This window comes from Doryrhamphus excisus, linkage group LG8, assembly GCF_037039965.1.
Source record: "Doryrhamphus excisus strain RoL-2023G ecotype Guam linkage group LG8, RoL_Dexc_Guam_v1.1, whole genome shotgun sequence".
Taxonomy (NCBI): domain Eukaryota; kingdom Metazoa; phylum Chordata; class Actinopteri; order Syngnathiformes; family Syngnathidae; genus Doryrhamphus; species Doryrhamphus excisus.
In genome coordinates this window covers 18,665,274-18,953,631 of record NC_136364.1, presented here as the reverse complement: position 1 = coordinate 18,953,631, position 288,358 = coordinate 18,665,274, and the positions used below count along the sequence as shown (strand labels likewise).

The 288,358-nt window shown below is 38.9% G+C and overlaps 1 protein-coding gene and 2 non-coding genes across 5 annotated transcripts; 2 read left to right on the top strand and 1 right to left on the bottom strand.

The window, feature by feature from the left end:
* The first annotated feature begins 39,752 nt into the window (after positions 1-39,752).
* On the top strand, positions 39,753-39,826 carry trnai-aau (transfer RNA isoleucine (anticodon AAU)). Its single transcript has one exon. It is a non-coding gene; the product is annotated as a tRNA-Ile (tRNA).
* A 230-nt stretch (positions 39,827-40,056) lies between these two features.
* On the top strand, positions 40,057-40,130 carry trnav-aac (transfer RNA valine (anticodon AAC)). Its single transcript has one exon. It is a non-coding gene; the product is annotated as a tRNA-Ile (tRNA).
* Positions 40,131-69,018: 28,888 nt separating this feature from the next.
* LOC131134281 (leucine-rich repeat and fibronectin type III domain-containing protein 1-like protein) lies at positions 69,019-213,050 on the bottom strand. 3 transcript variants are annotated; one of them, XM_058079380.2, is made up of 12 exons: positions 212,035-213,050; positions 143,679-143,784; positions 127,639-127,855; positions 124,870-125,021; positions 123,905-124,158; positions 123,564-123,807; positions 123,316-123,473; positions 122,819-123,205; positions 86,671-87,308; positions 81,481-81,564; positions 77,308-78,206; positions 69,019-70,107 (listed from the first exon to the last, which is right to left on the bottom strand). In XM_058079380.2, the coding sequence occupies exons 3-10, from the start codon at positions 127,829-127,831 to the stop codon at positions 81,515-81,517; spliced, it is 2,076 nt and encodes a 691-aa protein (XP_057935363.2). In that variant the 5' UTR covers positions 127,832-127,855; positions 143,679-143,784; positions 212,035-213,050; the 3' UTR covers positions 69,019-70,107; positions 77,308-78,206; positions 81,481-81,514. The 3 variants fall into 3 exon arrangements, with proteins under 3 accessions (XP_057935363.2, XP_078649082.1, XP_057935364.2); XM_078792956.1 differs by having other exon boundaries at positions 81,481-81,561; positions 212,035-213,049; XM_058079381.2 differs by lacking the exon at positions 81,481-81,564 and having other exon boundaries at positions 212,035-213,049.
* Between the last annotated feature and the right edge of the window lie 75,308 nt (positions 213,051-288,358).

The following is a 288,358-nucleotide window of genomic DNA, read 5'->3' as shown; positions in this document are numbered from 1 at the left end:
AGATCAGTGCTTCTGACAGTTAAATGTGTATACTGTTATTATTTTCTTATTATTTTCATGCTTTTAATCTGTATTATTGCTCTGTTTTTACATGCTGCAAAGGTTGCACCATAATTTCCCAATAAAGTTTTATTTTAAATGTATTTTTTAGTCACCAATGTTCATACATGAACAAAAATATGGCATTCTAAGCATGTTGCAATGCAATCATGCCCATGTGTCCATGTACACTACTTCTGTTATTGCTACCAGCATTGTTATCTCACCAAGAATAGGAGGATGATCATTGTTGTAGGAGGAACACAAATATGTGAAGGTTAATGGGACGCATTCTACTGTAAAATGGAACTGGAAATTGTCGTAAAATAAAGTTTTGGAAAACAATGACTCACTGTTATGTCACAACAATAGTTACAGTGGTACAATAGGATATTATCAGACTGGAAAATAATATCACCATATTTTATGTCTTACCAACCTAAGGTGACAATGACTCACTCACATCAACACAGAAAACAAAATGTGGGCCAGTGAGTAATGATGCATCTGGAATTGTGACTTCACTTGTGGCTATGTTGACTAAATGGAAACTGTACACCTACAAGGCAATGCACATTCTTTATACAGTAGGTACATTGTATATTACACTATAGCACACTTGTGATTTGGTGCTTGTAACCTTGGTTAACATTATTAATTTGTTCTAGAAGTTTGGATTTTAACCAAAACAGATGCTAATTGATTTAATTTTAATATTTACAATAATGTAAATGCAAATCTGTTTGAGAAAGCCAAATATGTTAACACAAAACATGTTTCTATAGTTTTACAATTCTAGTTTCACATGCAGGGAACAATTCCAAATCAATATATAGTAAATACATATAAATAGTGAATGAAAGAGATAAATGAACATTTAAGGTGTCCCCAAAGACCAACACCACCTTCCGGTTTTGACATGAGTTGTTTCTTGAATTCAGCACTGGTGTGTGTGTGGTTTCGCACTGCTACATCGTGTCTTTGGGAATAATAGTCTTCAATTAAGGAAAAAGCTTATTAAATAAAATTTTGGCTGTTAACTAAAAATCATGCTAACTAGGACGGACACCAACCCAGGTTCCACTGTACATATGTTCTTGTATGATAATGATAATATTTGGGTATTATTAATAAATTATATGTACTTTTCAGAAATAAAAACATTTTTTTTTCTGTTTCATTATGTTTTAAAAATTAAATTAAATTAAAGTAAAGAACCAAAAAAATGCTTTTATTTTCAAAAAGTACATATAATGGCATTATATGTACTCTTCGGAAATAAAAACAATTATTTATTATAAATCTACATATTGCCTGAATGAGTTTTGTAGTCGTTGCATTATATGCCACACACATTGGCTCCAAGTCCTGCCACTGCCGGCGCGCACACACACACACACATACACACACTCAATCTCATTGTCACTTTCATACATACAAAACAACTTCATTTGTAGGTTAAATAAAAGGCAAATTAAGTAAAGAAACAAAAAGTGTTTTTATTTTCGAAAAATGCCATTTTTCAAAGTACATATAATGGCATTATATGTACTTTTCGGAAATAAACATTTTTTTTTGGTTCTTTACTTTATTTGCCTTTTTTTAACCTACAAATGTCATTCATATCATTTTGTCTGACACTGTATAAAGTAACATGCGGCCATATGTGTCAATTTATTTTGTTCTGTATTTTTAATTTACTAGCAATTTTCAACATCTACAGTACTTGGTTTAAAAAAAGTTTAGAACAACTATCGGCCCCTATTGCACCTTTAATACATACTATGAAGATAAATAAAATGTGCATGCAATTACCACCACTGTTTATCATATGTACTATAATGCTGAGAAGTTAGTACCCAGCCCACTTCCCCACTTTTAGTTGTTTTTACCTTAACAATAGGCAAATATTTTTTGTCATCCATCATCAGTTCAAAAAAGGGACCAAAACACATACTTGTACTTAAAGCATAACAAAAATGTTACATTTTCAATAAGTAAGTCATTGGTTGGAGGGTTGTCACTTCATGTATGTAATACATGAGAGGCGCAGGGTGGTTTCGAAGAAGGTGTAGCCGCTGTGACATTTTCTTATTGAAACAACAAGGTTATCCAATCAGGTCTTATTTCAGTTTGAAGGCAGTATGAAAGTAAAAAGACAAAAAAAAAAAACAAAAAACAACAACACAACACTGCAGCGAAGTAATCACACTTTTTTTTCCCACCACCGCAGTCTATTTCCCTCTCCTGTTGTGATGAGAGTGTGTGTCCTGTGTGTGCAGTGTCAAACCGCGGTGACTCACACTCACATGATGAGGAAAGGTACCATCAAAGAGCTCGCTAACGTGACTCACAACCACAGGCTCTTGATTTGAAGACACACAAGACTCATTATAGTTAGAATGCTCAGTGTTTTATGGAGGGACAGCATATTACATCTGCTACCGCTCCGTCTCTGCAAACCAGTGACATGCGATGAGGTTCATGGCTGGAGAAGCACTGCCTCCTTTGGAGTGTTTGAAATGTTTATACAGGTTGCTCATTAGGAAGATAATCACAAAAAAGAAGAGACTAATTCAGATAAAAAAAACAAAAAAACATTTCAGATTAGTTTTTGTCCATGCATCTTTTTCTGTGCTGCTTATCCTCACTAGGTTCACCACTGTTCCATGATTTTGCTATTTGTGTATTATGGCTCTCACTGTGGTTTGCTGGAGTCCCAAAGCTTTAAGAATTGCTCTATAACATTTTTTTGACTGGTAGATCTCATTGAGTTTCATTTGTTACTGAATTCTTTAAATCTCGGCGTCATGCCTCGCTTTTGGGGATGCTTGCGTCGACTTTACTTTGTCAGGCAGGTCTTATTTAAGTGATTTCTTCATTGACAACAGGTGTCAGCAATCAGGTCTGGGTGTGGCTAAATCAATTGAACTCAGGTGTGATAAACCACAGTTATGTTTTAACAGAGGGTGGGGCGAACATTATTTCATACAGGGCATGGTCATGTACTTTTGATTTTTCTTTTCCCCAAAACAAATAAATCACTTTTTCACACTACTGTATGTGTGTGAATTATTTTTTTATACACACACACACATGGTCGAGACCAGGGATCTTGGACTCAACAAGGTTGGTGACCCCCCACTCAAATATACCTATTGAAACACACTGTATCATCATGATATCTTGTTTTTATTGTGAAATTACATTTTGACCACCAAGTCGCTGGTAAGGCATGTCCGCAAAATAGCGGTGATAACCGTTTGTGTTTGAAAAGGTCCCCCAACATTAAAGTTAAAGATTAGTATACAATTTATTCAAGTTTATTAAAGTTAAAGTTTCCATCCATCCACTTTCTATGCCGCTTATCCTCACTAGGGTCACAGGCATGCTGGAGCCTATCCCAGCTGTCTTTGGACAAGGTAAGAAAGTAAAAAGTCGTCATTTGTAGTTTCTTGCAGTGACATCACATGACTCCATATGACTGGAAAGATGGAAAAGCTGACAAGACAACATTTACGACTTTATGAGCCCAGAAGGTCTTGCTGTAGATAAAACAAGACAATGCACACTCATGACTGTGTGTGATCAGGTTTAAAGAAACGACTTGGGCAGTAGAACAGTTTTTCCACAATGGAAACAATGACACATAAAGATTGCGTAATCTTAAAATGCGATTTTGAGATTTTTTCCTAGTACTACAGACATGCCTTTGATAGTCTATTAAGCCCAATAGATTGTTCTTTGATGTTCCAGCCTTTTATGTTATTAACATCAAGATGCCAACACAATAAGTTGACTTTATAGGCCTATTGCCGGAAAACTGCTGTTTCTGGACAAAAATATTTCAGTGTAATGCCAAACAATGGACCAACATTGGTGAGTTTTAGCCCTAAGGGAATAATACTTACCATTCAGAGTTAAGTTATCCAGGGATCCAGGGATTTTTTTCAGTTTTTTTCAACTTGCTTCTAATGCATTCTTCGGGTAAAAAAAAACAGGGGAAACCTCACACACACACAACAGGGGCCCCAGGAGCACCCAAAAATGGCATAAAATGCCAAAATTTTAGGGCATCAATTTTTGACAAAAAACGTAACATGTCGTTTTTTCATTTTTTTCAGTTTTTTTCAACTTGCTTCAAATGCACTTTTCGGGTAAAAAAAAACAGGGGAAACCTCCCACACACACAAAAGGGGCCCCAGGAGCACCCAAAAATGGCATAAAATGCCAAAATTTTAGGGCGTCAATTTTTGACAAAAAACATAACATGTCGTTTTTTCATTTTTTTCAGTTTTTTTCAACTTGCTTCAAATGCACTTTTCGGGTAAAAAAAAAACAGGGGAAACCTCACACACACTCAACAGGGGCCCCAGGAGCACCCAAAAATGGCATAAAATGCCAAAATTTTAGGGCGTCAATTTTTGACAAAAAACGTAACATGTCGTTTTTTCATTTTTTTCAGTTTTTTTCAACTTGCTTCAAATGCACTTTTCGGGTAAAAAAAAAACAGGGGAAATCTCACACACACACAAAAGGGGCCCCAGGAGCACCCAAAAATGGCATAAAATGCCAAAATTTTAGGGCATCAATTTTTGACAAAAAACAAAGTATGTCGTTTTTTTCAGTTTTTTTCAGTTTTTTTTCAGTTTTTTTCAGTTTTTTTCAACTTGCTTCAAATGCACTTTTCGGGTAAAAAAAACAGGGGAAACCTCACACACACTCAACAGGGGCCCCAGGAGCACCCCAAATGGCATAAAATGCCAAAATTTTAGGGCGTCAATTTTTGACAAAAAACGTAAGGGGTTAGTATGTTGTTTTTTTTTTTTTTTTCAACTTGCTTCAAATGCACTTTTCGGGTAAAAAAAACAGGGGAAACCTCACACACACTCAACAGGGACCCCAGGAGCACCCCAAATGGCATAAAATGCCAAAATTTTAGGGCGTCAATTTTTGACAAAAAACATAAGGGGGTTAGTATGTCGTTTTTTTCAGTTTTTTTCAACTTGCTTCAAATGCACTTTTCAGGTAAAAAAGAAACAGGGGAAACCTCACACACACTCAACAGGGGCCCCAGGAGCACCCAAAAATGGCATAAAATGCCAAAATTTTAGGGGGTCAATTTTTGACAAAAACGTTAGGGTTAGGGTTTGGGGTTAGGGTTCACACTCCCTCCGCCGAGAACGGTAACAAAGTGAACTTGCTTGACAAAGATTTAATATACCATCGATCGTGAGCACAGAAATCGATCGATTTGTGCGCTAACAATGTATCCATCTCGGGCGCAGCGCTATCAATCGATCGCGCAGATCCATTGTTAACGTGTAACATAAACAAAGATTGTCAAAAAGTCACTCGAATGCAACCAAAACATGAAGGATCAGACAGTCTGGCATCGATAGGCTTTGACTGTAAGTTGTCGTAAAGTGACTCCACATGTTACAGACTAGTTTACTTTCTCATGTTAATAAGGGACATATCATTTTGTTGTAGGGAGGCCTGTTATCTAAGCTAGATTTTTTCTTAATTTGGTTTTAATAGACTTTTAGCTGACACCTACGTTGATGTATAAAAGTGACATATAAATTATTATTATTACAATAATATAGTCAGATCCTTGTTTAACTAGTATTTCAAGATCAAGAAGTTAAAGCAGAGCCCACAAAACATCCATCCATCCATTTTCTTTACTTGTTCTCACCGGGGTCCCGAGTATGCTGGCGTCTATCCCAGCTGATTTTGAGCAAGAGGCGGGACACACCCTAGGCTGGTCCCCAGCCAATCACAGGGCACATATAGACAACTATTCACACTCATAGACAACTTAGAGTGTCCAATTAGTCTAACATGGAAATTTGTGGAAGTGTGAGGTAGCCGGAGTACCCGGAGAGAACCCATACACGCATGGAGAGAACATGCAAACTCTCCACATAGATGTTCCAACAGAGATACAAATCCGAATCTGTGGCCAAAATGTACTCTTAGTACTCTTCTTAAAAAAAAAAAACTTCTGCATTTCAAAAAGACATTTCTGTCAAGGTCAATGACCTTATGATAAAGTCACACTTTGCTTTTATTTCTGGGTACTTACGTAGTCATGTGGTCACACACTGGTTGGTGTGTGCTTTATTATGTCAGCTGATTCACTTTTTAAGGTTGGATTACTGCACTATGGTGTGTGTGTGTGTGTGTAGTCTTTGTAGATGTAAGCCAGTATAATATTTGTCTCAGAGTCTATATGTGAGCGGTGACGTTCATAAGGGTAAATTTTACTGCTTTATTGTTGCACTACAATTGTAGGCTTCAGAATTCAAAGTGAACATAAAAAACACAAGGCAGTTCACACAACACTGAATAGAATTTAAAAAAACATTTTTAAAAATCACTGTTGTAAAATCAGAAGTATATGTACATAACACAACTCAATAACACAATTCATTTATGCATGCATGAAAGTCGTTGCATTTCAGAAAATCAATATCGTACCAACAGTCAAATATGGTGGTGGTAGTGGGATGGTCTGCAACTGTTTTACTGCTTCAGGACCTGGGAGACTTGCTGTTATAAATAAAACCATTAATTCTGATGTCTACCAAAGGTGAAGGAGAATGGTCGGCTCGTTTGTGACATCCAAGCTGAAACCAACTTGGCTTCTGCAGCAGAACAATGATCCAAAACACGCCAGCAAGTCCACCTCTGAATGGCTGAAGAAAAACAAAATGAGGTCTTGCTTGAAAACCCTCCAATGTTGCTGAATTACAACAATTCTGCAAAGATGAGTGGTGCCAACCCCCCCCCCCCCCCCAAAATCAACGCTTGATCTCAGTTGTTGCTGCTAAGGGTGGCCCTACAAGTTTATTAGTTTTAGAGGCCATTCTCTTTTTCACACAGGTTTGGATTTGCAAAAAATGAAGAAATAAGGAAGGGTTTCACACCACTGTACATGGACATTTATTTGTTCAATCTGTTCTTTTAAACCACGTCTGGCAACATCTGCAGCACCGTTAACAGTGTTGAAACTTGAACTTAAGGCTAAATTAATTTACTCTGTTACAGTCATACGTGTAGCGAGAATAGGGGGCTCGGCACATTGGTCCAAATATCATTTGAGGAGTTTCACTATGAATTGTCTTAAACTATTCCTTTACTCTTCGGGTTCCATCACACAAAGGCTACTTCGAGAATTTTTTGTATTAGCATCAGTAGAGTATTTAGTTTAAATTGAGTGGTAGTTTATGACAAGATGTTAGAAATCTGTGCTGTCCATAGGTCATCAAGTCAGAAGGATTCTTAAGACTATCTACCGTAGTACACAATGTTTGCAGCTTGTACCTGTTGATGACAGTGATGTGAGGTACTGTCTGTTTTTATTGTTATTAGAAGCTCATGACTAAAAGGATAAGAAAAAAGAGAATAATTGGCTTTTGTGACAACAATAAATGTTTATTAATTTGTGTTTTCAACACAACTGAAAAACAATTGTGAACTTGAAGAGCATTCACGTCCAAGATAGAGAATGCAAATCTTCTTATGTCTCCTCTCAGGTTGTTCATCTTGTAGTACCGACCCTTTTTGCATAGAGTAGGTACTGCAAAAATTTTATATATTTTTTTATATTTCAAAAACCAAAGAAAAGGCAATACAAAACAGTGTCTATCATTTGAGGCTCACCTGACTGAGGTCTGTTGAGGTACGGTTTAGCTGATGTCCTCCAGGATGCTGGTCCTTCTTTTGGAATAAGTGTTTTGAATTTTACAAATCTGTGTTTAAGAAGCCAACAAATGGTAAAAAAAAAAAAATGAAGCATAACAGTGGTCATTTTTTATTTTTATTATTTTAAACATGTGATTTATATAAGCTCAAGTGACACGATGGACTGGACGTCATGTTCCAAAATGGCATTTAAAGTGATTTGAATAGCATTTTGTTCACCCACTGGAACTTTCCTCTACTGCACACCAAGGGGCCTCACTTCCTTTTTTTGAAAGCCTTTCCATTTCCTGTCTGTCTGACTTCTGCTTGAGCAAGAGCCAGACTCAACACATATTTCACACACTAAAAGTGTGAACGCCTCTTATCAGGTGACTATTGATCTTCAACCTACACTCCATGGAGCCTTTGTCTGCTCTCTTGCGAGGAAATGCGTATCAGTGTCTGATGGCTACAAAAGATAGAAGCCACTGACCTTTCAGAAGGTGAAGGCGGCCCTGCTAATCACAGGACGAGGAGTTTAAGATAACATAAACCGACGTTTGCAGGAGTATGTACATTTAATTATAATACAAGTTTAACTGCATGCATGTTTGACATGTAATTGTCAAACACAATAGACTTAATAACTATGTGGGATTATGACAAGTTTTTATAGACATGGAAAGAAATACATGGCAAAGGTCATCTTGATTCATTCATGCATGCATCCATTTTCTACCGCTTATCTTCATGAGGTCGGGACTGGTCGCCAGCCAATCACAGGGCACATATAGGCAAACAACCATTCACACTCACATTCATACCTATGGACAATTTGATTCAAGTTGTCAAAATAGTCATTTACTTTGTAAGGAAATATGAATCCACATTGGTAAAGCCATGGATACAGAAAATATTGTGTTAATCAATGTCCCCACTCACAAACTGATGGACTGCAGCTCTGCCATCTAATGAAATATGCTGCTGCCCCCTGTGGCTCAAAGGTAGTAGAACAGATTCAAGACAAAATTCAAGAAACATCCCTCGCTCATCAAAATCCCATTAGGAAATGGTATTCTACCTGAGGTATACTGGATAAAAATCCATTTGCATTTCATTCACTGCACGAAGCATCTATTTATATGCAGAATGCAGAACTGGAGAATAAAATTACACAGTGCTAACTTATAGATTCTATGCCTTCAAGTCATGCCTTTACTTTTGCTTTTACCAACTTAGGTTATATATATGATATTTAAATGTACACTTATTTAATTGGTTGTTATATTGTTTGACTACGATGTGCGGGACTTCTGCGTTCCGACCTTCTTAGAGGAACTGAAATCACTCACTGTTTGTGTGCGTCTGTGGGTGTGCACTCTACCCACTCTCTTGGCCTCCATAGTGTTTCTCCAAGACTTTGATTGTTTGTGGTGTGTGTTGATACGCCACGGGGCATGGAACGGTATCTGAAATCCCAACGTTTTTTTTTTTTCCAGAGAACTACCCTATCCTAAACTAACACAAACACACTCACGCAGATCTGAGGATGCATGAATCAGACGTGACAGATGTACTTGCATAACATCCACACCACACGTCGACGTTTGAACCATTACACAATTTCTCAAGTGTCTTCTGTAAAGGTTCCTGCTAAATTCCCCTCTGCTGTTTGGTGTTCAGTATATCATGAGGGGTGGCAAGAAGGAATGAGTGGAGTTGACGGTTTTATGTCGTTTAACCACAGTGAGTGTATTTTTGATTCCAGCAGCCACAAGTCATATTTACTATACACAGTTACATAAGAATGATTGCATACAATTTCTTTGAATTTTAAGTAGGGCAAAGACATTTACAGTACTAGAAACACTATTTTGTGTTTTGTTGATGGAAGCAAAACATAAGAGTGCTGTGTGACTCATTTGAAGTATGACTATCACGAGTTCAAGGAATAAAACAAGCATGTTTAAGAGATGGACAGTTTAAAAGTGTGGGAAATAAACACGAGTGTTTAAGACCAGTATAACCCAGGAAGACCAACTAAGAAACAGGATGTGGGGAAGAAAGAGAAGGTGACACGCGGGTAGGCTAAAAAAGAGGTCACCCCACCCTTAATACTGTTATATAAATATTTAAAGACAAATCTTTGTGTTTAATACCAGCATTTTCTAGTTAGATTATAACTTTTTGTCTTTTTGCCCAACTTTTGCTGGATTTTTGGTTTATTTTATTTCTGCAGCACATTCCACAGATGGCCTATGGGCCCCACTGCCACAAAGCCATGCATGTTGTGTCAGTGCTTAGGGGTTGGGTTGCAATGTGGAGGGGTTGATGCAGTTTTCCGATAGGTATTGAACGGTGATACTAACACTATCAAAGGTGGAGATCAACTCCCGCTTGCCTGCGCGGCAGATACTTTTTTCATTCATTTTCTACCGCTTTTCCTCATGAGGGTCGCGGGGGGTGCTGGAGCCTATCCCAGCTGTCTTCGGGCGAGATTCGGGGTACACCGTGCCCACTCGACCGCCGTGCCGCCCAGATACTTTTTTAATAATAAAAATAATAATAATAATAAATGCTTGTTGCAAGAACCACTTCCCGTCTTTCACTTTTAATGCACACTCCTACACACCAAATTAATTTAAGGCGTGTTATAAAATTAGTTATGGTTACTTATGCAGCAAGACGCCCGCTTTATTGCCCCTTTATTGTCTAATACATCGTCACTGATACTACTACTCACTTCAATTTGTATTGCTTGTAAAGGTGGCGCTCAGCCAAATGTACCGAGTGTAATAGAACCACTCAACAGTTAAGGGTGCAGATAAGTGCGAACATCTACAGTACAACATCAGAATCAATATCTAATAACATGACAAAACCATAAAACTTTAAAATAAAATACATCAACTCAACAGTCAGCCCATGGGTTGCCATTGAGGGCCTAATTTAGCCTGTTGAACTGTTGCTCTGACCAACCAATCAGAGCATGGAAAAGTGCTGACATGAGTGTGGGACAGCAAGCTGATCGAGAGAGGCGAATGTGAAGTCTGACTGCCTAAAAAAAAAAAAGAAAAAATTATAATAATTGGTAATAATCTGTATGTGACATGGGCCATCACTCCTGATCTTGAAGGCCCTGGACATATTACATAAAACACATAAAAAAACAAACATACACATACACTACTGAAAGCAGTGCAGCCAAGAAACACCCTGCTAAATGACTACAATAGACTGTTGAGAATAAATTAATACAATTTAAATTGTAAATGTATGTCAGTGCTTCTGGTAGCAGAGAAGGCTTTCTAAATGGATTAGTTTGTGTAAGTAACATTCTCGTTTGAGTTTGCCAAATGAATGTGCCATACAGGATAGTATTGTGTAAACTAAGTACAGTAAGTATTTCATGTTCGGTGTGTGATCCCGGATGGCTGAATACACAAGCAATGCTAGTCCGCCTTTTCATTAATGCCAGTGAAAGGATATAATTCGATTTGTTATGTTCCATATTGTACAATAACAGAGAGTGTAAGAGAACAGAGGGAATTTTTGGTGAACATCATTAAAAACTGTCTGCACAGCAGACCAGTGGTTAGCACGCAGGCCTCACCGAAGTTCGAATCCACCCTCTGCCATCTCTGTGTGGAGTTTGCATGTTCTCCCCGTGCATGCATGGGTTTTCCCCAGGTATTCCGGTTTCCTCCCACATTCCAAAAACATGCTAGGTTAATTGGCGACTCCAAATTGTCCATAGGTATGAATGTAAGTGTGAATGGTTGTTTGTCTATATGTGCCCTGTGATTGGCTGGCCACCAGTCCAGGCTCCAGCACTCCCGTGACCCTTGTGAGGCAAAGCGGTAGAAAATGAATGAATGAATCATTAAAAACTCGAATCAGCCTAGGATTTATTTGTATTTAGAAACACTTTCAGGTCATTGCAGAGGTGGCACTGAACACGGCAGAAGACCGCTTAATTGCTCCAGTGAGCCATTTCACGTGCAACCCCACTCATTCTTAGAACTCTCCACAGGATCAGGATGTTGTTTTGTCCTATATGGCTCAGTTAGCATGTGGGTCACGGCTGCATGAAGGGAAACAGGAAGAAAAATACATAGAGTCATTTATTCTGAGATATGAATCGGGACTCTTTCATATGTCGATAAATGTTCAAATTGGAAAGCTGAGAATGTGACTGCAGCTTAAACAGACAGCTTTGTCGTTGTGAGACAGGATACAGGATACAGTATCTGCTACTAATCTGAAGGGGAAACCAGTCCATGGCGCTTTGCACAAAAAAAAAGAAGCAGAATGACTCAAAATAAGCGAGGTTGCAGTAAGAACACATGGTGTAACTAAATGATGGTAAACACAAATCAGACTGTTTCTTTATTTCAAGAGATGCTAGTTCTGTTAAAACAAGAATTGCAATTGAATGGTAGACACAATTTTACCTAAAAAATGATCAGCAGACTCCATGATTGGACGGTATATCGGACAGGAAGGCAATCATAACAGAGACCCCGATACCTTCACTATGGTGCTGTGTCATTTTCATCTTCGCTTTTTTTTCCAAATATAAAAAAATGCATCATAAGTAAATGAGACTTAAGACTTAATCCTTCCAATCAAAATATGATAAACCAACAGCACCCAATATTTTTTTATGCTCCATAATGATAACATCAGTGCCCCATATTTAATTCCCATTGCTTCAGTCAATGAGCCATTTCCATTTATACTGTTATATAATCATTTTGGATCTCACTCTTATTTCATCTTAAGCATGGTGGTGTATTGTGCTGCCAGTTTCATACAGAGCAATATAGTATTTTTTAATTAATAAATCATAATTATAGATGATAAATAATGAGCTTTCATATTATAATCCAAAAATTTATCCAAAATAAATCGAAAGACAGCTCAGGATTACCAATTACTCCAATACTTTTAGTTGAACCAGTGCAAATTAAAATATATTTAAAATATATATAAAAAAATAACAATAAATAAAAATAAGACTCCTGGTGTGCTTGGCCATCTTAATTGTTTCTAATCTGACATCATGACCCAGCAATGGTTTGTGCATGACTGACAAGCCAGCCATCCAATGACTGCATGACATCTGGTCACCTTAACTTATTTGAGCATGGATCCTTCATAAAACGCCACATAGCGAAAGTTGTGATACACTTGTGAAGTCACTAGAATACTTCTGCCATGTTGGCATGGGTTTTCCTATGCAGATGTATCCTCCGCCGCTCAGCAGGGCTCTTTTTCAGCCTCGCCCAAAACCCATGCCAACACTGCTGCCTGTCCTTTCATGAATCTACCCAGATTCCTCCATGGTTGCTGTGTCCTACATGCATCTCCTTTGGCTCCCCATGGCTACTGATACGACTTTAAAATCCCCACTCCTGGCACACGTGGCTGTGAAGCTGCAGCTGTGTACCTCCAGGCCACAACTAAGCCAAGAACAGCATCCAAACTTCACATTTTCAATTCAATTTATTCATATTGCGCATTTTGTCACGATTTAGAGGCTGGATTCAATTGCTCTCCACCAAGCTCGCCGTCACCACACCATGCATCCTGGAGTGGAATCATCTGCCTCACCCAGGGTAGACTTTTCTACCCTGCACAGAACATCAACCTTTTGCTGAATATATTGAAGCAGATTTTGTGCTTGATGCATGTCAGGTTCCATTACAATGCACATGAACCAGGTCTTGTTAGAGGTTTGACAACATAGTTTTAGAATCAAATCTGGATTATAGATTCTGGCACCCTAAAAATGAAAACAAATTTAACTTGAACAGCTGAAGAGCTTATTTATCAGATTCAATGTGCTCAAATGATTAGTTTCATTTTGAGGTAGTCACCTCCTGTCATCCACGTTTGACAAAATAGCTGTAGGAGTTCACTTTGAATACACCATTGTTAAATAGTAAATGTTGAATAATAACATTTACTATTGTATAATAATGAATGAGGCTATTAAGTGATATATTCCACAAATGGACTGTACGGCAGCCGTGTGGATAGCGTGTGGACTTCACAGCCTCATCTCTGTGTGGAGTTTGCATGTTCTCCCCGTGCATGCGTGGGTACTTCGGTTTCCTCCCACATTCCAAAAACATGCTAGGTTAATTGGCGACTCCAAATTGTCCATAGGTATGAATATGAGTGTGAATGGTTGTTTGTCTATATGTGCCCTGTGATTGGCTGACAAGCAGTCCAGGGTGTACCCCGGATAAGTGGTAGAAAATGAATGAATGAATAATAATGAATGAATAGCATTTACTATTGTATAATATGGAAGGAATAACATTTACTATTGATTAATAGTAAATGTTAAATCGCAAATGGACTCTAGTCCGTTCCTAACAGAACCATGCACCCTTAATTGGAAAAGCATAATCCCAATTTAGGACCAGGGGGTGGACAAGCACTTGATGATGTCCCTACTAACTTGTCATTTCAGTATTTTTTTTACAGTTAAGACATTTTGTTGACATTAAAGTTTCCTTTCCTTCATTTTTTCTGAGATCTTAATTCAAACTCAAAACAATAAAATTCTTCCAAATATAAACTGACAATGGTTAGATTGTATAATGGACCCACAGGCTAGTTTTCATCCCAGCTTTGTGAAGCAGATGTCTGTTTCCGCATTACTACTTCAAAAAACTTGCCAAATGTCATTTGCATTTGGTTTCCCATTAACATCTGTACACGTGTTTGGAATTCATAGTCACATAAAAGTCTCTCTCTAAATCTTAAATGTACCTGTTTACAACATTTTATTTCATTTCTAACTGTTGGAACTGTGTTCATTAAAGCTGCTACGAGCGAGTGTTTGTGATGACAGTCTGTCTCCACCCTGAAGTAATAGCCAATTACTTGCACATTGAATAGAATTTATTAAAGGAGGATCTTATTCAATCTTACTGCCTCAGCATGTCACAGCAATACATAAACTAATTTGTACATTTGTTCACTCCCTGTGTTCAATATGCAAGAGTTACAAAGTCACAAAAAGCAAAGGGTGGCTGGTGAAACCCTAAGATTACGCAAAAGGTGTAGTTGTTAGCGTTCTGGACTTCAGAGCACACGCCCCGGGTTTGAATCTCCATTAGTAAGCATCATTGGTATTCGTCAGGAAAGGCATCCGTAATATAAAGTGCTCAAGCCAAAATCAGTATGCGGCTCAAAAAAAAAAAGGTCCGCTGTGGCGACTCCATAATCAGGAAAAGGCTAAAAGAAAAGAAGCATCATAAACTGTTGTAATGTTTTACTGTAGCAGATGGTTCATTCATTCATTTTCTACCACTTTATCCTCATGAGGGTCGCGGGGGTGCTGGAGCCTATCCCAGCTGTCTTCAGGCGAGAGTTGGAGTACACCCTGGACTGGTCGCCAGCCAATCACAAGGCACATATAGACAAACAACCATTCACACTCACATTCATACCTATGGACAATTTGGAGTCGCTAATTAACCTAGCATGTTTTTGGAATGTGGGAGGAAACCGAAGTTCCCGCATGCACGGGGAGAACATGCAAACTCCACACAGAGATGCCCGAGGGTGGAATTGAACTCGGGTCACCTTGCTGTGAGGCCCGCACGCTAACCACTGTGCAGCCCAGATAGTTCTGATATGTACAATAATTTTTACGGTATTGTATGTGAAGGGGTACAATCAGACGGCAAGGCATATTCCACAATGAGGCCTTTTTTATTCACACTTCAGGAAACGGCGACCCTACGGCTCAGCAACCTTGACGCACCATATCCGGCCCACAATACAGTCATGCCTATAGAAGCGTGCCAGTAAAGGAACACCTCTACACTACCCTTAAGTAATATGAAAATTTATTATTTACAATTTGAGACAAGTGTATTTCATTATATGGCTTAAGCTTTGTAGTTTTTGTTATACAAGACTCTGCTGAGTTTAAAATTGTATATCGTCTTATATTGTCATATTGTGATACATCCTAAAAATATAATGATGTATGCTTTAGGTCCCTGGGGGGTTGCATGAAAGAAAATAATTGAGAAGCACTTCAAGTTTATGAATTTCACAAGCGTAATTTGTGATTTCTTTCTTTCATTAGCTGTATAAGCTTACCTGTTGAAAGGGATGTTCACCCTGAGACGAGAATACACTTGGAGATTTGCGACATAATTAAACATTGTGGATGAGGCTGCCAGAGGAAGCCTTCACGTCCGGGCAGTCTCATTTATATGTATCCACTTTTCATGGCTGTTGTGCACACTTAGTATATACAACCTGAGAATAACTTTTAAGAAAACACACACACAAACCATAGTTTCATGTTGGAATAACTAGAAATTTACATTATTAGCATCTCTACACTTGCTAAAAATAGAAGAGAGGAGAATAATGTGTGATCACATCAGTCTGTAGTTCATACTTGAAACACTAGGTGACAGTCATACAATTCAGAGCAGTGAAAAGGGAGGAAAATTCATTGAGATTTAACAGAGATCCTAATCCTAACATGTAGTATATAGTATGTACATTATCATAAAAAAGATTAGACTCTTTAAATGCAGAAGTTAACTTCAATTTTATACACTTTTTTCTGATTTTTCTCTGTCTTTTGCTACTTTTTCCAAGCTTTCACGCTCCCACCAGACATTCAATGTCATCTTTTCATATAAAATGCCTCCCTATTTCACAACTTCTAGGACTTCACTGTTGCTTGCCATTAAAACACAGCCACCAAGGGCTATAAAAGGAAATACATGTATGGGGTACTGCATGCTGTAAAGTTCAGTCTTTCTATACCACATTGCCTGTCAACAAATGACCCAAAGCTGTAAAGTTTCACCTGGACGCTGGAATGGGACTTAACACAATGTGACAATGCAGACATTTTTTTGTCCAGTTCTAGCGTGTTGGGCCTTGTGGCTGCACTGAACAGCTGCAGCTGCATTTTGTCATGTGAAGGATGTAGTAAGTACCTGAATCACATTGACATTGTTTCAACTGTCTTGTTCCTCTTTGCTGAAAGTGGAGTTGATAAAGGAGCCATACAAAGGACAGCTCATATTGCTTAAAATCCATATTAATATAAACAATACATAGGCCACACAGTCAGGAGGTCGGGAAGACATGGGTTACATTCTCCGCTTGGTATCTCTGTGTGGAGTTTACATGTTCTCCCCGTGTGTGGGTGGGTTTTGTCCGGGTACTCCCATTTCCTCCCACATTCCAAAAACATGCTAGGTTAATTGGCGACTCCAAATTGTCCATAGGTATGAATGTGAGTGTGAATGGTTGTTTGTCTATATGTGCCCTGTGATTGGCTGGCGACCAGTCCAGGGTGTACCCTGGATAAACGATAGAAAATTAATGAATGAATAATAATGAATGAATAGCATTTACTATTGTATAATATGGAAGGAAATAACATTTACTATTGATTAATAGTAAATGTTAAATAGCAAATGGACTCTAGTCCGTTCTAACAGAACCATGCACCCTTAATTGGAAAAGCGTAATCCCAATTTAGGACCGGAGGTGGACAAGTCACTACTAACCTCTGTGATTATATGTGCCCTGTGATTGGCTGGTGACCAGTCCAGTGTGTACCCCGCCTCTCACCCAAAAACAGCTGGGATAGGCTCCAGCATAACTCTGCGACCCTAGTGAGGTAAAAAAAAAAAACAGTAAAAAATGGATGGATGGAATTGTATTAATATAATTAATTCAAAACAGGTTACGTAGATCCTAAAGAAAGCCAAAATTTTGTTTGTTACTTTAATGACACAAAATTGCTGGTATTCAACAAATATTATATAGTTTTGTGATGGTAAAACAATTTGGTCATGTTACAGTTCTTTGGCAGCTCAAATTGTTACCCCACGCACGCTGAGTATAATATCCTGCTGACAGATTAAATCCGAACCAAACCCAAATGATGGATGGTGCACCAATATTTCTCAAAAAATCCTCCTGTTCGCTTTCGGACATTTTTTACTTACTACAGTAACAACCTGGGGCCTAAACTAGATTAGAGGATAATGGATATCTTGGTTATCCTGGCACAACTTATCCACAAAAGTGGCATAGCGAAGAGTGGAATATGTCGTGACATAAATTACCATGGAGATTTATTCTGTCGAGTTAGCCAACTCCAGACCAGGCTAAGTTCAAGGATCTATTTCATCTCATCTCTTATCAATCAATAATCACCATGAATGAAACCAATAATTAACCCACTGCTCGCTACACATTGTTATTATATTTAATTACATCCACTGTCATTATTTCAATAATTGTCATTCATTTCAACCATTATACATACATGTTTTGAGATAATTTATTCAATAATTTACACTTTGTACTATGTATAATATACACATCTCATTGTAATACAAACTCACATATACAACATAAGAGTTATACAGTTTCACCAACGGGTGTGTAATCACTGTGTTCAGAGATGTTAATTGTGTTGGTTGCAGATGTATATACTACATTATCCAGAAGCTGGGAAACTGGAAGTTTACATGCTGCTGACGCTAGGAGCAAGTAATGGTGATATACAGTACTAATAAAGCAAAGACTTCGTAGCTATTAGTGTACACCGCCGCCCTTGCAACAAACATGAACAATTTGTATTGTAATTATGATGGTTTCAGCGGAGCCATTTGTGCACCACTTAGACACAAAGTATTGCACATCATCCCTGCAATACTTTGCCACACTTTCTCTCTTTTTTTTATGACTGTGTTGGTGTTGTCTTATCTTTTTATTTGCTCTCTATGAGGATTTTTGCTTCCGTCAGGGGTAAGTACGCCGCTCTTGTTGCCACATACGCAGGCTGATCCGGATTGAGATTTTAAAAAAACAATGCAATTCAAACAGCAAAGTTGCCAAGTTGCCAGTTTGCCAATCAAATTTGGATACTAGTCAACATTTACATCTGAAAATAAGGGAATTTTTTTCCGTAAAATAATGGCTCACTTAATAATGGCTGTGTCATTATTGCCACCCGGGGTTTGGAAGCTGTATTTTAACTGAACCTCTCGTAGATAAGTTATACTGTATCTCTAATGTGCAAAACTGAGTTTTTTCCTCACTGCCTACAAAGAATGCACCACATAGTTTAGCACAAAGAGGTTTGGAAAATGTCATTCCGATGTGACTTGCAATGAGAAGCTAAGCCCATCATAGTAGCCATATAGTGTAAAAGCAGGACTGCTAGTGATGGTTGGCAAAAATACATGTTTACATCCATGAAAGTCTTCTCTACATCTTCACTCAACAATGCGGGAGTGGGAGGTTGCGGCCCACAGTTATGTGCGAGTGCAGTCTTACCTACTTTGGAGTGCGACAAATTACGTTTATGGGATTTATTTTAAATCCCTCAACAAATGATACCTCGCCTACGTATTGAAATATGTCACAGTATGGGAACTAACGATGCTGCAAATGCTACTTCCCTTTGAAGTTTCAAGTAGCCTTTATTTAATTTCCTAAGACTTTAAAAGGGGTCTAAAATTATGCAATTTTCCCATTTTTTTTAAAAGACATTCATTATTAAATGGTGAAACAATTTCAATGACAAAAAGACTTCAAAACCACAGTACAGAGACCAAAATAGTAAAGCAAAAATGCATAATATTTAAGAAAAATACATTTACCTGTAGCGCAAAGTGCAAGCACAGCATGAACATTATGTTTTTGCCGGTGTTTATTTGTTTGGTTGTGTTCAAAATAACTTGAAAAGTTCTGCACGGATTTGGATGAAATTTTCAGGAATTTGCAGAAATGGGAAATTGAAGAACTGATTAAATTTTGGGAGTGATCCAGATTACCGTCTGGCTCCAGGAATTTTTTCCATAGCGAGATAGGACCATTTTCAGCATTTGTGCATATAACTGCACAAAAAAATGGTCAGAGCACTTGGAAAAAAATACAAAAAACGATCCAAAAAATGTATGGTCTATTATTTTGGTGTGCACCAAGTGCTTCTCTAGTTTAAAACATTCTTGGCTATCAAGGCCTTTCAAATTTTCATCAAAAAAGGTCAAAATGTCTTGGATGATTTTCACCTTGTGACATCCCAGTTGCAGGGGGTTGAAAAGTAACCAACAATTTACAGCCACAGTGCCATCTGGTGGATTTCTTTAGCTTTGCATACCGCTACCAAGATCTAGAGATGGCTAAAGCAGTTGGAGCTCAGTTTGGCACCGCTTTCATTGAAATATAATAATTCAAAATGTGCTAACCCATTTGGTTGACCAAGCTGCTAAGAGTCCACTGGGCCAATGAAATTTGCTGTGGCGCCTAGTATTGCCAAGAAGGTGCAAAGTGGCGTGCAGTGGCTCAAACTGGCTCGTGGTGGCCTGTAACGGTGGCAAAAAAAAATATTTTTTTTAAGTGCAACCAAATGTCACAAATAATCCGCCTATTGGAATCCACTGGAATGTAATGGCACAAGCCAAGTTGTGCCAATTGGCACGTATTGGCTTGCTGTGGCGCCGAATAATGGCAACATGCCGAGCGAACATTATTTCGGCGCCACAGCAAACCACTACACGGCAATCACATAACCTTTGCCGCCAAGTGGTGCCAGCCCAGTGGACTCCTAGCATCATTGGTTTGCAATGGTATTAACCCTTTAAGCGCCAAAGCAACATTTCTGAATTTAATAAGCCTCGTGTGGTTAATACTTCGCATCTGGAGATGGCGGACATGTGTAACTTCAATCTGAGCAACATTTGTGGGCATTTCTATGCAAAATGTATAAGTTTATATCCTTTGAAGCCCTGTGTGTGTGTATGTCAGTGAGTCTGCTCGCCATGACAGACCACATGCAGCATACTTGAATTAAAAAATAAATACAAGTTTGTCCTTAATTTTATTCAAAAGTGAACTTCAACTTTTTAAATGTGAGCATGGGATATCTTGATCTCCCCTTCAGATTTTGTTATCTTATCTTCAAAAGACTCCAGTTTGAGATCAACTGAGGGAAGCTATCTGGTGTTTAGCTTAAAAAGTGAAAACGTTTTGCCTCCTTCAATCAAATCTCATTGAGATGCTGCTGATTAGTTCAAATTTGCCCGCATTCATGTCACATTTGACAAGTCCTTCATGGTTCAGAAAGAACTGTTGCCAGTGATGCTCCCCAAGGAAACTGACACTCTGGAGTGTGGATATTTATACAAAAAAAAAAAAGTATGAGCAAATGCCTGAATGGATCTTTTGAGGTCAATGTCATGTTTCCAGAGAACTTACTTGGTTTGGAACACAGTCCATCTCAGTCATACTTGCTGCCAGGATTGTTCACACCGGTAAAACGCGTGAAAGATCGCTCCAAAATGAAATGAGTCTTGAGTCATAAATGTAGTTAAAATGTAATATTCTCGTGTTAAACGATGCCAACGTTTCAGATAATGAGACAATACATTTGATCAAACAGTAGCAAGACCTGATTGGCTGGCACAGAAGTTGGAGGGTGTGCTCGAAACATCTCCTCCATCACCTCATCTTGTAAAATATGTACCAGTGGTGAATCTAAATGGTAAATATAATAGACGAAAAAAAAGTATCTAATTCTAAAGTCGAAAATATGCACATAAACCACGCCCCTCAGTCCACACCATCTTCTTCTACTGCTGCTTCATTGTGACCCATAAGCCTCGCCGTTGCCCCCTGCAGTGCAGAGGAAGTACTACATAGACTGAATGATTTACATTATATGGGTGATATGTGGTAGTCCAAATGAAGCTTCGGTGGGCTGGATGTGTGCTACAAACCATACTAGAACCTTCTCTGTGGAGCTAATTAAAATCATGCCCTCCACAAACATCAACACATGAAATCCATGGCCTCTTTTCATGAATTCTGTAATGTATTTCTCAGTTTCTTTTTCGAGCCTTTACATTCTAAGCTAAATCATTTGCAGCAAAACCAAATCCATAAACCCGACCACAACTCCAACAAACTTCTCTTTTGGCAACCTTGATACAATTGAGGTCAATCTTATTAGCCCCATTCATTAAAGGAAATAATCAAATTATTTTCAATTAAATGGGTCATCATAACCCAAAGTGTTTACACTTTCAAACATGAACAACTTCTGCAAAGACCAAACTAAATACTAATAATATTAGTATTGAAAGAAGAAATCTTTATTAAATACATCTTGAAAAATAATTTCATTTCAAATTAAAATCGTTAATAAGTACACCAACATGAGGCCACATTATTGATGAATTGTTGACAATAAAAAATATTATGAATATCACAAACATTGGGCAGAAAGGCTCAAAGGGGGCTAATAATTTGATATCAACTGTATGTTAAAAGATGCATTGGAAAGGCTTGAATATGTTATGACCTTTGTGTTGTGGAGAATTATGATCTTTAGAGAAATGTATTTAATTTGCAATATATTGACATAATGTCGGTGTGTATTTTGTGGCTCAATTTGAGGAGGAGGACTCAAACGCAGAGCTGGCAAGCACTTCTCAAGGTAAGGTAAGGCTTCTCAAGGGGTCGGCATCCTAGGTATCCTTAGGTATCTTAAACCAGGCACAGAAAAAACTAGTACTGCTAGGACTTGACATTGTAGTACAACAAACAGGAGGAACCAGAGGGTATAAATACGGAACAGGTACTCGGAGGTGAGGAGGAACACCTGTGCAGAATCAGACAGGATGCGGGAGCATCAAGATGATGGATGGACAACAGGTGTGACATTTTAGTATGCTCTGCAGAATGCACACAAGATTGGGAATTTACATTTTCTGTTACTGCTCATAAATAAAAATAAGATCAATAGTGATGTTGTAGCCAACTATGTAAATATCTATATGTAACTTTGAAACATTGCTCTTCTGAGCGCCAGCATCATGACCGGAGGAGTTGCAATTAGTCAAGCAAAATGTTAAATTGGGTCCCTAATGCCGGGTTCAGTGATACAAGGACAGCTATGTCACCATGTGTCTGTTGTCCGGTAGAGTGGCTGCGTCTATCAACATCAATTATTTAAGAATGCATATATTACTTGTCTTTTATTTCTCGCCTGCCTTGAGCTGACTTGGTGCTGTAAAATGTGGCCCCCCATGGACTCATCTTTTCAAGAGCTACACAATTTAAACCCCTATACTTTTGAACGTGAGCGTCAGCGGTTCTATGTATGTTCTCTGTTCTGTGATTGACTGGTAACCGGGCCAGAGTATACCCCACACCACCCCACCCCTCACCCACAGTCTGCCAGGATAGCTCACTTATGACTCTGAAAAGGGTTAGAGTTGGAAAATTAATGAATTAATGGTCTCACAAGGTTCTTACTGGCCAACAATATTCAACACTTCTACTGTTGCCAAGTCATTAGTGAACCCTATGACTTTGGGCAGTAGTGGGGCAGGAGACTGGGGGGCAGAAACAGCTCTATTACCCCATCTAGATAAGAATTTTTTGTTCGTTTTCATGAGTTATGTACTTTTTTTTTTTTTTTACATATTTTTACACATAACATATTGTTTTTGGTTGTCCTTTATGGCCATGCATTGCCAGAGATGTCAATCAAACATTCAGAGAAAATACCTTGCAAATTTTTTGTGTTTTGACAATGATGAAGCTGTTTTTTTCATATTAATAAGCCAAGTGCTGACAACATTCAAAGATAAATAATGTTTGACAATGTAATGACTGACATTCATTCATTCATTTTCTACCGCTTATCCTCGCGGGCGGCCTATCCCAGCTGTCTTCAGGCGAGAGCCGGGGTACACCCTGGACTGGTGGCCAGCCAATCACAGGGCACATATAGACAAACAACCATTCACACTCACATTCATACCTATGGACAATTTGGAGTCGCCAATTAACCTAGCATGTATTTGGAATGTGGGAGGAAACCGGAGTACCCGGAGAAAACCCACGCATGCACGGGAAGAACATGCAAACTCCACACAGAGATGGCCGAGGGTGGAATTGAACCCAAGTCTCTTAGCTGTGAGGTCTGTGCGCTAACCACTTGACCACCGTGCAGCTGTAATGACTGACAATAAAAGTATATTTTCACTCAACAGAGTTTATTTGATGAATACAAACAACATACTTTTTGCTCTGACATAAAAACCGTGACAATATGTATGACCGACAATGATTGATTTTACAAAAACCTGGTTCACCAGAGAGGTAAGTTATGTGTTTTTTATATTTTTATGACATTTACATCAAATTGTGGTCAGAGTCTTCATGCTAATTTGCATGTTTTTAATTTCCAGGTCAGCTGCCAACTTTATGATGCTGCAGTTCCTGCACATGCAAGCTCTCATCAAGGCCTTATCTTTTTCCCCAAGTATGTCTTTTTTTTACTATACATAGAGTTCACTTGTCAAGAAATTGGAACATTGTATGCTGATTTTTTTAGTCTTGAGCTCTGATTCGGCAATTGGCCACAAGCAAGCTTTAATCTCAGCGCATTGATGATAGGGTGACGATAATTACTAAAAAGTAAAATAGCGCCGGGGGTGGTTGATGTGGCAGCAGTAGCAGAACAGCGAAGGCTAAAGCAGAAGAAAAGCATCAAACCGTGCAATGGATATAAGCTGTGGTGAGGATGTGCCAGTCACTAAAATCGACTGACACACAGGCTTTACTGTGATAAAAATGCAATTTAAAAAGACTGATAGTGTTAATTTACCCATCTGAATACATTTGAAATACACATTCAGTTTTTGAATTGTCTTTTTCACCGTTTGCATCCAACATTCTCTGGAGGTGGTTGGCACCCGAGAAACAATGCAGGGGAAATGGTTCTGCATAACAACATAGATGAGTAAGCTGCTTTGATGAAAATCTTTGTGTAGACGATATGTCGTGTTTCTGATAGATAGGAACTGAATGGATGTGTGGCGGGATAAAAGCCATGCTGAGGGGCAGAGAAAGCCAACCAAGAGACCCATTTAGAGGAGAAATGGCTTGTTCTGGGAGAAAGTCCAAGTCAGAATGAAAGAGGAGATGAAGTACTTGTGGATAAGAGGCAATCTGATATACAGCATTAAGGGCTGAGTCAGGATACAAAAAACATTGTTTGTTTGTGTGGGAGCAGCTTTTCAACATGTGTCAGTTTGTTTAGAGAATGTCAATATTTTCCCCATAGCATGTGCCTGCATGGCTGCATTTGTGGGGATGTGATATGGGTGTGTGTGTGTTTTCTTTGTGGAGTCATACTGAATGTTCTCTCGCTCAAGGACAGTGACAGAAGGAGAACGCAAGGATGAAAGACAGGCAGTAGTGAGCTGAACTTGTCTACTCATTTCAATGGGAAAAGCCTCTCTTGTGTTTGTTTTTTCTTGCTAAGATCGAACAGAATACACAGTGATATTTCGTCCCTTCCCGTAATCCTAATCCAAGGGTTGGGAACCCGTGGCTTTTCAGCCTTTTTCTTTTATCTAGATATCCCACTGTATGTATAGACCATGAATGCAACCTGGCTATGTTCTGACTGGTGATTGGATGAGCGCAAGGAAGGGAGGGGGAGACAATGTGTGCCTTTGTGACTTCCTTGAGACATGACAGAGACGTCTTTTCCCTTCACGGGAGGCTTACCATGAAAATATTCAAAAAAAAGAAGAAAATAGTTTCATTCTGCATGGACAAATTCATTTGTCTTCTCTTTCAATGACGTTGGCTTATTTGTATGCTTGATATCCAGCCATCCATTTTCTATACTGCTTATCCTCATGAGGGTCTCATGCTGTAGCCTATCCCAGCTGTCTTCGGCTGTATATACCCTGGGCTGGTCGCCAGCCAATCACAGGGCACATATAGACAAACAACCATTCACACTCACATTCATACCTATGGACAATTTGGAGTTGCCAATTAACCTAGCAACCTAGCAAACAGAGATGCCCAAGCGGAAAATCGAAGAAGGCGAACACAGAGTTACTAAGACTGGGACGCAGGTCCGGGCGAGTTATGCCAGCGGATGCTTGGGCTAAGATATCTGCTTTAACCGTGGTCGCCATCATTGCTGAACAGCCAACTGACAATGAGATTGACTCCGACAATGACGAAAGGGAACCCGCCATGTTTGATGGCAAAATTGCCCAGCGTTTCAGTTCAGATACAGGAGATGAGGACTTAAAGAAGATTAATTAAAAACACGGTGAGTGTATTGTTAAATAGTAGAATAAAGTTCAACTAAACTCACTGTTTTTCTTCCGTTGCTTTTTGTAGACCGTGTGGGTTCCTCCATAATTCACCCCAGAATTATTAAAGAAACCAGGAAGAACCATTTTATTGCGTTTTTAGGGGTTCCCCTTTCCCTTCAGTTCCGAATGTGAGTTCATGTTGAACAAGAATGTGCCTCAGACTCATGTTCTTCACTTCAACTGTATATTTTAGGATGCACTTTTATAACATGGTGCACCTTACAATGTATACGGTATATACATTATTTCAATCAATTGCATAAGGAAGGTCTCTTTTACAATATTCCACTTTGTGGTATTTGGATTCAGAAAATGACACATTGAACTAAATACATGAATATTTTGTCTCCTTTAAGATTGTTCTCTCAGGACAAAAAAAAAAAGACAAAATTAATATTTTTTTCAATCATATATCAATAAATGACAGCTGTTAAATTGCATTTAAAATGACAGTATATTTATTAGCGGTTTACAATTGTTAAAAAAAATAATAACATCACAGCTCTCTGTTGATGGCTAACTTGCTCAACCTTTGAGACACTGCATCTCTTCAGGTCACTACTGTGAGTGAGAGACCGGCAGAAAAGCTCTGACTCGCTTGAGTACAAGGCATTTGACACTATTTATTGGTTTGCATGTCTAAATCTCTACGCACTGAATCAAGTCAAATCACCAAATAAGCATTTCCTTTGTTTTTTGAATTATTTGATGCAATTCGTAATGTAAAATATATGAATTATAACAGTAACCAAAGACAATGTTCCTCTCTCTCCCTAATAATTCATTTTTTAATGTATAGTTCTCCTTTCCATCTTTTCACTGATGGCTGCTCCCACTGCCAACTCCCATCATGCACTTCATTCTCCTGCTGACCTTGGACATGCTGCACAATCCACTGACTTACAACACTCTTGTGTTTTGAGGCTGCACCTCATTCACTTTGCTTTATTGCTTTTCTATTTTGACCCTATTTTAGCATGTTTCAAGTGATTCTTGCTTTCTAGAAACACATTTATTTAAAAACAATCAACCTCTCCTCACATTATCCCTGACTCGATTTCCACACCACTCAACAAATGCACATCTTGTGCTCTTGTGCACATGCTCACTTCTCAATTATTCATGTGCACATCAATAAATCTGTAGACACAATTAAGTTGCCTCAGCTCCATAATTTATGGGCCGCTGTTGGAGGGTTTTCACCTGTCATTCTAATTTGCCAAAGAAAAACCTTCATAGCGGCATCACGGGTCACTCTGGCATGCATGAAAAAAAGAGGCATTACAACAAAGAAAGTGAAAGACTCCTGCGGTGTGCTGCTTTACGACCCCTGCTGAGTGTACAGACCCGCCATAGGCCTATTAATGGAAGAGACACTAAACAGTTCTTTCAAATAAACATACCAACAATCAATACAACAACATCTTCATGTCCAAGTGTATTCAGGTAATCGAAAGTTATGCCATTTGAGGGGATTTTAGGTGGATAAATCCCAAAACAGAAAATCAGTGTAACCTTGGTTAGTGTAGTCCATGTTTAGTGTATTTGTCGGTTTATGTCAAAGACATAATATGACACTTTGTCGTGTTATTAAAACACAGTCCAAACGTGTTCAGAATTTATTTTCATAACAAAATGTCAAAGTTAACAGCCTATTAACCTTAAATTCAAAAAGTCAGTGACTTGTATTGAATGGCTGGGATTCATTGCGAAACGGCAAATGACAAACATTACCTTCACATATTGCACACAATTTTTTGTATGTCGCCCGTTTCTACTTTATCATGACAGCTGATAACAGTAGAAGAAGATGTCTCTTGTAAAAAGAGTTATCTCTAACTTAATAGAGATGGAAATCCTGCAACCCCAAGGTGGTCCTGTTGCTTAAAGAGAAGACGTCGTGTTTGGAACCACTGGAAGGAAATTCACTGTAAGGTTTATGTGTTTGTAATTAATGCATAACTAGACAGAATAAATTTAAATTCACAAAAGGTTACATATTAAAAGCTAATGTTCGACTATGAGATTTCAGTGTCAGAATTATGATACTCTGCTATTTTGCAATGCTTTTTGTATGAAATGTTCCACAATCTGTGAAACATGGATGAATGGGAATGTATTATCATAGCTCGTGGAGTCATAATATTTATTCACACAATAGCATTCCAAAAGTTTTATGAATTCTGTGAAGCGGACAGACGTTTTAAACCTTGTTTATTTGTTAGGATGCGTCAGTTTCAGCCCAAGTCCATCTCATAGTCATAAATATTCATGTTGCTTCAAGTAGACAGACGAGACCCTGAATAGAACCCACCAGAATAGCATAGCAGTATAAAAAAAAAAAAGAAAAGTTGGTGGCAATTCTAGTCGATGTGTCAAACTCAGGCCCGGGGGCCAAATTTGGTCTGTGCTGCAATTTCATCTGGCCCGTGTAACTGTTTAGAAAATAGCATTGAATTGACCCCCCCTTGCTGACCTGAAGTGCTTACAGCAATCTGTGTAATTAAGTGATTGCTCTGGTATGAACTCCTTCTCTGGAATTGTAATTTTAAAAGTGAAAAATTGACAACCATTCTTAATAAGTGTGCCAGGTTCAGACCTAAAAGTCAAAATAATTGACATAAAAAAAAAATATGTATAATATAACACCTTAAAGAGGCACTTTGAACTACAGCAAAGCATGCTGGGGAAAGCATAATCAGCTCCAAACCCTTCCGGGTTACACATCTCATGGATTGTGATGTTTTTGTGTGAGGTGGTCGATCACCAATCACTTGATTGAAACAAACAACCACGCCAAAACAACCATAGTTGTATATCCACAGACGGAAAGTAGAATGTGAAAATATCAAGCAGAAAATTTCCCCCACTCCGCTGTAAAAAAAAAAAAAAAAAAAGATGACATGCAAACTCCACACAAAGATGCCCGAGGGGGGTTTAAAACCACTCGTGCAGCCCAAATGTTGAACATTTCAGGAAAAGTAATAAGAAAGATACAAAGTTGGAGGGCCCACAACCTAAATTAAGCTATGAGTTTTAGCCCCCAGTGAAATTGAGTTTGACACCCGTGCAGTAGATTGTTCAAGCACCAGTCTATCATGTCAGGCACTGCAACTTTCTATTGTCTATGAAGTTTTTTTAGCTGGGTTAAATAAAAAAAAAAATCTATATACTGAATGTGAATGTAATAAACACACAGTTGACAACTACATCCTTTCAGTGGCAAGTGCTCTTGTACATCCCTACATAAGAGAATACAATTGAATTATTAATAACATTTCACTTTTGCTGGACATAAAGTGGACAAAAAGGAAAAAAAAAAAACGTTTGGTTTGTTTAATTCAAGTAAAAATGAATATTCAATCAGTGTACTGTTGTGCTAACAGTCTGTAGTTGTGTCCAACTGCATTGTATGATGCTGAATGGCTGCATGAGAAAGCATAATATTCAAAAGCAACCCCAATATTCAATACAAGTACAAACCTTTATGGCAGTTATGGCTTATTGTGCTATTGTTGTGCTCTTGGTCGCCCAAAGTCAGCTGGGATAGGCTCCAACATACCCCTGCGACTCTAATGAGGCTTAAGCAGCATAGAAATGGGATGGATTGCAACTGGTGAACTATGGGATTATCTCAATAAGGTAAATGAATACCTCCATGAAGGGGGGTGGGGGTTATTCATGCTTGAACAATGCTGGTGCCAGAAACTCATACAGTGGTTTGTACAGAAAAATAAATTAACATTGCAGGTTCTCATTAGTAGAGTAATCCCTTCACGCAAGTCACTTCACGCTTCAAATTTCGCAGCTTCATTCTATAATGGTTTTTGAAAACTTTATTAAGAAATCACACTGTTCCATGGTTGCATACAGCTTATTATTAATCAAAACAAATGCATATCTAAGCAAATGCTACATATGTTTTGCAAAATTAAGTAACATAAGGCATTCAGAAGATGCATTCAAAGACATTGTGATAATGTGTAGTATTCTACACTGGTTATTAGATGTCAGTAATGTTACTGTAATGTTCATTGAAAATACTTTTTTTTAGCTGTTCTCTAGGGGTAGGAAAGACAAAACATTATTGAGAACAACTGCTCTAGGATGGCGTCAATCAAAAGTGACAATGAATATTTTTTGCAAAGGCAAAATTCACATGTAGTGCAATCACTAACCCCGGTTCTTTTTGTAGAATGTACAACTTATGCAGTCTATTATCAGACATTTTAACACACCATGGAAGCCAGAGGTGATTGATCTTCATCTTTACTGATTTATGAAATCAGATTTTGTTTTGTTCTATCTTTACATATTCCAAACATGATTAATGAGCTTCCACTCATTTGCATGTCAACTTGCAGACCAGATGCACAAAGCTTGGAAATTCATTTGTTTGTTTTGCTTGTTGATAAACACATTTTGGAGTCTTTCAAACAATCTATTTTTCATGTTTAATATAATTATGATCCACCCTCGCCCATCTCTGTGTGGAGTTTGTTCTCCCCGTGCATGCGTGGGTTTTCTCCGGGTACTCCGGTTTCCTCCCACATTCCAAAAACATGCTAGGTTAATTGGCTACTCCAAATTGTCCATAGGTATGAATGTGAGTGTGAATGGTTGTTTGTCTATATGTGCCCTGTGATTGGCTGGTGACCAGTCCAGGGTGTACCCCGCCTCTCGCCTGAAGACAGCTGGGATAGGCTCCAGCACCCCCGCGACCCTCGTGAGGATAAGCGGTAGAAAATGAATGAATGAATGAATAATTATTAATAAATAACAAGAGGAACGGTGGCATCAAGTACACGATACATTTGGGTTGGGTACCCATGCATGTTCAAATATACACATCCAAACCCACCTTCTCTCTCTAAACAATGAACTACACTAAAATGTTACTTCAGTCGCTAAAAATTGTATAATGATTTTGAAAACTAAAAATATCAAAGTCCAACAACCTCCTGGAAGGGAGTAGACCATATCGTTTTTAAAGTTTGGATTTGCTCAGAGGGCTTTGCGCTATAACAATACACGGAAACACACAACATTTTTATCCATAGCACCATGTGTGCACCACTCATGTGGGAGACAAACTTCTCACCTCTGGATTAATAACCGTCCTGTTTGAGCAGCTCAGCACACACGAGTACGTGCTGAGTAACACAGGTATAAAGCCTGGAAACTAAATGCACATTGGCATATAATCCAGACAACACATACTGATGGTGCACAACATATGGAAGCTGATTCCTGGTGGGAAAATAGAGCCATCACTGATTAAAGAATCTACAGGCTTAATTGACCAGATGTTCTCCCACAATTCCAAGCTTGGCAAATATTGACTGTTCTTAGCCAGTGTAAATATGGTGACCGGTCAGGCTCACAAATATGGTAATAACCAAAAACAAATATTTATTTTGTGTTGCATTTTACTGGTCTGCCATCAAGGGCATTACTTCAAGTTGTTGTTCTGCTAGATTCAGTCAGCGACAGAGGTTTGTTTGGAACCAGATGGCAGCTGAGTTGCTTCATCATATGTTTTATAGAGAAAGATTAACACACTCTTTGTTATAAAACTTTTATATACAGCCAGACAATAGAAACTTTGAGATACAAATGTATGCATTTCTACTGCAGGAAGGTTGTATTTATAATACCTTGTGGATTTATTGTTGACTTTGTGCTTGGATAGTTGTCATGAGAGGAGAAATATGATCTCTGGGAAGAACTAAATTTGAAACACTTTTATGCTAGGACTTTGTTAAAAAGCCATAGCCTTTCCGTATGTGGAATCAAACTATGGAATAGATTGAGTAAGGAACTCAAACAATGCACAACGATGAGCCAATTCAAGAAACAATACAAGCAGTTGATGTGCTATATATATCACTATATTGATACTTACTATGGTACCCATTATGTCATTGGATGCTCATATCACCTCGTACTTCGGTACGTGACAAAAAATTAAAAAATTCAAAATTCCAAAAAAATAAAACAAAATACAAAAATAATTATTATGGAGCTTATTAAATTAGGATTTAATATGCTTTGCTTCTTCCGACTCCTTTTGGATATGTGGAACTATGAACTGATTATGTGATGCATTCAATTGTAATCTGATTCATCATTTTGACACATATGAGCATCTCCCTTGAACTGGTTATTTCTGCAGATGTTTGAGGCTTTTCCAGCAGAACAGAAAGTCATAGGTGCTAAAGACGATTGTGTGTAATTCCGGCTGCCTTCAGCATAATTAACTGTCTTTACTCATTTTTCTGGGCAACCCTGTGGATGTGCAGAGTGATGTTTCATGTTTCAAATTAATTCCATTCCATTATTTTCCGCTTATCTGGGTCCGGGTCACAGGGGCAGCAGTCTTAGTAGAGAGGCCCAGACTTCCCGGTCCCCGGACACCTTTTCCAGCTCCACCAGGAGGACACCAAGGCATTCCCAGGCTAGCTGTGAAGCATAATCCCTCCAGCATGTCCGAGGTCGCCTTCCCCTGGCTGGCCACACCCGGAACACCTCACCAGGGAGCCATAATATACTGTAAACATACTACATGTTTCTGCACTTTTTATTGTATTTTATTATGTAAGTTTTGGCTGAATTTTCGGTAGTAGTCCAGAAGTACTCCGCAGCATTTGGGAGTGTGACCAATTGCAAGGGAGACGGCGAGACTACAGGTTTAAATTAAAGCAGACATTATTGGAAATCTAAGGAAATACAGCTGGGATAGGTGCAGGTTTTGGAAGCTCTAGAAAGCTTTCTGTTTGGGTTATTGTGTGTAGCTGCTCTATGGGTGTCCACAACTCAATACAAAGGGCCAATTAGTACATTAGGTCCCTTTAAATAGAAAACTAGTCTTTTGGTGCATCGCCGGTTATGGTTAGTATTAGAGGTGTCACAAATGGCAGTAATGACATCCAATGCAACATTCAGTCACTAATTTTCTATAGTTTATCCTGCTGTTGGTCTGATGTATTTTATTTTTATTTATGTATCTAAAATACTACTTTTTTATTCACTTGTAAGATAAATGTTGATCTCTGGTTGAAGTAATCTGTAATTTTTCCAGTTAAAAGTACACAGGCGTAAAAATACTGAAATGTCAAAGTTGGCTGTTTTTTGCTGCACGCCATCATGCATAAAATATGAGGGGTGCAAGTCAGCACTTTAATTAAACATTTTATTATTGCCAAGGCCAAATACGCCTTGGAGAGCAAAGGAAGCTTTAAATCGAAAGTGTTTGTTCATTGATGGAGTTTTTCACTGGTGTCGTTCTATTAAAAGTGGTTCTGGCACCACGTTACATTTCCCATCTCCTGATGCATTAATATTTAAGCCCATTCCCCCAGCGAGCTAGGCACACAAACAGACAAAAGAAGACAGCCTAGACCTATATGCCTAGATAAAGTCTTCCCTAACAGTGATGCACAACATGCCAGACCAATCTGTTAGAGGATATGTTTATTCATTTGCACCAAGAAATGCTCAGCGCATCTTTGCATTAACTGTTTTTTTCTCATTTTTGTGTATGTGAAAAAGGCTGGATAAGAAATCAATTGTGATAAATTGAACAGTGGCAGGATAATCAATTTATGACAACAACCTGCAGTTTGAGCATGTGTAATTGCTCTGCCTTGGAGAAAATCCCCCCAGATCCCCTTCCACTACATTACTCCTTACCACTTCTCAGTTTAGATCTCCATTAGTAACAACCATGGTCAACATAAACGCTTATCAATTAGTTTGTGGATAAAAGACCGTCTCTCCAGTTAAGTCATAATCAGTCCTTTTGGGCAATCTCCTCATTTAACCATAGGTCAAAGCAAACATGCCACAAATGCAACAGTGCATGTCTTCCTTATTACCAAGTTAATATATTGATTAATACTTTGTTTGGGTTTTGATGTTGGTGTTCAAAGAATTAAGTGATGGATGACCGGGGGCAGAGGAAGTGCTTGTGAAATGGAATCTTATTAGCATCTGCATCCTTCTCACATTTGCCATTATTTTTTTTTGCAATGCTTAGCTGTGCACGTTTTATCTCATCAACATTATTAGCTTGTTCACTCCAAATGAGCTCAATGTGCTGCCCTGGCACAATGCTGATATTTATATTATTCACCAAACATATTCATTAAGGCTGCATTAATCAAAGGGAAGAACCTCAGTATTAACTGTGAGGTTTACCTTTCAGCTCACCTATTTACTGTTTGTTTGACTGACTTTTTTTTTATGCTATTTTAATGCCCGTTTTCTCCTGCTCACACCAGGATTGTAGTATAAAAAGAAAAACTGCAAAACCAAAGCTCTGTCAAAAGGACACAGATGGGCCTCACAATGTTTCACAATAGTACCCCTCATTTGCCTCATTATTGGTGGTGGAGTTGCCATGAAAGGCACTTTTCTGCCCACAGGGAGCAGCTCGGAGTTCACTACTGATTGCTCCAACCAGTAGTAATATCATATCATTGTAAAATATATGCACATTGTAGGCCAGCGTTATGTTTTTTATAGTCCTACAGGAATTGAAATTTTACTTTGTCCTCCTTCTGCAGCTATGTTAGCTTCCATTGTTTGGACTTATTCAGGATTTTGGAGTCTTCATGTGGGATTTTTCCTCATTCATCCAGGAGAACATTTGTGAGGCTGAAAATGTATAGTCCCTATAACTACATATAATGGCACGCTGCCATTGCTGCTGAGGTTGGATGCAGTCATTGAAAATTTTGGCAAAGATCCTGAGAATGACGGCACAAAACAGTCAAGTGGTAGTCCCAAAAAATTACACCTGCACTGAGCCGGAGGATCCGATTGGCTGTCTGTCAAGACACAGGGTGGTACTCAACCCAAATGAAGGCCCTTACTGATGCCAACTGAGGCATCAGATGGCTTCATTCATTCATTCATTTTCTACCGCTCGCGGGGGGTGCTGGAGCCTATCCCAGCTGTCTTCGGGCGAGAGGCGGGGTACACCCTGGACTGGTCGCCAGCCAATCACAGGGCACATATAGACAAACAACCATTCACACTCACATTCATACCTATGGACAATTTGGAGTTGCCAATTAACCTAACATGTTTTTGGAATGTGGGAGGAAACTGGAGTACACGGAGAAAACCCACGCATGCACGGGGAGAACATGCAAACTCCACACAGAGATGACCGAGGGTGGAATTGAACCCGGGTCTCCTAACTGTGAGGTCTGCGCGCTAACCATTTGTCCGCCATGCAGCCCCATCAGATGGCTTCTGATGGCACCGTCTGAGTGAAATGATCTTAATCATCTTCTTTCTGTGCTCTTCTCCTAAGCTTTTTTTTTTTGCCTGCAGTGACTTTCTGTCTGTCCTCCGGAAAGTGTGCCAACATGGCAGCAGAAATTAATATGGCTCTCTTGCTCTTGTTCTTCCTCTGTGTGTGTCATCTTTCCTCCCTTATGGCTTTTTTTCCAGGCAGGAAGGTGCTTCTGGCCTTTGTTGTCTTTAAGTGACGCCAACTTTTTTCTTCCTACACATGCTCTTGATGATCAATTCTCCACGTCCACTCTTGGTGTTCCTCTCAGTCATTGGACCATAATCTCTGCATGTCTGCATCAGGTACATCTACCATCCCTTTTCTTCACTCTCTGAAATATATGGATACCATGAGTGTAGCTACTGTACATTTGAATTTGACAAATGTTTCTAAAAAAAAATATATAGCTAAACATCACAGCAAAATGTGACATTTGATTTGACATAAATAGACATTATGGAGGAACAGAATCAATGTTTTGTTTGTTGCCCAATCACTGTGACAATGACAGCCAGTTTTGTACCGAAGAAAAACAAAGACATAAAAAAAAAATATTTCGGAACTGCAGGGTTCCTCATTTCTGTAGCCTGTATGTCAGCTCTGTTGCTATGAGACCTTTACATGAGATGTGAGTGACATGTACGTACTGTACTTCAATGGCAGGCCTGCTTGCCCCACATCTATCTTCATGGCAGATGCTTAAAATTAGGAGTCAAACTGTGTAGGTTTTTCGAGCAGAGATAAAGGAAAGGTCACTGAATGTGGAAACATTCTGAATGTAATCTTTTAATCTGATGTCTATCTACAGTGAAACTGAATTTACACCATTAAATAGCAAAGTCAAAAAATAATGCAGATAATAATACACATTCCATTATGTACTTTTACAGGTAACTAAACTGGTTAACCAGATAATGCTTTGGTAACTCCACATGGACCTAAACATAATAATAATAACACATTAACAGTATTAGATTTTTCAGATTATTTTCTCACAAATATGGACAACACAATTTGTACTGTATTATTTTTGTCTGCTCTGACATTTAGTAAACAATCACATCTTTTCTAGCTGTGTGAGTGTGACTCACTTGACATTTACCCCCCAAAAACTAAAATAACAAGTGACATCTTCTGCTTATTTCTTGCTGTAAACTGTTCAAGACTAAGATTTATCACATTGTCTACATTCAACCCCACTGTACTTGATTTTTTTTGCCATTGGCCTTTCTTTCCTAAATTCACACTTTGAATTTAGAAAGAAAATGTTGCCTAAAATAATGTCTTCTGCGTCTAACATTTTAAAATTGAACTATAATAAATTGTACTAATGCTGCCACTGTGGGCTCTTTTTTCTTTTCAGTGTGGAAAAGCGTGGCACACCCTGTGCAGTGGTAATTTTGTGCAGCAGACCACTATGTGCCGCCAATTTGGTAATCTGGTGGACTGGACTGGAATATATAGTGACAAAACAGTGTGCCAAAGGTACACTGAAAGCTTGCCAGATCCGACCTGGTCTATTCTAGGTGCAGGTGAAGCGCACCCTGTGCAATCTTAAATTGGCTGACAGGCGCATGGCGCACACACATCAGGTTTATCAGAGTGTCAGGCACATTTCAATGCAATAAACAATCACGGCAAACACTATATAATATAACCGTCCCGATTGTCCCATGACATCTGAAGTCAGATCAAAGACATCACACACAATAGGAGCTGGTCAAGCTAGTCTGGTTCTCTCCTTCATGCCTTCTGGTCTGGGAAAGGTGCCTGACTATTATTTGTGTGATCTGGGGGGGCTGGATTCAACACTGGCCTCAACTCAAGCTGATATGTCCGCCAAGTGTAGTGTTTTCCAGGCACAATATTAATAGCAACAGTGATAATTACTGTAGTCGGACACTTTGCAAACCCCTTGTGTCATCAATTTCTCTCTCTAACACAAGCGGGTGACAACTTGAGGAAGTTCAGTGGAAGTTTATTTCAGATGTAATTTGTGATGGTCTTTGTTTCAGCAAATTTTTGCCAGATTGAAGCTAAATTATTCAAGTCTTCCTCTGCCTTTTCAACCCCTCCCCCCACCACTGCCTTTTGTTCCTTCCACTGTTTGTTTGTTTTTTTAGGGGGGTTGCTAAGAAAGAAAATAAGACAAACAAAAAAAAACCCTGCTCAGTCAAGGAAAGGCTCACAAAGATTTAATTAATGAATGAACCAATGAAATGCCAATATCAAGCACTGCAGCAGAAAAAAGGGAATGGGGACAGCTTAGTCTTGAGAGTTCTGCATTATATTACAATTATTTGTTGGCACATTGTTTATGTTGCTGCTTTGGTATCTCTAAGCTGGAATGCAGCTCTCTGTCGACAAAAGGGGAATATGTCCTCTCATTTGATGAATAGAGAGTTGAGATATGCAAAAAATGCTCCGATTGATCTACCCCTGATCAATATTGGATGATTTCGGTAAAAAAAACAAAAACACATGATCGATATATGCTGATAAACACCTTTCAAAGCCGATCACAAATTCGGACCAACATAAACCAGCACATACTGTCGGTATAGCAACATTCCAAATGTCAAGTCTTGGCTTTGGCATTATGTCTGCAATCCCAGGATGCAAGAGATGAGACTTGATTGCACGTAAAAAGTATATTTATTAACAATGTGCAGCGGCAAGCTACCAACACAAGCATCCCTCTGACAATGCTCTAACAAGGGGACGAGTGCGCACCTGAGTTAAATACCCAAAGGCAAATTAGAGGCAGGTGCATGTAGATAGGAATGTAAAGGCTGGAACAAACTGAATGGAAGAACACAGGAAGTGACTACAAAATAAGGACATGGAAACAGGAACTAAGGCACAGAAGAGAACATTCGGTTCTTGGATTTGGGGAAACATGGCAATTACCATAAAGTACCGTAAAGTTGGCGCTTTACCAAATGTGATGACCATAAATAGAACAAAGGTTTTGACAACTACAACATCATCTGAAGTCGCTCACAATCAATATTTACCTAATAAATATTCTATTATAATATTCCATCCAATAAATAATGGGTGTATTAGAAGGCCTGACTGCACACCACTGCAAAGTGATATTAGATATGATATTATAAAAATATAAATGTACAATATAGAGTACATTATTGAAATAACACACTCAAGTAGTTTTTAAATATTTAAAACTAGCTCTGTAAAATTTCCCTTTCAAGTACAGATAATGCATGATATGGATATTATTATGTATATGACGTAAGCGTATGATGCTAATATGAAGCAGTTTTTGCAGCAATTCATCCATGTAATTTAGCAATGTAGTCTATATCTTTCTCTAGAATGTGTTGTTGTTTTTTTCATCCAATTATCTTTCATCTCCTTCTTTTATCTCATTCTCGTCCACTGGTGCTTTCCAGCTATTTTCAGCTCCAATAGTGAAACTCAAATGCCTGCATTCATTTGCATGACCTAATTTTGCATGTATCTATGTACTTGTATGTGCATGTTTGAGGTGTGCCGACTCACATTCAGACTTTGACCTTGTGCAGTCACCCATATCGGAGTTTCTCTTCAGTTTCCCACAGGAGCATGCACATATGTGTGTGGAAAAATGTGAACTAGGAACTGCAAGTGTCTGTGCATTCATGCGGATCAATGTTGTAACATTTTGTGTGTGCAGTTGCATGGTTTCATGTGTGCCTCTGCCCACAGGGTACCTGTAGGTGCAGTCTATTCAATTTTGCAGGTTTGGGAGAAGAGCAAGTCACTGGTAATGCAGCGTTTCATCGGCACAGACATAAATGGCAAAGAAATACACAATATTCCAAATATAAAACACACACATTATAATAATATGTCAGTAAAAATAATCAACAACAAAGTGAATAAATAAAAAAATATATATATTAACTGATTTTTTAAAAAGAGGTTTCTTTAGCAGTTTACTCTTTGAAATTGTTGAATCTAAAAAAACACTTGTAGTGCACTACAAGAAAATAATAATTTTAAAATGATTTTTAGCTATAAACATATTTTTATATCTAAAACCTGACCCTGGGACTGATTCATTTAAATGATTTTGATTCCTACAGACAAACAATAAGTCATGTGAAATAGCCTGTGAGCAAATCAGTGATAACCTGGGGACATGTTCTGGTTGACATTAGAAGTTTTATTTTGTGCCCTTGCTTGTCGGCTTAGGTTCAGATGATTTGTTTACTTTTTTTATGGGCATAATGAACAAATCCTTTTATGTTTCTTTTTGCCATTCACTGGGACTACATCTGATGCTCTGACACATGAACATGACACAGCTGCATTTGAATCTGTTATTGACCTTGCCTTTGCCTCTTTTGCTTGCTCATGCAGAGAACATCCATAACTCCATAACTCAAGGATTCTAATGCAAAAAATAAAAATAAAACATAAAATGCAGGGATGCATGTCACACAGGAAAAAGGTGAGGATCCTGGAAGTGATGGAATGTGTTTTCCATTGTGTCCTGTGGCCGGTTAGCTCAGTTGGTCAGAGCGTGGTGCTAATAACGCCAAGGTCACGGGTTCAACCCCTGTACTGGCCACTGTTCTTTATTTGCTTTGATATAGCAAGATCAGAATGAGTTAGTCGAATTGAGCTGAAAACACTTGATTCTGTTGTTTCCTGTGGGTAGTTTGCTCAGTTGGTCAGAGTGTGGTGCTAATAACGCCAAGGTCACGGGTTCAGCCACTGTACTTTATTTGCTTTCATATAACCGGGTCAGGATGAATTACTCGATTTGAGCTGAAAACACCTGATTCCATGGTGTACTGTGGCCGGTTAGCTCAGTTGGTCAGAGCGTGGTGCTAATAACGCCAAGGTTGCGGGTTCAACCCCCGTACTGGCCACTGTTCCTTTACCGTCAAATACCTGAATACATTCTGAAAGTGATAGCACTGTTGTGAGACTGAGATGTCACCAGGGTGTGAAAGAAAAACATCACGATAAGTTTGTCGATTTGAGCTGGAAACATTGATCAGGATGAGTTAATTGGTTTGAACTGGAAACATTTGATGCCCTGGTGTCCTGTGGCCAGTTAGCCCAGTAGGTCGGAGGGTGGTGCTGTCCACTTTTCAGGATTTCAGGACTTTGGATATATGAAGATCAGGATGAGTTTCTCGATGTCACAGCTCAAACTGGCAACATGTGAGATGTTTTGAGATTGAAATGTAACCACAATGTTACATAAAATCCTGACCGGTTGATTGGTTGTATACTAAGTCGAAGGAAAGAGGAATCTTTACAGAAAAAACACAATTTGAAGTTAATCACGATCACTGCATCTTTTCAAACTGATCTGAGGATCAGGATCGCTGGGTCAATTCAACATGTGAAAAACTGTTGCCATGGGATCGAACTTCAGCGGGATCATGGTCGCGACTCCCAAATCAAGACTAGGAACTCAGCTTCAACGGATGGAAAAATAAATCTGCATTCACCACCACTACTGTATTTGTTCATCTCTTCGAACCTGAATGGGTAGAACATAATTTTAAGCGCTAAATTGTATACATTTGAAGGACTTGTTACCCATTAGCTAAGTTGATCAGAGCATGCTGCTTAATATGCGTCTTAACAATCAGCATCACTCAATCAATGCCACATCAGAAGTTGAAAACATTGTTAGGGGATCAGTGTTTGACCAAAAATGGCAAATGGATGTAAATTTCCAAACTCAGAACATCAAAGTTTACTACCGTCACTGCATTTGTTCAAAATGTAATTGATGAGAACAAAGTGTAATCAGTAAATTTTCATTTCTTGTGGCGTGTTACCTCAGTTGATTGGAGTGTTGTGCTAACAACACCAATGTCACAGGCTCAACCCCCATATGCCTCAGGGAAAAGCTTAATGATTATTTAATTTTCACAACCATTTCCAGCAGCACTGATATCCATAAGTGTTCGCTAATGACCAATTAGCCTTTTAACATCAGTGGATCTGAGCGCCACTCCACCAACAGGTTGGACATACTTCACAAGAATGACTATAGTGGCTATGTTCTCTCTGTCTGTCAGTTCAGCTCATGCTGAATTTCCTTCCTTTTGAATTTATGTTGAATGTTTTTTTCTCTCTCTCAGCATTGATCTTTATCTGTCTGAAGTAATCAACCCTTCAGATAAAAGTAAGTTTCAAAAGAAAGCCTGATGGTCTTATCATTGACCCAAGGCATTACAAAAAAAAGCAACACTTTTTATAGTTTAAAATCTCAAATTGATATAAATCCTCAAGTATGCTTCTGAAATGAAGCATCCTGGACAGTATGAGGCGTCGACCCCTAAAATGGATGTGATTACAGTATTTGTATTTGTTTCAAATTGCACCTTTATTTGGTTATATTGCTGAAAGAACTACCCTAGTATATGGAGTGTCAACACTTTTGAGGCGTTTATCATCTTAACATAACCAGAAATTAATATTACAAAAATATATAATAAATATTATTGTATACTATATATTCCATCAGTCCTTTTTCAACGCTGCTTTCCTCACTTGGGTCATGGCGGTATGCTGGAGCCTATCCCAGCTGACTTTGGGCAAGAGGCGGGGTACACCCAAGACTGGCTGCCAGCCAATAGCAGGGCACGTATAAACAAAAATAATTCAATTTAGAGGCACCAATTATCCCAACATGCATATTTTTGGAAAGTGGGGGAAACCGGAGTATACTGTATATTGTATAATACAATTTTAGATATTTATATTCTACTATAATATACTGTGCTGCTCACGAGTCAGTCACGAGTCGCAAGCTCATTCTTTGGCAGGAGCCAATCACAAGCTATCAGTGTTCTCACAATGAGCATGTCAACCCATTGCAAGTCAGTCGAGTGCTGCAATGACATCAGCTTCCCTCTTTGGTCTGCGGGTCCTCTGGCTTTTTTTTTTAAACAATATGCATTATGTTGTTTTTTTCCCATATGGAACTTGTATTGATGGATGTTTCTCATTTTCTTTGTAGGTATTGTAGTGTAGTGCAGTGTAGGTTCAATTCCTGGCCAGGGCCTCAACACCAAGCCCGGATAAAAGCATAGATAAATGAGAGGATTGCATCAGTAAGGGCTTCCAGTGTAAAATAAAACTATGTCAAATCAAAACATACTGCGTGACTTACATATTTTATTTTGCTCTCTTCACTGCTGACCCACTTCCCCCTTTTGTACACTATATGAACTGACCTGGTGCTGATGTAACAACCCTGAAAGCACGTTTCAACTTTCTACATACTTTTCTGATGTAAATATTATTGGCTGTTATTTCAGCATGCATATTTCCATCAATCTTTGTGATCTCCACATGGATGTTAATGATGCAATTTGTAAGTTAAGAAATACATCTTTTCTTGAGAGAAAAATATATTTTATCCTTGAAAAATAAATATGTGCTCACCCTGGGCTGCTAAACTGTTTCTGTCACTTTTTTGAACAGAGGCAGCTCAGAAGTAAAGGGTGGATTTTTCTTAACAGCTTTACTGGATCTTCTGCTTGAAGATGGTTGCAGAGATGTGAAGGTCAAAGATCATTGAGCACAGAAATAAGTGAAGACAAAAAGCCCAATCTCTCTCAATGCACAATGAGTCAGTGAGTCATGTGAAAAGACAGAATAGGCACATCAATTTTATTATTTTTCCTTTCACAACTAACCCTAGATCGTGAACATTGCCTCCTGAAAAAAACTTCTTATAAATGTGACACTGCTTAAAATGGTAGCATTGCAGGTGGAATGATTTTGTGCTGGTGTAGTAAGACATTGTGATTACATGAATTCACAGCAGAAATACGCTGTAAGGAACAGTATCATTTCTACCAGGCTTTTTTTTCTTTCATAAGCTTCTTCAACCGCCTCCTCCCATGGGACTCAACGATGAAGACCTGCTGGCAAGATTTTGACCAGAGGACTAGGTCTGGGTGCAGATTAGTCACGATTTCAGGAGGGAAGATAGGCTGGTGACTGAGATTAACCCGCAATTTAGAGTCCTGGGCTGCATCCAGTGGGCTTGATCCTGATGTTGTTGGTTTGGTCCGCTGCTTCTCTTCTTCCTGAAAGAATGATGTTTGTTGGTGTGTCATGTGGGTTTTGGGGGGCAAGGCGTTGCCCTCTTCTGCTGCTAAGCATTTTTGCATTTGATTTTGATGGCAGGTGTATCTACCCTTGACCAGAGGCTGGGGGTTCAGATCAGGGATGTCATCTATTCTCTATTATCTGCTGTATCTACTGCTGCCTGCTTGTTAAGCCCTTTGAGCCTCAGTAAGGGCTATACAAATCAATTGACTTAACTTGACTTGACTTGACTTGACTTGACTTGATTTGATTTGATTTGATTTGATTTGATTTGATTTTGACTTGACTTGACTTGACTTGACTTGACTTGACTTGACTTGACTTGACTTGATTTGATTTGATTTTGACTTGATTTGATTTTGAATTGACTTGACTTCATTTGATTTGATTTGATTTGATTTGATTTTGACTTGACTTGACTTGACTTGACTTGACTTGACTTGACTTGACTTGACTTGACTTGGTTTGATTTTGATTTGATTTGATTTTGACTTGACTTGACTTCATTTGACTTGACTTGACTTCATTTGACTTGACTTCATATGACTTGACTTCATTTGACTTGACTTCATTTGACTTTACTTCATTTGACTTTACTTGACTTGACTTGGTTGGAGATGGTAGCGTGTCATATGTGGCTCTGATGACAAAACTGATCCTGTTGGACTTCAGGTGATGCTCCAGGTCTTCCCCAATGAACTTGCTTGACTTGAGACACTGCAGTGGCATATCTGCTAGCTTTTTCCAGACACTGCACCTCCTCCAACACCAGATGCTGCCGTTCAATTGCAGTAGCCCTCTGTTGGTGTTGTTTTTTCCAAGCCAAGACCTCCTCTGTCTTGTTGGAAATGCCCTACTATGTCCCGATGTTTAATGGCGGGCTTTGCCTGTTCTACAGCTGTGTCTTGTCTCCATTTCTTTCCTGTTGCTTGAATGAGATCGACACCTCGAATGATATATTGGGGAAATGTACAGCAAAGGCAACGAGGAGTGTAAATATTTACTTAAAACCAACCTCAGCTCTTATGCAATACTTTGTAAATACATTTCCTACTGTTGGAGCATAAAAGTGAATAATCAGTAGGTATCTGCCTCCTCTATCTGGCCTCTGAATGAGAAAATAACAGTATAATGTCATGCTGTTCCTCCTCCAGCCTTGCTGCTGATGTCGCCCCCCAAACCCTCCCTTCCTCTTTCTTTTCTCTTCCTATACTCCCACCATCGATTTATTAAACCTCCATCCCATTCCATCCCTCCTGCATCCCACCAGCCGTCCCTCCTCACTCCTCACTATGCCTGCACCAACCTCCATGTCTTCTCCTTTTTGAGCCGTTTTGCAACACTGCAACACTGTTTTGCTTTTTATTTAAATACCATTGGATATAATTGGAACATTTATACACAATAACGCAAACATTAAGTAGATGTTAAAACAAACAGTTGTTAGTTTGTTAATGTTTGGGTAGTTCTTTGGCAATGTTGAGGTTGTATGCTTATTATTTACTATTTTATAGGTTTGGGTTATTATACAAAGTATCACAGTAGCTGATATGATATGAATAAATGAGAACAGCAGTTTGCAGCTAAATGTGTACACCTGTCTGCTTTCCTTCTGCTTTCATTCTAAATCTATGCATTTTGAGAAACATAAAAAAAGCTACTGTTTGTGCAGGGATGGCACTTCATGCTTCAGATACACACTGCCATCCCATATATGGCATATCACAGAGCACTGAGTGGTTCTTGTTTGACCATTGGGCATGCAGGTGCACGCTTGCAGAGTGCTGTGAGGATTTCTTAGAGCTGATTTTGAACAAAATACACATGTCATTTGCTAGTGTTTTATCACAAATTGGTTTGGTCTGCGGTTGTTTTCACAGACTAGCGTTTTCCGACAGAAAGTTAGCTCTTGATGTACGTATATTCACAATTTCAACTTGTACAATACTGTCAATAAGCAAACAAATCAGAAGGATGTCAGTATACGGACTGAAGAGTAACTATACTAATGGTAATGCTTCTTGCTGCTAGACAATAATTAATACTATACTTGTGCCAAAACTTTTGCCGTCAGACCGTTAAATGGGTCATAAGACTTTCCGCCATTTGAATATTAATCTCTTTGTTACTCAGACAATATGATTATAAAACAATATGACAGGTTATAAAGGTTATCTTGCGTGTGAATGGACTCTCTTGTCATATCCCTCCCTGTGGTGAACTTATTGCACCAAAGTTAGGATGGAGTCATTACTTTGTGAGACTTGAGCTAAATGTCATGTCTCAATGAGTCATGTTTGGCTTTTTTTAATGTGCACGTGTATGAGTATGAAAAAGTCCATTAACAGCACATCCAAATGGATTATTAAGTCGAGGAAATGTGCTCTGATCTTGACATCATTAAATGTGAATGGAGCCAAAGTAATAAAATTAAATGTATTTGCTTTACTTTATATGAAGTGCTTTTGACCTCATGTGCTACACATTTAGTTTAAAATTAGCTTATATTTAACTTGCATCCTGATAAATGTTCACACTGTCACGTTCTAATGCTTTTTTGTCTATTTTTGTTGTACTGACCTCTACTGTTTTGTTCTGATTGTTTCAACCTCTTTAGTTCCATGTCTTGAGGTCTGACTATCTGACTTAAAGTCTGAATACGCCAGAAACCCAAAATGTGTGTACGGACAAAAATATTCAGCCCTGGTGGCATACACACACATTCAAGCAATTTGTACTTAATAGATTCCACCTTGAGGTAAAGTGTGCGTATGCAACGCCACCTCATACATAAAGAGCCTTGATTGCATTGTTGCGATGGCCGAAAATGCAAGTGGAAATACTTGCGAAAAGTAACATATTTGGAAGACACAACAGTGGCATCAAAAATAGTATCAAAAATTTTTAGAAAAAACTTCAATTTTTTGTCAGCATGTTACTATATTTTACTGTTACCAAATTTTTGTTTAATATAAACTTAGCAAATTCTATTTAGTAAAAAATAAAAAAAGAAAAAGAAAAAATAATGTAATAATGACATGCACATATGAAAATATTGGTTGTATTTTAATTATTTTATGAGGAACTAATCTTGTGTATTAGTCCAATGTACACCTCCTCCTCCCATCATTTGTGGAAAGAGAAACTAATCAGATTAAGTAGCAGGGTATTTTTAATACCCCATATTTTCCCATATTTGTTTATAAAAAAAATGGAAATTGTTATTTGAGTGAAGATGGCCGACCTCCCAAACACATGAGCAATTTTTTCTCCAAATCCACCTTCGTTTTTAGTACCAAATATCTGCAGGCTCATTTGGATGATAGGCCAAATCGTGCAAAAATAACTTTCTTTGATGAGATACCCTCTTACGTGGAGACAGGCCCTCAGTTTCTGCACACCACCCAGCTACACAAATAAAGGCCTCGGCAAGACTAATAAATGTAGCTAACGATGACATATTTGACAAATGCAATCATAAAAACTGCCTTACTTTTTATGACGTGTCCAAAGAAAAAAGGAACGCATCACTGAGGACATATTTGCTCTGTGTCTTGTAAACGTATACCCTGTAGAGTTATTTCATTTATCACTCTCTGTGTGACGTGTTTGGTGTGACAAGTGTTTTCCTGAGTTTCCATCCTTTTAGCATCTGTTTTTTGGTAGTTCTATTTCCTGCAGTGTGTCTTATAGTGAGCACCTTTACCTTCTGGATCGCACCTGGTGCTGATAAGTTATTGTGGACTATTTAGTTAAGTTGGGGCATTGTGATTTGTCTCTGTTCGGTTCATGTTTGCTGTATGCCGATTACCTTCTTTTGCATTCTGTTTCTGTGTACCGTTTTTCTGCATCCTGGGGTTGTTGCCACAGCAACACCATGCCTTGCCTGGACATAATTGATGGTAATGGTAATGGTAATGGTTTTATTTCATTTGAACATGCATCAGATTACAATTGAGTGCATCCCATAATCAGTTCACAGTTCCACATGTCCAAAAGGAGTAGGAAGAAGCAAAGCTTATTAAATCCTACCCCTCCATCTGGTACTTTTATAATCAGTAACTGTTACATTAGTTCACTTCCTGCTTTCCAGAATACAGTTTAAGGTTTTTTGTTTTTGTTTTTTTTTTAAATAATGTACCTCGTACCGAATACAATGACATAATGTGTACCGTAGTAAGTGTCAATATAGTGATATATATAGCACATCAGGACTGGTTCAAGACTCTTCATCCTTGTATTTAGCAAACATCAACTGCTTGTATTGTTTCTTGAATTGGCTCATTGTTGTGCATTGTTTGAGGTCCTTACTCAACAATGACAATTGTTTCTTATATTTAATATTAATCAAACACAATATTTTCATGATAAAATAAAAAATAGCAACAGACAAATGCACAAATGTTTTTGTAAGTCTATGATATGTTCATGCAATGATGGATAAACCTTCATTGGCTTCCATTGCATATGGATTATGCTTATATGCTTATTTGTAACATATGATTTCACTTCACCATGTCTCCAAAAAGTGCCTGCACCAGCTGCAAAGGTGGCGTTATGGTGCACACATTCTCAGATCAGGTTGTTTTTTTTATAGATCCTGTGCTTTGCGTGGAAAATGGTGCACGTAAATTTTTGGTCCTGTTTTGTGCATATACAGGCTTTATATGGGAGATCTCTGAGAAGACCCACAGTTTTTGGGCTCAGCCTTTGTGGCCTTGTAATACAGTTTGGACTCATGCATTAAATAATAATAATAATACATTTTATTTGTATAGCGCTTTTCAAGATACTCAAAGACACTTTACAAAAGAATGAAGTTGAATAAAACAAGTAAACAGAATAAAAGACACACCAAAATACAACATTCATTGGTTAATACATGAGTAAAAACATGAGTATAGTTAAAACATGAGTAAAAGCGGGGTAAATGGTTGTGTACATCCTTCTACCTGTATACTTTAATTGTGTTTTGGCTTGTGTGGCTTTGCTGAGGCCCTGTGTGTCCTCATTTGTTTCCCTACTGGCCTTTGACCTTCTGGTGCCCAGTTGAGCTCTTTTTGTCAGCAAAATAAAATATTACTATCTCACTGATCTGTTCGCTTAAAGCTGCTTCATTGGAGCAAAGTTAAATGACTTCCTCAAGGACGCCTTGGAACACAGGAGCTAAATAACATATAAACCGAGAAAAAGGTACCGCTGAGAGCAAAAGTCAAACTTTCATCCACAACAAGAAGTGATAGAAGAAATGAGATTGAGGTTAAAGTGTCTGTAAAGCTTTGTGCTGCATTTTTTTGTGTCAGGCACAAATGGGCTTGCCACAACTGTTCATGTTTTTCTGATCAACAGTTTATTCAGTGACATGTAGTCCGGGGAGGCAGCTGAGGCAGAGCATCACACAAAAAAAACTATAATGACAACAAAGAGTAAATATCTGAGACTGGTTGGTGACCAGCATACCCCCGCAACCCTCATGAGGATGGATGGATTTGATAAAGTAAATATTAATATTTGACCATTGCATTGTATTATTCATTTATTTACCACAGTAAACATCAGTGTATGCACATTTCATGATCAACCTACAATCCAGCTGCGGCGAGTCTCCCCTCTCGGCTTAGTGTGGAAGTCCAGTCTACCGTCTGAGCTCGAACATGGTACATGCCAGTTTGTCAGCATGTCACTGTGACATCTATGCAGCCTGTGTAATGTGTATGTATCTTTATTTTTGATAATCTGACAATAAAATACACCAAAATATCATATGAGGAGACCCTGCAGCACTCAGCTGCAAAGTGCCCATCTCTGACGTCCATCCAGAAAGCATGAATGTCAAATGCATTACCGATATTTTTGTGCTCTGCTGAATGGATTAATTAATGTGATTGTCAAGATGGAGGTTTATATATCCAAGCTCACCAGAAGGTGCTCAGACTTTTATCTTGTACTACAAATGTGACTATAGGAGTGCTACTATAGAGAGCTCTAATAATGTAAAAATAATGTTTTGTAATGTGAAGTAAGAATGCCAAGGAATATCTTGTTGCATGATCAGATAATATTTAAGAAGGACAGAAGAAGAAGAAATACATTTAGAAGGAAAACGGTAAATTGCATTATTAACACACACTATTCCTAGGGTTTCACAGGCCTCATAAAATGATGTGGCGGGCCACATCTGGTCCCGGCGCCTCGAGTTTGACACATGTGTTTTAGGTGCTATTAGGCACTGCGTCTGTGTTCATTATGAGCTCCTGTAAACAGCGAAAGATTTTTCTTCTTCTATTTCATACATTGCAAGATGTAAGCCGCCCAAGACACAACAAAGGACAGCGTTTTTTTGTGGAGAATATGAAATGAAGGTGATCGAGTGGTAAATGGTCGTGGTAATGTGCAAGTCCCTAGCTGCGGTACCATGAGAAGTAAAAATCATGTGTTTGAGTGATGGGAGTAGCACTCAGGTGGAGTTGAAAGATATGACCCAGCTAAAACCTCCACATCAGTGCCTCGGGGGAACTTCAGAGACTGGCACAACTTCAGTAATGATGGGTGAAATGATTCATCTTTTCTTCACATCCTACACGGCAAACACTGTCTCTCCGTATCCGTCTTATCACTTTTCCTAAATCCTCCCCCTGTCCCCTTGTGCTCTCTGCTGCCACATTTTCCCTCTCATATCCTATCCTCCCTCTTGTAGTGCCCCCTTATGCCTGTTGTGCTCTTCCATGCTGTCAGGTTTCATGCTGAGGCTATATTGGTACAAGCTTAATGACCCAGAGCTGCAGGTAGAAAAGAATGATATATTGGATCTATTGTTATATGACACAAAAAGTGGAGGAGGGAATCATGTACCTAAGTCTGTGCTTTGTATGCATAGATAGACATCACTGACTGATGTATAGCTGAGAAACATAAACACTGAGACCTTCACCAGACTGAAACATTTGTCATCTGCAAAACCGATGAGTCTAAACTGAAAAGGACACACATATATATACAACTCCTCTATGACAAGAACACATAGTCATCGTAATGGTAATGGTTTTATTTCATTTGAACATGCATCAGATTACAATTGAATGCATCACATAATCATTCACAGTTCCACATGTCCAAAAGGAGTAGGAAGAAGCATAGCTTATTAAATCCTACCCCTCCACCTGGTACTTTTACAAACAGTAACTGTTACATTTGTTCACTTCCTGCTTTCCTAATATAGTTTCAGGTTTTCTATTTATTTATTTTTAAATTTTTTTTCACATACCGAAGTACGAAGTGATGACCATCCAATGCCATAATGGGTACCATAGTAAGTGTCAATATAGTGATATATATAGCACATCATGACTGGTTCAAGACTCTTCATCCTTGTATTTAGCAAACATCAACTGCTTGTATTGTTTCTTGAATTGGCTCATCGTTGTGCATTGTTTGAGTTCCTTACTCAATCCATTCCATAGTTTGATTCCACATACTGAAATGCTATGGCTTTTTAACATAGTCCTAGCATATACGTAAGTGTTTCAAATGTAGTTCTTCCCTGAGATCATATTTCTCCTCTCTTGTAGAGAAGTATTGGATGACATTTTTAGGTAATTGGTTATTTTTAGCCTTATGCATTATTTTAGCTGTTTGAAGATGAACTATATCAGCAAGTTGAAGTATTTGTGATTTTAGAAATAAGAAGTTAGTATGTTGTCTGTAGGCGGCATTATGAATTATCCTTACTGACTTTTTTGCAGTACATTTAGCGAGTGAAGATTGCTTTTATAGTTATTACCCCATATTTCCACACAATAAGTAAGTTATGGTAGAACCAGAGAGCAATAAAGAGTGTGGAGTGATTTCTGATTGAGAACAAATTTTGCTTTGTTCAATATTGAAATATTTCTGGCCACCTTATGTTGTACATTTGTAATCACTTGTTATATTAAAAGTACAATAGTCCATACATGTGCAGTAAATGTTTAGTTTGGATGACTAGAACAGTTTGAGAACAAGTCACCTGGCGACAGGGGAAGGAGGAGGAGTTGTGGAAAAAGTTTGGCATGGTTGATGGATCCTATTCGTCGTTCTCTAATGCGATATAAGTAATATTTCTTCTGTGTCAGTGCTAAAACACAACACCACCAGACCTGATTTATTGCCTGTTAGGTCATGCAGAAGTCATTCTGTATCCTTTGCCATATCTATGCATTAGTCACACCTTTCAGGGATTCAGAACAATCTGTCTCAGATTATTTATTGATGATATGTTGATTATGTATGATATATTAATGAAATCTCAGGGTCTATGATTAATAACTCGGTATGGTACTTATGTCAATACAATTGATCTTTGAACATTATGAATTCAAATGATCAAATATTCAATAGTGGGCTTTGCGGGTGCCAATCTTGCTGAGTATAAAAGATGAATTATAAAGATAAAATGCAAACGTTAAGTACAACCAACCTTCGTTTGAAGTTGAAATTTGGGCCACATTTACAGTACTGTAAATTCTTTTTTCTAATCCATCATTGTGACTGTTCACATTGGAAAGATAATAAATGCCATATTTCATAGAAGTCTTACATAAAGTAGGACACAGATCTAAGTATATTATCATCTGTCCCATAATGCATCGTGACGTGCGACATATATAGAAACCTTCAAGGGTGTGATATTTCATTACATATAACTGCATTTACAACTTCATCTGTTATATTAAATTTTATTCATTTGTCTTCATTTAGTGGCACCGTCTCTTGGCGGCACGGATTTTTTTTGTCCAATAAAATCTCAGCTTCTATGTGTTGGCATGTTAATGTAATCTGCCAACGACCTTCGGAGTTTGAAGTGTTGGACCGATGTCCCTTTCAGCAATTGGCTTTTTCATGAGCCAAATATGGATTTCAGCATTTTTCTTTCCTCGAAACTTGTTGATGTCTGAAAGCCTATGCATAGCCATTCAGTGTGACATAATGTGCTTGAACGCCTCTTCACATGAAAAGCGCAGGGCTTAATTGATCCTATTCAGACACAAAGAAAAGAGAGAGACACTGTTATGTATTGTTCTGTGTGCTTTATATGAACAAGTAAGATAAATATTACATAACATTTGATTCTGAGCTGCTCCAAGTGGTGTTGTAGCATAGACAATAAAAGACAAACGATTAACTGAGTTTCTTGTTTTCATAAATGGCAGTTTAATAGGTAGCTTCAAATCGATCTGTGGCGGTCATCATTAATTAGTGGCAAACTGCCACAAATAAAGGAATGCATGCCTTTGGCCTAAAATTAACATGGCCAATGTTGCATTCTTGTCAAAATAAATGTGTTTGTACAGTAAAAACTGTTGGTGAATAAGGCCCCGAGTATTGACTCATATGCACACACACACATACACACACATACACACACACACTCCCACAAGGAGAATCTGCTTCAGTGCTATTATGGTAATGTGACATACATTTTCACAGTAAGTGCATGATACATATTGAGTGTTGTTTAAACGATGATGTTGACATAATGATTCACAGTGTTGAGTGACCAAGCTGTTTTGTTAGATGAATGCGTGACAATTATATCCTGTATACTCGTGAGCGTGTCTGTTGGGATGCTGAATAGGCTTCACACTCACACACTCAATTCCTTCCTTCCTCTCCCTTGACCAAGTCACCCGTAAACACGACACGCACCTTGTGGCATGAGGTGTGTTCATGGACATCGGGTCCTTACCTGACTGTTTGTGGCAAAGACACCACGACCCGGCTCTGTGTGTGTGTGTCTCTTAGGGCTGTCAATCGATTAAAATATTTGATTGTGATTAATCACATTTTGTCAACAGTTAACTAACAATTAATCACATTTAATTGCAGAGAGAAATATGTTTTTATCTATAATCAGTAGGGAAAATCTCTTTGTGGCCAACGATTTAATGTACAACTACAACGATAATTATATCAAATTTTATGTAAAAGGAAATTTGTAAACTATTGACCATTATTTAAAACAATACAGTCAGCAAGCATATTTTTGTGTTTTTTTGTATTTATTATTAGCATATCAGTTCCTAAACTCGGCCACAATCATTCAGCAAATACAAAATGTGAGCGAGTGAGACCTCTCACACTGACATTAACATTTTTTGTCAGCCCTAAATAAGATTTATTTATTTATGATACTGGGTTTAAATTCTAAATGTTTGTGAGTGTAAAAAATCCTATTTAGGAACTTTCTGAAAAGATTATTATTTAAGATTTGCCCCAATGTACCTTTCCTTCATGAAATGTACAAATGAAAATACCTAAAACACAGGGAAATAGTCAGAAAACATTTAATAAAAAATGCAAACTCAATGTATTTTTTAATTTATCTTTGAAAACACATTACAATACATCAATACAATACAATACAGTAAATATTATTTTATTACAATGCTGTAACTATTAATGAGAAATCCCGCAGTTTTTTGAATGTTTAATGCAAGCTGCGATTTGTCCTACTTTTTTTAAACGGTCATTTAATGGCAGCCCTAATATATATGTACACATACACAGGTAGGGCAAATGTATGGTTACAATTACTTATCTGTTTCACCTTAATCACAATGTCCATCCATCCATTTTCTAATTTTGTATGTCACTTATCCTCATTAGGGTCACTGACACTTTAGATAAAAATTATAGAAAATAATACTGAACCTTTTATGTAAAAAGGTGTAAAATGTGTTAAATGTAACCCTATTTCTTTTATACATACAATATTGTATGCAGTCTACAGAAATTGTAAGTGGAAAGAAATAAGACAGACGGGAGAAACAATATTGTTCCTGAAGGGGAACCTGTTTTGATTGTCCCAGTGGATGAGATGATATGCCCCGACCCGTCCCTGCTGTTTCCTGTTTGTCAAGAAGATGGTAATCCTTCGACAGATGGCAGGGTAAACGTTGTGGCAGTGGAAGATCTTTGAATCTCTTCAGTCCCTGAAAATATTGTGGTGTCCCAGTATGAAGTCTATGAAGTGCAATCGTGCAGTCCCAAGTTGACTGAATTAAACCTTGAGCCTGTTTGTCCTCAAGGAAAAAACTGCATATAGTAGTTCACACGATATCTAGGAGCGCCACACTTTTCCAAAGTCAAAATTGCCTCATAAATGAATCATGTTTGTTCAGTCACTATACTGGAGTTGTCTTATTATGTCAGGGTTAGCAGTGGCTCAGGAGTTGAAGGTTTTGGTAGAAGTAAGTACTGACAAGCGTTTGGGGTATCTTTTAAAGCACTATATAAATCCAATCCATTATTTTGTAAATGCAAATTATCCCTGGAGCTCACAAGTTTGTTCAAGAGAAAAAAATATGAGGGAACTGGAACTTGGGTAAAAAGTGGACTAAAACCTGGACTGCTTTCCTTTGTTTTAAACAGTTGAACCTCCATATTCAATGGTGTAAATTTTGAATTCAACCAAAATTCTCTGAAAGATACAGTTGCACGAAAACCAAACGATCATCACACTAGATTTCAGTCTAGTGAGCAAAAAGTTCGTTTATGTTTCAGTTGTTCTACTGTAAATTTAAGGTATGTATTTACTTATTCCTTTGTAAATCTACATGCCCTTTACCTTTTGACAGTTTTCTAATTTGGGGCGCTGTTATCTCATATATAATTTCATGCATGCAGTACCTTAACCCTTAGATGCATAAGTGGGTCAAAAATGACATGGTCAGGTTATTTTCATGAAATATCTTTGTCATGAATTTTTTAAAATCATTTCATATTCCAGGTATTCCTCAAAAAACATATTTTTGATATCATGCCATTCACATTTTTAACTTACCTTTTATACATTTTAAGAATTTTTTGTTTTTGTGTTACCACCCCAACCTTCCATAAGTGGGTCAAAAATGACCCGGTCAGGTTGTTTTCTTGAAATGTCTTTGTAATGAATTTTTTAAAATCATTTCATATTGCAGGTATTCCTCAAAAAACATGTTTTTGATATCATGCCAGTCACATTTTTTTATTTACCTTTTATACATTTTAAGAATTTTTTGTTTTTGTGTTACTACCCCAACCTTCCATAAGTAGTTCAAAAATGACCCGCATGGATTTTCTATGGAATCGAATAGGAACCTTTGATTCTTATCAACCTATCAACTCCTAAATATAATACTAAATATCATACATGTCATTATTCCTATCCAAAATGGCAAAATTGGCATAAAAATGCATTGATTCTAGTATGGGTCATTTTTGACCCACTTATGGAAGAGTGTAGGGTCCAATCACTCATGCATCTAAGAGTTAAATGTGTTTAATATAACATACCAACTTAGGTCCTGTACATTGTGCCTGGGAAAATTTCAAGAGAAAAAGCTAAGAATTATCTAAGGACAGGCATATCAGACATATCCAACATTTGCTGTGCTTCTCTCCAGTACCAGCATGGAATATGTCAAACGTATAGGTCAAGCCCTACAGGGATCATCTGTCAGCATTGAGACAGCAAAATGTGCAATTTATATGATTTTCATTGCTTTGTTCATGTGCATATCACAGTTAGAAAATGTACTGAAACAACACGTCTCCCAGAAGCAGCAAATCAGAGAGAGGCCAGGCCTAGATAAGATATAGTTCACCTAGTTGGCAGCGAGAGGAGGCAATACATCACTTTCTACAATTCCTACAGGGACATTTCACTGCCTTTTTTTTTCTTGTCTTATACAAACACGCTGACAGGATTTGACAGCAAGCTCAGCTTCTTCGTCTCTTTTTTCCCTAGGTTATGTTTTTCAGAAAAAAAAGAAAATCCTTCTTAAACTGTAGAACATAAAGGTTACAGTTATAGAATTAATCCCATCAGTGAAACTAAACTAGTACTGCGTCCCACATGAACAGAAACGGTCCAGTTCTGACCATCTAATCCAGAGTTAGCACAGTAAGTGCCAAGTACAAATAGGCATTTTCCAATCATTTCAGATCATCATTTGCAGTAATAGTGACTGTTTTTATTACATATTTACACATATAGTTATTACCAATTTAAGTTAAATGAGATTTTTACGAGAAAAAAAAATCTTCAACTAAAATCTGCAAATCTCAGAGCCGTGAATGCTGAATCACAAATACATGAGGTTCTATTGTATTCTTTTTACAGTTGCTTGAATATCTCTGGGGAAAATGGTGCAGTTGTCCATGTAACTATGATAATGGTCCATTAAACAAAAATAATCAAATTGACAGCAATTAATCATGTATGGATCAGCAAACAAAAACATTAAGCGTCCATTTATTGCTGTACCAAAAATGTTTGTCTTTGTGTCTTTGAATGGAAGTAGACTAATGCAATTACTCAGATAAGGTGAAGAACACACGACTTTAAAAGCTTTATGGAACACATTGTATAAACACAATTTCTTAAAGGGGCCCTTTCCGGTTCATTTCAGGGACTTTTAAAATTATATTTTATCCCAGTGAGGCACTTAATAGAGTTTCTTTAGATGATTCCATAAATCTAAAGGTTGTGGACAAGATAAATCTGCATTTTAGTGCTTTTTGAGACAAAATAAAAAAGATCCATTGATGGGATACTCCGATTTCAACACAATTCATACCTCATGATTCTGTTTTTTATACTTTGCTCAGTAGGGGTGTCACAAAACACCCATACTTTGTAATGGTAATGGTAATGGTAGTGGTTTTATTTCATTTGAACATGCATCAGATTACAATTGAGTGCACCCCACATGTCCAAAAGGAGTAGGAAGAAGCAAAGCTTAGTAAATCCTACCCCTCCATCTGGTACTTTTACAATCAGTAACTGTTACATTTGTTCACTTCCTGCTTTCCTAATATGGTTTAACTTTTTTTTTTGTTTGTTTTTGTTTTTTTAATTTTATTTTTGTCACGTACCGAAGTAGGAGGTGATATGACCATCCAATGATATAATGGGTACCATAGTAAGTGTCAATATCTCATGATCTCAAGCCAAGCCGTTGATGTGGTTCTTAATTGCAAAAACAGACCCTCGAATTATGAGGCATAATTTTTCCAGAAAATTTAGGACAAACTCAAAATTGTATGTCTTTATGTGTAATCAATCAAGTAAGTAAGTAATCAAGTAAGGTCATAACAGTGAGTGATAGGCGCTCTAAGGGTAGCTATTGTAATGACAGATGGCAACTATTCTCCTTCATCTTTTAATCATTGCTACCTGCCTGAATTTTCATTTGTTTTTATTTTTATTGTTCTTCCCTTCTGTTTTTTTTTTTTTTGGAACCTCTTACCTGCACCTTAAAATGTAAGCTGAATGAACACAGCACATGTATTCCTCTCTGCATCTCTTACTCCCATCCCCTCTCTCTCCATGGGGCGTCTTTTATTATTTATTTCCACCTTTTCGTCCAGCTGCTCCCTGTTGTTGCATATGTTCACGTGCAATGAGATGAGAAAAATATGGATTTATCCGGAGTTGTCGGTCTTCATACTTTATTTTAGTCAAAGGGAGTCGATTGAGCGTAAAACAACAATTAAAGAACTAACCTAAAGTGCAATTAATTACACAGAAAGAGAAATTGTACATAACACTGGCTAGTTTTTTTTTTTATTTTTGATTGGTCTAAAATTAAAAGAATTTGAGTTCCTTGTCTTGATAGATCTGAGGCGAGGCCGTCTCAGAGTAACATGTTTTATTTTTATTCTGTGTTTCAGAGAGCTTGTCGTGTACAACAAAAGAACAACAAAAATTTGACTCCTCACATTTAACACATCTTTGTGTTTGTTTTCTGTGTTTCTGCCACATCTTCCCATGAGAATGCAATTAAATTACATTTGATAATTAAGGGTTCTGACTCATTCCACCTTTACTGTATATCGAGTATTGAACAATGGGTAAAACGTTCATTCAAATTACAATGGGTGATTATGGCCTACTGAATTATTGTATTTATTCCCTCGGTTAATTTCTGATCTGTGATGGAATAACTTGAAACAGGGTGCTTTTGTAATCAGGAGGAAAATATTGCTTAATTGTGTTTTCACAATGAGCCCAACCACAAAGTTGTCATTGTCACGGTGACTGCAGCTTGGCACAAAAACATTTGGAGTAGACTTTTTAGTCCATCAAAGTCATAATGACTCACTCCTGATAATTTTATGTATGCACATCTGGGCTTGCTCTATAGCAGACGCACACACACACACACACATCGGAATGAGTGATTTGAATGCCAAATATTCTTCTTTCTGCTGTGCAATCTTGTGGGCTGCAGCATGTCTTATGAGCACCAACAGTGTCAGCCTACAATTCTTCAAAATCAACAAAAAGAATCAAATCTGTCAACTAATCAAATTTTTCAGCAATGTTTTGCCAATGACATGCCTTGTCAATTAGTGACTGACATTGAGTGATTAGATGCAGTTCAGATGCAGTTCAGTTCATGAAATGGTAAGGGTTTTTTAAATTCTGATGTCTCACACATTGGTGGAATACACCCTGGACTGGTGGCCAGCCAATCACAGGGCACATATAGACAAACAACCATTCACACTCACATTCATACCTATGGACAATTTGGAGTCGCCAATTAACCTAGCATGTTTTTGGAATGTGTGAGGAAACCGGAGTACCCGGAGAAAACCCACGCATGCACAAGGACAACATGCAAACTCCACACAGAGATGGCCGAGGGTGGGATTGAACACGGGTCTCCTACCACTCGGCGCCGTGCCGCCCTAAGAGGGAATAATGTAAATAAAAAAGTAGCTTTGTCAAACTAAGCCATTCGTGCATTGACACATGCTTGGTTCACTTATCCAGATGACAGAAGTGTTCCTCATTTTCCGCTGGATAAACGTGATGCTATGGCAGAGTAGCTCTAAAATATCTGTAATGTACCGTACCAAATGAATGGAACTATGGAGGAAGATGTGTACATCCTGTTTTCAACAACCTACATATTACTGGCGACAGGCAGATCCGTGCAGCGTCTGCAGTAATGCAGTCGCTGTACTGGATCGTCGCGGTTAGGAGAGCTGAGACGGAATTTAAAGCTCTCAATTTACTTGTTGATCGATGCTCACCAATGCTCACCTATGAGCTTTGGATCGTGACCGAAAAGAACAAGATGGCGGATACCGGTGTCTGGATAACCCTTAAGAGATTCATCCGGGTGTGACTCAAGAGTAGCAGAGTAGAGCCGCTGCTCCTTCAGATCGAGATGAGCCAGTAGAGGTGGCTCGGGCATCTAGTCCAGATGCGTCCCGGACGTCGCTCTGGTGAGGTGTTCTGAGCATGCCCAGCCGGGTGAAGGCCACAGTGTAGACCGATGGCATGCCAGAGGGATTTTGTCTCACAGCTGGCCTGGGATGCCTTGGTGTCCTTTCGGTGGAACTGGAAGAGGTGGCTGGCGACCGGATGATTAATTTATTACTGAGTTAATCTGTGAACAGAATCAGGATGAAGCATTAAGCCAGCACCTGTCAAAAAAAACCCTGTAACATATGTAATTTGTCACATTGGTCCGTTTCTAAATTTGCCAAAAATAGTAACTTCGCATTAAGACATTCACAGTATCACCAAAAATCTGCTACATTTTTTAAACCCCCCCGCCCCCCCAACATGACCACATGTTAGATTGCCCTTTTCCTTTGTCTCCATCTGTTCTGAGTCATCACTGCACTGTTCAGGGGCCACTCGGAAGCAAACAGACAGCTGGGTGACAAACAGCAGTCAGCTCGGAAAGCATCCTTGAGCCACAGAATCCATGTTCAATCTTGGCCGACAGCCACCATCCGTCCTATTCAAGTGTCCTTCAGTAGAGAAAGAATTCAGTTACATGATTGATTTAGAAATATCACACATGCTGGAAAATTGTAACACTCAACTCTGTTGTGTTCTGATTGTTCTCTCTCTGTGTGGTTTTAGGTTAGAACCGAAAGGGTAATAAACAATGTAGCAGTAACTGTAACTTTATATACAGTGTATTTAAAATATATATATATATATAAATGTTTTAGCATCAAATATTATGGGCCCAAAGATTTATGCTCATTGCTGTGCTTTTTATTTTTTATTTTATTATATATATATATTTTTTAGAAAATTCCAGCCTGGCATCCATATTCTTCTGAGTGTTTGCAACTTTTGGTGTAGCCCAGACAATTATTAGAATTTTTTTGGCCCACCTTCCCACCCCCGTTTTAAATACTAAAGAAACTGATAATACTTGTTCATTTATCTGTACTGTACAGACTGAACTTAAAAAATGAAACCAGGAAAACACAACAAAATGGAGAGCATAACCTCATATTCAAGATACTATAAATTTGTACATGTTGGTAGGTCTGCATTGAACAGTAGATACCTTCACTCCTGCCCTTGGTGGGTTGTTTGGTGAACCGTGATTTCTTTTATATCTGTCACAATGTTTCTGTCACCACCTGCTGATGCTTTCCTTGGTCTACCTGTTCAATGTCTGTCATTTAGTACAGCAGTGCTTTATTTTTTCTTCAGGACCAGTGCAAGAATGGAGATTCAAAGTGCCCAAATATGCTTTTACCTACTGTGATTTGCGTTTTACTGGTTTGTGTCCACCCTTCTGAGTGTAGTGGAGCCACATAGTGCACTTTCTGACTTGGAGGGTGTATTACACAATATAAAATATAAATAATATACTCTCTTTTATGAGCTGCTGCATGCAGGCGCACATAAACTATGTAGCGAAAGTTAAGGTTTGGTTACATTTTCAAACAGGCACACAGACTCACACACTTCAAAAAGGGGAACAGACCCGAGGCTCAAAAAACAACATTTAACGTGTCGTATCTGCTTATGCGTATAAACTTTAGATTAAACACAAGTCAACCATGACTTGATCCTTTGCCTCACATATCACATCCACATATGAAAGGGGGAGAAACATACAATAATAAAAACACCATCTTGCTTATCAGGCATTATCATTTACATCATTTGTGTCCATTGATGAACTTTGATTAATTGTTAGCTACATTACGGTTCAAACATGAATTGGTTGCTGTTTCATGGTTAACTATGGCTTAGTAGTTTGTGTGGAAGTGGTAAGATTTTGCTTATTTTGTCCTCCCTCCAGTTTCAAACCCAGTTTCTTACATTTATAAATTGGAGGCCTCGTCTTCCCACTCCTGTATTCTATTTTAACTTGTATGCATGTTCAAATAAAATTGACCCATTACCATTTTAAAGCATATTGAATCGTATGGAGGATTAAACCATTTTTGTCAAGTTCCACTGGCTCCTAATTCAACAAAGAATCCATTTCAAAATGTTATCTTTTTGACTAACAATCCCTGGCCTCATCCTACCTGCCTGAGTTCCTTCATTGGCACACATTGATAATCTGTGTGTAGGTATTAATTTTAATATTTATTTGTGACAGTTTTACTTGTGTTAATGTTGTAATAACTTTTAATAGCAACCAGTCTAGAATGTACCGCGCCTTATGCTCTAAGACAGCTGGGATAGGCTCCAGCATACTCACGACCCTAGTGAGGATATCAGCATAGAAAACGAATGGATGGATAAGTTTTAATAGAATAAGTAAATTTAACAGTGTGATGATAACACATAAAATACTCCATTGAAGTGATAAAATGCAAGCGAAAAGCTCAAATGTATAAGGAATTTAAGGCATAGCTAATCTGCATTTTTGATATTACTATCTCTGGAATCCTAATGAATGTGATTATAGGATGAGCCTATCTGTGTTGTTAACACCCCGTGGAGAATATCAGGAACAACTCAGCTAGAGAGAATGAAGAACTGCATTGCAAACAGCCAACACTCGAGATATATTTGACCTTAAACCATAACAGTGTGTATACATGTATGTATATATGTGTATATATTTATCCAGTCAATCTTATCTGGTTCAAGGTCACAGGTAAGATGGAAAATATCTCAGTTATTTAGGGCAAGAGGCAGGTTGTTTGGAGGTAACAAAATGAAGGCACAAAACAGGAAACACAAGAAAAATATAAAGTAACTATAACAACCCTGAGTCATAACTTTTTGTATTTTTCGTGGTGCAGGTGTGTTTGTTTTTTTTGGAGTTCCTTGGCTTCCTGGATTGGCTGCATCAGGGGAACCACCTCCTATAAGAGTCCATGGAAGCCACCAGGAAGAGGAAGAGACCATGTCATCTCTCTCTCCTCCCAACCTGAACGGTGTTTGAACTCTGAAATTGTGGACACTTTATGTTCTTTCTTTCCTTCTTTTTGTAAATGCATTCATTGTACAGCAACAAAGGTTGGATCTAGTGGTATTTGGGACTTGAGGGAGTTGGGACCTTATGTTAAGCCATGGTGCTCCCCAGCCAGGACGTAACAGTGACTTAAATTTATCAATGTCAAGTCCAGATCATTGATGCGGTTCTTGAGTTTGACGCAGAATGTTGTTATGTGATACTGGAATCAAATGTACAGTAAGTAATGAATAACTACAGTAAAAGCAGTTTCTAAAAATGCTAATAACAGTTGAAAAATTGCAATTTTGCCCAACATTTTGCAATTTTGTTGGATATTATGGAGGTTAATGCAAAAAAAGGTTTATCATAGCTGAACCACCTCCCCAAATACAAATAAAATGTTCAAAAAATGAGTAGGTGCTCCATTGTTAATCACTTCAAAAATGGGTTTGGGCATGCTTGATGTTTCTCCGGGTGGTCATGATGGCTTCAAGGAGGGCATCCACTGTCTGCAAACTTTGCATCCATCCCTAAATATTCTCCATTGATTTACGTAGATCAGCATAAAAAAACAGGATGGTCCAAAGGAGTGAGCACATTCCTCTGGAAGAAGTCCTTCCAGGTGGATATTTTGAACTGCAATGTTGTCCTATTAAACAATCCAGTCATTACCACACACATAAGGGCCTTCAGTCATTAGGGATGTCAACCTCAATATGGGATCTCCTTGTCGTGCCAGTAACACTGTAAACCCTGATGGTTTTACAGACCCATCCATTCATTTCCTATGCTGCTTAGGAAACCCACGCACACACGGAGAACATCCAAACTCCATACAGAGATGCCCAAGTGGACAATCAAACCAAGTCATCAGAGAATAAAACTTTCTTCCACCTTTCAATGTCCTGTTTGGTACTTGAGAACAAATTCCAAACCGGCAATTTTGTGACCTTGAATGAGACAAGGCCTTTAAAGACATCTTTTGTAATTAAAAGCCTTCTCTCACAGATGCTGTCTGATGGTTATTGGTCTGCATTCAGCACCAGTCCCAACCTTCACTTGGGCCGAGGATTATCCTGTGTCTGGACGGACGGCTAATCAGATCCTCCGGCTCAGTGCTGGTGACATTATTTTGAGTCTATCACTTGACTTTTTAGTTCCGTAGACCTCAAGTTATTTTAAGAAGTTTTTGTCTTACTGCGTTCAACCTCAGTAGCAAAGGCAGACTGCGAGAGGCCTTGTTTTTGCAGCTCAACAGTCAATGGCGTTGAATCAGAGAAAGCTTTTTTTGCCTTTGCCATCAAGAGTTTATGACAGAAACGGAGAGAAAATGACACTGAATCCAAATTGAAACAATTTGACTTTTTAAAGCTGTGGTCTTTAAGATGAAAAACAGCTTGGATTGGAGAAAGCATATTATTAAAATTCAATAATATTTTTGTTTTACAAATATTTTTACTTGTATTTTCTTGTAAATTGTTCTTGTAATATTATGAGTCTATTCTCGTGATATTATGATAATTCCCAGCTTAACGTACCAAAAATCTCTGCTTTTTATTGTTTTGTTTCTCATATTATGGCTTTTTCCTTTATTATTTCAAATTTATACTATTATTCCTCTTAATATTATGAGTTTCTTAATATTTCATTTTTATTGTAAAATTACTTCTTTTTTTACCCATTTGTGTTGATTTTTTTTTAATGTGGCTGTTTTTAGAAAATGGATGTATAAATGAATTGTATTTTTAGAATGAAAAAAACAGCTGTGGGCTGTAAATAGCCCCCATGTCATACTTTGAACACCACTAACTTACATAAAATCCAACTGTACAAAATGTAAATTCTTGCAATTTTGTCAACTGATCTTAACATTTTGATCAGGCGTGCACTGCAAAGGTTTAACAGGTTTCTAAATCTGCAGCCCCGAGCTATTTTCTCCAAAGAGTGGACAGCCACTAATTGCTTTGAGGTAAATTAGATTTCATACTGTACATTCATTGTTAGAGATTAATTTTTTCCCCCTGTTTCTCTTTCAAAGCAGCTTACTCATCTGGGAGACCAGACGGAGAGGATTGCAACTTTGGGTATAATTAGTTGAACTAGAGTTGATGAGCTCTTGTGGTGTGCATCCAACCTTAGCTAAAAACCAGGGCAGAGAGCAGTTTTTCTGCTTATTTCTCACCGCGAGCCTCCTCATTATAACGCGTTCGATACTTGTCTAGCTGAGATTTAAAAGTGTAAACCATAATCAAGATGCCCCTCCAAATCCTGAGATCTGCTAATTGCTCGCAATTACACTTGTTGCCCTGCTCCCCTGGCAAATCACGTGTCCCTCCAAAATAATTTTTAAAAAGTTGCACGTGTGAGTGAGTGCATCAAACAGACTAGCTTATATGAATATCAAATGTAATAAAACCCTGCACACCTCCCTGTTGTTTCATTATTTAATTAATTCATTCATTTTTTACCACTTATCCTCACAAGGTTTTGCGGGGGTCCTGGAGCCTATCCCAGCAGTCTTCAGGCGGGACTGGACTGGACTGTATTTGGGTTCATTAGCAGACTAGTTCCTGGTTCAACGAAGATGGCAAACATATTGTTGATGTCATTATGATGGTGGAAAGTTCCTTTAGTGATCTTGTGATAACTGGCCAAAATAAATCCCAGTATCTGCGCCTATAACAAAATATTGTTATAATTGTTTATTTTTCGAGTAATACTGATAACTGTATTACTATGTATTGCTTTACTGTGCCACAATATCAAGAGTTTCCTTGAAATCAGCTGTCATTGACGGCAACTAGGTCACACAAATAGGTTTGATTCCAAGAATGGCAAATATTTTGGGTAGAATGATACTTTTACCCCCCTTCAAAACATGTGCTGCACTTAAAAATCCAAGAACTAATAAGTCCATACGCCAAGTTGGACTTCTGAGTAGAGAAGATGGCTCTCAACGGCATAACATGCCCAGTGAGGCACTGGAGTTGCAAATTAGTTTAAGTTTGATTTCCTGCATTGATGTCTATTTTAGGCTATTGGCCACATATTCATTTACAGTCTAAGTCTGTGTGTCAGAATAATAGGTGTGACCGTTGCTTATCTGGTTTCAGATCATCATATGTGTGGTGTTATAAACCGAGATGATTCCAAATGAAATAAACATTGCTATGCATACATGTCATTGGTATTATTAATTAGATTTATGCTTTGAAAAAGTCCTCTGATCAACAAGAAGCAGAAATACATTCAATGCAAAAGTATGTTTTGGTTTGATTACACATTGTACTGTAGGCCTACATCACAATGTCGCATACTGCCAGTGTATTTGGCATATGTGCCCCGAAAATTGAGGCGAGTCTCTGAATGCTTTATAACTTAAACCCCAGGTGTCATATGATTTGTTCTCTCCACCACTTATTAACAATAACCAAATGGATGCATTGTGAAGTGGAGATGAATGCAGCTTAGATTGCATTTGGGTAATTCTTATTAAATAATAATATACTTTGTGTCACAACTCAAATACAGTTTTTCTTTGCTTTCTCTGCAGTTTTAATTTGTATTCCCATGTAGAACACAATATTGGCACCTTGGGGAAGTATAAGTTATCATAGTTTCCTTTACGTTACATTTATTTTCATGCACAGGGCATTGTTTGCGCATGTATTGTGCTGATTGTTAATTTGTTTGTCCTGGCATTGTTTATTATGCATGTTGTGTGTTAATCAAGCAGCTCCATACCTGCTTTGTGTCTTATCAATCTGTATTTCTATAGTTCCTTGCTTTCTGTTGTTATTAGTCCATTGTTGTTGATGTGCTTTCTCTTGTTTTTTTTTTTTTTTTTAATTTTGCTACTGTTCCATCGCCATTTGCCTCCACACATCTCAGTGCTGTCATTTAAAAATGCCCAAAAGAAACATTGCCTGTGACTTTTCCTAAAATTAGTACTTCTGAATCTTTGGGTTGGCTTCTTCTTCTTGTGTATGTCTTCAGATCCTCGGATTTTTTGCAGCAAGTCATTCCAGCATCTCGCCATCCAGGTTCATTAGGCCCAGATCGGCATTTGTTGGCCCGTATTTGGGGCAGCTGGTCAAGACGGGTAGTTGCAGAAAGGGTAGTTGCAAAGTTGAATGCTCGATATGCAGTGAAACCGATGTCTTCAACACATCTATGGACCCCAGTGCTTTGGGTTGGCTGGCATTGACATTGGGATCTGTTTGTATTTGTTCCAGCACAAAAATTAGTGTAAATGCTGAGAATAAAATTATTCAACTATTGCAAGTGAAGAACATTATTATGCAAGGCAAAAGGTTGTGCCTTCTTTCTGTGGGGGATGTCTTTACACAGACCAGTAAATAATTTGAATCACTATATCACACAAAACATGTTTTTCTTTGTCTGCTGAATATTCAATATCTAACTGACTTCACCTCACTTTGTCAACATATGTACTGCTGGAGTCACAGGAGTGGTTTAAAAGTAAATTGGACCTAATGATTCTAGGCAGTGCCAAGAGTAAAAAAAAAACAAAAACCCAAAAAAGATCTTAAGTATAAAAAATAGAAGAGGCTAAAAATCAAGTTGAGCGCAAAGGCAATTAAAGGAGGCAAAGAGGAGGAGCGATGATTTAGTGTTGGCACGCTCCCACCAACTTAGGAACACTGAACTGAGGAATGGAGCAGAATGCAGTTGTGCACTGTAGCACAGACTGGGTATTAAAGTCTTGAGGAAATGGGAATGAGTGAAGGAGATGAGGGAGCTGGTGGATTGGAGGAACAATGAGAAAGAAACACAGGAGGGGTTGAGGGGAATTGATGAGAGGAGGAAATGTGAGAGGAGAGGATAATAGGAGCGGAGGGAAGGGAGCCAGCAGACAGATTCAGGTTATGTTCACAGTAGTCATTAACACCTGTGAGGAAGATAATGAGGAACACACATGACTCTACATGTTGTTGGCATCATGTTCTATAAAGGGGAAGTACAGTGGAACTTCGGTGAGCATCTACCCTGGTTAGGGTGTTTTTTGGTTAACGTTGACAATTTACAACGTAATTTTGCCTTGTTCCCAAAGTAGGGTAAACATACCCACCAATTGCCATAGGGGGTATGTGAAAAAAATGAAAAAAATGCATAAACATTGCATAACACTCACATTCAGGAGTGCACCTGAACGGCTCATGGCACAAGGAGAGCAGACCAGATGGAGATAGAGCACGAAGCTGTTCATTGCACCGTGTAAGTCATTTTGTTCATTATTCGTGCATTAAAGAGGAGCTATTACGCTTGTTTTTTGGCCTTTTGTATTGAGTTGTGGACTCATATAGAGCAGCTACACACAATAACACACAACGCTTTAGCGTTCTTCCAGAATCTGCACCTATTCAGTTGTATTTCAGGCACACCCACTCCACTGTGGTATAGGAGATGATAATAAACTGCAAAGTATCTTCTAAAAATGTCGCTTTTACAGTGTATGTGTTGGATTCCAAATCCGATCAGGAAGTAGAGACTGGGCGATACAAAGTTTCTCAAGAAAGGTTACTTCAAGATGTCTCTTTCTGTGACACACAGGGACGGTTTTACCGAGTCTTTTGGAACTAAGCCATCCCAAACTGGAGCTCACTTCCAAATGCGCAAACCTTATCTGAAACTCTGGCATTGTTTAACAAAATAATTCATTCTAACTACATTTATAGGTCAGAAAAGTGGAAAAAGCACAATAGGTCCCCTTTAAGAGTGTTTAATCTTAAAAATCTTGCCAATCAGACAATAATAAATTTTTTTATAATTATATACCTAAGTTCACCAGGAAATGATCAGACTTTAACAACAAAGTATCAAACCCACAAACATTTCTCAGGTATTATAAAAGAATGCTCTCAAAAATTGTGACTAAGAAGTATTTTTAACCGAAATGATCGTTATATCGATATTGTCGGGAGTCGGAAAAAATATCGATATAACCGGACTGTCGATATATCCGATCCTGCGCCGAACTGCATTAAAAGTGGGCAATAATGCACTCGACATTGTTCTATACTATAGAAGTATAAAGTATAGTATAAAAGACTAGAAATTTGCCGGGAAATGAAAATAGTATCGTAATAAGCAGTAATTCGTTATAACCGATATTGATATAACGAGACTTTACTGTATTATTGTTATCCTCTAAATGACCAAACTATATTAACAAACTTAACACAAGTCCCTGATCAATACACATGGCAACCTTACCTGACTCGATCAGGATGTTACCTCAACGTCTTGCTGTGCAATCCAGGATATTGCAAACTGACTGTTACTATCAAACTTTGCAAAAAATTGAAATACTATTGTGTGATGAACTGCATTTCCAGAATCTGGCATCAGTTGTTGTTTCAACCTGATTCATGTAAAAGTTACACATTTTCATATTAATGACTCGAAAACACACATTAAAGCAGCTATACCAATGGAAAGTCCACAATCTGTTTTTTTTATTAAAAAATATCCACACACCATAAAAATTACATGTACAAAACTATACGATTTTAAATTGTTTTATATACACATACAAAAGATAAAGACTGAAGTGGGGGCAAATAACACAGAGGGGAATTTCATCATAAAGAATATGGTCTTTTTGGGCAAATCTCTTCCACGAGAGGTTAAAATAAAAGGGGGTGTAACTCTCGGGTGTTGTAGTTATTCTTCCCAAACAGTCTGCAGAGATCTGTAATGATGGTGATGGCTAATATGATTATGATATCAATGGAAACACACATGTAGGGCTGCACGATTCTGCAAAGAGTCATGATTTCACACACATACACCATGTTCAGGGATCATGTACTTACATTTTAAAGAAATCACAATTATCATTATCAATATCCTGTTCTGCTTTACCCTGGCTGGCGAGGCTCACCGGGGGTTGGAGAGAGTGAGCAGTAAGTGCCGGCTGTCATGCAGCACAATTAAAATTAAATATAGTAATATAAAATACCCCTCCGAAAATAAATAAATTAAATAAATGAATTATACGGCATGTTAATGTGAGTCAGGATCACATATTTTCCTATTTTTTTTTGTTCAGTCCGAGGTGGCACACATCAAAGATGGTACTTAGTAATTATAAATCCCACCTTTGTGACACTTGAACCACAGCATGATAATGATATAAGAGATGACAGTATGAAACATGCAGCATTTTCTTTTCAACAAACAGTATAAATGGACATCTCGAACAGAGAAATCAAATGAAACGCTCCTGAAACACAAAATGAGATGTGAGGTAATTCATGCTGGGCACACACTCCAATGCATCGTAAGAATAATGATGTGATTAAGGTGTAAATTGAGCCGAGATCACTGCAAACAATGCTGTAAACAATGTGTGGCCATATTCTCTTATACCGCATTTGTTGTTCACGTTAGAATATTCAGCAACAGCAGTCATAATTATGATGGGCGGCTACGGGTTAAAAAAAGGTTGATAAGGTGCAACATAAATTGATGTCCTGCTTTTGTCTTTTCTTCGCTGATCTGTTTTATCACGCATGGCTGATTTCTGCGCCTGCAAGAGATAAAGACAAAAACAATAGACATTAATCGACATGCATTTTTTTGTGTGTGGTTCATTTTGGTTATGGTTTTGGTCATTTTTATCAAACAGATACTAGAATAAGGTTATCGCACACCAGTCACAATAATAACAATATAATCACCATAACAACAATAATAATAACACGTCATAATAATAACATGGGCTACTACTAAGACTGTAACCCATAACAAAACTCAAATCAAAGTCACTTCTTGTCCTCCACACATCCCGAATTCATTTCTTGCGACACACACAGCCACAAATTTTTATGTCTTAAATGGCTTATTTTCTTTGATTATATCAAGTATATTGGGCAATAGGAGTCTAAAGATGACTTTATGGGTGTTATTTAATGTCTTGAGGTCTCTAATAATGTTAAAAACATATTAAGAAGATTGTAAACAGTTTTTCTATGCTGTAACTATGAAAATATTCATTCATTTTCTACTGCTTATCCTCATGAGGGGTGCTGGAGCCTATCCCAGCTGTCTTTGGGTGAGAGGCGGGGTATACCCTAGACTGGTCGCCACCCAATCACAGGGCACATACGTATAGACAAACAACCATTCACACTCACATTCATACTTATGCACAATTTGGAGTCGCCAATTAACCTAGCATGTTTTTGAAATGTGGGAGGAAACCGGAGTTCCCGGAGAAAACCCACGGGGAGAACATGCAAACTCCACACAGAGATGGCCGAGGGTGGAATTGAACTTGGGTCACCTAGCTGTGAGGCCTCCGTGCTAACCACTTTTAAATGTTGCGGAGCGGTTGTCTGATGGAGGCTATCAAATGGAGTGCAATCAGACGGTTAAATGAAGAGACGGGATGCAGCCAAGAAATCGAACACTGACCTGTGTATCTAGAACAAGGGTGCCCAAATATTTTCTGATATTGAAAATTCATAGAATGCAAGCTTGTCACCCCAGTGGAAATGGCAGGAGGTCATTACTCAATATAACTGAGTAATGACTGATGGTGTCATCTGATAAGGAAGGCTAAAATCATCACACACCAACTTAAAACATAAAGGCTAAATAAGAAATATACAAGGCAAGTTATGCACTATAACTCTCTTGTCTTGTAGGTGTTTATTTGTATGTATCTGCAGTATAGCATGTGGGAAAGTGTTAATTATATAATGAATCGGGTGTTTCAAACTCGTGCCATGGAGGACCAAGACACTTATTTGATTTATAAAAACTACTTTGTGGAAATTCACTTATGGGGTCAGTTCTGGAACCAATTACCGTGATAAACGAGGGTTTACTGTAGTTCTCTGTGATCTTGATTGATCTTAATTTACATTCTCACCACGGCCAACTATTTTTCAAATTCAGCTTTTCATTACAGCCTTGACTTTGACGGAAGTTGCTTCATTGGCCACAATCTCTTCAATCACGTCATCGAGTTTGTATGCGCACATGCTATGGAGCACTTACTGCGAGCTCAGGCCATCTTAACTGCTTTTTTTTCCTTTACAGTATTTCATTTTGTCCCAGTAATGCTAGAATCTGTATGGCCTTTCATTACTCATCAACATTAGGAGTCCACACATTGTCTTCTTTTGTTAGATGTTCACAGTTTCAGTCTCATCCGAGGTTCACACACAATTGCCTCTGCAATCGATTTTTGTCAGGGTCTACATTTTCTTGTCTTTTTTAATCGTCAGCCTCTACTGGCCTTTCCTGTTTCTGCACCTTTCCCTCATCATACTTGACACTAATTTATTTCTTCGAGCCCTAACTTCGTCTGGGATCGAGTCTGCAACAAAAGGAAAGATGAACAACAACATGTACGGTAAACCTACTTTTCACAGCCCCAATTCAGCATGGCCCATTTAAATAACACCCAAAACGGCATTCAGCAGTATTATTTGCAATGTTGTAAATATGCTTAGAGAGCACTGACACGCCAATATTCAATGACTGCACACTGCCTCCCAGTCTCATGTTTTCCTCCATGAAGACATAAACAGCATCACCATTTGAATCAATATTTTAAATGTAAAGCATCCAACCACAGATCATCACAGGAATCAGCACTAAGCTATTGTCTACCACCCACACAAGACAACCCCAAAACAGACGACTTCATGGAGAAATGTTTAGTGAGAGAGGTCAATGGAGAGTGATCATGTTTTAGTAGGTGTACACAGATGTCCCTCTCCACTTTGCGTTTCAAATTTTGTGGCTTCACAAAAAAACAGTTTTTCCTACAAAACATTTTTGCCGGTGAATGTGGCCTATTATTACAGAAAAATATGGATAAGTATTTTTTGCCTAAAATAAAAAACTAAAACACAAATATAAGGCATTCAGAATATGCATTCAAAGATGCTACAAATGATGTGTAGTACTCTCTACTGGCCACAAGGTGTCAGTAATGGTACAGTAATATTTGGTTTGAGACATACACACCACTCTTGATGATGATCTCACAACAGGCACACTAATAATTATAATCATTATCATAGTAAAAAAAGGATACTGCCATGGCCTTAATCACTACACGATGAAACTCAACTCTGAAACTCCAACATCACTTCCTGTCCTCCACATGTTCGGAACACATTTCTTGTAGCACACACCAACATTAGTCCAATTTATGTCCGGGATGTCTTATTTTCTTTGATAATGTCTACTATATTAGACAATATGAATGTAAAGGCCGAGGTATAGGAGTGTTTTGGGGGTTTAGAGGTCTTCAATAATTTAAAAAAAACATATTTAGAAGGTCACTCTGGCTTCCTTCCACATTCCAAAAACATGCTAGGTTAATTTGTGACTCCAAATTGTCCATAGGTATGAATGTGAGTGTGAATGTTTGTCTATATGTGCCCTGTGATTGGCTGGCTATCCCAGTTGGGATAGGTTCCAGCACCCTGCGCGGCCCTTGTGAGGATAAGCAGTAGAAAATGGATGAATATTAAGAAGGTCGTAAATAGGTTTTCTATGCTCTAACTACAAAAATATTCAATTTGTAAATAAGGAATCACACTTTGCAGTAATTCATGCATCAGGGTCGGGGCTGGAACCAACAGTACTTTTAACTTTTTAAACTTTTATTTTTCAATACTGGTAGAAAATTAGCATTTCTATCAAGGTTGCTTTAGCGTAAGTTTGAATATATATATTATATATACGTATATATAGTATAATTTTATATTTATTCAATGTATTAAGTCCATGTTTTTGGGACGCATAATTGAACAAAACACCTTTCCTAATCTTCATCTCATCTGACCACTATCCTCCTTGTATCCTCTATTTTTCTTTCTTGCAGCCTTATCTTATTCTCTTTCTTTACTCTTTGCTTTATATTTCCTGTCCTCCACCCCCTTTTGCTAATCCTTCCTGTCCTCCTTTCCCACGATTTCCATTTAAATAAAGCTGCTTATCATGCAACAGCTTTTCACCCATATTCCACTTTTCAGCATGACAGTTCAGTTCATAAAGCCATACTTCATGATAACATATTACACCGAGGGACCATATTGACCTGTTGTGGTACTGCATGTGTACGTAATCTGTAAATGGTATCCCCTCAAAACATCTTTTTTAATTTCATTATTGTGCTGCTGTGCCCTGCTGTTTCCCTTTCATGCAGTAAACTAGCTGCAAATCCGGGAGGGATACATTTACCAATGACATTATTATTTGCCCTTAGCAGAGGTCTGTTCTCTGAATACTCTGTTTTTGTTTGTTTGTGTTGCATATTTGTTAATTACCCAGCAATTTTATCCTGGTGAAAGGCATGTAAACATTTTTTTTTATTTCCCCTTTCTCTCTGGCATTTTTCTTCCCATCTTACCTCAGGCGTTGCTCATGTTATAACGCTCAAGTATGACACCCATCTGACATCCCCTCAGGTTAGATGGCTGTGGGTGAGCACATGCACGAAAAATGGTGTGTAACTCCTGTGGGTCACAGAGCCGAAGGTCATTTGTAGGTTTGTACAACAAGTTTGTACAAGTGCGCATGTGTGTGACTAAAGCACCCGCCAGGGTACAAACTCAGTATATGTATGCATGGCCACATCAGAGGCATCTCTGCCACAGGATGTGTCCTGTTGTGTCATGCAGCCCATATACACAAACACATGGTGCATTTCCTCTATATTGAGATTGCAATGATAATTTACATATCCATAGTCACTATCCAATTTAGGCCAAAGACTTATGGGAGTTTTAAATGTTGCGGAGCGGTTGTCTGATGGAGGCTATCAAATGGAGTGCAATCAGACGGTTAAATGAAGAGACGGGATGCAGCCAAGAAATCGCACACTGACCTGTGTATCTAGAACAAGGGTGCCCGAATATTTTCTGGTATTGAAAAATCATAGAATGCGAGCTTGTCAACCCAGTGGAAATGGCAGGAGCAATATAACTGAGTAATGACTAACGGTGTCATCTGATAAAGAAGGCTAAAATCATCACACACCAACTTAAAACCTAAAGGCGAAATAAGAAATATACAAGGCAAGTTATGCACTATAACTGCATAACTCTCCTGTCTTGTAGGTGTGTATTTGTATGTATATGCGGTATATCATGTGGGAAAGTAAATTATATAATGAATCAGGTGTTTCAAACTTGTGCCATGGAGGACCAAGACACAGCAGGTTTTCTTTCCAGCTGGTCACTAAAGCAGGTAATTTTAATGATCAATACCTCCAATTTGAGAGAAAGAGATCATCTGCTGGAGAAAGGATGAAGATGCAAGATCATTTAAAATCATTTATCTACAATGACTGAAATGAAATAATGACAGTGGGTGTAGTTGAATGTGATAACAATGTGTAGTGGGCAGTGGATTCATTATTGACTAAGTCTACAGAAATCCCACTAATCCCACTAATCGTGCAACACGATCATGAATAGACTGAGTCAGGATAGCCAAGATATTCCAGCTTAATCCCTTATTCTAGTTTTGAGCAATGGGTCCCTGTTTTCCAAATTGTGTGTAAACAGTTCTCATAAAACACAAAATGGCTATTGAGGAACTTAATAGTAAGGTCTAAAATAATAAATGCTAAAATGTATCATGAGAATCGAATTTAACCTTCAGAATTTGTCTTATGACTGCTGCCCAGGGTGGAAAGGAGGAAGATTGAAACAGACAAGAGGAGGGGGAAAGTGACATAGGTGCCCGGTCAGTGAGGTGGGAACAACTTGCATTAGTCATTCACCATCATCGTCAGAGTGACGCGCGACACTTCAGTGCCTCTTCAGGATTAAAGAAAAGCTTGATTTATTACTGGACAGTACATACTTTCCTTGTTGTCATAAATTGTTTGAATAATAACAGAATAATGCTGGTTTTAAATGACAAACGAGTTAAAAAAAAGGTCAATACATCGTCTTGTAATGTTTTCCATCACTTGGGTTTACATGATAGTAAGTGGCTGCAGGGTAAAATCAAGCAAAGTTATCTTTTTCGCCCTAATTCCAAAAGATGTTTTCATGCAATCATACAATTGTAAGAATACAAGGCAAAATCAATATTTCATGCGAGGATCACTTGTTATCTAGCACTGCCTTAATCCTATTGGGCATGGAATTCACCATATCTGCACAGGTTGTTACTTGAATCCTCTTCCACTCCTCCATGATAATATCACAGAGCTGGTGGATGTTAGACACCTTGCGCTAATCCACCTTCTGCTTGAGGATGATCCATGGGTGCCCAATTGGGTTCAGGTCTGGAGACATATTTGGCCACTCCATCACCTTCACCTTCTTCAGTAAGACACCTGTCATATTGCAGGTGTGTTTGGCCTTCTTATCATGTTGGAAAAATGCCATGCGTCTCTCACAGGAGAAGATTATGCTCTGCTTCAGAATGTCACAGTACATGTTGTTATTCATATTTCCCTCAATGAACGCCATCTTGCCAGCAGCACTCCAGACTATGCGCTAACCAGTGGATGACTGTTGTAGTCAAGACATACGTATCATTTTTATGCTTGCAAATGCTTAATCTAAGATGAAAAAATTTAACATTTGCATATAAATGCAAATTCTTTTTACTATTAGTAGGCTGTATTCAACTAACATTATTCATTCATTCATTCATTTTCTACTGCTTATCCTCACGAGGGTCGCGAGGGGTGCTGAAGCCTATCCCAGCTGTCTTTGGGTGAGAGGCGGGGTACACCCTGGACTGGTCGCCAGCCAATCACAGGGCACATATAGACAAACAACCATTCACACTCACATTCATACCTATGGACAATTTGGAGTCGCCAATTAACCTAGCATGTTTTTGGAATGTGGGAGGAAACCGGAGTACCCGGAGAAAATGCACGGGGAGAACATGCAAACTCCACACAGAGATGGCTGAGGGTGAAATTGAACCCTGGTCCCCTGGGTCTCTGCGCGCTAACCACTCGTCCGCCGTGCCACCCTCAACCAACATTATTTACAACATTATTTATTTATTTTTATTTTTTAAACTGTGTTCAAGTGAAGCCGTGGATTTTGAATCACAAAGTGTCGTACCAAACATTCTGCTTATCCTCACTAGGGTCGCGGGGTGACTTCGGACGAGAGGCGGAGTCCACCCTGGACTGGTCGCCAGCCAATCACAGGGCACATATAGACAAACAACCATTCACACTCACATTCATACCTATGGACAATTTGGAGTCGCTAATTAACCTAGCATGTTTTTGGAATGTGGGAGGAAACCGGAGTACCCGGAGAAAACCCACGCGTGCAAAGGGAGAATCGAACGCAGGTCTTCCTGATCTCCTGACTGTGTGGCCAACATGCCACCCTTTCTTCTTTTTTCTCTGAAATTAGATGTGAGTCAAACACCAAAAGAGCCAAAACAAAGGTGTGATGCTTTACTTGTTGCCTGTTGAGATACTGTCACTGAAGTATGTAGAATAAAACACTTTGTTTAGCGAGAGTGACTCTCTAATTGTGTAGTTGGCAGCAATTAAATGGCATTTAAGCAGCAGCCATCCGATCACTCTAGGAGGACACAAAGGCAAATGTTGGTGTGCTCCGGAGCGGGAGACCCAGTTGGTGGAAGGCCAGGGTGACTGTCAGTGGGTGACCGTATGAAACACTAATTAAGATGCCTGGGTCTTTGGGTGACACAGCTTCTCGGTTGGCTGCCTGACTGTTTGGGTTATTAGGCTAATTTTAATATTACTCACCTGGTTCAGAGGCGATGGTGTGAGAGGGTGATTGAGGTCTGTCAGGTCCTCACTGGTCCAATCCAGTCGGAATCAGCAGACTGGTCCAAAACATGGTAGACCCATCACGTGTTGTCCAGTGTTCAGTGTCAAATGACTAACACATCTTGAATCCATCTCCCTCGTCCGGTCCCGGATCCTCTTTCTCCAAGAGTCAAGTCATGTCTCTTTAGGTATGAATTTTGCAGAACAAACCACTGGATACGAGGATCGGGTCAAAGTTCATATCCATTGGGGAGAAGCTCATCTGCCAATGTTGCATTTTACCACGTGATTAAATATAGATTGGTGATGACTTTGCAACCATCAGAACCCGTCATGTTTAGTTGCAGTTAGACAGTTAATGCAGTATGCAAACATCGGTGCTGAGCATTTGTAGATCCAAGTTGAGGGCGATCCTAAAGGCAGCCAGTCTTTTGTCAGCATCCTCTCCTTATTTTTGCAGTAAACAATGAGATCATTTATATATTGTATCCCTTTTATGTCAAGACATATCAATGTGCTTTTCACTGTTTTGGAAATAATCCATTATAGCCTGCGGAATAGACGGTGGCATGTATTTGCTAAAGAAGCAAAATGCAGCATTTAATGAGTGTTAGATGGGTTCCAGCTTAAGTGATTAAGATGATCCATCAGCGGGATCCTGCAGAAACTGGCCAATCACCATCGCCAAGCACTGACACGGTAATCCAATCCAGAAATGAGAACCGTGATAAGTAGTTCAATGTAAACCAGATGGAAACAAAATGATGGGTAGAGAAAACACGAACAAACAGTAGAGCGGCATCTTCTTCTTGTGGGTTTTCACGCCATGCCTGCGCTGTTGATGTCCACTCTCCTTTTCAAGAAACTTCATGGTTCTACAAAACACAGAAGAAAATCTAATTTGAACACGGAAAAGAAATGACTTCATTAAGACTACGAGGAATTGCAAAGGAAAAAGGGAATCGACTGGAAAAAATGCAGAGCTAGGGGATTCAAAAAGACGAAACGTCAGGGATCTTGACAAATTTGGACAAACAGAAATACAATAGAGAGCAAAATGTTTGGACCACAGGAGCAGAGGAATGGTTGGCTAAATGTCAGCATATGCGATATTCGTGATGAGGGAATTCTGCACATTTTTATAGATTGTGTCTCTTACATTAAATCCTATACTGTACATGTCTTGGTGGAATGCTAAGTCATTAAGTGTCTTAAAAAGGGGTCAGAATTTCTTCCAAACAGCAAAAAGTAAATTCTTCCTTCCATGATCCGACATAGAGAACGGAAGGAAGTGTAATATCTTTGAGATGGATGGAGCTGTCCTTTTCTCTGGCAGGTTATTGCGACATATGTTATTTGTAATGTGCACATTTGTCAGGAGAACATTCTTAACTGCGTTTGTCAGGAGGGAAATTTCCTAAAAGCGTTAATGTAGTGTTTGTGTTTTTAGTGTCAGTTAAAGAATGAAGCACGGTAATTGCAATACCACTGACTGTATTCATTCATCACAACCTCTGCTGACATGAGCGCCATCACCCCCCCACCCCAGTGGAACCCACGCTCCTTACCTTCATCACTCTCAAAATGCAGTGGATGAAGTGATGGCTACGCTAACGGTACATGGAGCACATATAGCAATACCAGCTGCATGGTAATAATGGAAGACAAGGGAAGAAGTCATATAGAATAGCTTGAAATAAAAATAAGCCACAATACAGCACACTGAAAAAGAGGGGGACAAGAAAGATAAGGTAAAATGAACTGTAAGTGAAAACAAACAAAAGTAGGCAAGAGGTGTGGAACAGGTGGATCAATTAAATTAATGCTGGAAGATATAGAAAGAGTTTCCGGAAGAGAAAAACACAAATGGGGCATTAACAGCCAAAAAGGGGGTAAGGTGAGCATTACAGGATTCACCAATGTTATCAAGACCCTCTTCTTTTATCTTGTTGTGTTTAATTTGTTCAGGCATTGAGATTTTTGTCCTCCAAAGAAGATTGCTTATCATCTGAAAAACAATATTTAATATTTAATATTTAATATTTAATATTTAATATTTAACAATATATTATATTCCTCAAGACTTTTTCTTTCAATATTATTTGTTGAACAAAAAAGCCTTAGTTGCACCTTTAATGGATTACAACTGTGCGTTATTTCTGATAGTGGCCTCTTATACAGCCATGTAAATTCGGACACAGAAAAGCTAAAATCATGATGTCACCAAGCAGTACTGTTCAGCTAAGTACATATCTTTGAGTTTCTATGTGCTGGGGTCGGCAACCTGCGACTCCAAAGGCTCATGTGGCTCTTCAGCCTCGTTGTTGTGGGTCCCTTTGCATAGGTTTTTAAACCCAGAGTGGGGAAATGCAAGTTTTTGAAAATAATCTACTTTTTGGAAGTCCATGAATGCATCCTGGCTGTGTTCTGACTATTGACTGGATGAGCAAGGAGGGGGAAACTGTGTTTTGGGTTTTTGTGGTCATCATTGTATGATTGATATATAGTGAGAAATGAGCAAACAACAACAAAAAAATTGAACGCCATTTCCAAAACAAGCGCTCGACATTTTCTGAAATGTAGCAATTTATTTCAAAGTAAACCTACATGTGGAATAGCTAGTTCAGTCGAGCAGTGTTAGCCAGTGAGCTAAAAGAAAGGCTGTTGTGTACACTCACTGTTGTGTACACTTCATCAGGCATCGGCTAGTGATGTTCAATGTTGGGCCTTGTTGATTCCTTGCTTCCATTTTAGGTCGAGTGGTTACTGCACAGACCACATAGCTAGGAGACCAGGGTTCAATTCCACCCTCGGCCATCTCTGTGTGGAGTTTGCACGTCCTCCCCGTGCATGCGTGGGTTTTCTCCGGGTACTCCGGTTTCCTCCCACATTCCAAAAACATGCTAGGTTAATTTTGCGACTCCAAATTGTCCATAGGTATGAATGTGAGTGTGAATGGTTGTTTGTCTATATGTGCCCTGTGATTGGCTGGCGACCAGTCCAGGGTGTACCCCGCCTCTCGTAGGAAGACAGCTGGGATAGGCTCCAGCACCCTCGTGAGGTTGAGCGGTAGAAAATGAATAAATGAATGAATGAATTTTAGTTCCAAACAATTCTTGCTCGTGATGCCTTTAACAGGCAGGGTCATAATTGTGTGCATGGTTTAAATGAGGAAGCTAAAATGTCTGGTTATCACCCTAATTTGAACCAACGTTTAATGATTTATTAACTTTACTATGAATTTTTTACAGGGCTATTTTCAACCAGTATTTAAATATCAAGAAATCTATATAATACCATTGCGAGGGTTTCATTTTAATACAAACCTGCCAACATGTACAGATTTATAGTACTCCACATGCAATTTGACTCTTGAATATGCTTGTATTCAGACTACAACTGAAACCAGCTTGTATGCTCTCCATTTAGTGTGTACAGTACAGATAAATGAATAGATATTATATTAAGTATGAAAACATGTCTGTCCCTTGGGGGGGTCAGAACAGAAATAATTGAGAATCGCAGGCTTAGAGGAAGTCCGATGTAGGGCGTCAAAGATGGAGTAGTGTGTATTTTGTACGCCATAAATGTGTGAACATTAATCATGTTGATGGCGCACCCTCCTTTGCATGATATCATTGTCTTGCAAATGTTCAAGCACTCCTTTTGAATTTTTTTTTTATAAAGTTAAGCCAAACTTTTTAGCTGCTTCTTCCTCGTTGCTGTTCATGTCTTTTTCTTCCATGTTGGTGTCCTAAAAATACAATGAATGATAACATTTGCAAAGTTGTGACGAATAACTGATCCATATCTTTGGGCATCTTTTGTCAGAATGCTTTTCTTGTTTACTTTTTTTTTGCATGGAATTAAATAATAGTCTATATACTGTGTACTACTGTTATGTCCCACTATTTACGTCACTTTCACACCCTAGATCAGGGTTTACAAAATGTGGCAAGATGAAGTGAACTGTACTGCTTGGTCAATTCATGTGACACCTCAAAACCTGATCACATCATACACAATTATGTGTGAAAACGAAAAATAATGCCAATTTGCAAGATGAAAAGTTTTGGGTCGGAGGGAGATAATATTTTATAATGACTGAAGGAAATCAGGGGATCCAATCAAAAACATTTCAAGCATTACTCATTGGTTTAATCTCATTGTGGCCAAAAGGTGGTCAGATCTTAAAATCTCTCCACTCAACAATACGAGGGCGTCCATCATCTGCTGGTGGAAGCAGCGGAGAGACATGGAGAAAGAGAAGAAATCAGAGCTGGGAACAGCAGCAGAGACAACAAACAAGTAGAAAACAGTGAATAATCCAGACAGTGGGCGAAATGGGAAATCAACAGTAAGCGACAGCAGTAGAGTGAAAAAGACAGGGAGAGGCGCAAAGTTGGTGATGCATTCAGAGACATAGATGAGAGTGAAGAATGTAGCCGGGCATGGGGGTTGACACAAAAAGGAATACACAGAAACATGGGCAACAGGGTCATAGACGGGCCATGAGAATAAGAATCATTTTCTCTTCACCCAGACCCAAACACACCCTTGTGTTAAAATGAACTATTATCCTATCTTAGCTAACCTCGTGGGAGTGAGCACTGTTTCCCTTGCTTAAGGCGGCTAAATCTCACGCATTACATCTTTCAAATGCATTCACAGACCTGCAGGGTTTTTGGTGCCTGACCTGGAGTTTTTGTACACACACAGATTTCCACTCCACTTATGGGAACATTACATTGACTTCCCAGGGGGAACGTTTAACCTGTTACCCAAGGGATTGCCATAGAGCAATCTGTTTGTTTGTCCCCAGTTGGGAATTGTGTGCAAAGATTGCTTTCCTAGTAGTCACAGTATTTTTTTTAATTCATTTCCCCTTTTAGTTGGCTGGTATTCCATGTAAAACTATTAGCCCAACTTTATGCATTTGTTTTGATCATATAATTTTGATTAAGTGGTCTTTTACGATGAGCCAATTCAAGAAACAATACAAGCAGTGGATGTTTGCTAAATACAAGGATGAAGAGTCTTGAACCAGTCATGATGTGCTATATATATCACTATATTGACACTTACTATGGTACACATTATGTCATTGTATGGTCATATCGCCTCATAATTCGGTACGTGACAAAAATAAAATTAAATAAAAAAACTTAAACTATATTAGGAAAGCAGGAAGTGAACAAATGTAACAGTTACTGATTGTAAAAGTACCAGATGGAGGGGTAGGATTTAATAAGCTTTGCTTCTTCCTACTCCTTTTGGACATGTGGAACTGTGAACTGATTATGGGATGCACTCAATTGTAATCTGATGCATGTTCAAATGAAATAAAACCATTACCATACTTACTGCTACCTGTGATGAATATTTTTATGAAAATAAAAGTAATTAAGAAAGAGCCAGTGTTGGCAGAAAAGGTGGTGGTCCTTCAAAATGTATTTTTCTAGAGACCTTCATTCAATAATTGTTAAAAACACTTGTGGTTAATAATCGCAAAACTCTAACAAAAGAAGTGCTTTACATTCTTAACGATCTTTGAACATATCGTTTATCTCATTAACTACTGTTAATTTTTTTAAATGTTTGACAATTTTGGTGTAGATGTACCAAAACAGTGAAAATTACACATGTTATAACATCGTTAGTGTTCTCATTGTAATGTAACCAATGTAACCAATCATATGTAAAGCATTGCACAAATGAATATTTTAAAGTTTGAGTGCTACTTGAAGAGGTCTATTTCACAACAAATGTATCTTTTTTGGGGTGGAGGCTATGCCTTCGCAAAAGCAATAATGTTCTACGAACACCAAAACAAGCGCAAAGAAAAAAAATTCCATGCACATTAAGCCCATTCTCTCATGTTGGGTCACATGTCTGACAAGCGAAGGCCTTTAATGGGGGTCTTTCTTTGTATCGTTCAGCTGTCACATACAAAGAGAGCGCCTGAAGATCACATGATGTGAGTCACTGTATTTCTCCCTGATCAGATCAATATTTCCTGTCTCTGCAATGCAGCAGCCAGTGAAATGCATCACAGTTACAGCCTACAACCTCAGAAACCCTAACTGTCTCTCTTCAGACACACAGGAGCGTTACTCCTAAATATGGTTAGCCCGAGAAGTGCCAGCAAATGAGTAAGCAAAGCGATGCAAGGAACACAAAGGACATCTGTCACTGTTTTGTGCGGGGTGAAGTATCAAAATAATTGCTGTGTTTGTCTGTAGCTTTGCAAACAGAGCTTTGGGTGTTACTTTGACTTGACACTCTTCAATCAGTTTGTGCAAAAAGCAGGATATGGCAATTAATCAAGACTGTTGGGGAAATAGTGCTTTTACGCTTACTGTATATGGCGGCACCACAACGCTCAGTAGCAAATTCCTTGTCATGTTTTCTGTCAACGCCTAGTCTGTTGTAGTTGTAATGAACACCCCAAAGCCCTTTTCCTTTAGGGGGCCAATTTGCCTGCCAACTTCTCAAAACACACACTGAATTACATCTGCAGACATCCTTGCATATGACGAGAACAATTGGATCGCAACCCCTTTTAATTAGCCATCCAATTCATCTCCAAAAGTGTTAGAAAAAAATCCTCTTATGATATAAACCCAGACTGTGATGTAAGGGGGTTTAGGTCAAATTAAATGTTATAACGCTCACATTCATCCCGCAGGGTTCAAGAAGGTGAAAACTTTCCCTGAACTCGATGACTAAGCGGCGGCATTATCTCCCCTCTTCACCGTTATCATCATAAGGCTCAATGACACCTTATTTCAACCATCTCACAGAGGCCAATTGAATGACACACCAGAAACTGAGAAAGTTATTCAACTTCAGCTACTTGAGCCAGCCCTGTAAAATGGTGTCCGTCAATTAGTTGTTGTCATTTTCTAAGTGGATTGCGTTGCAGTTACAGGGTGCATGCACTGGAGTGGGTTTAGCAAGGTTTTCAGGGAAACTTCTGCTTTTGTGGATTTCCATAATTATGGCACCGCTTGCAATTTAAGTGGTCTTTCTATGCATGAGCGTGAAGCTCTTAACACACATTTTATTAGTCTGAGAATAGAATTTGCTTATACTGACTGAGTTGCTTAAAATTATGTTTTTATTAGTTCTGCATGTGACTATACTTTTAGTGATAATGTAGTGTATTTTGCAGTGAATCTACTTCAATCTACTTTAAGTTTGCACAAAACTAGCGTAATGGTACAATTCTTTTTATGGTCGATTAAAGGGACCATATGCAACTTGATCCAAATTACATTTACAATTACCACCAGTATTTGTCACCAATAGTGGTTTACAAGAACAGAAGAATGTCTTGTTTTCACAATTACAGGTTAAACTCCATAAAAAATGGTGAATTCCTGTTCGGGTCGAATAAAATAACGTTCATGGCGGTCAGTTCCACATCTGACAATTTGGAGTCATTCTGTGGTGATGATAAGGTCCACATTCAGTGATAGCTAATTTTCAAAGTTATATCTTGCCATGCTGTGAATTAGCTGGCAACACACATAACTCGTATAAACTTTATGTATGAAATATTTCGATCAAATTGCCAACCCTAGTCTGGAGTCTGTAAAGGCTCAGGTCCCGGTTTTGACTTATATTTTCTTAGGGATCCTCTGATCAGAGTTTTATGCGATGATTCCGATCATCCATGAGTGAAATCGGCTGATACCAATCACATGTAAACTGTAAATTTTCATACATTTTCAATGTATTTATAATTTTTTTCATGGGAACCCAAATTCCTTGCTGCGCCCCTGCTATTGGCTATATGATATGGAAAAAGGACCCATAAAATCCCCTTAATTTAGACATAAACAAATTTGACTTGTCCAAGAGAGCATATATCACTTGGAAACTTACAGAGGATGCGGCAACTTCTTGTATTGTAGCTACTTTTTGAGCTGGTGAATATACTTTATTCAAGCTTACATAAGAGATCTACGAGGAGACAAGCGTTCAAAAAGACTGAATGGAAGCCTCAAGCTCAAAAGATGTGATACGTCTGAAGCTGGAAGTTAACCAATTTTGCTGCAGCAAATTGGTTCATGACTATGCTGAACATTAGCCGTTAGTCATTTCTACTCCCTGGAACGGCCTCAGAATTTTTTTGGGATATGTGCTAAGATATAATTTGATTTTGATTCACGTTAGTGATGGTTGTTTGCACCACAAATGTTCAAACTTCCTTTTAATGTGGCCCACAATCACCATGTTACCCCTTTCTGCCCCTCTATAGTAAGCACACATGTTAGTTTACATTATTATTACATATTTCTCAGTAAAAACCGTCTTGTTATCTAGATTCTCACAGCCTTCTAAGCTGTAATTTCTCTAAATGCTACATTTCCAAGTCGTTGGTGTGGAGTATCACATTATGGCGATATATTTGTTGCATTATACTCTGGTTACCCAGAGTATTTGATACCTACAGCGTCAAAGGCAAACACACTAAATTAAGTAGCTCAATCAGTCAAGAGTTGGTCTTGGCACTGTTGTTTTCCCCTGAACTTTAATTGTTTAACATCCGACTGCATCCATCTCTATGGGAACAGTTAAGGCCTTTTGGTTCCTACATGACTACGCTCCAGTGCACAACACAAGGCCCATAAAGGCATGCCTGGGTGACTTTTGTGTGGAAGACCTTGGCCAAAATGCTGACCTCATGCCCATCAAACACCTTCAGAGATTGTGAGCCTGCGGGTCTTTTCAGTGACCTCAGTTAAAAATACACTTCGGGATGAAAGAAAAAAAAAAAGTGGATATTGTTATTACTCATATTGTAACTCTTAACGTGTAAGTGCAATTTGCTGCATTTAAGTATGCTCAGAAATCTGCCCAAATCCTCATTTATCTTTCTTTCGATAAAATACAGAACAAGTAGGCATAGTTCAGACATAGCTGCAAATGGTGATTAATCATAAATAATTATTTGATACTGTGATTAATCTTATTTAAAATGTTACTCATCAAAATTTTTAATCAGCCCCAAAATAAATGAAATTTCAAAACTCTATATGTAATGTATACATTTAGACCATGAAAAAAAAATCATGAATCAACCACCTGGAGACTTTATAGAATAGAATATCTATGAAGAGACCCTTTTTAAAAAATGTACCAGTGTTACTAGTGTTCCAATGCACATGGATGGAATACTTCTTATTCAATTTCTGCTGTCTGAAATACCTTTCCCCTCCCTTCCATCTCGTTAGGTTAAACTCCTCCCCGTTTATTTGTATCTGTTCTCAAGCCTTTCTTTCACCCTCAGCTGCCTGCCTCCACTGTCTACCCCCCTCGTCTGTTCACTACCTGCCAGTTCCTTGGGGGAGATGGGCTCTTTGGCAACAGATGGCGGTCTGCTTTTCATCTCAATGGCAACCCTGGAGCTGTAGTGAGACTTGGTGGGTGAGAGTAACTCCTCATTGGCTGACGAGTCAGTCCGTGCCATTATGTTACGCCCACTTGCCTCCTCCACAACCAATGCGACAGTGTCTCTCAGGGTGTTGCTAGGTGACACGGCCCTAGAGGGTCCCACTGCTTCGTCATCCATTTTTGAAGCAGAGCGAGGCAGTACTTGGGCCTGTCCACCGCCCCCCTGTCCATTGCTCTGCTGCCTTGGCACAGTTGTAGAAATGGCAGCTTTTCCGTGGACTGTCCCTTGGTGACTGTACACCTTGTATCTTATCATCAGGATAATAATAAAAACCAGAACAGACGCCACAATGATTCCACCGATGATGATGATCATAGTTCCGCCCAGGAAGTGACTGTGTAATGCCTGACACTGCGTGAACTCTGTGTCTGTGGTGAATGACAAGCAACCCAGAGGACGAGTTGCAGTCAGAGAGGTGACAACATCGTCGAATACGGCAAGGACGCAGAGGTCATAGTTTCTCCCGGCGGCGAGATCACGAACTAGAAAGTCGTTGGTGCTGGAAGGAATCATTCTAGAAAGGGAGAGACAAAACAATACGGTTAAATTTCTTTCTTAATAAAGCAGGCAGATTTCAATAAATAGCTGATCGTCTGGCCATCATTTACTACCTGGCCATCCATAAAACATCCATCCATTCATTTTCTATATGCTTATCATCACGGCCTATACCAACTGAATTTGCCCAAGAGGTGGGGTACACCCTGGAATCTTTGCTAGTCAATCACAAGGAACATACTAGAATAGACAAAATTATGGAACACATTGTTGTCAGAGCAGAGACCTGAGATGATGTTGCATAATTATTTTAAAGTTATTTTTACTTAATTTGAAGTACAGTATTCTTTTCATTTAATTAGCTACCTGAATGTCAGATTCAAACTCCTGTGAAACTTGTAAAAACACTTAAGAAATACAGAAGAGACAGACAACAATATTCAAAGTTACTCGCAGCAACATGCTGCTCCACTCTGAGTATGCAGTTCACACTCCTCTCTTTTTATTCTCTTTTCGGGGGTCCATACTACACGGTCGTGCAACTCTAAGGGGGGGGGGGGAGTCATTTGCACAAGCTGTATTTGTTTGTCTATGTGTGTGTGTGTATGTCAGAGTAATTACTTTTATTGTTTTATGAGTTCTTATCTTGACACATTCTTGCAGGATTTAACAGAAACATCTGCGGGTTCGCTGTTGGCGCATCCAGGCACCTCCAGGACCGGGGGGGTCACTGATCAGGGTCACAGGAACATTTCTTCTTCAGCACATTCAAACACTTTCTATTGTCTAAGCAAATGGATATAAGGGTGATAACTAATGCTATATTCATTCTATCTACATTTTATTCTTACACTGAATTCACAATTATTATTGTGTGTCCGTTCAAAATAGTTGGTTATCGACTGGCAGAATGCTGAAAAACATGCCCACAAAAGCCCTCGCTTAATGTGCCAGTCATGTAAACAAGCATGCTGAGTTTCAGTTAACTTATACTTGAATTGCTTGCTTACAGTCTATACATTTGCAGCAAGGACGTTCTCTAATGAATATGTGAGTCATGGTTATCATCTCACGTCATCACATTGTTTTGTCACTGCCTTAAGCATCTAATGCATACATTAACAGCCCCCCCCCATTCAACAGGGCTCCAGTAAGCAAGGCAATGCCATTTTTATGAGTTATATGAAAGAAAAGAGCTTTTTAAACGAATCATATTTTTGTCTGCTTGTAGCTCCCAGAAACAACATAACCAGACTATTGCTGATATTTTTCAAAGTGCTACATGGCAATGACTGAGTGCTCACACGGCAGTCATCATGTGATGTACAGTAATTTACACACATGCCCTGCAGCATTTGACCGTATGCCAAAATTGTATATATACACAAGAGTTGGGCATCTACTTTCAGCTGCAAAGTCATGTCTATTTGACCCGTTCAGCACTCCAACACGTCTCCTTAGGCAGACCCAAGTCAAGCCCATCTTATGTTCACATAAAAAGGCTGCTGTGTGTCATAGAGCCAGCACAAAAATGCCTTCTGTATTTGTCTGCTGCATTGCAAAGCTGTTATAATGTACAACCTCGTCTTTTCTTTTGGTTTTTGTGGCACACGCTGTCTTGCTTCGCCTAAATGTACTCTTACAGGCCAATACTTTCCAGGGGGAAATTAAAAAAAAAACAAAACAAAACAACAATTTCATCAAAAACAAACCTGTTCTGTCCTTTATTTCCCCCATGTTTCTGTTTGTCTTGTTTTCTCTTGATGTATAACAAGATGTCATATACACAAATTCACAACTGAATGATTCCCCCCTTCTGTATTTTTCATTTTGAAAGATGAAAGTCTCTGAGACCATTTCTCCCCTAAAGCGTATTTCACCATATTAATGTAAATAGTTTAAGCAAAATGACTAACAGCTTCCTTTTTTGAACTTCTGAAAATTACAGACAGGCAGATAGTTATTGTGTATGGGGCTCCTCTCATCTTTGCAGCGAGACAAACAAAATTATAGTTTATTGGGGAGGATGCATCAGGGAAATCAGGAAGGGACTTGTGTTGGTCATGTTAGTGAAATCGATAAAGTGCACGTGGGCTTGCGGATCAAAACACAAACTTGAGCATGCAGTGGCTGAAGTGTATTTTAAAAGCAGGATAACTGCTTAATAATCAGGAATGTTTAATGGGAAAATTGCAAGAGAATACATCCATCCATCCAAGGTTCAGGGTCACAGGGAACTGGTGCATACATATATTCCGATCTAACTTTAGCCTGGACAGGACGTCCGTCAATCACAGGCCACATGCACCACAAACCATGCACACTCACATTAATATCGTCACTGAGTAATGGCGGAACTGCTGCAGGAAAATCAGCAACTAGAGGATCAGTGGCGATATTGATTATATGATCCAGGGGTTACCGATTCATCAATCGCAATTGATCTTTGGGACTGTGCCAAAAGTCTCTCTAGGGTATAAGTCTAAGGACCACTCAAACCAAGAAAAAAACTTATAGTCCACTTATAGTCCATAAAATACGGTTTATACTATATATAGTGTGTGTGTAATTATATACAATACTCGTGTGAGGAGGATTAATTCAACATTTCCATTATTATTCCATAATTATTTACTACGACTCTGAATCTTACAAAAGTGTGTCATGACTTCAGAGAATACAATGACTGCTGGGCCAACCAGAAATACCCTACTGAGCCCATTTAACACTGCAATCATACTGGATGGTTATTGAGTTAATGAGTTCATCTTTGACACACTCATCTCCACACAAATGCACACACAATCAATTTATTTCTGATTGTAATTCACAGACTGGATACTGAGCTCAACTGCTAAATGATTATTGTGATACTTCTAAAATGCTTCATAAACAGTGAGCGGTATTTCGTCGCTCCTTGGATCATACACCCACGCGTCCATACAGCATGTTCAAACACACACACAAAGCATTGTGAGTCCATGCAGTTAAAAAATATAACTCAATTGAATATGGATGAATTAAAAGAAAATTAATCAGGTTTTGTAATGTTGTGATTGGATTGGTACTTTTGCATCTCCCGATGATGTTTTTTTTAGAAATATATTAATAAATCAAGCTGTTTAGTTGTGGAATACGGCTTATTATTAGTCCGAAATTATTGAACGGATTAAATATTGAAGTAGATTGTATGTATTGCTTGCATAAATTAAGGATTTTCAAGCATAAATATGGCTAAATGAAATAAAATACATTATTAATTCAGAAAACACATTCAAAGATGCTGTGAATGATATGTAGTATTGTACACTGGACACAAGGCGTCAGTGATGTTAATGAAATATTTTGTGAGACATGCCAAACTTTACTGTTTTTTTTCAGCTTTGAATAATCTGACAACAGGTTTAATAATCCTGAATAAAAATACATCATAAAAACCCAGGTTATGGTTGCTGCAGTAACCCACGCCAAGCTAAACCTGAACCCCCAACGTCACTTCCTGTCCGCCACGCACTCATCTCCCCTAGGAAACACATTTATAACAACACACAAGTCTTATTCATGTCTTAAATGGCTTATTTACTTACGTAACTATTTACTTATTATGTCTACTATATTGGGTATAAAGGTGACTATAGGGATGTTATTTCATGTTTGTAGGCCTCTAATAATGTAAAAAACACACATTTAGAATAATGTAAACAGGTTTTCCACGCTCTACCTATGAAAAGATTCAGTTTACAAATAGACAGTAGAATACTGTGTTAGTGTAAAAGTAAATTTTGAAATTTTTGAATAGACGAATAGATGCATAGATAGGTAGACACAAATTAAGCTCTACAGCGACTTGCCTCATTCAACTTTTGTGCCTGGGGCTTTTTCAATTTATGTTATTCTAAGTATATGCAGCCTCATAAAAATTCTACCATTGCTGTCATTGTCTGGTGTAACCAACCGTATAGCTTTGAAAAATGCAGCACGATAAGTGATGTGCGTGTCAAACACTGTATGTATACTACACAAGGCAGACATTAGCTTAAACACAACACGGAATATATTATATTTAAAATGTATGTTACGTTTTGTGCAACATAATTGAGCGGAATACTGGAGGGAAATAATGTATATGTACACAAAGATGGTATTCATGTGTGGTCAAAAAGTACAAGGGAAAATCCCCACGCGAGAACTTTACTTTACTATAATGTGTGCCATACATTATTGTATTCATACGCATATAGTAGAATGCATCCACACTGAAAGAACTGATTGACTATTTGCAGACAATCTGAACAAACACAACCCCGCAGATTACACAACAGCTTTTTCAAATAAAAATGTAAATTAAATTAATTAAATTATAAGGTAGGAATGTATATACAGTTTGTGTACTGTGTATGTGCTTAAGTGATCCTTGAGACTTTATTCGTTAATTTCTTTAATGATCGGTGTGAAGTTAGTGATTCATGCAAACAGGGAAACAATCTGTCAGCCTTGTTGACTGTATTTTTCTCTAAAGCACCACGTTCAGTACTACAAGAAATTTTCTAACCGACTTTATATCACCAGCCAAACCAGCCAAAGCAAGCAGATGAAAAAAAAACAACAAAAAACACAGTCAGTGACTGATGCACAATCGTGCCTGATGTTTTGTGAAATGCACCGTGTACATGAGGAAACAAGTTTAAGATTGTAAGGTGCATACTGCAATGTATTGAGAGGGGTGTAATATTTTAGCACACTTATTTCACCCACAAATGCAGAATGCTTGATGCCGCTTTGTGCTACTGTGCAAGTGCACCTCATGCTGTGACCAGTTAATGCAGGTTACTGTGTGTGACTGGCCAATCACAGAGCGTGGAGCGTGAATACATAATGAGCATTTTCTTTAAACATGAATATGGATAATGGCGAGATGTACTCGTTTCATACTCATATCCGGGCAAAAATGCATTATCCGTAACGGACACTCTTTTATAACGAGTATCATCCTCATTAAATAGACTATTCTTTTTCCTATTTCATAATTCCAATATATTTCATCACTTCTGATGTCAATTCATGAGAATTATCACTGCTTCCATTCGTCTCAATTACCACCACCCTCCAGGCTTTTTTCCTGAGAGACAATTTTTGTGTAGCAAATGAGGAATATCATTTGTCAATGTCCTCTCTTTTCATCATCTCACAAACGGTTTTACCTAATAAGCTTTAAATTAATAAATCATCAATGTTTCTTTTCTACTTGGGTACGCCAAAAAAAGAAGAATGAGTGTAACGAGTGCTGTCTAACAGGAAGACCAGCTACAGAAGTCCTGGCTGCCCGAGACACATCGTTAGTAGGAGATTTAAAAAAATACTCAACATCCAGTTGCTACTGATGGTGTTTCACATGCAGTGCTGTTCCACTTGAGGAGATTAACTTTATGTTTTCCTTTTTATAACCTTGATTTTAATTACTTCACTACCACAGTGAAATGCCTACAGACAAATACTGAAAGCTATGCAACATTCATTCCCTGGACTGGTGGCCAGCCAATCACAGGGCACATATAGACAAACAACCATTCACACTCACATTCATACCTATGGACAATTTGGAGTCGGCAATTAACCTAGCATGTTTTTGGAATGTGGGAGGAAACCGGAGCACCCAGAGAAAACCCACACAGAGATGCTAAGCAGATAATTGAACCCAGGTCAACATGCTAACCACTCGTCCACCGTGCGGCCTCACATACTCTGTGTGGGCAGCATAAGTGCGGTCAGTTTCAGCCTAAGTGTGTCTGTGGTCACAAATGACATTAACATAAACTAATCTGTTATCAGTGTTTCACTTTCAGTGCGCTTGTCTCGCAAGCAGAGCGACAGGTTCGTTAGAGCACTTGTTACAACAGCGCATGTTGTGCACAGTCATGCCAAATCTAGCGTGTGCAAGCGGACAAGTGGCTGACATTTCTTTCCTTTCTGCATGTTAATGCACGTGCACAGCTCAGTGTGCATGAGCCTGACCTTTTCAGGCGATGTGCATTCAGATAGGTTGGCTGATGGGAGGAAGCCTTGTTTGTAAATACTGTCCATCAATCAGCTATTGGGCACTCAGAATTCAGACACACACACACACCAGCTGTCATTCTGCTACATTTAGAGCCCTGGGTTGTGACTGTTGATCTAAGCAGAACGTCAAGTGAATATTTATGTTAATATACTCTGGCTGTTTTTTTTTTTTTTTAATATTAATGTGCCAATTATTCAGTCCAGTACAGGACAGTGAAGGGCAAAGGTGCGGCAGCAAAGTCGCTGCAGCACACAAAGTTTGGCCACACATGATACTCAAATGGGTGGTTTAATTGCTGCAGTAACAGCACGCATAACATCTTCAAACAAGATGTCACCAACCTAAAGAATGTGACACTTAATCATCTAAATAATGAATTATTACTTTAAAAAATGTAGTTCACTCATGTCAGTGTCAATTTTGCGGAATCCACAGGGAAAGCATATTTTTTTAATGTTTTATATTTATGCAAGCTTTAATTCTGAAAATATTAACCCTGTAATTAATAATTCCGTGTGCTTGACTTGATTAGCGAGAATGTTTGTTCCTTTTGGACTCGACCCAAAGTCTTGTAAGGAAAGTTTCAAAACATGGAAATCATGAGGGGGATATCTTTGGAAAGTTTATTTTAGGCCTTAACAAGCACAACAACCTTTTTGGTGGTTGGCAGTACATAAAACTGCACAGAAAAACGATCAAAATGCATTTTATTCCTTGGTTGGGCATATTTGTTTACCAGAATCAACGTGAAACGTGAAAAAAGTAAATATAGCAACGTTACAAAAGTAAAACAATACTTATCATATAGCTGCAGTTTAATTTCGAAAAGGTTAAAGGTATGGCTGACATCTTGGTTTTATCACCTCTCCAGCACTTCATTACCGATACGAATATAGGCATCAAAATGTGGTGAAGTCACACCTCATGTAATGAATACACGTGTTATGTTTCTTTTACTGTGATGGCGCTGGATGCATTTCACAAATCGAATTATCAGACATCCGTATGCTAATCTGACTGACCTGTAATACATTACAAATAATACATACTTTACATACACTTTTTTTCCTAATTTCCACTTTCCTAGATCAATTTGTGAACTAAAAAATCAGCCTCTGTCAAGCATACTCCTCTTTAGGCATGTAAGACATGTCTGCATATGTCAATCATACTGTGGTGGCCGTTTAGTGGGTGACTCATGCCCTCCCGTTGCCCACCAAAATGATCTCTTACAGGATGATATCACCGTCAAACTCTACCTTGTTTTGTTTTGTTTTTCCAAAAAGAGGTATGGAATGCAGTGTTGGCCACTAAAACACACCGGAATGGATTAGTGGCATTGTTTTGTATGTTGTTTGAGATAGATGCATGATATTGATTCTTGATATATGGAGCGCATAGCACATGTTATCACAACACAACAACAATCTATCCATCCATCCATCTATCAATCCATTTTCTATGCCGCTTGTCCTCACAAGGGTCATGGGGGTCTACTGGCGCAGAGTCCATCTAGCCTGTTTATAAACAAAACATCCAATATGAGCTATTACTTTACAGTTTATCCTATCACATTGTTTTGCAGTGGGCCTGCTACCTCTCCATAATGGCATTAGACCCGGTGTTACTACGGCAAAAAAATAGTTCCTCATGCTTCAAGCTGCTACGATAACAATATTACTGTAACTTGGTTTGTTTAAGGGTCAGTTGTGTAAATGGGCCATTGTTGGTGTGTTTTTTTAAGGGCTATTATACTATTCGAAATAGGTGTGTCCTGTTACATACAATATTAGCTCACACGTGCTAGGTGTTTTTCTCGTGAATGTGCAAACAAATTGAAAGGTCATGTTTCACAGAAGGACTCCGTTTTAAGCATTTTGCTGCTTTGCATTTCAGAAATCCAGATAAGGTACCCAGTATGAAAAGGAAATCAAATTGAATGTATACCACAGCAGGCCCAAGAAATGCTTCAGAGGCACTCTGGGCGATGCTACCATCTGGCATGGGTAAATTGGAACCCCTACAAATGTGGCAGTTAGCATAGATAAAGATGCACACACTGTGGTGCAATGCTTCTAATCTTTTTTGAGTGTTCTGAGTATGCAAAGAGGCTGTTATCTTAAATAAGTGGCAGGTCACCTATTCAACATGTCTACATTGGTTACCCATGCTCATGCATGGTCGCATTTTTTCACCATGTTTCCGTAGGGTGGGAAAACTCTGTATACTGTACTCTAGTTCACGACCACAATCTAAACATGTTCAAGTGAGGTCAATTGGAGATTCACAATGTAATTGTAAATGGCCTTTCACTTGTATAGTGCTTTTTGCACCTCAAAGGCACTCAATGTGCTTTGACACTGTTGCCCATGGATACTTCGACATAATCACAGCAGAAGGAAGGATCAAACCCACAACCTTTCAGGTTGGGGGATGACCACTGTGCTTCCCTATGGAACAAAAACGAGCTCTGAACAGACCGCATTGCCACCAGTGACAGCGAGACAAAACATGTAAACAAAGATGCAACAAACAGGCTTAATAAGGGATCAATCAGTTTGGCGTCGGTTGGCGTAGCCTATGTCAAACTGTCAAACTGAAGCCATTGAGGTTTTACAGGCTAGTATTGATTCTTGTGGCAGAACGGAACAAAGTGTGTGGTGTTGACAACTCTGAGTGACATAGCACACATGTGGGGCTTGCTGCCACAAATCGATGATCGGCTTTGAAATGCATTTATCAACATATGTCATTTTTTTTTTTTTGCAGACTTCATCCGATACTAATCAGTACCCAATTGTTTGGATAGAAGGAATATTTCCGTCCTTAGAGCACAGAAACCAGATTTTCTCAATACAGGTTTTTAACATTATTAGAGCCCTGTCCATATGAAATAGCACCCCTATAGTCACCTTTACACCTATGATTTGTGGAGTGGGGAAGCAGGAGGAACTTCCACACAGAATGAGAGGATAACTTTTTTCACTTGATGTCGGACATGCCATGGCTGGCAACATGTCAATGTAACATTACTGACGCATAGTGACCAGAATACTACGGTACATGTAACTTGTATTTCAATATTTTTTTTACTAATAATAGGCCATAGTCAGCCATAAAACAATCATAGTTTATTAATTGATAAATTTTTTAAACAGGGCTGCACGGCGATCGAGTGGTTAGTGTGCAGACCTCACAGCTAGGAGACCAGGGTTCAAGTCCACCCTCGGCCATCTCTGTGTGGAGTTTGCATGTTCTCCCCGTGCATGCGTGGGTTTTCTCCGGGTACTCCGGTTTCCTCCCACATTCCAAAAACATGGTAGATTGGCTGGCGACCAGTCCAGGGTGTACCCCGCCTCTTGCCCAAAGACAGCTGGGATAGGCTCCAGCACTCCCACAACCCTTGTGAGGATAAGCGGTAGAAAATTATGAATGAATCTTTGGAACAGCAAAAGCGGGAGTGATGTTGAAACTATTATGTAGTGAGGGTCGACTGTATATAAGGATATATAACTATGGTTGTTTATGATATGTTTGTATGTTTATGATATATGGTTGTTTTGATGTGGTTGTTCATTTCAATAACGAAATTGTTCATCGTCCACCTTCTCGTCATCCTCTCAACATCTGCATTAAAGCTACAGTACGGTATTTTATATCAACACAAAAACACCCCACTGTGTAAGATGTGTAACCCAGATGAGTTAGCAACTGTGAAACAGGAACTCTTTCATGCCTCTTTAAGGCGTTATGTTGTACACAGAGTGTGCCATTTTTAGTCATGTACATTTAAATTATTGTTACTGCATCTGGCACCTTACTAATAATAGTCGTGCAGTTGGTACTCATGGTTCGTGATGCAGGCTAACTCGGTGCTATTTTACAAACAGCTCCTTGGCTCGGATTCAATTGTCCATAGATACTGTACAGATGTGATATATGTTCCCCGTGATTGACTGGTGACACGGCTGGAATAGAAATAGAAATAGAAAATTGCACCTCAACTAACAGATTTAGATGAAAGCAGAAAAGCAAATCTCTCTGTGAGGCAGTTGAATGTGGCTAGAGGTGTGATGTCCCTAAAGACCCTCTGTGATAGACGGCGGTTGGGCATGGCTTTCTGCTGTTAAATATTCAAGACGTGTCAAAATAGAGGAGGGAGTGACTGGACTGTGGTAGTCAGACATCACACTGCCAAGAACCGCTTTGCACATCCCAGTATTGTTATGCATAATTACGTTAAATATAGCAGAGCTGCACACCTTGAATTAAGTAAATGTAAATCTTTAAAATCTGCCAGTGACGAATTTGCAGGGCCAGTAAACACTACACTTACGGGAAAGCATGTCATAGTGGGTGTGACTTAAATACAGTGTTTCAATAACTCTGTTGCCTCTGATTGCAAAAATGATTTATTGAAGTGCAACATTTAAGTCCCTCCCAATTTTTTGCCGTGATTGTGTAGTAGCTTAACTATAAGCAACATACATGCAAAGATAAGATAAAAATAAATACTGTTTTCTGGTTGGAGCCAAATGCAGTACTTCCACACTCACTCAGTACTGAGGACAAGGGATGGCTTCTATTAACTCACTAGAGTTAATAGTAATAATTATAGTCTTTACTAACAAGCCTTAAAGCTTAATATTCATTCATTCATTTTCTACTGCTTATCCTCACGGGGCGTGCTGAAGCTTATCCCAGCTGTCTTCGGGCAAGAGGCGGGGTCTACCCTGGACTGGTCGCCAGCCAATCACAGGGCACATATAGACAAACAACCATTCACACTCACATTCATACCTATGGACAATTTGGAGTCGCCAATTAACCTAGCATGTTTTTGGAATGTGTTAGTGTTCTTACAAAGAACACTAAACTCATCACACACCAACTTAACACTGAAGAGGTATAATTATGAAACCAGCTCAACCAAATCATTCATTTATTCATTCATTTTCTACCGCTTATCCTCACGAGGGTTGCGGTGGTGCTGGAGCCTAACGCAGCTGTCTTCGGGCTAGAGGCGGGGTACACCCTGGACTGGTTGTCAGCCAATCACAGGGCACATATAGACAAACAACCATTCACACTCACATTCATACCTATGGACAATTTGGAGTCGCCAATTAACCTGGCATGTTTTTGGAATGTGGGAGGAAACCGGAGTACCCGGAGAAAACCCACACGCACGGGGAGAACTCCACACAGAGATGGCCGTGGGTGGAATTTAACTCTGGTCTCTGAGCTGTGAGGCCTGCACGCTAACCAGTTGTGCAGCATAAAGCCCAACACTGAGACATAAATGTAGAAGTAAAGGTAATTGGTGTCATGAAGGATTTGCCAATTGCGTATTAATCTGGGTTAAAATTATCATAGAGACAGTACTGTTATGAAGACTTTACTACTGTTTCAAATCTCATCAAAGCTTTGACAAATAAAGATGTTTTGACTGGAAAATACACACCATGCTTCTGTCTGTCATCTCTCCTGCTAGCTTTCTAACATCGTCACTCCTCCCCCCTTCCAGCGCTCATGTTTGGTATCCCGCTTTGTGCCATCGGCATGTGGTCACTACCATGGACGCCGGACTGTTCCCTACCAAAGCATCCAGGGTCTTCTCATGTTTTATTTACTTCTGGTATCCTTTGTGTTTTGAGTTCCTGTACTTTTCTATCTTGTACCTTGGAGTGAATATTTTGTGTTTCGGTCTCTGAACCTCTGCCCAGTACATTTTTTACTGGTGCATGAGTTTTGATGTCATTCCCTCCTTTGCTGTCGCATTGCTTTTCCATGTCTTAGTTCTTACTTTGTTTGTTTCCTTTTGTTTTGTTTGTTTTTTCATTACGACCTTTGTGTCGCCATCATTATAGTGATTTTTTCACCCTTGTGTGCTTCTTTTGTAAAATAAATAGTTCACTTCGTATTGAGACATTTATTTCAATCCTGGCTGTAAGATACCCATTCACCTACTGAAAATTGGAATTCAAAATTTTGCAAGGTAGTTTTATTGTACTTGCTGTAAAAGCATATTCTTTCAAAGGAAAAGTGAGGAAATTGTATTTATAGAGGACATCTCTCTTTTAGGGTGAAAGCGTATGATTGTATCAAATTGTATTGTATGAAATGAATCAAAATGACAAACCACAAATGACTAGAAATGAAGAAAAAAAACTGTCCTGCACAAATTGTAATGCATTTTTCAAGATAATATTGCTGTCACCATTTTCTTTGCACGATGTCCATGTTTTACTAAACAATAAGAGTAAAACGGTATATGATGTAAGACAAATAAATACCCAATATGGTAGACGTGTGTTGCTTTGAATGTGTTCTATAGGGTAGCCGAGTGGCGAGCGGACAGGAAGTGATGTCAACGGTTTAGAGATTAGGTTTTCCTATGCATAGGTTAATGCAGTAGCAGCAGCAGTTGCCTGCATTTTACCTATTGTTCGAAAATAGAAATTGAAATAAAAGCTTGTTCCAGCAATTAATCTGGAATTTGAGTTTCTCACCGACATTACAGTAACATTACTGACACCTAGTGACCAGTGTAGAATACTACATATCAGTCTTTGAATGTTTTTTTCTGAATGCCTTATATTTGTATTTTAGTTCATTTAACATTTTTATGCTTGAATATGCTTAATTTAGGCAATAAATATATAACATTTGCGTCAGTGTGCATATTAAACCACAAAATAGCATGGTTTATTAATTTAAATATTTTCATAATAGCGTGAATAGGAGTGAAGCCTTGAATTGGAAGCGCAAAGTGGCGAGAAATGACTGTTCATATATTATGTAGCAAATTACAAAAAAAAAGAGGAGTCTCTAACTCAGTGCAGCCGCATATTTTTTTCATATTTTTTATTATAGAACGGCTGGTCTGCTACAAGACAATGCTGCCAGTCTTCATCAATGTTGATCCCACTCTCACCACAGTTATAAAATGTGTCTATGGGGAAATAAATAAACCTCATGCCTGGAATTGCTCTCCCTTTGTATTACCTCCCTTTCCTTCCTCCAGCTAACAGGAACAGATAATCTATCTGGAGATTATTGTGAGATTAGATGGGTCTGCGGTAGGTTCTTGTGTGTACTATCATGTTGGGAGAGCCAGACTGAGATGAATGGGAGTCTGGGGGGTGTTGCACTGACTATAGGAAGATAAATGAACAGGTGGCCATGGCCACAGACTAACATAGAGAAATAAACTGAGCGACGACACAATCAAAGACAGAAAGACCAAAAAAAAAAAAATAGTGGACAAGGATGAGAGACTGTCCTGCTGTCTGGCTTCTATGTATTTACTGTATATATAAGCAGCCGGATTGGCTCCTAATAAAGCATTCTATAGCCTCAAGAGAGCCCTATATGTATGCCAGTGGCATCCCCATTTATCTTTCATTTCCTCTATGGATTCTGAAAAGAGCATACCGGATAGCAAATATAGACTTAAATATCGATTAGAACCATTTACATGTATGCATTTTTCATATCCAGCAAATACTTTGACCGTTTAACATGTTTGTACACTTTGCTGCTCTCCAAGCATTTAAAAAAGGTCGTCTTCAAGGTGTGATAGTGTCTTTTTATATTGAGTAATAGACACACTTGACTCAACTATGCATTCATGTTAATAACTGACAGGCAGGAAAAGATCTGAAGTGATGGTACCATAAATGTGTTTACTCAAGAAGGTGTGTGTGTGTGTTTACTTCACTGTCAATCTCATGTAGTTTGAAAAGGCAGGCACCATGGCCCGGAGTGATTCAAAAGACGTGAAAGCAATACATCAGCTGCTGACGTGTAATGAAATAAAAATGATGTAGGAGCTGTAAGGGGTGCGTTGATAGACAGCAAGACAATGATTGATGAACGGAAACAGAAGGTGTATTTTTAGACTAAATGCATATTTTATTGAAAATGTGCCAGAGATGCTTGTCAGGAGCTTTGTTCTGTCTTCCTAAAATGTGCATTTGTTGCTTGCATCAACTTGGAATCCCTATTGTGAGTTGAAAAGTTCATTTACTGGCCAAAATTAACCGTTCTGGCAAGTACAAGCAAAAGGAGCCACCGACTGATTCAAAGCCTTTGCGAGTTACATCACAGTGAGTCACATCTGGCACAGTCAGTCCACTATCTGCTCTAATTTCTCTGCTGCTGAGTTCCTCTATAGCTAAAAAAAGATTTCACTTCATTCTTCCATCTATTAAACATTTGGTTTGTTTCAACCTCATTTCTTGCACCAGCAGGTGACCAGCAATCACACAGCAGGTACGTTAGTTAGCGCATATTGAGGATTCAGGTACCGATGTTGCATTTATCGCAAGGTCAAAAAAAGAATACCGAGATAATAATCATGTTTCTCTGCCTCGAGTGCTTGTGTAAACATGCATCTGTTCCCTGTAAAATATGCCCAATTAGCTTAAAATCTAAAAGTGACTGATAAATCTGTTAACGCTGTAATTGGTCACAGGGATTTGGGGGATTTGTGTTTTGCAAGTATTTCTTACAATTTCCATTTTTAAACCATAATGAAAGAATCCACATAAAATAGCATATTTGCCCAGGCAGCGTGATTTTATTACTTAAAAAAGCTAACCATAATTATACAGCATAATAAAAATGGCTAGAAAAAGACTGAAGGTCAGACTTTACTCTTCTTTCATATGGCTCTAAGTAAATAATGGGCATGGACACACATACACACACACACATATGCAGTCACACACATTGTCACAGACATAACCACATGGGGGGAAATGACAGTTTCTGTCAAGCAGACAGAGTCTGACAGAATCAATTAGCAAGCCGGGATAATGGAGAATGCTAGATTCAATTAAAGTGACAGTTTTCCCTATAGGCACACTGCTCACTGGGACATTAAACAACCAAACTGTGTGTGTGTGTGTGTGTGTGTATTTGATTGTGTTTGTTATTCTGTGAGTGTGTATGTGAGTGTTCCAGAATCTTAACATTCTGAATGACTGTATGGATTTCTCCGCATGTGTGGGTTAGAGCTTCAGATGGCACTACTACGATGATTTAATTCATAACGTAACTTTGTGTAAATGCGGTTGTTTTAAAGTTTCAAGCAGTTGTTTAAAAGTGTTGTATATCTTCTATTAAATTAAATATGCACAACCAGCATTCATATGTTGCCAATAGCGATTTAAAAGAACATTAATTTTCTACTGAGGGGCGGCACGGTGGTCTAGTGGTTAGCGCACAGACCTCACAGCTAGGAGACTAGGGTTCAATTCCCACCCTCGGCCATCTCTGTGTGGAGTTTGCATGTTCTCCCCATGCACGCGTGGGTTTTCTCCGGGTACTCCGGTTTCCTCCCACATTCCAAAAACATGCTAGGTTAATTGGCGACTCCAAATTGTCCATAGGTATGAATGTGAGTGTGAATGGTTGTTTGTCTATATGTGCCCTGTGATTGGCTGGCGACCAGTCCAGGGTGTACCCCGCCTCTTGCCCGAAGACAGCTGGGATAGGCCCCAGCACCCCCCGCGACCCTCGTGAGGAAAAAGCGGTAGAAAATGAATGAATGAATGAATAATTTTCTACTGCTTTTCCTCACGGGGGGTGCTGGGGCCTATCCCAGCTGTCTTTGGGCGAGACAAAGGGTGCACCCTGGATTGGTCGCCAGCCAATCACAGGGCACATTTTGACAAACAACCATTCACACTCACATTCATACCTATGGACAATTTGGAGTCGCCAATTAACCTAGCATATTTTGGGAATGTTGCAGGAAACCGGAAAAAACTCACGCATGCACGGGGAGAACATGCAAACTCCACACAGAGATGCCCGAGGGTGGAATCAAACTCGGGTCTCCTAGCTGTGTGGCCTGCGTGCTAACCACTCACCGCCATGCAGCCTTAAAATAACATATTTGTCACAATTCTAAGTTACATTTTGAATGAAGATGGACAGCATAAACAGGATTTGTTTCTGGTTTGTTTCTGTAACAAACCAGCAATGTAAGGGCCCACCACATTCTGCCTCCTGTTTGGTATCCACAGGCTCGAATCCCCTGACAGATTTGACAAAGGCCTAGTTAATATACCCCAAGTTAGAAAGAGCCTTCCCAAGTGTGTCTGTTCCTTTTGTCTTTTATTGTCAGTGGTGGGAATATTCTATGCTCTGTACTGGATGATTCGGAAAACTCCTAGCTTGCATTGTAGTGTGAGTTTAAACATGTGTGAATATACGGAACAACATGAAGATTATTGGCAACTAACCAATTAACATTAATTTTAACAGATCAGCACTGGACTGTGGAGTGTGTCGTATTTTATTATAAATTCTCCTTGTATTGAATGCAGAACAAATCTGCCTGCCTCTTATTCCATCCATCTTTTCATGTAATGTTGAGTGGCAGGAGGCGTTATACAGGATGAGGAAGAATGGAAATCAAACAACTGTAGCGGTAGCTGTAGCAGCGGTATGAATCAGAGAGAATCCTATTTCAGAAATGAAATGTGAATGCGAATAAAATAATACATTTTATTTACAATACTCCAGACTTATGTTGGCATTAGCAGTCAGACCATATCTCCTCAAATATTTGAAATCAATTGTGGATTCATAAACAATGGAACATTGCACAGCTTGAATACATATTAGGCAGAAGTGGGCTAATATCAAACGCCACACACATTCTCTCAATAGTATATTTGATATCTAAACGTCAGAATTCTGTGTTTTAACATGTTTTAATTTATTTCTTTTGTAATACTTCTCCCACAGAGCTCCTTGGCCCCCACCTTTAGGTTGACTGAGCAACATTTTAAGCCTAACCAAAGGCCATTTCATCCAACCACAACCTGAATAAAGTCATATAAACAGAAAAGGACAATTAAAAAACATGGTGACCTTTATAAAATTAATAATATGTGTCAACTTAGTGGTTAGCATGTTGTCACTTCGGAATCTCTGTGTGGAGTTTGCATGTTCTCCTCATGTGTATGTGTTTTCTCCCACATTCCAAAAACCTATGAGCCCTGCAAATGGCTGCCGACCAGTCCAGGGTGTACCCCGCCTCTCGCCCAAAGTTAGCTGGGATAGGCTCCGGTATACCCCTGCGGTTCATCTGCTTATGAGTCTTTAAATTTCACATAACAGAAAAAGGGTTATTTTTTAATTTAACTTTATTTATCCAGGTAAGGCAATTGAGAACAGGTTTTTCTGCATTTGCAATGCCAACCTGGCCAAGAGGCAGCATCCAATATGAGAGACAAGGGTACAATAAAACAGATGTTGCATAAGCACTCGGATGCCATAACTGCAACTTATATGCAATGTCTCTACCTGTGACTCAAAATGTTAGTGCTTCTATGTCTTCCTTAGCATGTCCACTTCACTTTGTGAGTTCTTATTCTGCAGCCTGCTTTAGGCAACAGGAGGACGTGTTGCTATTTCTGTGACCTTGAAACGCCAGACGGCACAACAAAATGGGAGTTGCTTGTAAAATAGCAGCACAAAGAATAATAATAATAATCCCGTTGTATGTTGTCTTGTGATTCCAGGTCTTTCTCCCATGCATGAAAAGCAGCAGTTTAAAAATGAATAAAGAATAATAAAATAGCCAATCTCCAGAGTGATCAGAAGGTAATGGTATTTACAGAAGCTTGGGCCTCGTTACATCATTTGTAAATTGAATCATAGCACCCCTAAAATACCACTGGGGATAGCAGTTTTTATAATAGACTGTATTAGTATTTCCCGAAACGTTGCCTTGAGAAGAAAATGTAATGGACTTTTGTCTCTAAAATGATATTGTCTTATGCGCCAACTGGCCAGTGAGCATCCATATAACACACACACATTGCTGATACTACAAGTTGTAGAATATCACTATCAGCAATAGCGAGCTGGTGTAATATTAGCTTACGTAGCCATTCCCGGAGGTCCCTATGCACCTGAGTACAGTGGCTTGTGAGGGTTTTTGTGCAGTGTTTTGTGTGTTGGAGAAGTTGAATCTGCAGTGGGTTGTCAGTCATAATTAGCATTTAAACATTGGCATTGTTAGTGAATAGTGAATAATATGAAGAGGTTGTGGCTGCACGGCGGTTAAGTGGTTAGCGTGCAGACCTCACAGCTAGGAGACTAGGGTTCAATTCCACCCTCGGTCATCTCTGTGTGGAGTTTGCATTTGCAAGCGTGGGTTTTCTCCGGGTACTCCGGTTTCCTCCCACATTCCAAAAACATGCTAGGTTAATTGGCGACTCCAAATTGTCCATAGGTATGAATGTGAGTGTGAATGGTTGTTTGTCTATATGTGCCCTGTGATTGGCTGGCGACCAGTCCAGGGTATACCCCGCCTCTCGCCCGAAGACAGCTGGGATATGCTCCAGCACCCCCCGCGACCCTCGTGAGGATAAGCGGTAGAAAATGAATGAATGAATGAAGAAGTTGCCTACAGCCACATTTGTTAATGTCAGTTATTTGACCCAATGGAAATTAGAAATACCAGCGATTGTTACAAATGGACACCCACAGTTAAGTAGAAGCAGGACTTGGACTATTTCCAATGTGTGTGATTAATCATTTTTAATTATTGTTTGATACTATAATAGATGGATCTAACAAATGGGGTTGATTTTCTAAGAAATACTGACACATGTATCTCATAAGACTGATCTTAGGCAAGGTGAAAAAGTTTAAATGTTCTGTATTCATTTTCTTTAAAGAGCATTTTGGTATTTTATTAATTTGCTAATTAATATACTAATTTTAGACCTGCTAAAATCCAGACTGTATTGACTGTACATAGCCAAACAGGATAGTCTTCCTCTCCAAACTGCCATATAATCTGTGTCTGTCGATATGTCATTTTGAGTGGACACTTCGGCCATTTTCTTCTAAACCAGCCTTAATAGGTTATATTACAGTCTCTGAGAGATTTACTCCCACTTATCCACACAATTGATCCACAAACTGGCCATGGCCTATCAACCAGAGAGAATAGGCAAGATAGTAGCGACATAGAGAGGCACAACAGGGATTTTTAAAATGAGGCCTGGAAATGTGTTTAATATCGTACAATTCATCATCATCATAGATGAAGTAGAGAAGTAATGAATGGGAGTCTTGATATGGAGCTTTGGAATAATAAAAAGACAGGAAATGAATGCAGAAGGATAACATTTTGTGGAATGAGCAGTGTTGACACTGGGGAGAATGTATTTAGTTCAACTGGCAGATTAAAGCCTAATTTTACATCAATCTAAGTGGGCCATAGGGGGAGAGAGTGAGGCTGAGCCTGATGCTTGTTAATGGCTTAAAAGTCTTGTAAAGGCTGCGATAGACCTTTGAGTTCAATGACAAGCTGTACTCGATGCACAGTGGAAGTTTTAGGAGCATGTGTTCCGTTCAATAGCATAGATTACCCTGGCCTGTTTAATCTCTCTGGTTTGAATGTATTAGTGGTGGTAAACTTGATTCTTTTTACTGGCTGGAGCAGTGCTTCCCAAACTCTTCATCTTCAAGGAGACCTATTATGCTTTTTCCTCTTTTCTGATCTATAAATGTAGTTAGAATGTTGTATTCTCATGTTAAACAATGCCGAAGTTTCAGATAATGAAGTTTACGCATTTGAAAGTGAGCCCTGGGTGACTCAAAACGCTCAGTTTCAGAGGGTGTTGCAAAACTGTTCCTTTGTGATGTCACAGAGGGCATGGCAATGCTTCTCTGTGCTAGCAATGGCTCATAAAAAGTGTTTCTTTGGGTACAAGGGAAAGCCACATTTGTTTACAATACCTAAAGATGCCACCTTCAGGCAGAAGTGGTTGGAGTTCTTGATTCCCGACTAGCAAAAGAAATACATTTTAAACTGTCAACGGCATTTCACACTGGACTATTTCGTGAACATGGGCCATTATGCAGCTGGACTAGCCGACAAACTAGCATTACATGGTTATCAAATATTTATAAGACCAGGCAGGAAGTTTTTCTAAGTCATGGAACAAAATGGCTTGTCTGTGTAGCATTATAGAGTGTGCATACAGGGAGTAGGGTTGCTAATAGCCATTTCCCACCACGATTAGTAGCTCTACACAAGTTTTAAACAATGGTTCTCGTGCAAAAAACGTGTAATGACCACTGTAGATGTCACCGATAGGTTTTCTACACCAACGTTAAAATGCTAAAATTACTACTCATTGAGAGATGTCTTGAACTAACCTCTTTTCCTGAAAAACATTGGACTGACAGTCGCAGTTTAGTCACAGTGACTGTTACCGTGACAGTAAAAAAAACTCAATAATCAACCATCTTTAAAATGTACTGTAAAATGTACTGTTAATCCTAAAACCTTTTTCTTTTTAACTCAGGTTTTGTTTTCTTGCTTTAATTGGAATGCCATCAGGATATGCACTCCACATTCCCAACCTATTTCGATCGGTGCAACTACAATTGCTGTTGAAATTGCCCTCATTGAGCTGCTGTCACATTCTCCCAAAGTGAGCAGTCTTTTTGAGTCTTGTCGCTTCTCCAAGTTGAAACAGCTACCCCAACTGAATTGAGCTGTTAGATTAATGTCAGAAGTGAAGGTGATATGTCTCAGTGTCTTAATCTCATGGGGGGGTAGTCGTCTGTCACATTCGTAGAAGCTCCATGCCAGTGCTTGGTTGGTCACAAATGTAAAAAAAATCCCAACTGTTTTAAAGTGGGATTATTTGGCTTGGTTGCACGGCGGTCTAGTGGTTAGCGTGCAGACCTCACAGCTAGGAGACCCGAGTTAAATTCCACCCTCGGCTATCTCTGTGTGGAGTTTGCATGTTCTTCCCGTGCATGCGTGGGTTTTTTTCCGGGTACTCCGGTTTCGTCCCACATTCCAAAAACATGCTAGGTTAATTGGCGACTCCAAATTGTCCATAGGTATGAATGTGAGTGTGAATGGTTGTTTGTCTATATGTGCCCTGTGATTGGCTGGCCACCAGTCCAGGGTGTACCCCGCCTCTTGCCCGAAGACAGCTGGGATAGGCTCCAGCACCCCCATGACCCTCGTGAGGATGAGTGATAGAAAATGAATGAATGAATGAATGATATTTTATGTAATATGTGACTGTGATTTTATGTAACTCTTGTTCTTTATTACGATTATACTACTTTATTTTACATCCCTGCAGTTCTGATTATTTAAAAACAAAATACATCCCAGTCTAAAAGAGCATTTGTGTTATATTTATGTTTTTGTAATGTGGGTCAAACACGGATTCATTTGTGTCTCAATATGGCCTCACAGTAAAGTTGAGGAAGTACTTTAGATGGACGCAACCGGGATTAGAAAGTGGCTAATCTTCCATTTGTTACCAGTAGAGCTACGGCCTGGAATTCCACATGCATATTTTGAAGTTATTGGGACAGAGTGACTGTCAGTAAGTTGTATTAGCTGATTTGCACTTACTTTATATAGTAAATGTGCTACATTTCAAAGCTTTCCACATAGTTTCATGCTGAGAAAATTTGAAATTCATTTGAAAAGTTACAGATCCCTTGTCCAGCTCTGATTGTAGACGGATGCATTAAAATTGGATTCATTTAAATACATTACATATTGTATGGATGCAGAAGAGCAATATAAACACACTGAATAGCACAAGAATTTAATAAAAATATATATTGGGGTTTTGTAAAGATCTTATACAGAAAATACAGAATATTTTCAGATAAAAACAGATACTGATACTGTAAAATGTCCTGTATATGATCTGAATTAGAACATATTTGGCAAACTAAAAGTATTATAATATTAAAAGTTGCATTTAGTGGGGCAAGAACAGGTTTTCTATGCTCAAACTACAAAAATATTTGATTTGAAGTTAGTGTACATTTATCTGCATTTTATACTATACGAGATTCAACCGTGCCAGAAATGGAAAATCATGACAACCTCAGCATCAAATGTGTGGGTGTGTTGCTTTTTACAAGATCAGCAGGGCACGTCCAGAATGATGTGTAGGTAGTCGTTATCATGTACAGTATTTTGACTTGTATCTAATATAAGGCGTGCTTAAGTACATTTAAATATACTACAAGCCTACAACTGCACGGCGGTGGAGTGGTTAGCACGCAGGCCTCACAGCTGAATTCACTTTCTTTTCTTTTTAGATGTTGCTAAATTAGCAAGGCATGGTGTTTGCTGTCTAGAGAGGTTGGTGCTTCATGTATGTCTGAAAGCCCCAGGACTCCTGACAGCAGCTTCTCTCCATGGAGAGGGTCCTCCCTCCTAATTAGGCATTGTTCCATCCCTTCACTCTTCACTTCTACTCCTTTGCTCCTGCATTTAATGTGTCTCCCTCTATTTTTATTCAACTGGCTTTTCCCCTTGCCCTTTGCCCGCCAACCTCACCTATTCTTTGATCTTGCCTTTTGCCTTTCCACACCACTTCACTCTTTCCCAACTCGTCACTGCTACTCTTATGCTCCCCTGTTTCCCATAGCCCTGCATGTTAATAATACATCACACACAAAAAAAACAGTTAGTGTACTGCGCCTCTTTGAAGTAATTGTAAGTAATAGAGACAAGGGCAATGGCCGAGTGCTTAAGAAATGTTTTTGGTAAACAAAAAAATGAATAAACACTTCACTGAAGGCGAAAATGAAAAACAGCTGGAACCAAAAAGGAGAAAGAATTATATAAAAAAAAATACATATTTATCAGACAGCAGACTTGAAGTTAGCAGCAAGCATATTTATTATCTGCTTAGGTTGTTGGAGTAAATATAATATTGGAGTTCATTGCTTCACTGACACTGTATTTGCATAAATGGTGTGCCATGTATATGATAAACAGAATTAGAAAAAAAACAAATAACAAACGCATTCTGAAATAATGGCAAGTGAAACAAACAGTCTTTATTCAAATGTTATCCATAATTGGTGGGCGGAGCCACTGATGCTCACTTGAATGCAATCAGTGCTGTACATGTTGTTTTTTTTAAGTACTTGCACATCACTTACTTGCATTCTAGTGTCACGATACACTCAGAACAGAGGGGGTCATGAGAATGAGACGTGATAACATCTTAACATTAGTTTTAATAAAACTACAAAAATATATAGGAATGGATTTGCTTTTGGGGTCATCGCTAATCGTAGGGCAGTGACCAGTGTCCCGTTTTGCAATCAAGAAATCCACTCAAGGATACATTTACAGTATTTGCTCTCTTCCTGCTCTTTGCATCAGAGCCGACTTTGATTCCTACCCAAACACGGTTGTTACGAGGCACCAGGGTGAAATGGTTTAAGAATAATAGGCAGCAATGGATTTAGACTGAAATTACTATTAATAATTAAATAGAAGAAACATAGCGGGTCAAATGGTTTGTTGCCGCTCGGGCAATGTATTGATTTTTTTAGTGTTTAAGATAATTCTTGTGCATGAGCTCAGAAGTACATTCCACTGAGCTGGTTTGTTCTGACCCGGCACAGTGGCCTAGTGGTCAGTAGTGATGTGCGGATTGATAACAGATCTTTGTGCTGTAAAATCAATTCTCAAATCAAAACATTGCTACTTTGATAGTTCGAAACAATTCGAAATTAGTCAGTCTGCTGAAAGATTTGGGTTTTCTCCAGGTACTACGGCTTCCTGTAGTTCATTGGCGTAAGTGTGAATGATTGTTTGTCTGTGTGCCTGCAGTAATCTGGCAACCAGTCCAGGGTGTTCTCTGCCCCTCACGGACTTCAGCGAGGATAGACTCCAGTTTACGGTAGTCTATAACCATGAATAGGTCCCCAAAAAAGATAAATCTCAGAAGAAAATAGAGTTTAATTATGAGTAGATGTATTCCTTTTAATGCAAACAACAACAAAAATATATCATGTTGAAAGACATTTTCAGAACAAGCACTCAGCTTCTTCTGAAAAGTACGTAAATACAGATGGTCATAAAGGAGCAATTTTGCAACTACTACAAAAGCTTGAGCAAGACAAAATACTTTCAAGAAGTGGATGAACGCTCCAAACTCCACTACAGTGGCTGGTGTTGTGTAGCGGGGGATGCTGCTCACAGATGGAGCATTCATGAAAGAATTGTTCATAAAAATATCAAAACATCTATTGTCCAAAGTAAAAAAAAAATACAAAAAAAAAACAAACAGGAAATTACTCAGATAATGAAAGAAATGCCTCTCGCTGCAAAGACCGTCAAGGGCAAGACCAATTGAATGGCGACAAACATCACCCGTGGGCAATTTGATTACATTAATTCAGTGCAAGCATCTTAAATTGCCTGTGATGAGTCAAGTGATGTAAACCATATTGAGCAGACAGCACTGATATACAGATATGTGAAGTGTGATTGACTTTCTTATGTTAAAAAAATGTCATCCTCTGGAGTGCTGGAGTGCTGGAGCCTATCCCAGCTGTCTTCGGGCAAGAGGCGGGGTACACCCTGGACTGGTGGCCAGCCAATCACAGGGCACATATAGTAGACAAACAACCATTCACACTCACATTCATACCTATGGACAATTTGGAGTCGCCAATTAACCTAGCATGTTTTTGGAATGTGGGAGGAAACCGGAGTACCCGGAGAAAACCCACGCATGCACGGGGAGAACATGCAAACTCCACACAGAGATGGCCGAGGGTGGGATTGAACTCAGGTCTCCTAGCTGTGAGGTGTGTGCGCTAACCACTAGTCCACCGTGCAGCCTAAATTTCATTTTAATTAACACAAAGATGGAAAAATGGCCTACGTAGTTCAGTGTTGCAATTATTAGGAAGAAAGCCTTTACATTCACTATGCACTTCAAGGTAACTAGTTTATGAGATGTGTAATGTTGTGTGACTGCAGACTTATTTTTTGCTTACTGGAAGAGGAGACAAAATGGCTCTTTTGATGTTAATGGTTGCAGACTTTCGTTAATATGCAGTATTTTGAAGTATTATAGTGTCTTTGATAACACGTTCAACTTGTGTCATTGTTGTGACTATATGGCTTCATAGACTCAAGTCTTCACACTTCAGCATGGGCGGTACAATTAAAATGATTAAAAACTATATTAAAAGACTATAGATGCATTACTCTGGGACATGGGCTGCTAACAATATCACACATCAGCACTGACTGAAAAACCATAATAGTTTCAGAAAGGAAAGACAACCATGACAAGACCATTCTAGATTATGTATGGAGGCATATGTTTATTTTTAGACACAATCTTGGATTTGTTATTCAAAAGGCTATGAAAGACATGAACTAATGGAAAAGAAGCACACAACAGTATGCATAATAACACAATTAAGCACAAGAACTGACAACGAGTCAAAAGACAGAAGCATAGAGAGAGCAGTGTGACTAGTGTTACGTTTCAGGTCCATATGAAGGGCAAAAAATAGATCTTTCCATGATATCAAACCCATTCCACAGAGCATATTATCAATATCGCTGCAGGAATCTACTTTCCTGTGAACTAAAACAGCTTTGGTCCGAAAGGACCTTCTATTAAACGAACAAACAAGACACATACAAAATTACTGTAGACTATAATATGGGGCAAAGTTTTAATCTGGCTGGTCCTCCAACATCAAGTTAAAATACTGTTTTATTGTATTTTATACTATTGTAATTTATAAAGGAGCAGAAGCATGAGGACCAATAATTAAAATGCGTTTGTTGAAGACCTATAGACAATTTCAGCTTATTTATTGTTAAAAAATATATAAACACACGCACAGTGCAATTCTTGAGCTCATAAAAGCACAACAAAAGGTTTAGAATGTATTGTTATATTGCTTACATTTTATTAAGAGTTGAAAGAGCTAAGAGAGATCAAATATTATCCCTATTTACAAGCCAAATCCGCTTTAAATCCTGTATCCCTGCCGAGTTTGTCATCTTCTCCTCCCCTTGTAGATATGACTTCTTCCCTAACATGCATCATATTTCCTTTCATCCTCTTCACCTCTTTTTATTCCTTCACTCCTCTCCTCCATCCTTGCTCCCTCACCCTGTCTCCTGATTTTGGTTAATTACTCTTCCCTCCATGCTTGAGGTTCAGAGGGTTGGGTGGGAGTTAAGACTGTTAGTGGACAGATGAGTAGGGAACAGTTAGGTTAGTGGGGGGGGTGGGCATGTTGCTGGATAATTAAACATCGATTTGAGACGATGATGAAAATAGCAGCAAGACACCAAACAAGGGGATTATGGGTTGGACAGCTGCCGGCGATCTGCTGAGTTCAGCATACATCCAAGAGCAGAGAGGAAACGAGAAGCAGAACAAGGAAGGAATGGACGGAGGAGATGAGATGCCAAAGAGACGAGCGCCGATAGAATAAGGCAACTAAAAAAATGACAGGAGAACACACACAGAGAAGGAGATCAGTGAGGCAGGAAAACCGAGAGCAAACATGCCATCTTCTAAGCAGGACATGGACGACATGATGACAGCTAAAATGTGAAAACTAAAGCGTAAGAGGGGGGGTGGACTAAAAAAGACATTAAAGAAAAATTGAAAGTAAAAGCCCACGGACACATAAGAGAGAAAAAGGTATGACAGGAATAAAGATCAGGGTTTTTAGTGACTGTGAAGTACTGACTCATTACTTCTACATTTAGTTGTCACAACTACAACTGGTGCCATGCTGTATGTCTGCGTCGTATGTGTGTGTTTCTTATGTGGCCTTTAGCTCGTAGGTGTGAAGGTTGTGAGTCATTCAATTCAAACAAGGTCAAAAAATTGGAGAAACTGAACGGAAAACATTTTGTGTTAGCCTCTTTCACAAAGACATTCTGCAAAAATCAGAAAAGATCAGAAAACCATCTCTGGTACAATAGTCCACATAGCCATGCAATGAAAAATCTTTCCATGACGTTTGAATCAAAAACGTGATGTCCGTATATACAATGCAAGCAGAAATGTATTTCCAACTTGTAAACACCGCAGCAACTGTAAACACAACACTTGTTTTTGCTCCAATCTTTGCTCAAACCGTCTTATTTCTCGATAACATGGTTTTAACCTGTTTAAATTTGTGTCAGTGAGCGGATTGCCAAGCCAATCCTTGCAAAATGATGCTTGTTAGTAGACACCATGATTATTGCACAGGTGTGCCACAAGCTGGTCACAATAAAAGGCAACGAGAAACACTGGCATTGGCACAGTACCTTGGAGTTTTGATATTTTGTCATCATTAAAAAGTCAATGTTGTATATAAAACTGATTAAAAGGGACATATTTATATAGTACTTCATAGCAAAGCTTATAGCTTTCCTTTCCTTACATCATTCTTGTTAAAGGCAGGCTGGATGTTTTTGAAAGCAATCTCACTGAATGTTAAAGGGGACCTGTTATGCTTTTTCCACTTTTCTGACCTACAAATGTAGTTAGAAAAGTTTCAGATAATGAGGTTTGCGCTTTTGGAAGTGAGCCCTGAAAGAAGTTTGGGATGGCGCAAATTGAAAAGGCGTGGTAAAACCGTTCCTTTGTGACATCACAGAGGGGCGGACGTCCTTATATGGGTCATAGTTAGGAAGCACTTTGGGCGTGTGACCAATCACAATGGAGTGGGTATGCCCGAATCAATTAAAACAGACTGTTTCGGCAGGAAGCAGAAATCCAAGGAAATACAGTTGGAATAGGTGCTGATTCTGGAAGATCTAAAAAGTTTGCTGTGCGGGTTATTGTGTGTAGCTGCTCTATAGGAGACCACAACTCAATACAAAGGGTCTAAAATGAGCACAATAGGTCCCCTTTAAAACATTTTGCTACTGTAACCAGGAAGTCATTCTCAAGGCCAACAGTTTTGGCCCCTCCCACGTCAAATAACAAATCAATGTTTTCAGTGAGTTTTTGTGTTTGATTCCAGGAGATACAACAATTACGATCTGAAGTAGCATCGGTGACAGCAATGTTGACCTCAATATGACCCCTCAGTCAGTACCCCTTTTTGTACAGAAGGTGTCGTCTTATTAGACGTGTGAGTGCCTCTTCAAACAGGCTGGGCCTTCACGACACGTCTTGGTTGCCTCTATCAGTACCTTAGTTACACCATTTCTGCATGTTAAAGACATACACTACAGTACTTCTGCACCCACCTGCTGTGCACTGACAGAACAGCCCCCCCCCCCCCCCTCACCCCCCCACTCCCCAACACACACCGACTTGCATACTTCATCTTTCTTTACTTCATCAGCTGTTCCACCGCTAATCCTTCTGAGAAGCGGTTATCACCTACCAACACACACATACAGATGTCACTGGTTTTAATTAGTGTGATCACACTGGGCAATGAAAGGCGGGTGGATTTCATGGAAGACTGCACTCGGCAGCGACTGTACTGTGCGCAAGCCATAACTCTGAAGTCATGCAAGCAACCCGGATAAACCCCCTGTGGTGTTGTCTGTACAAAGTGGTGACCGTGTTTGCAAAACAGATGAGGGAAATACCTTGATGATCATTTTGCATGCCGTGCTTGGACAGTTAAAGTAGGTCATTAAGCGTTGGCCATTAGTACATGAGAAGGCATGTTGTTCTTCTATAAACTTTTCGTTTTGTTTTCCTTTTTTACAGCAGTAAGCTCTAGCTAACAGAAGATATGTTTATGGTCTGCTAAAATAATGGCTTTGACTGCCAAGATAAAGGATTATATACCCAAGCTCACCAGGAGGTGATCAGACTTTTACAACAAAGTAAACAAACTTGAAAGATGGCACTGTACTTCATGTACAGACACACATTTGGCCCATATATCATATGTAAAAGTTTGGAATGTTTAAGAAAATGTTGAAAACAAGAAAAAGTTGTTTTATTTTGGCCTACATTGGGTTGGGCTCAGCGTGTTTAATACACAAAGTGGCTGCATATTATTATTATTTTGTATGTGACCCTCAGTTTATTGTAAAATAAACAGTAATCCTTCATGTATTGCAGTTAATTGTGGCAGATTGTGAATTTGTGCAAAATAGAAAATAAAATAAAATGGCACAATAGTATAACATATTGTTAATATTTGGTCCCACTTTTATAACTAAACAATGTAAGAAGTGGAATTCTTAAGTATGCCCATCACTCTGCTTCCAATATTCACTACTGTCACCTGAATGTCAACCTAAATGATAATCATCACAACATAATTTTGGCCCATATCAAGATCTTATGCACTGTCACACAAACTTTGAGCATGATCCAAATAAAACTGTGGTTAGTGTTCTATCATAACACCTCTATGATGGTGTCAGACAGCCAATCCCTGGGTTTGGCCCCCGGTGGGAGACACTGAGCTGTGACATGCATCTTGCATTATGATGGAAATCTTGCAATACTGCAAAGTACTATATTTACATTGAAGTCCACACTTTCCATCAAACTCTATTTGTATTGCTGATAAACAAACTTACTTCAAGTGGTAAATCTCTCACATAATTTTGTTAATAAACACACACTCACAGGGTATTGTTAAGTAAGATATGTATCAGCGTTATTTCTGTCAGCTGCCCTTTGTCCTCACATTAAATTTGTGTTTTTCCATGACAAGGCTTCTAGTAATACAGATAATAAAAATAAAATAAAAATGCATTAACGTGCCAGTGCGAATTGCCCTAATATTACTCAGATATGTTCCATGATTATGACTGATAGCTGTTGTATCAAAGACTGAAGAAATGACTGTCATCAAAGATAGGCAGCGCTGACAAATATATTGCAAATAGAAAGACAAATAATTCCAATATATACATATCAGCCCCTAATAATTCATCCACCTAGGCTGACTTCAGCTTGCACATCCAATTGAACAAACAAGTGCAATTGATTTGACAGTAAAGGGAGTTTAGTCAAGGAAAAAACAGGTTAAGTTAAGGCCAAACCTATTTGCCTGGATAATGTGCTAAACCCCGGTGAAGCCTCAGTGGAATCTAAGCTATTGATTCGGTGTGAGGTGGATGGGTTTGTTATGACAAACATTCAAAAAACTTACACAAACTCAACAGACGTGCATGCACAAATAACCCATCAGATTATACACAAATCCCGGGTCTTCATTAGTCTAGGCAATTTCATCTAATTCATAGTCTCTTGTTTTTTTCCTGTTACAGCATCGACCTATTTTTATGGGACTGAGATCAGGGCTTTGTGATGGCCACTCCACAACATTGATGTTGTTGTCCTCAAGCCACTTTTGTGACTATTTTGGTGGTATGCTTTGGGTCATCGTCCATTTGGAAGACCCATTTGCGGCCAAGCTTCAAACTTCCCGGCTGATGGCTTGAGATGTTGCTTCAATGGTTCCACACAATGTTCTTTCTTGCCAATGTCATCTATTTTATCAAGTCCACCAGTTCTTCCTGCAGCAAAACAGGTCCAAAAAGTGATGCTGCCATCGCTATACTTTTCAGTTGGGGTAGTGTTCTCAGGTATACAAGCGTGCTGCATTTTTTCCAAATGTAGCATTGATCATAGTGACCAAACAGTTCCACTTTAGTTTCATCAGAACACAGGACATGTCTGCAAAAATTAGGGTCTTTTTGTATGTACTGTATGTACATTTTCAAACTGTAATCTGGCTTTTTATGTTGCTTTTGGATTAATCTTTTATCACATATCATATTGGATTTATCCTTTGTCCCATTTTGTGTATGCTTATATGAGAAAATGCAATGTACAGCAATCCCTTGTTTATTACGGTATTGGTTCCAGACCTAGCCGTACAAAGTGAATTTTCGGAAAATACAATACAATATTAGAGCAGTTACAGCATTGAAACATGTGTGTATATGACTTTCTAAACACATTTTTTAGCCTTTTGAAACCCCTCTAGGCACCCCATAGTCACCTTTACACTCATATTACCCAATATAGTAGATATAATGGGAGAAAATAAGCCATTTAATACATGAATAAGTCATGTGTGTTTCAATAAATGCCTTCCCAGATGTCTGGGATTCAGAGTTCAGTTTTAGCTGCAGTCCGTCAGAAAATCAGTGAAAAAGTCTAGCCTATTTTATTAGTCTCAGTCCACCCTCACTGAGATGTTTGAGTAAAAAGAAAAAGCACCGCCATACATGCTCATACATACCACTGCCTACCCAGCAAATAGTAAGAAATCCGCAGGGCCACTCTACCTACTGGCTGCCACCAACATACTGTAAATGGGCTTGTCGATGGTTGCTACGCAAGGGAACTGTTGCCATATTTAGAAAATAAAAGTAGGTTGTTTCCCAGGAGAGCTGATCTGAAGAAATAACTTTGGGGATACCCCATTACCATTTAGGTCTTTCCAGAAACAACATGTGTTTATCACTACTGTTATATGGCAATATGCATTTTAAATATGAAAAATATAAAATGGCGTGTAGATTGTCAGCTTTAAAGTTTCACCAAAATGCAATTACACCCCAATTTAGGGGCATTTAATACTTTAATACTAAAAACCTTTGCTGTCAATGGGCCTTAAATACATTTTTCTATGAAAATGAATGGGATGAATGAAATTGTTCCCAACTCCTTGCTAGTATAGGCAGCACCTACTGTTTCCTACATAGAAAATGACTCTTGTGTATACAAACACACTAACTAAAGTTGGTGAAGGTTGTGAAAATTTAAAAGAGAAATAAAATGTAAGTGAAGCGTAAGGCTGAAATCAATAGATGTTGAAATCAGTGGCGGCGGCGGGCCTGTGGGTGCAGTTTGCAGTGCCTTTCAAGGGCCGCGGGGGCGTGCCGACTGACCATTGTTATCACAGCTGGACCAGCGAGTACAATCCCTGAATGCTGCATGCACATATGCGTGAGCGAAATAATTACATGTTGCTCTTTCTTTAATCATGCAGCTACAGACCAGCTACTGGAACCATAAAGCACATATTGTTGCAGTTATATTTATATTCAAACCAAAAAGCTGTTTTACTTGTCCGTACACAAATGCTAAAACCATATTTTCTGAAGATATCCACTCTGGCTGGAGTTTGCCTTTTGAAGGACAAAAACCTCCATTTGCATGTGGATGTGGAGACAAAAAAATATGCATTTTAAAAATATCTGCATTTATGTGGACATAGCCTTAGGTGAAAATTCACAGTTAACGTTTTAACAAAAAAATTTCTTTAACGGTTTTTTTAATGCTCAATTCATGCCCATGTCCTGTTTGACCTTTGGCCAACACCACAGTTTGAGGAAGGACAGCAGTGTGGGGGAGCCACAAGCGGTAAGAGATATCGAGCAGAAATGGACAAAGAAAAAAGGTTATTTTGAATGATTAGTTTATCGTCAAAGCCCTGACAGATGGCTCTCGTAACAACACTAAAGTTATTTGTATCTACTGTCACAGTGAGATGAGTTGTCACAGACTACGTCAATGACCGGAGAGAAGTGAGAACGTGGAGCACTGCTGGTATTTTTTAAATTGTTAATCATACAGAGCAACCTTGGCAGATGAACATCTCAGCTAATGAGTATTTTTTTAGAAGTTTTTGAATTTTTTGCGATGAACTGTGAGCTAAAATTTGGGTTATGAGCTGCTATTTACCGGCAGGCATAGCCGAGGACAGCTATTCGGGGGCTTGTGGTAATGTGACTGAAGAGGAGAATGGATTTAAATTGCATTAGCAGCATGCTAGCGTACTTAGCAAAACATAAGTACATTATTGCAGTTTATTTTATGTTATTTATTATGTATTGTGTAAAACTATGACAGGGACAACATCAAATTGCAAAAAGCAATCTTCACTTAACTATAAAAGCAATCTTCACTCGCTAAATGTGCTGCAAAAAAGGTCAGTAAGGGTAATTCATAATGCCGCCTACAGAGAACATACTAACTCCTTATTTCTAAAATCACAACTACTTAAACTTACTGATATCTTCAAACAGCTAAAATAATGCATAAGGCTAAAAATAACCAATGAGCTAAAAATGTCATCCAATACTTCTCTACAAGAGAGGAGAAATATGATCTCAGGGAAGAACTACATTTGAAACACGTCTATGCTAGGACTACGTTAAAAAGCCATAGCATTTCAGTATGTGGAATCAAACTATGGAATGGATTGAGTAAGGAACTCAAACAATGCACAACGATGAGCCAATTCAAGAAACAATACAAGCAGTTGATGTTTGCTAAATACAAGGATGAAGAGTCTTGAACCAGTCATGTATATCACTATATTGACACTTACTATGGTACCCATTATGTCATTGGATGCTCATATCACCTTGTACTTCAGTACGGGACAAAAAATTAAAAAAGTAAAAAAACAATAAAAAAAATCTTAAACTATATTAGGAAAGCAGGAAGTGAACAAATGTAACAGTTACTGATTGTAAAAGTACCAGATGGAGGAGTAGGATTTAATAAGCTTTGCTTCTTCCTACTCCTTTTGGACATGTGGAACTGTGAACTGATTATGTGACGCACTCAATTGTGCATGTTCAAATGAAATAAAACCATTACAATTACCATTCCCATTCCCATTCCCATTCCCATTACAAAATTAAAGGAACTAAATCAATACAGACAGGAGTTTGTTTTTCAGAGGGGTGCACATCACAAATATGCACATAGCATTCAATAACAACATCAAATCTTGCCTTTATGAATTCCCACATAGTATCAGCAAGTGGGATCACCTATGAGGTGAAAGAAAAAGCATTTAAATATTTTAATGGGTTGACTGAAAATGTAACTACCAATGTGAAATCTGCATAGATCGATCAGATCTAGAGGCAGACAGTGTGAAACACTCATGAGTATAACCATTTCGATTTGGTACACACACGTGTTCAGTGGTCTTTTTATGTCGATGTGCAATTAGAAGTTTAAAACAGTAGAGCGTGAAAGAGAAATTGTATCACTGAAGCTAAATTAGGTAAAAACCACCAAATTAAATGCTCTGCTGGATTCAAAACAAATGACACTTGACTGTCAATTAGTGTAAAATCTGGCAAAAAATGAGAGACAACCAATTAAGTAAAAAATCTCAAATGCATGATTTAATTATCACATCAATTATTCGCAAGCCATAATACCAACAATCAGTACATCAGTACAGTCATTTGGTGATGAAGCTTGACAGACAACAGACGTGTTCAACAGCCACCGCTCAAATTTGGCTTGCTCGGATTCAACACACTTGTCAGTAGTGCTGTTCCACTGCCGAGCTCTTCATCTTTTCAGTTGATTAGACTTTTACGACTGCTTGACTGGCTAATCTCCACTTGTATCATCTATCATCTGCCCCCATCCGCATCGCAGTGGAAGAAACTTGCTTATTATCAAACCGGCAAATGTAAGAGGGACTGTGGTTGTCAACTCCCTGAAAAATAAATAAGGTACACCTTGTCTTGTTGACCCCAATGTCTTCACTCGTACCGATGTGGTGATTTATTTTTGTCTTCTTTACTTGTGAAAAACTATTTTTACGGTATTTGACTCAAACCTGAATTTAAAAAATAAAATTTTTTTTTTTGCAGTAATATAAACACATAGGAAACAAATTGTTCAACAATCTATGCTGTTTAGCTTAACAGTTAAAAATAGTTTTACATTTTTTAACTTTTTTAAATTAATTAATCACGACTAATCGCCATTTGCAATGATAATTCAGACATGACCAGTTTTACTGTATTTTAACAACAGAAGATTAACTGACAGGACACTGTTATACATATTTGAATGTCATCTAAAAGAATCACACTTTCTTTACCTGTGTTATTACGGACAGTAGGGAGTTGCGTTCAAAGACACCACATAATTTAATTTGAATTCACTTTGAATTCAAATTAAATTAAAATTAATTACAATTATGAAGTACGAGGTGAGTGATGAGAATAGCCACTTGTTGTTTAGTCTTATTGTCATTATACCTCAGATACAGTATGTATGTCTTAAAATACTGACATCCATTACACTGTCCCATATTAAAGTTAACCAGAGGGTTTAAATAATCATTATTATGTTTTTATATACCATTCCTGCCTCTGGCATTGCCTGGTAGACAACAAACTGGTCAAGGGTTCCTCTGGTTTTGTCGTTCCTCACATTATTATTATATGTCCACCGCATGCAGTTTCATGTCAAACAGAACTACAGAAAAAAGTTGCTTGAGTGTGATTGGTGGAGAATGAGCAAGTGAATGTGAGTGTGTGGAGGAAGGAGAGACGTTTGCAAGTTGAAGATAGATACGGTGTTGGAAACCAAGCACTGCTGTTGACGTATTAAGGTCAGAATAAAGTTAAAGCCGTGCCTCTGTTGGGATGCTACAGTTATATGAAGCGTCATAGCGTTCAGTCATTTCATTGGCATTTTAAAGACTGTTTTCGATTCTCTCTCTCCCTTTTCAGCTAAATATGAAACACATACTAAACACGAGTGATTCTATTTCTCAAGGCGACTCTAACGGGCACGCTACCAAACATACATCCACCCTAAGGCATTATATTAACGTGCCAAAAAACATAATGTACACAGACACACAGAAGATATACGAAGTGAAAATGTAGACACACCAACCTGTATACCAGTGTGTCATCCCCTGAGCTGTTGTACTGGACTTGGAACATCCTGACTCCTGACACGGGCGTCTGACTGCTCCATCTAATGAGGGCAGAGTTTCCTGTCAGCTCCACCAAGGAAACCCGCCGATCTCCTGCTCGTGTCTCATTGTTAGGCATCAACACTTTAGATGAGGTTAGGATGTCAGAAGGAGCAGGTTCTCTGGTCTCTGATGGGTCTCGGCTGCGGCTTGTGCTGTTTGCCAGGTGCGGCATTGGTGTTACAAATAGTTCCACCCTTCCTGTAGATTCACCTGCAGCGTTGGAAGCAATGCAGGTGAAGTTCCCTGCATCCTTTACGGAGGTGACATTGATTTCAAGGCTTCCATTCGGGAAAACCAAAGTTCTAAGAATAAAAAAAATAAAAAATTTGTAAATTAATTGTGATTATGCGAGACTGTTGGGGTGCAATTGCCACTAAAGACAACAGTTACACCACACAGCTCATTTAAATACCTTGTGCCATTAGATATAAGTCGCCCTTCAGGACTGATCCAGTGTACTTCTGGTTCTGGATCCCCATTTGCTTTACATTTGAGGCTGGCAGGTTGGCCTTCCATGGCCACAGTCTGCGGTGACTTGCGTGTCAACACTGGTGGATCACAAATAAATTCCTAAAGGGCAAAATACATTATAATTAATTTTCTATTTGTATTATTGTAATTTTTGTTTCAGTGGTCCCAAATCACACATGAACGTCTTACCTCTTCAGGTATTGTCCAGAAGTACTTAGCACTGAGGTCAGGGGGTGAAGCACATGTCTCCAAGTCATCCTCTCTCGTCAGTCTCCGCAACCACAGAAGTTCACAATTACAATGAAGAGGGTTTCCACCAAAACTCAAAACCAGGGAGGATAGAGGACTGCCTTTGGATTTAGCATAAACTGGTATTCTCAGGAAAAGTGGGTCAGGGGGAATTTTTTTCAGTTTGTTGGATGTCATATCCAGCCTGTTAAAAGAAACCAGGAACATATTTTGCAGTGGAAGAGAAAGTGGAGTAAACATTTTTAAAGCATCTCATTATCTCAAGGTACTGATTTCCTTACCTGGCAAGTTTGTGTAGGTTAGTGAATACTCCTTGGGGAACATTTTCTATGAGATTATGATCCATATTTAAGGTATTGACATTTGTTAGATGCCCAATTGTGTCCCAGGGAACTTGTGCAAGGTTATTGTAGCTTAAGTCTAAATCCTCTAGTGTGGACAGGAAGTCATCAAAAGCATGGGGAGATATGGAGTGAAGCTGGTTGTTGGCCAGAATTAGATGGCGGAGGTTTGTAAGGCCTTTGAAATGGTCATCCTGAATAAAAGCAAAAACATACAACAATGATATGATGTCCAACACACATTAAAAAGAATTAACCCTACTTGGTGCTGATTTCATTTCAGTATTAAACTGTATCTGCCCAGTGAGCCTGAATGGGGCTCCACCATTAAAATCGATGCTTGCAGCATTTTATTGAGTAAACAATTTACAATCTTTTCTCTCTTCTGTGCGTTCTAAAGCAAGAAAACAAGTTAAAATGAGCTTGCTAACAATGGATGCCATGGGAAATATATATTTTGACACAAAACGCCAACAGTGTTCCGTTTACATAATGGACTTCCATATTAACCTCGCTACAGCAATATTGTTATTGTGGCAGCTAACACGAAAAACTAAGATAAGGTAATGATAGGATAAGATATGCCTTTATTAGTCACACAAGTGGATAAACAATGCATTGCTAGCCGTTCGGGTCAGCGATGGAAAAGTTGATACCTAGCTCTTGATTTTGTTACAAAGACTCAACAAGATGATCGTGCTGGAAGACACAGCCATCCCAAGGAGAGCAGATATTGTAAGTGTTGTTGTTTTTAGGTTTTTATTACAGGGATTTGCAGTCAAAATAGGTGTGTCCCAATGAAGTGGATTGTTAGCTAGCTCATATTAACTGGCGTTATAATGCACAGAAAAGGGAAATAAATATGTGTTCATGTAACAATCATTGCACAGTCGAATGAGTTTTACCTTGATTACAGTTAATCTATTTGAGTCTAAATGGAGCGCTCTGAGTCGCCGCAGGTCATTGAACGCTGAAGGAAGGATCTGACTGATGGTGTTTCTGGACAGCGTCAGATGCAACAGGCTGGTCATGTTGGCAAAATCCTTCCTACGAACAGCTGTGAATAAATGAACACACACACAATTACACACACAATACTGCATCGACTGTGGATGTTTGCCTTTGTGATCAGTAGAGTTGGATATTGAAGTTCAACAATTCCTGTTTTCGATTCCGGTTCAGGGTCATAAAAGTTTGCATGATTCAAATGATGGTGCTAACCAGAGTTATTTTTAGATTAAATGTCTGTTTTTAACTTTAATATGAATTTTTTACACAGCTATTTTCAATCAGCATATAAATATTTCAAAAATGATCTTAAATTTAAATGGTATATATTTTTTACAAAAGTATACTTTTACAAAATGTTTGAAAAGCACTCAAAATATGTGAGTGCTTATGCATTGACAAGTGCTGCTTGGGCTTGGGCAGGCTGTTGTGCACACTCAGAAAGGCTTCATGGCAGGTGGGGAAGCATAGAGGAGGAGCCCAAAGCTGCCCGGGAATGGTGCCGGGAGGCCAGACAGAGCGATGAAGTGTTCTCTCTGGATCAGACCCAGCGAGGCTCTGTAGAAGGTGCGGTTTAGCGAAGGAAAGGGATACAAGAAGCCCAGAAATGGTGTGTGGAGCCCGGCCATAATGGCGTAATGGAAAAGTGTTCCACCAGGCGCGTGCCCAGAGATGCTCCGGGGAAGGAAGCCCGGAAATTGTACCTGGAGGCTGTCGGGCTGTGCATCGATACAAGGAGTCAAAAAATCGGAATGTTAGCCACGTTTCCCATCAATGCTAAATACTTGATGCCCAACCATAGTAGTGATCATTGAGTCTCTGCATACAACATTATGCTCGAAACTGAAGTCAGTCTATGTTAAACCTTTGGAACATTTTTTAAATACAAATATGAGCCTCCACCACTTAGATCTTGAAGGTTTTCAATTCAGTTTTTGAGTCATCAGGTCAGTTCCAAATGAATGCACATTTTGGCCTTCGGTTTATAATACAAAATATCCCAGATTCCAGCATTATTGGCTATGTTTCCATGCAGTCAAATAACCCTATCATGACTGGAATATTAGCAACAACCCAGTTGCAGACGGCCATGTGAACACCAATAATTATTTTGAAAAAACCTGTATATTACCCCTGGGTTACTCCTTTTCCAACCTGAATAACGGGTCATGTATACACCTATCAGGATATTCCCATCAAAAGGAATATTGATTTGTGTTCTGCGCATGTTCCAGTCGAAAGGAATCTTGGTTCTTTGACAGGAAGTATTGAATTTGAAAACACGGCAGTACGGAAAACTGCAAATTTTTGGAGTGAGAAGGAAACTAACCATCTCATTAATGAGGTTAAATATCCCAGGATATCCCGATTGTTTCCGATGACTGTACCATGTATACAGGAATAACCCTGTTTGATCGGGCATGTAAACAGGTTATTCCGAATGTTTAAGAAACCGAAATATTCACCTTAACCAAAATATTGACTGCATGTAAACGTAATGATTGGTAGGATTAATTAAGTAACATATAAAGTAAAGTTCCATAGAAACGGTCAAAGTACAACCAGACGTGACTTCTACTGTATGACCTAAATGACTACAGTTGTGTGACAAGGTTAATGGTGCATCAAATCCTCTTTCTGGACACCGCTATAGCTGTATGTTTTCATTTCTCAGTGGGGTACTAAATAATGAAGATGTGGCATGGTTAGGGTCTACAGAATATACTGCAGGACACTGCAGAGAACAAAAATTATTCTTGCACATCTCCAATGCAACTGAAGGATACGGAGAGATGTTTACTGGTATGTACAAAGAAACACAGCATTCTGGGATTTTGGGGGAGATGAAATGCATTAAAAATTCACGCCCAACGTAGATGTAGGGCTGTCCTTGAACCATTTGGACAAGAAGCATGGATTTGGCCCTTTTAAAAGCAATTCTAAGGTTGGGATCAGGTGTTTCAAAGGTGTTCCATTGGAGACCCTTGGTCACAACAGACCCTAATTTTCACTAAGTCTGTGCAAACAATACTTTTGACAATGTAGCTTGCTTTCAAGACCATTTGGCCATGATTGTTTGGAAATAAAGACACAAAAAAGTCCACATTTTCCTTTTCTTCAATATACAGGACTTATTTCCTTTTATGACCAAAGCCGACCCATCAAACAACATTGTTTTTTCATATCGGTGTGGCCGATATACATTTACTGGTTCATTGCCAACTTAACAGGACTAATTTGTCTGACTATAATATGCATTTGGATACTGTCAGGCTTTGAAGGTGAGTTTGCCTCATGTCTGTTTGCAACTAGTCAGTAGACGCTTGTATTCACTGAGCCTCCAGTTATAATTGTATCCAGTAATGGTGAATATCAGTCAAATCTCGAAATATTAAGCTTTCCAATGACTTTCCAAGCATGCCTTGGTATGCAAATAGGGGGCATTGTAAAAACCTTGGTTTCATCATAAAACTAGTAGCTGGCCTCCTGGCTGAAGGGTAAGCAGTTGAAGAAAAGATATGCATTGAATTGAAAAACAAGCTTCCAAACACTACTGTCATTATCAAGACATGCAGCATCAGCGGTACCATTTTCAATAGTGTTGCATATAACGTACATTTTCTACACTTTGTGTCACAATGTGTGATTAAGTACGAGCTGGTTACCTGTGATGAAGTTCTCTTGAAGCCGAAGCTCCACGGTGCGGCGGTCTATGGCAACAGGAACAAATAGCAAGCCTGTCTTAGAGCAGAGAATGGCGAGCGATGGCGAAAGGCTCTGGCACATACAGCGTTTTGGACAGGGCTGTCCCCTGCATGTTGCTGTCAGCAACAGCAAGGACAACCACAGTCGTTCCATGATATTCAACCGGAAACAAGGTGACTGGAAGAGAGAATGAAAGGAAGAAGTCATTACAGAGGGTAGAGTCACTTTGGGGTCATTATAGTTAGTACTGGATCACATTGTTGCCGTTAATGGCAGTGTTACTTTAGATTTACTTTAGATAGTACAGAAAGGTGTGTGTGTGCTGCCAAGTAAAACCCCTAACTATGCCATAGGTTAAATACATATACAGTGGAACCTCAGTTAGCGTACACCCCTTGTACAAAAAAGGTTTGCCTTGGTTTGCGTACGTTACGCGTGTCTTATCATGTTATTAACTCATATAATATCAATACCAATGTTGTATTTATATAATTCATTTATTTAGATATTTGAGCTGTCGCCAAAGCAAAAAAAAATGTGTGTCAAAGTGAAAGTTATGCTTGAAATACATCTTTTTCCCCAAAAATACGTTTTTCTAGCTGTTTTAGTCAGGAACTGATATTTTCCTGAAACTTAGCTATGCTCTACTGCGGATTACTAAAGAATGGAAAAATGTAGAAACAAACTTTTTTCTTCTGATGAAATATTGGCATCTAATCTTTCTTTTGATAGGTTCCATGTTTTTATAGCCATAGAACACAATATTCTGTCTGCCTTGAAAATCAGTCAAAATCAGTCCAAAAAATGTCCGGTACTTGGGGGGATTGAATGAGTTAATACACTGTGTGAGTCCAACTGTGGTCGTGTATTTTTACTACAAAACATCCTTGTTAGCAGCCTAATAGCTTTCTAATACATGTCACCCATCTATAATGCAATCAGCCGTTGACTCTGTACTTCTTTGCTAATTAGCGCAATTACGCCACAAGTCTCTGCTTTTCTTTTGATCACAGCAGCAAACTAACCCACAATGGAGACAGAGACATTTGCAATTGCCAACATTATGATGAAGGTAAGGAACACTTGAATCCAAGAAATAACTCATGGCAAAAAAAAAGGGTGGTGCCCAAGTGGATCTTGCTGCTGCATCGCTGTTTTTGTCAACAACCACATTTAAATGTTCATTTATCCTTGTCATCCCAACTGTATATACATTTCAAAGTGTTTCTGCATATATTGTACAGCTAAAACTGTAAAACTATAAAAATGTGTTTTTTCATGGAATTAAATTATTACAAATTAATTCAGTATATTTTTCTATTTTCTTTAGCATTTTAAAATTGTTTGAATAATAGTAGCATTGCAGCCACACAGTGGGTGGTTATCCTATCGGCCTCACAGTCAGAAGACTAAGAATTCAAGTCTCTATTTGGGCATTTCTATGTGTAGATTGCATGTTCTCCCCATGTGGGTTTTCTCCCACATTCCAAGAACATGCAAGTTTTGGTACATATGAGACTCAAAATTGTCCATATGTGTGAATGTTAGCGAGCTTTGCAACAATTTATTCCCCACCAATGTAAAAGCTGGAAGGACAAAAGAGGGACTTCTTCAAGTGGCAAATGTTTGTGATTATGTTGCTGCAAAAACACGCAGTGCTGGCAGTCTTTTTTTTTAATAATTTGACAGATTGCGCTCTGCTTTCTGAATCAATCAGCTGCACCCTGGAAAACATTTTTTTAAGTGTTTCATGTAAATATTGTAGCAGATGACAATATCACATTACTGTATGATTAAAATGCTGTTAATGGAGCATATTTACAGTATAAGAACAGACTGCGGAAAGACAACCTCGGATATTGCTTAAGGTCAACCTGCCGTAAGACTGTTTTATTCGTGTTATCAATGGTTTAAGACTAGATGGAAAAATAAATAGGATCTTTGTAATTTTTCTTAGTGTACGTGTTCTGTGTTGGAAAACATGTTCCTATGTTTCTCATGACAAGTCGGACAGTCTTTCTTTTCCTTAGTTTGCACATCCATCCATATATGCATTTTCTATGCCGCTTATCCTCACTAGGGTCACGGGCATTTTTGCACATTGCATTTTTATTTGTTTTTTTGTTTCCTGTTTTGGGATTATGTGCAGTAGCATTGCTTCTGCCGGTAAGGGCTGGCAGAATTACCTGTTGGTAATTGTTAATCAGGTTACTATTTAGTTGGGTTGGGACTTTCTGCTGCTAGTCGCCTCATTATTGTAAGCTTTATTTAATATTTAGCTGGGCTCTCTCGTCAGCCATTGTTTTTGTTTTTTTTTTTGCATTTTGTGGACTTCGGCTGCTTGTGAATGCCCCTATTATTCCCTGAATTAAAACACTTTATCGATCGCACCTACTAACGACCTTGAATCCTGGATGGCAGTCCATGCTACATTAGCAGAACATGACACACGTGTGTGTGTGACTCTGTCTGATGGTCTTATGTATAACACGCTTCCCTAGAGTACTTAGTATCCCACAATGGAGATAGATTACACTGTCAGACTCAACTGCTGAAAACCACAGTAATGTCCTGTATGTGACTCAACCATGAAAATACTCATACATTTGCATGCGCTTATTGAGCTCTGCCTCTTTTATACGTGCATATTATGTGCTGCATATATTGCACAACCAATACTATATATCATTCTTGTATATTATTTTAGAGTTTATATATATATATATATATATACGTAGTTCATAATGTGCCCCACATTTCATCCTCTAGTTCAGAGATTCTCAACTGGTGGGCTGATGCTGACAGATTGTCATAATTTGTTTTCAAATTACGTGAAGTGGTATACATGTTTTGTGTCTGAATATGGACTATTATTAATCAATAAATATGCATATCGAAACATATTTTATATATTCTTTACCTAAATGAAACATTTTCAAGCATAACCATGGCAAAATCAACTAAAATTCATATAAAAGGCATTCAAAGACGGCGTGACTGATATAACGTGTTTTACACTGCATACCAAATGTCAGTAATGTTCGCTGAGACACACAAATGGTAGACTTGATGGCCAGAACAACAGGCTTTTATTGCAGGTTTGAATGATTTCACAACAGGCTGTAGTAATAACCCAGGGCAAACTAAAACTCAACTCTGAAGCCCTGATGTCACTTCCTGTTGGTCCACCACTCGCACAAGTCTTATTTATGTCTTAAATGGCTTATTTACTATTTCTGCTACACTGTGTAATACAAGTGTAAAGGTGGCTGTAGGGGTGTTATTTTATGTGTAGAGGGCTCTAAAAGTAACTACAACTACAAAAATAATAATATAAATAAGGAATCCGACTCAGCAAAAATTCAAAATCACTGTTGGGTCTCTAACCAGTTATCCACGATGAATGAGGGATTTCTGCCAGAATACCAAAACGTTTGACAGCAGGGGATCTACTCAGGACATGCCATTGTAATAAAATGGCACATTTTTTTGTAATTAAAAATATATATTCAGTGTTGTTAGATACAGTGGATGTTTTTTTTCTTAATCCCACTGATTGATAAAAAAATTACTAAGATAAGATAAGATATGCCTTTATTAGTCCCACAAGGGGACAAATCATGTGCAAACATATTAATAACATATTAATTATTAAGGCCGCAAATATTAACATAATGGCCATAATGTTTTCTGGATGAACATGGCACAGAAAACTCACATAACACGATAAAAACCTGTTGCAGATAATAAACAGATAATAGATTCACTTTTAGTACATACATGTATTGACAAACGTCATTCATAATTTTGGAACTCTTAATAATACGAGGAGATTGTGACATCTCTCTAGTGCTCTTTAGTACCATTTTCTTATGGAATTGACCGCTAAAGGATGCTAATTCACCAAATATAAATTCACTTAAAATGATTATGCGCTTGTGTTTTGTGTGCGTGCAAGTCCTGTCTATTTCGGGAGGTCACTCTTTCAAGAGCAACCTCAAAAAGAAACCACATGCATCTACTCCATACGCAAACGATCATGCTGTGCACACGCTTGAACTCACCAGTGTTTAATTTATGAGTATCTGAGTGCAAGCCTGTGAAACTGTGCACTGTAAATGCAAAGCTTGTTTTAGTTTAAGCTGGACACGATGCTGTAAAGATTGATGGAATAACAAAGCATTTGCACCAACATCCCAACTTCTCTGAGAACATTCTTCTTTCCGTCAACAATTGCTCTGTATTGCTCTGTAAAGCTTTAAAAGGCAAGATCGGAAAGCACATGTTGTGCCAACTATGGTATGTACCAGTTATAATAATAGCAAAATAATAGCAAAAAGAAAAAAAAAACATGCAAGTGCTCATGAGCAATGGTATCTTTGTCAAAACCATTTGTAAAAGACCAAAAAAAAAAACTTGGTAGAGGCCTGTAACTTAGCAACACCCGATGACACATGGATGGTAACAGTGAGGAGGTGGGAAGAGTATGTGTTATGGTTGTGGGGGTGTAGTGAGTGTGTGCGTATGGGGGCTGCGAGAAAGCACAAGATTGGTCTGGAGATCTCACAAGTCATGAGTCTGTGTTGTCGTCACAGGGTGAAAGGTGGAGTGAACAGATTCCACATCGCAGACACTGCAAGCATACTTAGTCTCGTGCAGGGAGCGTTTTTATGCGATATGCATCCTCAGTTTATTTTTAGTCCAAGACACACGTGATTTGGTCTATCCTATTGCAACACAATTTGTCCATGTACTGCATCATTGTATATTAAAAATGGGCATTTATTGACAAGGGCAATCATTAACCATGCTGGTAGAAGCATTTTCTTCATAAAAGCTAATTATATAGCCATGGGAAGACTATTCAAACTGCTTGCTTGAAAACTGTCATTTTTGAGGGGGTGTCAGACCTACATTTTCAAGTAAATGTAATAGTGAATATTATATCAGCATGTGTCAGACATTGGCCAGACAAACACACATACATAGTAACTCGTAGTAGCAGCATTGGTCATAATTTAAAATGTAAATAATCACAATTAAAGCATGATGTAACAACAGGCATTACCCCAGCTTCATTAATTCCTCTATTTGCAAAGATTACAAGATGAACTCCAGAGAGGAGGGTCATGTAATGAAGAAAGGTAAGGCTAGTGTTCTTGCAGCTGCAGGTAGAGAATGTGCATCTTGAAAAAAAAGAAGGCATGCACAGTGTGGGAGAGGGAGTTTTTGACTAGAAGACATCGCTTTGGGCATTCTGATTTGTAATAAACAGAAAATCATAATGAAGATCATAGGGGCTCCGGAAATGATATGAGGAATCCCCCTGACTTGCTCAAGGGGTGGTGGAAAATGTCACCATTCGTGTGTATGAGACGAGCAGAGGCCTGCACACTGCATTTTTTTTTTTTGCACATAGTTTGTGGTGCGTTCGCGGTGTGTTCACGTTGCATTCACAACTAGTTCCCGAAAATCGTTTGCCACAAATGTTGAATGAAGTTTTCTTAGTGCACTTGTGTTCTAAGTGCACACCTGGTAATGACCAATTCACTCATTTGCATATCATATTACATACCACTGCAGGGTCAAAGTGCGAGCAAGTGTAAACGGGGCTTTCGTACATTCATTCATTCATTCATTTTCTACCGCTTATCCTCACGAGGGTCGCGGGGGTCGCTGGAGCCTATCCCAGCTGTCTTCGGGCGAGAGGCGGGGTACACCCTGGACTGGTGGCCAGCCAATCACAGGGCACATATAGACAAACAACCATTCACACTCACATTCATACCTATGGACAATTTGGAGTCGCCAATTAACCTAGCATGTTTTTGGAATGTGGGAGGAAACCGGAGTACCTGGAGAAAACCCACGCATGCACGGGGAGACTTTCGTACATATATAAGATAAGTACTTTGGTACTCACTTGTGTTGCCAGATATGTAAAAAAAATGGCTCGACGATCAATCGAATGGTTGCTGTAATCCCAAGTAGGCACCTTTGTGAGCTACAGACAGGCATAATAAGTCATACAAATGTGAGGAAGGCTTTATTATATCCTTTTTGGATATTACAGTGTTCACTTTTCTCTGTACAGTATATGACTTGATTTTAGTCAAGTTCGATCTACTCTGGATGAACTGTCTTTTCAGTCTTCAGTCTTTTCATGTGCATTTGGCACAGAGAAGTCCAAGATCAGGCTGGTTAAGACATTCGACTTCAGAGTACAAAGGCTGAGGGTTTGGAGTATTTAAGGTAAGTACGTTTGCAGTTTAGGTTGGGCTGCACGGTGTAGAGTGGTTAGCACACAGGCCACACAGCTAGGAGACCCGGGTTCGATGGTTGTGTGGAGTTTGCATGTTCATGTTTCCGGTTTCTTTCCACAGTCCAAAAACATGCTAGGTTAATTGGTGACTACAAATTGTCCATAGGTATGAATGTGAGTGTGAATGGTTGTTTGTCTATAGACTGGTATACGTAGAAAATAAATGAATAAATACTTGTACTGTTATTCTTGCTGAACTGTTAGGGGAGAAGCTCAAACGTAGAAGCCAGTTTTAGGTTTAAATCACCCCCCCCCCTTTTTTTTTTAATTGTGTGAGTACAAGCTTGTTAAAAAATAATTTTGAGGCTCATCATAGCTGGTATCTTTCTAATCGCACGGTTTCCTTGAAGCCATGTTTGAATGAAAACCATTAAAAAACCATTGACATTGACCACAACATTGTCTATTGCATTTTGGATATTCACTAATTATTCACTAAAGAGTCTAGCATTAGATAAATGAATAAAACAAGTAGTTCATCTAGTCGGTAACACACCGCACACAACAGCACTATAGTATTTCAGAATTAATTCAATGGTTGTTGGCACATTCGGCTTTGTTTGTTCATAGTTTTGGCACGTGGAATTATTATGTTGAGTAAGGGGTCATAGTGTTGGCACATTTCCCTTGCCATTCAAATCCCAAACCAGCTGGGTGACCAAGCTGGCAGCCCTGCAGATACACACACAATGACAAAAACAAATTCCCACATAGAGGTTTGTTCACACAAACCTTCACTTTGCCTTTTGTAAAAGACACACAACTCGGATTCCAAGCCACACAGGTCATATGTATTCAGATATATTTTGTTTCATGACTTCATCTCTCGTCTTTTTTTGCCTCACACTCTGTACCTTTTAGTGTCCTGTAGTCACTTTTGTGCCATTTCTACCCACCACGTAAATAGCCCTCTCTCTCTTCCAGTACATAATGAGGTGATCACACTAGCACAGTGCATCAATGCTGGTTACTCTGTGTGATATTGCAACACACAAGCAAACCTTCTGGGTTATAGTAACACCGCACCTAACCACACCTGCACACACACACACACACACACAAGTCATTGCACCCCCATCTCTACTGCAACACACAAATGTGCTGTCAGTCACCACTGTCCATCTAATGCAGTGCGTCTCAAATAGTGGTTGCAAATAGTGTTGCAGTTTTAAGTTCAGTCTATACAGTACAGATAAATAAATTAATATGATCAGTTTCTCAATCGTATTTCAAATCGGGGGAATGTGAAATCATTTCTGTCCCCCAGTGGGGACCTGACATAGTAATTGACAACCACTGATCTAATGGGAGCCATTCGCTGTGCATGCTCATGTCATCAAATTCCCAGTGAAATTTGCTACCTGTTGCTAACCATTTACATACAAATAGATTGGAGATCACAATAGAGCATTAGAGCATAGAAAACCTGTTTTCGACCTTCTAAATGTGTTTTTTTAATATTATTAGAGCCATGTAGATATTAACTAACACCCCTATAGTCAGCTTTATACTCATATAAACCAATATAGTAGGCATAATAAGAATAAATAAGCCACCTAAGACTAAGACTCAGGCTTATATGTATTTGTTGCTGTAAATGTGTTTGTGGACAGGAAGTGATGCTGGGGGTTCAGAGTTGATTTTCAACTTGGCATGGGTTATAGGAGCTGTGTTTTTATTCAGCATTTTGATTACGATTACACAGTTTTTGTTGTTTTGGTCGCACGGTGATTGGGTGGTTAGCCTGTTGGCCACATAGAAAAACCTGGTTTTGTAATATATGTCACCTGTCTTTTGTTTTTACAGTTGTTAAAATCCTAGGCAATAGTAAAATGCAATAAAATAGTAGGAAATGATGGCTGATAAAGGAATTCAAGAAAATCACACAAAATATATGGTTGGACTTTTGTTTTGTTTTTTCCTTATCACTTGCATGATTTCCTGTTTTGTAACATTTGCATGTGTTTCTCTACGTTTGCTTGCTGTTGCTTCCCTGTAATTTTTGAATTTTTGGAGGACAAAGCATACAAGGGAAAGATAAAAACCCACAAGAGAGCTACAGATGAATAGATGACACTTTCATTCTTTTGGTCTTGTCCTTGACTGTCTTTGCAGAGAGAAGCATTTCTTTCATTTTCTGAATAAATTCCTGTGTTTTTTTTTCAATTCGGAGAAATTATGCTCTGATATTTTTATAAACGGTTCTTTCATGTATTGTCCATTTGTGAACGAATTTGTGAAGCTCTCCAGTGCAGAAAACACACGAGAGGGTAAACCAGTGGAATTAGCAGTGAAGGCAAAGGAATATTTCAATTGGAAATTAATCTTTATAGACTGTATTTACGCTCATCCAATCAGCAGTCAGAACACAGTGTTGATGCATTCACAGATTTGCGGTGAGTTGGAACTCTTTGAATGAACATTTCCTTCACTCCAGTGCTCGGCATGGGAGTCGGAAAAAGGACGCTGGCCCCAGAGTCACGGGTTGCCGACCATCTAGAGTTGTTTTGATTATCAACTGTGGAAATTTAATTTTTAAATGGTGTGTACATGAAAACATTCAACTGGCTTATACAAATTCAATCTCAGGGTCAAATACAGTTAGTTGCTTGCCACTATTGGTCTTTCATGTGCGAGCTTTTAAATGTTTTTAAACATTGTCCTTGAGGTTTAGGGGGGAAAAAAGGCATAAAACATATTGGCCTTTCTGACTGTGTTTTTTTTTGTGCTCCACCTTTCAAGGACTGTTTTCTTCCTTTTTTCTATATCCTTACACAGTCTAAAAAATTACTGTGAAGTCTACCACCAAGCTATGTTTTGATTACCACTTAATGGTTTGTTTGTTTTACAAGTTGATTAGTTTGAAGGATTAGGTAGACACTACATTATTGTCAGCCAAGAAAGAACACATTAAAGTTATTTGCAGATTAGATAAACGGATGCTTATTTTTTGCTTTTATTCACCCTCTGTTGCTTGTAATCTTACAAAATGTATTAAAGGTTCAGGTGTGACTAATGTGTTTAATCTTGCAGGAGGCAACAGCAAGCACGTCAGTGATTATGTCGATTAGGGAATAATGATATTAGCTAAAACTGAAAACGGCATGTAGTAGATATAAAAGCAGAAACAGAGTATGGAGAAAAAACAGAATCTCAGACATGGAAACATAAAAAAAAGAAACAAAAGCAAGTTAGGGAACTCTATGTGCCATTTGGTAGTCAGCCGAGTGAAGATGCTACATTCAGGGACTCAGTTTGCAGCTCATATTCCATCAAACAAACAGCCCCTCACACACAAATATGAAATAATTGGCTGGCAACCAGTCAGGGTGTACCCCGCCTCTCGCCCGAAGACAGCTGGGATAGGCTCCAGCACCGCCCGCGACCCTCGTGAGGATAAGCAGTAGAAAATGAATGAATGAAAGTACTTTGAAATGGTCAATACTAGTGCAAAAGCACACAGTGAGAGCTGACTCATGAGAAGTCTATGGTCTTCATACCGACGCATTTATTGCTATGGAAAAATATGAATTTGAAGCCTTTCAAAAGCAGCTTAAAGAATTAAACGGCTGCCATGGTTCAAGAACATTTGAATTTCTCTTTTCATCTAGGCCCCCTGGGTTGGGATTTTTTTTTCTTACAATATTTAGCTTTACAATAATATGCAATGACATGTTTACACAAACCTGTGAGCATACACAGAGGGAAGCTGCAAGACAGAAAAAGAAATATGGACAGTGACTATCTAGTAGAAATTGCTTAGTATGGTAGTTCCTAAACTTTGGCAGTCGTTTACTGCTTCAGGCATTTGCACCTGCAGCCACATAGCCCTTACTTGACCAGGGTTCAATTCCACCCTCTGCCATCTCTGTGTGGAGTTTGCATGTTCTCCGCATGCATGCGTGGGTTTTCTCCGGGTACTCCGGTTTCCTCCCACATTCCAAAAACATGCTAGGTTAATTGGCGACTCCAAATTGTCCATAGGTATGAATGTAAGTGGGAATGGTTTTTTGTCTATATGTGCCCTGTGATTGGCTGGCGACCAGTCCACGGTGTACCCCGCCTCTTGCCCGAAGACAGCTGGGATAGGCTCCAGCACCCCCGTGACCCTTGTGAGGAAAAGCGGTAGAAAATGAATGAATGAATGAATGAATGACAATTGAACATATGTGGCCGATATCTGTCGGTGTAAACGATACAATTACGATTTTTCAAACGAGACCTGGGTTCAAATGCAGGTTTAGATTGCGCACATTCGACCTATATTTAATCAAAAGGCATGCTTTGCATTCCAAGAGCTAGGGAAAGGTAATCACACATGCAGGTAAAAGTTCTAAAAAGTCAAAAGTAAAAGTTCTTCTTGTCATCTGAAAATTATTTTAAAAATCTGTCTTTGAAGCAGCTCACGTCAATGTCTCGCCACTTCTAGCTCTGCTCCTCACCCACACACTACTCGGTACAGACGTCAGAGCAAGTTCCCCACAATGCCATAGCCAAAATTCTTGCCACATTTGTCCTTAATCTTCAATGAATATGTTGACTCGGGTTGCAAAAAAAAAAAATCATTGAAATTGCAAAAACAGCAGGACTGAGAACACAAGGTACCGCGTGTGTTGTTTTGTGTGTACTTTTTTTTCGGTCAGAATTGACTCCGGTTTCCTCACACATTCCAAAAACATGCTAGGTTAATTAGCGACTCCAAATTGTCCATAGGTATGAATGTGAGTGTGAATGGTTGTTTGTCTATATGTGCCCTGTGATTGGCTGGCGACCAGTCCAGGGTGTACCCCGCCTCTCGCCCGAAGACAGCTGGGATAGGCTCCAGCAGTAGAAAATGAATGAATGAATGTACTTTGAAATGGTCTATACTAGTGCAAAAGCACACAGAGAGAGCTGACTCATGAGAAGTCTATGGTCTTCATACCAACACATTTATTGCTATGAAAAAATATGAACCCCACGCGACCACCGTGAGGATACGCGGTAGAAAATGAATGAATGAATGAATGAATGAAAAATCAGAATTGGACATCATACCCTGCAGTGTAATGTTTGAAAATTTCCAAATGCTCGGTTTTTGAGGACAAAAAACAATGGAAGAGAAGCCACAACTCAAAAATTGACTTCCTGAAAAGCTGCACTAGTGTTCCAATTCCTCCACCCTTCTGGTCAGCTATCTCTCTGCAAATTTCACCTTTAACTACATTCTTGATGTCCCTTCATTCACACCATTCACCCAGCCTCAAAGCTTGAAGAATAGAACAGCTTTGCTCCAAGTAAACAATGAAGCACAGTCCTATTGAAAAGATACATGTCGGCAGCAGCAAACGTATCTCTGCTTGTACAAACACAATAAATATATAAAAAAAATCTTTGTACATTCTCTAACAGATTTATGTCCAGCCTTCTGAAAAGAAATACAGATGTATTCCTGGTCAATGGAAAATGAGCTGCATTAAGAAATCACAAACAACACGCAGGCTGTCAGAATGTTTATGCAACATGTCTATTGAGAGCCTGATCAAGGACTTAAGTTATGTGCTCAGATCGGTACAGGATAAGGCTTGGTGAATAATGAGAGGAGACAAACAATGTCCTTGAAATGGGAGGAAAAGCAATATAGAGAGTCTGTTTTTATTTTTACACAAATGGGGATTTACTATAGATGAGCAGGAGACTCCTTATAAACGAATATGGATAATGCAAATTTGTCATTATCTGCATCCGTATTTAAAGACCATGCTCATTATGTATTCACTTTTCACACAATGCCTCCTTCAAGGTACACGGTGCAATTGGTCACCTTGCCATTCACAATGCCTCCAGCGGATGGTCGATGTGTTACAACAGTAACGAAGCGTCGAAGAGTTCTATTTGTGTCAAATTTTGAGTCATTTTAATATACAGTAATTACTATTGTGTGTGCAGGCACATCGTTGTGCACTCTCACTCTATCTCTCTGAAGCTCTGCACACTCGCCGCTCAATTTTTGTTGCTGCTGCGGCGAGGCGAACCGGTGTTAATACTCTCGTGGTTGACCGTCAAAGTCCCAACGATCGGCTGGTGCATCGTGATAAAAGGGATGGCGAACCATGCTCTATATTGTGCATATGAATGATTGTTTGTCGATATGTGTCCTTTGATTGACTGGCGACAAATCCATAGTCGACCTCCCTCTCGTAAAGTCCGATGGGATTGGCACCATCTCATACCTGTGAACATCCACGCCAGTAAGAACAAGTGGTATAAAAAATGGATGGATGGAAGTTCAGGTTTTAATGATGGTTGCATGTCCATCTCGTCTGTGGAAGCTGAGCAAGGCAGTCTTTTTGGACCTTTTTGTGCTCACTTTAGAGAGTATATTCATGTTTTAATTGCGATGTGAGATTATCCCGCTTATATCACATCTGAACCACCTTTGCTGACTTGCACACAAGTCAGTGTTTCGTTTCTATGCTATATTGTTTATTAAACATGTTGAAAATTACTAACTGGAAAAAACCCAATACAATTTTGTCAAATCAAAAATGCCTCATACTCATACATGCCTCATATGATTTACTAAATGTATATTGGTATGCAGTATATAATTAACCTATTCTAATTTAAATGACATTTGATTGTGCTGGTGCTACATTAGAAGCTGCGTGGAGTTTGCATGTTCTCCCCGTGCATGTGTGGGTTTTCTCCGGGTACTCCGGTTTCTTCTCACATTCTTTTTTTTTCCTCCTACATTTCCATCCCCAAAACATGCTATGTTAATTGGCGACTCCAATTGTTTGTCTATATGTGCCCTGTGATTGGCTGGCCACCAGTCCAGGGTGTACCCCGCCTCTCACTTTAAGACAGCTGGGATAGGCCCCAGCACCTCCGTGACCCTTGTGAGGATACGCGGTAGAAAATGAATGAATGGTGCTACATACATTAAAGATTAAAAAAAGAAATATCATGTAATTTAGCCCTGTCATCAGTATAGGCACAGCGAAACAGAAGTGTGCAGTTTGCTGACTCGAGAAAAATGAGAAAGATGCAAAGGATCGATTTGAAAACAAGTACCAGCATTTTGTAAAAGGTCATCATAAAGATCATAAAATTGGATCATCTTTTTTTATGGCAGACATCCGAGACACATATTTCTACTGGATATACACAATGGAAATACATTGCTTCTATAGATAAGACATGGAATAAGATATCAACTATATATATATAATGAAAATTAAAGATGATTACAAATTTGATAGATACACAATAATCCCTTGTTTATTGCAGTTAAGTACAAATTAACCATCACTTTGGTGCGTTGTTGATTTTGTGTGTTCATTTACTTATTTTTCTACAACTGCAGTGTTGGATTTTGTTTGGAAAATTCCAGTGCACTCAATAGTCCGGAAATGACTGTAAGTAATTAGTAAGCAGGCATTTAATTTACTTTTATATCATCCAATAAAATCTCTTTATACATTAAATAAATGGATTTGGAGATTTGGGTCTGAGTGCCTTTTGTCCGGGGTACCAGGAAACCTTCGAAACATTTAAAAAATGCAGTTTCAACTCAAACAGCAGGTATGGCAATGAATTTATTTATTATTTATTATGACTGTATTTCGAGTTCAACAGTTGTCTCTTTTTCATTCATCTGTCTTATTATCATTTATCAGATGTAATAATTAATGCTTTTCTTGGCTGCTGTTTGTGAAAAAGGGCTGAGTCCCAAACACTGATTTTTTTAATTTTTTTTTTACCCAGGATAACCAAAATAAAAACCAAGAGCATCCAGAGGGCACATACCTCTGCCAAGAGTGACTCAACTGATATTATTATACTGTTCTTGTACATGCATACATTTACTTAGAAAGTCCATACATCCATTTTCTACAATGCTTATCCGTTGACGGTCACAGAAGGTCAATTACAGTGGTTCCAAAAATAGACTTTTAATACAGAAGACTTATCGTTTTCCATGCAGAAAACCATTGGTAATACATACAAATGGTGAATGAAAGGGATAAATAAAGGTTTAATGTCACTTTCACCTTGAAAGACAAAGCAACGAGGCAGGGAAGGAGGAGGCAGCCATACAAATGACCCCTTCATACTTTGCTAAGAATACATTTCTTGAATATTTACAACTTTATTTATCAAAATGATGGCACTTGCAATTTTGATGGTGGATTATTTTACAGCTGTGTTCAATTAAAAAAGCAGACCCGCTGCAGAGTGGTCACACCTGGAAGGTGCATCCCAGGTGTTCCGGATTAGTAATCAGGTGGAGCAACAAGCAATGCCATGTCTCCAAACAATGCTGTGTGTGCAGCCATTTTGGATTTATAGTTTCTGTAAATCGCCTAGTGTGGCTTATATAGTTTTTACTGACAGGTATACTCACTTGATTTTTTGGTGATTGTATTCTTAGCCATGTTTGCGTCACGAGCGATTTTAGGTCCTGGTTTTGAGTATTTTGTTTGCGTTTCGTCTTCAGTTTTTGTGGGGATTGTTTTTTTGTTATTCTGGGATTAAATACTTTATTTTCTTTAACCTACCAGTGTGCTACCTCGCTTTCCTCTGTATTTTCTTTGTACACTTTTGTTACGCCCCGTTTTACCCTTGACACTTATGACATATAACAGCAGCATTTCTAATAAAGACACATTAATGAACACAGTTGGACTCGCATAATACCGTATATTAATAACATGGAAAGACTGAGTCACTAATGTGTGGGATTCTCTGTTTGACACGCATGTCTGCGGATTTTCTGTCATTTGAGTTTGCCAATTAAATGAGCCTTTGTATTGTCTCCACTAAAAGTATTGTAAGATTTGCCATTGGGTTTGTGATCTAAGATGGCTGACTAGGTAAACAATACAGGAAGTAATCCATCCAAATCTTGATTAATACCACAATATCCACTGTGTCAAAGAGTAAATGTGCAGTATCATGGGATAATTGAGACAATGTACGGCAATCCAGGCAAAATTTTGAACATAATTTTATTCAAGGGCTGCACGGCGGTAGAGTGGTTAGTGCACAGGACTCACAGCTAGGAGACCAGGGTTCAATTCCACCCTCGGCCATCTCTGTGAGGAGTTTGCATGTTCTCCCCATGCATGCATGGGTTTTTTCCGGTTTCCTCCCACATTCCAAAAACATGCTAGGTTAATTGGCGACTCCAAATTGTCCATAGGTATGAATGTGAGTGTGAATGGTTGTTTGTCTATATGTGCCCTGTGATTGGCTGGCAACCAGTCCAGGGTGTACCCCGCCTCTAGCCCAAAGACAGCTGGGATAGGCTCCAGCACCCCCCACGACCCTCGTGAGGAAAACGGTAGAAAATAAATGAATGGATGAATTTTATTCAAAAACTGTGCATTCGATAACAGAGGTTCCACTGTGAATTATTCTATAGTAGTTGTTCAGTTACTGTTGTTTATTTGTTTGATTGTGAATTGGGTATACAATAGTAATTGATTAAAGTCCAATATGTCAAACATTTTATCCAGATCTTCAAAGTCAGATCATGAGATATTATTTGCAAGTGCAGCTACAATTCAAAGAACATGTAGCTTAACACAAGCAAACACATTTCAAATAGAACATAATTTGCACCCTTACAAACATAGATTTCTCACTCAGTGGTAAAAATAAAAAAGAACCTCTATGCAAAGGTGGGCCTACCTCTATCAAGCGTGCTGTGCTTTAATTGGACTCAACATGAAGAACATCTGCAGTGACTGGCAGATGGACAGGTGAGGATGCACTGCCTGGAGGAAGGGGGGCCAACCTGGGGAAAAGAACAAAGAAACCAAAAAGAGGTTATTGGTAACCAGATTGCATACAGCACATTCGTGACGGGATCCTCTGTCACATTACCTCTGGCATTTGTGTTGTGCCACACAGGTGCTTCATTTCAATCCTCCTAGTGCCTTACCTAATGGTTCACCCTCGGGTTAGATGGCTTCACTATTAATGATGCCACTTCTGTCACCAGAGTAGTGCCCTTAATATGTTGACTGGGTTCTGCTCTGTTACATGTGCACTTTATTTTGTCATGCTTCCAAGAAAATTAAATCTATGTCATATGTAGACATTATGACCTACTTATTCAACTTTGTTTACACAAAAAAAAACTAATGGGGAGGCAAAGTGCCCTCAGGCATATTCTTTAAATAAGCTAAGTAGAAAATAACTAGAGACAAAAAAAAACAAGCCTAATTCTCGATTAATTCATGCATATCAAATGTGCGTCTTTCAGGCAGCAGGTTGTGAGGAAAATCATATTAACATCACATGACCAAATGCGTCTGTGACAATACAGTTTTCCAGGATGCTCTATTTATTTCTTCCCTTTTTTTATTTAGTATTGGCTTTTCTGGAACTGACATGTTGGAAGATTGAAAGCCCGTTCCTTCCATGCACAATGTTCACTAATACAAAGATAAGCAAATCACATTTGAAATGCTGTAGTCTTTTGAATTGTATTTAAAGGTTATCATAACATGTATTTCAGTCTATTTAGGATTTAAAATCAATCCGCGGTCACACTCATCACATCCACATTGGATGATCTTGAATGTCATTGGACTTCTGCTCGGTTCTTTTCTATATTTAGCATCACTTCCCCCTACTCAGCAGTGTTACTGTGGTAAAATGACCCACCAGTGAGCCTGGTGTGGATGTGTGTGCATGTGTGTGTGTTAAAAGAGAGTGGAGATTGTACAGCACATATAGCAAAAATAAAGAATCTGCACAGCATATGTGAACTAGTAGTAGTAGGTCGTCAGGGGCTAAAAGATTAAATGAAATGGATAAATATGCAGAGTTCCTCAAATTAAAAGCAGGTAGCTCCAGTTGAGGGCATGAAACTGGATTTTTTTTTTTTTTTATGAAACACAGCAGTGGACTCCCATTAGCCTCTTTCACATTACTTCCCCTACACCTGCAGTGTGGCCACTTTTATGAATCATGTCTTGCTTTTGTTATTATATTTTTACCTCCTCCTGTATTTCCATTTAAAAGTAGGACTGCTCATTAGGATCAGCTGTGAGTGGATAAAAAATAATACATGTACGTGTACAACTAGTCGTTTTTTCAAATGTTGCATCCAAAATGTGATGAAATGTGATGTGTTGAATGGGAAAGTTGTACAAATGTATTCTGGCTGTTCAGTGGGTATTAGAGTCAACAATAATAATAATGAAACTGCCTGATGTTGAAAGGAGCAGTCATGGAAAAAAAATGCTCAGCTGAGCCTTTAACTGCTAAAGGGTCACAAACTTGGGTTAGGAATTCGATTACACCATTATATCATTCAAAGTTAATTCCAAGACCTAAACTTGACAGCACATAATGCTTTTAACATCAGTATACTGTATGTGGGCTATGCTACCATGCTTGCAACAGGACAGGTCAGCATGAAAAATAAAACACCCTGGACTGGTCGCTAGCCAATCATAGAGCAAATATAGACAAACAACCATTCACACTCACATTCATACCTATGGACAGTTTGGAGTCCTAGCATGTTTTTGGAATGTGGGAGGAAACCGGAGTACCTGGAGAAAGCCCACGTATGCACAGGGAGAACAAGCAAACTCCACACAGAATGGAATTGAACTCAGGTCTGCTAGCTGTGAGGCCTGCGTGGTAACCACTCCTCCACCGTGCAGCTACTTGGAGTCCATCTTCTTGAAAAATGTAATTAATGCTCTCATTTTATTCACTCTTTGGATCCTACTACTGCTCCCGTCTCTACACCCTCTGCTCCCCCGTCTAATGCAGTGTAATTATGTGGTCATTTTTAGAATACGCACATGCTATCATTTATAATCTCAGTAGCTTTGTTCTGTTTTCCAGTGCAACAATCACTGATACCAGATCAGTTGCACATGTATTGTATTACATTGATGCAGTCTTTCTTTCGTGACATTGTCTTATCGTAAATACAATTTCAATAGCTGAATTCATTTGTATTATTCTGTATTATTTTTCTCTTTGGTGATGAATGTTGATTTGACCTTGTGCAAAGATGTATCTGATTAGAATATCTCAAACGGGTATGAAGATACAGTGAGTGGGGGAATCATTGGCTGATTAGAAATGTAGGTTACTCAAGGTCAATCACCGTGAACTTAATCAGTAATGACTGCCAAACTAGATCAAGAAGCGTATCAAGACTGAAAACAGGCGTCGATTGAGTTCACTACTTAGGTTTGCCTGTCAAGGTCTTCACTTTGAGGAAAGGCTGTATGGAGGATTAAAAAAAAAAATTGTGAGACAAGTTTTCCTTGAGGACAAAATTACCACAGTTATCATTGGTCTGTTTGCTTTGATAAAGCAGACAGTCTCCTGGAAAGTGAATGTCAACTCTTTGACCTTGCGTCCAACTCCCTGCGACTTTTAAATTAAGTGGACTTTAACGAGTCGGCATGAGCTCATTAAAATGTTATTTTGAATATGTACCTGGGTACAGTGGGGGGGGGGGCACAACACAGCATAGCATTGAATATGTGTACTATATGGTCCCAGTGAATACAAAAACGATTGGATAAATGTCCTCCAATTCTATGGACCAACACTTCAGCTTCAGACCTTACTTTTACCAAGTGACACTTCATTATATTACATCATTAAACACAGAAGGTCTATTCATCTATTAAGTTTTATTATCCTTGATCTTTTCAAACTAAATTAGTACTATTAGGCAGACTTAACTTAATTAAGGACATAACAGTTATTTTGTACACGGAAAGCTATTTGTAAGATATCTGTTGCATAATTTTTACATTCAGTTTACTTTGTCTTTGCATAAAACTGTATATTTGCTGTACAAAAAACACGGAAAGTAATTCAATTTTATTAATGGGTTTTTTTTTTAGCAATACGTTGAATTATTCATAATAGAGCACAGAAAATGTAATGCATTGCTTTGTGAGGAAGATGGGCAAATTTAAGAAACAGATGGTAAGTTGTGGGATAAGACAAAAAAGCAGTTAAGAACATTCGAGATTACTTTAGTGTCCAAACAACAATAAATGTGTCTTCCCAGTAGACAGGAGTCATGCACATATGCACATTAACTATGCAAAAGAAATGATCAAACAAACAAAAACTCATCACAACTCAATATCCGGCGGCCACATAGGATTTATAGGATATATGTTTACTTTCCCAAACACATTTTTCACCACCAAACTCTATCATTTTATTTATTTTGACTTTCCATTGAATGTACAGCAACTGCTTAGATGCATTTATGTGTTTGCTTGTTGAACATATTGTTTATGGATGAGACTGTGTGCAATATCATACATTTACATCCATCCATTCCTACTAGTGACAAAACCGAGAGTTGTAACATAAAGTCTCTAAGAAATCATTGTGTGTGTATACGTATGTATATGTGTATATACAGTATATATGTATGGATGTTATTATTATCATTATTATATTAATGTTATGCATTACAGTATTATTCAAAGGATCCTCCCCAATGAGCAGTCCCTATAGCCTCAGCGGGTGCCTGACTTGACTGAACCAACTGATAATCAACATTAAGGCACTGTGACTCTACTTTAATAATAATAAAAAAAACTCTTCTATCTCAGGGGCTGAGGCCAACCATCCAAAGAAGGAAATTAATTTCAGCTGCTTTTATCAATGATCTCATTCATTTGGTCATTGCACAGCTCGAGAGCATAGCTGTGCTGAAAGTGATTTGAGTGGCTTTGCCTTCTTGCACAACTTCTTGCTCATTATACTGTAGCACCTGTGTAGCACCCTCATTACAACAGACGTCGCACCGATCCATTTGTCTAAGTATTAAATTACTGTGGTTCTATAAGGGGCGCATAAGTACTGCATGTTCCGTTTTGTGGATGCACAGGTTGAACTTTTACAACACTAAAGTCACCTATGATTAGTAATATGAGACGCTCAGTTATCTATGTACTGTATATAGCATTTAGTTCTATTTCTTCATGACCACCAGAGGCAGTGCATCATCACCGGATGACTAAATCAACAAGGCCACAAAGTTCCAAGAGGGAAATTACAATACCATATACGTATCTCTGGAGGAAGAAATGGAAGCATGTGTGGAGGACTACCTCCGGAGGGTGGAGCTTGGCAACATTAGTGATATTACAAAATCTTTCATTCATTTTCTACCACTTTTCCTCACGAGGGTCGCGGGTGCTGGAGCCTATCCCAGCTGTCTTCGGGCGAGAGGCAGGGTACACCCTGGACTGGTCGCCGGCCAATCACAGGGCACATATAGACAAACAACCATTCACACTCACATTCATAGCTATGGACAATTTGGAGTCACCAATTAACCTAGGAAACCGGAGTACCCGGAGAAAACCCACGCATGCACGGGGAGAACATGCAAACTCCACACAGAGATAGCCAAAGGTGGAATGTGTGAGGTCTGCACGCTAACCACTCGACCACCGTGCCGCCCATTACAAAATCAGTGAATGTGATAAAGGACTTGAAGGCAGTGCACATATGTTGATGTCTCTCAGAAAGGCACGCCACATGGCTAAAACACACGTGTAGGGACAATGTAGCCACAACGGTCGATGGCACAGATGGCCTGATGGGCCAGGCACTATCACAACTGATGTAGTGGCTCCAATGTAGACCATTACAGTCCAAAAAATGGGTACACATGGCCAAATAACCTCCCCTCTATATCTAGTGCAATGCAGAACTGAGGGAGCTTGTGTAGAAACACAAATGTTAGACGATCTGGGAGGGTTCATGAGCTTTAATCGGGGAACCACTAGTGGGTTTTATTCAGCTCTGCTTTTGGTATTTATTGAGCTTTATAACTTGGATTATACATGAAAGATCAAGCTGTTGTGGCCATATGTTGTACTTGTGAAAACTCAGCTGAAACATCTTTAATTAACATCTCCATGACATGACAAAAAAAAGAACAGGGCATCTGATTTTCCAAACATTTGTCCTTCCCTCTGATTGCCTCAATGTCTCAATTGAAAATCTGGTGCAAGAACGAAGTACGGTCAGACATAGTCTATTTTTGTCAAAACATCTCTTTAATAGTATCAGTTCACTTGTGGCTTTTTTATTAGCTGTTGCATGCTTTCTCCAGAACAAAACGCAGTAGTATCATCTGCAAATAATATTAGTTTTAGGTCTTTTTGTGACTGCAGATGTCATTTAATATATAGATTGAACAGTTTAGATGCCAGTATTGGGGGTACACCGCACAATACAGTATAGTCACCCTGCTTCATGTGTTGCTTCCCATTTGCTAAGTAGTTTTTTACCCAGTTCACCCAGTTTACCACGTACCCTCGCAGTGTCCTCTGTGGGGGGGTGCTCCGGGAGTATAAGATTGGCGGCGCGCTACTAAGTTCCATTCAGTCCTTGTACAACTAGAGCAGGAGATTGGTTCGTATTGTCAACAGTAAGTTGAGCCTGTTTCCAGTGAACTTTGACCTCTGCCAAGGCTGCGCTTTGTCACAGATTCTGTTCATGATTTTCATCGACAGAATTTCTAGATACAGTTAAGACGTCAAGGGGGTCCAGTTCGGGGGGCCTTCGCATCCCGCATCTGCTATTTGCAGATACCTTGAATAAAATGTATTCAAGGTTGGTCTGCTGTGGGATGAATAAAACAAGGTCATGAGGCGAGCTATGAGAGAGAACAAAGAGGGGACAGATGGATGAAAGCAGCGCTCAGGGGAAGAAGCGACTAGTGACGGACAGTAAAGTCAACCCACTTTAATGCGGTATGAGGGACAAGAGAAGGAAAATAAGTGTACAACTAAATGTTAAAAAGTCTGTATGCAAAAATATATATACTGTATTTGCAGGAAATATTTCAGTAATCAAAAAATACTGCATTTTATCATATGTAATGTAATATAATAACAGTTTACATAAATCTCATTTTCAGTTCGTATTGTCTGATGGACAGGTTTTGAGTGTGTAGGTCGAGCTGTAATGATGACATCAATATGGCATGTCTGCTGGTGGGCGACGATTAAGGCAGGTTGATGGAACAAACAAACCACAGATTTTGACAACATGATTGTCACTATTGCTGCAAGGAGTAAAGACTGTGTTTATGCTGAGTTTGAACCACAATATAACTTAGCAGCTGGAGACTGCTTTAAGTTTAACTTAAATTGCTATGGCAATGATGACATCCAATGTAGGTCCAAATAACAGTTGTACCTTTTAACATTTGAGGAGGTTCTGCAAGCAGGGCTACAATTGTTTTTTTTTTTTGTTTTTTGTTTTTTTTTTTGATGTCACAGTTCGAATATCCTAACTTACTTGAATGTCAGTGAGTTTTTTGTTGTTTTTTTAGCAGAATAATAGGAAATGGCTGAGGTAGATAAGAGCACTGCTCTAGGGAAGAAGCTGCATTTAATAGAAAGGAAAGTCACCTTAATGGGCTAAGATGGAGATGAAAATAACATCAATTCCATACCAAGAACAAAATGTATTTTTTGTTAGAGTTCAGGACCAGCATCATTCATAAGTATAATTTCATAATAGTTCTGACTCATGTGAGGAGTACCAAAGTATATGATGGCTGAAATTAGTTAATCAGATATTAAGAACTCACTTGTATTTGGCAGTCCCATTGTGCTGTATTGCTAAATGTATTTTCATTTTGGGTTCAACTGGTTGTCTGTTTACTTTAACATAATCTATTTATCCGTCAATGAACGGTATGTGCATACCCCTTAAAAGACAATTCTGTTTTTACATTTTTCTATTTATTGGAATAGTTTTTGGTGCAAAATTGAGTTTGTGGCACAAATGAGGAAACACACATCCTGCAAAATGTTTAATTACCAGTTTTGCTTTTTGTTTATGTTTTAATTAGATTTTTCTCTGTTCTTTTGAGTGTTCTCGTTTGTATAATCTTTTCTCAGGGTACCCTCTTCATGAAGATGGATTGTTCGAGTGGTCTCTTGGATAACAAGGGCTAATGTTTTTTTTAATGATTTGTTAGTGTGTTTTGCTAATTAAGTTGATAAGTGAGAGTGCAGAGGCACTAAAATAAGTGGAACTATATTTATTGTCACGTTCGCCCATGCTTTTTGTGTCATTATTTCCTGTTGAGTGTTCTTATTTTGCACAGTATTTTCAAGCTCATGTTTGGCACGGTAGGCATTTTGTGAAGCTATGAGCTCTGATTGGTAATCGGTGTCACTATTTCATTCAGCCAGGAAGATCTGCTCGTTGCCAGTTCCTTGTTTGGTGTGTACTATCTTACGTCTTTGGGGGGGGGTTACGCCTTCCCGGAATTGCGTGCTACACCTCTGCTCGTATGGTTTTGAGTGGTGTTGCTCCTTTTGCGAGCTTCTCTCTTTGCCATAATGAAAGAGTCTTTTTGACTGCACCTGTCAACATGTCCTCGAATCCTGGGTTGGCGCTATATGCTTGCAGAGCAAAACGTGATATTTATGTCATACATTTTTTGTTTGTTGCTCGGGAAAGCCTGGGGAAGTCTGTCCCAGTAGATTGCAGGGGAAAAGTGCACTACAAACCGGTTGCAATCACATATAGACACAGAGGCACTTTCACTGAGCGGGAACTGAACCCACATAACTTGCACGGAAGTGAGGCGAGTCAACCACTAGATTGTCAGTGACCTGCAGCGACTGTTACTATTCTGCAGTGTGTGGCAGATTAGAGGTCTGTATTTCTCCTCCTTTAGGGCTCTAAAGCACTGATAGTCACTGGTAACAGTGGCCACCAGGAATCCTACCTCTATTTCAAACAATATAAGCGGCAATAAATAAGCGCTTATTCCAAGTAGTTCCATCATGATTAGTGTGCTATGACTGCCCAACAAGATCTTAGAGATACCCCCCCATTCTGAGGGTTTGAAAGGGTTAATGGTTTTGTAACCCTGGTAAGTACTAAGCCTGAAAAAAAACACTTTGCTGTTCAACAACTGTAAATGAGATTAGAGCTGCAAACAACACATAAAGGAGGCTTGGGGGGACAAGTGATGACAATTGTGCAGCTCCAGTAATAACTACTGTATGCTGCAGCAACACAATATTGTGTGCAATATTGTCTTCAAAAAAACATATCACCTAACTACCGATTCCAAGTATGATAAACCACAGTCGACAGCATAAAAGTCAAAGGCTGCAAATTCAATCAGGTGCTTTGTTTGTGGTTATCCTTGAAAGCAACAAAAAGCAAAGAAGGTAATGTTTAATGAAATTCAAGGTGCCCTCATTAGGCAGTCATTATATGATTGTTCTATTTTCAGATTATTTTGACAATTAGCCACGTTTACATGAGGAGTTTTTCTCTTTCCGAATGACCTTTCCGAAAGCAATGGTATACATGGAAAGGAATATTCCAATCGCGTGTCTACATGCGCCGCTATAATCAACCAGAATAGTCAATGGGGCATGCCCAGTAAAATGTAAACACCAACATCACGTGATACCGACTTCCTCAAGTTTTTCTTTCACTTGTTGGAATAACTCCGTGTTGCCAGTTTTTCGTTCGTCCAGTCTTGAAATTTAGTTTGAATCAAAAACAAACTTTCCGCAGCAGTCCAGTGCCGATTACTCACCTCCATTTTTTTAAATTGAAGAACGTCTCGAGCTCCGTGTTACATCATATCTCAGCATTCGCTGAAAGAACGCACCCGGGAACAGGAAAAGATAAAGTTAAATCTTGTTTTATATAGATATATATTTTATTTTTTAATAAAACTGGACCTGTGAATGGCGTATAGAAGAGTTTAGATTCTGTTCCACAGATGGCGCTAATGCACACGAAAGCTGCTTGCCAACCGCCAATAAACAACAGAAGAAGAAAAACACCACGAGGAACGCAGTCTGATAACGTTCCGATTGAGCGAGTACAAGATACCTCAATCGGATTGGGAAAAGAAATATTCCACCCCTGTGAATCCGATTATATATTCATTCGGATTGGCACTTTTCTTTTGGAATGAGGTGTATACAAATGTTACATTCTTTCCCTTTGAGCAAATAACCCGAAAGGAATTGGAATATTTGAGTCCATGTAAACGTGGCTAATGTATTCAAACATGCACGGCAAAGTAGCGTTTCCAATCAAGTCATGGCCAAAAAAAAAAAAAAAATTAAACACCAGACTCACTCGTGTACAATTTTGTAAGAAATGTTTTAGTCAATACAGTTCTCTGTTTGTGGATGCTGCAGATGATGACCATAAATAAGAGGATTAATGGCGTGAGCTGGGTAGCATATGTGTCACTGTTTGCTTATAGCATGCATCATTTAAGCTCATATCTCATGTATACGTCTCTTTATCTAGCTGTCCCTGCAGCCTCTCTTTTTTCCTCCATTCACAGAGTGGTGTGATAAGATTCATTTACCAACAGTGAGATGCTATATTGCATTGGAGAGCAAATGGATGCCCCCCAGCATCCATTTATGTGTACTTGCACATATGTTTTGTCTCAAGGCTACACTTTAAACACTGCTCTAACGAGTGGAACATAAAGTCAGGGGAATATTGGTAGCTTCGACAATGCTCCACAAGTGTTGATGCACACTCTCCCACACACACACGACTGTGCGTGGACAATACGTAAACGCTGACGCAGGGCATCAATAATAACTGTGTCACTGAAACAATCGCATTTAGGACAGTTAAACAAAGAAAACACAAACAACAGAATGAGCAAAACGCACAGTTAGGAACTCTAAAACATGTAATATCAATTTTGTGCAAATTTGTAATCATTTGATTTGCAATGATCAATGATGTGCTATGATGTGCATTGATCATAATCAATGATGTGCTATATATTTATAAGTTATCACATGGTCTTATTATCACATACTATTTAATCATGAGCTTATTATCACGTACTATTTAATCAAAACACCATTTTGTTTCCAGAAAATTCTCAATTTATTACATGTATTATATCTAAACAGTGTAAACAAAATAATTGAAAAAATATTTCAACAATAATATTTTATCAACAGTCTTATCTTATCAATGTCTGACAATTAAAGTTCCATTAATCAAGTTTGGCTTTTTTGGTGACAGCTACGCTGTTCTCTGATTGGTTGTTTCACGGGCACGATACCAGAGTAGCGTGCTCTGAGTGGACAGCTACGGGGGCTGATACTGGACATGGTTAAACTCTATATTTTATCAGTATCACTGCCCTGGGCTTTGACACAGTATAATTTCGTCCTTTTCTCGTATCATTCATGGGCGGTTTCTAGGGTACAGGGGCAATTAATACTATAGTATGTGATAAATCACTATATTGACAGTTACTATGGTACCCATTATGCCATTGTAGGGTCACATCACCTCGTACTTCGGTACGAGGTACATTATTAAAAAAAAAAAAAACTTAAACTGTATTATGGAAAGCAGGAAGTGAACAAATGTAACAGTTACTGATTGTAAAAGTACCAGATGGAGGGGTAGGATTTAATAAGCTTTGCTTCTTCCTACTCCTTTTGGACATGTGGAACTGTGAACTGATTATGGGATGCACTCAATTGTAATCTGATGCATGTTCAAATGTAATAAAACCATTACCATTACCATTTGTTTTCTCTGATTTTGCAGTTTAAAACAATATTAAAAAAAGATGAACACTCTATCATTTGAAAAGCTTTTCTGAATTGGACCATTGGGCTCCTTGGGTAATGAAGAGTGAATAATCGTGCAAAAAAATACAAACTACAGACAACTATCTTTATCTGGGTAGGATGTTGTCCAGTTATCTCTGAGCAAGGAACAAGCAGAGATACAACATACATCTTACATGTAGAAATAAACACACACACACGCACAGAGTTAAATTACAGCCTTGTCTTTCCGTGAACCAAAGGAAGTGGCTCCTGCTGCATGCTGAGTAGGGTAGTAAGAGGGTGTGCGTACAAATGTAAGAAGTGAGTGAGTGCTGGTGGTGATGTAGTGCTGTGAACCCTTAGAGAGCTGCTGTCAGTGTGGGAGCAGAATGTTTGATCTTGGATCAGATGATCGTTTTGAGGTATTTTTTGATTCATAACTGCTTACGGTCTAAGGTTTCCGCTTCTTCCCGAATCTTCAAAAACGACAATGAAACACTTGGGATGAAATCCGGCGGTCTCAGCTGTTTCAGAAGCACTTGATGATACAGTTAATTTTAATAGTTTTAATCTACAAAAAGAAGAAACATGAATGAATAATAATGCGTATGTTCTTTATAGTGTTTGTCAATTGTTGTGGCACCCGTGAAGCACTGGGACTACACAGGATTTGCCCTTGGTTCTTGGGAAGCACATACTAATTTATTAATTTAATCATTGAGATTGCTGATCGCTGATTATTCATTATGTCTTGAAGGACATGGCGCTAATTTGTGTTCCGAGGAAGAACAATGTGATGGGGGAAGTTGCATCCACACCGACTTCCACTTCCACTCTTGCACATATTAACTTGTTAACATATCAGAAGAAAGACACTCTCGACTCTCGCACATTTAACTGATTTCTAATTTCGTTCCAAAAATGTATGTTGGATGAGTGGTTAGCATCTTGGCCATACAGTTAAGTGGGGTTCATGTCGCTGTTTGAGCATCTCGGTGTGGATTTTTCATGATCTGCGTTAATGTTTCCTAAAATTCCAAAAAATTTGAATTCCAAAAAAGTGACCGTGAATGGTTGTTTCTTTATATGTGCCACACCACGCCTCTCGCCAGTCAGCTGGGATACCCCCGCAACCCTAGTAAAGAAAATGTTCATCCCTATTAATGTGGCAATCCTCCAACTATTGTCCACTACCTACACATCTGGCTTAAGCAAGCCATAACCAAGATCAAATTAGGGATGCTATGATTTCCGTGGAAACGCACAAGTACTTCAATATTTTCAATATTTTGTCAAATGTTGCTTGTACTATTGAAGAGTAGTGTCCTGCTCTAATGTTTTGGATCGTGCCGCAAACCAAAATATGTCTATGGAACTTACTGTATCTGCCATTTGTGAAGTGTAGGATGGTTGTAAAGTTAAAGTTTTCAAAGGCTCACGGTGCTGCATCAGTCAACTTTGACCCACATGTTTGTCAGAAAACTGTAAAAAGTAAATAACCCCAAAACTTGAAAATTTAACTAATCAGACTAGATGGACAACCTTTCTTAACGACGGAAGACACCAGTTTTTGCCGACTGCTCGGAGTCCCACTATCTGCGACGTGGAAGGAAACAGATGGAGCTCAGATCGAGTTTTTTACCGACATCTATCTAAATATTCATGGGTGTGCATGTTAGATAAGCATGTGTTTATATGTGGCTCACTAACACTGATTGACACTTTTTAAAGTTTATCAAGTATTATTTATTTATGCATATTTTTTAGCATTGTTTCTTTATCACTGGTTTTTATCGTGCTGGCAGCCTTTCTTCTGCAAATTGTTTGATTGTTTGTATCTGTTGACTGTATGTGTTTTATGTCGTATTGTTTGGTACATGAACTGCACACGCTTTGATGCTCTGCACAAATGAAGTTCCTAACGGATAAATAAAGTTCTTAAGTAAGTAAGTAAGTAGCGCTGCCAGATGTCCGCCAGATAATGTACGCTCATATGGAAAGTCTCCAAGAAGGCGTCTCGTCCGATAAGTTTCACAAGTTATTTACTGCTATAAACTATATACTACACACGGTCTGTGGTGATTTTTAATGGTCGCAGATTGTGAGCATTCATTGTGTATGATCATTTTCCTCGAAATAATCATTTTAAGATTCTGGTACAATAATTCATTATTGTGCTCAATTGTCCTCATCAGCACTCGAATTGGTACATTTTATGTTTTGAACTGAATTTTCTCCTTCGTGGTGCATTTTTCTAAAACAGAAACCCGGTTGTCTTTTGGGAAGTACTGCATTTGTTCAGGCATATCTGCAGCACCCAGTGTGAAAATACATGTGACAAATATAAGACATTTGCAAAGCGTCTGTTGGGCTGCACATCACAAGACGATTGTAAGGCAATGTAGCATGAAGGAGCTGTGGTCCAGCCAAGGCACCACACAGAGGGAACTCAATGAAGCACCATGCATGCGTGATCACATTCTTTCAGAGAATGCCAAAAGCTTGTGACCATAAAGGATGACTGGAATGTAAATCACCTGTTAAATTAACCTTCTGGCTCACCCTACGTCTCTCTTAGAATAGAAGTGGCTATCTTTTGTTTTGTGCGACCGCAGAGAGAGATACAGTGTATGGTCACTGCATGCGTAGCATTTTATATTTCAACACACAAACATCATTGGCAAGAATCTTAATGTTTAGAGTCTAGATTATAACCCTATCTGTCGCTACTATTTACATTCTTTGATGCATCTTGTTATGGTCGTCATATCGCCATTGCTAATGTACTCTTGCATTCAGCTGCATGTATCTGTCAGCATAACGGTACAATTATTTTATACGTCTCTGCAATGCAATGCATCAGCTTGTGGACTACGACTAGAGACCTTGCAGCAGAGTTGTTGGTGAGAAAAACTGTCACAAAGTTGTTTTTTTTTATTTTTTTACTTTACTTTTAAAGTATTTGTTTATTGTGCCCAGGCAGCTTTGCATATTTTACTCACAGTAGGGGTGATACTAAGTAAAAGCTAAGGTATGGCTGGCAGGCAGGATTGCAGCTGTCGCTTTATGATATGACTGAGAAAGCATATGTTTTAGGTCAATATTTAATATTAAATTCTTATTTTCATCAAGCCACTATTTATAACATCCATGATTGGATGAGTTTGGAATGGAAGAACTTGAGGTCAACGTGAAAAAAATATTTTGTCAACCAAGATTTCGACGCACGCCAAATCTTATAGAAACTCTCCATTGAAATTAAGTAAGGAACTCAAACAATGCACAACGATGAGCCAGTCATGATGTGCTATATATATCACTATATTGACACTTACTATGGTACCCATTATGTCATTGTATGAACATATCACCTCGTACTTCGGTACGTGACAAAAAAAATGAAAACATAAAAAAAAAAAACTTCAACTATATTAGGAAAGCAGGAAGTGAACAAATGTAACAGCTACTGATTGTAAAAGTATCAGATAGAGGGGTAGGATTTAATAAGCTTTGCTTCTTCCTACTCCTTTTGGACATGTGGAACTGTGAACTGATTATGGGATACACTCAATTGTAATCTGATGCATGTTGAAATGAAATAAAACCATTGTGATTACCATTACATATTTTCTCCCATTTTTTAAAATTCCTGTTGCTGTCATGACCAGCAGAACAGATACTGTAGGTCCATAGTGTAGTTTTGATAACCGCAGCAAATCACTGAAAATTGAAGATACGGGACCAGACACGTTAAAATTGTTCACAGAAATCGGGCAGCAATTGAGCAGTCCATGACAGTTCATGTGCGAGAGGAAAAAGATTCAGCAGCATTTGCAGAAAGATGCCTTTTTACTCTTTGCTGCATTAACATCTGGTAGAGCTCACTTTGTTGTCACACTGTGCAACTTGAAGGATCTTAATTATTAATTTAATCCCTGAATGAATTCTTCAAACAACCATGCACCAGAGGCCGTGCATAGACAAATTACTCATATTACATGCATGGTCAACTGTGTGCATCGTTGCGTTTTGTTTTCTCTTTTTTTTTTTTTTGATCTGTCTGGCGGGTGTGGCTGTACCGTGACTACCCTAATGTATCATAGAAAGATGATATATTATTTAAGTGGTGCTGAGGTGGTATATGTTTTATGCAGTGACATGCGGTGCGGTTCACGGATGCTGGAGCACTGACTCGATTTGAATTTTCTCTTTATGTTAATACAATTTGGTGATGAAGAGAATGACAACAGAAGTTTAAAAAGGAAAATTAAATATTCATTCATTTTCTACCTCTTATTCTCTATCATATACATTTGTGAGAGATAAGAATGTCCACTCGCCGGTTTTCTTTGTCTTTTTGTTTATTTAGACCACACATACATGCATAAAAAACATTGTTGTGATTTTTGGACTGTCCTTGAATGCATCTGTCATTTACTGACAAAGAGGATGTGCCATTCAAAGGAGGACTTGAGACGTTTTTGTGAGGCAGGGTACACCCTGGACTGGTCGCCAGCCAATCACAGGGTACTTATAGACAAACAACCATTCACACTCACATTCATACCTATGGACAATTTGGAGTTGCCAATTAACCTAGCATGTTTTTGGAATGTGGGAGGAAACCGGAGTACCTGGAGAAAACCCACGCATGCACAGGGAGAACATGCAAACTCCACACAGAGATGGTCGAGGGTGGAATTGAACTCGGATCTCCCAGCTGTGAGGTCTGCGTGCTAACCACTTGACGGCCGTGCATTCATTCATTTTCTACCTCTTATCCTCACAAGGGTCTTGGGCGTGCTGGGGCCTATCCCAGCTGGTTTTGGGCAAGAGGCGGGGTACAACCAGGACTGGTCGCCAGCCAATCACAGGGCACATATAGACAAACAACCATTCACACTCACATTCATACCTATGGACAATTTGGAGTTGCCAATTAACCTAGCATGTTTTTGGAATGTGGGAGGAAACCGGAGTACCCGGAGAAAACCCACGCATGCACAGGGAGAACATGCAAACTCCACACAGAGATGGTCGAGGGTGGAATTGAACTTGGGTCTCCTAGCTGTGAGGCCTGCCCTCAAAACCACTCGGTCACAGTGCAGCCGAAAATTTTATATTTTGTTTTCAAATATGATCACATTTATCATGTTTTTATGAACTGAAAAAACACACATGTATATAAAATCAAATGATGTCACACTTACAATAAATACATCCTATGTAATGTAGAAAGTCATGGTGTAGAGAAATAGAAATTGCTGTCCAACTCCATCACTCGGAGAAGAGACTGGCCACAGCCTCGTTTCACATTTCTGGGCTGTATTTGAACAAGAAATTTGCAAACTCAGCTGTTTTTACTTAAGAACATGTTAAAAATGATGAGAATCGTACATAAATCATTTATTCACACACACACACACACACGTACAAACACTGCAGTACTGCGAGATCTCAGCTTGAGTGAGCTTTTCTGCCTGCCCTTTCTCACAATCATACTTAACCTAATCTATTTAGTCCTTGCCCTTTAAATAAGATTGAGTCTGACATTGTGCTGCTGCACATCTTGTTCACTTGTGGTTGATCTCGTTTATCCTCTGATATTTTACTGTTGTTTCAATCAGTGCGGCACTTTGCTTTGTTGTTTTTAAGTGAATGTAGAAATGACCTTAACTTGACTATTTATATGTTGTACAGTAGTCAAGGTGATCCTTTTTTGTCGCTTTCTGTTTGCCTTAAAAATCTGACCACATGCAAATATCTGCACTGTATTTTATTTGATAATTGTAATGTATAGCATTATAGTATAGAGCACAAAAAAAGATTTAAAAATTAAAAAGTAACAAAAAAATCAGTAAAAACACAAACATGTACAAACAATTGATGAAACAGTAAAATCACAAAAGCCAAATCATAAGCATCCTTTTCATCTCAATAAGACCACTACACTACACGTTTTATTTTGTCTTGGAATATGTTGACCTTGTTACTGAACATTAACTTGTGTACAGGCAATATATTATTTCATTGTAATTTAACTAGAAAGTATATTAAAATTCAGATGGTAAGCTTTCTGGCCCATCACTCAAATAACACAACAGTTTAATTTAAACCTGCACAAAAGCGCTTTATACGCAAATGAATGAATGCTTGTGTATTATTTATTGCTACTATGACTGCTATGGCAAATCTTGCTCTAATCTCAAAAGGTACCAAAGGACTTATTTGTAAAGCGCCACCTGTTGCGTGTCATTTTACAATCCCGCTGACATTTAACAAGGAACTTAAATGCTTTTGCAAATTCCCAGGATAAAGGTTTGATTTTGTTTTGAGACACATTTCAAAGACTCGAGACAAAGGCTATTGTTTAACTAATATCAAAACAAGAACTGATACACAAATAGGTATTGTGTAATATATTTAGTTTTTTCTTTTTAATTTTTGCTAGGGAAATTACAAACAATGTTTTATAAATCTAATCAGTTTCCCCTCTTTGGTTGAAATAATAATTTTCCCCAGTGTACATATTCAGATTAGTTAGAGGGTTGGAAAGATCACTTCATTAGGACAGCTTGCTGCACCACAGGCCAGCTGGCATCCAGTAAACACACACACACACACACACACACACACCAAATGCTCATATACTGTACAGAGACACTTTTTCCTTTTCTCGCATCCTCCTACTTCTGAGGCTTCCAACACCAGGGAGCCACTAGTTGTGTTATTGAATTGCGATTTGCCAATGATAGAGCTGTGAGTAACAAAAGAGCAAGAGAAAAGATAAATACAGCGAATCAGGGAATAGGAAGTGGAAGCTGAAAAAAGAATTAGCGATATCGGATGATCAAAACAGAGTTGGAAAGGAGACAACATTATGAAGCAAGTAAACCTCATAAAGGTCGTATAATTTGTCTGTGTGAGACTTCTAATCATGGTGAGAGGAAAATATAAAAGCATCAAAATCCTGTGTTCCACTCCACGCTTCTCAGTGCATTTTTGTCTTCCTTTTCATCAGCAATAAAGTTGACCCCTGCCCCCACTTATTCCGTCAGCTATAGAGATTGACTGGAGCCGCACCATATATTGTAGTAGGCCTGCTATCGTTTGCTGCAATATGACAGACTAGTTAAATTTCCATCCACCCACCACTTTACTCTCAGCCACTTGCACTTGAACTGCTATAAGTGGTCACTCGACCGTCTGTGGCTCTGTACTTGTTGCGTTGGCTCAGAGCACAAGCATTTTTCCAATTGTTAATGGGCAAGCTGGGAAATGAGAGGTCAACCATCAGGCAACAATTGGAACTTTATAATCACAGTTTGGAGGTATTATAATGATATTATTAAGATTATTACCTGGTGACAACCTTGAATAAGGGCATGTGTGTGGTAATGTGGATTTTTTTGGGATTTATTGAATTAATTTAGGCTGCACGGTAGTCGAGTGGTTAGCGCACAGACCTCACAGCTAGGAGACCAGGGTTCAATTCCACCCTCGGCCATCTCTGTGTGGAGTTTGTATGTTCTCCCCGTGCATGTGTGGGTTATGAATGTGAGTGTGAATGGTTGTTTGTCTATATGTGCCCTGTGATTGGCTGGCAACCAGTCCAGGGTGTACCCCGCCTCTCGCCCGAAGACAGCTGGGATAGGCTCCAGCATAGCCACGACCCTCGTGAGGATAAGTGATAAAAAATGAATGAATAATTTACTTTCTTATTAGCCTTTGCTCTTTGTCCGGGATAAATGTTTAGTCTGTGTAGGGTAGAAGGAAAACCTGAGGTCCATTTTGACAACAATATCAAGCCAGGCTCAAGCTTGATACGATTGATTTACAACACATGCAATATTAATCCAGTAGTACTCAAAGGGGACCTACTATGCTTTTACCACTATTCTGACCTTTAAGGGGTGTTAGAATGTAGTATTCTCGTGTTAAACAGTGTCGCAAATGTGAGCCCTGAAAGACGTTTGGGATGTCTCTGAACGCTCGGTTTTAGAGTTTTTTTCTAACACCGGCGACCCTGTGACATCACAGTAAGCAAGGCTTCCTTATATGGGCGTGCCTGGGTACATGCTGAGTGTGTTCAATCACAGTGAGTGAGTGTGCCAGGAGGCATATTAGATTAATAAAACAGACAGTTTTGGAAATAAAATCAAATCCAGCTGGAATAGGTGCAGATTCTGGAAGATCCAAACTTATCTTATTTGTGCTCTATAACAGTCCACAACGGAATAATAAGGACTGAAAATTAACATAATAGGTCCTGTTTAATTAACCATAAATTGATCACTCTTTCAAATAAATAAATCTAAACACAGCAGACCTAAACCTACATGGCACATTGTGGACATCATATAGCAGACTAGTGCTGCAATGATAGACACAAATTTAAAAATGACTCAATTGTGTGTGTATCAAATTACAGTATGTTATGTTTTCAAAATAATCATTTTACAACCATACTGTATGTAATCCAAGGGTCAAGTTCCTTCGATGACAATCAATTTAAATTGTGTTACCCAAGCTGATAATATTGTCATCCCTTTATGTATCAGATTTATCTGAGAAACTCAGGAGAATATTTCCACCAACACAACATTCCTGAACACTTCCAACACCTTAAGGCAAAGACCGGACACTCTGTAAATCTGGTGTTTGCTGTCCAGTGCAGAGGAATGCACTGATTTCTATATTGGGGGAAATCAGGCAGCCAGTGATGAAGCGCATGTTACAACAGACGGGCTCCTCTAGTCAGCAGAACAAAAATGTTCATATTCTGGACGGAGAAAACAGATGGTTTGAAAGAGGAGTGATGGAAGCAAACTATGTCAAGGTTGAGACATTTCAGTGTCCTTTCAGTGTTTTTGGCAGCCATTTTATTTTAACTCTTAGTCTTTTGGACGAAAATGCTTTTCAGTCAGTTCTGCATGGGATAGTTTTAGTCCAGCTTTAGTCTTACTTAAACTGATTTAGCCCAGTGTTGGTCGATGAAAACTAACAATGTTTTAGTCTAGTTTTTGTCAGTATTATATAATCTCTGTATACAAAGTACACCTCCAGTAGGTGTGAATACAAAACCCAATGTAGGTATGTGTTGGTCAGCAAACTATCCAAAACAAAACCAATTTGTTTCATTTAGTTAATGCATTTTCTGAAATGTTTATGTTAATATTAAATATTAATGATAATTTTATGTTTTTAAAAGGACATTATTGTGAACTGTATATGAAAAAATCAGCAGTTTTAGTGCAAGTCACATTTAACCTAATTGGAAGAGACTCCACTATTTAACGCAATACCGTTCTTGAGAATTTAGATATTTTGCAAGTTACTACTAGTTGTGTGTCTCTGTTTGCATTGGCTTTTTCTGTAGTGTCAAACCCGGCTTGGTTTGATAAAGGGCTCGAGGCAGGACAGTTTGTCTTTGCCGGGAATCGTGTGAGTAAACGCTCAGATTAATTAAAAAGCTAATAACTTTTTAGTGGATATTGATTACGATGCCCTGTCAAAATGCTGTCGTCTGGCCATGTTTTTGAATCTATCATGTTCTCAGTGAATGATAGCCTTCTTTTTTTTTAGCAGCAGCAGTCCTACTGATGCTCAACTTTTGCGATCCCACTAAAGATACTGTGACATTTTAATTTTAATCTCTAAATGTTAAAAGTCAAACTCCATTGTTATCTCATAACATCCTCCCGATTTACTGTAAAAAGAGTTTTTTTTTTTCCAACACAAATTATGGAAACAGTGAAAGTAACAAACCTACCAAGAAAGGAGTTGCTTATCCTTTCATTATTGTTTTAAATCGGCTTCTTAATGAGCGTAAACAGGTTTTTTTAATGCCTGTTCTAATGGCTATACATGTGGCGTCACGTTGATGATGAATGTTCGCCATCGATGCTGCCACCTACAGTAAACATTCATTCATTTTCTACCGCTTTTCCTCACGAGGGTCGCGGGGGGTGCTGGAGCCTATCCCAGCTGTCTTCGGGCGTACACCCTCGCCAGCCAATCACAGGGCACATATAGACAAACAACCATTCACACTCACATTCATACCTATGGACAATATGGAGTCGACAATTAATTTAGCATGTTTTTGGAATGTGGGAGGAAACCGGAGTACCCGGAGAAAACCCACGCATGCACGGGGAGAACATGCAAACTCCACACAGGAATTGAACCCTGGTCTCCTAACTGTGAGGTCTGCGCGCTAGCCACTAGACCGCCGTGCCGCCCTACAGTAAACATATTGCTGTCAAAAGATGTATAATGCTCATCCAACTTTGATCTAGTTTTTTGTTGTCTTTTTTTATGTGTACCCATGAAATAGCACCCTCCTTCAAAATGTGTTTATATCAAGCTAAATTCTCCTTGTAAAGGTGTTCTTTTGAATCAGTCATCAGTGAAATCATCATCGCAAAGGACAGAACTCGGTGTATGCATCCATCTGCCTCTTATTTTCTGCCCTTGCTTTGTCCATTGTTGTCTTAAACCTTAAAAAAAACTTACAGCATCACTCGGACACTATGAACATCCAGCAGCAACACAACATTTTGACATGGCATTTTACTAAGAAATATGCTGCAAGCTGCAAGAGCTGGTGTCATTAACTAGAAATGTAATTTCTGAATATATACTGTTTTGCTTTCAAAAATTTAACAGTGTAGAACAGTGGTGGGCAAACTGTGACCACAAAGCGTTTGAATCCGGTCCGTCAGTTGCTTTCTAAATATTTCTACTTTTAACACAGCTGGCAACATGACTTGCATGTCGGATGTCTTATTCTTATTTTTCTTGTTTTGTAATTTAATTGTTGAGATTGGGCCATATTTATTTCTCCAGCCACCAATCCCCCCTCACTGTCCCTGCACGCAAACATGTACCAGCATCAGGTGGACGAACAGATGAACAGATGAGTTCTGACCAATGCTCAGTGGAGGAGCTTAATGGGCAACATATGGGAAGGAGGAGGGGAGGAGCTTCAGGAGAAATTCAGAACAGGGAATGGAAAAAGGGAGACAGAAACCTGCCAAGAATGGATATATGGCGACAATAAAATTAATGAGAAATGAATTTACTTATTGTAAAACAGTTATTTAGATGGCAATGAAGTGAGTAAGTAACAGTGGAGGGCTGGATGAAGTTTGAAGGAGGGAAATAGAGTATAAGAGTGACAGAAGGAGGGGGGGCAAACAGATGGAGATGACCGGACCAAATGGCATTTTTCGAATTGAAAAACAAAGGCAAAATGGAGGAAAGGACAGTTTGGGGGATCGGCTGTAGCAAAGGTCAAACTGCTTTGCATTGAAACTGTTTATGGAAGCTACACAGTATAACCCTGACACATGGATATCATGGAATAAAGGGAGGAAGTGGTATAATTGTGTGATATTAACATACAGCAATTCAGTACCAAAGTACCAAAAGTAAAATGAAAAGTACCATAGTCTTTTGGTTACAGTATTTAACTATTTAACTATTTAACCTCTGTTCAGAACCGGAGTATGTTAAGTCCAATTAAAACTTTGTCTCGGTGAACGGAGCAAAGTCCATAAAGCCATGCTTGGGTGTTTGTTGTCACAAATTTCGTATGAATGGACAAACAAAAAAGAATCATTTATCTGCATACTTGAATTTCTTTTATTTTTCGCTCCCTGTAGGTCTAACACAATAACATAATGTTACTGTACTTCATTATTCATTATGCAACATTAAGCCTTTAAATGAGACAAATCTTGCACAGCTTGACATGCAATGAACCAGAAAGACGAGGGTAAGCACGCAGTGTGTGTAGAGCCCTAAGGTGAAAGACAGCAGGTGGAAGGAGTAAAGGTTGTGCAGAGCTGGTGGAAAAAAAAATGTAAAGTTGCTTTTAAGAAGTGAGTATATTTGTGAGATAGTATCGGGACAATTACTAGAAGTAGTTCTCGCCCCACACGCAAATGACTGGCATACTCAATTTGATGTATTTTTTGTGTTAATGTTGAATTATACTGATTTAATTTAAATAAAGGTTCACAACCTGGTGGAGGAGAATATTTATAGTATATAATGTGCATTCTTTTTCTACCGCTTATCCTCACGAGGGTCGCTGGAGCCTACCCCAGCTGTCTTTGGGCGAGAGGCGGGATACACCGCTGGTCGCCAGCCAATCATTCATTCATTGATTAATTTTCTACCGCTTTTTCCTCATGAGGGTCGCGGAGGTGCTGGAACCTATCCCAGCTGTCTTTGGGCGAGAGGCGGGATACACCGCTGGTCGCCAGCCAATCACATATAGACAGGGCACATATAGACAAACAACCATTCACACTCACATTCATACCTATAGACAATTTGGAGTCGCCAATTAACCTAGCATGTTTTTGGGAGGAAACCGGAGTACCCGGATAAAAACCCATGCAGAGATCCGAGGGTGGAATTGAACCCTGGTCTCCTTGCTGTGAGGTCTGTGCACTAACCACTAGGCCACCGTGCAGTCATATAATGTACACTGAACATGAAATGACTGATGATTGGATAGGATACAGCAGCAGGTTGAGAGACTGTCCAACTGTTGTTGAGCAGAAGCATTGGGAAGCGGCCTATCACAAGACCGATCACAACCTACACACTCAGCACACAATGTTACGGACCGGCTAAATAGAGACAAATTTAGATACTCGAAGCAGCTGAGAGATGAAGACACAAAGTGAAGGAAACAATTTTCGATGAGAGGAGCTGTTGCAATATTATACTGTATTTCAAGTATTGTTGTGTGTGGGCGCATGTACCAATGTGTCTGTGTGACCTATGACCTTCCAAAACTGCCCCAAGGAAAGGGCATACTGGAAAGCGTGCAGCCAAACAGTGCAGTTAACAAACTAGTCAGTTTACCTGCAAATTATTCCGCAGAATGGACTGCCAAAACAAAGCGTCCACGCGCTGGTGACTCAGTCTGTGTGAAGAATGGATTGTGGTTCTTTTTTAGAGTTGGGACACTTTTGACAGATTCAGGCCAGGGAATCCCTTAATCATCTTTTTTATGTGTGTGTGTGTGTGTTTGGAAGGGTGGATTATTCAATCATAGAGAATACAGAATGATGAACAATTATTGGTGTCCTTTTTTCCGCCTAATAAGCATTGTGGATCCTGCCTTAATGAGTCATTCAAACGCACTGTGTATTTTTGAGTGTTGGACAAATAGGCCTTCATTCAGTTTGTGCTTTTTAATTGAAACTGCCTGCAAAATAACCCACAAGTATTAGAACTTTGATAATGGTAAGAAACACTACTGAGTTCAAGAACGAACTCATACCAAAGTACAACGATAGCGTCGGTTTCAATGGAATTGTAAAGGTTTGTCGTTAACAATGGTAGCAGAGGGAGCCGGGAGCCGAACCAGTGTGTGTAATAATTTTGTCAGGAACACATTTCCCCAAAGGCTCTGCAAGCACTCATCTATGAGTAGAAAAAAAAAAAAACCTATCAAGCTTCAACATATCAAATCTTATCAGCCACCTGAAACGTCAGCATCACTAAGACACCCGGGGCTTGTTCCTATAGCTGCGAGGTTGAAAAAGTGTTGAAAAAACCTTTGCCAGACGCAACCTAAGGAATAATGATGATGCTGAATATCCAGCCTTTTAGTAAAGCCTTTGGCGTTTGTACTTCTGAGATTCCTTTATTGTTTTTTTTAAAGATTTGGAAAAAATTGTAACATCATTATATTTGGTAAGGACAAATTCATAGGTACAGTTTGTCAAATCCACCTTTTGTTTTAGTCTTTCTTACCTACAGGTAACATTCAGTTTACACTCATGGTTAAAAAAGGTTTTCAGAATGTTAACACAGCTAAAATGTTGTTGCGCTAAAAGGCTAAAAGGTGAATAGTTTGAAATCTAAAAGAGCAAATTCTAGTACCACGGTATGTGCAAAAAAACAAAGCTACATTTTGAACACTTATAATAAATATACTCAATTACATGACAGACATTTAAATGACAGCAATAATATTTACATATACATTAATGTCAATTTTATTTTTCAATGTTACCATTGCGCTTGGTCCACCTCGGAAGTTGTCACGTCTGCTGAAGTGTCTCTCTGTCATCTCACAGTCCCTGAGCAGGCTGGCTTGTATTACTAAACTGCGTGATACGGTATTTCCCAAAGAGCTTTGCCAGCTGTTCAACATCGACATCATATTGTTTACATTTTTTGCAAGTAGTGTTCATAGCGTTATGTGATTTTGTTCATTAGTGATGGTGTTTTTTTTTGTTGAATTTTGGTGACCTGAGTGTCACAAAATTGACTGACTTTGAACATATGCACAGTTTAAGGATAGCAAAATGCTTGTGATGTATTTATGACACTCTTATGATTGGATAAGAACACAATTTGCACTTTTTGTGGTTCCTGGAAGTTGTAACTTATTGAAATGTTAGACATGATACAATGTGCTTGTTGCATGTACTTTGTGATATTATACTGTATTAGGTGTGCAGGGATGTTGTAGGACTGGTGTCACTGCCCTTTGAAGTAAACCCCCCCTGCAGTCTAACACACTTTTGCAGCCTTCTCTGCCACGCCTTCATTCACTCTTCTTCCAGCTCCATCATCACTGACATCTTTATGCCGTTCACGTCTTCAGAACGGGTCCCCTTGGTGAACCCCTTGAGCAAGGAAGAGATGAAAAAAGTCCAGCTCCAACACAGCAATGTTCTCTGTTGGATGCTCAGGGTATGTCGTCAAGGTGAAACAGCCTCGCTCTTGCTGAATGACGCAAGCGCCGACCAATATTTGTTTGTAGACATGCTGGTTGATCATCTGGCCCTGTTGCATGAACTTGTGGATTAAGGCCCTAAAATCGAAGAATGCGATCAACATGAACAGTCCTGGAACTTTTCTGACAAAGCTATATCAGGTCAAGTCAGGTCAAATCAGGTCAAATCAGGTCAAGTCAAATTGTACACCTCAAAGTACAAAAAAATAAAATACCCACCGTATACAGGAACAAAAACGGTATAAAAAAAAGATCCAATCCCATCACAGACATTGTGTTCAACCGATACAACTAACATTAACGTTACCGCTAATATTGCATCTGTAGTGCCAAGACCAGATCCACTGATAAGAGTGTGCATTGCTATCAGCACAGATCTCAGCTTTGTTTACAGCTTTTCTATCCCCGTGTCCCTGCCAGCAAAGGGTGGAAAGAGACACAGAAGGTACCTCAATGCTAGTTCCACACCAGGTAATTAACTTCCATAAAAAAGCCCGCTGCAAAACTGTCAGCTTACCTTATAAATGGTGCAACTCCGTCCCCCTCGCTTCCACCAACAGCTCATCCAACCAACCTCTTCCGTATTTTCCACACCATAAGGTGCACCGCATTTTTAAGGTGCAGTCTCAATTACGGGGACTGTTTCTGTACTTAACATATACATAAGGTAGAGCGTATTATAAGGTACATAAAAAGGCAATGGAAGTAAAACAGTGAGTTTAGTTGAACTTTATTCTATTTAACAATACACTCTCGCTATTTTTTTAAGTAATCTTCTCCCACAAATCCACGGAATGAAGACATTTTACTGGCTTGGTCTCACAATTTAAGACTTTTCTTCTGCCTTGAAAACTGAAACTTGTATTTAAGACTACTTAAGAAACCATGAGGACTGTGTATATGCAAGTGTTTTAAAAAATATAAATTCATGGACGTCTACATAACGTCTTGTTAAGGAGGCCTTATTCCGGAAAAAAAAAAGATGTTAAAATTTTAGTCCACCAAAAAAGAGAAAAATTGTTTTAGTACAGCCTTCCTTGTCTCTAGTAGTAGTTTGTAGTAGTAGTTTGTTTTATTTGATTTTTATTGGTGTTTTTTCCCTACAAAGTGTAAACTCTGAAAATCTCTTAGGGCATAATTTAAAGTTATTGTATTCTACAGCAGTGGTTATTTTTATATGCTTATTAACACCTCCTTTGAGTAGCCGACTATTCTTGAAAATGCATTTTTATTGGTTAGATCAAACTACAGCTTAACTGAGAGTTGTTTCGAGACTCAAACAGGTAGAGTTGGGGGAAAAAAAATAAAAGATAAAAGGATAGAAATAGACAGACGTGGTGATGTGACAGGCAGCTGTCAACCATCATCAACCATGAGAAAGTATCGGCTTAAAGGCAGCTATTATACCACCACACACAGACACACACATACACAATACCCTGTTAATTCCAAGCAAACATTCATTCATTCATTCATTCATTTTCTACCGCTTATCCTCATGAGGGTCGCAAAGGTGCTGGAGCCTATCCCAGCTGGCAAGAGGCGGGGTACACCCTAGACTGGTGGCCAGCCAATCACAGGACACATATAGACAAACAACCATTCACACTCACATTCATACCTATGGACAATTTTTGGAATGTGGGAGGAAACCGGAGTAGCGCAGAAAACCCACGCATGCACGGGGAGAGCATGAAAACTCCACACAAAGATGGCAGAGGGTGGAATTGAACGCGGGTCTCCCAGCTGTGAGGCCTGCGCGCTAACCACTTAAAACTACCGTGCAGCCTCCAAACAAACAATAAATCCCAATTACAATTGGAAACCCAAAATAACAAACACCTATATATAGTATATATAAATCTTTCTTTTCTTATGCTACCAACCAACAAAAGTGAAGTTCTTTGGAGATGCTGACAAAATGAGAAGTAACATGTTTGAAAAAGTTTCTCAAACGTGTTGTAATGGAAACCACGTCAAGGGCAGTTGCGATACTATCAAAGCTTTAAGGAGAAGCCAAAAACAAAAAGGTGAGTGAAGAGGTGACATGAAAAAAAAAAATGTATAAACTGTGAGGGTGTACGTTTGATCCGTAAGGGAGTCAAGAACTGAGAAGAAAATGTGCAAGGTCTCCTGCTGGTTAAACCAGATCAGTCACTGTCAGGTTGATGATGCCTGTTTTTCTTGCAGGAAGGACAAGTGTGTGTGACAGGCATGTGTGTGTGTGAATTGAACATGCATATATATGTATGTATGTATGTATGTATGTATGTATGTATGTATGTATGTATGTATGTATGTATGTATGTATGTATGTATGTATGTATGTATGTATGTATGTATGTATGTATGTATGTATGTATGTATGTATGTATGTATGTATGTACGTATGTATGTATGTACGTATGTACGTACGTATGTATGGATGTATGTACGTACGTATGTATGTATGTATGTATGTATGTACGTATGTACGTACGTATGTACAGATGTATGTACGTACGTATGTACGTACGTATGTACGGATGTATGTACGTACATATGTATGTATGTATGTATGTATGTATGTATGTATGTATGTATGTATGTATGTATGTATGTATGTATGTATGTATGTATGTATGTATGTATGTATGTATATATACGTATGTGTGCATGTATGTATATATACGTATGTGTGCATGTATGTATGTAAGGGATGTAAGGGATGTATGTATGTATTTATGTATGTATGTATGTATGTATGTACGTATGTATGTATGTATGTATGTATGTATGTATGTATGTATGTATGTATGTACATATACGTATGTATGTATGTATATATACGTATGTATGTATGTATGTATGTATGTATGTATGTATGTACATATACGTATGTATGTATGTATATAGTATACGTATGTATGTATTTATGTGTGTATGTGTGTATATATACATATGGATGCATGTATGTATATATATATACACAATATATATGTATATACACACTCAAATCATTTCATCATATGCCCATGCACAGATGCAAATAGCACCTAACAGAAAAATAACCTGTAAAATTGTGTGTATGAGAGAGAGCACATTGAAAGACAAGAGGAGGAAACCTTGTATGTGTGAGGGAAGATGGTAGGTAGGAAGTGTTTTCATGTTGATCCACATGGGGCTGTGGTGGTGGAGGTATTGATGATAAACAATAGGAGAATGAGCAATAGAGAACAGGCCGAGTGCGGAGAGCAACACTCAGGTATAAATCAATTTAGCACAAACATAAAACTGGTATAAGTGAGGATCGTACTGTCAAGGACAAGTGTTGTTATAAACCACCAAAAGATTTACAGTACAATTTTTATTACATCATTTCCGAATCAACTGTTGCTTTAAACTGTTCAAACAGTTGTTAATTTAATGATACATTTTAGGTTGGCCTAGTTCACGGGGGTTCCCAGAAGACCCATAGCAAACTCTCCCACCCCGCCATTAAAAAATCAGTCTCTTTTCTTGTCAGTAGGCAGAGGCTCAAGTGGTGGAAGTGGTTGAATGCTGTATTATTAGCTAGCTTCTTCTTCTTTTATAATTTTGTGCACTTATTCAATATATAATAATGCCACATGTGTGACCTCGTCTGTGACATCCATGATTTCATCAAAAACCTGCATCAGGGTTATTTAAATTTTCACCAAAATATAATTAACACAACACAAATGTATATAACCTGTTCTATTATTGCTATAACCTGTTTAGCATATTGGAATACAGCCATCACTCATAACAGTTGAAATTTTGCAGCTTTACTCCATCACAGTTTTTTTAAACCATATTAATGAATAAACCATGCTGTTTCATGGTTAATTATACAATATTCTATAACATTATTAGTCAAAATGTATGCATAATTAAACATGTTAAGCATAAAAACAGCCAAATGAACTAAAATACAAATGTAAGATTCATTCAAAGACATTAAATTAATGTAATATTCTGCACTGGTCACTTGGTGTTAGAAATGTTACTGTAGTGTTCAGTGAGACACACAAATGCCAGATTTCTGGCAACAGGCACAAGAATCCTTAATAAAAATCCCTAAAGAAAACACAGACTAATGTAGCAGCTGTAACCCACAGCAAGTTGAAACTAAAGTTTGAACCCCCGATCCCTCTCTGAGCTCCAGAGAGCAACAGACACAGCAACACACAAGCCTAAATATGACATTTTAATACTCGATTAACATGCTTTGAAGCAGTCAATGAATGCCTGATGTCAGAAGTCCATGGACATCACCACATTCGGAGTTTCTTCCCTTGAGATGCTCTGCCAAGACCTTCAGTTGCTGCTTATTTCCAGGCACGCTCTATTGGTTTCAGATCAAGCCAGTGACTTGGCAATTGAAAAGTATTCTATATATGTGCCTTTAGAAATCTGGCTCCCTCCATAGAATGTTTACAGATATTTTCCATCCGCAATGTAAAGTGCCATCCAAGTATAGGCGGATACACCTTGCAGTCAATCTTGTTGCTTCTGTCAGGAGTCACGTGTTCAGTAAACAATAGTAGCTGTGCATGTCCATTTCATAACACTACCTGCACAGTGTTTGACATATTGTGGTGTGCTTTGGCTCATGGTCTGTTTCAGAGCTTTTTCAGATTTTGATAAGTTTACATTGGTTTAATCTGTCCAAAAAACTGATTCCAGAAGATCAGAGGCTATTCCCAACCAAGTCTAATCTGGCTCCCCACAGCATGACTGTCCAGCTCTGTAAATAATGGTAATGGTAATGGTTTTATTTCATTTGAACATGCATCAGATTACAATTGAGTGATCACATAATCAGTTCACAGTTCCACATGTCCAAAAGGAGTAGGAAGAAGCAAAGCTTATTAAATCCTACCCCTCTATCTGGTACTTTTACAATGAGTAACTGTTACCTTTGTTCACTTCCTGCTTCCCTATTTTATTTTATTTTATTTTATTTTATTTTATTTTATTTTATTTTATTTTATTTTATTTTATTTTATTTTATTTTATTTTATTTTATTTTATTTTATTTTATTTTGTTTTATTTTATTTTATTTTATTTTATTTTATTTTATACATTCATATATGTCACCTTATAGTCACATGCTGTCAATGTGTTCCATTGAGAGGTGTGGACACAAAGTGATGTCAGTATAGCCTTCTCCACAATGTTCCTGACTTATGATGGTGTTTATATTTACCAAGTAAAGAATACGATTTAGTAAAGAGTATGATTTTCATTTACTCTTGACAAAAATGAGGGCAGCAAGTCCCACAAACAACCAGCAAGTGAACGTAGAATGATCACATTCGACATAAACGGTTGTAATTCATGAATAGGAAATCCCATAGTTTTGTGTAACCCTTTAATAAAACAAGCTTCTGAGGGGATTTTGTGAGAGTATGTAGAAAGAGCACACAACAAATAAAATATATACGTACATGAAACAGGCCGCACCCTACTTATTTGTCCTATAGCAGTTGGACAAGTGAAGCCAAACTACCAATCCAGCATAACTGTTGCCCAAAGTGTGAAACGCTAATATTCCCTTGGAAGGAAGCAAGGAATTATTCTCCACGACACCCTACCACCCATGAAGCCCAAGGTGTAAATAGTTTCACACCTCTGCCAGCCCCAAAGGTGGTCCGTGTTGGGCTGAATACCCCTGCTTATCGAAGAAATGTGTGGCGGTATGCAGGGCCGGATACAGATCTTTTTATGCAGTGATTACTTTTTAATTTTTAAATTCATTGTGGTGTCAGTATGAAGACGAAACTGCCACAATGTGTGACATTTGCCTTTTATGTAATATCCAATATGTCATAATTATCTATAATTGTATATATTAACAACTCAAATCAACTGAGATTGTATATTATGCTAATTTGATAGCATACAAATCTGAGCGGGTTGCGTTGAAAGACCCCATGTAACTTCCCATTTTGAGTTTTGATTCATTTTCGAACGCTTTTCTAACGGGGTGCTGGAGCCTATCCCAGCTGTCTTCGGGGCGAGAGGCGGGGTACACCCTGGACTGGTGGCCAGCCAATCACAGGGCACATATAGACAAACAACCATTCACACTCACATTCATACCTATGGACAATTTGGAGTCGCCAATTAACCTAGCATGTTTTTGGAATGTGGGAGGAAACCGGTCTCTGGGATTTCCCAGCACACTGAAATGCAGCAAATTGTACTTACCATAGTAAAAGTTACATTTGTGAGAGATAAGAATGTCCACTCGCCGGTTTTCTTTGTCTTTCTGTTTATTTAGACCACACATACATACATGCATAAAAAACATTGTTGTGATTTTTGGACTGTCCTTGAATGCATCTTGCTGTCATTTACTGACAAAGAGGATGTGCCATTCCAAGGAGGACTTGGACGTTTTTGTGAGGTGGAGCTATATGGTGTTGAAATTACATTACTGTTGATGCGTTCAGGTCAGAATAAAGTTATTAAAAAGCAGAGCGGCCGACTGTGTGTGACTCTGTGGCTATGATCTTTTATCATAATGGAGGGAATCAGGTGTGAATCATTCACATATGTTAATGATGCAAAAAAAATACTTAATTAATTGAATAGATTCGTTACTGCAGCCCTAATTATTTTTTCAATGGCGGTTGAAGTGGCAAAACCAATATTCTCCAAGAATAGCCACTTCTAATAAAATCATATAGAAATGTTTAATGACATTTGTGCAAATGCGGTTTTAGAAACTGACAAATAAATCCAAATATGTTATGTCCGAGAAAAACAACATATGAAAGCATTTCATAAAACACTGGCAAACATTAATCTTCCGTCTATAATGGAAAACATGGATTAGAACCACCTGCACATTGTCGCAACCCCCTACACACTACCTCCCAACGGCAAGAGCTTGGCGTAGTTCCTAAATAATATACTGAAGCTGATGCATTTCTAGGTCAGATTTGCAGAAAAAAAATCCTTTGAATACAAGCATGTAATTCTTTGTATGCTACTCGGTGGAATGTGTGCTTAGTGTTCTCGTCAGAAATGTAACTACTATGTATGAATGTAAACTCTTAAATACAGCACGGTTGTAGGTCATTAGTGTCTTGCTATCAGATGTAGTTTGCATCGGTTAATTTAACTTCACTTTACTAAATTGGTCATCTAGTGTTGGATGATATTCCAAACCATCCGTTTTCTGGCTTTGACAACATCTACAGTGAAGAAAATAAGTATTTGAACACCCTGCTATTTTGCTATTTCTCCCACTTAGAAATCATGGAGGGGTCTGAAATTTTCATCGTAGGTGCATGTCCACTGTGAGAGAGATAAACTAAAAAGAAAAATCCAGAAATCACAATGCATGATTTTTTAACAATTTATTTGTGTGATACAGCTGCAAATAAGTATTTGAACACCTGTGTATCATCTAGAATTCTGACCCTGAAAGACCTGTTAGTCTGCTCATTAGAAGTCCACCTGCACTCCATGTATCATCCTGAATCAGATGCACCTGTTTGAGGTCGTTAGCTGCATAAAGACACCTGTCCACCCCATACAATCAGTAAGACTTTAACTTGTAACATGGCGAAGACCAAAGAGCTGTCCAAAGACACCAGAGACAAAATTGTACACCTCCACAAGGCTGGAAAGGGCTACGGAGCAATTACCAAGCAGCTTGGTGAAAAAAGGTCCACTGTTGGAGCTATCATTAGAAAATGGAAGAAGCTAAACATGACGGTCAATCTCAATCGGAGTGGAGCCCCATGCAAGATATCACCTCGTGGGGTCTCAATGATTCTAAGAAAGGTGAGGAATCAGCCCAGAACTACACGACAGGACTTGGTCAATGACCTGAAAAGAGCTGGGACCACCGTTTCCAAGGTTACTGTAGGTAATACACTAAGACGTCATGATGTGAAATCATGCATGGCACGAAAGGTTCCCCTGCTTAAACCAGCACATGTCAAGGCCCGTCTTAAGTTTGCATATGACCATTTGGATGATACAGAGGAGTCATGGGAGAAAGTTTTATGGTCAGATGAGACCAAAATAGAACTTTTTGGTCATAATTCCAATAAGCGTGTTTGGAGGAAGAAGAATGAAGAGTACAATCCGAAGAACACCATCCCTACTGTGAAGCATGGGGGTGGTAGCATCATGCTTTGGGGGTGTTTTTCTGCACATGGGACAGGACGAGTGCACTGCATTAAAGAGAGGATGACTGGGGCCGTGTATTGTGAGATTTTGGGGAACAACCTCCTTCCCTCTGTCAGAGCATTGAAGATGGGTCGTGGCTGGGTCTTCCAACACGACAACGACCCGAAGCACACAGCCAGGAAAACCAAGGAGTGGCTCCGTAAGAAGCATATCAAGGTTCTAGCATGGCCCAGCCAGTCTCCAGACCTGAACCCAATCGAAAATCTTTGGAGGGAGCTCAAACTCCGTGTTTCTCAGCGACAGCCCAGAAACCTGACTGATCTAGAGAAGATCTGTGTGGAGGAGTGGGCCAAGATCCCTCCTGCAGTGTGTGCAAACCTGGTGAAAAACTACAGGAAACGTTTGACCTCTGTAATAGCAAACAAAGGCTACTGTACCAAATATTAACATTCATTTTCTCAGGTGTTCAAATACTTATTAGCAGCTGTATCACACAAATAAATTGTTAAAAAATCATGCATTGTGATTTCTGGATTTTTCTTTTTAGTTTATCTCTCTCACAGTGGACATGCACCTACGATGAAAATTTCAGACCCCTCCATGATTTCTAAGTGGGAGAAATAGCAAAATAGCAGGGTGTTCAAATACTTATTTTCTTCACTGTAGTATGTCATTTATTTGATTTCTATTAGAGCTGTGAAATGATCAGAATAACAGAATAATTAATTAAAAATTAAATTAATTAATCATGATTAATCACTATTTGTAACTATGTCTGAAATATGCTTTTTTTACTGAATTTTATACACAGAAAGATGAATGCCATGACACGTATTACAGTGGAACCTCGGGTAGCATGTTTTCCAGTTAACGTAAAAAAAAATGTAGGCCAAAATTTTGCCTCAGTTTGCTACATTTTCCGGTTAGAGTACAACATCGTTATTAATGCTCTGAGTGTTAGTGATAAGAATATCCACTTATTGTCTTTCACACCCCCATTGAATGAAATTAAGGATGAACGGAGGGACGTGTTTGTGAGTTGGAAATACATATATTGATTTGTTCCGGTCAGAATAAAGTTATAGCAGAGCATCAGACGCTGACTCTGTGAGGACGATACACGACGCTTCCATCTGCTGTCATAACAATATATTTCAAGTACAATGAAAACATACCAAAATCTATGACAATATACTGAAATCTACTATCTTTTTAATTTCTACTATGTTTCCTTCCAATGTGTATATGCTAGAGCCTCATTGCTGCTGAGGTCAGGAGCAGTGAGACAAACACTTCTTAAAATATCCTCAGGTTTATAGGACAAAAAATAAAAAAAATGTCACCGGCCCAGAGCCAGAGAATCCGATTGTATGTCCGTCAAGACACAAGATGATCCTCAGCTCAAATGAAGGTTGTTACTGGTGCCAAGAGGAGTCCAATAACATCAGACGCCATCTGCGAGAGAAGGCTTTTAAGGAGAAAAATGCAGAGCAGCGGTTCTATTCCAAGTCTCTCAGTGCTTCTCACATTATCTCTTAAAGAGAAAGCCTAGTCACACTATGAAGCAAACTAATTTCGGCCAGCTATGTCCATGATCTTGTCCTTTCGATCACTACCCAAAGATCATGACCATAGGTGAGGGGAGAACAATAGATCGACCTGTAAACTGAGAGCTTTGCCTTTCACTATAATGGGCCAATGCAGGGGCCGCATCCCTGCAGATGGCGCAGTAATCCACCTATCGATCTTGCGTTCCATCGTTCCGTCACATCTGAACAAGCCCCTGAGCAACTCCTCCACTTGGGGCAGATTCCCATCCCCAACCCAGAGATAGCACTCCACCCTTTTCTGAGCAGGAACCATGGACTCGGACAATGGACTTGGAGGTGCCGATTCTTATTCCAGCCGCTTCATATTCTGCTGTGAACTGGTTCGGTGAGAATCAAAAAGCAGAGACCCAATACTAAAGCCACCAAACCGGATCAAATTCTGTCCATAACAGTGTGATTCATCACACACCTTCTGCCAGTATATAACATATTACATATGTATATACATATATATATATATATTTGGTGGGGTTACAGGATATATATATCATTGTCAGTACCAATTGAATTTGCCATTATCACCCATATTATTTATAATTATTTACAGTAGAACATTGCCTTAGTGTATGCTTTTGTTTTGCATTCTCCACAGGATATTTGACAACACTCCCGCAGGCAGTAATTACACAATATGGTGTTGGTACAGTACATGTACAGAAAGGCCTGATGACATTTGGAGGAGGTGCATTTGCATAGCAATGAGGTTGGTAATTCGTTTGTAATCTTGTCTTTTAGGCATTACTGTAAAGCATGTGGAACAAGAAATGATCTTCTACAGAATACTAATTACACTGAAGAAAACTATAAATGCAACACTTTTGTTTTTGCTCCCATTTTTGACATTGAGCTGAACTCAAAGATCTAAAACTTTTGTGTATATTATAGAAGGGAGTCTTTTATACACTAATTTTGTACTTTTATATTAGATTCATGATTAGAATGCGCACATTTTCGAGGAGATGTTAAATTAAACCCATCTTTTTATCACCACCCTGCTGACAATTTACTGCACAGCCTGAGGGGCTGTCTGATGTTTAAACGTTGGCATCGCTCATCAGCAAAGACATTAGATACCAAAAACTAAGACTAACAAAATGTGGCAGTTATGTCATCAAATGAACAAATACAACCATCACTGTTATTTATGCATTGTGACCATTCTTCTGAAATGGAAGGATTGTTTCTTTTCCTTGGGACTGAATGCACGTCAACTGGCGACCATACCATCCAGCCGTCCAGTCAGCTTGGCTAAAAGTCAGAATATGACACTATTTACATAAGCTGAGAGCTCCACTCTCTCGCTCCACTCTTCTAAGCTCCAACTGCACAAGGTCGCAGTGGAACTGATGGGTCCCTCAATCAAGCAGACTGTTTTACTCTTCATCCGACCAAAATCGGTTAAGTACATACTTAATCCTTACTGTACACGGCCTAGGAATGAGCAGAAGGAGACTCCAAAGCCACCGCACTGCAGTGCAACTCCAAAATATCTGTAATCTTGAACAAGGCGGACTGAAAATGATGTACATAAAAGGACCAAGTTGAACCCACCAGGCAGGATGTGAACCCAATGGAACGGAAACCTGAGGCTTCCACATTAAATTGCTCTCTTACCAATCCAACAATAAAATGCAGCCCCTCAATTTGATTTAGCCATTGGAAGCTGAAAGACCACTTACCACCACATTTGGTAATGGGGGGTAGGCTATATAATGTGTAGAAATGATGCGAGGTTATGAAATCCCGGCTAATTGGACTGAATTTATATCATGTTTTCTGGTCAAGCAACCACCCAATGGGACTACAAACTCACACATCGCTACAGCTCTCCAACTGCTGTGCCGCTCATCACACTTGGATAGAGACGCATCTTGCTCTTCAAGTACATAAACAATACTTTCGGAAGATGAATATGTTGTTGTGCTTGTTTTCTCCCTCAAAGTCACACAAACGACAAATGCAATAAAATGTTGTGTATTTGTTATTAAACATTAAACAGCATCACTAATGGATTGTATGCAGAAAGAGAGAAAGTGGGGCGAGATAGATGACAGCTTAAAAGCCCGGCAGTTTAATGCATCACTTATCAGTGGCGATGTTATGAGTGTGTCGGCAACCATCTTGATCGGCCATAAAACCACTTACATATATGCATCAGCATAACACTGACGTTGGGTGTGTGTCTTATGTGTGCGTGCACTTGGGCAAGTGTAATTGGCTCTCCACTAAATCCTGCTAAGCCTGACATTATTGAAAGCTGACACTTTTGGATAAATCACTCCACAACACAGATGCTTGGGAAGGGACTGAGAGATAAGGGAAGAGGAGAGGAAACACTAGGTGAAAATGTCATAAAATCTAGGCCTTCATGGTAATAGATGCTGTTAAAAAATACTGAAGAGAGCCCATTATCATACATTAAATTTCACTGAGATGAGTATTGAGCCCGAAGATTTTGCTTCCTGAAGCTCTCGGAACCTGAATTTGAAAGAAAAAAATATTTTCTCTGTTAACATACAGTACAGTAATCCTTTGTTTATCGTGGTTTAGACTCAAATGTGGAGTGAATTTCTGCAAAATAGGATTTATTATTTATAAATGAAAATATTTTAATAGTTTGAGCATAAAAACGCTGTTTATGACCTTCTAAATACGTTTTTGTAACGTCCTCTTGACATGAAATAAACCTTTACTCTTGTTTTACACAATATAGCACACGTAATCAGAATCAGAATCCGGTATGATCAAACACATACTAGGAATTTGTTTTGGTGAAGTAGGTGCAGACACATTTATTAAAAAAAATAAACAGTATAAATATATGTACACAGTCTGTTTTTTGTTTGTTATTGCGGAAGTGCAGTCTGATTGAATACGAGCAAATAAGCCATTTCAGACATACAGTAAATAAGACTTGTGCTTGTATATGTTGCTGTAAATCTACTCATGGGGGGCGGTCAGGTTGTGCCGTAAAGGGTCCTGACCCCCCTTCCCAATGTGGACATGTATGACTGATAGTATGGCAATAATCGACTTGGGACGCGATGACTGGATAGACGGCAATATTATGGAGCGGTACCAACAACCTTTAGTATGTTACATAAAAGCTTGGGATGAAATCAATAACCATTTTAACAGCACAAACCTCTGACACTGTACCAGTGTTTTGTATAGGTTGGGGGTTTTTGGGGGTCAACGCCATGCAGGTGAAATGATGAGTTTTGAAATGTCAATTTTTTGTTCAATGCAAAGTCACTGATAATGATTGTGGAGAATCATTAATACTTGAGAGCAATATGCAGTCCTGTATGTTGTCTGTTAAGTGCATATTATTAATTATTCATGCATTCATTTTATACTTCTTATCCCGTTCAAGGTTACAAGTGAGCTGGAGCCTATCCCAAATGACTGCCGAAGGGTGGTCACTAGTGAATCATTATTATTATTATTATTAAAATAATAACGATTGACCCCCTGGTTTAACATGTGAAATGTTACAGCTCACATTCCCTTTTGTAGACATCTCTTGATTCTCTTAACAACACTGACAAGCAGCTTCTGGCTTATCCATAATGCCTTCAAGTCAAGGCAGACTTGCTGCTTCACTCTTACTATGCCTACTTACGTAGGCTGTGATAGAAGTAAGACGCTTCAACAAGGGTTTCTTTAGTAAGGCTGTAAACACAGACAGGGCTGGTCGACATGACATATTCATTTCTACAACTGTCAGTGCACAAGCTGCAAAGTGCAGACAGAGAGAAAGACAGCCACCCTCTTTCCGTTGTAGGAAATAAAAGGTACTGACGACACTGAAATATAGGAAACTGAGAAAATAAGTGCTTTAGTCAGAGGTATAATACAATAAATACATGCTGACGGTCACATCTGTCACATACACCTCTGTGTGTTTAATCTGAGGACGCACTGTCAACCATCCCATTTAATTAAATACATTAGAATGACATCTCCATCACCGTCTTTGTTTTCAAGAACACGTTGCCTTGCAACCATATGACAGCCAGACGTGTTGTCACAGCAATATTTTGTTTGTTGTTGCCGTATTTTGCACTTCAAATAGACACAACGTTGCATTCTGACTTAGATGGTCTCTGATCAGTTGTGTTCATGCTCAGTTTCGTACGTGCAGATAAGTTGCTTATGTATATTAAATGGAGTATTTACTAGGGATGTCACAAGCTGTCTTGTCACAAACTCTGGGCAGATTTATGCCTGACAAGATTTTTTATTTTGATATGGCATTCTCAAATGGTTTTTGTCTGCCCCCTCCTTCTTGCTCTTGCATATTGTAGCTCTACTTAAAACCTCATTAAGGTCCAAATGTGCCAAATGCATATTCTAGCAATTTTTCATTTTGATCAGGTCTTGGGATGAAGTTTAGATAACTTTTGGATCAGTTTCTTTGAGTCCTTTATCTTTCACATTTAATTTTAAAATCAAACAAACAGGTTACAATGCACACTGGATTTGAACCTTTTACCACAAATAAATTGCACAACGACCGAAAATGGACGTTTGTCCAATGCAATGAATTCATAACTCATAGCTTGATTGCTAGTTGTCAGTGTGGCATAGCAAAAAGGAACAGGGGCTGACTTTCAGACCTTTGTTAAGGATCAGCTAATCACCTTTATACAGAAAACTCGCAGTGTGCTTGAATGTTTCATCAACATTTCAACCAACTCAAGCAATTGTAGAGTTAACAAAAGCTACTAATGTAACATTACGATATTTATTTGGGAGAATTTAATTTTTGTTCATAATTGTGCTGTCCAGCTTCAAACTTAAACTTGAAAGTTTAAAGGAGACCACTTGTATGGCCTATAAATGCAGTTAGAATGATGTATTCTTGTGTTAAACGATGCCAAAGTTTCAGATAATTAGGTTTGCACATTTGGAAGCGAGCCCTGAAAGAAGTTTAATATGGCTCAAAACGCTGGGTTTCAAAAGGCATGGTAAAACTGCCCCTTTGTGATGTCACAGAGGGACGTCCTTATATGGTTCATAGTTGGGAAGCACTTTGAGCATGTGACTAATCACAGCGGAGTGGGCATAACCGGAGGTGAGCCGTGGGTGTAATAAATTAAAACAGACCGTTTTGGCAGGAAGCACAAATCAAAGAATTACAGCTAGAATGTGGGTGCAGATTCTGGAAAATCTGAAGTTTATTGTGTGTAGCTGCTCAATAGGAAACCACAACTCAATACCAAGGGTGGAAAAATGAGCATCATCGGTCCCCTTTAGTGTATCACATGGTAACTAGTCTCCTGTGTCGACACACTGTAGAGTTTTAGGGCAAAAGCTAAATGCATGGATCAGTCAGTAATCCGTGACTCTTGAGGGGCGATCCTCTAAAGTCACAGGTTTTGTGCAGGTCAGATCAAAAATGCTCAGGGTGGAAAAAAGATCTGTTTACTTTCCACCGTCTTTACCCGTCTCACTGTTGCAGTTTCTATGAAATATGAAGTGCATCCAGTGAACAGAACAATTCACTGAATGTTAAGAAAATTCATTCATTCATTTTCTACCGCTGATCCTCACGAGGGTCGCGGGGCGTGCTGGAGCCTGTCCCAGCTGTCTTCGGGGCGAGAGGCGGGGTACACCCTGGACTGGTGGCCAGCCAATCACAGGGCACATATAGACAAACAACCATTCACACTCGCATTCATACCTATGGACAATTCGGAGTCGCCAATTAACCTAGCATGTTTTTGGAATGTGGGAGGAAACCGGTCTCTGGGATTTCCCAGCACACTGAAATGCAGCAAATTGTACTTACCATAGTAAAAGTTACATTTGTGAGAGATAAGAATGTCCACTCGCCGGTTTTCTTTGTCTTTCTGTTTATTTAGACCACACATACATGCATAAAAAACATTGTTGTGATTTTTGGATTGTCCTTGAATGCATCTTGCTGTCATTTACTGACAAAGAGGATGTGCCATTCCAAGGAGGACTCAAGATGTTTTTGTGAGGCGGGGTACACCCTGGACTGGTGGCCAGCCAATCACAGGGCACATATAGACAAACAACCATTCACACTCACATTCATACCTATGGACAATATAGAGTCGCTAATTAACCTAGCATGTTTTCGGAATGTGGGAGGAAACCGGAGTACCCGGAGAAAACCCATCCATACACAGGGAGAACATGCAAACTCCACACAGAGATGGCCGAGGATGGAATCGAACTCGTGTCTCATAGCTGTGTGGCCTGCGCGCGAACCCCTCGGTCCCCGTGCAGCCTGTAAAGAAAATATTACTTGAAAAAACAGCACCGCTTGAGTAGGACTGAAGAACAACAGTGTGTGAGGAAGTGTAGATGAGTTTGGTCTCGTCTTTTGTCGCCTTGAAAACAAGATCCAATAAAGTATGACTACTATTGTCATCAGAGGACCCACGCGGGAATGTCTCATGACCGATTCCATGTCCCGACCTGAAGTGTTTAATATGCCCTGTCTGCTTGCGCGGTGTAATTTCAGTGTGTTCGTTCTCTGCAGAAGGCTTCTCAGGACATTGCAGCACCACAGAGACGTTGAGAAATGGAGCAGAACCAGCCATATTAGATCTTTCTCCGGGCTCTATCATAACTGGCTCAACTATTGCAAAGCAACCACAGAGGAATGAAAGAATGAAAGAAACTCGAAAATAAAAGTTGACATATATTTCCATAACAAGGGAGTTTTTTGCATGTACAGATATTCTAAAATTATCAGACTTAATGTCACTTTGCAATCATTTCAGTTATTTCTGCCCAAGTTTCCTGGACAAAACAATTTTTTGTGACAGCATGGTGAGACAGGAGATCATCCAAATAGCAGTCAGCCTGCCACTCTCTGTCTGCCTCAAGCTGTCTCGCTGCCTGCCTCACGTCACGTCCTCCTGCCCCCAGCCTTCTTGTGTCTCTGGTGCTTTCTTTTAAAAACAGTCGGCGGTGTGAAGCAGAGCCAGGGAGCGAAATCCATAACTCTATCCAGTCTTCTTTCTGTCTTACAGATACCACTTTGACGCATACTTGCCATGAGATCATTCAAATCCAACATAATCACAAGGAAAAAGGAAGGAGAACAGCGTTTGACAAGTGGCGTCTTATGAATCCCGATAAGATTAAATTGACAAAAAATATTTAGCATATAAAAACATTGTTGAATGAATGAATTAATAAATGGGTGGTTTAACAGACTGAAACCCAAAGTCCAGAGTCTGGCTGCTTTAATCTCAACCGTCTTCGTCCTCTATTCATTCCACCTGTTAGGGATTTTTTTTTTTGTGTGAGTGTTTATTTGTGTCAGTTTGAGTGATTGTGTGCACGGCCGGACTAATCCCTTGTTCATCACAGTCTCTGACACACTGACCTTAGAGTCCTCCTGTAGCGTGTACTAATCCAGCTGAGGCTATGCGGCAATTGAATTTAAGATCATATCGCTTGGGAACATGAAATTTGCTATATTGGTGCGGCTTTAATCGTTAGTTCTCTTTTGTATTATGGTTGATAATGCAGTGGGCAAAGATTCGGTTTATTTCAGCTTTTTTTTTTTTTTTTACAAAGAGAACACGATATCATTTTGAATTGGAAAAGTGGTCAATCAAGCATTCAAGGTTCCTGAAGGGCAATACTTTTATAAAGGAGCTCGACTGTGTTAAATGTGCCGCCACCATTGCAATGCAGGCCATTTACCCCAAACCTACACTCTGTGTCCACCACTCAGCTGGCTTAAATAAATACTATTGCTGCTTGAAGGAGACCACCGGACTGACACAGCTCACAGATGTCATACTAACCCACACACACACACACAGGTAAATAGCCTTCGTGGAGCCAGACAATGACAGAGACTGGTTATTTATAGCTTTGGTGAGAGGTAAAAGGGTCAGGAGATGACAGTTTACTCAGCATGGAGCTCAGCATCATAAAACCAGGTCATGGTGTGCCGAGGAAGTCGGTCTTCAACATTTAGCAAATGTTTCCAAACTGGCCTACAAAACTTCACAGCTTCATCTGATAACTGATAAAGTACAACATCTGTTCATTAGTCTTATTTAAATTCGTTCTTAAAGGCTAAATGTGATGCTTTTCTTGATAAATCTAAGTCCATAAGGATTCACCTCAAAGGCACAGATAGTAATCCTCCCTCCTCACAGTCATCATCACCACATCACATGTCTATAGACACATTTACATGAGGAGTTGTTCTCTTTCTGAATGGAATCTTTCCGAATGACCTCTACAAAAGCAACGGTATACATGGAAAAGAATATCCCAATCGTGTGTCTACATATGCTGCTATAATCAACCAGAATAGTCAATGGGACATGCGCAGTACAGCGTAAACACCAAGATCACGTGATACCGACTTCCTCGAGTTTTTCTTTCACTTGTTGGAATAACTATTGCTAGTTTTTCGTTCGTCCAGTCTTGAAATTTAGTTTGGATCAAAAACAAACTTTCCGCAGCAGTCCAGTGCCGATTGCTCGCCTCCATTTTTTTAAATCGAAGAACGTCTCGAGCTGCGTGTTACGTCATATCTCAGTATCCGCTTAAAGAACGCACCCAGGAACAGGAAAAGATAAAGTTCAATCTTGCTAATATTTTATAATTTAGCTCGGCACATGTTTTATATAGATATGTATTTTCTTTTTTAATAAAACTGGACTTGTGAATGGCGTATAGAAGGGTTTAGATTCTGTTCCACAGATGGCGCTAATGCACACGAAAGCTGCTTGCCAACCGCCAATAAACAACAGAAGAAGAAAAACACCACAAAGAAGAACCCTGACAACTTTCCGATTGAGCGGGTACAAGATACCTCAATCAGATTGGGGAAAGGAATATTCCAACAACACTGCAGCTCTTTGACATGGCAGTGCTTCCAAAAGAAGACAATGTAAATTAGTTTAAATTGAATTATTCCATCACAAACCATCCAAAATCTAAACAGCTTGCTTAAAGACATTTTCTGAAATTGCCATTTTTTGGACATTAAGTTGAGATCAACACAAAATGTTATTAATTTCATTGATGAATGCCACTTTGAATAAATGTACACAGACAGTGAACATGGACATATGGCAAATGATAACTCTCTCCAAATATACAGTATATAGCTACTTTCCAACAAACTGTAATTTAACTGGAAAAGCGGAGCCAAACGTTTATGACACGTTGTGCCTCTTATCATCTGGCAGTGTTACTCGCGCAATTGTTAATTAATCCACATTTTGTTGAATTGTTAGCATGTGTAATAAAGTGGATTGGTTAGAAAAAAAGAAACCCATCAATTTGCATATATAGTTTAAGCCAAAGCTAAAGTAATGGGAACATTTTTGTAAACAGTTCTAATTTATGTGTTATTTAATATCTTGCTGAAATTTAATACATTTGCTCCGTTCTGGTTTAAGTAGAGTATAAAGCAGGATGTGATACTCAAACAAAAAACACAAGACATGATTGTGCTGTAATTTAGTGTAATATGTTATTATTTCCTATTGTGCATTAAAGTACTTAATCGTTATTATTACCGCTCCGTATTCTAAGTCTACAGACAGTGGAGTAAAAAAAACAAGTGGGGGTGCAGAAACCGAAGAAAAGTATATCGAGACAAATGGGTGGTAAAACGCTTATGACAAGAAAGGTAAAAAAAAGAAGACAGAAGGAGAAATGGGCTACGTTGTTTATGAGCTGCCCAAGGAGAGGTCAGCTGTTGCCAGTAGACACACGTTAATCTGTCATTACTCTCATCAGGCCTTTGGCTCTGCCACACTCACACCGTGCGAGCATGCGTGCGGTTGCAAAAGCAGCAAGTTTGATTGGAATTCTGTTCGTGGGCAAGGGGAAAAGCTGAGTCACCATGGCGACCTGGAACCTAGGAACAGAACAGAATGGGGAGGACAGCTGGTAGAACAAGCAAGGATGAACAAGGAAATGGAATGGTATGTATGGACAACTTGCCGAGACAGAGATACTAAGAAACATTCTGACGATGCAAATTACTTTATATTATACAGCATTTAACATCAAAATATTTGTAAAAATTAACTTCTTATAAATGGTAATGGAGAGAGTGCTAACTTTCGAATGTACTGCAAGCATTATATCTCGCCTACTATGGACTTATTATACTGATTTTTCAGGCCCTTTGTATTGAGTTGGGTACTCCTATAGAGCAGTTACACACAATAACCCACACAGAAAGCTTTCTCCATCTTCCAGAATCTGCACCTAATCCAGCTGGATTTCCTTGCATTTCCAAAATGGTCTGTTTTAATTTATTACACCCACTCCACTTTGATTGGTCACATTCCCAAGTGCTCCCAAAGACTTCCAGACTGCTGTCAGTCTACTGGTATTTTATTTATTTTTTTTATTTTGTGGGACTACACGTTTAAAAACACTGATTGATAATGGAAAAAGGCTATCAATAACACAACATACCTGTGAGCTTGTAATTTGCACCTCGCGTCCTATATGCACACTCTATAATGCTACACAGACAACCATGCACGGCAGATAACTTTGCTATGTTTAACAAAGTTTAGTATCCTTGCTAAAAAAAAAAAAAAGAAATAAATGAAATGGAAAAATGTTGTGGGTCTGCTCTGATTGAGATTGTGTCTCAATGATATTTCTCAACCGCATTTGTGTTAATCTCCGAGAATTTCCCTCAGACTAATTAGCTCCTTTTGTTAATCAACCTAGAGATTTGGGACCAACATAAAAGCTTTGGGTTCAATGTAGACACCGAAAAATAATTTGTGGTAATTTTAGAAACGAGACGTACTGCGCCCCTAACACACGCAGAGAAAGTTGACTTTGAGAAAACAAATATGCAGTATATTGTCACAGTACATACTGTAGAGACTGTAGTACTGAAATGGTAATATATGTAGCAAGTAAATGCCTCAAGTGCAGTCATGTCGCCTCCTTGGAATTCAGTTACCTGTCACTCAGATGTTACTCCAATGACTTTTGAATTAACAGTAATGACAGTTATGACCGCTCAAATGATTTTTAAATTGCTTTGCCTACATGTGTTCTTTTATATGTTGCAGGCCGTTCCAGGTATCTCTGGAATGGACGTGAGGGCACATAGAGGTTGATTTTTTTTTTTTTTAATGTTTGCACCAAATTGGGAGGCGTGAAGGCATTACTGAGATAACGTTCACGAGCATGACTATAACCTGAAAAGAGATTGCCTCAGGTCACGTCTGTAGCCGGTGCCCAGAAATAAAAATAGAACAATGCTATATTTACAAGTGAGCCGTCACTGTAATTCTGTCTCATCTCCCCCCTCGCTTTCTGGTGCTCACTTTTGGCTGTTTTATCGGGATTTTACTTTTTGTAATGAAAAATGTAAATATTTTTGAGTAAACAAAGTACAAATTTTAATTTACTTAATTTGCTTTTTGAAGCATTCAATTAATTAGTTTGTGTTATTTGATATAATTTTTTGTAAGAACAACACTGAAATTAAATTGATTGTCCCATTTTACAATAGTACCCGTGCCAAAGTAAAGGGTAGCAACCTCACCAAAAAAGTATGTCGGTATTGTTGCCTGATTTATTTGCACCATAGTCAGCCACCTGCTCACTGATACACAACACTTCCCCATTATAGACCAATTATTGTCATGCCGAACATGAACATCAAGTTCATTTTGCTCAATTAATAAACGCCTCTTGCATGTAGGATTACACCATTGTAACAGTATTCTACTATCATCACAATTGTGTATCAGTTATCAGTATCCGTTGGAATTGTACGCTTTGTATGCACTTAAATTAATTCATTCATTTTCTATACCGCTTATCCTCACGAGGGTCACAGACAGGCATGCTGGAGCTTATCCCAGCTGTCTTTGGGCGAGAGGCGGGGTACACCCTGGACTGTTTCGCCAGCCAATCACAGGGCACATATAGACAAACAAACATTCACACTCATATTCATATCTATGGACAAGTTGGAGTCGCCAATTAACCTAGCATGTTTTTGGAATGTGGGAGGAAACCGGAGTACCCGAGAAAACCCACGCATGCACAGGGAGGACATGCAAACTCAACATAGAGATGCCCAAGTGGGGAATCAAACCCGAGTCCCCTAGCTGTGTGGCCTGCGATGCACTTTAATATATACAATACTATATAAAGAATATATCGTATTATCTCATGGTTTGTTGTGTATTGTAGCTGTGTTAATTATGACAATATGGATTTTATTTCATCCATACATACATTTTCTATGCCTCTTTTCCGCACTAGACCTAATGCCTTTGAGATGAAGTTATAAGTTAAAGTATAAAGATAAACCAAATATATTGGAAAAGAAATATTCCATTATTATGGCTACACAGTGTGAACTGAATGGATAAATGATGCATGTCATTTCCTTGCCAGGTGTTTGATAGCACACTGACAGCTGCTGACCATAACCTTACAGGTCTTTTTTTGACATCTTTGATAGATGTCAGGCAGCCGATTGCGGCAGATTTTTCTTTTAAGGTGTAAAAGCCATTTCAAACCTGCGTATTGTCGTCCCCTCTATTAAAGAAGACAAGTGAATGTGTGTATGTTCCTCAAGAGACCAGTCCAGTGTGTGGATGTAGGAAGAAGAACATACGTAGTGTTCCAGTTCCAGTGGAATTATAAGTGTGAGTCGGAGATCAGTTGGTAAATTGGTAAATCGTACACTGCACTGATTGCCAGCCAAAGATCTGCTACAAAACAGCCCCCCCTCCCAAAAAAAAGGTGTGTGGACAGTGGGTATGTTTCACATCCTGGATGTGTGTGGAGAAAAAAACATAAAAACAATCTTTCTTGCACATGCACACAGTGATAAATTAGTCTTTGTATTGCAATGTCAGCAACTCTAAATTAGAGCGAAACCAGACCCCTTCATTCTATATTTGGGGTTTACCCCCCCCCCCCCTGCATTTTCCCAGTAATTCATCAAAACACTCGATTAGTTTTGACTTGATTCAATTTATGGAAGGGTTTATGGGCCATACTTCATCCTTTATTTGCCTCTCAAAGGTCTTTTTGTGCAATTATATTCCTGTGGATGTTTTAATATGGAATAATTACCGAGAATTAGACATGTGATTTATGAGGACCAGCATTGCAAGAACTATTCTTTAATAAATATTGATGCCATGTGTAGTAAATAAGTTTTCAAATAAAGTGGAATTTAAAGTATCAATGCAAAAAAGTAACAATTTGCTCAGTGTTGCTCACAAAAAAAGCCTAAGCGTATTTTATCTCATTTCATCTCAACAACCATAAAAATACCAATTAGAGATGTGCAGATTAAAACTGAAATATCGATACTTTTGAGACCAGATCTCCACGCTCTAAAATTGATTCTCAAAACAATATATCAACACGGATATTTCAGTCATTTGAGGTATCATTATCAATGTTCTGCTATTTTATTCTCTAATTGGTAAGAGAGCCTCAGACTGACTTGACACTGCATGCACATATCCCAGGCCGACCCACGAGATTTAGTTGCAGCAGTTACCAAGTCAAGGCACAGTAATAAATAAATAAACGGCCGTCGATCGGCCCATTATTGATTGGCCCACCGGGAAAATTACCAGTACTCCCGATGGCCAGTCCAAGTCTGGACTACTTTTTCTTTTTCCAACGGGGTCATTGCGTAATCTGTAAGCACTGCTAAGTCTTTTGAAACAATGGCTGATCGTAAACGAAGCCACGTGTGAATTGGGACACATTTTCAGTAATTGACCAACATGTTCTACAAAGTCAGTAGTGAATAACAATCTTTATTTCTTTACCATGGGTATTTACTAAGCGTTCCAATCCAAAACAGGCATATTACATTTACTTCAAGCATCTTTATTTTCTACTACTTAGCATGTTCAGCATAACCTTGGGCCAACATGTGGGGTAATCAAAGCAATTTTTATTTTTGTACAGCAAATTAGTATTTGATTAAGTAATCATCATGAACTGTTTCTGCAGATGAGCAATCATCCGCACACCAATAATCAAGGATTAATACAATCCTTTACATAAACAAACAACATATGTTCTCACACAATGCCCCTGCAACACACACAAACTTATTGTGCTCACCCTATCAATAGTCAAGCAAATACCACTTTATCATATTGAAATATGGAAATAGTTACCACTTGGTGCTCTACAGAAACCACGTCACTTTCAACTCTAAATTAAGTTGTTGAACTTTATAGTCCTGCCTGGAGCAAAACTTGAAATTTCATATCCTTTTGAAAAAACAAACATACACTGAATACAAAATATAGTCGAAACATTGATAACAGCATTTCAAATACAGTAAAGTCTCGTTATATCGATATTCTCGGGAGTCGGAAAAAATACCGATATAACCGGACTATCCATATATCCGATCCTGCGCCGAACTGCATTAAAAGTGGGCGGATCTTTGATATGGCATGTAATTTTCTCCTTGAGTTCATGGATTGCGTATCTAGCATGCTTTTGTACTACAATAAATCTTGTACTACAGTAAATAAAAATAAACTTACGCTGTAGTGATTACCGGTTACCGGGACATAATTCACCCCGGAACATAATTCTCCCCGGAACTATCGATAGGGAAGGTGTTGCCACCCGGAGGGGTAGGCGCGAGGGACGGGTGTTTTCCGCTGTGTGTGCTGCACTCTGGTGGTGGAAGTGTGAAAAATAAAGTTGACTGGAAGCAGCCGTTCGCCGTGTTCTTTTTTGGTATTGAAAACCTTAAGCAAAGATTGATTTAAGCTGCTTTTGTATCGATATAAGCAGACCAAATTGGCTGGCGGGAGATGAAAAGGGCATCCTAGTAACCGGATTATCATAATAACCGGGTATCGTACTAACAGAGCTAATTATATCATAAAAGACTAGAAATTTGCAGGGAAATGAAAATAGTATCGTAATAAGTAGTAATTCGTTTTAACCGATATCGATATAACGAGACTTTACTGTATAGTGCATTTATTTGTAGAATAACGTTCATACTGGCTCGGTTTTTATGATGCAAACCATTATATATATTTATCCCAATATTTAGTAATACTAGTATAAAAGTAGAGCGGTCGGTGACAACTAGACTGTTACATCCTAGAACAGGGGTGTCCAAAACTTTTGCAATGAGGACCACATACGGACCACATACTAAAATTGTATTTGTTTGTCATGACTTAAAAAAATATTAATATTTCTACTCCAAAAATTTCCAAATATTACAACTTTATTAGTTGTTTTGTTTGTTTCTTATTATAGAACAACTTTATTCTTTAATATTTCAACTTTGTGCTACTTCATAATATTCAAACATTATTCTCGTAAAATTACGACTTTGCGTACTACATTACATTACATTTTTTCTCTTAATATTTTGACTTTATTCTTGTGAAATTCATTTTTGCTGTTGTTTTGTTAAATTTTGTGTCATGTCTTTGGAACATTTTTTGGGAGTTGCGTCACATGACAAACAACAAAACATACGGCTATTTAAAACTAGCTGTCATAGAAGACCAATAACATTTGTTTTTATTTTGTTTATCTTGGCCTTATCTATACAGCACATAACAAGTGAAAATCTACAGCAAATTTTCTCCCAGGTTACACATCAGTCGCACAACTCTGAGGATATCAAAGGGAAAACATACAGAATGACATAAATTCTACTTTGCTTGAAAAGACCAATAGCTTCCTGTGATAAATGAACACTCTGGGGGAATGAGACATCAGAGAGCCTACATTAAGAGGATTTCAGTCCCACTCTCAGAGCTGCATTTTGTATCATCTTCAGTAGGGCAGGTTATGCCTGTGAACACTGTAAAAAAAAGTAAACTTATACCAGCTCATGTGCTGGTTCTATTGATTTGACCCAAAAGCAAAGTTGTCCCCTACTGAATCTTTTGATCAAAAATGATTTAATACCAGTGGCATTTTCCCTCAGTGGATGGTTTGGTATTACTTATTCATGTCGTCGGGGGGGGGGGGGGGGGGGGGGGGGGGGCGAAAACTGAAAGTAAAATATCCAACGCTGCAATTCAATAAACAATAGCCTTGTATGCATGCACTTTGGTTATCTGAAGTGGACTCAAACCATGAAATATTTAACTTAAAAGATACATAGACGGCACTATTTAGTCATGCAAAAAAGAGTCTCGAGTCTATCCACTGAAAATGAACAAACACAGCCATGATCGCATAAATATCATATAACATAAATAAGTACCAAGATAATTGTGTCTCCCATAGTCAAGCATAGTAGTAGGGTTGTCCCAATTCACATTTTTTTTACTTCTGAGTCGATTTTGCCGATCCAGTTCGATCCTTTTGTTTTTTAAATAAGATTGAATATTGTTATGAAACTAGCTGTTTTATATTACACAGCATGACCAACTGTATTATTTGGCTTTTGTAACAAACCTCTGTGAGTCAGGTCCTTAATCCAATTAAAGGTCCAAAAAAAAGTCCATCCCCCAAAAAATAAATTGCAAAAAAATAATTTTATATTAAGACTAAACATTTGACATGGTTATTCGGTAGATCAATTTGTGCTGTGACTTAGAATACATGACATTCTTTTCAAATAAACTCTCTTCAATATAATCAGAATTTATACACGGCCCCTAGTAGAAGCAAGTAGCGGTTACAGCAGCATTTCCTGTGTGAGCTAACCCCAGAGGGGGAACTACCACTGTAGCTATGGAGCCGAATATCCAACGTCCAACGTGAAACTAATGTCACTACGGTACAACGTGAACGTCTTGTGGGTGGCGGCAATCGACTGACAACCAACTTTGAGGCGCATTACAACACCAAGTATATTGGAAAGTGGCTCAGATTTATGAACATTTTACGGTGATCGGATGCGCCTGATCTCATGGTGGAAGCTGATTTCATCCGATATTCAAAATACAGCTGAACAGCAGCCAATCCCAATCCTAAAGATGGGATCAGGGCATCCCTAGTGGTAGCGTCATGGTCTGGAGCTGCATGATTTGCAGCCAGCACAGGGGAGCTGTAGCTCATTGAGGGGAACATGAATTCCAACATGTGAAGCAGAGCATGATCCCCTCGCTCGGGCAACTGGGTGGCCGGTTTTCCAACAAAACACATCTGATGGCGTATCCAAGCATGTCTTCAGACCTGAACACAATTGAGCACCTGCGAGGCACCCTAGATGATGTCATCATGAAGAATTGGAAGAGGATTCCACTTAAAACCTGTGCAGCTCTGTTGAATGCCACGCCCAAGAAGATGAAGGAACTGTTCACACTAAATATTGCTAAATATGGTCAATATGAGGTAATACTTATGTTACCAGCCTTTCAGACAGCAATGGCTTCAGCAATTGTCAGTGTAGAGTAAATTTAAACTGCTTTCCAAGCTGTACACTGACTACTCGAGGTACATCCAAGTTTCATTCATATTGTATCGTGCCTGGAAAAGACGGAGCAAGTAATGATTATCTGTCTGATAATGATCCTGTAATGATTGTTCCATTCCACACCTTCCACTGTGTGGAACATGTATTTGTTCTTTGTCAGTTTGCTGCTCTGCATTTTGGACAAGAAAAGAAAAACATAAACACATGAACACATAATAATGTCATTATGTCAAATTATGTCAAACATTATGACATAATCATTATGACATTATGTCAAACATTATGTGTTATGTCAAACACAATGTCACACATAATGTCATAAAGTACACATAATGTCATTGTATGGTCATATCACCTCGTACTTTGGTACGGGACAAAAAATTTTAAAATATTTAAAAAATTTAAAAAATTTAAAAATGAAAAAAAAGCCTTAAACTGTATAACGGAAAGCAGGAAGTGAACAAATGTAACGGTTACAGATTGTAAAAATACCAGATGGATTGGACATGTGGAACTGTGAACTGATTATGTGATGCATTCAATTGCAATCTGATGCATGTTCAAATGAAATTAAATTATTACCATTACCATTACATTAAACAAATTCATAAATTCCAAATATTATATTGTAAAATAAAGTTGTTTTTAATGATTAAAAAATTATAAAACTAAAGATAAAAAATGCAAATAAATAAAATAATGTAATGAAACAAATAAATAACATTTCCAAAAATGAAAAGAATCAGCAGTCCATCGGCACTCTTAAAATAAAAATTTTATTTTGGGGGAATTTTGAATCATCCACAATCCTTACGTATGTGAGACAACACACGTCTTTCTCTTTTCTGTGTAATTTAAGATATAAAAAAAGCTAAAAGGAAACAAGGAGGTAATTAATGCATGTAATTTGTTAACTAAATTTAGCTCGTACCTATATACAGTATAAGTGACAAACAACGACCATTCTGATGATTCTGAACAATGTCGCTTGGTTAATATGCACTTTCACATTATACGTACTGTAGATTCAGCATTATTTGCGCTTTTTTGAGGGTTTTTTTTTGTCAGAAAACGTTCATAAAAGAAAAAGGCATGTGTTTATGTCTCACATAAAGATTGTGAATGATGGGCAAAATATAAAAAAAGCTATCTGGTCCATGTCCTCTTATCGTGTCAGATACGACACTCAGACACTAAACATTGTAGTAACGACAGGTACATTTTGAAATAGTAGATAACAGTAGAAATACCACTACATCTTTTGTGAAAGTGAACGGATTTACTGCACTTATGTGGCTACATATGTCTAATAACAGTCGTTTGTGGTGTTTTTTTAAGAAATACATTTCTGTCCAACTATTTTTGACTGGCTCCTTAGGGTAAAATGTAATGTGACATACACGGCTGTCACCGGACAGCGACGATATGACAGAAAGAATTAAAGAAGAGAGCATCTGCCACATTACAAAGTCAGCTAACACAAAACATCACTTTCTTCTCACATAATGTGACCTATTTATTGCTTATATAATGTTCTCAGTTCATGACTCACTCTCTTTGGGGGAAGGAGCCTTTTAAATCATTATTAGCTATGAGGCAATCATTACCATTAAAATAATGTTCACACTCTAACCTCTCGGCCACTCGTGAGGTGCAGACCCCACAGCAATGAACAGTCTTATCAAGAAATGAAAAAGGATTTAACAGCTTTAATTATTTTTTTTTACAGTATTATTATCAGATGGCAGTGTGTAACAGCTGGCAACTCAATGAATTGGCAGCAAAACACAGCATCTGGGACAAAGACTTCAACATCTACAGCTGCAACACACACGTACCGACACATACGAGGTCCGCCTTAAGCCTGGAAACCGGACATGATTTACTTGGCGCTACGTCCCGTGGGCAGTCTTACTGCCGATAATACTTTTCAAAATGTGTGGGTGTAATGTGTCCAAATTAATACAAATTGCAGCAACACTTTCTCTTAGAAATGTTAGTTATTAATGGCAGCCATCCAGACGCCACACTCTGGACCTTTTGGCTTTGTAGTTTGTAACTATTACTTGATTAGTGAAGTCGTTAACGCTTCCAGGTTCCGGGAGTGGATCTTCATGCTCAATCAGAAATTGAGAAAGCTTAGTGGAACTCATCCTGCATTGATTCAGGTTGATACTCATCAGAGCTCAAGGTAGATTTCTCGTCTCCATCTCCCCAATCGACTGACATTAGGTCAATTTAACATTTTATTCTTATTGCTGATATTCCTACTAAAAACTCAAAATATCTAAAAGTGTCATATATTTCATAGACAACTTAGTAAGTATTTTGAATGGCTTTTTAGCTTAAAGGCACCTTATGTTTATACAGGGTCATGCAAAATGATCTGACACATTTGTAGGTTAAATAAAAGACAAATAAAGTAAAGAAACTCAAAAGTGTTTTTATTTTCCGAAAGTACATATAATGCCATTCTCTAGTGTGTCAATATGTATCTTACATGTACAAGGTCAGGCAAAATGATCTGACACATTTGTAGGTTAAATAAAAGGCAAATAAAGTAAAGAAACTCAAAAGTGTTTTTCTTTTCCAAAAGTACAAATAATGCCATTCTTTAGTGTGTCGCACGGTAGTGTGTCAATATGTATCTTACATGTACACGGTCAGGCAAAATGATCTGACACATTTGTAGGTTAAATAAAAGACAAATAAAGTAAAGAAACTCAAAAGTGTTTTTATTTTCCGAAAGTACAAATAATGCCATACCGTAGTGTGCCGCACGGTAGTGTGTCAATATGTATCTTACATGTACAAGGTCAGGCAAAATGATCTGACACATTTGTAGGTTAAATAAAAGACAAATAAAGTAAAGAAACTCAAAAGTGTTTTTCTTTTCCAAAAGTACAAATAATGCCATTTTGCTTTGTTTCTTTATAATGCTATTGTTTTTCTTTCTTTTTCAGTTGCTGCCATGAATTGGACTGGTCAGCATGGCGCTTTCATTGTGGAAACGTTTATCAAAACAAACTAATCTGTAACTGCAACACAACGAGCGTTCCGTTTGCGCTTCAATCTTGGTAGACATGATCTCGTACCAACTCGAAACATCATCTTGTTATGGGTTACCAACTTCTGATTTAATTTTTAAAACATAATGAAACAGAAATGCATTTTATGTACTTTGGAAAATGAAAACACTTTTTTGTTATTTTTACTTTATTTGCCTTTTATTTAACCTACAAATGTGTCAGATCATTTTACCTGACCCTGTACATGTAAGATACATATTGACACACCGTGTTTGAAAAGTATGCATAATACACCAAGAATCCTATCATAACACTAAAATAAAGAAACTGAAGTCAAACGGTATGATTAAAGGCAAAATCACTCCAACTCAAAATTACTGTGTGAAGAGTGAGTCTGATTTGAGCTTCGGACAAGTCGCGACGTCTTAATTGAGAGCAACTGATCAGACAGAATACCTCCGTATTGTAGTCTTTAGCGTTTCATTGGATTCTCCGTTCAATTTTGTGAGGAAATGGAACATGTTGGTGGGTAGAAGGTGCTTCGGGCTCCGTGCAATATCAGGCTGCCGCCATACTGATTCATGCCTGGCCTCTCTCGCATTCACAGCCCTCTGTAGCTGTCAATCAAACCATCATCAAATATGCATCAGGAGCCACACAAGCTCATGTAAATTAGAAAAAAAATGTGAGTGTTTGCGTGTTAAAAAACCCTTTCCATATTTGAATATGAGTGGAGACTTGACTTTGGCACAGAACATATTCCTAGCTGGGTGTGCACGTGCATGTGCGTGTGTGTGTGTGTGTGTGTGTGTGTATGCTGGTGTGCCCAAAATATATATTCAAAGAAAATGTAACCCACATATTTCTTTACCTCCCAACCCACCATAGCAGGTGAGGATGGTTTTGTTCAATGACATGCAGTCAAGGTAGGCAGGTGAAAAATAAAGAAAACAACATAAAATAAATATGAATATTTGTTTGTTGGGTTGATTTCAAACATGCACACAAGGTTACATTGAAATACATCTTACCCACTCCCCTCCAAAAGTTTGGGAACACTAAAATAAATAACAAGGTTTATTTAATCCTACTCCCTTCGCATATCAGCAATCACTAATAATTTGTTCACTTCCTGTATTCAATATACAGGATTAACAAAGAGCCAGGGACATCAGGCTTTCAGGCGAAACCCCAGGATGACGCTGACCTCCACAGGCGAATCTGACCACCCCTCTCCAACCCCCAAATGCACACACAATTGTACTTAAGAACATTTGTGCTTTTATTTGTGCTCATTCTATATTTGTGGTCTTGTTCTGATCACTTGTGCTTTGATTTTATTGTTCAGCTATTGCAATTGGTCAGCCACATGTGTTGCCTTGAAGAACGATAAATCAATTCCTATATTACTGACTGGCAAACTATCCTGCGAGCTACAGTTGGATAATTACCCCCTGCGTCTCATGGGACGATGCTAAGTACCTCAGCATACAATACAATGACAGAACAGTCAATATGACAATGTCCACTTACAGCTGTACCTCTATAGATAATCTGGTATTCAATGTAAGAGCATGTTGACCAGATAAACACATATTACAAATATGGATGTTGCAATTATAATAATAGCTATGCTATCCACACTGTTATTGCTCAACAAATGATAATGATGCTTCCTGAATTGTTCCTTGTCACCAAGCCATTTGTCGCTTCATTAATCAAAATACTAGAACATTGGCATTTACTGACATAAAAACAAAGCCGCAAGGACTGTGTTACACCCAAAAATGTAATAAAATGCCCACAAATGTAATAAACCACAAACAAATCTGCAGGTTTGAATGTAATAATCCCGCAAATGTAATAAATTTCCCACAAAGATAATAAAATTTGCCTATTGCAAACGTAATACTGAATTTCCTGCAAATGTAATAACTATTACATTTGGAAGAAATGATTACATATGTGGGAAAGTGAAAATCTGTAAATGTAATAACTTCCCACAAATTTAATATGAGACAAAATAATGATCTTTGTGGTTGTTTTTGTTTATAAACCTGCCAATAGTGACTGAATGTTGACAAGCAACCCGCATTAAAGATCCCTTTAATGTATTCAAATGATACTCTTTGAATAATATTTTTTCCACAAAAAAAGACAAAAATAATAATTATCTTGTTAAAATCCTCAAAATGACATTTACACCTTTTCCCTCATTAAAAGAAGAAAGAACAAACAACAACAACCACAAAGATCATTATTTTGTCTCATATTACATTTGTGGGAAGTTATTACATTTACAGATTTTCACTTTCCCACATACATAATAATTTCCTGCAAATGTAATAACCATTATATTTGCAGGAAATTCAGTATTACGTTTGCAGTAGGCAAATTTTATTACGTTTGTGGGAAATGTATTACATTTGCGGGATTATTACATTCAAAGCTGCAGATTTGTTTGTGGTTTATTATGTTTGTGGGCAGTTATTACGTTTGCGAGTGTAACAATATCTTTTAACATCTTTTAACTAATATACATATTAGTTATGGTAATAGTAAGTTATAAGTTATAATAAATGACATTATACATACTGTATATGTACATGATATTTATGTTACGGGATATTGATGGTTAAGTCTGAAGTCCCTGGTTCCAAACCTGGCGCTGCACTTCTTTTACTAAGGTAAATTGTATTTGTACAACGACAGTGCTATACGATCGTCTGATACGTATTCAACCAACAATGTTGTTTGCCATGTGACATAAAACTTTATCTTCTTCTTTATCACAACAGATTGCATCGTGCAGCCTACTTACGCAGCTGTGCACACATGCACAAATACAGAAAAGGACAGCACACTTGACATCTTCTATAGGGGACTCTCCAGAAAAAAATAAAACATAACTAAAGTAGAAATACAGAGCTACATCACATGCCGTATATGACATTGTCGGAGACTGCACCTCATACTGACTTTTAATGAATGACATCCACACTGATGACAGCACGAATGAGTGAGTGGTCACTGCAGCCCTTCTGGGTTGGAAATGTTATTGTAACCTCTGCCAAGTGATGACGCACAATGTTATCTTTGCCATGTGTTCATTAGTCACTTAGTTTGTTAGTAAGCAATAACTATATTTCCAGAAATCTTTAGTAAAGTATTGCCAAGTGGGCCAACAAAGAATCGGATGAATCCCAATGCAGATAAGGGGAAATGAATTTATTGATAACTTTTACTGTTACGGCATCTTTAAGCTGTTGGTGCATCACATTGACACCAACACGCATACAAATGTACGCATTGTGATCACTATAAAAAAAAACATACAACAGAGGTCGACAACATGTTGATTGCGAACCACCAGTCGATCTTCAGGACTTTGACGATTGCGAGTAGGGTTTGGCGATATTATTTATGTACCAGTATATACTGGTATAGATTCTTCCAATGATGAGAAAAAAGACTTTTGTTTGTTTCTTTCGACTTTTTACTGATTAAGAAGTCACCACAGCGGATCTTTTTGATCTGCATACTGATTATAAGATGAATATACAGGGTCAGGCAAAATGATCTGACACATTTGTAGGTTAAATAAAAGGCAAATAAAGTAAAGTAACAAAAAAGTGTTTTTATTTCCGAAAAGTAAATATAATGTAATTTTGTTTCATTATGTTTTCATTACTTTATTTGCCTTTTATTTAACATACAAATGTGTCAGATCATTTTGCCTCATCCTGTATAAGATGATACAAATTGTGTCATTGTGAGGATTATAAAACTTTATTATATTTACATTATAAAACTGCAAAATCCCCTCCTGACCCACACAGGTTGAAATGGCGATATACACCAGCGAAAGTTGGCTGAACAGGGGTCTGCTCAATGAGTATATTTTCACCACAAGCCGCGCTCATCATGTAATGGTAGGATGGCAGAATAAACACTGAAATGATATTGAAAACAATAATTATAATTTTTTCTTGATTTTTCCGAAAAAGAGGAGTCTTGTATTTGTGTCAGTGTGATAGTTTGACCTTGGATTTCCAAGCTGCTATCATAATTACACATTGGTGCATTTAAAAAACAATGACAAAAAGTTTAAAAACCAATACCCGACACAACTGACGGGCAGACATATCTCAAACACGCATGTGCATCGGATGCCAGCAGGTGTGGCTGTGCGATAGTACGCTGTGGAGTTACCACGTATAGAAAATGAAAGAGAAAGTAGAAAAAAAAAAAAAAGAGTAGAGCGCCGATCCATCATGTGGCACTGCTTCTTTCAGACACTGGTAATAGACGAGGAGTGATAGAGGGGCGAGCACCCACTCCTCTTCAATCTATCTCCACTTGCTTGTCAAGTCTGTTCTGTCACCACAGACTAGGACTATTACAGATAAGATGGAAACAAAACAGTCCACTGGAGAAACGTGTCCTGTGACACTCTCACCTCAATATGCTACACATTCTAGCATAACATGACATGTGTATTTCCTGTAGGTTTATGACATATGTAGCATTGGCAGGGAAAATGGAACACATTACTCGACTCCTTGGCCTCTATTTTTGTAGACCAGGCAAAGGCAACGGGGTGTGGCCAGTGCACTTTGCAATTTTTGTGAGCAGCAGAGTCCGGCACCGCACGGCGCACCCACGCCTCTGTTCCTCCCACCGGCGCAAGAGGCAAAGAGGGAGGAGAGAAGGCGTGAGAGGGTTTAACACAGCTGAGTGCAATCTTAACCAATCACATGAACACCTCTTGTTGCTTTTAAATGCGCAGGGCTGGACTGCCACAATGCGCGTACCTTGTGGGACACATGTCATCTGCTCCTGACAGTTACATTAAAAACAGCAGCAGGCTAATCCAATGATCTTGCTTGTGATCCACCAACATTCCTGCTCTACATTGCCAAATAGGTCGCACTGAAAAACCTGCTAGTGAGGTTTTGGTGACGTTTACCACTGCGCAGGGTGCGCTTCGCCTGCGCCAAGAATAAACCAATTCGGAGCTGGGGATCTTTCAAGGCAGCTTCAGCTTGCTGTTTTGTCACAAATATTTTCACTGCGCCAAGCTGAAAATGTGAACCTATTTTTGTTTAGTTTATTTGCTAGTTAAGGCAATTAAACTTTCTTAACATGCTGGTATTTTGTCACAAATTTTGAGACACACAAACCACAGGACACAATAACACCAAAAGAAAGTCAAATTGACGGCACAGCTGAGTAGATTTAGGGCTTCTCTGCCTTGCTCAGAGCCAGTCAACAACAGTGCTCTGAACAAGTAAACACATCACGCCTTGTATTATAAGTCAACTGCAGACTCCTTCAGTTAGGGACATTGGTAATGTAGCTAGTAATAATACAGCTACCCCGTGGTCCCATTTGCTATTGCATCCTCTGCAATTTAACACGACAGGAGGTTATATTGTATTTTAGACTCCAGACTCCAACTGAGTTTTGCATTAGGTGGAAGATCTCCCTGTACCTGTTTAGCTTTACAGCAAAAAGCAAAGCCATTGACTAGTTTTGCCAAAGAGAAAAACAGCACATCACAATGCGTTATCAACAGCCTGCAGAAACCTCTCCAGAACTTGACATATTTGTCAGGCTATCTAGTACATAATGGCCCTATTTATTTACATACTGTCCAGCTCCAGGATGTGTCAAAACCATTTTACCTTTAAGAAAATGCTGCCGCAAATAAGCAATTCTCAGTTCTGCTAAGGTAAAAAATAAAAATAAAAAATAAAAAAAACATATAAAACCGTCATCCCCAGAGATACATTTTAGGAACTTACAGGATGCAGTGGTTTGGGTGAACAGTGATATATCAGCACAACACAGCACCTTTCTACGAGCACGCTGCTTGGCATTCAGAACACTACTCACTCCGCTGTGCTCTCTCTGTCTCTCTTGGCATCAGTCCTCTCACTTCTATTTTTTTTTTTTTTTTTTTTTTTTTTACTCCTCTCGCTCAGCACCATCTCTCACTCATTCTTCCCTGGTGAGCTGGAGATGTGCCATTGAGCCAGCATCTGTCATAACTGTGTCGACATTTAAACCCCTACTGTAATGGACATTGTGTCGCTTTGTAGCGAACATTGTGAAACCATAACCTGGACTTCAAAACCGTTTGTCCGATCACAGTATTAACGCTATTTTTGCTTTTGATTTCCTCTGTTCAAATTTCATTTAATTGTTACCCATTTTGATGATTTCTGTGCATTTTTGGGCCTCTAATTTCAGTTCCTTCATATGTTTTCGTCTTTATCTCTCTTCAGTTACACCAATAGCACACTTTGAAAACAAAAAAACATGTTCAATCCTTCTCATCGCAGTCAGCCTTCATCTTCAAATATTTGCCTTCTGCCGCAACCACATTACATCCCACCACTGGCTGTCTTTTTATGATTGAATTTAAAATATGTGGAAATAGAAACATCACTACAGGCAGCAATGTGAGCCTCAGATTGGACCTGCAGACCCACACACGTGTATATCACTTCCCTACGGTGATGAAGCAGTATGGTCCATCTTTCTCATTGAATCACAATTTGTAGATTTTTTTTTTCAGGCTCAATTCCCAACATGATTTAATAAAACTAATGTTATGTATGTCAATCTGCAAAAATCACTACATTTAGTTTGAACAGGGCTTTTTGCTGGCAGCGTGAGCATCACTGTGTGCAAAAACACAAAAACAATGTGCAGTTGGGCAGCAACCACGTATTACACAAGCCTGGAAGCCATGTAGCACCAAAATAGCTATTTTGTGCCCTATAAAACCTACAGTATATTATATCATAATTTCAGAAGAGGTAAAGTTAGGGGCTTATGTTGAAGGTATATTTTTCATAACTAACATGTCCAATGTCAGTTTCTCATATGACATGAAATCTTGGCACCTTCGGGATATACTGTTCCATAAAAGCTTCCACTCACTTTCACTTTCAAAGATTCATCTGCTGTTGGCACACTTATACCCAATGCAAGTGGACTATAACCCATGATTTTCCTTGGGTGTGTGATGTGAATACAATACGTCCGAGAAGTCATGATGTCACACATTCTGTATGTTTGGGATGTAAAACACTTTCACAGTTTTCCTAGCTGAATGATTATAAGGAAGAGAACAAGAATTTTGTGGGGGATTGGCTGCAACGTCTGTTTGATGAGTGGTCGGACACCGACATGATTAAGCAGTTCCAAAACATTTTTTTTTCACTAGTGGATGTTTTCCGCTCCTTCATCCGCCATGTCTCTTTGTACCTGGCTAATGAATTCTGGCGTCTGTCGGCTTTCGATAACATATAAGATATAAGCAAACTGAATTTTTATCACATCGCTCTTTGAATTTCATTCATTCATTCATTTTCTACCGCTTATCCTCACGAGGGTCGCGGGGGTGCTGGAGCCTATCCCAGCTGTCTTTGAGTGGTCGCCAGCCAATCACAGGGCACATATAGACAAACAACCATTCACACTCACATTCATACCTATGGACAATTTGTAGTGGCCAATTAACCTAGCATGTTTTTGGAATGTGGGAGGAAACCGGAGTACCCGGAGAAAACCCACGCATGCACGGGGAGAACATGCAAACTCCACACAGAGCTAGCCAAGGGTGGGCTTGAATTCAGGTCTCCTAGCTGTGAGGTCTGCGCACTAACCACTCGACCATCGTGCAGCCCCTCTTTGAATTTCAATGAATCAATAATGCTGTTTTCTGATTGAATACGGCCTATTAGTAGTACAAATATTGAAGAACATTTTCTGTATTTTTTCCCAAAATTATAATGGCTAAGTGAAATAAAATACAAATGTAAGGCATTCAAATTATGCATTCTTAGACACTGTGAATGATATGTCGTATTTTACATGTGTCTTTAGGTGAAGGTAATGTCACTGTACTATTTGGTGAGACACACAAGTATCAGAAATCACAACAATAGGCTTTTATTGCAGGTTTAAATTATCTCACGATAGGCACAACAATCCCCAATATAAAATACCTAATAAAAACACGAGTATGGTGGCAAAGCTAAAACTCAACTCCATGCTCATAACTACAAAATATTTCACTTCTGAATAAGAAATTTTACTTTGCGGAAGTTATCACAGTCAGATCTGGAACCAATTAAGCACAATAAACGAGGGATTACTGTAGCATACATATCGGATTTATGATTACATACGAAAGAGTCATGGTTGAAAAAAAGGCAAATTCTACCTGCCAGAAATTTGGAAATGACCTGCAGTGTGACCTTAGTTTAAGTACCAACAATCTAATCATAACCTCTGTAACGCTTGCCGATGTTTTTACAGCTAACTCAAAAATGTAACACTGCGTTTATGGCAGTAATTACTGTGCCTTGCTTACAATGGTAAATTCTCATGAGAACAGGCTGTACTCTCACATGCAGATGCAATAATTACACATACCCTTTTCTACAATTCCGACTCCTCAGCAACCTCATTCAGTATGACATTGACAGACACAGATGGATCTTTTTTGTGTGTCAAATATGAAAAACGTCATTGTTGGAAGAAATTGCTTGAAAAAAATGTAATTAATTATCAATCTTGCACTAATAATACATGCATGGCTTACTGTTTGAGCCAATCTTAGATTTTGTGCGATGAGAAGCCCCAGTGAAACTGTGCTTCTTCTATTAATTACAGTACATGTCGTTAATTTTAATACTCTCTTTCCTCTCATCAAGCAGCTTCTTAACTCCTTGAACTCGACTCAACAGAAGCTGAAACAAAAGAGTTCTGCTTCATCAGCTTTTTCAGAAACCAGTGAAGTGTTTGGAGACACATTTTAGTAATGGGCATGTGCCTTTTTTCCGTAAGTCTAGCTCTTCTGCTTTAACGGAGAGCTGCTTTATTAGTACGGTGGCATTTGACTGTGCACACGCTGTGTTCAACATGATGGGAAGCAGATGTCTCACAATTTCCCTCCTGAGCTTTCACCTTGGTATGGTTCCAGGAACCTTGACCCTCGACCTTTTGTCGAAAAATGGCCACCTTTCCATCTGTTTGTATAATGGAATGAAAAGTGGATCAGATGAGTCTGACCTTGGACCGTACTAAAAGCAGTCTGCTCCTTCTGTACTCGAACAGCTGCACTGTAAATCTATACCGCTACAGTTAAAAGCCCATCCCTAGCTGGCAGGGTTGTGCAAAAACCACAGCGCAGAAACGGAATTTTGTGGATACAGTCGTCCCTCGCCACTTCATGGTTCAAATTTCACAGCTTCACCATTTTTTTTAAAATATATATATTACATGAATATATTAAGGGCTGCATGGTGTGTGGAGTTTGCATGTTTTGCATGTACTCCGGTTTCCTCCCACATTCCAAAAACATGCTAGGTTAATTGGCGACTCCAAATTATCCATAGCTATGAATGTGAGTGTGAATGGTTGTTTGTCTATATGTGCCCTGTGATTGGCTGGCGACCAGTCCAGGGTGTACCCCGCCTCTTGCCCGAAGACATCATGTTGTTTCCAAAATACAACTAAGGAGCGGTCAAAAGATGCATTCAAAGACATTGAAGATATGTAGTATTCTACACTGGTTGGGAGTATTGACTGGATTGCCGAAACAACAAGCTTTAATTTTGATACCCAATAAATAATATAATACACAATAATAAAAACACAGGCTACAGTTGCAACTGTAATCCACACCAACCTGAAACGTAACACATTCATACCAACACACACAGGCAAAAGAGCACAAGTCCTATTCATGTATTAAATGTCTTATTGACGATGATAACTACTATATTGGGTAATACCATTGTAAAGGTGACTGTGGGGGTCTTAGTTCATGTCTAGAGGGCTCTAATAATGTTTAAAAAAAGTTATTTAGAAGGTCGTAAACAGGTTTTCTAAGCTGTAATTACAAAAATATTCAATTTAGGAATCAGGAATTCTACTTCACAGAAATTCACTTATCACGGTTGAGTCTTCAACCAATGAACTACGATAACCGAGGGATCTCTGTACTGTTGGTGGTATATGTGCAAAGAACCCATACTGTTTTGGCGGACAGAGTTATAAAACTTTATTTTCTCTTGTTAAATGGACCCATCGACCTCCTTGTCGCTGAATGCAAATGAAATGGTCTCAATGACATGCTGCCACATTATTCAACACCAATTCAATTCACTGAATTCACATAACTTGACAGCAGATGAATGCAGCACAGTTTGAGTGACGACCTGCCTGATTTAAATTTTTTTTTTTGGTTTGACATTCTGTTTCTGTCTGTTCAAATAAAACTACCTGAACATTCTGTGTCTTTCTGTGGTAAAAAAAAACCTATAATGAAATATGATCTCAGGGAAGAACTAAATTTGAAACAATTATATGCTAGGACTATGTTAAAAAGCCATAGCTTTTCAGTATGTGGAATCAAACTATGGAATGGATTGAGTAAGACCCACAAACAATGCACAGCGATGAGCCAATTCAAAAAACAATACAAGCAGTTGATGTTTGCTAAATACAAGGATGAAGAGTCTTGAACCAGTCATGATGTGCTATATATATCACTATATTGACACTTACTATGGTACCCATTATGTCCTTGGATGCTCATATCACCTCGTACTTCGGTACGAGGTGCATTATTAATAAAAAAAAAAACTTAAACTTTATTATGGAAAGCAGGAAGTGAACAAATGTAACAGTTACTGATTGTAAAAGTACCAGATGGAGGGGTAGGATTTAATAAGCTTTGCTTCTTCTTACTCCTTTTGGACATGTGGAACTGTGAACTGATTATGGGATGCATTCAATTGTAATCTGATGCATGTTCAAATGAAATAAAACCCTTACCATTACCATTACGTGGGTTCATATATTTATTTCTCCCAACCCGACTGTGATGTCTTTAAGTTTAAAAAGGAACAAATGTAAATACCAACAATCTAATGGGCAATACCACAATCATGTTATACTCAATAATCTCTTTAATGTATTTTCCGCACCATAAAGCGCATCAAATTATAAGGCACAGTCTCAATTACAGAGTCTATTTCTGTACTTAACCCATACATAAGACGTACTGTATTAAAAGGCGCATGCTAAAACATGCTGAACATGCTAAAAACGGAAGCAAAACATTGAGTTCAGTTGAACTACTATTTAACAATAGACTCAAATGGGTTGATGATTGAAATCAGCCAACAATTAACCTCTCCTAACCTGTCCTGTTTTGGGAAGCTGGTTCTGGGTGAAAGGTGGACTACATACAATGGTGATGATTGCACCGAGAGGGAAGCGATCCCGCCCGAGCTGCATAAATATCAGTGAGGTAAAGCTTACCAATGGCTTCCCACCCTATAGCTCTAAATCTACTACAGTCTATGCAAATGTAGATTTCTATCTAAAACATGCCATACAAAACGAAATCAAAATCTATGTTGGTATACTATGTTTTATGGTGGCAAACACCATAAAAATGCTAATAGGGGGCCGTAAAGTAGAAGCAAATCTGATGAGCTGACACAGCAAAGTATAATGCTGGCGGTGTGCAACCCTCACTTCAGCTTTACGTGGTTTCCTGTACCTCCGTGTCTCCTTATGGTGCAGCAACAGCCATTACACAGCAGACCATTAGATAATATCACAGAGTATACCTGCAGCATTGTTTCATTCACCTGGCCCTCACAGCAAGCAGGTTCATTTCAATGCCTGCTGCATCACCTGCCAGTTCTCTCCAGTGTCTTTTTGGCAGCTTCCATCATTGCTTCTCTTCCTCCTGGATCGATTTTTCGTCATTATCTGCTACCACGCTTCCTTCTCCACTCACCGGCAGCACTGCTTGTATGCTACCTTATATCTCCACCTCCCCCAAGCTCATCTCTCCTATCACCTGGGCCACATTCTCTCGCTCTCTCGCTTGTCTGTATTCCATCTGTCCCTGATATCTCAATTGAAGTCGCCCAGGTCTCCTATTTCCACTGCTTTGCACTTGTTCTTCCTTATTTCTTCTAGTTTAGTCTCAATTGTTTAATTGCTTCACTCACCTCAATGCATTTACAATTATATCTTATTCCATTTTAGCCTTTCCCTACTAAAACTCAACACAAATGTACATTTTTGCCATTCCGGTGCTGTGTATTCCATCCCATCTCTCCTCATCCTTTCAAATGTAGCCACTCTCCCCTCCCATTTGCCTCCAGTCTGCAAACTAGGTATCATCCAATCTCCATCGTGCACAGAGAACACAAGCGCCATTATCGGCTCATCTCGCCTCCTCTTGTTCTCTGGTTCTGTTCTCTTGGGTTATGTTTTTTTTTTTTTACTATTACTACCCAGAATGTATAAGCAAGGAAATACAGCAATCAGAATGTGATGAAGTGAGGAGGGGAGTGTGGAAGTGCGCAATAACCAGCCAGACGTTAAAAGTCAAAATGAACACCTTGCATACCTGTGAGTTTCCCTCTCCTCTTCTCTTTTTTTTCTTTCCGGTTATCTCCACTCTTACAAAGCAAGTGCAAAAATCCTTTCAGCCAGGAATGCGTGAAATAATCCCACTCCTTGTCAGACACATTAAAACACCAAAATAATACATGTCCACTTTTCTATCCCGTCCCGCTCACTTGAGGTCCCTTTGAGTCCAAATCAATGAGGTGCGGTACAGGCGGCAACCCACAGAAACCCCCCAGTCCACTCAAGATCCGCTGGGATAGGGCTTGTGAGCAGAGAGAACGCCGCTAAACCGGCGCACTGCCGCGTTGCGCGCACATTTGGTCTCCACATGAGCTCCCCGCGCCCTCCCTCTTTTAATCGGCCATTTAACTGCAAATATCCAACAGTTCCAAAATAGCTGAAAAACACTTTCCTAAGCAGCGGCAACGCAATCCGAGGGTGGATCCAATCTGGGTGGGAGATTCCTTCATAAAAACGGACCCTGCAGTCGCATGTTAGTTGATTTCCTCAACGGTCCTTGCATATGCAATACAAGTGCATTGTCCCAACAGCAGAGTTCCGCCATTCGCAGCATTTCAGCATATTTAATGGAGCGGAGATCTCCGGTAGATTCTAATCAAGCACAAGGTTATCCGGAGAAACCTCCCGGAGGAGCCGTTGCCCTCTTCCAGCCCCCTCAAGTGACTTTGTCTTGACCCGTCTGTCTGTCTGAGTCGTTAGGAGAGATAATAAATATTGCAGCCTGTAGATGAAGACGTGTAATATTGAGTCGAAAAGAAAGGTGATCCTTAAAAAAAAAAAAAAAGCAGCAACCGACGCTTCATTTGGTTTTATTCCTGTTGTTGAAGGCTCTATGATCCGGCACAGAGAGCATCCTTGTTGTCGGCCGCGCCTGCAGTTACTTTCACACACAGTGCGGCTGTGTGCTGCTTTGTCCCGGGAGGCGATGCACGCCTACCAGCAGCCCCAACCTTATGTGTGCGTGTGCGTGTGTGGATGTGGATGTGTGCGTGTGTCCTTTCTGCGTCCGTCTCTCCACACACTGTTACTGATCACAAAACGCTAATAATTAATGGGCGCAGTGCGTTTGCGCAAGAGAAGAAGGGTATATTTAGAGTCTGGGAAGAAATTAAAGACGAGACTCAGCACATTTTGGATGTCATTCACTTATTTTTATTCCAGTTTTTTCAACTGAATTAATAATTTTGCTAGAATTTACCATAACAATGTCCATAACATGGCTTCTTAAATCATATAATGACTGAAGAAGGCATGGATGCATACCATAATAGGATGCAAATCATCATCCACTTGCCACTAGGGGATGTAGATGAGCTATTTTCCCCCCACATCCGATATTTCTTTTTTTTTTTAAACCAATATACATGACATTTGGTTTTGATTGGGGATAATTGATAGAAGCAGAGTTGTGTATAATGGGAGCAGTGAGTGAGAGCAATCAGAAATACCCTGACACATATTTTTTTCCAAGTTATGGTGGTCTTCAATTATCTGATTATAGGGAGACATTGGATCATTTGCATGGTAATGTAGCAGGAATGATTGGTTGGCGGAGCCAAGAAGGTTGACGACAGGACAAGAGCAGAGAGAAGATACAACATGAGATCAACATGTTGTGGTGATTGAGCAGACAGATTGACGTCATATCAAGACGACTGAGAGAATTAAGGAAGGGACATGTTTGTGTGTTTCTTTGAAATATATAATACAAGTAACTCAAATGTGAGTATTTTTCTGCTCAGCAGAGGCGGAGCCACCGGCACACACCTGTGGCAAATTACTCACCTGCCTTCTTACTTAAACTTGCTGATATAGTTAATCTTCAAACAGCTAAAATAATGCATAAGGCTAAAAATAACCAATTACCTAAAAATGTCATCCAATCCAATGTCATCCAATGCACAACGATGAGCCAATTCAAGAAACAATACAAGCAGTTGATGTTTGCTAAATACAAGGATGAAGAGTCTTGAACCAGTCATGATGTGCTATATATATCACTATATTGACACTTACTATGGTACACATTATGTCATTGGATGGTCATATCACCTCGTACTTCGGTAAGGGACAAAAAATTACAAAAAAACAAAAAAAAACCCTTAAACTGTATTACGGAAAGCAGGAAGTGAACAAATGTAACAGTTACCGGTTCTCATGTGTACCTGATTGTACGTTAGTTTTCTGGTCTTTTACTTAACTGTTGCTGTGAGTACATTTCCTTGCTTGGTAGTTCAACAGTGGTCAAAGTAGCTACTATAGCTTCTCTTGCTATCTTGCTAAAGTATACTTACCTGCTTGCTTCTCAGCAGCAAACCTTGTTTGTGCTTAGTTTGACTATTTTCCCCTGCTGTTACTTTTTTCTGTCAGCGTTTTGCCTTTTCCTTTTTGTGACAGGATTGCCATTTAGGTCAAAACGTTTATTTAAAGATCTGAAAATTGCCAACATTTCTACCCCCATCCTTTTTGCATTTTCCCTTTTGTGACAGGACTGTCGTTTTGGTCAAAACGTTTATTTAAAGATCTCAAAATTGGCAACAATTGTAGTATGTTATCAGTAGTGGCACATAAAACCCAAACCCAGGCTGCGCGGCGGACGAGTGGTTAGCGTGCAGACCTCACAGCTTGGAGACCTGAGTTCAATCCCACCCTCGGCCATCTCTGTGTGGAGTTTGCATGTTCTCCCCGTGCATGCGTGGGTTTTCTCCGAGTACTCCGGTTTCCTCCCACATTCCAAAAACATGCTAGGTTAATTGGCGAATCCAAATTGTCCATAGGTATGAATGTGAGTGTGAATGGTTGTTTGTCTATATGTGCTCTGTGATTGGCTGGCGACCAGTCCAGGGTGTACCTCGCCTGTCGCCCGAAGACAGCTGGGATAGGCTCCAGCACCCTTGTGAGGATAAGCGGTAGAAAATGAATGAATGAATTAAACCCAAATAGTTTTAGAAGCTAACTAAGATAAACTTTCGTGAGCTATGTTGATGTCATGTTTAACAGAAAACTCCAAGTTCTACCACGTTAAAGACATTCAACGCTGGTGTTCCACTGAAACTGTCCTCCTCAGATTGTGATCATAAAGTTTGGAGAACATGTGTTTCAAAAAGAGTAACAAAGACTTACACTTGCAAAAAAAAAAAGACTCTGTGTTCTGGGGGGTCTCCCTTCAATGAGCCGTTACATAAAAAGCCAGGCAGAAGCAGAGGGAAAGTGAGAAAAAAGCCCCAAACAAGACCCTCCAACAGCCAATTCAGCACCAGGGACAGTTCCATGGTGGGATTCAGCAGCACAAGGCACAAAAGCTTTATCCTTCGAGAAAAGCCAAAAGCTCTTCTCTACATGCTCTGATCTATCCCTCTGTAATTCTCTTGCTCCATCCCTTAGACACACATACACATACACATATCCATGCTGTTTCTCCTGCTCCACCTTTTCTCCTCACATTATCACCGCCTCTCGTATAAGCATTCCTCCCATGCTTCCGTCTCTAACTAACCCTGCAGAGATAGTGCTCCCATCTTTTCTTTGCCCGGTAGCTCTATTTGTGCCTCACATGAGATTGCGCGAGCTGATAGTTATGAGGTGATTTGGTATTTACCCCTTTCCTGCATTGCAATGACATATGAGAGAACAAGTAAGTCGAGCACGTGTTCACAAGGACACATGTTAAATATAAAATACATGGTGGCGATTCAAGCATTTCTCCATGTGTAAAGCGTCACTATTCAAAGTTTGTTATGAATTGGTGGCAGATATATAAAATTGACTGGACTTCAGCAGCATGGTGTAAACACAGAGCTTTTGCTTTTGCATGAAACCCATTGAGGAAAGTATTATAACGTTTTCCCATGGCCCGGTAGCAGAAAACGGCAAGGCTGTTGCATGAATTGCAGTGAATTGTATCTTATCGGCAGCTCCCACTATACATACTGTATCTTACATGTATTGTATTGCCGATGATGGATCTATCTGCGCCTCCATGGAGAAGATGCGTTAGTAGACTTGTGAGCCATCATGGCCATCTTTTAATAAAAGAACAGAAATAAACACAGTACAATGAGAAAAAGGGAACTATGTGGAAATCATGTTTTTATTTTTAAATGCTGCTACAGAGATAGAACATTATAAGGAAAGATGCGGGGACCTGGAAATGTTGTGGAAAATTTTCATATTGACCATTTTTTGCTTTTTGCTGCTCATAGAATCCTAATTCACAATTGGAAACGTACTGATACATACTGTTAACTGTTTTAAACCAGAACATGGAAAATGTTGAGTCATGTTTAAAAATACTGGAATTAGCCTTAAAGGGGAGCTATTATGCTTTTTCCACTTTTCTGACATATAAGTGTATTTAAAATGTTGTATTCTCATGTTAAACGATGTCTGAGCTTTGCACATTTGGAAGTGAGCCGTGAAAGAAGTTAAGGAGTGGATTGGCCGTGCATGGAGGCGGGTCGTGGGTGGAATATACTAAAACAGAGCGTTTTTGTGGCAAACGCAAAATAGAAAGAAATACAGCTGAATAGGTGCAGATTCTGGAAAAACTAGAGCGCTTTCTGTACTGGTTATTGTATGTAGCTGCTCTATAGGAGTCCACAACTCAATACAAGGGGACAAAAAATAGTTCCCCTTTAAAGTCGACACAATGGCCAGATGGAAAGAGGAGTTGGTTAATGTGGGCTCAGGATGGGGACAGTGATGGGAAAGCGATAAGAGAGCGAGGGAAGGTCAACAGGGAGAGCATGATGGAGCGACATGGAGTGGAAGGACTCCCAGGGAGAGGCCTGCAAAGGGGTTTTAGTTTTTCATTGTGTATTCTGAACACTGTAGGTTATTTAGTGCAGGTCACTGAGCTCTCAATCCAGGTGCTCTTTGTACATGTTATCATGCACTTTGTACGGAGCAGGAAAAAAGATACATCATTCTTAGGTTTTTGTTGTTTTCAACAGTGGTGAGTCAGTCGTCTATTTTCAGCTCTAGCTGTGTGAGAAGTAATATGGAATAATAATGAACTTCCCGCTGTTCTAAATAATATAAAATAATTAGTCTAGATAAACTAGAGCAAGATTATTGCTGCTCTATGAACTAATGGTAACAAAGCCTCATTTTTCACCTACTTATGTTAGTCTTCTTTTCCTTCTCTTCCAGTTTCTTCTCATTTGTCTTTTTGAGACTCAGCTTTTAAAACAGACCCTGGCAAAAACATTACAATATCTGGGGTTTGGGACTGTCATCTTATGTACATAAGCTAGGCAATGTGCCTTTTTTAGCTCATCTTCAGACGAATCCTCTGCTGCAGTGTGTTGTTTGCAAAAAAAGTTCAGCCTAATTACAGCATGATGGGATTCAGATTCTGGAAAACCCAAGTTTGTTCACTCAGCCAGAGAAATTCTTTGATTGGACGATAAAGGAATTGCAGTTGCAGAATAAACTTATTGAAACATTTTTTTTTACAAGATATGTAAATGCATACAGTAATCCCTTGTTTATCATGGTTAATTGCTTCCAGACCCAACCATGATCAGTGAATTTGAAAGTGAGGCGACTTTAGATATTTTTGTCTTTACAAACATTTACATATGATGTAAACATGATGATAAACATAAACATAACTTTGACATGGTGATGTTTTTACTGGTACCCCTAGGTCACAATATATTCATTCATTCATTCATTTTCTACCGCTTTTTTAGCCTATCCCAGCTGTCTTCAAGCAAGAGGCGGGGTACACCGTGGACTGGTGGCCAGCCAATCACAGGGCACATATAGACAAACAACCATTCACACTCACATTCATACCTATGGACAATTTGGAGTCGCCAATTAACCTAGCATGTTTTTGGAATGTGTGAGGAAACCGAAGTACCCGGAGAAAACCCATGCATGCACGGGGAGAACATGCAAACTCCACACAGAGATGGCCGAGGGTGGAATTGAACCCTGGTCACCAAGCTGTGAGGTCTGCGCGCTAACCACTAGACCGCCGTGCCGCCAGTCACAATATATAGCAATTTGAAATTATTATAAACCTTTTTTGGCTGCACGGCAAATGAGTGGTTAGCGCGCAGGCCTCAAAGCTAGGAGACCATAGTTCGATTCTACCCTCTCTGTGTGGAGTTTGCATGTTCTCCCCATAGTTTAATTGCGACTCCAAATTGTCCAGGTATGAATTTGAGTGTGAATGGTTGTGCCCTGTGGCTAATTGGCCAATTCAGAATTTGTATATGGATAAAAAGTCCACAGCTTTGAAACCCCCTGTGATAATTTAACTCAAAATGAGTTGCAATTCAGCAAGCCAAAAATAGTTTTGCCGTCTAACTTCTGACTAAAGAATGTTTTAGTTACAGTCACTGAAGCATGTGGAGCTCAGTACTCTGGCAAAGCTTCCTTCCTCTGTGCGGCACAACACACGGGCATGGCGCTTTGCCGCTCAGCAAAGGCCCAGGACCACCGTGGAAAATCACACCTCAGCTCAGCACGACGTGGCACGGTGTAGTACCGCAGCGTGAAAAAAACTATGCCACATCAAAACACAGCATGGACAGTGGCTTGATTCTCCATTAAATTGCGACAAAGTAGCGAAGTCGCACAGTTTGCCGGGCTCTTCCTTGAAACGTGGCATGCGAGAGCGTGACACAGCACAGCACATATGAGTTTGTCAGAGCCGAGCAGAGCCAAATGAGACATGGTGGATTTTGCTCATTCCAGACACGACATAGCTGCCAAGTGATTTTGTTTTGGATTAACCAAGACCCATAGAAAGCAGACCAACAACAGCTTGCTCTGTGATAGTCTTGCAACGTGATCAGGATGAAGCCCTCATCCGCAGCATCACAAGATTGCCTTTAGTAACCTCTATCAGGCAATAGATGAATGCAAAAGGCTCATGTTTTTGCAGACTTTGCTGGTCGAGAGCTGAGGACAGACCCTTTTTTCATCCCAGGTCATTTTAGGGTCTAACTTAGATTACAAAAACATGTTTTTTTCTCCTTAATTTTAGATAGAAGACATGAACATAGTATTGCATTTGTAGTTCAAAACGTGGGATTTTAATTGTTAAACTTCTTCTTTCTCTTTGGGCTTTTCCCTTCAGGGGTCGCCACAGCAAATCAATCTCCTCCGTCTTCTTCGCACCAACTACCCTCATGTCCTCCTTCACTACATCCATAAACCTCCTCTTTGGTTTTCCTCTCCACCTTCTATATTCACTATCGCTTCTCTGGACATGTCCCAACCATCTCTGTCTGGCCTCTCTGACTTTATCTCTAACATGTAATGTCCCTCTGATGTACTCCTTCCTGATCCTATCCATCCTGGTCACTCCCAATGAGAACCTCAGCGTACTCAGCGTACTTAGATTAGATTAAAAATAGATTTTTCGATGAATTGATTAATAGTCCTAGTAAATTAATCTCTCTTCACAGTGTAAACAATCATACCATAATATTACATATGTTTTTATTTTTTGAATAGTTGGTTGTGTACTCGGCTGCACAGCAGTCGAGTGGTTAGCGTGCAGACCTCACAGCTTGTTCAATCCCGCCCTCTGCCATCTCTAGGTGGAGTTTGTATGTTCTCCCATGTTTTTCTCCGGGTACTCCGGTTTCCTCCCACATTCCAAAAACATGCTAGGTTAATTAGCGACTCCAAATTGTCCATAGGTATGAATGTGAGTGTGAATGGTTGTGAATGGTCGTTTTTGGACTTTGTGAGTGCCCTACATGTACTGTTTGATCTGTCACTTGCTGTATCACACTGCCCTGAGTCAATGCTAGACTGAACTGAAGGTGAAAGTGGGCCTGCAGCGCTTGTATAAATGTACTTATGATCGTTTGTTGTGCAAAAGCCAAATATGGCGTTTAGAATGTGACACATTTAGGTATGCAAATTACAATTAACTCCATTTTCAACAGCTAAGCATGCAATGTGTAGCCTTTAGGGGTGATTTAAATGTTTACATTTCAATGTTGTTTAAACTGGATGCTTTTTAACCTGAAAACATTGAAAACTTAACGGATGTAAAAGAGAGAAATGCATCCAGAAATAGGTGACACTTGAATTTACACCGTGACAAGCATGCGAGATGCCTCCTGATGCTCCGAAGAGCCCTCAGCCATGCTGTGTTCGACTCTGTTCCGTGCTGAGGCATTCTGTTTCATGCCAAGCAGGCTAACTACAGTGTTATGCTCCGCTGGTGCAGAACGTCCACTGCATCTGCTACACTGCCACATCGTCTTGTGTGTATTTGACTGGATGAATAAGTATGAAGTTTAACCGGGGCAAGAAAGGGGAGACAATAAGAATGTTCCAGTGAAGCTGACAAAATTCGGGGGGAAATTACATTTCATGAGAAATGCAACAAAGAGAAGTTGGGCATCTGTTCACAGTCTATGCACATTAAAAAGAGATATCTAATATCTATAAGGAGCGCATATCTATGTATCAGTTTTAGTATTTCAAAGCCATTTTTTCTATAGAAAATAATTGAATTTGAATTGAGGTTGCTCCTTGGCTGAGGTGGAGCCGTGTGGCATTTGCATACACTCACAACTTAACTATTAATTTAACATCTAAAAGCACTAAAACACTCAAAATCAAGTGCAGGAGTAGCTGTAACGGTCCCATTAAGAGTTGTTTATTTAATCTTCCTTTGCTGGTCCTACTTTTGAAATGTTAGTCACAAAAAAAGCTAAAAGAAGTCGGATAAAAAGCAGAATTGACGGCTTTCTTAGTTTTCCTCTTTTCTTGTGTTCCTGTGTCTACGCTCTTATTTTGCCACTACTTCCTTTGTTCCTTTTCTAGCTTAGTTTCCCCTTGTATGCTCTTAGTTTGGTACTCATTTCCCGCCTTGCCTCGTTTCAATTTCCTACCTTCCACACCTGTTTCCTATTTAGTTCAGGTGTGCGCTCCTTCCGTTTGCTGGTTCATTACCGAGCTTTTGTTCCATTTGGCAAATAGCTGTTCTCCTGCTGCTGCTGAGCATTAGCAATAAAGAAAATACCTTTTTATCTGCACTTTTGGTGCATTCTCTGCATTCTGGGGTCATACCCGAGCCGCGACCGTGACAATTGTAGTCTAATTCCAATGTTAAGCGCAGGGGTGGGCAACAATTAAATTTTTTTAATTTTTTTTGGCTGACTAAGACACCCGAAATATGAACTATGAATGATTACCCTGAACTGCCATTGAATCCGTCCAGTATGGGAACATCCCTCCTTTTTTACCTCCCAGACAGTGCAATGGGGAGGGTAAGTTGTACGTCTCATATTTGTTTAACCTGTGTTTGTTTGTGTGAGGTAGTTGTCCGAATCGCTGAATGTGAAAAGCCACTTAAACCATTAAAAAGTTGTTTTTAAATCCTTGGAAGCAATTGCCAATTCAAACACTAGCCGTCGGGCTGTAGTTTGCCAACCCCTGGTTTAGGTACCACAATAATGGTAATGGTTTTATTTCATTTGAACATGCATCAGATTACAATTGAATGCATCACAAAATCAGTTCACAGTTCCACATGTCCAAAAGGAGTAGGAAGAAGCAAAGCTTATTAAATCCTACCCCTCCATCTGGTACTTTTACAATCAGTAACTGTTACATTTGTTCACTTCCTGCTTTCCAGAATACAGTTTAAGGTTTTGTTTGTTTTTTTTTTTTTAATAATGCACCTTGTACCAAAGTACGAGGTGATATGACCATCCAATGACATAATGGGTACCATAGTAAGTGTCAATATTGTGATATATAGAGCACATCATGACTGGTTCAAGACTCTTCAAGTCTTAGCATCCACTGTTAGTATTAAACTATTTACCGTAGTTTAATGAGAAAAAAAGGAAATGATACATGGTTGCAAGCTGTGGTTTTATGACGCCCATCACCAGCCCTCAAGAGAGACAGAGAGAGGGAAAAAAAGATCTAGGTATTACCCATATTTTATTTTACCACAATAGAAAAAGCTGTTGACTTTCTCCTCAGTTTCCACATTTTCTTCATCCTTCTACTAATGAGCGCCAAAGCAGCACTTTATGCCTATTTGATTATACAGCATGGCCTGTCTACGCCGGAGGGGTAGGTCCATTGGGCTTGATGCCACAGAACAGAAAGCTGAAGGTGAACAGAGTTTCTCCACTTTGAAAGACACAGTCACTGGCTGTGTAGCTTATGTTTTATTAAAGAGCTGCACACTATGCCATTTTGTGGCCACTAAGAAAAGATCTGCCTTTTTCTTATTATTTCGAGCAGGATACGGGGGGGGGGGCAGCCCAGTTCCTTCCACCAATTAGCTGTAAAATTATTACGCCGGTGTCAAACTACAGTTTACCTTTTTATAAAAATCTAATTTCAATGCATTGGTCTTCTTGTGCTTCAGTTGTGTTGAGTTGGGGTGGAAAACAATAGTCCATTTTGTCATTATACGTCTTTAAAAAAGTGCTGTGAAAGCTTTGTATTGCATCATTCACTTATGCATCATACTTTGAAGTCTGCTGTATTATTTGACATGCACCTAATTAGTGTCTAAAATAAATCCTGAATAAAATTCAAAATAATAAACCCCATAGTCTGATATGAATTATACAAACCTGTGAGGCACTTTTCCTATATTTGACTTTCAATGTGTTATTTCTCTGCCTTGTCTGTGAAAGGTTTTGCACTAAAGCATTAAACCCTTGGCAAACCGGGGAAAGGCATTCTGGGACCCATCGACCTTTGATTTCAAGCCAATATAGTAAAAGAAGGTCAAAATAATGAATGGTCTCTTGGTTGTTCCCAGCCTCTCCAGTCAACCCGTGAGATTTGTCATCAGAGTGGCCGAGACAAAGGGTAAATGCAATATTAACCTCAAGATAGATTAGATGTGCTGCTCTTATGATGTAAGATAAAATGAAAATCCATAAAAACAAAACAATTTTTTATATAAATATATAGTTAAGCCTACCTGGGACAAATCCTTTAGCTGTGATGCACGAATGTGACTGAAACATTCATTTTCTACCGCTTATCTTCACAAGTGGTGCTGGAGCCTAACCCAGCTGTCTTCGGGCGAGAGGCGGGGTACACCCTGGACTGGTCGCCAGCCAATCACAGGGCACATATAGACAAACAACCATTCACACTCACATTCATACCTACGTATGGACAATTTGGAGTCGCCAATTAACCTAGCATGTTTTTGGAATGTGCGAGGAAACCGGAGTACCCGGAGAAAACCCACGCATGCACAGGGAGAACATGCAAACTCCACACAGAGGTGGAATCGAACTTGGGTCTCCGTTTTTTTTTTTTTTTGCAATATGATCCTATCTATCATTGACCCTCTTGGAGGGTGGGTCAGGCACGTTGAAACATTGGAATATTTGTAGAATGAGAAAAGGTGCTGCTACCTGTGATGGTTTATCACACTACCCATCCACCATATTGGAATGAGCAGTTGTCACATTGTGAGCAATGTAAGGTCATTTTGATTTTAACATGTTTGAGTGAATATTTTGTACATTTGAAATATCAATTTTTTCAGTAACCACTATAGTCAAAATAAAACATTGCTGCATTTTTAACTTGCTTATAGTTAATCAAAATGAGACACAGAACACTGCGCCAATTTGCTGTGTGTTTTGTACATTGCTTGTATTGGGTTCAACAGTGCACCAATTATCTCAAGAAATGACATTGGCTTTTATGGTAAATACATTTAAAAGAAATCATATCTGCATGCTTTAATCGACCACTTTATTTGCCAGTTCAGTGAAAATGTTACATTTTTATCTTTTATAAGAGGAAGACTGACCCCTTAAAAATGTTGGAAAAAATGGAAAAAGAAATGGAGCAAGTCGTAACCAAGTATTGGTTGAGAAGAGGCTCTGTTGTTCTGTAGCTAAAATGTTTGACATCCCGCATGTAACACTTTGGAGATACTGTAGGATTTTTTTATTCTCTTATTACTGTTTGCATGGTGTCTGTTGTCACAAAATGTTTTAGCTAAACTACTCAACTGAAATTGTTGCTAACATATGTAGGTATGAATATGCAATGCAGCTCATTCATAAAGACAACTAGGTGTTTTTTTTTTGTCAAAATGTGTCACTGTGTCACTGTTTAAGACCATAACTCATAATAACCCAAATAGAAACAAAGGTAGCTGCACCAGTCTTGTTTATCACCTCAAAAAATAGTTTGGGCATTCTTGATGTCAAGAATGTGTTTCCCGGAGGCTACTGGGAATGTTGTCCATGTGGATTAAAAAAAAAACAAAAAACATCTCAGCTGGTATCTCCCCAAATCCACTGCCACAGGTAGATAGCAGTCTTATGGGAAGCACTGAGTACTGTAAACACATTATATAGGGCAATAATACATGAATTATGTTAATTAAGTTATGCAACATGGTTATATACTGAAAAACATAAATGAATACAAACAAACTGCACCACGTGATGTGACTATAAATAATTATCGCCTGATTTACAATATTTCCTCATTAAATAGAGCCTTACTCACAGTGTAAAAACATTAAGCTGTATGGATGTCAAGTGCATGTAAGCTGAAACTAATGCGGACATATGTGCTATAGCGCGCTTAAACGCAAACATAAAAGGTGTGTAACATATGTCGTGATTTGAATGCACAGCTGGATCATATCATAGCCAGTAGATCTGTTGCCTCAAAGCCGATTCTGTCTTCTAGGCAGAGCAATGATGGCCCAGTGCTTAGCCTTATGCCACGGCAGCTTGCCTTTTTAAATGCGGAGCAAAGAGATGTCGCTTTTCAGCATGCCTAGGTTGTTAGCTGATGGCGATAGGCGCCAGTGCTGAGCCGAGTCTTTTAAACAATCACAGTGTACAATACTGGTCCTTCTTATTTGAGCCTTGGGCTGTTTGCTGTTTAATATGCAAGAAGGTGGCATTAAGGGGGCAAGCGTGCGGTTGCTATTATTAATATGCACCATAAGGCTGCAGTTGCACAGTGCTAGAGCTGCTAGCTGTGATGCCCTGGGAAATCCCTGTTGCTGACCTTTTGCTGACAGGATGAAACCCGACACAGACACACACATGGTAATGAGGGCTGTAAAGAGAGCAAGAGGAAGAGTGAGAAGGGGCATGGCGAGTCAAAAAAATGGCTGTTGAAGAGTAGTGACATGAAACGTGAGAGGAGACGGTGAAAAGGGGACTTAAGGAAATAAAGGAAATGGATTTGGAGAAATATCAGGAAAGCAGTTGCGTTTTATAGCTTTGGGAGAAAAGACAAAGCTTATCGAAAGTGAAGGGATGCCATTTCTGGACAAGAAGTGTCAGAAATGGAGGCCGGTGGAGGGAAAGAGGGAATCACGATGCAATGAAACAACAGAAAAACTGAGAGACCGGAGAGGACAGGTGTCAGCCAGAATGAAAAAATGACAACAGTATAAACATAAACAGAAAAGAGAGCGCGGTGTGACTCAGAGCGGAGAAATAACAGTCAATATCGGGGAGACAGGAAGAAGATGGCGTCTTAAAGGAGAAGACGAGGCATAGAAAGCAGAGCCATGCTACATATCCTGTCGTTTTTTTGATTGATTTTGATTTGTTTGACCCTTGGCCCACACCGTAGTGTGCGGACCCTTATGGAAAAAAATATATTGCAGTATATTGGCAAATATAATGCAATGTATTAGGAAATATATTTCCATATATGGGATCTTATGTTTATATTTTCCAATATATTGCAATATATGCATAGATCATATATGTGTATATATTGATACATATAAAAAATATCTTGCGATCAAGACCAAAAAAGGACTATATTTTTACATATATCAAATTGCATATAATTTGGGATATATAAACTCATATATTATATATTTGGATTTAATATATTTCAATATATTGACAGCGGCAATCATTTGTATATTCTGCAATATATTGCCATATATTACATGAATATATAATATATGTACAAAAGATATTATTCCATGTATTTATAATATATAATGTATTGGAAAATATAATGGAAAAATAATATAATATAATACAATATATTTAAAGTAATATATTGATAAATATATTTTCTTTTCGTAAGGGGAAGTAGCAGTGACTGTCGCCATAAGGAACAAATATTAAGCAGAAATGGACATACATCCATTTTCTATGCCACTTATCCTCACAAGGGAGAAATGGACAGAAAATATTTTTTTGATTGGTAAGTTTAGCTTCAAAGCCCTGGCAGACTGTTGCCCTGATTGGAATTGTCACGGACAACGCCGACATGCCAGAGAAGCGAGAAGGTAGGCTACTGATCCACCGCCACCTTGGCACACGAGTGTCCCAACCAATTAGTTCCTTTTTGGAGGCGAGCCATCTTCGGCCGATTCTTTGCCCTTAACTGCGAGCCAAAATTTGGATACGAGCTGCTAGGTAATGGCAGTTCGCGACCATGGCAGACCTAGCACTAGCTAGCACTCAATCTTCTTCTTCTGTCTTGTTCAGCTTTTCCCTTCAGGGGTCGCCACAGCAAATCAATCTCCTCCATTCAACCTTGTCTTCTGCATCTGTCTCTCTCACACCAACTACCCTCATGTCCTCCTTCACTACATCCATAAACCTCCTCTTTGGTCTTCCTCTATGCCTCCTATATTCACTATCTCCTGTCTAGACATGTCCCAACCATCTCAGTCTGGCCTCTCTGACATTATCTCCAAGGCCTCAAACATAATGTCCCTCTGATGTACTCCTTCTTGATCCTATCCATCCTGGTCACTCCCAATGAGAACCTCAGCCTCCTCATCTCTGCTCGTTCTGCTTCCTGTCTTTATAGGATCATCAAATCCTTTATGCATTCTTACATAATATCAGCATTTGGGAGCAAAAAGGGTCAAAATACAGTACAGTAGTCCATCTGTACAACGAGAGAAGGTGTGGTCAAAGACGGTTAAAAAAGTGGGACAAAACTGCGCTTGCTTTGAACATGCAAAAACTGGGGGATTACAAAATGGATGTTGTATTTTTGATGAAATAATGGCTCATATTTTCAAAATGTATGGCCTTTTACATCAAATTTGATGTAATTATCGTAGTTGCGATTAAGTGAAATTAATTATGAGTTATCCAATTAATCATAATTGCAATTTTTAATCAATTGACAGCTCTAATTTATATGCATTTCAAGTTGTTTTCTGCCTGTAAAACTATAAATAATAAAACTGTCAAACATTTTTTTTACTTTCTGTGGAATGGAGTAATTGAATTTCCATTCATAATTTGGTTAACGTCAAACCATCTGGAAGGAATTAATGAAGCTAACCCAGGTTTCACTCTAGCGCTAATGTCCTGGTTTGTCTATGAATGAAAGTGAGTGGCATGTTGGCCGGAGGCAGAGGCAGTTACACCCACTAAACTCGGAGCATTAACAAATAAACAGGACCAAATGGACAGATTCTTTTCCTTTTATTTGAAAGATTTCCATTCGGTGTGGGAGAATGAGTCGGATTAGAGGAGTTGAGAAATAAAAAGGTCAAGAGGGAAGGAAGTGAAGGGCAATGAGCGAATGAGAACATATGCAAGTAGCGGGAATATGTCGAGAAAAATGGATGAGACCCGAGTTGTGGATTGCCTACAGTATTGCAGCTCAGGGTGTGGATGTGAGGAGAAAGAGGAATGTGTTGGGAAAAAGAGTGATAGAAATGAGAAGACTGAAGAAGAGGCAAACGTGGGGGTGATGAAAGACACGGGAAGGGTAAAATTGGGATAGGGTGAGGTCAGGACTGAAAGAAATATGGGATGAGTCGGGGGTAGTAATGGAGTGGAGAAGAAAGGGAAAGGAGGAGATGGGATTAGTGTTGGAAAGAGAAGAGAGGAGGAAGAGCCATGTGGGATGGGAGATGAGACAAAAATGAGTTCCATTTTCATCCAAAATAGAGTAATCCCCACCAAAACTACTGAGATACTGGGAGTTTAAACAGGAAGTAAAAAAAAACCTTAAAGCCTACTGAGTACATTCACATGTAATTCAATGTGAGCGTATAAAAGGGCCAATCGACTGTTTTGGGCAGTTTGAATTATGAATGAAAAAGTAATACTGATAATGATCGGCCACAGATCAATGAGTGGAAAAGTATGGTATCGACATCGGCCGGTACTTGCTTTAAAACGGAGATCCCCTCCACCTCTATTCACAACAAGCATTATAATAATAACTCATATTTAAATGGTGTTAATGTTATTGTGAAGTTTAAACTATCAGTCTGGAATTCCAGCAATGAATTTTCAACATAACGTCATCCTATTTTTGAGTCATTGCTTCCACCTTTTAAATGAAACTGATTTTGCTGAGCTTATATTCATCTAAAACATGTACAAACATGCTCACAAAAAAAAAAAAAATAGTGTGCCTTGACATTCGACCCCTTTTCACGGACGAAGTACTCGCTCATATTCCTCTTGTTATGCCACAGCTATGTCCTCCAAATAGAAGATTTTTATGGGCCTTCCACTTCTTTGGCTTCTCAGCAGCCATGATTCAGAAGAATCCAGCAAAATGTAATCAAGGCTCATTGAAATGGCCGCAGCATTCATGAGGTTCCATTCATGGTAAAAATGTGGGTGTATTGAGGGTGGGGTGAGAGGTGAATCCACCTGTGTGATTTACGTACGTACTACGTTTTTTTGCATATGTCATTTTCGGATTTTGGGTGTACACCCACTATTAGTATATCTTTTTTGTAGAATCAATAAGGAAGGTCAGGTAAGAGCCCAGAATGAAAATACCCAATTCTACGTCTATACACTCCTGATCAAAGCCCTACGTGGAACCTCCGTAAGATCCAACAGTGCAGTTTCTCAACTGGCTGTGAGTGTATAGCAGTTGCACCTGTTGTGTGTTTGCCTCTTTTCTCTTTTACCTTTTTCCATGAGTCATATCTAGGTGTTGGGCAACTTTGATTGTGCTATGTGAGTGTGTTTGTGAATATATAGCAGTTGCAGCTGTTGTGTGTTTGACTCTTTTCTCTTTTACCTTTTTTCATGAGTCATATCTAGGTGTTGGGCAACTTTGATTGTGCTATGTGAGTGTGTTTGTGAATATATAGCAGTTGCACCTGTTGTGTGTTTGCCTCTTGTCTCTTTTGCCTTTTTCCATGAGTCATATCTAGGTGTTGGGCAACTGTGATTGTGCTGTGTGAGTGTGTTTGTGAATGTATAGCAGTTGAGCCTGTTGTGTGTTTGCCTCTTGTCTCTTTTGCCTTTTTCCATGAGTCATATCTAGGTGTTGGGCAACTCTGATTGTGCTATGTGAGTGTGTCTGTGAATGTATAGCAGTTGCACTTGTTGTGTTTTTGCCGCCTGTCTCTTTTGCCTTTTTCCATGAGTCATATCTAGGTGTTGGGCAACTCTGATTGTGCTATGTGAGTGTGTCTGTGAATGTCTAGCAGTTGCACTTGTTGTGTGTTTGCCGCTTGTCTCTTTTGCTTTTTTCCATGAGTCATATCTAGGTGTTGGGCAACTCTGATTGTGCTATGTGAGTGTGTCTGTGAATGTATAGCAGTTGCACCTGTTGTGTGTTTGCCGCCTGTCTCTTTTGCCTTTTTCCATGAGTCATATCTAGGTGTTGGGCAACTTTGATTGTGCTGTGTGAGTGTGTTTGTGAATGTATAGCAGTTGCGCCTGTTGTGTGTGACTCTTGTCTCTTTTGCCTTTTTCCATGAGTCATATCTAGGTGTTGGGCAACTCTGATTGTGCTACGTGAGTGTGTTTGTGTGTAAAGAATGTGTTCTATAAAAAGCTATTAGACTGCAAATGCACTGAATTAATTATACAAAGTGTAAAAATATAAAAGTGTAATAATATTTGACAGTACACTGAATGCTGTGTATAATGTTCTTTTCTTTACACAATACTACAATATCCTACAAGGCAAACTCAAATGAAAATGTTATACAAACTAGTTCTGGTGAAGAAATAAGACATCCTTGCAGTTAATATTGGAATGGGGTAAACGTGTTTTATGAAGTAAAACTATAATTACTATCCATAAAATGTTAATATTTTGAGTGTCAATCAAATTTATCGGATGTACCTGTACATTATTTCCTATGGGAACACATTTTTCAGGACCACCTACTACATGTTACTACTTAGATCTTCTATTTACTCACTCAGTCACCACTTGTCTGTCTTTCGTCAAAATATTTTCCATCAATCTTGTCTGGGTCAGAGCTACTTTTACTCACTTTTATTTCACTTTTACTCGTGTATGACCACACCTAAGCTGTTATTACGTCCTGCCATAGTATGAACAGTAATTCAGTGATGGCCGCATGTAGCTTGAAAGCGTGGCCTTTTGTAAAATGGATTTATGGGTGCTTAGCTAAAGGATGTTGACAACTGAGGTGATCAGCTCCTCTTTTCTTAGATCCTCTCTGCTGGCATGAAATAGCTTCTCTTCATCCTAGTGATTTTGCTCCTCTCTGCCCACACACACATTTTATATGGAATGCTGCCTTGTGAGCCTGTAAGGCTGCCAGAAATGCAACTGTATATCTAAAGAGCAACCACCACGTAATGTTGCACTGAAACCGACAAAAATAAACCTAAATCTGATCAATTTCAACCCGGTAGTTTCTTGTTTGTCATGCCATTTTCTCACGTTATGATGGAGTCATCCATGTTGTCACAGTCCGTTCCATTTTTCTTTGCCTACATTTCACTTTTTTTGTGTGTCTTCCGGGTTCTGTGTATGTTTTTACCTGGTCTTACCCAATATATTGTTCTCACTCAGCTCCTTAACCTTAAACTGTATTATGGAAAGCAGGAAGTGAACAAATGTAACAGTTACTGATTGTAAAAGTACCAGATGGCGGGGTAGGATTTAATAAGCTTTGCTTCTTCCTACTCCTTTTGGACATGTGGAACTGTGAACTGATTATGGGATGCATTCAATTGTAATCTGATGCATGTTCAAATGAAATAAAACCATTACCATTACCAAAATGTCACAAAGCTCAGCGCTGGGGCTTCAGTCCATACACTGTAAGCGTCTTAGGAAGAAGCTTTGATCTAGGAAGTAACTGCTCTATATCCTATTCTCGGGTCCCACCCCTACCACTCCCCTACTTCTTTTCTTATGTTATAATGCACAGAAAAGGCAAAGAAATATGTGTTCATGTTTCATATAAGGATTGATCCAAAAAAAGTGCAATTCCTTTTTAAGAGCTGTGCTGCATGTTGGGTTGACAGTCCAAATAACATTTCGCTTAGGTTCTCAATTGGTCGCCAGCCAACCGCATCACACATACAGCATAGACAGACAACCATTCCATCTCATATTCACACTTAGTGAATTTACTGAAGTTATTGGGGCGGCAGCGACTCAGGAGGTAGAGCAGGCTGTCCAGAAACCGGAGGGTGGATGGTTCATACCCCACTTTCTCCATCCCAGGCACTTTTTAAGTGTCTTTGGGCAATACACGTCACCCACCTTGTCTACAGTGCAGCCCAGGCTGGTGTAAAAATGCGAATGGAAGCCTGGTGGTGGTTGGAGAGACCATAGGGATGAATTGGCAGCCACATTTCCATCAGTCTACCCTATGAGGCTACAGATGTGGATTGCCACCATCAGTGCGGGGCGGTGGATTGAATGAATAATGGGTTTCACAACGTCGAGTGGACACAGACTGTTGATGAATCTTACTTTAACCCCTCAGTGTGAATCTGGAGCGATTGGTCATCATTATATTGCAAATGTATGATAATTGCTCAGTATTGTTTGTGAATGGGCACTATTGGAGTTGATAATGACATTACTTATACTACAGTAAAGTCTCGTTATATCGATATCAGTTAAAACGAATTACTACTTATTACGATACTATTTTCATTTCCTGGCAAATTTCTAGTCTTTTATGATATAATTAGCTCCGTTAGTACGATACACGGTTATTATGATAATTCGGTTACTAGGATGCCCTTTTCATCTCCCGCCAGCCAATTTGGTCTGCTTATATCGATACAAAAGCAGCTTAAATCAATCTTTGCTTAAGGTTTTCAATACCAAAAAAGAACACGGCGAACGGCTGTTTCCAGTCAACTTTATTTTTCACACTTCCACCACCAGAGTGCAGCACACACAGCGGAAAACACCCGTCCCTCGCGCCTACCCCTCCGGGTGGCAACCTTCCCTATCGATAGTTCTGGGGTGAATTATGTTCCGGGGTGAATTATGTCCCGATAACCGGTAATCACTACAGCGTAAGTTTATTTTTATTTACTGTAGTACAAAATATATTGTAGTACAAAAGCATGCTAGATACGCAATCCATGAACTCAAGGAGAAAATTACATGCCATATCAAAGATCCGCCCACTTTTAATGCACTTCAGCGCAGGATCGGATATATGGATAGTCCGGTTATATCGGTATTTTTTCCGACTCCCGAGAATATAACGAGACTTTACTGTATTATAATGATGTTGAGAGCACAAGAAAAAAAAAGGAAAGAACATTTAAGAAGTAAAGACTGGCTACATAGTATGTGATGAGATCACAATCAAGCTCTACGGGTCTAGTTTTCAAATCCAAAACATGCACCAATAATATGAAGACTGGGCTAGGGCTACTAAGTACGAGGCATGTAACATACGCACACCACTGTTGGCATCCTGGGTGTGATGTAGGCGGTTCAACACTCAGTTTTCTTATGAAATGCGCTGGAGGGTGAAGAACATTAAAAAAAACGTATTTGCGGCAATGCTAAAAGGGTTATTTAGACATGCTCGTATCATCTTCAACCTGGCTGCACATACAAGTCTTTACACCCATTCACTACCATTACTGCCACGTGAGCGTCCTCACAATATATTATTAGTCCCTGTGACATTTCCAAGATTCAAGCAGTTTCTCATCTGTTCCTCGTTTTATTAAATAAATTAGGAACATGCACCTGAATTTAATGAAAGGCTTTCATGACATCACTTTTAAATTAACATATCAGAGCAAGGGAGGGAGGCAGAAATCAAGCAGAAATAGAACAAAGAGGAAACAAGACAGGTTGCTTGACATGTTTATTCTCATGTGAGCCAGCTAATCAATCTTCCTCCCTCTGATAGGTATTGCCCTCATAAACATCTCTGGAACATTTTGAATGCTCTATGAAAGCCATCTATCATCAGGTAAGACCCATCCATCACCATCCTCACCAGTCTAGTGCACATTAGCCATGGCTATGGGCTAAGAATGTTAAAAAGTGACAATTTCATTCAAATCAAATGGTCATTGGCAAGTGTCAGGAAAATATCAGCAACAAAAAAATGTGAAAATGCTTCAGTGGACTCTGGACACCTCTGCAACATTGAAACTGAAACTGAAAAATATCGAAACTCAAGCACATATAAACACAGACCTTTAAAAAAATATTGCCGCTGTCTGCCAGTGTTGCTCTTTATCACCTTATTTAAAAGTAAATGCAATTTTTGCGACTGAAAATGTCATCGCCATGTAGTATTTTGGGATACTTGTGCAGTATATCAACACACACATAACATCACATTCATTTTCTACCGTTTATCCTCACAAGGGTTGCAGGGGATGCTGGAGCCTATCCCAGCTGTCTTCAAGCGAGAGGCGGGGTACACCCTGGACTGGTGGCCAGCCAATCACAGGGCACATATAGACAAACAACCATTCACACTCGCATTCTTACCTATGGATAATTTGGAGTCGCCAATTAACCTAGCATGTTTTTGGAATGTGGGAGGAAACCGGAGTACCCGGAGAAAACCCATGCATGCATTTCTGGGTCCTTCCGGGACCCCTGATGAGGGTGTGGGAGGTTTCCACTGCATTCCACATCAGAAAACTGCAATTTAAAAGAGTTGGAAAAAAAAAGTTGGAAAAAAAATGAAAGGCCCCAAAAATTGACACCTGAAAAAAATTTTCTTTTTTTGCATTTCTGCATCTTTCCGGGACCCCCGATGAGGGTGTAGGAGGTTTCCACTTCATTCCACATCAGAAAACGGGGAGAACATGCAAACTCCACACAGAGATGGCCGAGATTGGAATTGAACTTGGGTCTCCAAGCAGTGAGGCCTGCGTGCTAACCACTCAGTTAGCACACAAACATAACTTTCAAGTAAAATTTACTTTAAATAAAACAAACGTGAATAGTGCTGTCTTATGTGTACTGTATGTTAGTTGTGTGCATTGAAATAAAAGCCTCCCCATGTCTCCCCATGTCCCCCTATGTGGGGCCCGCTCCACTATTTGAGAAGAACAGCCATATATCAACATCAGTGAATGCGTCTTTTGAATGCCTTTATATCCATGTTTTTTGTTCATTTAGCCATTTTGTGCTTGAAAATACTTACTTTATGCAAAAAAAGCCCTAACATTTGCTTAAATATGCATATATATATATTATTTTATGAACTCATTCGCTACCAAAGACCTGTAAATATGTTTTTTTACGATCTAATCGCCTGCTTTTGAAAAATAGCTGTGATTGAATGAGTGAATATTAGGCCATATTCAACCCCAAAACTGCATAATTTACTGATTAATGTATTTTTGAAAAACCGTGGAGCGAAATCCGAAGCGCAAAGTGGTAAGGGAGGACTGCACCTACCAAACTGTGCTTCAGTGGCTGCAGCTATAATTGGCGAGAAAGAAGAAATGTATTGTATCCACATTACATTAACCACTAACTGCTTGTAAATCACCTGTGGTCACCTTACACAAAGTAATTACAGGTCCTCATTAAAGTCATTAATGTATACCCCAGTACTGGGGAATACTCCGTCAATGATGGCGTTTTCATGATCCCTCAGCTGTCTCGGATTATCCCGTTAGAATCCTAAACTACTTCTTCCTCAAACCACTCAAACCAAATTACTAATGCATTATCAGTAATCATTGCACTATGCATGCGGGTGCAATCCTTCATCCATGATTTGTCTTTGAATTGGACTTCTTTGGTTTCTTTCTCCTTGGTTATGATTTCATAGGTAAATACACATAATGCATAAACACATACAGAAAGAGTAGCTTTTATCTGATTGAGCTTGCTCTTAATAACCTTCTTGCTGTTTTAGGGCCAACTTTATAGCTCCTTAATCATTCGGAGGGAGCATGGGACGAAACCAAAGGTTATTAAAGTCTTCCATAACTGTTGGTATTAAACCAGTTCAAATCCCTCCTGTAATGACCTCCTTCTGTAGCATTAGATAATGTATATTATATTTTCTTATAGAAGCGTTCTGTGAATACCAGTCTTGGGGATTTTTTTTTGCTTTTGAAATCATTATTTAACTTCTGCTGTGTTTTCTCTTTTTGTCGTCGATAGTACTTGAATTACTGATATAGAAATACTGTCAGAGGCTGCACGGCGGAAGAGTGGTTAGCGTGCAGGCAAAATATAAGAGGGTCAATGATAGATAGGATCATATTGCAAAAAAAAACCTGTGACCCGAGTTCGATTCCACTCTTGGTCATCTCTGTTTGGAGTTAGCATGTTCTGCCTGTGCATGCGTGGTAACCATTACCATTACCATATTGCAAACAAAAACTGAGACGCAAGTTCGATTCCAGTCTGGGTCATCTCTGTGTTGAGTTAGCATGTTCTGCCCGTGCATGCGTGGTTTTTTTCCGGGTACTCCGGTTTCCTCCCACATTCCAAAAACATGCTAGGTTAATTGGTGACTCCAAATTGAATGGTTGTTTGGCTACATGTGCCCTGTGATTGGCTGGCGACCAGTCCAGGGTGTACCCCGCCTCTTACCCGAAGACTGGGATAGGCTCCAGCACCCTCGAAACCGTCGTGAGAATAAGCGGAAGAAATTGAATGAAATCCTGTCAGATGCAACCAGTGAAATATAAGAAAAATATTCCCATAATTTACTTGTACCATTGGAGATAGCAAGGGCAATGTACGAGTTTTCATACTGAACTTTCCCGATTCCAATTCAAGCACCTCCAGTGACTGAAGCAACAAAGCCCAACCCACATTGGGGCTGTATTCAGGTTGTCTTTGTCTTATCAGACACCTATAAAGTCGTTTCCTGAAGGGCAGTCAGTGAGTTGCTTGGCATAAAAACTACAAAATCTTTCATTAAAGGACTCACGTCAGTCATACTTTACGCTGTGCATTCAAACAGGTAATGACCGTCTCAAAAGTAACTAGACTAATGCAAAAGTTTGGCAGAAAGGATCCAGTCATATTTGCATATTTGTATTATGCCTTAAAATTGCCCTAACACGTATTGTGTGGGTGAGTGAAATGTCATTGTCCAGCCCACAGACTCCATTAAAGAGATTATGAAGATGCATATATGCATGTTGACAGTCTTAGCGCTGAAGTTCAGAATATTCTGACCACTATTATCAGATCACTGAGCCAACGGTGCATGTCATCCATCAGCCCACACAAACCATACATAATAATCAGCATTTAATGTTGTGTTTCACAGCACTGCCGTGTCCTTTTGCAGAGCCGGACAAACGGCTAATTGACTGCCACTCATTATAAAACCGCAAAAGTAAATGTCAAGGAAATATGTCACTTTCAAAACTCTCAGTGCAGTATGGCCCAAATGTCGGTGTCACATTGGCCATGAAAGCATGAATTATATAACTCCAATGAACTGTATGAGATTTGAATAAAAATAACTACAACAGTATTCTGCATACATTAATGCAACATCTCATAACGACATAGAGCTAATTTATGCTCATATATAAAACATAATACACTAAACATTAACAGGGCTATTTGCAAACGTCAAACCAATACATCACTCTGACACTTAGTGTATGTTTATATATGTGTATCACATACTGTATAATGTATATTTTTACGCTACAATAAAAACAGCCAAACACACCCTGGGGGAACGAGGCATTTCAGAATAAACAAACACAAACGCTAGATTTAAAGCTGAGACGTAAAGGGAGAAATAGGAAAAATCACAAATGTGCTCTGCTTCATCCCAAATTATGAAAAAAATATTAGGGTTATTCTTATTTTTCAAAGAAGAAAACAAAAATACTGGTGACCAGTCCAGGATGTACTCAGCCTTTCGCCCAAAGTCAGCTGGGATAGGCTCCAGTATACCCCCTAATGAGGATAAGCGGAATAGAAAATAGACGGAAAACAAAAATGTTTACTAATGTCACAATATGTCAAGGAGATCAAAGGAGACGGGCGAGGAAATTAAATTTTCTCTGCATGTGTGTGTTGTGTTTAAGTGCAAACCAACAACGACACCCTTTGCAGAGGATAGGACCATAAATTCTAATCAGAAACATATAAAAATTGCATAGACTGGATTTGTCCTCCAACGATGGTGGTTTACTGACGAAGATGACTATTGACAGTGTCACTGAATTCCCACTGACATGCCTCCCATAGAGGAAGCAGTCTGGGGACATCAAGGACTTCACCATGACTGAGGTATCTGATTGTCCAAAAACTCTTTAGCGGAAAACCTACAGAGAGTGCCTTTAAATCCTCAAGGCTCCGGGTGCCTGGAGCCTATCCCAGCTGTCTTCGGGCGAGAGGCGGGGTACACCCCGGACTGGTCGCCAGCCAGTCACAGGGCACATATAGACAAACAACCATTCACACTCACATTCATACCTATGGACAATTTGGAGTCACCAATTAACCTAGCATGTTTTTGGAATGTGGGAGGAAACCGAAGTACCCGGAGAAAACCCACGCATGCACGGGGAGAACATGCAAACTCCACACAGAGATGGCCGAGGGTGGAATTGAACCCTGGTCTCCTAGCTGTGAGGTCTTCGCACTAACCACTCGTCCGCCGTGCCGCCCAGTATTCAACTAATGTATTGTTATTATGTGATTCCCAGAAGACAATAATTTTCCCTTTGAATCCATCGTATCCTGCCATGGTGATTTGTTGGCGATAACCTCAGGATGCAAAGTCGAGACCCGGTGCAGATGAAAAGTATTTATTATCCTGAGCGGTAGAGCAGAAAAATAGACATTCACAGCAGGAATGTGTAACAAAATACAAAAGCAAAGCAGCGACAAACAAAACCGACAAACTAAACACGACAAGATGGATGATTATGTATATACGTACCAAAAATCTCATATACAAATAAGACGTAAGAATACTGCTTTAACCTAAGTGAATTATTCTCCTCATCTTTTGGTTCTCCTCTTAATGAGCAACCTGTATTAACATAAAATACCTCCAAATAATTAGCTACTTGTCTGGCAATTGACCATTGTGAACCACCATTAACCATTCCAAGTTTTTCTGCCTAGAGGGGAACGTGTAACCAGGGTAATTCTTCGCATCTGTTGAAATATGTTCCTAACATAGTGAGAGTCCAAGATGAGCCAAATAAACCAAAGGGCAGAACCCTCAGTACTCAACGGAATGAAATTTCTCAAGACTTGATCCCTCGGTGACCTGCCAAGCCCTGGTGATCCCGCCATTACATGGCATGTGAGGACCATTCATGAGCTTCAAGGGCAGCTTGGCAGACTATTCCTTCTGGCAGCTGTTTTGCTTCAGAGAGAGATGCCACATTGTACACACCCCAAAATGTCCTCCTTGATACCGTCCTTCAGTTCTCTTGTCATCATGACCCAACCACTACACATGAGACCAGTATGTCTGGACAAAAACAGTCCAAAACCCCAACAAAATGTTTCAGATCACTCTAGCCCACATCTTCTTAATGAGGCCACATTAAGAAAGTACTATGTTTATTAATACACTTTATTTATAGCAATGCAATCACATCCAACTAGAACCAGTGCAGCATCAGAATGTTCTCAAGCCAAGCCAAATGACAAGGTATATTGTGATGCTTGGTGCACTCAGATCGACCTTCTCTTTTAATGAAGATTCACTGATGTTCAGAAATGGAGAAGAATCCTTGAGAGCTTCCGTCCAGCTGCTGATATTGTCCAGCTGTAGTGGCATCAGTGCGGCCTCAAGTGTTTAGCTTGGATCTGCATTTGAAGTAGTTGAAGATGGTCAAGAGTTATTGGGAACATTCCTGTATTCATTCATTGTGATGAACTTGAAGTCTGGCTGATATTAGGTAGACACGCTAGAAGAACATAAAACCAAGACAGCTTTTGCACGTTCTTTGGGCTTATGATAACGGAATGCCACAAGGTTCCACCAACGCACCCAGTATTTTCAAATGCTTGATGGACCAGTGTGTTGGAGACTTCAAAACTTGATTTAAGTTTTTTGTATGAGTGTGAAAAACATGAAAAAAGGCTCTTGAACGTACATCATTGCTCCCATGGGCTTGGAAGACTCCATATGTTTCAGCACTGACTAAAATGATGGCAAAGAAAGCAACCTTGCACGGGTGCCAGACTTCATTGAGATTCTTTGGTTTAATCTTCCAATCCTCCTCCTTCATCTAACCCCAAACATTCTCAACAATGTTAATGTCCGGTGACTGTGCTGACCAGTCCTGGTGCTGGCCAATCCTGGAGCATCATAGACATCATAGAATAAAATAAAATAGACTAAAATAGAACAGGCCCTTTTATTTGTCATTTATACAGAGATACAAGCAAAAATGTGCAATAATGTGTCTATATAGAAGATAGGACAGGATGATTGTGAAATAGAGGAGGCAGAGAAAAGGAGAACAACAAGAGGAAAAGGGACAGGAAAAAAAATTCCAAAATAAGCCCCTATAGAGGACTACAGTGTGGGACTGTTAAAAACCTCAGCATACATTTGCACAAGTAAGCACATTTTACACAACATGAACACAAGACTAGCATCAAGGAAGGGGAAAGGAAATGGTGGTGATCCCAGCACGGTTGTAGTCCCCCATCCTGCCGTCCTGGTGCTGGCCGATCCTGGAGCATCATAGACTAGAATAAAATCAAATAGACTAAAATAGAACAGGCCCTTTTATTTGTCATTTATACAGAGGTACAAGCGAAAATGTGCAATCATGTGACTAAATAGAAGATGGGGAGTAGTTGGACAGGATGATTTGGCAATAAAGGAGGAGGCAGAGGAAAGGAGAACAACAAGAGGAAAAGGGACGGAAAAAAAGAATTCCAAAATAAGACTACAGTGAAGGACTGGTAAACACCTCAGCATACATTTGCACAAGTAAGCACATTTTACACACTGTTTTTGGATATTACAGGTTATTTGGTTCTTGAAACCCAACCTGCTCACAAACTCCAGTGTAAAGGTTATTGTAGCAACATATTTTGCTAAATTTAATTTTAATTTTTGCATATTTTAACTCCTGCTTTACAGTCCAGGCTACTAGTCTAGAGACCAGAGCGTGCTGATATTATTGCAGGGGAAACACTGAAACTTTGAGAAGTTAGCATAAGAAAAAATTTGTCAGTTCATTATCTCTCTTTATTGTAACTAAAGCAGAGGTATTAGAGTTAAATTATGAATCCTAGCTATGCTTCTTTACTCATATTTTGGTGCATACTGTGAGAATAGTTCTCTAAATGTTTCCTGGGATGAGATTCTGTTTCTGCAATTCTGCCGTTGGCCACGCAACATTGAAAAGTTTAACTTAAAACGGTCAGATTAATTCACAAGATCAAACTTGCTCCCAAATATTCAGTGCAAAGTCAACATTTAAGAAGCGGGTTTGAAAAGCTGAAAGAGAAATAAGATGATTTTGCATGCCGACTATGAGTTAATCTTTTGTGCTGCATGTTTTTGTTTTATTCAAGCACAAAACACCCCTCTCCTCCCATAAAGTCAAGTTGTTTATAACATCGACTTGTTAGTTCAGGGTCATGCACAACAGTTTTAGATGTGGATGCTCCAGCAAATAAAAGCCTGCGTGTTCAAATATAGTTACATACAGTATAGCACGCTGCATGGTGGGAAAGATGTTAGTGATGTAGTCTCACATCAACAAGGTCACAGGTTTGATTCTAAGCTGCAGCCTTTCTCTGGAGACTTGGACGTACAGTAATTGCGTGGGTTTTCACCATGCCGTCTGGATTAATAGAATATAGAAAATGGATGGATGGAATAGTTGCATACAACAGCCCATCTTCCACTAATTGTGCATTCAATACAGATTTCTACAAAAGCAACATTATCCACATTTAAGCACTGCAACCCCGTCCAATTAAAAGCTTGTATTTGGACTGCTGCACAATGTAATGGTAATGGTAATGGTTTTATTTCATTTGAACATGCATCAGATTACAATTGGGTGCATCCCATAATCAGTTCACAGTTCCACATGTCCAAAAGGAGTAGGAAGAAGCAAAGCTTATTAAATCCAACCCTCTGGTACTTTTACAATCAGTAACTGTTACATTTGTTCACTTCCTGCTTTCCTAATATAGTTTTAAGTTGTTTTTTTTTTTTTTGTCACATACCAAAGTATGAGGTGATATGACCATCCAATGCCATAATGGGTACCATAGTAAGTGTCAATATAGTGATATATATAGCACATCATGACTGGTTCAAGACTCTTCATCCTTGTATTTAGCAAACATCAACTGCTTGTATTGTTTCTTGAATTGGCTCATCGTTGTGCATTGTTTGAGGTTTGTCTTACTCAATCCATTCCATAGTTTGATTCCACATACTGAAATGCTATTGCTTTTTAACGTAGTCCTAGCATATAAGTGTTTCAAATTTAGTTCTTCCCTGAGATCATATTTTTCCTCTCTTGTAGAGAAGTATTGGATGACATTTTTAGATAATTGGTTATTTTTAGCCTTATGCATAATTTTAGCTGTTTGGTGATTAACTATTTCAGCAAGTTTAAGTATTGGTGATTTTAGAAATAAGGAGTTAGTATGTGGAAATATTATAAAACAAAACAGCAACAGTTTGAAGAATAGCACAAAAAGGCATAAAGTAAAGGCAAAGGGCTGATACTTTTAACTAATAATAATAATACAAAGCTTTATTTTGTTAGCCTTTTAATAAATAAAGTTTCATGCCCTTACTTGAAGGTTAGCAGATTTGAGATAATCTGTCGTTGTCTCATTGGTTTGGTTTTATCAATTTCTTGTGAGTAGTATGGGGGGAACCATTATTTTGGAGAGAATGCAATTGCCATCATGTCCGCTATCTAAAACTACCACTGATCTACAGGATATGTTTTTGTTGTTTTTTTTAGTTATGAGCAATTTTTGACGATGACTAAAAATTGTATTTAAGGCATTGTTCAAGCAGTGAAAAATATCTAATGAAATCTAAGTGGGATTTCCAAAACATTTTTAAACTGTAGATGAGTCTTCACATCTCTACCCACCCAACTCAAGTGTGCCTGCTGCTCCTAATTAGCATAGATATTGCTGACAGAGATTATGCATGCAGTGTGCATATCGTTTTCTGATTTCTGACTGACTTTGTTTGTGTAAATGTGTATTTATGTCAAAGACAGACAGTTGTATTGCCAAAGGCAATCACAGTACTGAAACATTTAGAGCCCATTATCCTTCGAGAGAGCGATAGTAGCGGCTGAGAGGGAACAGAAGTCAGACAAAAAAGTGTCAGCAGGAAGGGTACACATCCGTAAGATGAAAACTTTGTTGGTGGTTGAAGTCTTAAGTAAACGGGTAGCACAGTGACAGGTACTTGTTTTTTATATCACAGTTCCAAAGCATGCATGTTAGGTCCATTCGAATTAGTTCATTGGTGTTCAGGCCCACCCATGACCCTGAACAGCTTTCATCATTCATTCATTTTCTGTGCCGCTTAATCGTCATTAATGTTGCAGGGTATGCTGGAGCCTATTATATCATAGTCACATTCATACATTACGTTCATATTTTTGAAATATGGGAGAAAACCAATGAACCCACGCATGGGGAGAAGATGCATACTCCACACAGAGATGCCCAAGTGAGATTTAAATCCAATTTCCTCACTGTGTGGTCAACATGCTAACCACTAGGTCACCGTGCAGCCCAGTATTCATCACGGTCTTTCATTTATAATATAATTTTACATTTATTTGGTTACAAATTGATCATTTGCATTTCACCTTGAGGCTTTGGCCTGTCAAAGGTTCTGAAACCAAAGTGGTTTCCCTGACAGTTTATTTGTGTTTTGTTTATAACTACATCACTTAAAAAGCTGAAAAGCCCAAATTCAAAGATGACATTTTTGACCTTGTTTGACCTTGCATGTTAAAACACGAAGGTATAGTCTTTGTGTTGATCTCCCTGCCACATTGTGTCTTTGCCAACAACACATCTACAATGACTGTGATTGGCTGGCGATCAGTCCAGGGTGTACCTCGCCTCTCGGCCAAAGACAGCTGGGATAGGCTCCACCACCCCCGCCACCTTCGGGGGAATAATTACAGAAAATGAATGAATGAATGTATGAATGAATAAACATCTTCAATGAAGATAAAAGTAAGCTTAAATGTAAATTTAAATCAATTTATCATCCCTTTCATCACTGATATGTACTTGTATGCATTTTTAACAGTTTTATTCATGTAAAAATCAAATTGTAAAACTATAAAAATGTGTTTTGTGTTAAAATTGTTTGATTTCTAGAACAGATCAACTGAATATAATTATTTCTTATGGAAATTTTTATTTTGTTGATTGTTTTAAACTTTTAAAAGCTCTCAATCCAGCCAACTATTTAGCGATTTTGTGCTAATGTGTGACCCTGAGTGTCAAACTCAACTGTTGCAGACAAACAAACATAACCACAGACAAATAAACTGCCCGCCATTTTGTTTCCAATTAGCTATGAATTTTTTTAAATTGTTGCAGGCAGACACATTTAAAAAGCAACGTTTAGAAACATCCATCATTCTCTAGCAGGTATGCTGGAGCCTACCCCAGCTGTCTTTAGACGAGAGGCGGGGTACACCCTGGACTCGTCGCCATTAAAAACATTCATTCATTCAATCATTCATTTTCTACTGCTTATCCTCATGAGGGTCGCGGGGATGCTGGAGCCTATCCCAGCTGTCCCAGCTGTCCCAGCTCTCCCAGCGAGAGGCGGGGTACACCCTGGACTGGTCTCCAGCCAATCACAGGGCACATATAGACAAACAACCATTCACACTCACATCATTAAAAACACATTTCTCTAAATTTTAGGATCACAGAAGTGTTAATAAGATGCAGGTAACAGGCAATTTGCCCTTCAGCTTGACAGTGATCTAAACAAGCCCTTACCGTGTGCCATTCACTTGCAGACCGCAGTCATGTGCAGCATACATATCACACCACAGTTGCCCACAGATGGTCGGAAAAGTTGACTATTTTGTAAATGAATAACGATGAGTTATCATCCTGAATAATCATAGTGCATGAATAATAAAAAGGTTGATTGTGACTGACAAAGAGGTGTTTGGTATTTCATTGATCTCTGTACCTTTTATCTGGAAAATATATCAGGTACTGCTTTTCATCTGATATGAAGAAACTGTATGTTGGTAACAATTTGCCGACTAAGGCATCTATAGTAATCCCTCCTTTATCACAGTGAATTTGCTCCATACCCAACCGTAATAAGGGAATTACTGTGGATTCCTTATTTATAACTTGAATATTTTTATCATTAAAGCAAAGAAAATTAACATTATTACAGCGCTCTAGAGTTGAAATAAGTATAAGTGACATTTACACTGGGATTACCCGGACATAATAAGAGTAAATAAGCAGTTAAAGACATCAATAAGCCTTGTGCTGCTGTAAACTTGTTCCTTCCGGGAGTGACAGGCGGACAGGAAGAAGTGACAAAGGTTCAAAGTTGAGTATCAGCTTTGCACAAGTAATGGCCACAACAATGGCTGTGTTTTTAATTTGGGTTTTTTTTTATTAGGGATTATTGTGCCTGTTATGCCATAAAATCAAAACTGGTGCGGGTGTGTCACCACATATTACAGTAACATGACTTACACCAAGTGACCAGTGTAGAATGCTACATATCAATGTCTTTGAATGCCTCATTTTAATTTTTTTTTGCCATTTTTATGCTTAAATCAGGCAAAAAATAATAATATTTGCTTAAATTTGCTAATTTTTTAACTAATAATATGCCATATTCAACCACAAAACAGCACAATTAATTGATTCATGTATACCGACCGTAAATAGAAGCTTTGAGGTAGAAATATATGCATATTTTTACTTGTAGGAGGCTTGTAATTATACCTTGTGGATTTATTTAAAGGCCAGTATTGTTAGTCCAGTGAGCGGCATCATGCTGCGTCTATCACATGAGCAACCTCTCCGGGCACCGGGTTTGAGCTACAGTGGTATAGCCAGATGTATGGGTTGTTTCTCACCCATGCTCAGTTGATGATAGGCCGCATTTATCCAGGGCGAGAGAGTGACAACTCCTGACCAGGATGACTACATCTAGTAGCAACACCTGCAGGACCGTTGGCGAGGGACGTCCATAAAAGTTCAACCATCCAAAATCAAAGGCATGAGAAAATGTGAACTTAAGCTATTAGATGCATACAATAAATGTGGCACTAATTGCTATTGGTAATGGTAATTTGTATTTGAACATGCATGCAAATTACAACGGAATGCATCACATGGTACAATTTGCAGTTTCACATGTCCAAAAGGAGCGAAAAGAAGCAAAGCTTTCATTGTCTGTCAACCAAGGACTTCATCATTTAAGTACCACTCATGAAGAGTAAGCTACCAATTTGAAAGGGAGCCATTCTCTCCTTTGTAAAGCCAGTTGGTAGAAAGGTTACAAGTTGCCTTCTCTTTTCTGCCGCTTATCCCGTTCAGGGTCATCCTATTCCAGCTGAATGTGTGGAGCGAGAGGTTCACTTTAAACTGGTCTAGGATTGATTTGTGGAATAACATATTGTATATCAAGTCTGAATGCCGCTCAAGGTTACATATCAGCATTGAGCCGGAGAAAACACTAATGTGATTTCTTGAAATATTGTTTTGACACAAAAATGTAACTGAAAGTAAAATTAAATGAGAATAATACGGCACGCTGATATGCTCCCAGTCTTGATTGTTCTGGAATCACACGTTAAGCACCAGGATTTAATTAAGGCAACCACTCTGAAGCGTGCATAATTACAAAATGATGTGGATATGCTTGGCACATCAGTGAAATTGAAGGAAAAAAGACTAACACTATACAATTTAGTGATGCAATAGAATGTTGCAATACAGGTGTCGACTAAAGATGTGCACGGCATTCCAATGTGTGCAGTGAAAATTAGCTGACATTTCCTTAGAGATGAAATTTATATGGATACAGCTGAGTTATTTCAGTTTTGTCACTTCACACATCCTTGACTGTGACTTCCCCTGACAGGTTGATGAGAAATTAATTGCTGTGTTTTGGATTTTCAACATCGGTCAGGGAGAAATCAACCGGACTATCCATTTTTTTTTATGGCTTTATGAGAAATAGAGGTTTTCTCATTCTAATTTTGGCCTCACCATCCATTCCTTCTGTCATCATTCTCATCAGTATTTCACAGCTTATTTCTCCCCCTCTCCCTTAATCTGTCTCAGTCACTGCAGTATTTCATTGCTGTTTTAGCAGCCATCTGACCTTTCTTACTGGTGATTACTTTATAATGAGACCGCCACAACTCCCCCAGCTCCCCTGATCCGTTTCTGGTTCCCACCACTGATCTCTGTAGTACCGACCTCTGTCATTGCTGTTCATGTCAGTCTAAAAATGATCCTTTTGGTTGGAGTAAGCAAACTTTATTTATGCAGTACTTCTACTGCTTTGGGGTCACGGGTGATCTGGAACCAATGCTAGTTGAAATGGGGCACATCCTGGGCAGCAGAGGGCACATATATATTGACAACCAATCTTTTACACCAAAGGCCACATACTGATACTGACATGAGACATGTTTATATTTAAAGAACATACAGCCTGCAGCTCAGCTTTATGTTATCTGTGATAAAGCAAATTATTAGTGTTTTCTCCTGACATTACATTTGTTTGATTTTTTTTTTTTTTTTTACTATCTTTCTTGTCAATTTTTTTCCTTCTAATGTTATGACTTTATTGTCATAATATTTTGGCTTTATTCTCAGAATATTAGAACTACTCCAAACACAAAGATTTGTATAATAATAGTGTAAAATAATGTACACAAAACAATTGTGACGACATCGATATACAATACTAGAAATATTCATTCATTTTCTACCGCTTATCCTCACAAGGGTCACAGAGGTGCTGGAGCCTATCCCAGCTGTCTTCAGGCAAGAGGCAGGGTACACCCTGGACTGGTGGCCAGCCAATCACAGGGCACATATAGACAAACAACCATTCACACTCACATTCATACCTATGGACAATTTGGAGTCGCCAATTAACCTAGCATGTTTTTGGAATGTGGGAGGTAACCGGAGTACCCGGAGAAAACCCACGCATGCACAGGGAGAACATGCAAACTCCACACAGAGATGGCCGAGGGTGGAATTGGGTCGGGTCTCGGTCTCGGGGTCTCCTAGCTGTGAGGTGGTGAGCCCTGGGTGCTAACCACTGGGAGCACCACACAGTGCAGCAATACTAGAAGTATGGATAATAATAATGACAATGATATCAGCAAGAATAACAAATATATATTTATAAAGTGTCAAACAAACCAAAATCAACACAACAAGTACATAAAAATAAATGACAATAACAACAAGCTTTATTATGACCACTTATCATTAATATTGCCTCTCTCCATCCATCCATTTTCTGTGCCAGTTATCCTCATTAGGGTTGTGTGAGTATGCTGGAGCCTATTCCAGCTGACTTCGAGAGAGAGGCGGGTACTGGTCGCCAGTCAATCGCATGGCTACCACTAAAAACAACTAATAACAACAGTCATGATGGCTTACACTTCTATTGTATACACTGTAGTCACTATTATACTGTATATTATATACTAGAATTCTACAATTTGGCTTCCTATGCTGTACTAAAACACCTTAATTTGCACACTTTGATCTCAACCTAGCATGCAAAATATGTCGATAATTGAGCTCCGAAATGTCATTTACAGGCCAATTGTCCTCTAGTTGAAACTAAGGATGTTACCGTGTTCTATGAATAGCACAAACTAATTATATTATGCTTCCCCTGTTAGTTGGGGATATAAAGCAAAATCCCTCTTGGCACTGAAAGTAATGCTATTTCAACACAATTCTAAATCTTAGAAAAAGCTTGTGTGTTCCATTCGTGACTATGAAATCAGGCTTGATCATTCAGTGCTTGATTTCGTTCAGAGGAGCATAAATCAGGCACAGCGTAGGCCTCCACAAGAGGGAAAGAAACCAGAAGGAGAAAAAGACACAAAGTGAAATGCTCATGTAGTAGGTGAGCATGCTTCTGGGACACTGGGTGCCGGCGTCATTTAATAACACCTAGAAAACAGAAAACAAACCGAAAAAGGGAGAACAGTCAAAAAATAAGTGAAGAAAAAAAAACGAAAATGCTTCAGCCTAATAATGCAGCACTTCTGTTCTATCACGCTCACAGGAAGTGTTCTTTTTTTCCTCACCCGACACAAAGACTTCTCATGGATTGCCGTGCGTGCTCCTACATATTCACTTTCCTTCAGAGTAAGTGCCGGTGCAATAAAAGTGTAATGCCCGTGGGCGCAACTTTGCTCACAGCTAACCGGTTGAAAGGTGGACAGAATGTTAAGTCTACTTTTTCTTAGTCAAAATATTTTAGTCTGATGCAAGCTGGGGATCTCTATGGTACTAACTGACCTAAAATGTACCCTTATGCAAGAGAGGCAATCCCTTACAGATTGTAAAATAGCTTCTGTATGAAGACGTTGGTGCATTGTCCGTATCAAACCAGCAGTAAATATAGAACTAGTTACTTGAAGAGATGGATAACAGATTGAGCTGAGAACCAGAAGAGATGGCATGGGGGTAATAATCAGCTCATAGTACTTGACTGACATCACACAGGCATGACTGGCATTGTACACTGTAGAATAATCAAACCCATGCGGAGACACCTGCCTGCACGACAGGGGACCACAAGACCACATTTTCCCCAAGAAATATGTCTTCCTCTATTTCCTAGCAACAGAGAAATAGTATAAATGTTATACTATTTCTAAAATCACAAATACTTCAACTTGCTGATATAGTTCATTGTCAAACAGCTAAAATAATGCATAAGGCTAAAAATAACCAATTACCTAAAAATGTCATCGAATACTTCTCTACAAGAGAGGAGAAATATGATCTCAGGGAAGAACTACATTTGAAACACTTATATGCTAGGACTACGTTAAAAAAGCCATAGCATTTCAGTATGTGGAATCAAACTATGGAATGGATTGAATGGACCCTCAAACAATGCACAACGATGAGCCAATTCAAGAAACAATACAAGCAGTTGATGTTTGCTAAATACAAGGATGAAGAGTCTTGAACCAGTCATGATGTGCTATATATATCACTATATTGACACTTACTATGGTACCCATTATGTCATTGGATGGTCACATCACCTCGTACTTCGGTACAAGGTACATTACTTAAAAAAATAAAATAAAAAAAAACCTTAAACTGTATTATGGAAAGCAGGAAGTGAACAAATGTAACAGTTACTGATTGTAAAAGTACCAAATGAAATAAAACCATTACCATTACCATTTATGTTATAAACAAGGATGGGTCACTTATTGTCATGGACACTTTACATAACAAAATAAAACTGTACATGTCAGCCAGTACCTCAATAGTTCACACTATAGTGCACATTCAATCCAGGATTAATGGCCTGTTTTATAGTATTTTAGTTGATTGGCCAATTAAGGCTTTAACTGGGCTGCCAGACAATGGCCAAGCTAATTGTATGGTGTGATTTTATGCTTATTCTCATTGAATGAGTCAAAGGAACCCTCTTTCCTCTGAAAAACACAGGAATTAATACAAGAAGAATTGATTACCGTATTTTCTGGACTATAAGTCACTCACAGAGTTGCACAAAGCCAAAGACTGTGAATGGTTGTTTGTCTATATGTGCCCTGTGATTGGCTGGCCACCAGTCCAGTGTGGACCCCGCCTCTTGTGAGGATAAGCGGTACAAAAAATGGATGGATGGAATATTTTTCCTTAACTGCTCTAAATAAACTGCGGACCTTAATTTATTGAACACATATGGACACTTTTGAAAATGAGTTATGAATTGGGATCACAAATTTGCGATGATAATGTGATACATCCGTTTATAGTATAAATATGCGTGCTCATATTTTATGTTATGCCAGGGTATCCGCAGGGAATGAAAAAGTCTAAAATCCAGTCATTTTAATTGAATTGCCTTAAATTGTCTAACATCTCATTACAGTAAAAATCAAGGTTTTTTACATTTATTAACAAGTATTGATATCATTAGTCAATGTAATCAACCAAGAAAATTAGTCCACGACTCTTTTTAGTCGACCCGTTGCTGACAAAGTTTATGTTCCACCGCTAGCAAATACCGTATTTTCTGGACTATAAATCGCTATAAATCGACTATAAGTCGCACAAGGACAAAAATGCATAATTTGGTAGAAAAAAACATACATAAGTCTCACTGGAGTATAAGTCGCATTTTTTGCGGGTAATTTATTTTCCAAACTACTTGACCAAAACAGGCATTACGTCCTCTTGAAAGGCAAGTTCTAACAATAAAAGAATAGAGAACAGGCTGAATAGGTGTAAGATATGCTAACACAAAAAAAATGAACATGAACAGAAAAAGGTGTTTTTTTCATTTATAAGTCGCTCTGGAGTATAAGTTGCAGGAACAGCCAACCTATGAAAAAAAGTGTGACTTATACTCCGGAAAATACGATATACGTATTATACAGCGTGTCATCAACATGCAACTACACTCAAGATCAGTGATGTGTGGTCAGTGGAGGCAGGTCATAATGATTTTTTTTTAAAGAGAATAATAACTTTAAGATTAATATTTAATAGTTCTACACGACAGGGAACAAAGGGGATAAGCCCTCGAGTCAAAACAATACAAACCACCGCCTTGGAGCAGGAATCAGAGCAACCAAGGTCTGGAGCATTATCAGGAAGGGCTAATAATAAATAAGAAAATTATTTAACGTTATTCTCATGTCCTCTGTGCCTGGGGTGATGTAATGATGTGTGACAACATGTGCATACAACAGCTTTGCTCAGCTGATAGTGGGTCTTTTTGTCGAGTAAAGAAATTGGCTGATCTTCACCCAAGGAGCAGCAATCCATGGACGGAGAAAGCCGGTGGGGTTTGGACTATCTGGTATGTTAATTAGACAGCATTATCTTGTATGCATTGTATAACTGGGAGTCTGCTGAGAGTTAACCAGCAGCTAAAGAGTAAACAATAGTACATCAGTGTGGACTGTTTAGACAGCACAGTAAACCCCATGCTGGAAAAAGGGTCCCACCAGACCTATTATAGGATTTTGTGGCACCCCTGAACCTACTTTCGACTTGCGTTGTGGGCAATGTTTGGGAAAAGGCTCAAAGTCTGAAAGATGATAAACTGATGATTCCATAGATAGATGGTCAACGTCAAAGCAACATGTTTCTTGACCATGTAAGAAGCCCAACCTCAAGATCAGAGGTTGACGTAATGATTTGCAAGTCCTACAAGTCCTGATCTGATGAAGCCTTTTTACGGGGTGAACAACCTGTCATGATGATTGCTGTTTGCTTGCTGGTTGGCCCATTGACGTTGACAGGTTGTGGTGTTCTAATGAGGCACCCAACCTGGTCATCCCCGGACCAGGACCAGCCAATGTCCTCTCTTGAACTAGGCCAGTAAAACATATTGACTCCATTATTGTGTATAATTTAATCCCAATATCAACATCCAATATCTGGGTAAGGGACACCATGAGCTGCTGAGTGGAGGTCCCAGTGAAACCTCGGACCTAACTTCTAATGGGAATATAACTGTTTTCCACCCTGCTTAGGAGCACCAAGCTGCCAAGTCTGAGTACTATGGTTTCTTTCTTTCCATAGAACCTTAAGGTCTGCTTTAATGACAGTCCCTGTGGGAATGGACCAGACGACAATGTCTGGCCGGAGGGAGGTAGGTGTTATTTCCTGGGGGTACTTTAACTGCATTGGCCTCCAGGGGAAAGAAGAGACCACTTTCTTGTGGACCTATTGTACTATGTACATTTTTAGCACCGAATTGTAGGAATGACCCTATATATCATGTGTGATATCAATATACCATGTTTACAAATACCTGACACACTTATACACACTGGTAAACACTACACTACTGTGTTCTCAATTAAAGAAGCAGAAAAACATTTTCAGTATTTGACATGTACCGGCTGAGGTGGGGAAATATAATAAGCGATGTTATCTAAAATCTATTTCTCATTTTTTGTTGCCTCGCAACTATAAAACACCAGGGCATATTTTCTCCCCTGCAGTCCAAAACAAGTTGTTCAAAGTTGTGCAAATGAACATTTGTTTCCTGTAGTTGCTTCCTGTAGAAATTGGACATACTGTCACCCCCAACCCCCTGGGGGTCAAATTAATCTTTTCCAAAAACCCAATACAGAAAAGTGCCTAAAAACATTTGCTACATCTCCAAATGTAAGATCAGACTGTTTTTGAAGCAGCCAATGAATTTAATTTAATTTAATTTAATTTAATTTAATTTAATTTAATTTAATTTAATTTAATTTAATTTAATTTAATTTAATTTAATTTAATTTAATTTAATTTAATTTAATTTAATTTAATTTAATTTAATTTAATTTAATGCATCTATAATTTCGTAGAATCAGTCTTTTTTTCTGCCAAGCAATTGATCCTAAGGAAAAACATAACCAAGGCAGAATACATTCTATTTACTTGCAATGTTTTTTGTTTGGTTTTTTTTCGGCAGCCTGAAAGTAATTGAAGCCACCACAATGGTGATGGGGCATTTTGCATACTTTGTGATGAAAGCAAATCTGTTATTTATGATGTTATTATACCCAGTTCCTTTGTGGAAATATGACGGCTTTTAACATCAACAATGTTTTACGCTTTAATCATACAATGCATAATTCAAATACTTTACCGCTAGTTAAAAGGCTGTCAAAACACAGCTAATTTCATGATTGCTGGAAGTGTAATTGGCTGGTAGGTGACTGGAGATGGACAGACTGAATGCAGCAGGTAAATAGTTAGCTTATTATTTACTCATTTGTGCTTTTAGGTAAAGTAGCGGCATATCCGAAAAATATCTATTAGGAGTCCTTCGCCTTATCCTTATCCATCTCTGTGTGGAGTTTGCATGTTCTCCCCGTGCATGCGTGGGTTTTCCCCGGGTACTCCGGTTTCCCACATTCCAAAAACATGCTAGGTTAATTGGCAACTCCAAATTGTCCATAGGTATGAATGTGAGTGTGAATGGTTGTTTGTCTATATGTGTGATTGGCTGGCGACCGGTCCAGGGTGTACCCCGCCTCTCGCCCGAAGACAGCTGGGATAGGCTCCAGCACCCCTGCAACCCTCGTGAGGAAAAAGCGGTAGAAAATGAATGAATGAATGAATGAATGTCTTGGTATTTGTATCGTACGAACAAACAAAGCACCTAACAAACTAAACGAATGCCCAAAACTGCCTGCAATATACAGCCAGTCACCGTGTTATGTGCACATTTAATATTTCAATATATTGAATCTTACAACTTATTCGTCCGTGGTATCTACAGCAGGGACATAAATGTAATAATGGTTCTCTAAGATGAGGCAACAGTTATGAGCCACTTGTTACTTTTCTCAGCTTATAGGAATGAGTTACATTATAAAACAACACAAAATCGCAATGTCTGCAAAGCATTGCATGTACATTTTAGTACAAAGAAACCAGCAGAATTCATATTTTAATGACAAATTCAGTTACCTGATTTTGACCTGTATGCATTAATCAGATTTGGTTTAGTAGACAAATACGTCATTGCCATTTGCTCAAAACACTACTGTCATAATTTAAGGTTGTGTATACTTTCATTGATGGCCGCTGAAGTATGTACTATGTCTGTGTGTTGAGAAGTGGTTGTGATGTTGGCCGGGGATGTCTGTAACGTCAATCCAATCCTAGTTTTCTACGCTTGTTCTTCAAGACACCAAAGCCGCACTTTACAAACCAAATCCCCTGCCCTGAAATCACCTCCAAAAAGGATCTATCATCTGTGTATAATATTGCTCCATCATTATACGTATGTCCTTCTCTGCCGTCTCCTCAGGTTACCCCACTTTTTCCTTGTCTATCTATTTACCGAACACACGTCCTATTCTTTCATTGTCCCAAACTTGCTGCATCTCTCTCACCGCGCCGTGGTGATATGAGCTGATGTGTCAGCTGATTTGATGGTGCCCCGAGCTGCTGTCTGCAAGCTACAACTCTTTCTCCCTTATTTGTCGTTTTTTATCTTCCCCTCATTCTCTCACTTTGTCACTCTTGCAGCCTTTTTCCCTAAAGCTTCTTTACACTCTATCATGTTGTCTCTCCTCTCATTCACGGTCATTCCTTTGCTTTTGTCTGCGCTCCCACCCTCTCTTTGCTTCCCTTTTGAGACAAGCCTGTCATGAAGATTCAGCCTCTTGTGCACAAGCAGTCTGATGTCGTGTCTGCTTTGGTACGTCTGCATGTGCCACACGATACAGAGCTTGCATAGTCAATTAAGCGTGAGTGACTAAGCAATTGGAGTGCGGGGCGGTGTCGAGCCTACGGGCGTTAAGAAGGTACAGCGACCCTAATGAGGATAAGCGCTATATAAAAGGGATGGACCTTCTAAATTAATTTTTTCAACATTATTAGAGCCCTCTAGACGTGAACTAACACCCCTATAGTATACACTGGTATTACCCAATATACTGCAGTAGACATAATAAGAGTAAATAAGGCATTTAAGAGGGCTGCACGGGGGGCGAGTGGTTAGTGCGCAGACCTCACAGCTAGGAGACCTGGGTTCGATCCCACCCTCGGCCATCTCTGTGTGGAGTTTGCATGTTCTCCCTGTGCATGCATGAGTTTTTTCTCCGGGTACTCCGGTTTCCTCCCACATTCCAAAAACATGCTAGGTTAATTGGCAACTCCAAATTGTTTATAGGTATGAATGTGAGTGTGAATGGTTGTTTGTCTATATGTGCCCTGTGATTGGCTGGCCACCAGTCTAGGGTGTACCCCGCCTCTCGCTCGAAGACAGCTGGGATAGGCTCCAGCACCCCCTGCGACCCTCGTGAGGATAAGCGGTAGAAAATGAATGAAAAAGTATTTAAGTGTTTGTTGCTATCAATGTGTTCCCGAGTGGAGCAGAGTGACTTTGGGATTCAGAGTTGAGATTCCATCTTGCCGTGGGTTACACCCACAACAGTAGCCCATGTATTTATTCAGCATTATTATGCCTGCTGTGACATAATTCAATTAAGTCTGGTGTTTGTGTGTCTCATCGAACTTTACAGTAACATTAGTGACACCTAGTGATTAGTGTACAATACGTCAACGTCTTTGAATGCGTCTTTTGGATCCCTTATATTTGTATTTCAGTTCATGTAGCTATTTTTATGCTTAAAAATACTTAATTCATTCATTCATTCATTTTCTACCGCTTTTTCCTCACAAGGGTCGCGGGGGTGCTGGAGCCTATCCCAGCTGTCTTCAGGCGAGAGGCAGGGTACACCCTGGACTGGTCGCCAGCCAATCACAGGGCACATATAGACAAACAACCATTCACACTCACATGCATACCTATGGACAATTTGGAGTCGCTAATTAACCTAGCATGTTTTTGGAATGTGGGAGGAAACCGGAGTACCCGGAGAAAACCCACGCATGCACGGGGAGAACATGCAAACTCCACACAGAGATGCCCGAGGGTGGAATTGAACCCTGGTCTCCTAGCTGTGAGGTCTGCGTGCTAACCACTTGACCGCCGTGCCGCCCAAAAATACTTCATATTGCCAAGAAATTAAAAAAAATGATATTTTTTGCGAATAATAGGCCATATTCAACTTTGAAACAGCATGGTTTATTTATGAATTTATATATTTTGCAAAGTTCAAACCGTGAAGTACACCATTATCTTTATGTGACAAGCACAAGGAAGATAGATGCGAATATGAGGGAAAATGATATAAAGACGAACAATTTAGTGAAGAAATGCCAGGAAACCAAAATCTCCAAAATACAAATGCATGACTGGAAATTGAAATGTGTGGTAAAGCTACAGTAAGTACCTTTGAGAAAAATCTCTGCACATAATGAGGAACTATACAAACACATGTCAGGGAGGACAGCTGGACAGGGAGGCCCTGGAGTTCCTTTGTTTTCCTTTCCCGTCTTGTTATGTGTTTGCTTTGGTGCTGTCTTCCCAGCGCCTCACTCACCCCTTGGCCCAGCTACTCTCCACCTGGACCCTCTAACTGTCCCTTGTGTGTCACAAATTTCCCATAAGTAGCAGTTCTGTTGGAAGTCTGTCTTATTGGAATCCTCTGTTCAGTTTTTATCCAACATTGAAGGGAGCAGTGTACTATAGGCAGGTATTTGGTGAACAAGTGACTTATAATAAAACGAAAAAATCTGTCTGAATCATCAACTTTTTACACAGCCGGACCACCAAATTGGACCTCACTGCAGTCAACTTCAACTTTTTTTGTGAATTTTAAAACAGTGTTTTACATTACATTACCAGTCAAATTGATCCGTGAGAATTGAAATATGCCACTTTGGCTTTATAAATCTTTTATTACTTCTAAAGGACAATGAAAAATGAAGTAATGGTAATGGCAATGATTTTATTTCATTTGAACATGCATCAGATTACAATTGAATGCATCACATAATCAGTTCACAGTTCCACATGTCCAAAAGGAGTAGGAAGAAGCAAAGCTTATTAAATCCTACCCCTCTATCTGGTACTTTTACAATCGGTAACTGTTACATTTGTTCACTTCCTGCTTTCCATAATACAATTTAAGGTTGTTTTTTTTAATAATGTATAATAAGTATAACACTGTCATACAAGTGTAAATAAGCAAATAAAACTGAGTGAGCAAAGTGGGCAACCTCCTTTACTTTTTTGAACATTCTTCACTGTCACACACAAAACGTTTGAGCTATTTGGCTTTCGGGTGAAATTTTCATCCTCTACAGTAATCCTTGGTTTATTGCGATCAAGTCTGGTGCTTGTCTCAGTGAAGATTTACTGACACTGAATGACCACTGAATGTGCACAGATTCGGCTGTTGCACAACACTGCGCATACCAAACAAGCCTGTTTACCCTGTATTGTATCATTCTGCGGAATTGAGTCCCCAAACAAAAGACCCTATGAGTTGGTGACACAACTATAATTATTTTCTATACAATGTATTTTTTTGTTCATATTTTTGCATGTCTGGAATAATTCCACACAATTCCCACAGTTCCACATCAATTGCAATACATTTGTTCACTAACTTCATTTTAAATATACTCTTTTATTTATTGTGTTGGCATCGTCTTAGTCAAAAGTATGTATTTTTCATCTTTGTGCACGCAAAATCTGTGTAAATCAATGACATACATTATGTAGTAAGAGGGTTTCACTAAAACAGCATTCATGTGGTCATTAATTTAAACTAGCATCAAGCAAAACATTTGAAAATATAAATGTTTACTGCAAAATAACTCCAGAAGTCAAAGTGCAAATTGTCTTTCATTTACATTTTTTGTTTATTTAATATTTTCATATCTGATAAGTCCCATTCAATGGTTTGTTTAGGCTTTTAAAGCTGCCAATCAATATCACTCTGAATTCTATTCTTACTTGTATACCTCTTAGTGTGAACCCCAGGGGGATATTAAAAATATAAAGAGTGATGTCATAGCAGCTTTTGTTGTGCATTGCAACCACTCCATGTGGGCTTCAATCAGTTTTAAGACAAAGCCGTCAAAATGCTGGCTAAAGTTATGCTATATTGCATTTGTTAGTAACATGTCAGAATTAAGGAGTTACAATTTTTTTTATTAATAGCAGAAAGAAAGAAACACCTAAAAAATATATATATATATATACTGTATGTTCAATAACACAACAAAACGAGGGAAGAGTACCCTTCCTGCCCAATCTGCAAAACAAAACAAAACCACTTAAGACACATACAGTAGGCACAAAATCAATCAACTACTGGAGTCTTACACATAGATATCAATCACAAGCACACAAGTCGATATTTTACACCCCACAAGGCCTACATACTGTACACTAGTTTATGGTCTGCTACAAATAGCCAGCATGCATAAGTAGGAGTTTCTAATAGGGATGTCCACTTGGCATAGAAATGAGGTTCATTTTTGTTTTCCCTGCCGAGTGATGATGTTGTGCTCCATAAAGTAACAGGTTTGCTAGCTCAGTATGTCTGCGGTTTGGAATGAAGTTTCGCCTGTAGATTGTAAATAAGCAATTTGCATTTATTGTATAGCCCTGTGAGTGGGGAGTAAGGCATCTTTCTTTCATAACTCTAATCTAATATCACACTTCAGGCAGAATTACCTGAAGTGAAACAATAAGGGAGTGGAACATATTATTGGTCACTATTTTAATGACTATTTTGTTTAGATTTTTTCTATAACTTGCATTGCATAAAGGGGAGCTATTGTGCTTTTTCCACTTTTCTGACCTATAAATGTAGTTAGAATGTTGCATTCTCAAGTTAAACGATGCCAAAGTTTCAGATAATGTGGTTCGCGCATTTGGAAGTGAGCCCTGAAATAACTCTGGGATGGCTCTGAATGCTTGGTTTCAGGGGGCGTTCCAATACCGGCAATTTGTGATGTCACAGATTGCCAGGCTTCCTTATGTAGGCCAGATACACTCTGCCTCCCCCAGACTCACTTCTCTGTTTATCGATCCTAAGATGTCTTTTTTCCACATTTGTTTTCCAATTCCTAACGAGGAAAACATCAGGCACAAGTGGTTGGAGTTTCTGATTCCCTACCAGCAAAAGAAATATACTTTAATCTGTCAACGGCATTTGACACTGGAGTGTTTTGTGAACATGAGTCAGCCGCTAAAACCTGACGCCTTTCCAACATTAATTGGTCATGTGGAAAAGTCAGAAGAGCAAGCAGTAAGTAAAAATTCATCAGTGTCCGAACTGTGTTTATTTTGTAATGGAATAAAGGCGGTTGTCTGTGTAGCATTATAGAGTGTGCATACAGGGAGCAGCGTTGCTAATAGCCATTTCCCATCACAATCAGTGGGTCTACCCACATTTTTTAAACACTCATAGTCCCACAAAAAAACTTATAAACAGTTGCAGGCAGGATGAGTTTGACACATATGTCGATGACGGCAAGTAAATACTGTATAAATTCTATTAATAATAGAACGTGTCAGCATTTTGCCTCCTTGATACAGACGTATGTCAGTAGTTGGTTATGTTTGATGTGGAATAAAAACCTGCATCAGTGAGCATTTTCATAACACTGTGACACAATTAAAATTTACACTGGCAGAATTCCAAAAACTAATGCTGTCCATGTAATTCAAGTAATGCCTTCAATGTAAGCATTGTATATAATGAAAATTGTGTTATTTGTCTGTTCATTTCTGTCTAATGGGGCTGTATTAATGTGTGTATTTGTGCTCCTGTAGTACTATATATGTTCCTGTGTGTCATGAATCAGTCCATGACATCAGTTCAGACATTACTGATACTGGTTTCCCTTTATGGAGTGTTTGTAATAATACACGACCCGGTGTGGGAAGTACTTAATCTGGACACCACTGCCACAACGTTCATCTATTCATCTCACTGTAACACTCTATCATTTATCTGGACATATAAGAATATAAGAGTATAATAGAGCGTAACTTAGTGTGAGGTCCCTATGAATAACTTACAGAAACTTCTGAGAAGCAGCCATTAAAACCGTATTAATTAAAGTGAGTGTTTCTTTGTTTCTATGATGATAGATGGGTTTTCAAATGCATAATGACTTGTGTGGATTTGGATACTTTGTAAACAAACTTGAAGTTGTGTACCCTCATCTCACAGCGGGTTAAACCTGCATGCAAGCGACAAAATGGGTTTTTAATTGACTTAAAATAAATATATTCATGATGGATCCAGTAGCAATTATGAATTTTCTAAAAGCACCCAGTAGAGCTCAGACCTCCATCAGGGCTGAACAATGCTAACTAATTTGGATCAGCACCAAATTGTAGACATTCGAGATGCTCCCCTCCTTAAAAAGGTTTATGTGATTAAGATTTTTTTTAACACCTGGTTCAAATTTAGAAACTCCCATAGCCCATTTGCCATATTGCTCAATAATTTGTTATGAAAATAGCTTAACAAAGATTGGTGCCTCATATTGGTGACCCAACTGTAGGTCCTCAGGTTTCTTGCAGGTTCTGGTCCTAAACTGTGATATTATACCGTTGAACGAGTCCTAGGTATACAAAACTGTGGTGAGACCACCAATGTTGTTTGGTCTAGACCATGGGTGGGCTAACTACGGCCCAGGGGCCACATCCGGCCCGTCAAGTGTTTGAATGCCGCCCGCCCGGTCTTTCATTGAAACATACAAGCTGGCATCATGGCTTGAGTTGACCTTTTGATGGTTGAAGTAGCTGTTTTGTCAATTTGGTTATTTGATGTGATCTGTTGTTTACAAAGTGCACCTGAATAAAGGGACACAAGCACATAATAATAATAATAAGAAGAAGAAGAAGAAGAAGAAAAATCACAAGAGGACCCAAGGACAGTTAATTTATAACACACTTTACATCAAATAAATGATGTCAAAGTGCACATATAGCCGAGTGCATGACACTTTTACAAATACAATAATTCCAGGTGGACTGTTAAGTGTAAAATATATAGTCTGCCCCCCCTTCAATTTTGTTAAATCAATGCGGCCCGCCCGTTCTTTCCAAAGTATTTCATTTAAACTCAACATACAACCTGGCATCATGGCTTGAGTCAACCTTTTGATGGTTGAAGTAGCTGTTTTGTCAATTTGGTTATTTGATGTGGTCTGTTGTTTACAAAGTGCACCTGAATGAAGGGACACAAGCACATAATAATAATAATAATAATAAAAAGAAGAAGAAGAACAATAACAAGAGGACCCAAGGACAGTTAATTTATAACGCACTTTACATCAAATAAATGATGTCAAAGTGCACATATAGCAGATTGCCTGACACTTTTACAGATACAATAATTCCAGGTGGACTGTTACATGTAATTTTGTTCAAATTCAATTTTGTTAAATCAATGCGGCCCGCGACTCAAAAAGTTTGCCCACCCCTGGTCTAGACAGTGGCACTGCGGAAAAGACAGGAAGCAGAACTGGAGGGAGCAGAGAAGAGGATGCTGAGGTTCTCATTGGGAGTGACCAGGATGGATAGGATCAGGAAGGAGTACATCAGAGAGACATTACATTTTAGAGGCCTTGGAAACAAAGTCAGAGCGGTCGGACTGAGATGGTTTGGACATGTCCAGAGGAGAGATAGTGAATATATTGGTAGAAGGATGCTGCGTTTAGAGCTGCCAGGTAGGAGGCGTAGCGAAGAACCACAGAGGAGGTTTATGGATGTAGTGAAGGAGGACATGAGGGTAGTTGGTGTGAGAGAGACAGATGCCTTGGATGGAGATTGATTTGCTGTGGCGACCCCTGAAGGGAAAAGCCCTTGCTGCCTTCAAAGAGGACAGTTGAGTTTGTTGATGTTCAACAAGGGATTGTTGATGGATCACCCCTTGCCACCGATTCAATGTCCAGATAGACGTTACTACGCCATCTTTATCCAGCATGATGATCACCAAAGTCAAGCAAGTGAGACAATTGCGATCAATAAGCTAAAGGCATTTAAGGTGTCTCTCAACTGCTCTGAACTTTACCTCTTAATCTATACCGTCCACCATCCTTTCACGTCCAATTTTGGTATATCTGAACTTGGCTTAAGGCTTCTTCTCACCTCCTGCTTCCAAGTACACAGGGCTACATGTCCATCGTCATCAGAAAAACTGGTTCCCAGCTGACCGGCCAAGGGTACACGCACTAATGAGGGAGCTCACCTTGGCTGTTGTTTGAAATAACATGCATCATCTTGGCCCTGATTCTGTTTTTGTCAGTTTTCCATGAACAGTTCTAACAGCTGATGACTAACAAGCTGAAAGCGAGCTCATGATGAAACAGAATAGTGAAGATTATCCTTGACGTTACTTAAAGGCAGGACATGGTGGAGGGTCTGATGAAGAATTTATCGCACCCGCATGCCACTGTAGCATTGTAAACATTGCAAAAAGCATCTCCGGCTTTGCAAACACCCTGCTTTTCTGCCCTAAAGGGGATTCAAATGTGCTGGTTGATTGTGACACCAGTTTGGCAAAATGCTCCAAGGCCATTGCTGCAAGGCAAGAAGCACATGTGTCCAACACTTGTGAACTGAGAGACTAGATATCCCTCAGGAAAAAAAAGTAATTATTTTCCCCACAACAGCAGTTTTTTGTGTACCTCAGCTTTTCACACGCAGTAAAGGATTTAGTTTCTCTATCAATAAGAATTTAAGATCAAGATAGGATGAAAAAGAACATATCTGAAGTCAGTCAGCCTATTAATTGAAGCAAATATGTAACTTCACTCAGTGAGTGAAGCTCTGCTTCTAAGAAATGCTCCGACTGAAAATACCTTTCTTCGTTTGTGAGAATGGTAAATAAAATGGTAATAATTCCTATCCTTTCATAGCATATCACTTCTCAATGCCAGCCATAATCTCATTCACAGCGATTCTTTCTTTCATTTCTTCCCACGTCTGTTCCCACAGGATTGTTTTTTCTCTCCGTCGGTCTCCTCTGGGTTTTTTTTTCAATGTCAGCCTACAAAAGCTCCAAATGGTGACTAAAATCAAGGCACAGTAGCAGCATTGTTTCCTGTCTCATTTTGGATTTAATCTTTATTTTTCTTCCTTTTCCTTCGACCACCACCTCTGCCAGGACACCATGGCTTGTTATTGCATTAATTAAATGTTTTTGTCCATTATTCTATTTGATTTTGGTCATAGTTATACACTAAAAAATATACACTCCTGATCATAATATTAAGACACCTATTGTGAGGCGTTGTGTTACTCCACCAGAAATACAGTACTTTGTGTTAGCTGCTACAATGACAATATCAAGGTCAGTTATACAAATGGAACTTTTTTTCAAGTTTTTTGTTCGCGCTTAGGCTTCAAAACTAGTGTGTCCCAATGACGTGCATTGTCAGCTAGCTCATATTAACTGGTTTTCTGGTGTTACAATGCACAGAAAAGAAAGAAAGAAATATGTGTTTATGTTTCATAGAAGGATTGTGAATGATGGGAAAAATTCCAAAAAAAGTTCAGTTCCCCTTTGAGATACATTATGTGTCAAGACACTGCCCAAACAAAGGATATTACTGGTGCAGAGTCCAATAACCATCAGACAGCATCTGCGAGAGAAGGGTGTTAAGAACAAAAAATGTCTTCAAAGGCCTCGGCTCCTTCAATGCTACAAAATTGGCTGGTAGCAAATTGCACGAGAGCACCAACCATGGGGCATTCAAAGGTGGAAGAAAGTGACTAAAAAAGTAACCTTGACAATCCTGATGTTTTGCACATGGCACCATGATCCAGGGTGCTTTTTCCTTCAATGGAATAATGGAGCTTCACATTGTGCAGGGGCGTCAAACGGTGGAGATCTTGCAGGGGGCATCCCTCATGACTGAAGGTCATCAGATATGTGGTAATGTTTTTCAACAGGACAATTCTGTACTTCACAATGTCCGCCTTACTAAGGACTTTTTCCAGAGGAATAACTTCACTCCTTTGGACCATCCTGCAAATTCCCATCACCCATTTTTATGTGGAATAGATGGGAAGCGAAGTTTACAAAAATGGACATCAGTTCCGTGAAGTCATCTTGACCACTTGGAGCAACATTCCCACTAGCCCCCTCCTTAAAAACACTAGTTATACATTACATCACCAAACAATTGGCTGAACAAACGTACAGGTAACATTGAACAGTTATCCGAACAAAAACAAACCACACATGTCGCACTTTTTCAAGATATACTATATTATTCTGTTGAACGTGCAATGTTTGTTTGAAAAAACAACATCATTATCTTCCCCAAGCAATTATTTGCAGCCGAGATTTCATGTTAAGTCACTGCTTATTACGGCGCTCAGTGTCATTTCCAGTGTGTTCTTCGAAAAAAGAAGAGGGATTGTTTACTAAAAACGTATATTTTGTGCATCAGATAATTTTGGGGAATTTTGGGGCTGGTTGGTGACCATTCCATTCATTCATTAATTTTCTTCTGCTTACCTTCATGAGGGTCGCGGGCGTGCTGGAGTCTATCCCAGCTGTCTTCGGGTGAGAGGCGGGGTACACTGTGGGCTGGTTGCCAGCCAATCACAGGGCACATATAGACAAACAACCATTCACACTCACACAATTTGGAGTCGCCAATTAACCTAGCATGTTTTTGGAATGCAGCCCATTCTATTCAAATCAAAGCAAATCCATGGTTTTATTCTATTATGCGGCAATATTTAAATGCATCTTGCTATGCACACGTGTCTATCCACAACAATTCAAGGAACACACAAATCAGCAAACGGGTGAATGCAATAGCTCTCACTCGTGGAGGAGGTAATGTGTATACAACTGTAAAATTCAGGAAACAGTATCACGTCGGTATGTGTGCTGAGCACTGATATGAAAACATTCATTGATCAATGCCACAATACTTTTTATATGCAAGTCCAACCAACTTCTTGTTCAAGTCTTTGCAGTGATTTGAGCAGCAAGGGTGGTAGTTGTTGGCTAGGTTCGCTTCATGGCGTATTCCTGTGCAGAGCCCCAGTAGAAGGATTTGTGATTTCACCTCATACAGTCATACATAATACATATATTGAATCATATTGGTGATGTACCGAGTCCATTTCAGTGGTCACATGGAATCCTTGTTTCTATTAAACCACAGCTTTTTTGTTTAATCCTTCCAATTATTTTTTTTCACTTAGTTTGTTTCCTGGAAGGCCTCATAAAACAAGATCTGATCAATAACAACCCGCTGCCACCACTGAATTGCTCTTTCATTCCCTCAGGAACAATTCCCGATTCTGCCCTAAACCCCCGGCAAGGCACACATGTGTGCACGCTGAAATGCAATCTGACATACAGTACACACACACACACATGTGCCAGCTCCAGTTTACATGCAATGATAATGCACCGACACAGCTGCAAATATTTACCAGACCTCTGAATAATCAATCAAATACAAGCAGGAAAAATATTGATCACCATCTCAGAGAAACATCCCATAAATGTGAGGATAACAAAGCAATATAGTCAAGGAGTGAAGTGCAGAAAAAAAAACTGAAGGGCTTGGGGACATTTTAGCTGAATTTAAGCAGAAACTACCGCTACAAAATCCAGTTTGATGCAGAGGATTACACAGAGACGTCGCCGGTGGGGACGTGAGATGAGGGAAATGAAGTGAATAAAGACAAGAGGTTGATGTGACATGTTTGAGCTCGACATGACATCTGAATGTCGGGCTGCAGTTTGACTCTGTAAGGCAGACATTTGATCAGTCACATCACCTGGATTTCGCAAAATAGCATGCAAAGGTTATTGTAAACAATGGCCATTACTGGTTATTGAGACATATATTCTCATTGATGGAGAGCTGCATGCAACTTGGGAAATGGGAAGGCTACATAGCATGATTAGGTAGCAAAAAGGACATTTTGCTAAATATTTTCCAATGGCTTTAACTGCTTGTATACACATATTTGGAGTTCCTGCCAAACCATCAAGTGTGAAATGACACAACCAAGTAAATTTGGCCGCCTATGTCAAAAAATGTGTTTAAGTAAGCCGTTAAGATTTTGGCCTGACTGCGACATAACTGTCGGGCTGATGTACAAAATATAGCATTTCCTTTGGCTTGGCAGCTTCCTCGATGAATTTACACTGAACCGCTATTATGTCGAAAGTAAAAGCCAAAGTAGACAGCAGAGCTGCAGTGTTGTTAGATGCATCGATTGTCAAATATCATAATAACATCACATCCCTGCCATAGAGGACAACAGATCTAAGTGGATTAATTTTATTTATGACTATTAGTCGATCCATTGGGGCTTGGTCAGGAATCCTTGTACCAAGTCTGAAGTCTGTGTTTTGATTTGTTTCTCTCTGGTGTAGAATCAAGAGTGCACAGACATGGAATATAGTTTTCTGGGTGAAACTTGTATTTCATTTTTTGACATGCACCAAGCTGATCACACTCCTCTTTGTACTGTTCCGCTCCCCCTAACTTAAAGGGCCTGCACATCAGTGCACACTGACGGCTTTAACATCCTTCAGTAGAGTGGTGGCAGGGTGAATAATGTTTCATTTGCATGAGATGGGACAACCACCCAAAACTCTACTCTCTATTGTGACTCTCTATTGTTTTTAAGGCGCCTAGGATTGATCTTAGATTGTTAATTGGTGACTCCAAATTTTCCATATGTATGAATGTGAGTGTGAATGGTTGTTTGTCTATATGTGCCCTGTGATTGGCTGGTGACCAGTCCTGGGTGGACACCACCTCTTGTCCGAAGACAGCTCCATGAGGATAAGTGGTACAAAAAATGGATGGATAAGAATATTTTTTCCTTAACTGCTCTAAATAAACTGTGGACCTTAATTTATTGAACACTTATGGACACTTTTGAAAATGTGTTATGAATTCGGATCACAAATTTGTGATGATAATGTGATACATCCGATTACCAGGGTATCCGCAGGGAATGATGAAGTCTAAAATCCAGTCATTTGAATTGAAATTGCCTTAAAATGTCTAAAATTCTCCTAACATCTCATTACAGATTACTCTTTTTAGTCGACCCGTTGCTGACAAAGTTTATGTTCCACTGCTAGCAAATACCGTATTTTCTGGACTATAAGTCGTTCCGGAGCGTAAGTCGCACAAGGCCAAAAATGCATAATTAGGTAGAAAAAACATACATAAGTCGCACTGCAGTATAAGTACTTATACTGGAGTATAAGTAATTTATTTTACAAACTACTTGACCAAAACCGACATTATGTCCTCTTGGAAGGCGATTTCTAACGAATGAAATATGCTAACACAATGGTTATTCAGCTACACAAAAAATAAGCATGAACAGAAACGGTGTCCAGTGTTTATGTAACAGTTTTTCAAAAAAATAATCCTGTACTTCAAATACATAGACTTTGCATTCAAGTAATTCCTGCCTTCCAATTTTCCTTCATGTCTTTAGTATACTTTTCCCAGCCGGGATATGAAACGGGTCTTACATTTTATTCATTATGGTCTTTAAAAATTTGTTCAAAACCTGCAGAGACCGTGTATGTATTAAGGTGTGTAAGAACCTCTTTCCTCCTTTCTTAGAAATGTCAAATTCGTCCAGCATTTGCTATATCTTGTTTTGACCTTGTATGAAAGCATAGACCAGCAGATGAGAAAAGAAATTTGAAGGCTACAGGAGCATGGAAAGAATACTGCTGGATGTATTGGCTCAAGGTCCATTAAGATTTCTTATCCCTGTTAAGAAATACAGTTTGTCTGTATTTTTCAATACATGTCCTAAATACACAATTTTCAAGATGTAGAGTTCGTCTTTTTTTTTTTGTTTATCTTGAATAATTAATTATAAATAATTAATTTCAACCATTTCAAATGTATGTAGTGACAGACCCGGCTAAAGCGAACAAAGGATCAAATGTGATCAATAAATGTGATCAAAAGACTGGCTGCTTGAATGGGCCATTTCAGGCTCTATTAACTTCACTGATAGTGTGAGAACAGGCAAGAGGTTTGTCAACAAACTAATCTCTGGTCTCTCTGTTCTAATCTAATCATCCATCCAGTCTACTGCACCTACTTCAATACCACTTACCCCCAGTTTGCCAGATTGAACAAAAATACAGCTCATTTTTAAAGAGACATAAACATATTATTCTATGTTTTTTTGTCATGTTTAACTTGTTTTGTTAGTGCATTAATGTATAAATTTGATGTAATATTGTTCAGAAATGGGGATCACTTAAATGGGAACTTGAGTACTATGACGTGTCTGTTATTGACAGGTAAGGTAGAATCTAATAATTCCCTTTGTCAAGTGTCATTATTTGATAGTCTATTGTTGCTTGAATTGTTACAATCACTCAAACTGAATAGCTCCATTGGCATTGTAATTTTCAATGGAATCATGGTTATTGATGTAGCAAATGTCTGCCATTCAGATCCATCCAGCAGGTCAAAGTTCAATACTTTCCAATCAGCAACGAGGGCCAGAAAGACGAGAACATTTGAGACAGGGTGCTAAGAGGAGACTGGAAAGAAAGTGGAGGGACATAATTTCCAATGACGTGTACTTCCTGGACAAAATCTGTATTTACGTAGTCCCTGCAGTTGTATGCAATTTTACATGCTGATGCCACGTTTTTATGGCCCTGTCTACAAGTAGGCAGGTACGTATCTCATCAATTGAAGTTATTTTTCCATGATTTGGCCTCTCATCCACACAAAAACAAAGGTTTTCAAAACCTCCGCCAAAGTGTGAAATTCAAGAAAAATGTGATTATGTGTTTGGGTATGGACGCCAATAACTGGAGTTTTTCATTTCCCAGCGTCACTACCTGCTGTGACGTCACATACGTGACCTGTGTTTACATCAGAAACAACATGGATGCCCTCCATAGCTTACAACCAACTGTGTTGGTTGGTTGTGAAAAGATCCCACCTGAAACACTGGACAATATAACCTTACACCAAGTTTATCTCTTTGGGAAGAACAAAAGTGCATCACATCGCCCCATCATTGCAAAATTTGAACATTTTCAGCATAAACTACTGGTCAAAAGCCAATGAAAATAACTCAAAGGCAAGTTTGGTTTTAGGAAATAAACAAACGAAGAAAAGTACTGTATCCAATCATGAAAGAAGACAGAATCAGAAATATATGAACATCATTGGTTGTTGACAAACTATGCATAAATGGACAGATTTTCAAAGACAGCAAAATAACAACCTGTCTCTTTTGATTTATAGTGCATATCCACAATGCAGGGCTGCACGGTGGGTGAGTGGTTAGCGCGCAGACCTCACAGCTGGGAGACCTAGGTTCAATTCCACCCTGTGTGGAGTTTGCATGTTCTCCCCGTGCATGTGTGGGTTTTCTCCGGGTACTCCGGTTTCCTCCCACATTCCAAAAACATGCTAGGTTAATTGGTGACTCCACATTTGTCCACAGGTATGAATGTGAGTGTGAATGGTTGTTTGTCTATATGTGCCCTGTGATTGGCTGGGTGTACCCCGCCTCTCGCCCGAAGACAGCTGGGATAGGCTCCAGCATCTACTCCCAATTCCCAGTACAACTATGAACGCTGGCAAACAAGAAACATGGCAGTGGTGGATGAAGGAGGTTGATTGACGATGGTCGACAGCCAATCAGAATGCAGAACACAATGTATGGGTAGGTTCCCTCTTAGCCAGTCAGGACTGAGACAAACTGGACATGTTTTGACACGTCTCCAACCCTCTGTTGGTTGCAGATTTAAATACAATAACATATCCATAAAGCGCAGCACCAATAGCTCGCTCTAATACACCACAAGAACACAGAAAAAAATGCAAAATCGCCCTAAAAAAATATAAAACTTCGAAACAGCAACTCTCCGATGTAGCGAGGGAACAGCATAATGGAACAGTGCATGTCAAGCTCTTGAACTCATTTTTTTTTAAACTGAGACCCTCTTCTACACCTCGAGCTGGGATAATATTTGTCGAACGAACCGTGCCTAATTATGTAAATATTTTTAACTTCTGATCCGCGATTTCTTTGGTTTATGAAAAAAACCTCAAAAACGGACAAGAATGCACGATGGACACTGTTTCTTAATAAGCCTCCAGCTATTTAACATATATTTTTGAAGCAATAGCCAATATGGTCATGGACACATGACTGTGTTGATCCATATCCAGAATCCACTACCATTGAACTCCTACTATCCAACACTCTCCTTTTTCTCGCCTCTGTTTCTCATCTGTAGGCAAATGTTTATTTCCTAGCCCTGACAAACAAACAGAGAGATACGAGATGCATGTGGACTACGCAGCGTCATAGCTACAACTGCTAATGGAAAGATGAAAAGCAGAAAAAAGAACAAGTACACAGGGAGGAAGAAAATGGAGCAGGGCCAAAATGAAACAAAGACAGTGTGCGAGAAGCAGCCAAGTAGAGGAAATAAAGGGAAGCTCTCAGGGGATGATAGAGAAGGACCACCACCAAGGACAATTTTTGCATCCAATCGCCAGAATCCCTTTGAGAAAATATGCTTGGTGAGTATCAGGTGTTTTATACCACTAATTGTGTATTATATTTATATTATATAAGCAAACACTATTTTGGATGCAATGACAATATCCAAAGCTAACTGGAAGTGAAATGATCAAATTTTTTTTGTGGACTCTTGTAGACCAGAGACACACAATAACCTGCACAGATTAATCCAGCCCCGAAGATCCAACTCAAAGCAGAAAGGACGCTAACCCAAGCAAATTTTCCAACGGAAAATAACGTCAATTTTATAAATCTGTTTCAGATTACAGTTTAAAATGCAGAAAATGATGTAAAAAATTATTATAAATGACAACTGAATGGATAACTGAACATTATATTATATTATATTATATTATATTATATTATATTATATTATATTATATTATATTATATTATATTATATTATATTATATTATATTATATTATATTATATTATATTATATTATATTATATTATATTATATTATTCATTCATTCATTTTCTACCGCTTTTTTATATTATATTATATTATATTATATTATATTATATTATATTATATTATATTATACCATCTACTCTTTAAAGTTAAATTCATAATGTTCGTAGAGTTATTTATTTATTATTTCATGAACACAAATCAGCCTGAATGTCTGTCAGAATAGGTTATTTTAACTATTCTAACTATATAACTATATTCTTAAACTATATAAAAATGTATGCTCAGCAACATTTGTGGTCACCCCCCATGACGTCACAATGGTACGATCTTGATCACATTACATTTTCATACGTTTCGACCTCGAAGTTGATAGTCGACTCAGACTCTGAGACAAAGGATACATCCTTGCAAAGCATCCTTGCAGTGTACAGTGCGTATTGAGCCACTCTATATTTCGAGTGAATGGAGTGTTTACGGACATTACATCACATTTTAAATGTACTTTAAAGGAATTTTCAATGATGAAAGCTCACAAAATGTCCTGTATGGCAAGATTTGCTAGGCCTACTTGGTTTTGGATTGTTTGCTTATATTTGCTTGTGCACAATCCACCGGACCGTTAACAGTGAGGGCTACAAATGCAAATGTTTAGCAACAAACAAATTTAATATTTGAAAGCCATATAAAGCATTTAGGGCGGACAGACAAGTGAACCCCTGCAGACTTGTGTAATGTTAGTGTCAGAGCTTTCCCTGATTCTTTGGTAGCTGACACAAGTCTCGCAATCTGTAACCGCAGGCGAGCCTGTCAGCATCTTTCTGAAGCCATCCAAAAAATAGAGTCAAACTGCTCTTTAGATGAGGTTGTAACATCTTAGCTGTATTCTCAGGGCATTGAATCGATCGCAACTAGACTGTTCAGTCTTAGAAGACATTTCACCTCTCATCCGAGCAGGTTTTATCAGATCACGCACTCGACTAGATAGCACAGCTCTGGTCTGAGGGGATGGTGCAAAATCCAAACAGTCCAGTTGAGATCGATTTGATACCCTTCGAATACAATGGCCACCTAGATTTGTGGTTTTCAAACTAGGGGGGCTTTATGACGGGTGGCGCGGGGCTGCCATGAACACTTTTCATTATTAACACTTCAGTTTTTTTTAGGAAAAAAAATCCGTTTTGATCTTACTATTTCAAAAAGTTGTATCTTGAAAATGGTTAGAGGTAAATGCATACTGTAAATGGGTTAACCCATCAGCATGGCCCAAATTTATGATGGGAGTCAAATTATTAATTCATTCATTTTCTACCGCTTATCCTCACGAGGGTCGCGAGGGTGCTGGAGCCTATCCCAGCTGTCTTCATGCAAGAAGCAGGGTACACCCTGGACTGGTGGCCAGCCAATCACAGGGCACATATAGACAAACAACCATTCACACTCACATTCATACCTATGGACAAATTGGAGTCACCAATTAACCTAGCATGTTTTTGGAATGTGGGAAACCGGACTACACGGACAAACACATGGGAGAACATGCAAACTCCACACAGAGATGCCCGAGGGTGGAGTCGAACTCGGGACTCCGAGTTGTGTGGCCTGTGCGGTAACCACTCGTCCATCGTGGGACACCAGGGAGTCAAATTATTCATTCGTTCATTTTCTACTGCTTATCCCGGCTGACTTGAGGCGAGAGGCGAGGTACACCCTGGACTGGTCGCCAGCCAATCACAGGGCACATATAGACAAACAACCATTCACACTCACATTCATACCTATGGACAATTTGGAGTCGCCAATTAACCTAGCATGTTTTTGGAATGTGGGAGGAAACCGGAGTACCCGGAGAAACGCATGGGAGAAGTCCACACAGAGATGCCCAAGGGTGGAGTCGAACTCTGGTCTCCTAGCTGTGTGGCCTGTGAGGTAACCACTCGCCCATCATGCAGCCAGGGAGTCAAATTTGACAATTAAAATGCAATGCCCCGTTTGATTGTGTTGAGTACAATGATTGATGGGACAGATTCAGGTGGTAAACTTAGTCTCACTTGCTGCCTATTTTTATTGTCTTATTCATCAAATAAAAACATGTTTTGCCTTTTTAAATGTCAGAGCGGGACATAGAAGATACATAAAGATGACATTTGCCGCATCTTCAAGTTTGTTCATTCTTTTTCCTTGTTAATCCAGAATAAGACTCATCTCTCCAGGCACATTGATCACAGCACAAGAAGTGGCAAACAGCATGATACAAACAGCAGTCGGTCATCCACTCCTGCTGCAGTGGTTAAGAAGCAAGAGATCCATAGTTGCACGAGTCCCCACTAAAAGCTTTGAGCACATAGCTTTTAGAAAGCTTCCTGATCAGATCTGAACTGAATGTGGTGCCACTTATTATTTGAAACACACATCCCGTCCCAAAAATTGAAATAGTCCGCCCACTGTGTTCATGCTCTTCTTCATGCTCTAGTCCCACCTCCATCAGTTTGAATCCAAATTCATATCTAAATGTCAAGGATATGTTTAACATAAAAATGGAATGAGTAAAGCAATCATCTTAATTTACCAAGATTATCAGTCACGGTGGATTTATTTGTGTTGAGCAAATGAATCAGAATGATGGCTAATTTTAACCGTAGAACACATTCTATCGCAGCAGTGTCAGCTTGGTAATTGTTTCCGTAGCTGCTTGTTTTTTTTTTTTCTATTTGCAAATATAGAGCATCGGAGAAAAAACTCCTGCTGTAATACAAATTATCTAAATCGCTCGTGATCAAACTGGTGAGCATTATTTTGCCTCACTACATACTGAAGCTCAGTGGAGTGAAGACTGAAGTTTGTGTGTAATCAACCAGCTAAATGATCCACTTGTTGATGCTGTCTACCGTGGTCGTTAAATCCATAAACAGGAGCCACAGATAACGACATCACAGGGAGAATCATGAATGTTCAAGTTCTCTATGCTCTAACTATAAAAATATTAAATTTATTAATATGGAATCCTATTGGATTGAATCAATTAATGGTGAAATTATATATATTCGATAATATAAGATGTAATGGTAATGGTTTTATTTTATTTGAACATGCATCAGATTACAATTGAGTGCATCCCATAATCAGTTCACAGTTCCACATGTCCAAAAAGAGTAGGAAGAAGCAAAGCTTATGAAATCCTACCCCTCCATCTGGTACTTTTACAATTAGTAACTGTTACATTTGTTCACTTCCTGCTTTCCATAATACAGTTTAAGGGTTTTTTTTTTGTTTTTTTTTTTAAATAATGGAGGTGATATGACCATACAATGACATAATGGGTACCATAGTAACTTTTGGAACATCCAGTCAACTACCTAGTGGTTTATCATCGATTGACTGAATTAATTGTTAACACTGGGTACAGTTGCTGTTTTGTGACTTAATTTTGCTTTCTTTAATACATTCGTTCTTTTCTTAATGAATTGATATGGCTGACAATGTCGTCCTTATTGAAATGATGCCATTGTTGGAAATCACATGTATCCATTCATAATATAAGTATAGTTGAAAGGTCAGTATTACAGCCCTGCCAATGTGTTTTCATGTATTTTTTGGACTTGGCTTAATTGCATGTGTACATTTTGTTGCTCTGTATCTGTATACTTGTCTCCTGTAGCTGTAACTGTAGCTGATGTAGCATTCCTTGTTGTCCGTCAATTTTTTACAACTAAATGGTTCTTCCTACTGCCTGAACTGGAAACTCCCTCAGCTTTAATAATTCCAGGGTGAATTACTGTATGTACGACCCCCCTAGAACTACACAGAAAAAAAAGGCAACAGAAGTAAAACAGTGAGTTTGCTTGAACTTTATTGTACTATTTAACAATACACTCACCATATTTTTAATGAATGTATCTGAAGTCAACAGCTGGGCAATTTCGCCATTAAACATGCCGGGTTCCTTCTCATCATTGTCGGAGTCAGTCTCATTGTCAGGTGGCTGTTCAGCAATGCAGGCGTAGCAGGCGTTAAGCGTACGTACTGTATATATTACGTACTGTTCTCTGATTGGTTTATTGTTGCCAGATTATGTACTGTATGTATTAAATACTACTCTCTGATTGGTTTATCGCTGCCAGTGTGTGTACTGTATGTATTACGTATTGTTCTCTGATTGGTTTAGATGTTTTACGTAGTATTACGTAGTATTACATCCCAGTGTCAGTGGGTAATATTGTGCAACCAAAAAGTAGCACAACAACATTTTTTACTGATTTTGGCACACATAAAACACACCACATCATAAGGCGCTTTGTTGATTTTTGAGAGAATTAAAAGCTTTTAGGTGCGCCTTATTGTGCGGAAAATACTGTCAATGAGAAATCTCAAGCCTTGTGGAAGGAAATGATTTATGTAAGCTATTTTTTTATGCAACCTCTTCTAATCAAAAGCTGTAAATACTGTGATTACCTCTAAATATTGATGAGTACATTACAGCCGTGTAATTAGTTTACAGAGATCACTCATTCTCATTGCCACAAGCCGACGGCTATGCTCTGCCATAAAAGGCTACAGTCTCGACAAAGTCCTGGAAAAGGCACAAAAGCAAGTTTTAAATGAGAGAATAAGACAGATCAATTTAAGCATAAAACAATTAGACAAATTACTCCTCAAATTACTAACAATCGTGCCCAAAGAGGTCTGTGAAAAGGTTCACAGACAATTCACAACCAAAGCCTAACTTGTTCAACATGACAAAACCATAGCAAGACAAACAAAAACATTGAAAAAATTGTACTTGTTTCATACTCGTGTCCGGCTCGACTGTATATCCATGTCATACCTAGTGTAAACTCAACAAAACACATAATTGACAAGATTTTGCAGAATATTGCAGAATCCAGTGAATTCACTGTGAAAACAGACTGTAGTCACAGCGTGAAAATGAATAGAGAGAAGTAGCTAGAAGGGTTCAGAAAGGAAGAAGCATAAAATCATATGTTTGACATTTGAGAATCTGGTGAAAAAGGAGAGGATTGGACCAAAAAAAGAATAGGCAAGGGATTAGAATGGTTTCTGTATTGAACGCATGTGGGTGGAAGTGAGAGGAGGGCCTTTGGACTGAAAGAAACACAACATAAGATGCAGAAACCATACAAGGACATAGTCTTTATTCTTATGACTTATCCATTTCCATTCCCGCTTCCAAAAGCTGATCAGAAAATACGCATAATCTATTCACTCATCAGGTTTCATTACATTTGTGAAAATATTGCCCAATCTTTTCATGCTGTTGTTTTTGGCACCTGATGACAGAGGGTTACACAAACAAAAGGGAATAAACAAACAAATGCCAAGTCAAGATGTTTCCCATGTCCCCAAGCAGAGGTCTTCTTATTTTATAAAACTGTTGAGGCGGTTCCTAGCTTGTGTCACCTGATGTCTTACATTGACGCCCAAGCGCTCTGCTTGGCTAGTCAACTGAGCACAATTCATTGGTGTTGAGGGATCGGAAGTCAATGAGGTTTCATGCTTGTGTAGCTGTAGTATTTAACCCTATTGATGGTCTGAGTCCACACACATGGTATATATTTGTTTTAACAGTAGCTTGTCAAAATAGGTTATGAAAGCTTCAACAAACCCATGAAAAGATGATTAGTAGTATTGTGCAAAAAGTCCTCTTTTTTGCCATCCATACATTTTCTATACCGCTTATCCTCACTATGCTGGTGCCTATCCCAGCAGGTGAGAGGTAGGGTACACCCCGGACTGGTCTGCAGCCAATCACAGAGCACATATAGACAATCAACTATTCACACTGCGGAGAAAACCCATGCATTCACAGGGAGAACATGCAAACTCCACACAGAGATGGCCGAGAGTGGAATTGAACTCGGGTGTTCTAGCTGTGAGGTTGTGTTCTAACCGTGCAGCCCATTATCAGCAACAATTGCCTCCATTTACTACTATGAATGGTTTGAGTTTGTAAATGAGCTTCAAAAGACGTTTCCTTTTGTGCCGATTCAGGCTCAGCAATTGTGTGAAGGATCATATCCAAAGCCCATGCGTGCAAAATTTGCTGAACGAAACAAGACTACCTACTCGTGCAATGCGCCAATGTGCTGACTTATGTCCTCGTGGACACTTTGGACATTTCCCTGAGCCAGACTGTCAGAGAAACTTTCCATTCTTGGCCTCAACAGCTTCCTTTGTGATTGGATTTTGGACTTTCTGGGAAAGGTACATCGCAGTCAGTATACATTGGCAACAAACAGAAAGCACAGTTGTGCTGAGCAAAGGCACCCTTGTTTTGTTCACCTTGCAAACACAAAACTGTTGCGGTCCAATTCCAATCATATCATATCAACAACATAAATCATGGAGCAGAACAGCTGGCGAGTTTAGGCCATGGCAACATATCTTTCAATTTCTAACACACCTGGCACGGTACGAACATCTCAAATGAGTTCATCTCTCAGCAGTAAAACTGTTGCCAAAAAAGAACAACAACTGTATAACTATGAAAAAGACAGACTGGGGGCAGCTTTCCACTACACGGTACAATCTCACAAATTCTTCACAAGGTGTAAAGTCCTTGAATGCCTCATTATGTGCTCTGATATGCACAGTTAACATGCTGTGCTGTTGTTACTTCAGCCCTATTTTCACCAAAAGTTCCGGTACCTTTAGCTCCTGGTTCCTGTGGCCCGGTGTGGTTCCACTACACTTGACTTCTACAAGTGGCGATCATGTTCATGGTGTATGTGCTAACTTATTATAGTAATAAGTAGTCATACATTTAGCAACTCTGATCTTGTGTCATTATAATAATTATGCCTTGTCCTCAAAACACTAGCTGTGTGCCTAAGTTGATTAATAAACAAACAGATAGCGTGTCCAGAATATTTGCCTAAACGTTGAGTATTTTTTTAACATTACACTTGTAGTAGTAGTAGTAGTAGTACTACTACTACTACTACTACTACTACTACTACTACTAATAATAATAATAATAATAATAATAATAATAATAATAATAATAATAATAATAATACATTTTATTTCAAAGCGCCTTTCAGGACACCCAAGGTCGCTGTACAGAAGATATAAAAACACGAATATAAAATACAAGATAAAAGAGAACAAACAATGAATAAGAACATACAATAAATAAGTATTTGTATATATGTATATTTGTCGTTAAATACAACAAATGACACACTGAGTGCTTTTTAAATAAGGTACAATTTTAATGTTGCCAGTCACATAGATAAAACACACTTTTGTCAAAGTAGCTTTAATCATGATGGAGGTTGCATATACATGCTCTGTCACTCAATCTGGACGCTGACCATTTACTGTTTTAAGATAACCAGGACAGACCTCTCTAAGAAAAATATTTAATATATTTTTTTATTCTATTAATTTAGTTTTTTGTTATTTTGAACTAAGACAATAATCATACATATGGTAAAACTTACCATAGTCTAAAACAGGGGTATCCATTACGTTGATCGCAATCAACTGGTCGATCACAGTGCGGGTCGATTGCACGTGTTAACCATGTCATAAACATGACTTTGTAGATGTCATATGACATCAGTGAGCTGACATGAAGGTCCCGTCCTGATTCACTAGTGCTCCTATCAAAAGGGTTTTGCCCGATCTTTGCACATCCTTGCTTTTAACTATTTTAACTAAACCAAATTGGTGCCACCAGTGTCAACAGGCTTGCCAATGAACCAATAATGTCATTTCTCAAAGACAACTGATTGGTAAATGATCTTGTATCCCCGAAGGCTAACCTGTTCCCTAGCAGGATAAAAGGTAAGAACACAAATGTTTTTTTTAGTTAATAAAGGAATAAAATGGGACTAAGACATAAACTTCAAAAGAGTCTGTCCCTTAGCAGCCATGAACGTCACCATCTTTCAGAAACCTGAAAAATCTGCCTTTTGATGGTCTTTTGGACCATCTTAATGGACATCTTCACAATGCTGACTCAACACAGTTCTCATTAAATCTGCCGCCATACACCATACCATACTTCCGCAATGCATATTCCAAAGGACGGATCAACTTGTACAAGAAAGAAGAAGCGAAGAATAATGTACACTTGAAGTAACATTAATTAATAAGACTCACTTTCAGAGAATGACTCTAGTATCGCCATACAGAGATTACACTGTACAGTATGTACATTTATTTATCCATTAGGCCAGCTCGATTATGAAGAAATTCATCAATGAAATGTCATTTAAGGTTCGATGGGTATGAGGTCCTTTGGGAAATAACTGGATCTTATGATTTAGCCGCCTTGGTCCTCATAACATAGATTTTCTAACCGAAGATTAGTAAGTCAATTTCTAAACTGCTCCACGCTTCTTTACCGTTAATGGAGTTTAGTATTGTCTTTGTTTTTTTCCACACACTGTGACTATATACCAAGCTGTCAAACAAACATGGCCCTTGTTGATGTGATTCATGGCACGTAAATGAGCTTTATTAGCAATTTTCTTATCAGTTAGTATCAAACCCCAAAGGAGCTCAAGTGCATTCCTATTTTTAAGAGCCAATGAAGAGGCAAAACATATTCTGACCTCAATTTTACGATAGCCCACAGTGACTTGATGGTAAGTTAAGGTCTCTTGGCAAGATGCTCTGCAACATGCTTAAACACTCTGAACATTTGCATTAGTTATGGTATAGTACTGTATACTTCATTTATTTGATGTACTCATTCAGTTGCTCTCAGCTTCTTTTTCATATTGCAGTGTACCTTTGATGTTTCCCTCCCCGACTCATTCCTTCTGTCCTTTACGCTAATCCACTTAGCTTCACCTCTCCGAGTTTCTCTTCTCTCCCATGCTGATTCGGCTTTTTCAAATTCCTTCTTCTCTCCCAAAGTAGGGAATCCAGATTTGAGTCCTGTCATTTATGTCGCTGATTAAAAAAAGCCTCACAGCCGTCTCCACTTTTGTGTTGCGAAGAAAATTACTCTGCCTTTGGAGACAAGCATGGTGGTCGAAAATTAGTGACGGGCCATTTGCACCACACCATGGGCACTTGCTCCTTGCATTGTCAGTCTGCTACCAATCACTTCCCACTCAATGATGTGGTTACAAGCGGGAGACAGAGAGGTGAGTGCCGGCAGACAAGAAAGGTGACAGTTGTCAAAGACAGAAACTGCACTTTTGTGCATTGTAGCAACTTTAGGAAGACGTTTCTCCGCAACAAGTCAAATAATAACAGAGAAGACACCGGGCGAGCACCTCTAAGTGGAGGCTTTATTCATTCTCAATGCCGGTCTGTTCTCAAATACATTTTAAAATGATACCACTTTTGCCAGATAAATAGGAAGGAATGTGTGTCCTCCACTCGAAAAGGGCAGTTTTTCAATTTGCGTACTTCTGTAATCAAGCTTCAGTATTTAGTGACATATTTTGTAGAAAGTAGTACTGTCCTAAATAGATTACCAAGGTCCTTGGGTTATGTAAGAGTTCAGTTCCTACATAGTAAATTGAGTTGAGATGGATCGTGCCTTAATTATATTTAAATTAATTCCCCAAGCAGAGATTCTCAACTGGTGGGTCACGTGTCTTTGAGTGGGCAAAATAAATGTTGGGAATGACCCAATGTCCATGAAAGCACCTTGTGTTCTTGCCTGTGCTATTTGCCGGCTACATACACAGTGATGAGGTGAGTTAAAAAATGTTGTCTCCGGTTGCACAAAATCCTTGACATTTCCACAAATGGGGCAAGACTGAGATTACTTCCATAAACAAACTCATGTGACGTGTTTTTTGCACATGCATGTCACTTCCTACATGCACTGCGTTCACATTACATACAAATACAAGTCACATTTTTATTGTATGGTAATATACATAAACTTAATACAAATACAAATTAGGCATATCCTACAGTGTGAACATAGCATATTTTATTCTACCCATTCTTTATCTTTGTGTGTGTGTGTGTGTGTGTGTATACTTTGCAGTCTGGGCCACCATTGCCCCTCAACACCTTGCTGAGACTCATTTATTCTAGTCAGGTTGTGCACCAGTGAAGTTTTGGGGACAGACAATTATTTTAATAAAGATTGAGCTCAGACAGGGTACTCCATGAATATGGATAGATAAATACCACCTGGTAGGAAGACTGTGGCATTGTCATATTACATACAAATATAAAATGGAATCAGGAAACATTTCGTTTGTTGGCGACACAATGAGAGGCGAGTAAAACGGAAAAGGAAAGGGCAAACACGTCAGCAAACAAAGTGAAATGTGGTTAAGTAGAGAGGAAGAGAATTAAACAGTGGTGGAATATTCACTCATGAAGTGTCACTGGAAGTGCCATGTGGATTTAAGAATGCTTGCTGAGCAAATGAGCAAGACGGGAATCACTTACAGCTGCTTTAATTTGGGTGAATTTCTTTCATAATAAAACAATAAAACACATGTTGTGAGACCACCACTGAATTGGAAATGTAATGAGCAATTTTAAAGGTTCAGGATCCATATAGGCACCACCTTTGTTTGAAGTGATGAACAATATATATTGGAGGGAAACAAAGACAACACTCTCAGATCCCACGCAAGCTACTGAATCACTAAAAACATTCTGAGCAAACCTAAGCAAACAACAACTTTTCTGCCGTGCCAAAACAGAGCTCCAAATGAATACAATTGGGAAAAGTGGGTGCACATAAACAACATGACTAAGATATACAAATCCTATTCGAGGCATAGAAAGCATTGATCATATCCAGTCTCGTGATGAGTTTCGGGAGTAGCATGATCCAATTGCAAGTCTGTCACAATTTCTTGCAATTGCTAAATTATAGAATAATAAGCAATAACTGATTAGATAATGATAAATGACTTACAAGTGAAACATTTTGAATTTGGGATAACAAGTTATTGAGCAAGGCTGCACGGTGGACCATACCATAGGTATGAATGTGAGTGTGAATGGTTGTTTGTCTATATGTGCCCTGTGATTGGCTGGTGACCAGTCCAGAGTGTACCCCGCCTCTCGCCCAAAGACAGCTGGGATAGGCTCCAGCACCCCCGCGACCCTCCTGAGGATAAGTGGTTGAAAATGAATGAATGAATGAAAGAAGTTATTGAGCAAGGCTGCACGGCGGTAAAAGTGGTTAGCGCGCAGGCCACACAGCTAGAAGACCAGAGTTTGATTCCACCCTCGAGCATCTTGTTCCCCGTGCATGCATGGGTTATTTCCAGATACTCCGGTTTCCTCCCACATTCCAAAAACATGCTGGGTTAATTGGCAACTCCAAATTGTCCATAGGTATGAATGTGAGTGTGAATGGTTGTTTGTCTATATGTGCCCTGTGATTGGCTGGCCACCAGTCCAGGGTGTACCCCACCTCTTGCCCGAAGACAGATGGGATAGGCTCCAGCACCCCTGCAACCCTCGTGAGGATATGTAGTAGAAAATGAATGAAAGTTATTGAGCAGGGCCGCATGGTGGAGTGTTTGGCCACACAGTCAGGAGATCAGGAATACCTGGGTTTGATTCTCCGCTTTGGCATCCCTGTGTTCTCCACATTCCAAAAACATGTTAGGTTAATTAGAGACTCTAAATTGTCCATAGGTATGAATGTGCGCATGAATTGTCTATATGCTTGAAGTCAGCTGGGATAGGCTCCAGCATACCCGCAACGCTATCGAGGATAGATTGATGGAAGCTATTGAGCAACATAATTTGGGAAAGCTTAAAATGAGCTGCTGTGTAGAGGTGTAGAGGACAGCTCTTCTGAACGTCAGCCATCAACCGGACAGATTCAATTAGTAGGTTAGATAGCCGAGAAAGGGGTATGGTTTTTAAAATGGTCATATTGTGGCTTAATATCTGTCAAAGTGATATAACGCTTTAGCTATAACTAGACAGCCAAGCTTCATAAGGTTCTCATGTGGGCTTGAAATAGATCCTGTAAATGTCTAACCCCAGAGGGAAAATCTGGACATCTAGAAACTAATGGCAATTAATTCTGTATTATGCCATAAAATTGATTTACACTCACATTCATGTCAGCAGGAAAAAGATTACAAATTTAAAGATACATCGAGTTCCACTTGTGTGAAATATCATACATAGCCATTTCTTGTTATAAAGCAGATGAGGAATTTTGAGAAACGATAATGCCACTTGAGAATCTGCAACTCTGGATGGACCTAGCAGTCGATTAGTTCATTATTTGAGCAATATGAATTGGAATTAGTCAAATGTGAAATGGAATTAGTGGCTGCAACCACGTAAGCCCTGGTGATTTTAGTTTCGGTCTTGGTTTCAACTAGTTGCTTTGTGAAGAAACAATATTTTTTTAAATAATTGAGTATGATTGAGATGATAATACGGGTGGCTCAGCTGGAAGAGTGATCGTCCGTCTCCCAATCTGAAGGTTGCGGGTTTGATCCTCTATCCTATCTTATATCAGTGATCATGTTGAAGTATCCTTGGGCAAGATACTGAACCCTCCCAGTTGCTCCTGATGCTGCGTCATCAGTAGGTCGTCAAGTCAAGTTGGTTTTTTTAGCCCTTAATCACAAAGCAGCCTCAAAGGGCTTAACAAGCAGGCAACAGTAGACAACAGTAGATGATAAATGATGGACGACATCTCCTGATCTGAGACCCAAACCGGGCAAGGAAAAACTCAAAACCCATTTGGGAAAAAGAAACCTTGAGAAGGTTAATGTGCTAAGAGTGTCATATATATAGTGTCATATATATTTGCTTGGTATTTTAGTATATATATTATGCGCTAACGATGGATCTGCGCGATCGATTCGGAAGATGGATCCATCGTTAGCACACAAATCGATCGATTTCTGCGCTCACGATGGATATAACTGCCTTGCACTGGAGACAGATGCTTTGACACTGCGCTGACGATATAATGACAATCGTTGATCTGCTAATTGCATACAATGACAGGGTTAGGGTTAGGGCTAGGGTTAGGGTTAGGGTTAGGGTTATGGTTAGGGTTAGGGTTAGGGTTAGGGTTAGGGTTAGGGTTAGGGTTAGGAGTTAGGGTTAGGGGTTAGGGTTTACACTCGCCTCGCCGAGAACATTAACAAAGTGAACTACTTGACAATTAATCAAAGATTTGAAATTTGCATGCATCGACTTCTTGTTGATTCTTGTAAGTAACAATGCTCGGCGCTGCCATCTGTTGGCATCTAAAACTACACACATCCATCTCGAGCGCAGCGCTATCGATCGATCGAGCAGATCCATCGTTAGCGCGTAACATATATGATATATGTAGAAGATAAAGACACAGCAAAGCTCCTGGACTTTCAGCTGTGTAGGCTTTTAAATAAATGCATGTGTCATGATAAGCCACTTTGTCATAAGCCCTTCTTAAGGATGACAAGAAGATTTTGATAGCATCATAAAGCGAGCCTGTCATAGATATGATTTGCTCACAAACAACAGCGTAAACTGGTATTTGTACTGTATTGTAATAATTTCCATGGAACAACACTCCTGCACCAAGGCTGGACCTATCGACCATACAAACATCTTTTTGGCAGGGCTTTGGACTCAGGGTGTTTAAGTGCAGTCAATTCAGAAATTAAATAGCTGACCCGAATCAATAGTTACACAAAGTTTGACAGGACGTCTGTTGTAGCTGTTTTAGCAGTTGTATGTCTGACTTTACAAATATTGGTTCTTTCTGGGGTGGTGATTCATCTGTACTGTAGAATTAAACAGATAGTACAGTGGTACCTTGGTTAAAGTCTTTAATCCATCCGTTCCAGGATGGTCAGACTCAAACCAAAACATACCTAACGAAACAGTTAGGGTTAAACTGAATTTTTTTTTTTCCATGAGGAATAATGCTAATCTTTATAGTTCTACACACAGTACATTACCTTGATTGAAGACTTGATTGTTGACAAAGATGACAATGAGGCAGCCGGCGAGGGCCTAGCAGACATCCACACATAACACCACCTTCATGTTTGGCTGAGTTGTTTATTGAATTCAATAGTGTTTCTCACCTTCTTTATCAAAATGTTGGCACTTGCAACTTTCTTTGGCTAGACTGTAGGTTGTTTTGCAGGCGTGATCAAAAGAAAAGCACAGACTAACTGTGTTAGTAAATAACTACAGAGACGGGCGACGGAGATGGGGAACAGTAGCGAATTTAAGGCTCTACAGCGACAAAGCCACTGGCCTACCCACCAAAGCCCCTCCTCCGGCCTCGACTAGCCTTATAAATTTAGAGGGACTAGCTTTCATTGCAAACTAAATATGACAATATAGATGCAAATGTATTAATTGCTTTCATAAAATGGGACCTATTATGCTCATTTTCCGCCCTTTTTGAGTTGTAGACTCCTATACAGCAGCTACACTCGCACAAAAAGCTTTCTCCATCTTCCAGAATCTTCACCTATTCCAGCTGTTTCCTTGTCTTTCCTCCTTTAATTGGTGACTCTAAATATTCCATAGGTATGAATGTGAGTGTGAATGTTAAAAACACTACAAACATATTTTTGCCAAATTATAAACGGTACCTGTACATACTCGATTTTTGTTGTAAGTGTGTTTGTAAGCCCATCCATTCCGTCCAAGACTGCTCTATGGAGAGAAGCAACAGAAAATGTAAACACAATACAAACAATACAAAATTTGTGTGCATAATATGGACTACTATGTTTTTGCATAATCACCTTAGTAAGATAAAATTCAACCTCCACATCAAAGAAAGATTTCAGCCTTTACTTCCAAAGGCTTCAAACATCGGGTTTTCTGCTTGCACAAATAAATCAATAAATCAATACTTCAGCTTCTTTCTGCTTTCCACCATAATGCTGACATTTACAAGAATGGTCTGAATTCAGAATCACATTCAGTGGAGCAGGAGGACATAGAGTTGTGTGAAAAAGTTTACATTTTTAACTTTTTAATTTTTTACTTTTAATAATAACAATAATAATAATTATTATTATTAGTAGAAGTATTATATAATGGGCTACATAATAATAGTAGTAGTAGTACAACATATCTGTCCCTGTGTGAAAAAGTGATTGTCCCCTGCAATAAAACAATAAGAAAATTTCCTGATCAAATACAGAGAAGAAACTCCCTTCAAAAAATGCACAGACAATTTATAGCCACGTTTCATTTTGAGTAGGAGTATTGTCCCTTGGATATTTTTGTGAGCTACTGCAAACAGATACTGTATACAGTATACATCCCACCGTTAAGTAGGTAAATATCCATCTCATCTATATGTCACATATGAGAGGGTGCTTTTATGGTTTGAGAGGCAATAAAAAAACAGTGTTGAAAATAACCTGTAATCGATCATGACAGTCACAGCTAAACCATTTATTTCCACATACCCAGGTTACTATTCTATGAAATGAGTCATTCTGTGCAATCACTACTAATGGTTCTCCTCATGTCAGAAAGGATGCTTCATTCTGCTTTTGGTTGTGAGACAAGAATACACAATGCATGCATGTGAAGAAATCTTGTTTAACGGTAAGGACTTATTTCTCCTTGTGTCGTTGTGTTCCTCACAGACCGTGATGACAGGCCTGAGGTGATTCACATGTGAATGACTCATTTGAATGTGAATGAAAATAGCAGGATAAGTATGGTTGAGCATGATGCCAGGGTGATTGCTCAGGTGTGCTTAGCGGGGAATATAGCGTGTTATCTTTGATGAATGCAAACCATCAACAACTATTACAGCAGACAGCAACAACAGTATCTTTCATACTTTTGGATGGATCCATTATAAATCCATTATACTGCAAAATAACGGTGTTACTAATGCTGTTACTGTTTTCCAGTAAGGGGTAGTCTAACTATTTTAAATGTCACAGTGACCGTTACCGTTATTATTGGAGCGTCCTGACAGTCAGTCATAACTCTAACCCTAACCCTAGTCAGTCAGTCAGTCAGTCAGTCAGTCAGTCTAACCCTAACCCTAACCCTAACCCTAACTCTAACCCTAACCCTAAACCTAACCCTAACCCTAACCCTAACCCTAACCCTAACCCTAACCATAACCATAACCCTGAAAAAACTGAAAAAAACCCTAACCCTAAACCTAACGTTTTTTTGTCAAAAATTGATGCCCTAAAATTTTGGCATTTTATGCCATTTTTGGGTGCTCCTGGGGCCCCTGTTGAGTGTGTGTGAGGTTTCCCCTGTTTTTTTGACCAGACGAGTGCATTAGAAGCAGGTTGAAAAAAACTGAAAAAAACCATAACCCTAACCCTAAAAAAACTGAAAAACCCCTAACCCGAACCTTAACATTTTTTGTCAAAAATTGACACCCTAAAATTTTGGCATTTTATGCCATTTTTGGGTGCTCCTGGGGCCCCTGTAGAGTGTGTGTGAGGTTTCCCGTGTTTTTTTTTTTTTACCCGAAAAGTGCATTTGAAGTAAGTTGAAAAAAAACTGAAAAAAACGACATACTAACCCTTATGTTTTTTGTCAGAAATTGACGCCCTAAAATTTTGGCATTTTATGCCATTTTTGGGTGCTCCTGGGGCCCCTGTTGAGTGTGTGTGAGGTTTCCCCCGTTTTTTTTCCCCGAAAAGTGCATTTGAAGCAAGTTGAAAAAAAACAAAAAAACCCTAACCCTAACCCTTATGTTTTTGTCAAAAATTGACGCCCTAAAATTTTGGCATTTTATACCATTTTTGGGTGGTCCTGGGGCCCCTGTTGAGTGTGTGTGAGGTTTCCCCTGTTTTTTTACCCAAAAAGTGCATTTGAAGCAAGTTGAAAAAGACTGAAAAAAAACCCTAAGCCTAACCCTAATTCTAACCCTTATGTTTTTTGTCAAAAATTGACGCCCTAAAATTTTTGGGTGCTCCTGGGGCTAACCCTAACCCCTAATCCTAACCATTTCAAATGTCACAGTGTTATTATTGGAGCATCCTGACAGTCAGTCAGTCAGATGCTCTTTTTTTTTTTTTTAGCTTATTGTGGTCACCCTCAATATTGTTTTAGACAATTTAGACATTCCTCTCGGAGGTGAATAAAGTAACTACCTACTTACTTACCCTTGCTCCCTCCAGCCAACCAAGTGTACTTCGTAGTTGTAGCCACTTAGCTATTGCTAATTGTAGCTTGTTGAGTTGAGTGGAGTGTTGGTGCCACCTACCTTGACTCCTGTTCTATCGTGAATCACATCTCCACATTTGTTGACCCTCGACATGGGTAAAAACATGGACTGACAACAGAGGGAATGAGCCCATGCTGGGGCCGCTACAAGCTAATGGGTTAGCTTCTCTCTTGTGAGAAGGTGAGGACAACAACCAGTGAAGAAGTGTTAGTTGTGAAAGTCCAGCTTTATTTACAGCACTGTAGGCGACAATTAGGGGCCATTGACGTTATTTTATAAGTTATTTTGCTGAAAGAACCAGGAGTGTTGAGGAAGTTCGGTTTGTTTGAAAAAAAAAAGCAACTGAGAAGGATCTTTGATATTTGGTGGCTCTGACTATTTACAGTATGTGAGAAAGGCTTTGGGTTTTGGGTTTTCTTTGAGAATTACTCATTCTTACTCTGTCAAATTACTCA

Excerpts from the sequence above, each read along its gene's own strand:
- LOC131134281 (XM_058079380.2), bottom strand. The coding sequence starts at position 127,831 with ATGGAACGACTGTGGTTGTCCTTGCTGTTGCTGACAGCAACATGCAGG. Across the intron at positions 125,022-127,638 it reads TCAAGAGAACTTCATCACAG|CTGTTCGTAGGAAGGATTTT; the intron begins GTAACCAGCTCG and ends ATTTATTCACAG. Across the intron at positions 124,159-124,869 it reads ATAGATTAACTGTAATCAAG|GATGACCATTTCAAAGGCCT; the intron begins GTAAAACTCATT and ends GCTTTTATTCAG.